Genomic DNA, 288,358 nt, shown 5'->3' on the forward strand with positions numbered 1-288,358 from the left:
CAGTGTGTGCAAGCTGTAAGAGATACGGTGAGCCCCTCATGCGACATTGAAAACACATAATGTAACAGACTAACAAAAAGTGGTGCGTAATTGTAAAGAAGAAGAGAAATGACACATGGCTTTCAAAATTTGTTCTTACTAAATATATGTTAGGTGTGGTTTGTATGGGAATGTTTTCAACCCTTCAACGGTGTGAAGAGGAAGTATAATGTATTTTTCCAGGCACACAGTGTCATTTTATACTAAAATCAAGTAACTATGTTACCTTCAGTTGTTGTGAAAATGCTGTATGTTTGATTCAAAAGTAATGGGACAAAAAGCATGACTATAGTAATACAATTTGACACCAACTCAAATAGTTGCTGGTCTATCAGAAATTTGTAACTGGAAATAAATAGCCAGTACCATAAAAGAAATGTTAGTATCAGGAAAAAAAAGAGAAAGTTAATGAACATAATCACTGAAAAGGCATTTTACTGTATAATGACATCTATTATGTGGGGAATCCTGACCTAGCAAAAGCCCTCTAAGTGACTTTAATTGAGACTGTCACATACAGTATACTAGTCACAACAACTTTACAATTAACTTCCCAGCTTTTCACCAGTCTGTACAAGTTTTATTTTGGCACCAATGTGGAGGTTAGGGATCCTGTTTGTCAGGCTGAGAGCGTCCATTGTGATTCCTCATGCATTGAGCTATGCAGGACTTTTTGGGGGCAATTAAAAGGGTCAGGGCTAATAGCTCCCATTTGAAGCAGAACAAAGGGCGGTAGACAAAAATAGAAAGTTCACGCTGACATCGAAGCAGAAAATGAGGTCTCTCCGCTTGGTTTTGTGCAGATAAAAATACAGGGATAGAAGATGACAGCTAGAGCGTTTCTGAAACCAATAGAAGTTGTATAATATTGGACTTTTAAGCGTACAGATGTGACCCACTTATCAGAGGATGCAGTATGACTTAGTTCATGGGTCCCAGGCCCGGTGTTTCCCACTGTGGCTGTGGATTTGTCCCAATGGGGATATTGCCTAGTAATCGAGAGCAATAGAATCTACAGACCCCTTTTCAGAGGAAGAATTATTGTACATTAATTGATACAGTGTAAACTTACGGAGGTTAACTAAGTTTCTGCAGCCATCATGGAAGCAAAGGAAGTGCCTAAATGCTTAACAGACTACTGGACCTAAGGTTTATGGGTTTTTTTGCTAAAGGGCAACATTTAAATGCTGGGCGAAGTTAAAGATTACTCATTCCTTTAAAGAACTGCAAAACGTTTGTGACTGCCTGCACCAGGGTATAGTACAGCAACTGTGATTAACTTCTGTCTGTTCCCCACCACTTCTGCAACAAAACACAGGTCACCATCACTTACAAGACGGATGAACCACTGCGAGGCCTGCATCTGCAAAACAGTTGTCTTCTTTCAAAATATGTTATTTTTTTTGCCTGCGTGTGAAAAATGTGCATCGCTTTATGTGAAGACAAAAATATACATGACTGTAGTGGTGTGCATAAAAGTGTCCCATATTTCATTTTATGTTTTACTTCTGTAAAACATAAAATGGTGGTTTACAAATGTTCGAATGGATTAAAGTAATAAATCAAACATGAATGGAATCATACATTATATTTAATCAGTAACTACAGGTTTTTTTTGTTATTTTTTAATGTTTTTTCTCATTGTATTTCATAGCAAAAATGATGATAGTTATGCAGACTAGCAACAAAGTATATGTGGAAATTCCTGAAATGTTAATATGAGTCTAACAGGAACTATAGTAAATTGGATGAATGGAGGGAGGATTCTAGGCACAAAAAGAGTGGCGCCACTTTCAGCCCAATCCGGCTGGGTGCTGGAAGTTCCACTATAGCTTCACACTCCCCCTCCACTTGGGCCTAATTACAGCTTAGGAGTGCCTCGGGGGGCCAAGCCTCCAGAAATGGGGACCATGGCACTTCTGCAGCCAGGCCGCTCCAAAAAATGATTAACCAACCTTGGAATAGGATAAAAGGTTGCCTCAGGCCTCTAATAATCACAAAATTGTTAAAGTTCTGTATGGCTGCCAGTCAGAGTAGAATCAAAGAGAAAAGATTATCGTATTAATCACAATGCAGACTTATGCTTCCTTCCAAGTCATCTAAAATGAGAGTGTCCCAAAAAGGCCTTCAGACTGGAACAATTATATGAAAGACAGTCATGGGACTATGTAGGGAGGTAGAGAAATAACAGCAATGGACCAGACTTTGTCATGTGATCTGGCTGTTGGCCTTCAGTTCTTTTCTTATTCCAACACACATCCACACACTGTATATCTGCACACCCTCACCAAGCAGACACACTTGACCTCCACAGCCATCTCTGGTTCCAAGAATGGGGAAAAGTTTCAATTGTATTAAAAGCTATGCACAAACACACGCACACACACGCACACAAGTTTGTGTTTTTACCCATATGAGGATTTTTCACAGAATTTTCATAAACTGCGTTTATGCAGATATTTTCCCTAACCCTAACCGTTACTAGACTATCCTAACCCAATAACAGCTCTTCTTCTAACGTGGCTCAGGCTTTGAGCTACATAAAGTGCAGTCGGGCCCTCACAGCGTAGCACTTGTTAGGAAAATAGTCCTTGCAATTTATCAAATACAATGCCACACACACCAATACAACTGGTTTTAAAACACAGATATTTCTTGGATCTTTGACATTTTTTGTGTTTAAGTTCTTCTGTAGCTGATCCTGGTGTCCATTGTTGCCATAACATAAACAGTAAAGTTGGTTTGAGGTTAAATTGTTATTTTGAAATCTGGAGTGTGCGCCCTACCATGCTCGCCTAAATATTTAGAAGTTAAGAAATGCGTTTGCCATCATTGTTGTGTTACAGTAAAACTGTGAAGATTTTCTTGTGCAGTACCTTAAAAATAAGAACCTTTTTTTATAGGCCTGAGGCTTTTAGTAACTTATTTTGTCCTGTTTTCAGTAGCTTTTTCATACTGATTTAGTCTACTTCATGACACATAATCATAATTTGTTTACAATTCCTACAACAAGTTTTCAACCCCTTGGATATTTTATCTTTTTTTTTTTTTGCTTCAAATCAGTATCTTGTAGATGGACCTTTGGCTCCCAAGGAAGAAATTTGTCAATCAGCTTGTGAGGATACCCTGACTGAGGCAGATTTATCCGTATTTCTTCCATTTCTTGATGGTGGACTTATCTGAACTTCGGTTCAGTACTTAGAGATTTTTTTTTTCCTATCCATCCCCTGACCTATTCATTTCAATTTCACTTTCTCTGATTTGCTTGGCGTGTACTTTTGTCTTCATGCTGCCATCGTGGCCAGGATAATTGAACCTTCCAGACACTGCTGTCTTTACTTTACAATCACTTGAGACACACTCACTGCACTCATGTGCTCTTCATTCCATTCACTCTGTGGCTACCAGTACCAACTGACTGGGCCTCTGTTAAATTAGGTCAGTCATAACGGGGTGAATATGTATGCAATAACTTATTTTATGATACATATTTTTATTCAGCTATCAGTATTGCTGAACTCAGTTTTCAGTTGAGAATTAAAGTGTTTATGCTTTATCTTTTTTTTGTATAAAAAGCCTAATTTTGTAGATCATGGTTTGTGAAAGCAGTGAAAAGGGTAAAGCATCTAAAGGGATTAGTACTTTTCATAGGCACTGTAGATTTCTTTGTATGCCATGTAAAATTTGCTGTATTGTTTTTTACTGGAAAATAAAACCATAAATGTGGTCAACACTTATTTTCCCTGCACTATTATGTACCTAGTTTATATTTAGCAGAGCACCTCAGCGCAATAATTGACAGCAAGCAAGACAGTCTGGCTACTGGAGCGAATTCAGCAAATTCGCAGAGCTCCAGGCATGTATATCTGATTTACCCAGATCATCTTAAAGAAGTGGAAAATTACAGTGGTTTAAGATTCGACAAGCTGTTGTGGTTGGCCGGTGCAGCTTTCGACAGCAGGTTATGTTAAACACATGTACAGTAATATCCTGTGTTTGCAAAAGCACATTCTTCACACTCCCTTTTTATTGAGTGGCTGCTCTGCAGGATGACATTCCTCCACTACATTACTCTTGCTCTCCTTTGCTATGCTGAATATGCACAGGTGGCTGAGAGAGCTCCTTCAGAAGAGCTAAGAATGTAGGAAAGGGAGAAAAATCAGCACTCTTTTTTTTTCTTTTCTTTTGCAAATGAAAAAAAAAATGTTTGGCATTCCACAAGCACTGCTCTGCTGTAGACCTGTCTGTTAACAGATGGCAGTATGCCAGAACTTGTTGGCTACTTATTTGACTTTCCAGAAATTCTAAAGTCAAATGTTAATGGTGCACCTCAACTTAGTTTTGCTTTACTATTGAAGTTTTTTGGGACATCTGTTAAATGTCTGTAATCATTTACTAGAGCCCCTAAAGAATGCCATGGATGCATCCCGGAATTTTCTCACTTACATGTGCAGTACACACTCTTATTTTAAGATGTGCTATTTAGCACAGACAAATAAATGAGCAGAGCTAAGCTAACTATGTCACATATCTTAACAGGTTCAGAGATTAATGTGTGAATAGCAAATACATGAGGTGTATATTTTTTTTAACATTACAAAGAAACACGATACAAAAGAATGGAATGCTCTACCTTGAATCACGTCTGATTTCCTCTGTGGTGTTGGATTAAAGTATGTTTTCTCTTCTCTGGTCAAGAACTGAAATATCTATCATAGCTGTGAAACTCAGCTATGCAAACTATGCCAAGCAAAAAGGTTATATTTCAACAGTGTAAAAAATGCAATCCATTCTTTTAAAGGGCAACATTTTAAATAGTTTTTATTGATTAGGTTTAATTATTTGTTTTGGTTTGTACTCTCTCTTAGTCATATCGGTGTAATTCGTCCAGAATCTGTTTTAGCACTGTCTTGATAAAAAAAAAGATTAAATACATTGACAGAAAAATGAAGCCAACCTACAGCAGGACATGTTGAGCCAAATCCTGAAAACATTTGAAAACTCATACATGTGTTGCATCGGTTACTGCAATAGTGACTTCTCAAGTCTGCCTAAAAAAAAAAAAAAAAATCTGTCAGACAATTGCAGGTGATTCAAAATGCTGCTGCTCATATTCTGAAAAACTAGGACGATAGATCAACCCGGATCTAAAATCCCTACACTGGCTCCCTGTAGCTTGGGGAACGAGAAGGGGAAGTTGATAAGAAAGAGTGAGGAGAGAGAAAGCAAATGGACAAATGACAGCAATCAAATCAAACAGCTGTGAGCAGGTCAGTCACCCAAATTTACTGGAAAATCTGCAGTGACACTTGAAGAGAGCTGTGCGCAACGGACAATTTATGATGTGTTCAGCATCATAAAAGAATGGAGTGGATTCAGCATTCAGAAGACTGAATGTTGAATCAAAATTTGGTTCAACAAACTGTCTAAATGTGTTATTGCTAATTATTTTTTGTCAAGTTTAAAATGTTACATAACTCCACCTAGGAAATGGCAAATTTGCGCCCCTACAGTCAAAGATGGTAAAGGCATGGACCCGGCGTGGATATTTCTGAGGTGTGCTGTATATTATATTTAGCATTTGTTGTACTTTATTACAAAAAAAAAAAACAAAACAAAAAAAAAATATCAGTAACAGTAATATTGATTGGCGATTTATGACGAGGCATTCTATTTAATAAGAGAGAGAGAGATGAACACAACTGCTTATACGCCGTGGCAGCGGAATATTAGAAAGACAAGTTGTAGATGCAAATCTTTATTTCTCTGTCTAAAACCTCCGCAAACAGCTCTCACACTGTCCACAATAAGCGACGTCGAAGTTATTCAGCAGTGCGCCACAAGCCTTTCGGGGGTGTGACTACAGTCATTGGGGTCTATATATTGAGATGCTTTGTCCGCCAGCTAGATGTGAATGAGGGAAGCTGACCAGTGGAAACTCGCCGCAGCGGGACTGTGTGCCACCTCTCTGCAACTCACTTTCTCCCGCTTTCTGTCGCATCAGCCATGGATTCCTATTTTCTAGCACTTCGCATGATTTTTCTTGTGGCATCGCTCACCCGCAGGTCAGGTGCGAGCGGGCCGGTCATTAGGTGTGAGCCGTGCGACGTCAGAGCGCGCCTTTTGTGCAAGCCTTTACCCAAGGAATGCGCCGAGAGAGTCCGCGAACCTGGCTGCGGCTGCTGCATGACTTGCGCCCTTAGCTTCGGCCAGCCGTGCGGAGTGTACACCGGGAGATGCAGCTCCGGACTGACCTGCCAGCATCAGCCAGGTGAAACGAAACCTCTGCAGGCTCTGCTTGAGGGTCGAGGTGTTTGCGTAAACGCGACGAACAGACGGCCGCCGGTCAGACCCACATCCACATATCCGGTCAATGAAGTGCCAGGTGATAATTCTGCTTCAGTACTTTAAATCTGCATTGATTTGCCCATGCACTCTGAGAAGGGAAACGTCATACTTTTGACAACTTTTGAGTAGAGCTGGGAGTGAGATAAGATGGGGGGGGGGGTTCTGGTGAGGGTCAGAATTAAAAATTATTAAAAAAAAATATATGCCAGAGAAGTCACAGAATAAGCCACGCTTCTTATTGAAGGATGGATAAAATTTTTCTTACAAAATCTTTATGGTCAGATTAACAATATGTTTATAAACTCAATTATTATGAGTAGTTAGTTTGGTTGTTTGAATTAGTTAAAGTTGTTTGGCTTTGCATAATAGACTAAATATGCCTGGGTTATTACTAACTTCTATTTTACTGACACATTATCTAGAAGAGAGACAAACACCACACAAAACAATGTAGCTGGTTAGTGTTTATTTTCCAAGAGGAGTTCCTCAAGGTTCTTTTCTAGGAACAAGTCTTGTTTGTTTTTTGTTATTTTTTGTTATTTGTTCTTCCTTTAAGTCAGATAATTTAACAGCTATGTTTTTGTCACCTTTGTGTTGGCAACATTAAGCCATGATGCTTATTTAAACCATCTGAGTTGCCCAATTTGACTTCCTTAAATAACTCAAGAATTAAGCAGCAATTTTCTACAGCTAAACTAAGAAAAGAAATGAAACATTAACTGTTGCACTGGACAGTGCCAACTGTGCCATTAAACATTAACTGTATTAATGATTATTCTAACAGAAGCCAGATGTCAGTAATTTAGGTGGCATCTTGGATGCCACTTTGTTGCAAAAACTATTTAAAGTGCATTTAAAAAAAAAAAAACAACAACTTTGTTTTCCATCAACTGTGTCTTCAGGTACATCTGAAAACGGATAGTGTTTGTATCAAGTGAACTTTAAAACTTTGCCTTTACACAAACCTTTTTTTAATTGTTCACTTCTCTAACTAGGGATAATTTTACCATTTACCATTTTTCTTGGACAGTGTGCCTATATTCCCGACTTGATTCAACCATTGACTTCCTCTCGCATTTAGAATTGGTCTAATAAGAGCTTTATAACGGCCATTGATATTTGTTTTGTTTTTTATGTATCGGACATCACTGAGTATCACAGCTTTAATTTTATGTGAAGCACCTTATAAGATTACCTGTGAAAAACAGTCATATTAACAAACTTTTAATCAATTTACTTACCTGCATGTATTAAACTGTTTTCTATTTTATGCCCAAATCTTGAAGAATGACTTTGCTCCTTAGGTGAGGTAGAATCAAATGTTTGTAAATAATACAGTCTGATCAGTATAAAACAAGTGCCAAAAAAGTAGAGGCTGTATAATCTGAGATTGTTAAGAACAATCATTATATATAACAGAATGGAGAGTGTTTTGTGTTTTAAGTGTAACTTTAAGTGGGTCTTATTCGGGCAGAGTGAAAAAATGAAGAAAAAAAAAAGCTCTTTAAAGGAAACTAAGAGTTGGCAGCTCTGTAATGTTTATTGTATGAAGTGGTTTGCACAGGTTTCTGTTTTCTGTAGCATAAACCTTAAACAAGGTTTGATTTGACATTAAATAACAATAAATTAAAATAAATCACAATTATGATAAAATTGTAGCAATATCTGCATTTGTGCTAAGCGGGGAAATATGGCTCTTCACCTCCAGTTTTACTTGTCCAATTTATCAAATTCCCTATAATATTTTTTCCTTTTTTTTGGACATGAATTATCTAAACTAGTGCATAAAAAAAACGGTTAACCCTATATTATGAATCTCTTTGTGGTATGTCTTGCAAATAACCACACTGTTCTAAAACAATGGCAGACAACACAGAGGCCAAAGATAAGGAGGAGAAACCATCCAGTCCAGATCTTGAAACTTCATGTGACCCTGCACCTCCCAGGCCTTCGCTTCACCCCATCCTGTCCTCCGCAAAGTCAAATGCCATCCGATGGGACCAACAGAAAGCAACCCAGATCTTTAAGATGGAGGATCTCTCAGGACCAGTCATCACAGACCAACTAAACATCTCTCTAGAAACCAAACAGGAGCCTGAGTATGTGAGTACCGCAAACATTTTTCTGACTTCTGAACACAGTGGAGGAATGTTTTTCTCCTCTCCTCTGTGTTTTGGTGTTTTCTCTCCCCGCTGCGGGTGATGAAATGTTTTGGATAGCAGTGCCGACGGTTGGCAGGGATCTGGTACAGCGGAGTGACATGGCAACAAGCATGTACCACGGCCCTGCGGCTGACCTGGGTCAGGCGGTTGTTTGGCCACAAGGCGTCCGCGTGCCGGGCGCTACGAGAGCCAGCAAATGATGGATTGGCTGATGTGAGGGCCTGTTGGGAAGCCCTGCTACTATTTTGATCTTGCTTTGGCCAGAGAAGTGAGCACACTCTTGTAATGGGCTTTGACTGCCTTCTCTGATTAGTGACTGAAGTACTTGGACTTGAGAACAAGCCTTTTGGCTCGATCTTTGAAATGTTTGAATTCAATTTATACCCTGTCCTTTGTGTTACATACAAGAGTTCTAAGCAGCTTTGCAAACTGTTAAGCTTCTTCACGTCAGATGAATTGAATTATTATCCGTTGCCTCTTTCATTGTGCCGCCACCTTTGTGGTATTATAGATGAACCCAGCATATGGCAAAGTGACTCAGGTTTAGTTTATTCACAAAGCCGTTCATGGCAAAATTGCACAAAATAAATAGCACAAATTGCATGGATATTCTGTAACCTGGGACTGCTTTATTTTTTGAGTGCAACAAAGTAAACTTTTTTTCTCCATTTTTTTAGGGTCCCTGCCGAAGAGAAATAGAGCGCATGCTCAGCACCCTGAAAATTATGGACATCCTCAACCCCAGAGGCTTCCGCATCCCAAACTGTGACAAGAAGGGCTTTTATAAGAAAAAGCAGGTACAGATAGGCAGAATTTGCATTGTTATTCAGTGAGCATATTTCATTGCTCACTAATCTGCTTGCTTAACATCTGTCCAGCTTTAAAAGACTATTCGGTGAAAATTTGCATTTGTTTTTTTTGGGGGGGGGGTTTCTACAAGCTGAGTTAATAGAGATTAAATGCTCCACTCTAGTGACTCAAAGTTTAGGTTTGCTGCCTCCCAATTACAGCCTCCATTCTGTCCTCTTGTTTTACATCAGTAGTTATTAGAGCTTCGTCACTGCACCGCACCAGTGAGGCAGACCATAGCCACTGGCTCTGGAAACATGAACCACAGGGGCCAAAACCCCAGCAGAGCTGATGGCTGGGACGACGGCTGTCTTACCTCCCCTCCCAGGGAGACAGACGTCAAGGTGGCCACTGGCACCCCATGAGCTCGCCCCATAATTGCTGGACTTTTGAGAGGCAGACACAGAAATAGAAGTGCAGCCGTCCCCACCTCACATGGTTCACCCACGATCAGGCTGTAATAAATGAGCAGTACTGACGCATTCACATGGAGACTTTTGGGGCTCCAGTGCCGCTGCATCAACAAAACAGATTATCTCTTTGCACATCAACCCCATCAATCCCATTTTCCTCCACCAAACCTGCAGTCATCTCATATGCAAGTCTACTAATGCGTCACACTTTACAACTGGAAGACCATTCAGTTTGAGTAGTTTAGCTCAGACACTTGCCATTTTTTTTAATAAACTGAGATCTTGTTACTCCTTGCAATTGGCTGGTATAAGACTCTGAAGACATGGTAATCTTAAGTAAAAATACAACAAATTCATTGTATTTTTAAAGAATCTAATCTATAGAAAGATTTAATTCCATGTTTTAAAAGAACTATTATTTATGCTGATGCTGAAGTGATATGAGATGTTTATAATTAGTAGAAGTGATCAGGATATTTGTTTTGATTTCGATCTGAATTACTTGACAGTAGACACAGGCTGATACCTAATCCGAGTCCAATGTCACCAAAATACGCTGTAGTCGCTCCTGTTCTTCCTGACACCAGCAGTACAATTATATGTTTCTTCAACATGGGTCAACTTGGCTGAGAAAACCACTTTAATGTCCTATAACATTCACAGCTTTCTCAGTTATTTGTGAAGAAATATCTCACTTAAAGGGGACCTCTTATGCAAGATTCACTTTTTGAACAATCTTATACTTCCATTTGGGTTTCTACTGCTTCTTGAAAGAGTACTGGAGAATCCCCTCATCATTTTCTGGCAATAAGTAAATGTTTTTTTTTTGGTGCCTGGAAAATGAGCCATTTCAAAAACCTCCTGATTACTTAAAATAGATGGGCATGTCATTGTTACCTAGTAACCCCAGCTGAGCCCACCTCTTCACCTAGCAACCCAAGTGGAGCACGTTTGATCAACTAGTTTTACTGCTGAACATGTTGCACAATGGCTGCTGGAAAAGACAAGTATTTAGTTGTTGACTTATCATTCAAAAACCGCTCCAGAGTCCTTGATGGTTGTGCAGGAGGCTCCATTTCTTCTGCTTCTGGGTCTGACTCACAGCCAGCAGCAGTCTTCAATCATCTTGCTTTTTAGTCCTGAAAAGTTACCTTTAGCTCTAGGCTAACATTGACCTTTTATTAACGTTATTGAAATTAACATTATGGTTTTGACATTTGACATGTTGATATTTTGGCTGTGGTTCCAGTTAAATATACCCTGCTTCAGAAACTTAATGCTTTCTTATTAAAGTAATGGCCAGTGTCTAAGCTGTTTGCGTTCATTCGCAGTGCATCGGTCCATGCACTGCAAATGACACGGAAAGACGTGGAACCACTGCAGTCCGTCTCTCACTGTGAAAGTCATGCAAAAGGTGGAAAAAAAGCTTAGATTTAATATAAAACCATGTGCATGAACTTTAATGCAGTTTTCAAGACATGTGCAAGAAAACTGGTTGTTTGTTGACTATAATTATTGGGGAAAAAATAGCTGACCGTGGACAACAACGGGTTGGCAGAGGTGTGGGGCTGTGCCACGTTCTGTTATAAAAAAATCCAAGCAAAACTCTAGTCACTTTTCCTGGCATCTCATTAAAATTTATTTAAACAATAGGAATGTTATGATGGAAAAAAACTAAAAAATTGAAGCGTGTTTAAAAACCTGGTTGATAAGGATAACCTCCCAATGTCTAATTGGGACATTGGGAAAACTGTAGATGATTTTTTATAAATCTGCCAAAAACATTTTATCCTAGAAACAAATTTTTCATCTGTACATTATACAAGTTTTGACTCTTTTTATATTATGAAGCTTCACTTGCATTTGGTGTTGCTTAATCATTTAGCAATAATAGCAAATGCGTTTCAGAAATTCATTATACGAGTTCATTTCTTTTCAGAAATATTGAGCTAAAAGAGGATAGTTTCCCTTCTGATCAACCTTAACAGTCTTAGGAGCTGTGGCACAGTTGCTTTAGCCCTTGAAATGAATGGCTGCATGTTTTACTGGAGTGGAGGTTGACCTTTAGTAAAATTGGCAGTAAAATAACAGCCCTTGGGTAGCTCCACAGACTCTGTAAGTCATTTGTAGTACCCATAATTTGGAGCTGCGGGGTATAATCAGCAACAGATGATTCGTTCTGGCCACCAGCATCTGAAAATAGATTTTGGTTCACAGTTGTTCACAAACGGGACTAAGTAAATATTTTACCATGGTTTTATTTACCTTAAAGGTCTCCATACGTGTCTGTAACAGGAGATAGACCGTAAAAAAGCAGCTGAAAAAACCACAGCATGCTGGATAACCAAGGTTGCATGGACTCAGCACAGTTTCAGCATTTATGCTGTTTTTCTTTATTGAGAAGAGTGCCTTTGAGCAATCCACATTCTTTATTGCATTTAGTTTTTTCAAGGCATCCTGCAACTTTTTTTTTGTCTCCCTTCAACTTATCTCTGTATACTTTCAGTGCCGTCCATCCAAAGGCAGAAAGAGAGGCTTCTGTTGGAGTGTGGACAAATATGGGCAGCCTCTGCCAGGTCTTGATGGGAAGGAGCGAGAAGTCCAGCGCTACAACTCCGAGAGCCAATAGGAGGGAAGCAGGCTGAGGAGGGAGGGAGTTTTTGAGTGAACAAAAAGAACTGTAAACAAATAGAGGCACTAAGGATATTGGAGGACAGGTCAGGAGATGGCTTGGCTGATATATGGAGGGTTGCTGTTTCTATCTGTTGCCTGTGGGACCCTTTTTCACCGAGACAGAACAAAGGGAGCGGTGAAAGTGTATCAGGAGGAAAGTCCTGGAATTTATGCTACAAACAGACGATAAGCTCTTTTATTTTTTACTCCCACCTGGACAGCTCCTGGAAAAATTACACGCTTCAGAATTCATTTTGAATGCCTTAAACTGATTCGGAATCACACACACACGCACACGCGCACACACACACACACACACACACACACACACACACACACACACACACACACACACACACACACACACACACACACACACACACACGCACACACATGCACGCATGCACACAGACAAACATGTCACGAATGGCGATTGGGTTAGCGCTTCATTTTACGCACAATTATATGGCATCGCATATGTGTACATACATTTTGTTGTATAATCATTATTTGTGTGCTTGTTATTTGTAACAGACATTTTGTATCTGGACTAGATGACCATGAAATGTATATATGTATGAATTTGTTGTTCAGTCTAATCATGCAGTGCCTTACTATGAATGCCTGTTATAAGTTCCATTGTTTCTAATGGAGGATGATGGAACAGTGCAGCTCAGACACTACAATGCATTTAAAGACGTTTTATGCTGGATCTTAAGCCACAGAAAAATACTTTTTTTTTTTTATCTCAACTGTGGCTCTTATTTTTATGATTGATGAGCTGAATAAGCTGACTAGTTGGGATGAAGACCTCTGCCGTTATCTTTGATTTTTCATAAAGCCAGAGATTTTGTTCTGTGCTCTCTTAGCTGAAGTATGTTTGCATGTACAGTCCAGCAATTGAAGTCTATTTTTACTTAATAAAGGCAGCAAAAACTAGGTCAAGTTCTTGTTTTGTTTTATCATAAAATGAAACATTCAAAACTATTTAAACTTGATGAAATGTTTTATTATATACATTTAGAAGTATTATGTACAATGCTTCAGCATAGCAGTACTTCATCAATAACACTCAAATCAGTGTACTGCATGTTTTTTTTGTTTGTTTTTTTTTACATCAAACTCATATACAGAAATGAATAAATACAACAACAGATGCAACCATTAATCATAGCCAAAGTACCTGCAGATGCAAAGAGAGGTAGACAAAATGTGCAGTGCATGCAAAAACGTACAGGGTCTTGGATAGTCCTCCATATTTGGGCTCAGCCAGCATGTGCCACTTTAAGAATCCCCTTTGAATAAGTGAGCGTTCATTCAGAAAATGGTCAACAGCTTAAATGATTGGCCTATTATGTTTTTGAAAGTTATAATTAATCAAACTTACTTTGGCGGAGTTGCAGACCTATTGTTTTGAGTAATGGAGTTATTCAGTTGGCCAAAAACTTGCAAACATGCTTTTAAAAATACACTGATAACTGCAAGACACATCAAAGAATAAATAATGTTATACATAATGTTCATAAAATAGATGGTGTTTTCACCAGACATGATTTCACTTTTTTTTTTTGTTCATTAGGCTAGTTTTACATATTTACTTAAAAGGTGAAGTTATTCAACACGGTTTCATATGTTTATGTCAGTAAATCAATATCTTAGAGAGCAACTTCTTGCTGGCACGGGGCATCGGCGAGAAGGTCGCTGGATCCTGGCAGCTTCTTCCCATTCCAAGAAGAAACACACCAGCAGCGAACAGGTGGTCCAACCAGAGATGACTCGCACTGAAACAGAAACCAAGCACCGGTCTCATTTGCCCAGTAAGCTAAAATAAATACCTTTTGGGTGCTGGCAACAAAACCTGAAAACACAAACTCACCTGCTTGGGTTTGTAGTAGCCGTGCTTGTCACAATTTGGGAGATAAAAGGTTGTGAACTTATCTCCTAATTGCTGCTGAGAGCTGGCAATCATATCCAGTGCTGCGTGCAGTTCAACATGACAGGGACCCTTAAAGAAAAAACAGAAACCATTAAGACCCCGTATCATTTTTAAAATTATTTCTAGACTTAAGTCCTCCCTTGGATTAATCGCTTCTCCTTCGGTGAGACTGATGCGTTGTCTCACCTGCTGTACCAGTTTGTTGCGGATGGCGTTAACTCTGGCTTTCAAGCTCTCATGCATCTCAGCAGTGTCTTGGTGGTCAGAGGGGAGGTCAAGTCCTAACAGGTATGGCGCAGAGCCATGTTCTTGGACTTCATCACCTGCTTCTAAAGAGATTTTTGGAAAATGCATTCCTTCAGAAATTGTTTTTCTTTTAAAGATATGAAAAAAAAAAACTACATTTCTTAGCAAACATTACAAAGAAAACCCTGGAGCTTACCTTGTCCCTCGTCATCGGCGCACACTCCCTGTCCTCTGGTCAGGGCATGGAGTGGTCTGGCCTCACCCGGCCTAGGAGTGCAGCGGAGCCCCTCACCGCAGTGGGCTGTGTGAACACCACAGGAAGCACCTTTCTCCAGAGCGCATGCCATGCAGCAACCACAGCCAGGCTCCCTCAGCACTTGCTTGCAGTCAGCAGAGACTGCAGGACAGTCGCTCAGCTTCTGCTGCGTGCAAGGAGCGCAGCGGATGGGCTCGGGACCCACCACTGGGGATGAACGCCCCAAAGCCATGACGGCCAGAGCCACTGCCGCAACAAATGTCAGCTTCTCAGAAAATTCAAGCATTGCTTTCAGTTGTGGTTCTTAAAAGTACACCAAACAGCTCTAGGTTTTCCTCTTATGAGATTTCTGCGAAGCACTCGTATTTGTATGGAAATGTGGCCTTTTGGGAGGTTAATCATTGACCACATATATGAAACTTTTTTTGACACAGATAGCACAAACGGTGGGTGACCCTGCGTGACGTGCACAGATCCATGCTTACAAGGTCTGCAGTAAATATTGACACTGGAACATGAAGAGATTTTACTTAAAAACAACTCTGCTCAAGCTTTACTTTTACAGCTGATGTCCTGAAAGTATTTTTTGATTACTACTGCTTAGATAAATCAGTAAATATTAAATAACCTCAATGTCCAAACTTTAAAGGGTTAGTCAAAGATTATAATCTGTTTGTGGGACAACATGGTTATGTCTGCTATCTTTTGAAGTAATGCTGACCGATTGTCCAGTGACTATGTTTTGGCAATGAAAAACTATTTTTCCCTTTGGGCTTGCTGGTGAAGGTTCATCGCATCACGCAAGCAGATAACTAGGATCACTCCTCTCAGAGGTTGCATAAGTGTGACGATATGGATTTGTCTGCCAGAATCACAACATGTTTGTCGACAGAAAAACGACCATAATTGGATGTTTTTTCATAGACTCATTTACCAAAAAAATCAATCTGTGACAATTGACAGATTGGTCAGCCTACGGTCATCTTTTGCCATGTACCAAATCGGATCCCACACAACTTTTTGTGCAAGTCGTTTTTGAAAACTACCCTCCAATTTGAAACGTTTTATCATTTTGTAGCCGTCCATTATTCTCAGTTACTTTTCTCCATTACTACACCAGTTCTCTAGCCATCATTCCATGTTTTGTACCAAATGGTGGTAACCTTTAAGTCATATGTGTTGGCAAACAGCTCTGAGGTTTTAACAGAAGAGATGCATTTATAATGATGAAATTACAAGTATAAGTATTCCAATGATTCATCAGACGACTTCTCAGAGCAATTAGATTTCACTCAGTGGAAATGTATTAAATATGGATTTGGACTTATGAAAATGTATTCCAATATGGACTATGTTTTTCATACGTAATCAGACGGTACTCCGTGTTTGCTGGCCATTACGTGTTTGTCCCAAAAAGAATAAAGAAGGCACAGTAAATGAAGCAATTAAATCAGTATCCGATACTCGCATTTTAATAATTGGCTACACAAAGAGAAACAATTTGTGCTTAGCAAACTAAGACACTAGCAATGTGCCTGATGGTGCCAAACAAAAATCAAACTGAAGAGCTTACATGCCACAAACTAAATTTACAGTCCAGCAGAGGGAAACTTAGCTGGAAATTGTACTCTCCATTAAACAGTCATATTTCTCACAAGTCAATACATTTTATTCAACCACCAGTTGATGAGTTGTTGCCTCTTCAATGTCGACCATCAGGTTCACAAGCCACTGAGGAAAAGGCTCCTGCTTTAAATAAAATAAGATAGGAATGTCACACAAAAAAAATTCTTATAGCAGCATAAAAATCTGGAGGAGAAATTAATTCTAATACCGGCACCTCCTTGTATCTTAAACTCTCTCTCTTCTTTCTCTTCTTTGGCTGATGTGATTTTCTACATTTTTGCCACATAGTTTTGAAGACCTTTAAAGAAGACATTCGAAAGATAAGCAAATTTTTCTAATCAAAGATGTCAAAGCTCATACATATAAAGAGCTTGGTTAATCTCGCCTTCAATCTCAGCCTCCTACTACTCAATCTCCTCTCGTAACCAAACACTGGCAGAGGTACAGCTTCTTCGCACAGATCAGTAGAATGACTGCTTGTATCCGACACTGAAGAGGCTTCAGTTTCTTTCGTCTGCTCGTTGAATTGAGTCTGAATCGAACTCTCGCATTTCCGAGAACCAGGACGCCTCCCTGGTCTCCGAACCATCAGTGGAACATCATCTTCTTCCCTTTCATTTTCTGCCAGTGCCTCCTCCTCTGTCTCTACACCCACTTGAAATGGTAACTCATCTTCTTTTTCCACCTCCTTTTCTTCCTCTCCTTTTCTGCCCACGGTTTCATCTTCCTGCTCTGACTCCTCTTGAATTGGCTCCAGAATTTGCACCCTCTCTATTTTCTGCATTATGTTATGCTAAAAACACAGAACAACGAGTGACCAGCTCTCTGAATGCTGCTTCGTTTTCTTTTCTACACAAGAAGGTAAAACTTACATTTTGCTTTGCGGTGTCCCTGCAGCTGGTTGATCTACATGAGGAAGGAAAGTTTCTTTTTGTTAGCCAATTATTGCAATCAGGTGTGGGCAGTTAACGGGATGCAATATCTCTCCAGCAAACAACAATCCAACAGAAGCAGTTGCTGAAATATTCTGATTAACCCATCTGGCACCAGTAACCATGCAATATTCAAAGTCACCATTTTTCCACATTTTGGTGATCGGTTTGAGCTTCAGAAAGTTATCTTCACCGTGTTAGCATTCCTAAATGCATTGAGTAGCTGCCATGTGATGCATGTAAAGAAAATTAAAAGCTTGACTACTTCAGCCTTAAGAGCAGAGGTGCCCAAACTCTGTCCTCGAGGGCCGGCATCCTGCATGTCTTAGTTCTCTTCCTGGTGGTAGTTGCAACCTCCTCAGCATGTCAATGTTCTTCTTAGGCCTTCTAACAACCCATCATTGGATCCAGGTGCGTTAAACCAGGGAGAGAACTGAAACATGCCGGCTCTCGAGGACCGACTTTGGTTGTCACCACTGCTTTAGAGGGCTAATTGAACTTTTCTGCTGTAGCATTCTGCACAGCTGTTAAAAGCAGTCAGTCAGTATTTTACTTGCAGTAGACATCACTTGTGAGTTTAGGGAAAGAACTTACCTGATGGGCAGACTAATAGTTATTCAGATGTAGACCACAATTAAAGCAGGTTACTGCCTTCTAAAAACTGCATGATTCCTCCAGCTTTCACAGCAGTACATTTAAAAAACTCACAAGTTTTAGTTTTATGCAAATAAAATTAGTTTTCATTGTTTGCTTTTGATACAATGTCACACACTCTGCTTGACATACCTTGAATCGCATTGCCTCACTCTTGTCTTTTTGTCTTAGTTTCAGCAGCGGTTTCCACTGTGGTTCTATTCCCAGAAGCTTCTATTTTGCAGCAGAATCATTTTTGAGTCTTCTAGCTGAGCAATGGAGCTCTACAGCTCTTCCAGAGTAACCATGGGTATTTGCATCTCTGGCTGAAGCTCATCATGTCACAAAAAGCATGTGTAGGTACATTTTTAGTTGAGGCATACACTTTCCATTTACCGTGCTTCATGAGATATGGAAATCTTGGGAAACTATTACATAACCTAAGCTGCCCTAAACTGCTTCAGCCTTACCTACAACTTATGCAAAGGTTAAATTTCACTGCTTAGTAATTTGGTGACTTTCAAGGCTGCTAGAGATTTTATTTAGAGACATCAGATTAAAACTGACTAACTTCATCTGCATACAATCTTCATAGAGCCTTGCAACTGTAAAGAAGGTATAGCAAATTGATATTTAACCCTTTAACCCCAGTGTTATCACATTTCTCAGAAGGAGCGCAGAAAATATCAAAGGTGAAGAACGGGGGCGGTTGTCCCGTCAGATCATCAGTTTCTGAAACCACACAAAAAAAGACTATACAAAAGTGCACACAGGGTCAGTGTGACCCAAACATAGAGTAAAAAAAACCTAGATGGGTCTGGATGACCCCATCTCTTAAGACCGCAAAAGGGTTAAAAATTATTGATTCAACCCAATACCAGTTGTATTTATATTAATAATTAGTGTCAGTCAGTATGGTGTCAAAAACCTAACCCAGCCCTGTTGTGTTCTATCCTTCCAGGTCTGCATCTGTCTGTAATTTATCGAAAGATGGTAATTAAATTATATTTTTTATTTCACGTCTTAAAATTTAATCACAATGCACTCAAAAAAAACAACAAAAAAATGCTGTGACTTATTTATCCTATATTTAGCATGTCAAAATCATTAGTATATGTTGGTCTTCATTCTGTTTTCTCCAAATTATTCATAATTTGCTTTAACTGTTGTCATTTTTAGTGCTTCATGCCAAGACCTCTGTAGAGCGGTCTGCAGGTCATTGACAACTGACCAGAATTAGCTAAATTCCTCTGCAAACCAATAACAACTCCCATGCTGTACTATCTGTCAAATATTGCACAAGATACGTGTTTGTTGACTTAACTGTTACACCGAGTGAACTCTACACAAACTCTGCATCAGTGCTGGGAAAACAGTTTTGTGGCTGCTGCCCAGAGTTTAAGACGTGATGATATTCATCTGGCTCCCGGCTCGCCAAGGTGCTCCCACAAAACATTTATTGTCTCGTGCATTCAGCTGTGCAAGCCAAAAAGTGTTATTTTAAAACCAATTACGTGAAGAGAATAGAATGTGTAGCATAAAAATCTTTTGAGTGTGACTAACAAGGAAAGATCCACACACAAAGCTGTTGTTCACCGCACGGTGCTTGGTTGTTTCTGGAAGGAAACTCTGTTAGTTAACACTAAAAATTGCTCCTTAAAAAAAAAAAAAATGTAAAAAAAGGTCCTCCTTTACACTGCTGGCCACAGCATTTCCATTTTATGCAGTCAGACAGAAGTTATTTATTTCTTAAAACTCACAAAGCGCTCTCATATTTTATGCACCAATATTGTCTTTATTACAAAATATTCAATAACTTTACACTGTACAAGATACAACATAGTTTACAGGTTTTGGCTATTTACAAAAAAAAAAAAGATTATGATCTGCATATCAAAGTGAATAAATCTAAAAAGGCAAGTTGCAATCACTGTAAGCTTATTGAGTAAGGCAAAAAACTTGAAACGTGATGTAGTCACACTTTTCCATATCAAGTGAAGATGTCTATGCACTTAAAGATACAGGCTATAAAGATATCTGACATGCCTCATATTTATGAAACTGCATCTGAGAGATATGTGCTTAATGCTATTCTTAAACTCTAGCTTCATTATACTGAAAAGCAGTTGTACAGTAATGTATAAGCCTGAAGAAAAAACATTAGCAGCTATAGACACGGCACCGAAGTTTCTGCAGCCTCAAGAAAATAAGGTAATGTACACAGACTAAGGATTTAAAACACTTAAAGGTCATGCATTTATAGAAGTGGTGTGCTTATTACCATGTAAGTGCTCCCTTCTGTATGGATGAATGCCATCCATTAGTCTACAGTGCCTTGTTAAAGTAGCTGTACCCCTTGGATTTTCACATTTTCCTCATATAACAATCACAAACATCAATGTCCATTTTTTTTTAGGATTTTCTAATCTAGACCATCACAAAGTAGGGCATTACTGATAAAAGCATCAGAGGTTTGTTTGTGAGTATTAGTGAGCAGGCAGAAACCAACAAACACAGTAGAAAAACCAGCAATAAAGTTGTGGAAAAGTTTAAAGAAGGGCTAGATTTTAGAACAGATAATCCAAACTTTGAACATCTGCCGATGCACTTCTCAGTCCATCTGGCAAAAACTGGAAAGAGTACAATATAACAAGCCAAGCTTCTGTCGTCTATCTGAATTGAAAGATGTGCAAGAAGATTTTTCAGAAGAAACAAAAAAGCCCATGGTGAGTCTTGATGGGCTGTAGAGATCCACAGCTTAGGTGGGAGATACTGCTGACGGAACAGCTTTTAACGGTAAACTCCACAGATGTGTCCTTCGTAGAAGAGTAGGAACGTAAAACTAGTATTGTTTCTTTGATTGATGCTATAAACTGAAATGATTTTTTCACTCCACTTCAGAGCTGCGCTCTACTTTGAGTTGGTCTTTCACGTAAAATCTTATTAAAATCCATTAAAGTATGTGGCCGTAATGTGACAAAATGCGGAAATGTTCAAGTGGTATGAATAAATTTTCAAGGCACTGTATGTTCATGTGTGCTTGTTGGTGTTCTGTGTAGTGTCACTTTTTTTTTTTTTTAGTGAACCTTCTCATTTTGGCATGAACTAGTTTCTGTGGCAGCAGGCATTCAACATTCAACTAACCTTTTTCACTTCTAGTTCTTTTAGTGCATACTGACCGTGAAAACAGCCCCCATCAGTGTATGCTGCTTTCATACACACAACATTTACTTTAGACTCTGTGAATCCAGGTGATATCAAGACGAGACACTTTTTTTTTAAATTGGTTAATAAGGTTTGAAAGTAACAAGTGCAAGATCCCATTTCTGTGAAATTTCTATAACTTAAAATCATTACTTTGGTTTTTCCTCTCGAGCAGAGTATCATCACTTATGGCTCTTGACATTTAAAAAAAAAATCATGCACTAAGATAAACTGCCATATTTCATAAAAAGCCAGCTTCATCCGGTGAAAGGTGAATACAAAAAAGGATTTTGTGCTGTTTTGTTACAATTTCAAACTGAACACACATGCATACACATACTTACAATTATAAACATGCATGCCTTCATACACCAAAGTATAAATAAACTGTTTTGTCTGTAAATAATGCAATATATCCTTGGCATAATCAGAAAGACAGTGCAAAAGCAAATGCATGATCAGTCTTTTTCTGGGCATCAATGTACATATTCCTTGTACGTGGGAATATGTACTTCATATAAAACAAGGTTGCACACATTACCTGGATATACCTGCACAGGATCCCGAGAACACCACAAATCTAATCATCTGGTATAGCGATGTTCATAGAACGTTGAGTGGTTGGGTGCATCTTTCTTCCCCTCCACATCTCAACTCTGACTAGAGGCAATCAGTTAAGAAAATCTCTGAAAGCAAGTTTGATTGTCAGTTTTATAATACTTCAGCACGTTATCCTGGCCGAAAACATCTTGGGTAATGTCAGGATTTCCTAGGATGTATGAGAAATCCGTGGACAGCCCTGACTTCTCAAGGTTCTCCTGCTGCATTCGAACCCATCCCGTTGTTCCTCCTACACTGCTACATCTGCAATGGCTGCCACAGCCTCGATTTGAATCTGTGTCACCTCGACATCGTCTTCGTCTTCCACTTCACCTAGCACACAGGGCGACGGGAGGCATGTTGCTTGGCTGTTGCTGATGTTGGCTGTGCTCGTCTGAAAGTTGCCACCCATGCTGGCTTGAGCAGCCAGGCTGGCAGCGGAGGAGACGCTGCCCAGATGGGTCGGCACGCTCGTCTTGCCACAGGAATGAATACGGCGTGCCAGGCTGGTGGAACGCATCACCGATGAAGTGGTCGCCATGCCGATGCCCTGCACTTTACCTTCCAGAAAGTATGTCAGCATCTCACCTTTACCTTTTACGCTGACTTTACCACGGCAGACTAAATCGTAGTTGCTATTCAGCATACGATATACCTCCTCGGTCACCTGGAAAACAAAAACATTGAGCTTTACCGTTTCTTTTTTTTTAATACACACTTGTTGGAAATTAATGTTCAACTTAAGCTTGATTTTGGTTCAGGTCTATTAAACTATTCAAACAAAGCTACAGAAAATGAACTAAACAAAAGTCTGGGAGTTAGCTACACTTTAATTTAGAAATTTATGATTTAGAGATAAGTCATATGTGCATTTGATATAGAACTTATGGTTGATATCTGGTCAATTAGTGTTTTATCTACCTGAATTTTTCCTGGTACACCTGTGCTGTCCATTCGACTGGCCACGTTCACTGTATTACCCCAGATGTCGTACTGTGGTCGCCGTGCTCCGATCACCCCAGCAACTACTGGACCAACATTGATTCCTGTCCAAATTAACAACAGAATTTACACCAAATTACCTTAGTATTCCTACTCACATTCAGAGTCTTTTTGCGGGTCCACTTACCCACTCTGAGGACAAATTCATTGTACGATTGGTAGTTGATTTCATCCAACACGTCAAACATTTCTATGGCGTAGTCTGCGATTGTGCTCAAATGGTCATAAACTGATTTTTTGGCCTGTAGAACAGAGAAATAGTAAGGCTCTGTGTACAAGTTGTTTAAATGGCCTGTTCTGGAAGTGTAGTCAGTTAATTTTAGCCCAAACTTGATTAGTTGTGAGTCTTTCACAATTTTTCGACCAATTTCCTGCAATATAACCTCCTTCCAAAACAGGTAAGGGAACTAATACTTCCAATACAGACATTTTCTTTTAAAAACATTCAGGAAAAAAAAAATCCCAAAGAAAGATAGATGAACAGTCACCTTGGTGCCAATGGTGGGGACAAGCCCAACAGCTGCCATGTACGTACTGCCAATAGTTTTGATTTTCTCGATGTCTTTGTAGCACTCCTTGTCCATTAGCTGCAAAATGCACATTTAGGCAATAAATATCAGTATAAAAACCACATTCAAGCAACAAAAGGTCAAGTAAATCATAAGACGAGAAACATACCTCATCAAAGTCAGCAATGATTTCATTTAGCAGCCTCAGGCACTCCACTCCCATGTTGTTGCCATCCAGTTCAATGTAGAAATCATTAAAGTTTGGAATTGAGGCGAACAGGACACCAACTTGGGCGTAGGACTGATAGTACAGATCCTAATAAAAAAACACAGAACCCCATAAAAGAAAAAAAAAAGATGTCCCTTTGCGCCTTTTATTATTTGTCTTGTTTCCTCTATTTTCATCTACCTGTTGGTCAGTCTGCCTGCATGCCTGTTTATTAGCATGGCTCACCATGTTTCTGGGGTTTGACATTAAGAAGTGTTGAGCCACATGGGCAGGCAGTAGATTGAAGAGAATCCTCCTGTTGTCCAGCTTTACTTTCTCCATCCCATCTCGTTCCTCCTCCGCCTGGCAGCGCGCAAAAAAAAAGAAACAAGCAGAGAATGCCTGAGTCTTTTTTCACATTTCTACCACATGGGGTCAGTAAAAAGCCTTCTCAGAAAAAAAACAATTCAAAATTACATAGCAGCTATTTAAAAGGTCAAAAGCAGTTTAAGTTTTAGATTTAATAGTTAGAACTTTAATGACACAGTGTGCAAATATGAGAGTAAATGACTCCAAGTGAAACAGGGCCAACGAAATGTTCTTACTCTTGTTTTTGCCAAAAAAAAAGACCAACTGGTTGCTGCCAGTAGCATTGAACCCCCTCATTTTACCTAATATAATAAATCTGAAATGACAGAAATATGGCACTTGTGCTTAAACTTTGATTAAAATTCACAAATGTATGCCCCAAAACATTCCACAGTCCATTACACTTTGCACATAAGTACACTCTTCCAAACCTGTACAGCCCAAAGGAAGTCCAAGCGCAGCTTGAGGTCAAGTTGTCTGGAGTGGAGGGCCAGGGCACTGACAAAGAGCAACAGAGACAGGATGGGCTCATAACCCCGGATGTGGAAAGACCCCCCACTGTGGAAGAGACCAACACAGAAGTTAGCAATAGACCAGACCACAAAGAAAACAACACAGGAGGGTTGACCGGACCCACCACAGCGCTAAGAGAGAGATCACAAGTCAAGATTAATTTGATTTACTTATAAAATTTCTCAAAATGAATTGTCATGCAGTTAATGCATTTGGTTGTAATTGCACATCAACAATATAAAGTGCATGAAAAGAAAACTCATTCTAAACTTGCAACAGAATTTTCCAAAGCAAATTTCTGATCTAAGCTCCAATAACACTGTCCAAGCCCCTCCACTCTGAACTAATGTGGTTCCATCATCCAACCCACATTGTCCTTTCAGGCTTCTGATTTGGAACTAATAAGCATGTGTGCTGCTTCAAAGGCTGGAAAATGAAAGAGTGTGTGGGCTGAAGACAAGCAACAACTCCTCTACACACATACATCACAGCACACATACTGTAAATGCTCCTGCAACTCGTGTTTATCTGTGCACTTCCTGAATTGCGCAAACAAAGAATAACACTTAGCATTTATAGCAATGTGATGATGGAATGACCCACACAACTCAAAGAACAGAATTTCCCCATTAAGCTGCACATGCATTGTTGTAAGGATGTCCACAAATCTTTTTTTTTCTCTCAAATTCATGTCAAGACTCCAGCGCTTTGCTGCAAATCAAGAAGTATTTTTTTAAAGAGTGAAATGAATATTTCACTCTTTAAAAAAAATGATATACATTTTGTTAATAAGACTGCAAAGCTGTAGGCTATGAATTTAAATCTTACTGTCAGTTCTTAGGCATAATGTCACAGAGATATTTAAACATTAAATTTCAGTCTTTTACCATTTATCAAAAGTTACTGTTCAGTAGCTTAAACTTTAACTCGGTATGCAAGAAGAGTCGTACACCCCTTGAAATTACTTTTAGGACTGTTAAGGTGTAACATTTACCATAATAGAAAGGTCAACATGCCTTTTGGGGAAAAAAGTGCTTTTTAGTTTTCCTATTTGATGTTTCTTTTTTCTTAAAAAAAGAAAACAGAAAAAGTTAATCCATGTGTTCATATTGTCCATCCATTCATTACATAGTGCTATATAAAGTGATTTCTTGGAAAGCTTGTTCTGATTTTGCATTTAAAACCATTATTAAATGTGTCCCAAGGTATGCTTTAAATTAAGCCAGTCCGAAACTCATCTCACTTCCTTATCATTGATGCAATATATATATATATATATATATATATATATATATATATATATATATATATATATATATATAGTATATATAAGTGTATGTTTAATGTATGACATGCTTCGAACCTTACCCCGCAGTCTTGCGAAAGCCACTGAGCTCCAGCACAGTGATGTACAGCACTCCCAAAAGGAGCATCAACACCATCTTTGGCAACCAGGATACTCGCAGGAAAAGCGCTAATGTGAGGGTGCCCACTACACAGGAAAGAAAAGCATAGCGGGCCCCATCACAGGGCAGCTCGGCCATGGTCCGGTTGGCTCCCCTGTCCACATCAATGATGATAATGGAACTGTTTGTATTGGCACTTCCCCACATCCAGGGCATACAACCCACCTATGAATAGAGACAAAGAATGCATAAATATACTCAGTATGAGAGTTATACTTGAGAACATTATTCTAAACTGCATTTGCTATCAATACTGTCTGCACTTTGCATAAGAAATATCAAATGAAAAGCAACATAAATCTAAGAATGCAAGCAGTTTCACTTTTAAAAACAGGTAAATGTAGCTTGTCCATGTCTAGCTGACGTAAGCAAGGCATTTCTTGAAAGAAACACTAAAGAGCAGCTTATATTTCTCTAAAACATATAAAAGAAAAAAAAAACCTGAAACAACCTGAGCTTTAATGTCACATTTTGAATATTCATTTAGGGACTTACAACACAAGCCTGAGCCACAGCGTAGATTAAAAGCACTATAAGAAGACAGAGAGCAGTTCGAATCTGAATGGTCAGGCACCCTGGAAAACACTGAATGTAAGAGAAAGAAAAGACAGATATTAAATCATCACCAGAGACCAGCATGCCTATATTTTATACGCTGCTATTAATGTTCATCAAGAAAAAAAAGAAAAACTAAGCTGATAGGGCATATTATATAATAGAACAGTTAGAAAATATTAAAAAAGAACTTAAACTAATAATTAACAGGACAATTACAGCTGCAAGTGTTTAGTGCATGTCTGTATTTGCTTTGCACACCTAGATACAGTTTAGAAAAGCACACTTCCTTTTAATCCATTTCATAATTATGCTGTATTTGAGTTGGTTTAAGACACATAATCTTAGTAATATACACTGAGATTTAAAGATTGTAAACTTGCAAAAAAAGTATTAAAAATCAACAGGTATAATAAAACAAAACACATATGCAAAGCACAATAAATACATAAATAATATTTAAAATGACAGTTTTGTAAATTCCTGATAACAGAAGACAATCAGTATATTAGAAAGAAGTGTGCAAAAAAATGTAAATAAGCTACATAAAAGCTAAAACAGGATCTGTGCTTACCTGTACTCTTGTGATATGCAGGTACATAATACAAGCTACAAGGAAACAGATGCAGAAGACGAGAAGCACAAGTACAACTGTGCCCCTGAATTCAATGAAAAACAAACAAACAAAAACACAGATGAGTAAAATAAGTTAATGATGTTTAGAGAATTAAAAAAAAGAAATTCATGAGAAGAACAAATATTATCTGATGAACATACTGCGGTATGATGAGAAGATAAACAATTCCAAACAAGGCCGCTAGGATCAGAGAGAGAACCACTGCGCTGGTGAAGTACTCATCAGGAACCTGGTGGTACTAATGTAACAGAGTGGACAGGATTAAATGACTGAAGTTAGAAAAAAAAATGTTTCTAATATAGGAATAAATGATTTACAACGTATTTTTGAATTTATGTTTTTGTTTAATTAAATTAATGCATTTAATTTCAGGTAGAAGCTTTTTAGGACACAACTTGTTAGGGTATAAATACATAATTATTTCCCCATGAAATAGTTTAATCTTCATTTATATATATATATATATATATATATATATATATATATATATATATATATATATATATATATATATATATATATATATATATATATATATATATTTTTTTTTTTTTTTTTTTTTCATGTTTTCTCTTAGAAATATGAGAATAACTAAAATTTAAGTAACCTGAAAAAAACATATTTTCAGAACTTTCAGATTCCCTGGAAAACTAAAGTCAGCTTTTGATAATAACAAAATTATATATCTTTATTGGAAACAAGATATCAAGACACAAACAGAGGCTCTAGGGCTCTATTAATTCTCAATCTAGGTAGTATGTCGTATGCCTCACCCTCTGCTCCCGCTCAGAGCACTTATACATGAGTGTGAGGAAGTTGAGGTCTGCTGTGTCGGACTCCGTTTGGCGGGCCTCAATCAGCCGGCCAATGTAGCGGTTGACCCTGGTTCTCGGACTGCTCTGGATCAAGTTAGCCTGGTTAGCATTGGAGCGGTTCCTCAGCTTTTGTGGAGCTGTTCGCATGGCCCTCCGCTGGAATGAAGCCAAAACAAACACACAAAAAAAATCATTTAACAAATACACTGCTGCACTGTTTATTCTACCCAGTGCTTCGTTTTTATCATATTAAAAACAGAGATAAATAAGAATCAAGAGTAAATAAGAGCAGCTGATTGTACTTTAAAATGAGAACATTGATACTTAAGTTTATCATAAAAAGCAGCAATATAAGAGTATTAGCAGTCAGAGGATTTTAGAGAACATTTTGCATTGAACCAAAGTCAAAGACTAATGTGTCTGTTGTGCTGCAGAAGGTTTGTCAGGATCTAAAAATGCATGCTTTCCAATCAGAATATACTGATTGGGGTGTTTAAATGACACATTTTTATTCCGATCGGTCGTTTATTTCAATTACTTCTGTCCATTTAAAAGTACCTTGATTGTGGTAACGTACATTTTATCCACACCTGCCCTGTGGCAGACTGACAGGAGTGAGGCTGCTGTGTCCTGTTTATGTGTAAAAATGCCAGACCAGATCTAGCAATGAGGTGTAAGAATGAGGTGGACAGCAAGTTAAATGGCTAATTCTTTTCAAATGCATCACATTTAAACTTTCCTGCTATGCGTTGTACAATCATTGCATTTCTTTTTAGCAATTTTCAGACTACAACTGACAGAAATGAAGTACTTATGACATAAAATAATTGATAAGTTTCATTAAACATACACTCATATATCTCAATTTTATTGAAATAATTATTGATGTAGAACAATGAAATAAAAAAAAATGTTATTGTGAAAAATTCAACAATAAGTCAACCCAAAGCAGTTTTCTCACCTTATCGCCATCCTCGCAGTTCATGACATTGGAGAACGGAATCTCAGCCTTGAACATCTTCCTGCAGTGCATGAGTTGCACCAGTAAGTAGCAAACGGTTTTGAACTTCATCTTTTTGGCAGGCTTTATATCTGAAAGAATCAACCCTGGGAATATCTGTCACCAGAATGAGAACAAGGATTAAGTCACAAAACCCTGCAGTAAAATCTTGACTATGTGCAAGTCTTTGACTAGAACTCATACACAACACACAGAGCATACAGACACACATGCAATCTTTATCACAGAGCTTAGAAGTGGCTAAACTGAGTCAGTCTAATCCCATAGGACCTCTTTTTAATTTCAGGACAATTGACATCAAACCTGTTTTAGAAAATCTGAAAAACATTAAGTGTACATTAAAGGGTTTGAGAAAGCGCTACCGGGATTTGCAACATAATCTATATGCTTTGTTTGAGATCCGTCCCTGCAGTAAGCGGCGGCCTATCGAACACCACAGTTTGAGCATATCTTTGCCAGAGCCATTGCTTTTATGAAGCTAAGCCATTAGCTGCATTAATCAGATCAGTAAAGTCTCTTATATTGCAAAGAGAAGAAAAAAATACTGGGATATGAAGCCGTGAGCCTGCATGCAAGCCTTATCTTTCAAAAACAAAATTGGCTGACAGAAATAATGAAGAAAGTAGAATGACACACTGAAGCCGAAAAAAGGGGAGAGTTGAACAGAGAATTGAAATTCCCTGCTTGTGGCACATCTGCTGGAGTTATGTGTATTTCTCTTTAAGTTTGTCCAAGTGTGCAAATTTGAGATGATAGATGCCACTGGCCGTGTTTCTTTTCTTTATAATCTAGCAAACAGCTTTACATGAATCGAAACTAACACATGTACTGAGAAAACCCTAGTTCAAGTTGAAGTGCACTAGTTTGTAGATCTTGGCACAGCAACAATGACAGCTGAAGTTCCACTGTGCCCTGACATAGTGCGCATGCTTTTCTAAGCTATTTTGGAGGTTCTAAATGTTTATCACTAAAAACATGGCCTCAATAATAGGTCATAGTAAAACGAAACATGCAGCGTACAATATTAATCGGTCATTCCAAATAGAAAATACCTTCCGTCGGTGAGATGGCACAATAAAGAAAGTTTCTATTTCATGCTTCTGGAGAAAGGCGTTCCTTTCATGGCCATTTCCAGGCTCTACCTCGTAGTCTCCATTTAGGCACTCAAGTGTTGATCTGGTGATGTGAACTTTCCTGCAATGCAAACAAGGTTTAACATAATTAACATAAATGAGGCAACTCTGAAAAAAAATTACACTCAAAAGCAGAGAGAAATTCTTAAAATCTATCCATCTATCAAGTCATTATCTTGTGCTTAATCTGGGGTCGGGTTGTGGGAGCAGCAGCCTGCGCTGAGAGACCAAGATTTCCCTGTTCTCATCCACCAACACTGTCCCTTCCCTTCAGTATGTCCTGTTTCTTCCTCTGGGTCTCCCTCCAGAGGGATGTGCCCAGAGGAGACATCTGAGAGGTAGCCCAAGTGTTAAAATTACTCAATTTCTTGTTGAAATAAGAGTTAAATTAACACCAATTCTGATAAGGACAAAATAGACTCGGCATAGTGTTTGTTTAATTCTGCAGAATAGGAGAGGAAAATAGGGGATAACCCCTATTTATATTCACTAGATACTGTTTTCTGCACCAAAGTAAAACAAATAAATAAATCTATGCCACTAACTTAGCAATTCTAATTCTGACTAAACCTTTAAAGGCTTCTACATATAAACACTTGTCAGTATTTTTATCTAAAAGTGTACTAACCCTGGGAGTCCTCCAGCTTCCATCACATTGGCCAGCGTCACATCATTTGACCAGACATCATACTGCCATTTCCTGAGCCCCAGTACTCCACACAGCACTCGACCAGTGTGCAGACCGACACGCATGTTAAGGTTGACTTCTGTAGCCTCTGCAACTGACCTGCGGGACCATGCATAAAATGATTTGGGTGAAAATGTCATAGAAAAGTACATATGGTACTGTAAATATAAAGCATATATAAGAACTATATATATATATATATATATATATATATATATATATATATATATATATATATATATATATATATATATATATATATATATATAGTAAAAGTACAAGACAATAAAGTTTTAATGATGGATTGCACTGTTTCACAACTGCTCTTTTTTTTTTTTTTTGAAAATGGAAGAGCCGGACCCTTCTCCACAATTTAAAACCTGAACAAACATATCATAAGTAATTATTTGAAATCACAGCACTTCTGTCGTCATCTTTTATCCATATGAGGCAGCGTGAAAATGGGTCTACTCATCATATCTGATGTCTCTTATGATGAAAAATAAAAAGTGATGATTCCTTTGACAAGTAGGCTACGTGAAAAAGATAATTTTATTTTTCTCCCAAAATATATTGTAAGTTCTTGCGCAAAGATGCATCCACTGACCCACAAGACAGTTTTCTAGCTCATTATTGCGAGATGTGTCTATTAATATTTGAGCTATGTCTACAACAACTGCTGTTTTAATTAATAGCGCCTCCATCTTGTGCAAGAAATTTTATGAGCACATGCTTCAATCAAACCACCTTGTAAAAGCAATGTAGAAAATCTTGACTTACTATAAGTAAGCACAACCTAATAGTGATCAATCTTCTCTAAAAATATACTACCACCACTCAAAGAGGATAAAGAAAATACTTGTCATTATCTGGTCTCAGAAACCAAATGAAAATCTCAAACATAACACACCTTGGGCAATTTTCTGCGTTACTGTTGGAGGACAAAATATGTCTAAATATTTCTGGCAGATTGTAAATACAGCAGATTTAACTCTGCCTCAATGTTTTTCCATCATTTGGGTCCTAATCTATCTCCCAAACTAGACAAAAGTAACGTTGCCTATGCCCTTTCCCTAAAAAAAATCAAATTAAACAGTAAAACATGTCTCATATTGTTCTTCCCACTCATAGTGTGTAAACAGATTAAATCAGAGACTAAGGGAAACTCACGTTATAGTGTCGATCATGTCCAAACCCATTTCAACACAGCAGTGAGCATGGTCAGTCTTAGGTTGAGTCAGCCCTGACACGCAGTAGTAACAGTCCCCCAGTATCTTAATCCTGCGACAGTGGTTCTCCTATTAATCAAAAAGAGAGATTGAACAAGTTGACAAGTTGTTATCCGATATCAAAAAAGGAAAAAGGAAAAAGGATGTCTGTATGTGGTTCAGAGACATATTAGTTTCAGGCATTTCTTTTTTCGTTCTCCTTTCTTTTCTTTTTTTTAGTTCACCAAGAAATGTTCAATAATTCCCTTAAAGCATGGCTATTAAACTCTATTACATGTTTGGCATTGCTACAAACAACACAAATGTTAAATGTTACAGCTCTTCTGTCATGTTAAATTTTATTTTTTCAAGTTGTTGAAAAGTTGACAACATCATTCTCAGGTCAACATCCTCTTACCTTACAGTACCTCGGAAAGGTACAGCTTGACAGTTACTGTGCCACACAAACCAACCCAAAAAAATGAATGCATTTTCTAACAGACCAATAAAAAAATAATGCATAGCTGTGAAGTAGAGGGTAAATGAAACACGGTTTTTGACATTTATTTTGAAAAACCAAATTACTCCAAACTAAATTCCACTGCAAACATGTTCTTTCAGAAGTCACTGTATTATTACGTAGAATTCTCTTGTCATTCTCAATATGGATACAAATCCTCAGTGAAGGTTAACAAAGGCATGGTAGAGAACAGTAATGAACAAACAGAATCATGAAGACCATGATTCTGTTTGTTCAAACAGATCAAGAATAAAATTGTGTTACAGTTTAAAGCAGAATCAGCTTGAATAAAGTTTGACACAAAGTTTGTCCAGCCCGATGATTTAAACCAATGTACTCTGCTTTGTTTTGTATAAAAGGATACGCTCTTAAGAGAACTTCCCCCATCACTTAAAAATGGTTTAACTGCACAGTTCACAGCTTACATATACATTGTTGTTTAGCGGCTTCTCTTGGGCTGACATGTATATTTCCTAATCTATTACCTAATAAACACTTTTTTAGACGTTTAAATTGCACTGCCACTAACAGCTCCCACGATATGATGGATCTGTCTCACTTTAGGGAATAAGGTGAGTCACTCACTCTTTGGAACAATAAGCAGCAGCGTGGAAAGATGGCTTACAAATATAGCCTTTCATTAGAGGATATTAACAACAGACATTCATTTTACCAGGGAGACCAGGTTACCGTGGGCGCCTCCTCATAACCCTTCATTGTTTCCATTAAGGTAATGGGATTGCTGCCCATGCATGTGTAGAGCACAAAGACTCATAATTATGCACACTGGTGGGTACGAGACAGGATGGACACTCTATTTTTAACACAGAAACCATGTGAGTTTCAGTAGAGCTGGAGAGTTAGAGGTTGTTCCACGTCTCGGAAGACTTACCTGCTGTGAAAAGGAGGAAGCATTTATTCTTAGACATTAACCTACAAAACCTGAATGTACATCACGGAAAACTCTCCGGCTGCCCACGCTGCAAGACAAATAATCAATGCTAAATTCAAATGAAGTTCTTGCAAAGAATGATAATTCCAAATTAGCTGAAGACATACAGAGGCTGATCTTCCAAGATCTCTCACCTCTGGTGAACTTTTTTTTCTTTTTTTTTTTTTGCCACAATCTGCATGTGAAACGATTGTGATTGGTCAGAACTTTGTGGGTGTGTCTGTATATGTGGAAAAGCGGGTAATATCTGGTTGCGCAGAGAGAGGCAATGGAGTGAAGCTATCCAGAGGTAGCAGCTGATCTCTGGTGTAAACAACAGGAGCTTGGCCAATGTGTCCAAACAAAATGGCATAAAAAAGAAAAATAACATAGCAGTCCAAAAGAAATTCTGCTCCATTGTGAACAAAAGAGTAGGGAGCACAGAACAACATAACAAATGTAGAAATAGACTAAAAACACAAGGAAAAACTGAGGAATTAGCTGAGAGCTACTGAAACAGGCTGCCAAGCTTGTGTGGCTTTGGTGTGGAGAAGCTGAAAGCTTAAATTCAATTTCCATCTCAACTTTTGTTAAGATGTTTGTATCACAACAGTTTGTGACCACACAAATCTACAGAGCGTACAATTTCTTTTGTTGTATTAGTTTTCTTATCTTGTTTTTAATTTGTATATATGTTTTTAACGTGTCCTTTACCTCTTTTTAAATAATGAGTTCTTTGTTTGAAAGTGTTTTATATATGGTTATGATTATTAAAATCAAGATTATTATCATTATTGCTCCCTTTATATACAGTGCTTTATTTTAAATTAGCCTCTGACATATGGTTGCCTCTCTATTCTTATTGAACCAACTGGAAGAATCTAGCTACTAAACAACTAGATGATTCTAATTAACATGTTTTTTTTCTTTATAAATATTTCTTTCTTTAACAACATATTTCAAGTATGCTTGTTTTTTTTTGTTTTTTTGTTGTTGCTGTTATTAGAGAGCAGGCTTTCTCCCCTTGGGGTAACTTGGGGTTGGGGTTGTGCAGAAACAGATGGTGTGTTGGTGAGGCATGGCGATGCTACAGGAAGCAGGGAAAGCCCTTCTACTTAAAGAGTCTCCTACACTGTACTTTTCCTTTTGCTAATCTGCTGTGTGAGGCTTTAGAAGCTGATTCAGACTCAAGCAGGATTACCACCGTCATGTGACTGCAGCACTGTGAGCAGTCTGGGTGGTCATAGCCATAAGCAGATAGAGAGAGAGAAAAAAAAAAAGCTTTAGAGTGTAACCCCTATTCACAGTTTCATTTGAAAAGGAAAATCTAAAAAGCCATTTTGTTAGAATTATCTTTAATAAATTGGTTGCTACCATTATAATATTTGGGGAAGCAGTGTGGAGAACATTTGACATTTGAGGCAGTTATCATTAATTTGGACATTATATGTTGGTGTATATCTCTTAAAGGCTGTTTCAGACCAGCAAGTCCCTGTCTTTATTTTGCAACCTTGGCAACTTTCAACAATATGGATAATTGTTTATAGCTAGTTTTCACCTTTATCTTTAATGATGGTTAAACAAGGTTAAAGTTTTGGCTGTTTTGTTTTTCTCTGTCTTCAACAAAATTTTCATCTTGCCTCATAGTTAAGAAGGTGGGTGAAGTCTGGCTACCAGAGCAGATATTCTGACTAATATTTGGATATCAGTCCAATTTTATTCTACAATCCAACTAGATTATAGAATAACAGTCTAGAGTATCAGGCTGTTATACCTGTGCACACATTCACACACTGATGGTAGTAAGCTACATTGTAGCCACCAGAGAGGCTGACATACAATCGGCACCGCCAGAGCCTCTGACCACCAGCAGGTGAGGCAGGAGAAGTGTCTTGTCCAAGCACACAACAACTGAGGCAGTTCAAACCGGCAAATGTATGTATGTATGTATGTATCCACTGGTAATACACATTGCTGTTACTGCCATGGCAACACTGCGACTAACTGTTTTTTGTTTTTTTTTTCTATTGTAGATAACAGAAATTTGGTAGCGTTGCACATTTTTGTTTTCGTAGTGATACTGTGAATCAGCGATAAATGCTTAAGGTTATCTTCCAAGGTTATCGAATCTCATACTGGCCCATGTCTTGTGCACGCTTAAAAATAGAAAGGGACAAACAAGGCAAATACCAAGGCATTAATGCAGGGAGGAGGAACATTCAATAAATGATAATGAAGAAAAATATGAGCCAGCTGAGGGTAGCAGTTCATTTCCTCTAAGTTCCCAAAGGGGAGAGTGGAACACATTGTGCTTTGCTTTTGATACAGCAGCACAGATGACTGCTGTGCTGATAGTGCTGAAGGTAAGGGCTTCCTCTGCAACAACTTGGAAGAAATGCTTGCTATCGGTCTGCAAATTTATGCAGTGTTTAATAACAGCAAGAGACACTACCAAATAAGTAATTACATTTTGTTTTTTTTGTTGTTTTTTTGCTTTCACGCAATTTGGCAACTTTAACTGGCTTGTTCTTTCTTGTGTTTCATGTTAACATTATTTGATCATTTATAAAAAGTTTTTTTTTTTTTGCAATAATGAAAGTTAGGGTTGTAGGATATTAGTAAAAGGGTTTTTAACAGAAGACAGAGACATTTTCTTATAACATTCCTCCATCTCCAGTAAAAAGTGTTCTTCACTGGTTTTCACCATCTATTTTATAGCAAATGAAAAATCTATCAACACTTCCTTGTCTCACTCCACTGTAGCGGGTTGGAGCGAGTGGGTGAGATATGTGAAGGAAACCTTGATATATTAACAGATATGGCAAATAACAAATGCTTGGTGTGCCAAAACTGCTTCATTTCTAAGGATGGCACTGGCTTTTTGGACAGCTGATATGATTCATAAAAAAAAAAAAAAAGAAGAAGAAAAAACACTGTTTTCTTGGACTGACATATAGAAAATGGCAATATATTTTTGAGAAGTTGGTAATATATTCATTGACACTAAGATGCTGAACATTTTTGTATGAATTTGCCAACAATAATTCAGTTTGGAAGAAAAAGTTGTTTTGCAAATGAATTGGGATGCTGTACAAAAGTATAATTCACAACAACAGATTGAGATTGCAAATCATTTGAGCAATAGAAAAAGATTAAAGGATGAGGGAAGGGAATATTTTTTGCTTTCTTTATATTTATTTTATGCACAAATAAAATCAGAACTATACATACACAGCGTAAAGAGACTGTCTTTGTTCTCACTGTCTGAAGTTCAATCAGACCAAATGTTTTCTATTTCAGGTCAGTGTGGGTTTCCAAAATAACCCAAATGTCAGGATAACAAGAGAGAAGGGATCGTTCAGATAATTTCTATGTCCTTCTTTAAGATCATTGGTTTGTGCTCACCAAGATTTCTTTGTCTTAAAGACCTTAAGAAGTTGAAAACCAGGAACAGCTTGGCATCATCAACAGCAGCCCGGAGAAAAATGGCATCTGATAAGGATGTAAGTGAACAAAGGAATATTTATGAACTTCTGAAGATATGGACGACGAAGAAGAGAGTAAGCTGAGCCACTGAAGGAAGAAACTAAAACCAGTAAACTGAAACATACAATACACAGAAATAGACTGAAGCATATAATGCTAAATGACCAAAATTACAGGTTGTGTCACGGGTTGAATTACAAGAGGCTGATGGAAACCATAGCTGCTGTAAAGTTCAGGTGGGAGAATCTCTTGAAAGGAGAACTATTGCTCTACAAATCTAGCTTGTCTGGAGGAGTAGCAAGAGTTGTAGTTTTCAGTTTTCCACAAGCCACATAAAAGTATGTATGCACAAAATATGTGTCCCTTTTCTCCCACTTCACAACTAATGGCTGCTTTGTGTTGTTTCATCACATAAAATACAAATGATACATTGGACTTTATGGTTGAAAACATCCAAGGAGTATGAATACAGTTAGCTTTGTCTATATGTCAGAGGAAATATTTAATTGAACAGTTTCTTTCTTCGTAAAATACACAACCTTTCGACAAATAGAGACTTGTATTGTATGATGAGAGCTTCAAAACAAAAGTCCAAGCTCGGACTCCACATATTCCATGCATCAAATGAGATTCTGGCACAGGTTGCTTAGTATTTAGGAAGGTTGAGAAAAAACCTTGATCAAAATTGTTAAATGATCCTTTTGTCACCTGAGAATGATTTGGTTGTTTTGATTGTATTTTCCCATCGATAGAAAAAAAATCTGAATTTTGACCAACATTCGGTGGCTCTAATCCTCATTCATATTTTTCACATTAAAACAAATTTGAATACAAAAATATATTAATCTTATTCATTTATCTGTAGTTTTGAATCTATTAAATGGAAAATGTCTCCGACACAATACTCCTTCTTTTGGCAGAAATGAGCAATAAGATTAACTCTCAGTGGTGTCAAGCATTTCCCTTTAATTGCAAGCACATTACACAAATTAATTTGTGAAAACAATTAAATGGTATGCTACCTGAGAATGTTATATTTAGCGTGTCTGTGGAAAAGCTGGCTCCGGTCATATTGGGCTAAATTTGCTTTGTGTGACGAACGATGTTAGCTCAGGGTGCCTCACGCTACATTTACTGAAAAACAAACTCATTGTCAGGGTGCTTTTTCTTAGAGGCATTTATCCTACTTACTCTGCTGTCAAGGATCCAAGCTGGCTTATTTGTTTTGGGTTTTGCTTCAGACTACAGTTTTAAGTACGCAGACGTCTGTGGGGAAACAGCAGGATTGGTGAATGATTCTTGCATCTGCTCATGAGACAAACAAGGCAAGTTTATTTGGCTGTGCATAAGTCCAGGTTTTGCTTTCTGGAAGGCAGCTGTCACCATGTGGACAGTGAAAACTTCCTGTCCTTAAATTAAGAGCAATGAAACTACGGCTAAAACCAGATATTGAGATACACAAGTTGTTTCCTCCCCATCACTTAGACTAAACTTTACCTTTTTAACGTTTATTTGAAATACCAAAGGGTTACAGAAAATATTTATTCTGTTTTCAGGTCAGAATGTGAGAAAAAGGGTTATGTGTCTATTCATGCAAAGTGTGTATATATAAAGTTTTGCCTGTGTATTTGTTCCACTATCTTAGCAGACTTACGATGTTTTCATATAAATATACTTGCCTCTATGTTGTTTTTAACTAATGAAATCATTACCAAAGCACTTTTTCTTGTCCTGATAGTTTTACGTCAAATAATTCATCCAAATGATTATACATACTTCACCAACGTTTTGTTAAAGTAGGAGAGAAAGCTTTTTCTTCAAAGTTTTTTATATTTGAAGTAAAACCAGATTTTACTTCAGGTCCTGCTGAAGCATCTAAAGTGCAGCATGCTTATTGGGAAATATTCTGTGAGCTTTCACAGCCATATATGAGGAAACTAAAACAAATCTCTCACTTGCGAAGAAAGTGAGAGACAGTAGATAAATCCATCATTGAGCCATTCTAAAAATGGAAACATGAAAAGCAAAGAGAGTGCAGAGAACCACAGGGCTTAAAAGACACAGTTGAAGGAAGTAGGCTGCTGCATGTCAATCAAAAAGCTGAGAAACAAGGAGCGGAGGAGTCTGAAAGCTGTGATGCAGGGAGGTGTTGCAAGAGGAGAGAAAAGAGGGACAAGAATAAAAAGCTTTGTGAAACTCCGCCAGGGAAATAGCAATGGTATACTGTGTGCACGAACACACCAAGGCTCGTCTAGTACAGAGCTATTAATGTTACATAGCGCACCGGACAGACTGTTTGAAACACAACCAGCTTGAAGTGTTTATAGAGAGAGGCGGGGGTAGGGGCGGGGGTTCCCATAAAAAACAACTGGTGTGAAAAATTACATTTATGTCTTTAAAATACATTTAAAAAAATCACATCCACATATGATTAAAAGAGTGGATTTCTACATAAATGATCACATAGCTAAACCCAAATGTGAATGAGTGAAGCACATTCTATGAAATATTAAGTTCTGTTGTGCATATGCACTGCGTTTCTCTTGTGTGATGCTCCTCCATATAATGTTCCTTTTAATAATCAGAATATCATTGAACAGTATATGCATTAATTCAACTGACAGTGTGGAACATGTATGTTACATGGGTTCACTGCACACAGAGAGATGTAGTTCAAGCATTGTTATTATTAATTTTCATGATCATGGCCTACAGCTAATAAAAAGTCAAAACTCAGTTTCATATGGATATTATATAAGACCATTTTTAAAAAGCTATTTAATAGAAAAATGTCAGCCTGTTGCAAACTACGTGCATGTCGGGTTTCACTTTCTGACTTCAAGTCCTAAATAAATAATAAGTCCTAAAATAAATTTACTTTTTCAAAATGATTGTAATTTGCCTGAAAAGGGTACGTTGGGATGAAAAGCATATATATTACAGTATGTTTTACAGTTAGATAGTTAGTTAATTTTGCAAGCTTGTGAAAGAGTGAACAAGCTTGAGTATCTTCTACGTTGATCAGAAAATAAAGCCATGTCTGAAAAGTCAAACATTCTGCACGAATCAGTTCTGACAAAGCAACTTCACTGCACACATAGCTAAACCCTATGCTAAACCCGAAGTATGAGATTAAGTGACAATATGGTATATTTAAGTAACAATATGGTATATTTCAACATATCCCAAAAACTAAGAGAAGTTTAGATGTGGTAATTCTTGTTAAAACTGCTGGAGTTAGGTTTTGTAGCATTCAAGTAAAAGATAACCTCACACTGTACTTTCAGACCACTTGCTCCAAAGGTAGGCTGCTACATGTTGCAATTTTGAGGTCAGATTGAGTCCCGTAGAATGCATTGTAGATGCTTAATATGCATTTTTAAGCATAGTGCTTAAAATGTGTTTCAAACACAGTATTACACTGTATTAGTGTAATTAGTTATCAATCCAAGTATTTCCTCTTATGTCTTCATACTCCTAGGCTGTGTAGTGATTTCAGTAAAAACAACAACATATACCTAATTGACTTCAAAAAATGCAAGAGGACGCAAAGTCAAGTGTGAGGAGATCTAAGTAACAACAGGTTTTGCTGAGCAGCAACAAGAGCACAAAACAGCATGAGAGCTCTGGTGCCAACATTTGCACTGCCACACTTAGTCGAGCTTTTCTTTGTAGAAATGTGGTAACCAGACATAAAAGAGCAAGATGCATACCAGTGAACAGAGTCTGCACTGTATCTGTACCAATGAGCATCTTCTCATTTAAACTGTGTCACTACCAAACACAGAACATGCCTTTGAGAGGGCCTGTTAAGGAAACTAAATAGCATTGTACAAGAGATTTCATGAGAAAAGTTGTGGGTGAGCTTAAAGCATTAAGTTTTAAAACAGCTGTGCAAACACAGAGCAATGGTCAATCCATCAGCCAAAAATATGGTGCAACACGACTAATCTAAACCAAAATAAGGCAAGCATGTATGAAGACCATGGTGACGTTCAGGGAGCTGTAGAGATACAAAGCTCAGGTGGGAGAATCTGTTTATAAACTATTTGTTATGCACTCCATAAATTTGTCAAGCAGCAAAATCCAAACCCACAATGGAAAGGAAGTTATAAGAGGCATCTCAGCACCACAAGCCATGTCGGGAACTCAATAATAGAGGAAGAAGATTATTTGGTTAGATTAGACTTTTTGGCCAACATGTAATATGCTATGTCAGGCAGACAACTAAAACTGAACATCTAATGTAAACATGGAGGTGACTGTGATGCTGTGGGGGCTACCTTTCATTAACTGTGACAGGGGAAACTAGTCAGAGTGGATGGGAATATGGGTGACATGGCAATCCTAGAAGAATAACTGTTAGAGGCTGCGAAACACTTGAGATCGCGGCAGAGATTTAGATCAAAGCATATTTACTTGTTAGAAAGGGGCAGTAAAATCCCACTTTGAAACTCACAAGTACTTTGGCACCGAAAAGCTTCTTAAAACAAGTGAGAAACATGGAAATGGCACACTTGGATTGAAAGAGAAATTTACGCATGGTGCATTCAGTCCTAATTAGTTAAGAGCTGGCAGAGACAACATCAGAGCCTGAAGAGGTGTCAGTAATGAACCTGTACACTCTGGTGGCAGGAAAACGTGTCTAAATGCAAGCTAATGAAGCTTTGTGTGTCACTTTTCTAACATGGGGTGTGAGTTTGGAAGGAAATAGAAATATAATTATTTGTTAAGGCAACAATGTTTGTATTTTCTCCCTGTGCCAAGAAGGTAAAAAAAAAAAAAGATGGAGGATTTGTGTTAAGTCTTTCTGAATCACAAAAAAATATTTATCACGCTTTGATGTGGAGTTTGTGTCAACTTTGGGAAAAAAAAAAAGCAAGAAATTTACTGACCATCATTGTTTACAGGGGGAATGATGCTGAGGTTGGACTCAGGGCAAGAATTCAGATAATGCCTAGCTTAGATTCATTCATGTTAAAAAATGTAGAGAGAGAGAGAGGAGAAGAGCAGACTTGGTCTGCTACATCACCAGCACTACAGGAGAACACTGTGTTCCTGGCCCGCTTCCCATGCAGCTTGACAAGTCCAAAGAGTGGACAGGTGGTGTGGGGATGGTGCTGGAATCGTACCATGAGATGATGCCCAGTGGCCATGTGGCATCGCCCGCTCTTCGTATGGGACGAAAGAGAGTTTGCGTGCCCAAAGTGACCACGGCTATGAGTCACTGGCATTGCCACTTCCTGCCAAAGTGGATAAGAATGACTGTGGCTTTGGGTCAGGGCAAGTTTAATAGCTGGGGACAAGCCTTTCAGGACACTATAATGCTATAAGCTAGCTGCCAAGTCCTGGATACAGCCGTCTATTCAACTGTGCAACTAGTAGTATCAAAACAGCTTGGAAATCTAAAGATGCAACTGCCTTGTTTTAGTTTTTTTTTTTTTAAATAAAAGCGTAAAAAATTGCCTCTAAAGCTAAAGAAAACTGCAGCAGGAAGAAACCAAAATAGAGGTAAACCAATTTGTTTTTAAGGACCCAAAAGAAACAGCAAATAGCTACAACCCTGAGACAACTTATTCACAATTTATTACAAAAATAATGACATCAACAACTGACAACAAAACTCCTGTCTTTTTTAAGCTAGTCCTAAATTTGAACCTATAAACAAGCAAGTCAAAAATAGAAGCTCCAGACAGGGCCAAAGAAAACCCTTCAGTAAAAGCAACACAAAAAAAAGAGAAAAGAGGTTTGCTGCAATCCTGCAGATTAATGGATTTGACAAGGCCATGTGAACTGCAGGTTATGGAATCACATGGATGCTGTCTCAGCCCAATCCACATCTCAAAAATAAAAAAATAAAAATCTAATTATGAAAACCTCTGTGCTATTCTACTAAATGGGCTACAGTGGAAAACAAATTAAGAGCAGTACAAGTTTTTTTTTTGTTTAAAAAAAATTATCAGATGAGTTGTCAACACTGACCCATAACCCACAAAGTGAAATATTAACAGATTGGATTGCTAAAATATTTTCCTCGTCCATAATAAGAGCAACTAGAGATGAGTATAACTCATCTCCCCTGCTATCCGCTCTAGTCAGTTCATTCACACAAGAGAGGAGGCAAGCTTTAGCCATGGGTAAATCTGGCTGAGATTAAAGAGGTCTGTCAACTCTTCCTCAAATGAAGCACTGGATAATCATATTAGGCATCATATGGGCTTCCAATATTCACTGTGACATCATGCTAAGCTACAGGAGTGTGCCAATAGCCTGTGGCTAAAGAGAGCCACAAGCTCACATACATGCACGCACACGCACACACACATACAGTCATTGCTGTGTCAGAGTTTGGACAAAGCACTCTTTGCGCAGTGAGTGTTGCTTTGAATGCCAACAGTGACTATAATTGAGGGAATATGGCTTCAAGGAAGGGAGGCAGACTCACCGTGGCAAGCTCATCAAACTTTCCAAACAGCTCATTTAGCAGCTTAACCAGTTCCTGAGCTGTGCACTGAGAGGCCAGGCTGGTGAAGCCAACTATATCTGCAAAAAGAATGCTGCAACAGAGAAAGAGAGGGACAAACAAAGTCAGTATTGGTTATCTATAATAGGATCATACAGTATTAAAGAAATCAATCACTGTTCTTGACAGGAATAACAAAATTTTGAATTTTGCACATGGATCAGAGGGGGGGGAAAAAGACCCCAACATCCACATGGATAACCTTCAAAGAAATGGAAAAGAATGAAAAGAAAGGAGACAGACAGAATCAGTTTCATTCTCCAACTGACAGGCAGCGCATGCAGTCAAGCAGAGCAAATTTAAAAAAGCAGCAGGAGCATCTCATGGGGATCCGAGACATGGCCTGTTAGGAGCCGCAGCATAGTCATTCTAAGGCATCGTGCAACAGTAAAGGGGCTGTCGCTGTTTTCAAGGGAACTTTATTTTCAATCTTAGCAGGCTGCATGTAAGACTGAAGCTGACTTAGGATAAGGCTACGAATCAAAGTCCACAATCAAATGACAAATGTAGCACAAAGTAATCTTTGGTTCCACTAACAGCTTTTGGAAATAATTCAAAAATTTGTGCAAATTGAATTTTTTGGGGGGTTAATGTTATATAATTTGAGCTTTAATGCCCAATGTAAAAGCATTGTAGTCATGGTGACCTGACCTACAACACGCAGGATGTTCTCTCTGCAGCATGCCTCCATAATAGAAGTTCCAATATTTGTTCATTATTTATTGCCACATTCTGACAAGCTCTTACAGAGGACAAATCAACCATTCTGCTGCACAGGTTTCTCCTGCTGGCAGAAAATAGATCCTTCTGGATCATCTGCAAACAGCCCACTGGACAGCACACCAAAGAAAAAGTTAGGTGGGGAACAAACAGGTTTTTTGTTTCATAACTTTTATTTAACCATAATTAGCACACTGCGTGTTTTAGAGCTAAACATCTTCCTTCTGCCGTTGCACGGTTTCAACCAAGAAATAATGTTCTAAAACTATGCTGATGGGATAGTGATGACATGTTTTGCTTTTGAAACTCAAAACCTGGACCTAATCAGAAAAGATAAACAGGAAATAGAAAAATTGTCCAATTGCTGTACTACAATCAAACATTTCTCCTTTTTTTACATTTAGCATTGGTGAGAGCATGACCAACGTTTGATATTATATTTGTTTTATTAACTACATACAAACATTTTGGTTTCATGAAAGCATTTTTAAATCTAAATTTTTCAGGGTTATAAGTAATTTTGGGCCTTTGACTGAATTATTATTGATCAATCCCAGTATTTTTCCTCAAGCAATTTGCAACAGGCTTTTGCTATTCATAAAATTATAATTCTTAGTTTTCTTAAAAGTACGCTTAAATGTTCCATCTTCTTCTACTGAACCGAGTATTATCCATTATCTCCTTTTTAAGCTGAATGTATCATTACAGCCTTTTTTAAAGTTCATTCAAATCCATTTAATTAATAATGGTACAGCATGTCAGAAAACAAATCCACCTCCCTTCAGATGTGAAATGATGCTCTGAAACTGTCTGCTATATTGTGCTGGAGGACACGTTTTTCATTTTATCCTCTTAAATTACACGTTTCGTTGAAATAAATGTCAGAGCAACACATAAAGAAGTAAAACCCAAGCTGCTCTCGAAATCAAATCATCTTTACGTCTGGACAAAATCACATGCTGATAATTCGGGAACAGTTGAGACATCCAATTTGTTCCTTGGCCCAAAAACTGTGCTGTCCTCATTTATTCCTCGTGTTTTGTAACAAGGCAGAGGAGAAAGTTTCTAAAGGATTGGGCCTGAGTACTGTGTGCTAGTTGGTGGTGTGAAGGGGATTAGTCATAAAACTGTCCCAAACAACTTACACGTCTGCAGCTCTTGCACTGATTGCCGACTGTTACCTTCATGTGGGCTTGAGATTTCACAGCATGACAGAGTGCTGGATCTCTGAGAGAGAGCTGCTAAATGTCACTTTGTTGTCTCACAGATGTCACCATAATGAGGGGCAGTGGATTCAGTGTGTGTTAAATAGTTTATCCAACAACCATCTGTGGCTGTTAAAAATGTAGCGTATTAAGTACTATGTTTCTGTAAACACTTTGGGCCAACGTCATTGAAATTCTACAATGAGGTTACGGTGTTGATGTTGTAGGGTTGTGTTGTTTAACGCAACTGCAATATTGCATGGACATCGGGGGGCAGTTCCCCTGGATTGGCAGGCCGGGGTGGTGGTCCCCGTATTCATAAAAGGGACCGCAGTGTGTGTTCTAACCAGGCTTTTACATCTCCCTGGTAAGGTCTATTCAGGGATACTAGAGAGGAGGGTCTATCAGACAGTCAAACATTGGATTCAGGAAGAGCAGTGCGGTTTTTGTCCTGGTCGTGAAACACTGGACCAGCTCTATACCCCAGCAGGGTCCTGGAGGTTTCGTGGGAATTCGTCCAACTGGTCTAAATGTGATTTATGGACCTGGAAAAGGCATTCAACTGTGTTCCAAGCAAAAAATCACCGGGGTTACTCCAGCAGTGTGGGATACCAGGCCGTTTGATATGGGCTGTTAGGTCTCTGTATGAACGGCGTCAAAGTTTGGCCTGAATTGCCGGCAGAAAGTCGAGCTTGTTTCTGGTGAATGTTGGACTCCACCAACGTTGATCTTTGTCACCAATTCTGCTCATGAAGTTTATGGACAGAATTTCTATTCACGGCCATTGTGTTGTGGGGATCCATTTTAGTGGGTTTAGGATTGTGTCTCTGGTTTTTGTGGATGATGTGGTCTTATTGGCTTCATTTGGTCGTGATCTACAGCTTTCACTGAAGCGGTTTGCAGCCTAGTGTGAAGCAGCCAGGATGACGATCGGTGTCTCCAAATCCGAGGCCATTGTCTTCAGCCAGAAAAGAGTTTGGTGCCTTCTCCGGGTACATGCATCCTGCTCCAAGTATCTCAGGATCTTATTCATGAATGAGGGCAAAATGGAGCAGGAGATCGACAGACGGGTTTGTGCAGCATGTGCAGTGAAGTGGGCGCTGTATTTATCTGATGTGGTAAAGAGAGAGTCGAGTCAAGAAGCTTAGCTCCCAATTTACCAGTGCTATGTCCCTACACTCACCTATAGTCATGAGTTTTGAGTCATGACCGATAGAATGAGATCACAGATCCAAGTGGCCAGAATTAGTTTTCTCGATAGTGTGTCTGACCTCTCTCCCTTAGAAATAGGGTGAGAAGCTCAGTTACTGTATCTGGGGTTACGCAAAGTAGAGCTGCTACTCCGACACGTTGATAGGAGCCAGTCGACATGGCTCGGGCATCTAGTTAGGATGACTCATGGACAGATACCCAGTGAGGTGTTCCAGGCACATCCCACCAAGAGGAGACCCAGAGGACATGCTGGAGGGACTATGTTTCTCAGATGATCTGGGAACACCTTGGGATTCCCCCAGAGGAGCTGGACTAAGTGGCTGGGCCTCCCTACTTACCCCCACGACCCAACCCCTGGAAAGCAGAAGAATAATTTTCTGTTAGGGACACTTGTGATTCCATCACTAGCAGCAAGTTGTCCATGTCTTGCAGCAGCAAAGAAATCTGACAGAATGCAGTTTTTTCTCCAGTATTTTTCTTACTTTTCCATCAAGAAAAATGACAACTGATGCAAGTAAGTTATGTTGTTCTCGATTCTTTATTTTTTAGCTGGGTTAATTGTTAATGCAATCTTGGTGTAATTTTTATTAGGCACCCACTCAGCTTTACCACTGTTCGATATTTTTTTCCATTTATAGATAATGGCTCTCGCTGTGGCTTAGCAAAGTCCCAGTGGCTTAGAAATGATTTTGCAATCCTTTCCAAATTGATAAAAGTCATTGACTTTGTTTCTCAGCTCATTTCTTCCTTCTTTTTGATCATTGGTCTCGCTTTGCCAACTTTGTATTTTCAGTCCAAGTAGGTTGAACTTAAGTGATTTATGGATTCCACAGGTCTGAAAATAACCAAGGCTGGTTACGAGTAGTGGAACAAAAAACTGGATGGTTAATTACAGTTAATAGTAATTTAACAAAGAGAGTAATTATATTTTCACCTCAATTCAAGTTTCCTCATTTAAAAATGTTTTTTTCCATTTTTTTAGATTATCTTTGTCTGATAATTTTTTTTTTTTGATAATCTGAAACATTTAAGAATGACACAATCAACAAAGAAATCTGCAAGAGGGAAAATTTTTTCATGACTAATGAAAACAGTTTAGAAATATTTTTTGTTGTTTCTTGGTGAGATTTATGTGAAGTAGTCAAAGTAACAATAGATCCATGCTGCAAGGGAACAAAAGCCAAGGGCCAGTGATTATGGTAGGTATGCAACAATAGACACCAGCCAGGAATCAAAACAGGTGTGTTGCTTGTAAAACACTTTTAAATAAAAGAAGAAAGGTATAAAGTACAAGCAAAGAATTTGAGGCAATTCAAAGAAAGTGTCTTCTCACAGAAAGAAACAATCCATCTGATGAGATCCTTCTTAGATTCGCAATTCTGAACGAACTCCAGGCAACTTTTAAATTAGTAGGAAGCTATTTGAGATGCAGTCAATTATCAAATAAAGCAATACATGATGTGTGGTTTGCTTTGAGTTATTTAGTCATTGACTCAGAAAGAGATGGAATAATCCAACTTCCTACGCATCTCCTGTTGAGTTTTTGTCTCTCTCTCCAAACAGTGGCTAAAACATGGAATAAAGTCAGGATTATCACAAAATCTTCTTGCAGTGTGTTTTTATTTTATTTTAGAAGCTCTATATTAAGTATGTGCATTAAGTGTATACAGAACTAAAGTACATCCATCCATCCATTTTCTTACAACTTTGTCCCTACTGGGGTCAGGAGAGGTGCTGGTGCTGAAGCTGGAGTACCTGCCAGAGAACCCATGCATACACAGGGAGAACATGCAGAAAGGCCCCAGGACCTTCAAACATACCAAAGCTCATTTCTAGTCTGGGTTAACACTAACCTTTTATTAGTGGTAAAAATAAAATGCAATGGAAAAAGTCCTCAAAAACAGATTTCTCTGTTCCACATGTGCAGCAGTAATCCATTTTAATGTTGCTTAATCGAGAAGGTATTTAATTTATAAATATGACATGATTGGTGACAAATAGGACATACTGCCGTTACCAAAAGCTGCCCTGAAGTGATAGAACTTATATGTTTCAACCAGAAAACAGTTCTTCTGTAAATTTGTCACATTGTTCATTAAAACAAACGTCTTGCACAGATTATGCACTTTTTGAATGTTTTTTTATTTTTAATGCACCAAACAATTTCCTGCTCATTCAGAATAAGACTGAGTTTTCAGTCTTATCAGACCCTCAGAGTGAGAAATTTAAATTAAAACTCCAAAGGATTTTCTTCCCAAAAGAGTTTTACCTTTTTCCAAGTCAGATGGTTGAAAGAAAAGTCATGCTATTTTATGTTAAGTATAATTTTCTACTGCTGATAAGCCAGAAGGTTAGAAGGTAAAAAAAATTTACAGCCTTTAAAATATGTGAATAATAATTTGTTTTTCATTGCATAATATTTTGTAACACAACAGTGGCATAAAACGACTAAACTATTAGTGGATAGCTGATTAATTAGCTGCAACTAAGGTGTCAGTGTTAGTTATAAAATGAGTGCATACATTTTAGTCAAATTTTGCCAAAGAATCATTAATCAGTTCACAGATAATATGAAATAAGAAAATGTGCAAAAATGCCTATCATCATCTATCACGCTTTGTGAAGAGATTCTGACAGTTTTGAGCGACATACACACAAAAAAAAATTAAGACTAAAGAGACCACGCTAAAACTTTGGTTAAACTCAATTGGTTGTTGACACTTTATGAAAAATAACAATTTGACCATGACCAAGCAACTGTATTAAAAAAATACACCTGTCAGAAATAGGTCTATTGAGACCAAACTCAAGTATTTGATCTGAAAATTTTAATTGTCTGTTTAGCTCAGAGTCTAGTGTATCTTGACAACTTTTGCAAGGCAGTTGGAGAAAGTCAGTGAGTGTAAATGTGGGAGCTGACAGACTCCTACCAAAGAACACTGAATACTGGAGTTGAGCTTTGAGAAAATACCACTGTAAAAGTGGGGCTCACATTTTTCCTTCAAACCAATTTTCTTCGTTTTCAGTTAAACTATACAGGACAAATGTCACATCATTTGTAGAAAAAGTTGGCCTTTTTTTAATATCACAGTGTCATGATATTTTAAGAGAGGTGCAAAAAAACGAGAGACACTGTATATGTGACTTGCATGTTTTGGTACTGTAGCATTGGAGCACCGGTTGGAATTCTAAAGAAACTACAGACAAGGTGATGCCTCTTCCCAGGAGGTTCATAGTTATTCCTGTAAGACAGTGCAAGAGCTCATTCAGTACAGCTTCCAGCATAGAAACTGCAACGTGTTTACTTAGCTGCTCCTCTTGCAATCTAAGTTTCTTTGCTATAGAAAACGAAAGGCACATAATAAGAGCAAGAATCAGATTACATGAATGAACAGTAGGGATGCTGAAAATTGGATATGGAGCTAAAATAGATCAATATTTAACTGTCAAACGTTCATCTATGTGTGCGTTATTATGATTTGAATGATTTACAGTTACATGATGCCGAACTGGACCTTTAATCTTGCGGTGATTAGAATGTTACACCTGATATCGTCGGACAAACTGTGCCGCCACCACGGCCACACAGACACACACACACATTGACACACACCCACATTCATTCATCATTTCCTCTCCAGTGGCACTTATTTGAAGAGTTATTTGCCCAATTATGCAAATATCTTCTTTCCCGCTCCAGGAGGCATCGCTGTAGCTGCTCTGGCAGATGTGTTGTCAATTTAATCGCACAGTCAAAGATGCGAGCATGGAGCTCGGCTTCGGGGTTAGTGCTGGATGGGCCCTTCTGGAGATACAGTGTGGGCAGAGGATGTGCTGACGGCGAGTCAATAAAAGTACAATATGTTTGCAACAAAATTTGACTATATAACATGCTCTCTTTTTTTTTTTTTTTGAGTGGGCTTGTATGATTAATGAACTGCCAGTCAGTGACTCTGGTAGTTTATTTTTAATTGTTTTGATTTCATTTCAAAGCAAACCCACTCAGTGCAGTAAACTGTTTTTCGTAAATTTATTTTCAAGAACTATTTTATACAAGACAATGAAGTGGATGTAATGCTATGTTATTGTTTTTATGTGTGTGTGTGTGTGTGTGTGCGTGCGTGCGTGCGTGCGTGCGTGCGTATGTGCGTATGTGCGTGCGTGCGTGCGTGCGTGCGTGCGTGCGTGTGTGTGTGTGTGTGTGTGTGTTTTATGCATCTGAGACACTCAAACCTGGATGTGAATGTGGTAACGTATTAATCTGTATTAAGGTCATATTTGGGTGTATTACTTTTATAAAGTGGGGGGAAAAAAATTAATCGTTGTTTTGATGTTGAAAGTTACAGTAAGACAAAAAGTGATGAAAACCTTTTAATTTAGATGACGAGTAAAGCAAACTGAACATATCTCTTTACTTAAAAGAGCAAAGAACAAGAACAGGCTAGAGCTGGTTTGTTTTGTCATTGTATTAGAGTAAATTCATTTGTTAGAAGTGATAGACAAAAAGCATATTTGGCTACACTATTTTGGATGGCAACTACTATTTGTTTTTCTCAAAGATGTGTCGTATTTTACTTTTTAAAATAGAAATGGGAAGACATTTCACCACTTATGTTCATATACAGCAAGCTCTCAAACATTCCTGCCACAAAATGAAGAAACACAGAATCCAGTTAGAACTAAAAGACCACCCCAAGTTGAGTCGTGCCCTTTGTATGTCACCCCTAAAATCTGGCTTCAATGGAGTTCAAGGCAAAAGCAATCAGCGGTTCCCCAACAAGGTCTTTCTGTATTTAACCAGCGTGAGCACCCACAAGCACACGTACACATACCAAGAGAGTTATGCAACAAGAATCTAGTCTCCATTGCATTTAATCCCCTGTAGCAACTTAATCCCAGGGCTAAGCAAATTCTCCTCCTCAAGCCTCCCTGCTGCTGCTCTGAGAGCACAGAAGAAAGGAAGGAGGAAGAGCTGAAGATAAGACAAGACAAAACAATGAAATGCTGGAGCTGAAAGGGCAGATTTGACAATGAAGTCAGAGAAGCAGAGAGAAAAAGTGGAAGGAGGATAGAGAAAGTGTATCTTCCTGCAAGAAATTGACTTTTAGCTCTTCATCTGACAAAGGGTTAGAGGTCCGACACAACTGACAGAACAGCAGAACCTCATAGGAAAACTAAAGCAGAGGGTTGTAACAAAGTCCTGTGCTGAATACACATTATGAGATTATTTTATTTTATTTGGTCTGGGAAATTAATTTAGAGGCAAAAGATTGGACAAATAAATCACGTGGAGCTGATCATTTGCAACTTTGAAAACACTAAACAAACAAAAAAAAAACTGTTGAATCACTCCAAGATAATATTGCGTATTAGTTAGAACCAATTATCGTGCAGTGTTAATGTTTCTAGAGAATAACATCATGGTTTTGTGATGCATTAAAGTGTTGCTTCCGTCCAGGCAGCCGCAGAAAAATAGCAACAATAATAATTGCAATGGACTCCAGCCTGTCAACATGACTGATCAGATTATTTTGCAGATGGTGCTGTAATTTTAGAGGCTTTTGAAAGTGGGAGTCTTGCTAAAGAAACTTTTAAAGAAGATGTATTGTTTCAAAAATCACCATTAAGAGTGTGTGTGTGTGTGTGTACTAAAAAAGAAGAATTTACATTTTAAATAGAAATGCCAACAATTTTCACACCGTACCAGGTTATAGCCTAAAAAGAATTTCCATCCAGAATGCCCTGACACATCGTGATAAGAAAATGATTAAAAACAGTTAAGAATTAAGAAAGAATGATCAGTAAAATAAACAAAGTAGACACAATTCAGCAACATCGTTGCATTCTGCATGTAATTTTTCTACTCAACTCTAAACCCACAACACCACACTTTATTTTTTAAAACATTCTTTTCAATGATGGTGGCTCTGAGATAATATCTAACAAACTTGTGAAAGGATCTAAAATGAATAAATCTTCTCATATGTTCCACTGTTTTGTTGCTTTTACATAGAAAGCTTGATTCAGAGGATGAGTTTTAACAATGCCAGTTTATACATAGTTAATGACACTCTAAGACATATAATAAGATGAAATAATAGCATGCAAGAATATTCCTGTTAGCGTCCAAAGCTAGGCAGCTCATAATATGTTGAAAATATTTAAAAAATATATTGATTGGTTAATATATATATATATATATATATAGAGAGAGAGAGAGAGAGAGTCACCGTCTTGACTGATCAAGACGATGTGATCCTCTCTAACACTTTAGTTAGCTTGGCTGTGGCAGCTAGTGGTGAAATAGTTGGTGCACAGCTGTGCTGTTCAACAGCGATGCTGCGTGATCAGGTCCTACCTGACATTGTCATGCCGCTGGATGTAGATTTTGTGAAAGATCCTTTCAGGGGGCTTCAGGAAATCCTCTTTCATCTCCATAGCTACGTTCCTGGGCAACAGACTCATTAGCAGGCGCTCCTGAGTGCATGCGTGTGTTAAAAAAAAAAAAGGGAGCGGGGTGGGAGGGGTAGGGGGGCAGTGAGAATATGAAGCACTTTTCATTTATATAGTGCAATGCAGAAACATTATTACTATGAATAAATGTGTTCCCAGGAATAAGAACAGATCTAGATAGAAATCACAGAAATACATGATGTACATCTTGATTTGAGCCCAGGTTTGACTCAGAGCACAGATGCACTTACCTGTTTCTCGTTCTCGTCCTCCATTCGGAGCCGTTCTTCAATGCAGTTGCGAGCCTGAAGGAAGGCTTTTCTCTGGGCCCGCTCAGTCAGGATGCGAACAAACAGCCCTGACAGGTTGACACTAGTGAACAGCACCGTGTTTGCAACCAGCTGTGAATAAGGAAAAAAAAAAAAAAATATATATATATATATATATATATATATATATATATATATATATATATATATATATATATATATATATATATATATATATATATATATATACATATTTTTTTTTAATAAATAATTGCTGAAATTGAGTAGGGCAAGATGAAAACATTTAAATAAACATCCGCTTTCTCTGTTTGTGCTAACATAGATGGCATTAAATGTTGTAACTTTAAAACCCTGAAACACTGAGTGCCAGTCGAACGTGCAGCCAACGCACGCACGTAAGCAAGACTGGCACAAACAACTAATAGTTTTTTTTTTTTGCTGTTTACTTTTTCTTTTGAAACAAGTAACACTGTTTTTTTATTTTCAACTTTAAATATACAGAAGAAGACCCCATGCTACCAAAAGGTCAAAAATAGATGTAGACTATTTCTTCATTTTATGTATTTGTGGAATTAAATCACTGGTGACCCCATGCTCTGGTCATCCATCACCACAGAGGCTGCAGCTCTGTGACTCCTTTTAACCTTGCACAGGACACAACTTCTTTTTACCCGGATAGGGCTAACTGATGCTGATTTTATGAACAAAATACACACCTCCAAAGTGTCCACAGCACACTTTCACTGTTGACAGTAATTAAGTGCCCAGGGAAATAAATAAAAATAATTTATGCATGTATTATTTTTTCTTCCCTGTTGTGTTCTTCCTATTTGTTGTGTTAATATGGCTACAAGTGACATTCTTGCAGCAGTTAGCTACTGACTTCTCCTTTCAACATAATAAATGAAAAAGCAATAAACTGCGATATACTAGGTTGACTTCATCTGAATTGTGTCATTTGTTGTGTTTTTCAGAGGTAAAACATATCAGCAAGAAGATAGTGATCATTGACAACATAAAAAAACATTAACAAATCTCAAGTAGCAAAAGTTAGAATAATCTATTTGTTCCTACAAATATTTTGTATTAAATTCATACTTTTGTTTTTAACAAGCTGCTTGATATTAAGGTTACGAAAACTGTTGCATTTTCTAATTGTAATAAAATCAAGAACAAAAACAGTGTTCCTGTTTAAAATATAAAACAACATATTAGTATGCATATGTGTTTACGTTGATCTAAGTATGACATCGAGACCTAAAGTTGAACGAAAGGAAACTAGTTCAATTCCAGACAAATTTCAGTAATAAGACACAAACTGAGATGCAAACTGAACTCTGCTGATGGAAAAAAGCATAGGCTGAATAACTGAGACCTATGGTTGGTCCAAACCTGGGTCATGCTACACAGCTCATCTCTAAGCTTAACGGATTAGCTATCTGTGGTTGCTTTGCTTTCACTGTCCTTCACTGCGCTACACAGGTATCTCTTAGGTACCGTACAGAAAAAAAAACAATTTCCTCTTCAAGTATGCCCTCATGGCGGATGATGTGAAGAGCTGATTGAATCTCAGTTCTTAGCTGCTGCAAGAACAGTACAATACTTATATCATAAGTGACATGAAGGATTAAATGTTCCAATATGCCTGAAAGGTTGTAACTGGTGTGATGGATTTTCCTTCAAGGCACCAAATGACAGTCAGACATGTGAACGTAAACAGAAGTACCAAGATGCACAGGGAATGACTGAGATGACTTTGTCCTATTTTCTACAACTAATGCATGTGGTCCAAGTGGTTCGTGTCTGTGGCTCTCTAAGTTGGCCTACTTCTGGTTTTGGAGGGGTGTCACTTGGTTCTAAATTAAAATCCAAGTCCCTTTGGAACAGAAACCTATATCTAGGGAAACTGTCAGTGGTTTACATGCTGGTTTAGTTGTGACATAAAGCACACCTGTCAGCTTTTGTTTCCTTTCACTTATTCATTTGGGTAAATGGGGAAGGGGGGGGGGGGTGAAAAGTCCATCAGTAGATAAAGCATGTATCACAAAAACAATAAAAGTCAATGTATCATACTTATCCAGAGCAAGAACCCATAGATATGAGCTCTAATATTTTTAAATTCCTCATATTCCTGAGCAGAACTTATTTTATTCATGGGCAGATGCCACTGCAACCACCAAGCCCCAGTCTCCTCTGTTTTCTAGCCTGGACTTAAAACTTGGAAAAGTGTTTGACAATCTCAAAACTCTCTCAAATGTTATATTAGAAAACATTTTAATTTTTAATGAAATAAAGGTATAGACTCACAAATTGCCACTTCTTATTTCAACCTATCACATATCACATTTTTGGTCAAGTGTTTGGGTTGAAATTGTTTATTTTTTTATTTTTTGGACTACGAAAACAAAAGCTTGGGTTTTGTTTTTGTGACAAAATGAAAAATGTTCTTATCAAAATAGCCTCTTAGACTGGTATAATTCATTTGTGTTTTTTAAGCTAAATCTACTTCCATCAGAGTTCACCCTCTATATTCTGAGTTCGAGTTATTTCCTTCATGTTCACAGCACTTATTCCCTTTGACGAAACATAATTGATTCAGACGGTTATTTGGTCCAACTCTGCCGAACTCAGATATGGGATGAGGTTATACCTTGAAGGTACAACATGGGTCAGGGCCTACAGCATTACTTTCATTTATAACAGGATATGTTGAAGTGTCAAGAACAACGTAAGAACAAGAACAACTACATAAATTCAACAGGAAGTTAATGGGTTGCCCTCATTGTTTACTTTGGGGAATGCTTTTGAAGCACTTTCGACATACACTGATGCAGATAAAATATTTTTCATCTCTTGACATGAAAGGACTATGACAGTGATTTATTCTGCAAGATAAGGCGTATAACTTCTCAAAACTTTATGCATATACTGTCAGATATCTAAACCATGTCACTATGACAAGTTAAACTAAGATAAAACCAGGAATCTAAGCCTGAGAGGAATAGTATTTCAACTCCATGGGCAACCATGTTCTTTAAAGAAAAGATAATATTATTATTATTGGTTATTATGATTAACCAATAACTATTTACGCATGTACGCATATTGTTTCTTAGTTAATTGTGTGTGTGTGGGGGGGGTATCACAATGTGTATGTCTATTTGATAATCAGTTGTTCTGACAATAAGTTATGTGTTGAGTTGAACTGATTACGGGTAATGTTTTATTTGTGGCCTGTTTTGGTCTGATTTAAACAAAGCCTATCAGGCCTCCCGACGGGGAGCTGTCCTCGGTGCTGAACTGACATCCAAAACTGTGCCTGCGCCCGGGATTGGGTATAACTAACTACTAACTACTACTGTGGATACTGCTGTTGGTATGAAGTACACTAACAGCATGCTTCATACAATCATAACAATTAAAAAAAAATAAGTACACACACACACATTTAAAAAAAAATGAGTGAACGTATACTCACCGTTCTCCACAGTTTCTGAGTTTTCACCGTGACAGAAGTGGCGGTCACAATCAGATGGGAGATGGAGACCATTACTCCAAACACAACAGCCAGGAGCGTCCGCACAGGCAGGAGCGCGTAGGCGACGAAGGTGACCAGGATGAGCTGCCACACGCCCTGCTCCGGGGACGTCGGGGGCTCCAGTCCCATGGCGCCCAGGGAGAAGGGGCAGCAGAGGAAGGAAAACGTGAAGCTGAAGAGAAGTGTCAGGTTAACGATCTGCTGGAGCTGAGTCACTTGCAGGTACTTGACGTTAGTTACGATGAAGAGGGAGAGGAAGATGACACAGTGGACCGGATGGGACCCCTTGGAGATGGTGAGGCTCGGACCGGACAGCAGCTCCACCAAAGCCAGCGTCGCGGACGTGAAGATGAGGACAGCCAGTGCTTTGAGCGTGGATGTCTGCTCCAGTTTCAGGTTGTAGTTTTGGAAGAGAGACTCCAGCTCCTTGCAGTCGAACTCATCCTCGCAAGCGATGGTGGTCAGGGGGACACCCGGTGGACAGTGACTTCTCTTCCGCCTGGTTTTGACTTTCTGAAACGGTATTTCCTCCATGTTAGTGCCATTCATAAACTGAATACCTGCACAAGGCTCAGTTCGAACCGCAGATCCCACGCCGAGCCGCCAACGGTGGAAAAAAAAGGGGGGAAAAAATTAAAAAGAACGCACTTAGCAAGCTTTAAGGAAAGCAGAGCGTCCCAGATCGCGGGGACTGGACAGACGCGGTGTGTGTACTATCCACAGGTTGGACTGTGTTGCCCAAAAGGTTCACCAAGAAAGGAAATCTTCATTCCCCTTATACAGTCTCTTAAGTCGACCTGCAAAATGGATGTTTCAGCTTTCGTTTGAGCGCCACATGAGGAACAACGCACACGACGTCTAGTTCTGGATGGTTACAGCTTCTTTTTTTTTTTTTTTTTTTGCGGGGCTCTGATAGGATCACGCCTGCGCATTATGAGCTGAATACAAGACACGTCTGAGCTACTCAGCGCACAGAGTCAAGACCGATTGACTGGAGGCAGACAGTCAAACAAAATGAGCAGCGCATCATCACCGTCGTCTTTCATAACGAAAGTGTCCTTTTTTTTCCCTCCATTCCACCTGCCCATCACGTGTTTCCAGCTAAACAAACCTTGACAATCTAATCTTTGCTAAATCTCTGAGTGCTCGTCCTACCTTGTGCATCAGCATACAAGAAAGTGCTCAATGTATTTGCTTGGTACTGGCATTACATAAGAAATTGCATCCCATTCACAGCAGGACCCTCCACACATGCAACGTTTTTTTTTTTTTTTTGGCATTCCGAGGGAGGTGTCTCATTCATTACCAGCAGAAGATTAGTCATCCGTCACTGGCTGCCATCGCCACGACCCGTCAGTGCCACAGAGAGGGTGGAAGAAAGTGACAGATGGACGGCCAGTGCCAAAGTCCAGCACTCGACCATGCTACCGCGACACCCGCACGCCTTCTGCCCCTCTCCTCGCCCTCCACCCGACAGCTCTGCCTGTCTGTGTGTCTCTTTGGCTCAGCTGTTTGTGTCCCAGCTTTCACTGATCCAGCACAGAAATGGAGTGAGTTTATAGAGTGTGGCAGATAAACAAAGAGAGCGAGGGGGGGGGGGGGGGGGGGGGGTACAAGGAGGTTTAGTTTAGGGCTGCTTGCCAAATCGAGAAACAAAAAGGGGAAGCGTTTTTGTTTAAAAAAAAAAAAAGTGGTATACAGACAGAAATCAAAGCAAGGAGTTTGTGACATCTTTGCGACTATATTTAGTGTAATTTATTGTTTTGACAGTGGTCAAATTGAATCATTATTATTATTGTTTTTGGTGTTATGTTGTTGTGAGGTTGTTAGGCTTGGGGAATTTATGCTTCTTCCATGATTCTTTTGAGAGAGAGAGAGACGAGAGAGAGAGAGAGAGAGAGAGAGAGAGAGAGAGAGAGAGATAAAGTAAGACATTTTTAGGTATGGTTATTTTTTTTAATCAAGTTTAGTGTTTTTTACCCCATTATTCACATTCATAAGTCAAAGTTTCCTAATAAACATAAAATTATTTGTTCAATCGTCAAACAGACAGACAGACAGACAACATGAATTGTTGCCATCAGTGGAGAAGTTTGAACCTTATGTACATTAAAAGTGTAATAGTATAAAGATAAACAACAACATAGGCTGGTTCAAATAAACAAAAATGGGAAAATGGAATATTTCATCAAAGAGCAGTAATCATGAGAACAAACAGACCATCGGTTTGCTTTCTGTCACATCAAACAAGTTAGATTTAAATCTTCTGTTGTAACCTTTTCTCCTGTCTGCCTCCCCTGTCTGTCTTCTCAGCATTTCCTCCTCTGAGAGTGAGAGAGACACTGAGATGTGGGACACAGGATGTAGGACACCTTGCCTTCACACTGATATTCTGTCTTATCTACAAAGATGTCCCCTCCACTGGACTTAATAAGCCGACACATAAACATGACAATCATGCTATTGTATGTCGCCTGTCAGCAGGAGCTTCTCACCAAGGTGATATGCAAATGAAATAACACACTCTCATAATTTGTAGTCTGTCAACCAGGCTGTAATTAATCTGCTACTGATTTTCCGTCACTGCCTATATCCATAATTCAACATTTTGAGACTTGCATCTCCAAAATGAATCCCAATGACAAAGCTGCTGTATGTTAATTCTCTTTTATATCACCTTCAATACCATTCCAACCAATGTTCTGGAAGAAACTGTTTTTATGTCACTATTTTGCGCTTATTTTGTTGTTTGAGTGCCGCGCTGCTGGGGAGCCCCTTGGTCAGATTTTGGCTAAGCAGGAAGAGAGCATCGTTCAGTGTGTACCTGTTATTCTTTAAGCTTTTGGTGACTTCAGGTGTAAGTGGACGGTCACACTCTGTCAGGCCTCATCTTCTGAGAACAAAGAGAGGTCTTATGGGAGTTCACAGCACAAAGCTGCCCTCCAAGGGCAACAGACAAAAGGGATAGAGAGGAAGTCAGCTTCCTGCTGCACGCTTTGCTTCTAAAGCATTGTTCTCCTTTTTTCCGCCTTCATTTCTAATTGTGTTTGACTTTTTCAATACAAAGAAAAGAAAAGAAACGAAAGCAAAAGATAGAAACTGTCTACACATCCAACATGAAGTGGAAATATAAGCATGTGTCTCAGATCTTTTTCCATCAAAATATGTCTAAATATTAGCCTCAGCTCTTGAAATCTTCCTTTTCTTTGACATGAGATGTATATTTTTATGGAGATCATTTACAGTGCCTTACAAAGCTGTTTGTACCCTAACTGCTCATGTTGCAACCACAAAAGATATTGTGATTTAATGGGAGGTTATGTGATATTTAAATATAAAGTATTACAGTGAAAACGGAAGAATAAATGGTTTTCAATATGGTTTTTTTTTACAAGTTAAAACAGAAATGTTTTAACTGAAAAGTTTACAAGTTATCAGAAATATATTAGTAAAAGTTTTTCACAAACCATGTACAGGCCACAGCAAATATACTCTACTCATTTGAGGTCAGGATTTAATCTTATGGCTAATATGCTTCATTTTCTTCCAATTTGGACGCCAAATAAAGGAAACTAGAGCTACAAAAAAATAGATAAATAAAACTATGCAAAATGAAGATGCAGAAGACTTGAACGAAGCCAGTAGAAACATGCCACAAAAGACTTACAGTAACAGTGAGAAAGTTATTCTACAAAGTGTTGGCTCTGGGGCACTGATTGTAAAAAAAAAAAAAAAAAAAAAGACGTTTTAAAAATTATGCATCCTTTTTCTTCCACTTTTTATCTAAGGGTCAAAATCTAAGGGGGATAAATACGTTAAGAACCAAATGTATTTTCAGTTTAAAAAGGGATTGCTGAAAGACACGCCACAAATTACCCCATGAATATAAATCTCTCTTATCACGGAAAATCTGGAAATCTGTTTCCAGATTTTCAGCATCTGGAAACAGTTCACACATAAATTACTTCTCCAGAGGGACAAAAAAAAAAAAAGGACGAAAAAAAATGTGGAGTACATATCAACGAGAATATTTAGACGTGTTACCCCCCATTTAAACAAAGGGTTTACACTTGCTGTCATCAGAAGATTGTTTGTAATGATAGCTGAGAAACCAGCAATCCCCAGCAGTGCACAGACACAGGACGTCTGCACACTGGCTGTTTCATCTGCTGGCTCAACAGCAGCAAATGAAACAGCCAAGACATACCCAGGAGGGACTAGCAACACAAGCTGTAAATTAGCTAATGTCAGCTATAATTACAATGTGCTAAGCCAAATAAAGTAAAGTTTGTTTTCCCTTCGGTGTCACTTCAGAGTGTTGACTGCAGAGAAACAGCAGTGACGAAGAAATGCCAACATAGCATTTGCATGTATGTTTTTATACATTTGCATTGCGCCCTAATGGTAAATCAATTTCTCTTTTATTATTTATGTAGGAAGTACAACGTAAATGAACAGTCTGAGTAGTTTTCACTGAAATCTGAAAGTAATGGCCCAACAATTGGCCTTGAGCAGAAATCTGTCGAAGACGAAATCCACTCATGATTACCTAATCAAAACTTGACTCTGTTGTGAAAGTATGGAACAATATTAAGCACATCAAAGCATTTATCTCCTCTGCAGAACATGGTAGTAGTCACAACAGATTAATAAGTTTATTACCCGTGAAGCAGCATACGATGTAACCCGTTGATAGGCTTCTTTGTGTAACATTATGGTGGCTATCCAAATAAAGTAAAGCAATCGAACACAATTCAGTTGAAAAAACAAATGCATCCACCAAGATGAATTCCCTAATCTTATGTTAACTAGTAATAATATAATTACATGAAGTGACAGGCAAATTGTCACTGATTTTCTTTAAATCTCGGCTAGTATCCAACTATTTCCTGTGAGAATGATACAATGCGTTTTAAGTTTCGATTCTGATTCTGGCAGAAAACAAAGCTTGGAGAAATATCTACAGTTAAAATCTTTCTTTGTAACACTTGAAATTAAATTTGAACCAGATGTCAGCAGTAGCCCAAGTAATCCACACATACAGAGGAATTAAAGAAAAAAATAATCCACACATGGGAGAGGTTTCATAAGAGTAAAAAATATATATATTGAATTGACAGAGGGAATAAGCATTGCATATACTTAGAGATTTATTGAATATTAAGTGTGAAAGCCTTTTACGGTATATACAGTATCAATTAGATAATTTACTTTTTATATTTCTTTTTTTGTTTTTTTACAAAAAAAGTTAACAAAATGTGGCATTTTTCAATAAACAAAATTACCCCAAAAAAGTGAAAACCGATTTCTACAAAATAAAGACAATAATCACACACACACACACACACACACACACACACATACATATATATATATATATATATATATATATATATATATATATATATATATATATATATATATATATATATATATATATATATATATATATATATATATATATATATATATATATACATATATATATAGGAGGCAGGGTGCTGCAGGGTGTTGATAGAATTCCTCAGAAGTGCAGGCTGACAAGCCACAGCTTGTAGTCAGCAAGCTGTCAAGTGAGAAAGCGTCAACATACCTAGATGATTATACACCAAGGCTGTTAATGAAGAGGTAGTATCCCTGATCACATGCATTTCTGCAAACAAAGAGTTTTTTTTTATTTCAGAGTTTTTGATATAACTTGAGTGCATATGTAAGCATGTAGCTTAATATAGCAGAAGACAACATTAGACGCCTAAACAAAAAGAAGTAGGAAACGTGTTTATGATTGCAAGAACCTGCACTTGTTGCACACGTTTCTGTTTGTAAGCTTTGAGTAGATCAATAGCCATCAGGCACATGAGATTCAAGTACAACACCCACTTTTCAGAAATCCTCTTAAAGCTTTAGATAATTCAGATAATCTGTGTGTGTACGTGTGTTTGCGCATGTGTCTTTGTGTCCAGTTTAAGTGTCCTCCATCGTACGTGAGGTTGTCTTTCGAAGCATCACGTGCGACACTGAAGCCAAGCACCTACAGTTTGCTGCACGCAATGCATGGCAAGGAAATGCAGAGAGAGACAGAGCAACAGACTGAGACAATGGCCGATGCAGAATATGTCAAAGTAACTGTGTGTGAGAATCGGTTTTATTTCGTGATGCTCTTTAATTACGTGAGGTGTCATTATAGTTAGAATAAAAATGACAATATTATCGTCATTAAAGTTTTCTCACAGCAGTTCATTTGTTTGTTTAGTTTTTAGTTATTCTTGTGTTCTGTTCTTTGGGCAATTACATTTATGACTAGATTATATCAAGTCTTTTCACCTATGGTTTGTAGTTTTAGTAGTTCAAGCTTCTTTTGTGTTATTATTCATCCCTCTTCTGTCAGTTCCACAGCTGTTAATCATCTGACTATCACTCCTGCATTGTATGTCTATTTCCACTCACCCTTTTATGTAAAAATTTTAACTCTCTGGTTTAAATTTTTTTTTATTGGTTCATCTGTTCTCCACTGCTCGACTCTGCTGTAAATTTGTGGTGGTTTGTTTTTGAAGGTATTTAGTTTAGCTGTGTTCAGCTCCTGCCATTTTGGAATTTGTGGACCTTCAAGTGTTGCTTTGGTTAGCTACTGCTTTGGTTAGCCATTCCGTTAGCTATTATAAAGCTGTTAGAAGACTGAAAGTGATCCTAAAGAATTTTAAGTGTGGCAATATTAAAATACCTCATAATCAACATGATTGTTGCAATGAATAATTACAAAATTACTTTTTTTTTGTTTCAATGTTTATGGAAAAGAACACCATAACACGATCCAGCTAAGGCAGAACTTCTCTGCTGTAGGTCATTATAGCAATGTCCTTTTCTGATGAGGACTGAACACATACACAAAAGTTCACAATGGCATTTTCAGAAAGCTCACCACACACACCCAACCATTCAGTCTTCAGCAAAAAAAAAAAAAACTTATCTAAAAATATACATACATATATATTTAAGCCAGAGCAGAGCTATTTAAAAGGAATACTAGCGATATGAAAGCACAGCCTGTCACATGAAAGACATCCTGCATTGCTAACATGGCAGAGTGAACTGTGTCTTTCTAAACAGATGTGGACATGTGCTGTGCGACTGGATGGCTTCAGTATGGAACTGTGTAAAATCTATGAAAGTTCAGCCAGCCTTCCCTGCTTTTCTCTGACATTTCTGCCAGTCTGCACATAAAATGAAAAGTGTTACTCACATGCAGGATGAATACACACTGGTTCTGGCATATTTTTCTCCTGATGCACATACACTAGTGATGGGTCATGCCCAAAAGCATCGACTCTAAGAGTTAATGTTTTGTGGTGAATTAGTAAGAGCTAACTCCTATGAAAGGGATAGCTGGGCTCCGCATAAATGTACATACTTTCATATACTGCTTACAGGACACAATGTTTTGTTTAGTGGCATGAGGGCAGAATAACGCCTCTCCAGATCAGAATCAACCAATCAGAGCCAGGAGGAAGGTTTTAGCACCATCAATCACGCTCATGTAAGTGCTGTTCAAGATTGCTGATTTACTGTAGCGGCCATCAGTTGCCATCCTAACTAGCCTGCGCATTCACAAGAGGCTCTGCTGTGAGGAGTTGCAGTGGCAAGGGGAAGGGTGAGAGCAGCACATACACAAGCTTGATTGACAGTCCTAATACCTTGTTCTGATTGGTTGTTTCTTACCAGTTTTGCATGTCTGCGATTTATTTAACATAAGTTAAAAACTAATATTGCAGAGATGCATGTCAATAAAATGTATTTAAATAAAAATAAATATTTGTTAAGCTGCTACCAATGACAAATCTATTGCCCTAAACAATTTAGGTCTCAAAAACTGTTTTCCACTTCATATCCACAAAGAAGAAGACAAAGTAGGTGGAGGTTGAGTTCAAACCTGCTCCAAAAATGACAGCTGAGATTTCCACTAAGTGCCTCTCTGTGTTCTTTTCTTCCAGCGACAAATAGAAGTTGGCCTTACTTCTGCCTCCAGGAAGGCACCAGTAATAGAAAAGCAGATGTGGAAGGTCCAATCAAGATAATGATGATGGGATGCATTAACAGAGATACTTTATTGAAGACAAAAGCATATGATTTTATATGCCATGTTTAAAAAAAGAAAAAAAAAAAAAAAAGGAGCCACAAATAACGCTTCTTACCAAAGTGGCCCGAGACCAGGTTGTGTGGCGCCGCTCTGCTTTGTGAACTAAAAAATTTATCATGAGAGCTAAAACTATAGTGGCCATGAAACGAACCTACGAGAAGAGGCTCCCCTGAGATCATACTTATACTCACACACCATTCTCTCTTTTGGCCACAGGCAGAAATGGCTCTCGTCAACGAGTCTCTTTATGACTGTCTATTGAAAGTAACCTTCCATGGTCAAATTAAGTTATTTCTAACCATGTATCACAATTACTTTTACTAAAAAAAAACTGTTAAATTTAGTCATGCAGGAGGATTTTAGACGTCTGCCATGAGCAGACCAGAGCTTCCTAACCTCAAAGGCAGACAACATGAGGTATGGAGAGATTTTAAACAACAAAGAGGACATACTTGTTAACTAAAGACAATAAACCAATCTTAAAATACTAAAAATAAGCAACAAATTATACAGCTGCAATAGTTTTACTGAAAACTGAGTGCTCTTCCCAAACCACTTTATGACAGTTCTTAAGTTCTAAAATGAGTGCTAAACACTTCATTGTGCAGTAGAGTACTGGTGAAATGTTTGGTTGTTATATTTAAGCCACTCGGGTCAAACATCAACATCCGAGTGCGTCTTGTGTGGCAGCCATATTAAAATAAAGGTCAAGAGGAGACTTGCCTCAAATGCAGCTATTTTATGGGATGTAGGCTGGCAAGAGTAGGAGTTTGATTTGTTGACAATGTTTAGAGATTCAAAGTGAATAAAAGGGGTTTGAAAAGACTTTTTAAAAAAGTGTGTATGTGTATCTGTAAAATGCTTTCTTAATATGTCATTACAGGTAAATACAATTACTGATGTTTAAGCGAAAGTGAATCGTTTTATCCTTTTCATGGAAGGATGACGGGATAGGTCAATCAACTTGAGAAGGCGGGGTCTAAACCCCGCCTCTCACCTGTTGACCACTGGATTTAGGCACCAGTACCGCTGGCGACCCCACTAGGGATAAGCGTGTGAAATAAGATTGATTGACTGACTGACTGACGGACGGATGGATAATGTCCAAACATCATTTTGTGACCTCAGAGACAAGCAGACTTGGATTAGGCCACATCAAAAATAAGTCTACCCCTGAACGACAAAATACCTGAAGACGGGTATTGGAGTGGCCTTACCTAAATGGAAACTTTAATTTGATTTAGATGTTGTGGTACAACCTTAAACAGACGGTTTATCAAAAAAAAAAAAAAAACTTGGCCAAAATTTCTCCACATCAAGGTAAAATACATATTGCCAGTTACCACAATTCTTAATAGGCTTAGTGGGAGAATTACTGCTGCAGTAATTGCCCCCTGGGCAGGTTATTAATGTCAACTTTCAATTTTGTGTAGGGGCAGGTTGACATTAATAACTTTAAAAAATGGTTTGATGAAGTGAAATGGAAATCTTTAAATTGTCACAAAAAAAAAAGCAAGAACAGAAGAAATCTGTGGGGCAACAAATACCTTTTCAAAGCACAGCAGACCTGTGCTTTGACCTAGCCTGCTAGGTTATTGGACCCAGCAGGCTAGGTCAAAGCACAGGTCCTAGCAGGCTAGGTTATTGCTGAAATAACCTCTTCCACTGTTCTTTTATGGGTCATGAGCAAATAAATTTGAGAACTCCTGTTATAAACAGAGAAGTTCTAACACAAATGTTTCCATATTACAACCTATTTCAACTGTGAAAGGTACGGAATGCAAATATGTTATGTTGACTATTCTTTCAACAGCTTTATGATAGAACAGTCAGGAATAACAACTGAACAAAACTGCTAAATTGTTTCCATCTCCCCTCCCCAGAATAAAATAGAACAACTTAAAGAAAGCTAAACGCTGGCCTCTAGTGTTCACATTAAGCACATGGGAGGTTGTATTCTTTTACTGTGAATCAGGAGAAAAATGAACGGCACAAAAATCAGTATGCATCACTGAAGAATTTTAATAATTATGCTTTGTGTAAATGCGTCGGCAGTATTAATACTTTTAAAAAGTAGCTGTGCGTATAGTCCATAGACAATGAAAATGTAAAAAAAAAAAAAATCTTGTTATTGCTTGTTGTTCTAACCATATATGATTGAGAAAACAAGACAGAACAAACTAAAAATGCATCTTATGTCTCCTGAATACATCATACATGCAACCAGATGACTTCAGACATAATATCAAACACCGTCAAACACAATGAGGAGTAGGTTATTCTTTATCATTTTTAGTAAACTAAACACTTGACTAAATCTCTGTAACATTGCTTGATTTGGACTTGAGGTTTAAAAGCAAGCATTTGGTCAAAGTTGAATCAACAGCTTGAAAAGGCACAAGAGGATGTCTGCACACCTGTTCATAGGACAGCGAAGGAACAGAGGAATCCCATCCATTGGCACAAGAAGGAATATTAGTTCTTTCTACAGCATAATTGTTTCTACTAACAGAAGAATCTCCTCTAAACATTTTATCTGAAGACGGAAGATAATTTCCTACGGAAGTAAGTAAATGCGGAGTGCATTCCCTTTCATAATGAAGTTGCATTTTCCCACCTTTATTCCAAGAAGAGAATATTTGTTAAAAAAAAAAAAGTTCTCCAATCCGAATCCAGTTTGTAAGCAAGATTTTCAAGTATTAAGAAATTCATAATATAAAAAAAAAAAAAAAAAAAAAAAAAGAAACTCAGTTTTTTTGGGGGCAGTTTGCTATTTGATAAACTGTGATGAAATACAGCAGCTCTGGATTGTATTAGGATGTAGAAGAAACCACCAACTTTCATCCAATAAGAACAGCCTAACGATTTTTACAATTCCTCTGACTCATGTGGTGCCAGAGCCGGAGGCAGCGTGGTTCCACATGGACCCTGGAAATGGTACCTGTGTCCCATCAAACAGAGAGTAAAACACAACACAAATGTTAGAACGCTGAGGAGTAGTGGTGTTAAATCTGCTAATGATTCTTTTGGTTTATTTTGAAGCTAAGATTATAAATGCAGACTATCACATATGTTTTTAAAATAGAAGTTTAGTGTTGTTACTGACTTACATGAAGTATTCAGTTTTTGGTGTTGTATTCATATTAAATTCTGCAACCGGAACACCTCTGGCTGCAACCCGGGGACCAAACATGGCTGCTGGGTAAACAATGGATGACGTCCCCACCTGCAAGTAAACAACAGGGAGCAATAACCCAAGAGTCAATGCCGCAATTCAGGTCAAGTCCTTAACACACTCTGGAAAAATACGGCATTACATGAAACTGTCACACAGGTGAAATGTGTGTCAATGTGCCTACATGAAAGACAACTCACCACCAGACAGAGGTCACAGAGTTCCATTTCCTTTTCCACATTAGTCAGAATGTGAGAGTCCAAAGTCTCCCCAAAGAAGACGACATTGGGCCTCAGAAGACCGCGGCAGTCTCTCTCCTCACATCTTTATGGAACAGCAGCAAGAAGTATAGGTTAATTCAGCTCCTACTTACAGTAAAAACAAAACAAAACAACAACAAAAAACTAAAAACAGCAAAAAAAAAAAGAGGGTTCAGTCAGCTGAGAAACATGTTTCAAAGGCAAAGTCAAAAATAAAAAGGGGGCAATCGCCTAAAATGTCACTGAGAAATGAATACAGAACTCTTTGGTCGTATTTAGGCAAAATTTGACCTCGAAGAACATCACTGCCCTCTAGTGGACGAGTTCAATTCCCTGCGTTGCCTCTGAATTTAAAGGGCATGTGGAGCTGCATCATGTCTCCTGAAGCCAAACCTTATGTGTCAGGCATATATAACGCCTACTTAGCATTATACATATACAGCCATTTATTTCTGAAGGTTTGATTCACAGAAGAGTTGAAATGAGAATAAGATAAGTGGGGCAGCTTGATAAGATGTGTCATTAAACAAATGCTTCTATGCAAATGTGTTAGCAGACAGCTCCTTTCATAGTTTCTCTCATTCTTCTTCTGCATCTTCTATTGACAAATTGTCCCGACTGAGTGATGCTCCAATAATGCTGTCTGCCTGGAGGGCACAAATGAAGTAAAGCAAAGCTAAAAATTGAAATCAGAACAGAGGGCTGTTCAGGAACGAGGTTTGTTTACCAGCAGCAAGCTGCCACATTCTTTTTACTCTGCGTTTGTGCATAGATGTACCACGTACATGCATTTGATCCCCCGTTTACTCTAATCAGAAGAGCATAAAGTGACATTCAGCTAAAAAAATGAACTGAATGTTTTAGTTAGGTTGTTTCTTGGTTCTTTTAGGGTGAGACATAACTGGTTTTCATTTAGTTTTTTTATGTTATTAAAATCTAGGAAGCATATAAAATAAATAGAATATAAAACATGGACTTTTTGTACCACATTAAAGAGCAAATGAGTGAAATCCATGAGTCTGAAAACCATTGCTGAAGTGTTTTAAATATAAAACTTAACACATTTTTAATAGTTGTTTTTTACCATGTATGAATATCTAACCAGCTTAAAGTCAAGGAGATTAAAGGTTGTTCCGTCAAAATATTTCAGGTCATAGACATTAGGAACACTCCCCTGAAATCAGTAAAAAGGGGAGCTAAAACGCTTAGGAAATATATGTGTCAGTGTTAATATGGTGTGTAGATAATCTTACCTTGGCAGTTTATCCACAGGAATCTGTGCATCAGAAACATTTGCGCCAGGTGCTCTGAAAACAAACAAAATGTGTAAAAACAGAAGGGATCAAACCACAAATTCTGAATGTTTATTAGTGTGTGTATATTCATCAAGGGTTGCCTACCCTTTGCTCTTTAAAGCAGCACATATGGGGCTTTGCTTGTTCACGGTCACTTGTCCACAACTCATACAGCGTGTCTCCAGCAGACTGCCTGCAGTTACACACACACACACACACACACACACACACACACACGCGCGCGCGCGCAAACATACACACAGTACACAAAATGCAATGAACACAGAAATAATTTCATATTTTTAATTGTTGTGGTGCTGCTTGGGATCCTGAGAAAAAAAAACACATTACAAACATTCAATCCTGAGTCTTAAGAATGTTTCTCTTTGCGTCATATTGTCAAAAAACTCCATCATCGTAGTCGTTGAATGCAGGTGTTGTAACTGTTTTCATGACACAGGTATCTAAACAAGCGCATAGAGATGCAGACTCTTTCTACAAACATTTTAAAGAATGGGAACTAGTCAATTCCAGCAGTAAATAAAGAGGGATTCAATGCAGCAGATGCTGAGGTTCAAAGTGTCACCAACATTGTGCGTGGTCATTAGCTCCAGACCTGCAAGCTTCCCATAATCTTACAGAGAACTTCCTAAGAAATGAGTATCCCTGACTGAGCAGCTGCAGTGAAGCTTTACATCAAATAGTTCAATGTAAAGTGTTGAATGTAGTGGAGTAAAGAACACAGTCACTGAACTCTGGAGCAATGGAGACAAGTCCCTGGCAGTGTTGACCATGATCATGAGTCTCTTGTCTGACAAACTAATGTGCAGGTCTGTCTTTGGCATTTACCAGGAGAACAGCACTTGCCCGACTGCATTGTGTCACGCGTCAAGTTTGGTGCAAAGAGGATTATGGTGTGGGGCGGTTTTTCAGGAGCTGAACTCATCCCTTTAGTTCCAGTCAAATGGAACTGTTAATGCTTCACCATATAAAGAAATTTTTTGGGTAATTTCATGTACCCGACTGTGGAAATTTGAGTTTGGGAATGGGCCCCTTATTTTTCAACAAGATTCTACACTAGAACACAAAGCAAGAGCCAGAAAGACAAGGACGAGGAGATTTGGTGTGAAAGAACGAGGCTGATCTGCAGAGAGTCCTAATCTTAACATGACAGAAAATCTTTTAGGATGACATTACATCACGGTCTGGCCACACAAATGCGATTCAGGAAAAACAGTCAAAAATTACAACAACTCCTCAGCTTCACAGAAAGCAAATCCAGAAGAGTTTAAACCGTTATAATTGCAAAGGTTGGTCTGACATTACAGTATGTGGAATAAACATGGGATGTCTCTTAAACTCATCTGTAAGCAAAGGCAGACAAGCAAGTACTTTTAGAAATAGTGTGTTATAATTTCTATTCCTCTCAATTGTGAAAAGTTCACAACAAAATCCAAAACTCAAATTCAACCATGACTCCTTTTTTGCACTCTTTATGACATGAGGACATATTGACCAAATGGCTGACAAAATGTGTTATTGCAGTGAGTCTGTCCACTTCATTTGCTCATCAAGTGTCTAAGACCCTTAATACTTGTCACTTCATTAGCTACGAGGAAGCTTCATGATACTTCTCCTCAATTAAATTGATTTTATTTTATGTTTCAAGTGAATGTTTCTGTTGGAAGCAGATCCTTTCAAATCACATTTTGATATGGTCAATTAAAACGTGCAGAAAAAGAAAATCTAGACAATTGCTCGTCATGTTCTTACAGATTTCATCACTACAGAATTCCCCACTAACACTCACCGTGAATCTTGAGCACATGTTTTGACCCAGCCTGTCGGTGCAAATCATCTTGGCACTGGGTGATGACCACCACCGAGCGCCCCTGCTTCTTCAGACGAGCTTCGCACTCGGCTATGGCCAAATGGACGGCGCTGGGCTTCTTGTCCAGCACAAGCTCTCTCCTGTAGTGATAAAACTCCCAGACCCGAGACGGGTTGCGAGAGAAGGCCTCTGGAGAAGCAAGGTCCTGGGGGAGGGAAGGGGGTGGGTAGATCCACGTGGACAAGTTTAAAGAATGGAGCTCAGAGGGAAGAATGTTGTAATCCGACATAGCTTCTTTGTTTAAATGTACCTGGGAATGCCACTTCCTCCACTTCTCATGTTCTCCCCTGAAAGTCGGTACGCCACTCTCTGCACTCACACCTGCTCCGGTGATGATTGCTATGTTCTTGGCTTTAGCGAAGGCCTTTCGGAATTCAGACATGTCTGAGAGCCGAATGAGAAAGAGGTACATTTTTTGCAATGTTTTTAAAAAAATTTGCAAAAAAGGAAAAGCTGGAAACTTACAAAACTGTTAAAACTACATGTTTGTAATCTAACAGTCATGTTGTTTTTAGATTTTTCTCACCCCCATAATGATAGGTTTTAAATTACCCTATACCAAAAAGATTGTTCATTTACACAAAATTCACCCAAAATCTCAATTTAGTGAATAGAGTAATACTTGTTTATTTGTCTTTAAGATACAGTACATCCCAGTTACATTGAATATTGTTACGCCTAAACAATTTCCTACTAGATGCTGCCTGGTTGAAAGAGTGGGTCTGTGAGGTTCTAAAAAGCTCTCGTTTTACCTGAACTGGGTCTTCCTGGTTCAATCACTGGTCCTGTTGTCACATGTGTGGAGCACATGCGAAGACCAAGTGAAAAGACAGCTCGGCTTTTGAGAAGCATCGTCACTAAAAGATCAGAAGAAACAAAAAATGCCAGTTTTTTTTTTTATAGCATGTTATTTTACTTTCCACACACAGTTTCAGACTTCTTTAAGGTTTGTAATATTTCCTAAGAGATTTAAATATTTAAATATCATCCCTTATGCTAAAACAAAGACAATATTTTTTTGCTACTGAATGTAGTTTTTATGTGAATATTTTTGAGTTAAGAATATTATCCAATAAGTTGTGATTTACAAACGTTGCAGATGCAATCTAGAAAAATAATAATAAAAAGACACCAACCCAAAAACTTTACCAAAACACATTTCAGAAAGTAAGACCCAAATGACCCATATTTTTACTATTTTGCCTGATATAGGGTGTACATATCACTGCAATATTGTTGGCAATTTTGACTGCAATAAAACCTACATTTATTGCATTGCTCTCGGCCAAAGCTGTAGACTTGGACACTGAAAACCTATAAAGCTGGACAAATATATTGTTAGCAAGCAGAACACATGACACATTAGAATATTTTATATCCATTCCCAGGTAAATGTATTCTATCAAAGCCCGTCTCCACTGCATTCCTTGACAAATTACCAAAGACAGCTTGCAGCATTGCTTTTGGGCAATGAAACAAATGGATGATTTTGCTCTTGATGCTTTTTGTAGCTTCTCGGGTCAACATATCCTCTAAATGACTAGCAGATATGGTGCAAAAAAGCTGTGTAGTTCGAGATGTATTTTTATTGCAGCAAGAAGCCGCAACAGTACCGACAGAGTCTGGGGATCTTTACACTGATAAGGCAAGTAATGTACACACAGAGGAAAGCTTAAGAATATGTCTGTTTAACGTAATACCTAACAATTGGGAAACGGGAGAAAATAAATAGTTGAACTGACACACTTATCAACACAAATAAAGTCAAACAAATGGAAAAGGGTTGAACTGAATGCCAGCTCTTCCATTCAATACAAATATTATACACCCTTTAATCTCTGTCGGTATTCTGACATTACGCAGCGCTCTTTTCTAATGTTACCTACATTTTTAACTTGAAAACTCGCAAACAAAATATTCCAAGCATAGTTTTTAAGTAGCAGCCTAATGCCGTAATATTTCAGCAGGATTCTTTACAAAATGCAGACGTATTGTGTTGCCCAACAGTCGTGATGTACGTGACTGCTTCCTAAAGATGTCGTTAGAGCAAAGAAAACCACGTAACCTTAACTTGCATCGAGCAAAAGCAACGTGAACGAAAGCAGTTTTTTAAAGGAACTTACACGTGGAGCTAAATTGCACCGACTTCGACAGGAGTTTCTTTCCGTCTGACGAGAAAGACACGCTGGGCTTGTTTACCTATCTGTCCTCAATTACCAGGAGGGGCCGCAAAGGAACAAGAGTGTCGTAAAGCCAAGATTATGTATAATTCCAGTGCGCCCTCTAGTGGTTGATATCCTTAACTCGATCAGGAAGATAAAATTACTCACTTTCCAAAACGATTTTGCCTCTATTGACATTAATAATAATAATAATAATAATAATAATAATAATAATAATAATAATAATAATAATAATAATAATAATAATAATAATAATAATAATAATAATAATGCTATGGATAAAAACACATATTCTAAACTGTTACATTTTTCAACTGTGGACTTTATATTCTTTAATTTTCTACTTGAAAATACAAACTGTCTGAATAAATAAATAAAAAATAGAAACACAAATAAAGGCAGTTGTTTCGCTATTTTTAAATTTAGTTTGTTTATAATTTTATTATTTTTTAATCTTAAAAGCTAAACTAAATTACACTTCATTGAATAGAACTAATATATTTTATTTGAATTCTTATTATTTATTGTGACCGAGTCACTGTATTTTAATGTTTTTTGTAATTATTATTTTTAAAGTAGCTGATTCTCATTCACAATATTAGTTTATTTACTACTTTCGTGTTAAAAAAAGACTTTTCTTTTTTTTACTTTTTTATCATTTCACACCAACGCCTGACTCCCCCCCCCCACCCTCCTCTCTCCCTCTCTCTCTTGCCTTGTTCTCCCGCGTGCATGTGTACTGCCTCCTCCTCTTCATCGATCGCTGCCTCCCAGCGCGCGAGTGGCCGTGCGGCTCTGCTTCTGTCCCAGTCGGCCAGCAGTCATCTCTGGACACTGGCTCAAATTGATGGCGACCACACCGGCCAGCAATTCAGACCGAAGACCGCTCAGGAGGCTCCGCTCCACGAGCGACATCCCATATCTGGTTGAAGCCAGAAGATCTTTCAATCTGCGGACAGGTAGGAGCACATGCCCGCCTTGCGCTCTGATCCTCAGTGCTATACTCACGCCAGATGTCGCGGTGTCCACTGGGGTAGTTGTTGTGGTTCAATACGCCCCTGCTTTAAACGTGGAAAACGACCGCATCTTATTTTCCCCTCGTGGACCGGTGTTACAGTGGTGCGGGGAGGTTTATTCCTCCAGAAATTATCAATGGGCAGCGACGCTTGTTGGTAATCAGAGGGATAGTGTGACTGAAATGTTATGCAACTTTATGGACCGACACTAAGGGCAATTTGCTTCTTTAGTGCAAAATAAATAACAAGTGAACATTTCTTTCTAATCGCTTGAACAACGTTTTTTGTGTGTGTGTGTGTGTGTGTGTGTGTGTGTGTGTGTGTGTGTGTGTGTGTGTGTGTGTGTGTGTGTGTGTGTGTGTGTGTGTGGATTTTGCCATTACCATCACAGTTGTTGAACGCAATTACATAATACGAAGAAGCGCTCCCCAGCGTGGCCTGCAGTGGCTCAGGCTTGTGATGCATAAATCCAGAATGGACAAACGAGTTCTTTTATATGTTTTTATTTCCAGTTATTGGTCATAACTGTCAACATTACCCACATTTCAATTTCAGTTTTCAACCTGTAACAAAAATACGACAATAGCTCTCTGTGTCCATCATCCATGTGTGTTGCATACTCTGTTACCATGGTGACTTGGCATTTTATGCTGACTGAGTCAACAGGATTCAGATCTTTTGCACTACAGTGAAATTGGGACACATGCTGCATCCAGCAGTCTGTTTTAGATCTCATGAAAGTCCTTCCTGTGATTTACTCAACCAAAATGTAGATTTTTTTTTCTGACACATTTAAAATTAGTTTTTCTATGCTTACTTACTGTATCTAATAGCTAAGAATGACATTATAAATATGATGCTTCTTCTTTATCAACGTGCATCATAACCTGTACCAGGTCAGCACGTGCAATAGTTGCTGTATATGCAGCAACAGTACTATGCAAAATATTCAGAACTTTTTCCACATTTGGCACATTAGAGTTACAAACTATGTTCCTTGCTCTATCCTGGAATTGTATGTGTCCGGTGAACACAGATCACTGTCACTGAGACATCTGAAATTTAGAAAATATTGTGGTGCCCGTATGGATTCAATGCTATAAAAGCTAAAAGTATGGGTATTTGGAGTTTTGTCTGTTCAATTCAATTAAATTCAGTTTATTTACATGGAACATTTCTCAACAAATGTCATTTTAAGGCACTTTATAAAGAAGTAATTTCAATTACTTCATACATACATTGCAATAGATCCTTATCATCAAACAGTGCACTAAGCTCAGTTTACTATTCAAATTAGTTCAAACAGTTTTCTTTCTAAGGAAATCCAGCAGTCTTTGAAGCATTCTCTGCACCTGGAATTTAACAACAGCAGACAATTGCATCATGTCATTGACTTTGCAGCAATTTCTCATATTGAGCAAGCATGGAGTGACAGTGGGGAGAAAAACCTTCCTTTAACAGGAAGAAATGTTCAGTTCTGCAACAGCTATCTTATTAAAACATAAGATTTTTATTTGTCATTTTGTTCTTAGAACATAACAAAATTGCAGTGTTACCCTCAGTGATAAATAAGTAAAATTATAAAACATATAAACATCTGTTGCTAAAGTCTCAATCAGTCCTTGCTTAGTGCAGCAAATGGGGGTGAGTGTGTCTGCAGTGGGGGCGGGGGGAGTGGATGAAAGCTGGACAGGGGACAGGTGGATTTTACAGCTCTTGGGAAGAAGCTTTTTCTTGGAGAAAGAATGCTTGGTTACAGTCTTTCTACACCTTTACCATTTCCCAGATATTGCTGTTTCAGCTATATAAACTTGATCAAAAAATAAAGTTTTAAGCCTTGGCTTCAAAGTAGACAGGCTGTCTGCCTCATATACTAAAACTGGGAGCTGCTACAAAATAAAGCTGTATTTCTCTCAACCTACTGGCTGCAATGTTGAGACCTTGAGATGCCATGAGACCTAAATCCTGAACATCATGGCATGGAGTGATCCTAGTTTTCCATGTCTGGCATATAACCATTCATTTATCTTTTAAACTGGTTATATTGATCCTGTGTCCAGACAGAGGGATAATCAGTAGCCCAGCATCATGACCTGTTTGTTCTGAAGATCCTGCAGCTTCCACTTCTCTTCCTAACATGACGCCTCCTCACCCTGACTCTCATACTGACAGGAGGAACCACAGAGCTCTGTTAGGTTAAAGCTCATCTTCTGAAGTTGGGATATTTTTCCTCCAACAGGTTCCAGAGGAATCACCTCAAACCAGATGTTGGACTGGATTTTATTTCAATGTCATTTGTGAATGTTAGAGCCTCATTGTCAACAGTGGAGCTATAAAAGTTGAAAAAGGTTATTATTTTGGAGAAAATCTCATCAACACCAATATTTCCACTAAATAAGAAGCAAAAAACTAAATTGTTTGATAAAGGACAAGCCTCTCAGACTCTGAGCTCGACCGCACCAAACTATTTTTTATATTAGACAATTAATTTAATTTCACATAATTATCGCGGAAGAAGCCATTTGTTTGTTAAATACTTAATTAAAAATAGTGTAAGGAAGGTTAAACTTTATTAGACTTTGAGTTTGGTTGTGCATTTTAGTTCTCCGAGCCTAAGGCCCTGTTTACACGACAACGATTTCGGTAACGTAACGAATTGTTACCAATTGTACCAATTACAATTGGTATTTGTACAATTATATTATATATATATATTATATATAATATATTATATTATTATTTATATATTTATATAAATAAATATATATATATATATTTATATATATAATTATATTATATTATATATATATTGTATTATATATATATATATATATATATATAATATATATTTATATTATTTATATTTATAATTATATTATATATAAGTATATTGTACAATTGTAATTGTACCAATTACAATTGTACCAATACCAATTGTTATGTTAAATTGTTATCACGATGATAACGTAACGAATTGTTACGTTAGCACTAACGTAACAATTCGTTAGTGCTAACATAACGGTTGTATAGTAATATATCCATCAATGCTGCTGCCTCGCGCTCTGTCCTTCTCTCGCACTTCCCGCTACTCATTAGTAGGTGTCAGGTTAAGTTGTGTTGCATTCAAGTTATCGGAAAAAAGAGATTCGTGCGCTTAATGTCCGATTTCCCATAACTATTTGGGGTGGCAACAGGGGTGGCAAGGCTCTCATTTGGGGTGGCAACTGCCACCCCATGCCACCCCAGTAGATCCGCCCCTGCATACATGTGCTCTGATCCAAGCCATTCATTCCATTGTGCTCTTCCGTAAAAGGGAATGTTTCTGGGGAGCATAGCTCACAATTATGTTGTCAAAAGTTTCTCTCACCTGAACTGCGGTCCTCTAAAGGGTTCTCCAGCTTTATCAAGGGCCTTTTGGCAGCTTTTCAGACATTTTAGGTGGACATATTGGAATATTTTCTTTGCAGTTATGCAGACCTCTTTCCGTTTGTCAGACAGTAGATCAAATAGTCCTTTATGAAAATTTCCAAGCTTAAAATATTTTTGCTATAACCTAATGCTGCTTTGAAACTCTCCACAGCTTTTTCTCTCTGACCTGTCTGATGTGTTGCTGTCTGGTGTATGTGCAACTTTATGTCGCTGCATTTCATAAAATCCCAGTAAAATACACAAAAGTTTGTGGTTGTGCTGCGGCAAAATGTGAAAAAGGGCTTCTGAATACAAAGCAGAGCATGATTCTTTAGTCAGGACAACATTCCCAAAAGTTGAAATAGTAATTAAGTTCAAATAAAAATGCAGGTTCCAAGGTAGAAAATATTAGAACATCAATTGAAATGCTGCATAATGGAACCGAATAATCCACTAATGATTTTGTGTCAGGTTTATTCTCTTGTCCTACTGGGAGGACAATAAGCCGAATTTATATGATCGTAAATAAGAACGAAAACCTATGGCTCCCATGCAGCTCTTTCATTTGCCAACAATTTGTCAGCTGCTTTAAAAAGCTCCTGCGACTGCTTCATGAGCAGAAAAGATTTGTGCATTCTTGATCAATGAATGAAAGGACGCTTCGAGGCTCGGCGTGCTGGTGCCAGGGAGTGTTTTGCCTGAGGAGAAATGCTGCTGTCGATTACAACAGACTGTCATTTGTCTCTGTGCTCCTGTTTTTGTTCCAGTTTTCTCTGTGCTCCACAACTAGCTAATGCGAAAGCGTGAGGATGGTACGGGGGCGATTTGTACAACAGCTCGGTTGACTCACTTCCACCTGAAGAAGTGGAGCAGGATTTAGCTTGCTTATTGCCAAGGAAACCAAAAGTCAAGTGGTTGTGTGGCGAGGTGCTTAACAATAATAAATAACCTAGGCTGCTGGGGATGCAAAACAAGAACCAAGCAATTAGTTCTCAGAGCAGGGCAACTGTTTTGATTCCTGTTGATGTTTTTTCTTAATGATGCTCATAAAAAAGTATGTTTGCCTTTGTAAAGAGTGTAAGAGACAAACCCCATCTCTTACGGTCCAGTTAAATATTTTGTTATTAAATCAATGGTTTTTATTCATAACAGCATCTTCATAAAGAGGACACCATGTATTTAATACCACACCAGTCGATTTATGACGTGCTTTGAGTAATTTTCTACTGCTTACATGATTTATAGTCAGCCCTTATGTTAATCAGTCAACCCTGTAGGAGCCCGCTCCTTGTGACAACACTATCTTCCAAGGCCGTAGCACAAATGACAGATATCCTGCGGCTTCCTAATGAAATAAAAGAGCATGGATTTATTGGAGTAGCCTGCTTAGAGTCACCACTAAACTAATTTGTTCAACAGTTAACCAGCTCTGCCACACAGACATAAAGACATAATCCACCCTAATGGAATCATTCAGTGCACAGCTTTCAACGATTGTGTGATCTGCCGTAAAACACGAAAGGCCGGAGGTGAGGAATGGATGGATGACCTAGTTAACGTTGTTTGATTTCAATCATCGTTAAGCATCGCAAAGCTTTATGTCGTTAGAGATCTCGCACACACAAACAAACAAGAGCATAGCAGCTGAGAGGCTATATTCTTTGTGGAGTTTGCCAAGAATAGTATTATTTTATTTTTGGGGGGGAAGGGGAGGGGTTGCTGAAATTAAGAGAGATTGGCAATTGAAATAAAGTCAATATGCACTTTGCTGAGCACAAAATAAATGTGCTTAGATGTAAATTTCCTGTTAGTGTGCTGCATTTGGGATGCATGCTGATGCAGCATTTATTTTGACTTGGTGAGGTTGTCTGAGTGTTCTTATTTGTCTATTTGTCAAAAGCTCATCTCAGCAGCAATGAGATTTCTGTCTGTAGACTCATGTTTTACACAATAAATTCAGCAAATGGCTCTGACAAAAGGACTAGACATTTATAGGTTTTGAAACATTTATGTTCAGGTTTTATATATAATTGAATCAGAGGTTTACATACGCTATATGAAACCCTAAAAAGCTTACGGAACTGCAAACTGGGGGGATTACGAACCATCACGAACCGATGAAATTTAACTTGTGTTACTATAAATCCTGTTTTTTTCTTAACGTCTGACAGTTGATTGGATCTTTTTCTGTGTTAGGGTTAGATAGGTTATCTATCTATCTATCTATCTATCTATCTATCTATCTATCTATCTATCTATCTATCTATCTATCTATCTATCTATCTATCTATCTATCTGTCTGTCTGTCTGTCTGTCTGTCTGTCTGTCTGTCTGTCTGTCTGTCTGTCTGTCTGTCTGTCTGTCTATCTATCTATCTATCTATCTATCTATCTATCTATCTATCTATCTATCTATCTATCTATCTATCTATCTATCTATCTATCTATCTATCTATCTATCTATCTATCTATCTATCTATCTATCTATCTATCTATCTATCTATCTATCTATCTATCTATCTATCTATCTATCTATGTTTTTGATTAGTCAGACAAAGTCAAAAGTGTACATGTATTTCCCTAGACTTTGATCATATAAGTTGTTGGATATCATTCCACAAGCTTTTCACAATCATTTGCTGGAATTCTGATCTATTCCTCCGGATCAAACTGATGATACAGAGTTGGTTTTGTCTGCCAACTTGCTCACACACAGTTATTTTTAGTTCTGCCCACAAATTGTCTGTCAGTCTGAAACCAGGGCTTGTGTCATTATGGTCAAACACTTCAAATTTAATTTAAACAGACCACAGAAAATGTTATCAAAAATGGAGTGCTGTGTTCCTGGATGTATTTCTGGCTGCATTTCTAAACTGCAATAGTGTTTATTTTTTTATATTGCTTTTTGAGCAATTGCTTCTTCCTCATTGAGTCGCCTTTGGGGTCAAGCTGGTAAAAGACTTATTTCACTGTGGATAAGAAAACCCAATTAGCAGCTTCAGCCAGCGTCTCCACAAGGTCTTTTGCTTTTGTTTGTGTGTTGATGCACACATTTTTACACAAAAAACACATGTTAACCTCTGGAACACATAACCCATCTTCTTCCTAAACAATAAGACCCTGGCGGTCTGATCCTCGGCTGCAGAAGCTGGCTCTTGGGACGTGGAACGTCACCTCTCTGGTGGGGAAGGAGCCGGAGCTAGTGTGCGAGGCTGAGAGGTTCCGGCTAGAAATAGTCGGCCTCACCTCGACGCATGGTTCTGGTTCTGGAACCAGTCTCCTTGAGAGGGGCTGGACGTACTTCCACTCTGGAGTTGCCCACGGTGAGAGGCGCCGGGCTGGAGTGGGCATACTTGTTGCCCCCCATTTGGGCGCCTGTACGTTGGGGTTCACCCCGGTGAACGAGAGGGTAGCCTCCCTCCGCCTACGGGTGGGGGACGGGTTCTGACTGTTGTTTGTGCTTACGGGCCGAACGGCAGTTCAGATTACCCACCCTTCTTGGAGTCCTTAGAGGGGGTACTGGAGAGTGCCCCTCCTGGGGACTCCCTTGTTCTACTGGGAGACTTCAACGCTCACGTGGGCAATGACAGTGAGACCTGGAGAGGCGTGGTTGGGAGGAACGGCCCCCCCGATCTGAACCCAAGCGGTGTTCTGTTGTTGGACTTCTGTGCTCGTCACGGATTGTCCATCACGAACACCATGTTCAGGCATAAGGGCGTCCATATGTGCACTTGGCACCAGGACGCCCTAGGCCGCAGTTCGATGATTGACTTTGTCATCGTCTCATCGGATTTGCGGCCGTATGTCTTGGACACTCGGGTGAAGAGAGGTGCGGAGCTGTCCACTGACCACTACCTGGTGACGAGTTGGCTCCGGTGGTGGGGGAGGAAGCCGGTCAGACCTGGCAGGCCCAAACGTATAGTGAGGGTCTGCTGGGAACGTCTGGCGGAGTCCCCTGTGAGACGGAGCTTCAACTCTCATCTCCGGCAGAACTTCGAACACGTTCCGGGAGAGGTGGGGGACATTGAGTCTGAGTGGACCATGTTCCGTACCTCCATTGCCGAGGCGGCCTATCGGAGCTGCGGCCGCAAGGTTGTTGGTGCCTGTCGCGGCGGCAACCCTCGAACCCGTTGGTGGACACCTTCGGTGAGGGATGCTGTCAAGCTGAAGAAGGAGTCCTACCGGGCCTTTTTGGCCTGTGGGACTCCAGAAGCAGCTGATGGGTACCGGCGGGCGAAACGGCATGCGGCTCGGGTTGTCGCTGAGGCAAAAACTCGGGCGTGGGAGGAGTTTGGAGAGGCCATGGAGACAGACTTCCGTACGGCTTCGAGGCGATTCTGGTCCACCATCCGGCGTCTCAGGAGGGGGAAGCGGTGCAGCACCAACACTGTTTATAGTGGGGATGGTGCGCTGCTGACCTCAACTCGGGACGTTGTGGGCCGGTGGGCGGAATACTTCGAAGACCTCCTCAATCCCACCAACATGCCTTCTGTTGAGGAAGCTGAGCATGGGGACTCTGGGCTGGGCTCTCCAATCTCTGGGGACGAGGTCGCCGAGGTGGTCAAAAAGCTCCTCGGTGGCAGGGCCCCGGGGGTGGATGAGATCCGCCCGGAGTTCCTTAAGGCTCTGGATGTTGCGGGGTTGTGTTGGCTAACGCGACTCTGCAATATCGCATGGACATCGGGGGCAGTTCCCCTGGACTGGCAGACTGGGGTGGTGGTCCCCCTGTTTAAAAAGGGGGACCGGAGGGTGTGCTCCAATTACAGGGGGATCACACTCTTAAGCCTCCCTGGTAAGGTCTATTCAGGGGTCCTGGAGAGGAGGGTCCGTCGGATAGTCGAACCTCGGATTCAGGAAGAGCAGTGTGGTTTTCGTCCTGGTCGTGGAACACTGGACCAGCTCTACACCCTCAGCGGGGTCCTGGAGGGTGCATGGGAGTTCGCCCAACCAGTCTACATGTGTTTTGTGGACTTGGAGAAGGCGTTCGACCGTGTCCCTCGGGGGCCCTGTGGGGGGTACTCCGGGAGTATGGGGTACCGGGCCCTTTGATACGGGCTGTCAGGTCCCTGTATGACCGGTGTCAGAGTCTGGTCCGCATTGCCGGCAGTAAGTCGGGCTCGTTTCCGGTGAGAGTTGGACTCCGCCAAGGCTGCCCTTTGTCACCGATTCTGTTCATTACTTTTATGGACAGAATTTCTAGGCGCAGCCGAGGTGTTGAGGGGATCCGTTTTGGTGGCCTTAGGATCGCATCTCTGCTTTTTGCGGATGATGTGGTCCTGTTGGCTTCATCGGAACGTGATCTGCAGCTCTCACTGGAGCGGTTCGCAGCCGAGTGTGAAGCGGCCGGGATGAGGCTCAGTGCCTCCAAATCCGAGGCCATGGTCTTGAGCCGGAAAAGGGTAGAGTGCCTTCTCCGGGTCAGGGGGGTCGTCCTGCCTCAAGTGGAGGAGTTTAAGTATCTGGGGATCTTGTTCACGAATGAGGGAAGAAGGGAGCGGGAGATCGACAGGCGGATTGGGGCAGCGTCTACTGTGAAGCGGGCGCTGTACCGGTCCGTCGTGGTGAAGAGAGAGCTGAGCCAAAAAGCGAAGCTCTCGATTTACCGGTCGATCTACGTTCCCACCCTCATCTATGGTCATGAGCTTTGGGTCATGACCGAAAGAACGAGATCACGGGTACAAGCGGCCGAAATGGGTTTCCTCCGCAGGGTGGCTGGGCTCTCCCTTAGAGATAGGGTGAGAAGCTCGGTCATCCGGGAGGGACTCAGAGTAGAGCCGCTGCTCCTCCACATCGAGAGGAGCCAGTTGAGGTGGCTCGGGCATCTGGTAAGGATGCCTCCTGGACGCCTCCCTGGTGAGGTGTTCCGGGCACGTCCCACCGGGAGGAGGCCTCGGGGAAGACCCAGGACACGCTGGAGGGATTACGTCTCTCGGCTGGCCTGGGAACGCCTTGGGATTCCCCCGGAGGAGCTGGAAGAAGTGGCTGGAGAGAGGGAAGTCTGGGCCTCCCTTCTGAAGCTGCTGCCCCCGCGACCCGACCCCGGATAAGCGGAAGAAAATGGATGGATGGATGGATGGATGGATATTTTCATGCTATTAACTTTAAAATAATTGTCTGAACAGATGAACTTTGCACCCTTTCGGATAGAGATCCATGGTTCTCTCCCTTATATCTTGGCTGATTTATGTTGGTTTCCAATTATTGTCGCACAAGGAAGCAGTATGTTTGAGGCGCTGACTTAATATTGATTTACAGGTGTGCGGTCAATTCATTCAGATGTTGTGAGATAAACAATTAGAAACTTACAAAGTTCTGACATCATCATCTGGGCTCTTCCAAATTGTTTAAATATGAGTATAAAATTCTGAAACTGGAAAAAAAGTAATGGAAAATCATTTAAGAATACTAAATACAATTAATTGTTGTCATTTTTACGGTAAAGATTTAGCCTAATTTATTCCCAGACAGTAAAAAAAGGCCTTGTGTCTTTTTCATTCATACATACAAACCGGTGGTTTAAAACTGTATCACACAGCATTTGAAAACAGTGAATAACTAAGTCAAATGAAACAAAATAAAATGATCTTTTTGAGGATTAAATTTCAGTCACCTCATTTTGAATTGTTTGGGCAAGAGCTCTATCTTATTTAGTGTGCATATAAAATGAGTAAACAAAGAAAAAAAAAACAGTTTAATGAATGACTCCCTGTAGGACAGTCTGCTACATAATACAACATAATTTGCACTTGCTGGACTATGACATTTTACAACAAGCGAAAATGTTACTAAACATGATGGCTCACACATTTAGCAAAATAACATTTAGAAAACACAATAACAGATGCAAAACACTTTCCTAGAAAACTGAACAACATTGCGATGGCATTAAACAGTAATGTAGATGGGGGTGGGGGGGAAACAACAATATTTTACAAATTACCTTTGAAAATGAATCACAAAGCAAAACGTATCATATAGTGTCCATGAAAACGAGACTTGGCTCCTGTTCATAACTTTCTATTCTCATCTGAATTATTAAAGGGACCATATTTAGTGTCTGTTTGTTTGTGTACCAGCTGTTCTAAACATCTGGAACATGAGGGGGGTATGTGCCAGAAGCTGGAGTTCCCTCATTTGTAATATGCTAATGCTGAGCTGCATACAATGAGGCAAAGTCCCAACCCAGACTTGGCTGTTTTGGGGATGTTGTAGAGATGAAACAGCATGTCGTATTACAGGAATGTGTATTTACATGCGTGTGGGCTACATGGATACCTTGTATTCCGATTTCTGATCGGAGCAAATTGTTGATATGAAACAAATGCAAAGAAAGATATAAACCTGGAATGTGTCACGTGTGTGCTTATTGTAATGCAGCCACAACAAGCAGGGGAAAAGCAAAAAAAAGCTAAACTCCTCTTATTCACCACCCACCTCTCCCTCCTTCACTACTTCTGTTGCAGTTCCATCATAGAGTGAGCTTGGCTGCCTAAAAGAAAACAATCAATACACACCAGATGCATGTTAGGTCATTGTTTCATAGCACTCTGTGCTACCCAGCACTACAATGCCGCCTACAAAATCAGCTGATGCACAAACTAGTCTTGTGTTTTGTATATATATCCGGTCAGTCAGATCAAATATCTGGTATAGGAATACAAATTACAGTTACAAATGTCTAGGGTACAAACAGACTCTAGTCATCAATTCAAGCTGTCGAATGTTTGTTTTTTTTTTCTTTTTTTCTTCCTCAAACGGAAAGGGAATTTCTGATTACGCTGCTGAGCTCGAGCCAGTTGAATTTGTAATGTTTTTAGCTGTTTGTGGCGACGCTGGATGCTATTTGCAAATCTGGTGAACAAAGTGGCAATGATTAGAAGCAAGTCATGTGTATGCCAGTTGTCGGTTTCTGTTTCAAATCGCTCTGCCTTGTCAAAAAGCACCTGACCAGCACTAAAGAAGACGATCATGGGACGGACAGAAGCACAGAAGCCAAGCACCCGGCATCCGTACTTGGCAGCAAATAGACCTTCTTGTACTGAAGCATCCTGAGTTTGAATAAAACATGAGTGGGAAAAATCAGAGTAAAAAATAGCAGCGCTACATCAAGGACCCTTGCTGCTCACAATTTCAATCAACCGTCAGTGCCACCTGGCCACAACATCTACCAACCCCTGGTTGGTTTAAGCCGAGAGGCTGTTTAGTGCATGTTGAGGGAAGATGTTTGGCCGTGATGTGCTTTCTACGTGGAGGAAGATATGTAAATGGTTGCTTCTGAATGCCTCTGAAAGCAGCATGATGGCGTACTTATGGCTCATATTTAAAGAAGCTATGAATGCATGCTGAGCAGAAAAAAGAAAAGAAGGCTGAACTGCTGCAGAGAGAGCATCGTATTTTACTCTTAAACGCTGCTTTCAAATGTTTTAACTAGACAACATGCATTTTATTCATTCTTGTGAGGACAAAAAAACATTTAAGTGTTGAATGACTGGGAATGATAGATATTTTCAGGGAGGGCAAAATTTTATATATTTTTTGGACAAGAATTTTATGCATCAGGCAGATGATGAATGTTTAAACACTAGGCATTAGTTGCAGGTGTCACCTGTGCAGTCCTCATGGCGCAGAAGCTCTTTAGGACCGTTCTGCTGACTAAGTGCCTTCTCAGAGTCAGACTCCCCTCAATGCAGCTGCAAACCTGAGACGAGTTCAATCCAAGCTGCACTGCAGCATTCAGCACTCCCTCCAAACTGTACCATAAATCCCAGGATTCATTTTGGAACTAAAGCATTTGGACATAAAGCACTTGACAGTACTCAATGCATAGGATGGTATTCAAAAGAAATATTAAAACTTTTGTTGTACATCTTTTTTTTCTTGTTGTTAAAACAAATTCAAACCAGTTTTGATGCGTGCTCATACAGTAGTAGAAAGGTTACATACTTATACTTATAATTGGTATGAATGCAGTATTAAGTTTGCTTTTAATGATTAATAGATTTTTTTGGGGGGGGGGGGGAGGAAGACATACTGTTTAAAAATCCAATCAATTTTAAAACTAAAATTTGGGTGAGCTACTTTTGATTTAATGTAGATTTTGTGAAATCTAAAGGGTTGTGCCATGTATACTGACTCAGATATTTACATTCAACCGTGCTAATGTTTATTATTAAAAAACATACCCTAGAAAGTCACATTGTGACTAATGCTTTTGTATCAATCTGTGGCTATACACAGTATTCTTTTCCGAGCCTCCGTAGTTTTATTACAGGAGGTTAAATGAACTGTGGACACAGCAAAAAGTAGCTCATACTTTAGAAATTGTAATTGACAAACCAACCGAAGCCTCATGTCATGTGGTGATAGGCATAATAGTTAAAGCAGGTAAACCAAACAACATCAGTGAAACATGTATGTATGGAAGATCAAGAATGGCGAGAGTTAGCAGGCTAGATACTTGAAAACTCGTAATTTAGACAATGTCTGAAAATGAATCAAATTCAGATACTCAAATATGACCTCTAACATGCTGTTCATACTTGTAAAGCCTTCAGCGAGGCTGAATAAAAAACACATCTGCAAAGAAGTGTGGGCCAAAATTTCTTAGCAATTATGTTTAAGACTCGTCTCTACAAACTCTTAATGCCAGATGTTGTTGCTAAGGGCAGTGCAACATGTTATAAGGTTTAGGGGCAATTACCTTTTCAAACAGGGCCTGATTGGTTTGGATAGTTTTTCCCCATAATGCATGAAATCATTTGAAAACTTCCTTTTGTGTTTACTAAGGTTATCTATCCAAATATGCTTGTTGGCCTGAAACAAGAGAGTATAACCACTCCACCCCAAAAAAGAAAGGAATCTTTAAGGAACAAACACTTTTTAAAACAGAAGTTAAAAATCTTACACAATATTTAATTACTCGAAGTAGTGCAAGAACTACTGTTTGTCTCATTTAATAGAATAGCAAACAAATACATATATTTCGGTTATTTCCTTCAGAAACGAGGCTTTAAAACAGGGGTGGGCAACTCCAGGTCTCGAGGGCCGGTCTCCTGCAACTTTTAGATGTGTCTCTACTTCAGCACACCTGAGTCAAATAATGAGGTCATTAGCAGGACTCTGGAGAACCTGACTGCACTTAGGAGGTGATTCAGCTGTTGGATTCAAATGTGTTGGACCAGGGAGACATCTAAGAGTTGCAGGACACCGGCCCTCGAGGACCAGGTTTGCCCACCCCTGGTCTAAGATATTTATGATTTTCGGACTTGGAGATCACGTTGGAAGCATCTTCTTAATGGATATGGGAGGAAAGTATTGCAGTGTAAATTATGTTGTAATGACTGAAATTACGAAGCTATATTGTAGGAGCTACGGGCCATTTCTAAATAGAAGGAAGAAATAGATTATGTAATGTCACCTGTGCCTGAAACAAAGAGCGATATTAACTTCAGCAGAACAAAATGAGGTCAAGGGAAACCTGGACTTCTCTGAGACTTTGTTCCTCCCAACGGTGTGTCGCTTATTGAGCAGAATAAACTCAAATTTCTGTCAAAGAAACAGAAGCATCTGTGCAGATGGAGACCCTCTCAGAGGAACGGTGAAGTTCTGCCTGTCAGTATAACTATGTGGCCGAGCTTGCAGGAGGTTGCTTTCATTTTTTTTGCAATTTCTTGGCTTTTGATTTTCACTTGCCTGCTGTCAAGTGGTATGATTGCATCGAGCTTTGGTTGCCTGGACGCAGCCTGCTCCAGACGGCTGTGGCTGCAGAGAAATGGGAAGGCCAGCACTGTTCACTTTCGACTTTGCTGCACCTTTCATTATACGACACCAGCACAGACTGTGCTGTCCTAACAGAGATGTTAATTTCCTCCTTTCCAAGAAGAGCTGTTGCCTGTGATTCTTAATCACCTCGCTCGAAACTCTGTCTTAATTACACCGATTTAACCAAACGGGCTTTGAATATAAAATAACAAATGCTCTGCTGTAGGTATGATTATGTTGGACACCAAAGATATGGGAGAAAGACTTTAATAGCCTGAGACTTTAGTCTAAAGATTTTTTTTAATTTTTTTATTTCCCTAATAGTTTTTGATATGGAATTGTTTCATAAAATTGCGGTACAAGCAAACTTGGTAGATTGGTTGCTTGTTTGAATTACAGTAATGGTAACCTATAAAATTGAAAATAACTTGGAAGATGGATGATGTACAATATAGTCAAACTTGTGAGTCTAGATTGTGAAGTTCATGCAAGCCTTGGTGCAACACTGCTCTCTAGTGGAGGTTTTTTAAAGCACTTCCAAAAGACAAAATGTATACAGACGGTTGATCAGCTTTTTAATAATCAGATCAAAATAACTTATTTTTTTATACAACTAAAATATGTAAATGAAATTAAAAAAAATAACAAGAAATTATTCTTAATTTTAACATTTTTGTTGCAATTTTCCTCAAATTCATCATTATCCATTGACAGTATATTGACATTGTCTATAGAAAATGATTAAAAAATGATCTCACCTTGATAATTTAATAATATCATTTCACCAAAGATTTTTAATGATTGATCATTAAATTTTTTTTTTTTTTTCCTTTTCTTTTTTTTTTTTTTGTGGGAACATTGATCCCGATGAAGTTATAGTAACAGTCGGTGCTTTATCTTTTAGCGTTTTGTGTCAAGCAGTTTTCATTAGTAGATAACATGCAGTATCATATTTATAATGGTATTAAAGCTCTTGCAGATTGTTTTACTTTTATGGTGTTTTACTAGTAGTTCATTTCTTATAATTCATAAAACCTACGTAGATATGTAAAACATTTTTTGTAAGGATCAACATTTTATATATATATATTCATTCATAACATTGCTTTCTTCTTTTCTTCAGAACAACATACAACTCGCATGAGTTAGAATATTATAGTCACATGAGAGGTTCTAAGTTAATCCTTCTTTCACATGTTGAGATTTATTCACTCTGCCATCTGTAGAGTGTTAAAGAGTTGCAGTTTCACTTTCTGCTTGTTGCAGAACTTCACTCAACAGGACCCTCACTGCCTTTTTTTTTTAACAATCTGGACATTGCACACATTTATTACAAAGGTATTTTTTCCATCTGTATCTGGTTTTTAAAACGCTTAAACCTTGGTCACATTCTTGGCATACAGTGCCTTACAAAAGTAAACATACCTCATATACCTCTTTCTCATTTTGAAACATTGGAGCATAAAACCTTGGTGGTGTTTTTGTTGTGAGATGGAAGGAAAAACTAACTTTCTAACAAGCCAAGGAGATCTTCACTACTTGATCTATATATACTGCTCAAAAAAATAAAGGGAACACTTGAACAACACAATATAACTCCCAAGTAAATCAAACTTCTGTGAAATCAAACTGTCCACTTAGGAAGCAACACTGATTGACCCGACGAGGGTCCCCGTTGTCAATCAGTGTTGCTTCCTAAGTGGACAGTTTGATTTCACAGAAGTTTGATTTACTTGGAGTTATATTGTGTTGTTTAAGTGTTCCCTTTATTTTTTTGAGCAGTGTATATATGTATTTTGTTTTAGTGGGAATAAATTACAAACGGGTGCGCTTTGTTTCCTAATTGGTGTAACCTCAGTATATAGTTGGAAACACTTAATTTTATTTAGAGGTATCAGACCACAGGGGGTTGAGTCCAAGTACAAACCACACATTTTAGATTTTGTTTTAGGAAGTTTTATGGACCATGTATAATTTTCCTTCCATACCCACAACTGTGCATTTTGCTACTGCATAAAACCTCAATACAAGAGGCTGAAGCTTTTGGTTTAAGGCATATTGAATTGCTTCTGGAAGGTAGCGTACTGTGTTCTTTTAACAAGATGTATGACCTGAAACAAATGTTTTTTGTGTTGAATGAAGCTCCCCTGAGAATATATTCTTTGCCTGCAGATGTTGGTTTGAAACTTGGCATTTACCTTTCTGGTGAAGCATGTACTTTTGAAAGTATCAAAGTCTTCCCTGGAATAGCATCACATTTGAGGACGGTTCTTAGTTTGGTTTCTCTTCTGTGTTTTTCAAGACATCAGAGTTAGTAAAATATGTTCCCTGGAAGAGGAGCACGCAGTGCCGTTCTTTCTAAACCACACAAAAGATTTTAGTCGCTGCAAAGCTGGTTTCAGCTTTTCAACACTTTTTTTGAGGCATCAGTCAAACTTGTAGTACCCGCTTGGGCCTTGTTGTGTCTGTTGTTTAGCATTGACTGTACAATTTCTTGAGTAGGTAAGAAAAAGCCTTTCCACAAACAAAAATCTGATTGTTTCAGGGAAAACTGGATGTTGTTTTTGAGAGTAAAACCCAATTTAACTTTTTTTTTTTTTTTTTTGCTTATTCTAGCGCAAATCTTTTCTATAGGATGCAATTTAATGTTACTTATTTTTATCATCATAACCAAACTTTTCTGTAGTCATATCTAACCTTTTTGCAGACATTTCCCCCTCTCTCCAAGACATTTGAAGAAAGTTTACCTTGTGATATTAATTTGAGTTTATATAATCCACAAATAATGTTGCTGAGATTGTTAAAAACATATATTGTTTATGAACCTAAAGCTGATCTTTGATACCTGCCAAAATATTGATTGTAAAAGTTTCTTTTTGTTTGTTTGTTTGCTTACAACTCAGTAACATTTGAAATTATTCAGAATTAATTCATTAGTTTTATCATTCAAAGTTGGCCTAATGAAAACTGAGTTTGTTCCTTATTTTGAACACATTCATTTTAGTCATTTATTTATTTGACAGAAATGTTCATTTTAATGTTTAATTACTTGTTTTCTGATTTTTCTATGCAATTTTAAAATAGAACAGATTTTCAATTTCATTTTCTCAGATTTTTCTTTTTTGTTTTCTTTTCGGTTTTTCTATTTGTCTAAAGAAGAACTAATGTGGGTACAAAAACAACATTCAGGGCTCAGCTGAGTGATTAACATATACAGGGATTTGTTAAATCCACTCTGATTTAGGGCAAATTGTGTACTGAACATAGGATGTGAGTGTCATACCAACAATTTGATCCTGCAAGACAGACTAAAAGTTTTTCAGCAGCTTCTGTATTTTTTAATGTTTTGTAAAGCACGGAATGTCTGTCCCCAAATTAGGATTTCTAACATTTTAAAACTTCCAAATTGGCATCAACAGTATCTGCTACAACCTTATCAACTATAGCCACTAGAGGGCGACATCGTAACAGTCAGATCCTGAGCAGCGCTGCAATGAGGAGGCCTGTGCATCATTTCACATTTTCTGTGCTTTTAACCGTTTGCAGCAGAATAACTGTAGCACATAATATTAATGAGATATTCATTATTTAATCAACTTTATTATTATGATTTTTTTTTTGTTTATTATTCCTCCCAATCAAAAGTCTTTCACTGAACTATAAACAATTTCAATGGACTTGTACTCAAAAATGAAAAGCTGCTTGCATTTATATGAAGAATGAGAAATTCATATTCATATTTAGATGGGCTAAAAGAGAAAGACTAAAGCTCTAAATGATAACAGTACTGAAAAATTAACATCTGTCTGTTTATTCCATTGGGGAGTAATAGTCAAACAGCTAAGCAGAGTCCCTAACAGTTAGCAACAGTGTTTTTTGTTTTTTTCTTTTTGTGTCAGTGGTTGAACTGAATAATATTCACGGTGACTAATGATGTCAAGAGAGAACGATGTTGTGCAGATAAAAAAGCAGATACATTTTATCTCCCAGTTATTTGTCATTTCTGCTCAACTTGTTCTGTTTAGCTTCTCGTCTGAATAGAAACGTCCAGATTTTTACAAGCATTTCCATCTGCTTCACATAATATAAATCTACTGTCTGACAAACTGAAGCTGACATCGCAGAAGGTGGAGACAAAACCATCGTCAAAAGGCTGTGAAAATTGTCCTATTCAAAAGATAAATCTATGTTCAATATCTTTTTTTATTTTATGTCATTTAGACTTTGTCATAGAATTGTGTTATATTCTTGCATTGAGTTAGATAGAGAATAACGCAGAGAGCAAATGACAGATGGGAAGAGACGGATAACATGGCGAATGGGTACAGCAGATTTGTAGTGACAGGCTGCTCTGTCGGAAGTTGTAAGATTGTTTCACCCAAAACCTGCACCACAGCCATGGAAACCAGTTAAATCTAGAATCTGTCCTTCAAGTAAAATACACTGTAAAACAACACTGAAAATCCTTATGTAGGTCAAATGGGATTAGCTGCAACTTCTTGGAGCCTCCCTGGAAGACTAAAAGTACAACACTTTTAGTCTCAGAGTACAACTCTGGCAGCAGTGTTTTATTTTTAAACTGTTATGAAAGTCCTTCAAAGTGTTGGACAGGAAATTGGCCTACATTCTGTTGCAAACGCCTAATTTACTGTGGTTCACTAAAAAAATGGACATTTCAAGTTGTTAGGTGAATGTTTCCTTTAAACATTTGGGGAAAGCCGTGCTCCTAAAAATCATACAAGTTTGAAAGAACCAGGCAACGAGAAGTAACACAATCTTTAAAAAGCAGTGGTATATTATAAGAGATTATCCCTCCTGTATCTTTTGATCTTTGAACCTCTGGCTGTCTGGTAGCAAACAGGTTAAATGGAGGTGGGATATACTGTAGATTTTCCTTAGGTTAGAGTCTATAATCTGCACCTTCTCGCTCTCTCTTCCTTCTCTCTCTGTATATATTTACAGTAAAGCAGACATATCCTTCTGGACGTCAGATGAGAGGCTGATTAAATCTGACCGATGTGCTGGAGCAGTGGTTAGGGCTGGCTGACACAATGCTGACATAAGGGCAGTGCTGCATACTATCATTATGGTCTACAGCTAACAGATGGCCCCATTTTATCTGGTTTTCTAAGATTTATTTGATGAAGAGAGAAATCCTAAACAACATCTACACTATGCAAAGATCACACGTAATGCTTGAAAAGAAGTAAAAGCCAGTAACTCCTTGCAGAAGGACTGTGCACATAATTTTGTGTCAGAAGAAATGGGGTCAATTTCGATTTAAATAAGAAATGTAAATGAGCATAATAAGATGTAGAAACAAGACAAAATATATACAGTAAATACATCAGATAACTATGTTCTTGAAACAGGTGTTTGCAGTTTAATGGAGCAGTTGGTATCACTGGTATCTTGGAAGAGGTACCTGGGTTTGAATCGTAGTCTTGTACCGTGTTTTCCTCCATCTCTTTTATCTGCTTACACACACGCTGCTACAGCTAACACAACCATGTTTATGTGCAACTGTCGCCAGTCATACATAGACGGATTGAAACTGATAGGAAATCCGTAACCTGTAGGAAGGGTACGGATTGCGTAGAAGAATAAGCTAAACTCGTGCTACAATCTTTGCCTCACTTGCTGTTACCCCTAAGGTGTGCCAAGTGACGCCCAGCGCTGGACTTTGAATGCCACTCTGTATCTGTTCCATTTGTATGGCTTGAAACATTTGACAATTTTTTTTTTTGGCAAATCTCTTAACCAAATCTCATCATTTCACAAGGTAATAACACTGAGGGGTTCTGTTTGGGTCCCGAAACTGGTGAACAGACCTGGGTGGTGTACAGAGATAAAAATGATTGAACTACAACAGTCTGTATGAAGCCTTGGAGTTTGCATGTACTCCCTATAAATGTGTCGGTTCTTTCTGGCTATTCCGGCTTTCTGCCAGAGTCCAAAAACAAAGCTTTATGTTAATTGAATACTCTAAATTGCCCTCCCCCTAACTGATTAGTGTGTTGCACTAGTCCGGTTGTTTGTCCTGTGTGTCCCTATGTTGTGATAGACTGGAAACCTGTCCAGAGTGTACCCTGCTTCTTCGCCGAGTGATCACTGGCAACAGCAACCAACCTCCTTGCGACACTGCGAGAACAAGCAGATAAAGACAAGGAATAGATGGAAAAACAATTTTGTCATTCTAGTCAAAAGAATACTCTTTAAATCATTTTTGCAACCTTCTCAAATAGTTTACAAATGAGCTCTGGCTCAGAAGAACCTCCTATTTCATACATTTCTGAGTTTAAAGGTGTAACAAGACACAGCATAGCAGCTTTTTTGTCATAAAGTAGGCAACTGATGGCAAGGCAATGCAAGCACTGCATTGCAATGTGAGGGGAGTAGATGTGTGTGCCTCCACCTCATTTCAGAGAGAGCTTTGATGCCACTGGAATAAGCTGGGGCTCATTGTGGGAACATCAAAGACACTCCCTCCCTCCTCCCCCATAACAATCCCATCTCACCCCTCAGTCCATTATCAGTCACTGCTCTACAGGAAATGTGCTGGGATGTGCCCTGGGGGTCCCCCGTCTTTTGCATTATTAATGGGTCATTAATGGACCGTTAATATTTGCAATGATCACAAGAATTTACACAAAAAGCTTTTGGAATCAAATTACTGGGCATTTGAAATTCTTGAAGAATGATATTATTCAAAGTCTTTTTAGCGAGGGGTATATTATTTTAAGATCAGTAATTTCCCATTCAAAATGTTATTTCGATTGTTTCTTATGAGCAGCTAATTATTTCATTTATACATTTTGCCTTTACACTGGCTCTGCATAGAAGTTCAGATCATGGAACATCATGCAGCAGATGTAAAACAAGCGCGGGTGTGTAAATAAAGGCAGTTAAAAAAATAACCATCTCATCACATTAATTCTTAAATTACTTGATGGTTCTTATTGAGTCATGCTCTCTCAGGATTTATTGAATCTGGTGATGAGATTCTCTGTTCGTTTTACATATTTCTATATAAACAATACGCTGCGATTAAGTAATTATACACCAAAATATAGAATGGCAGTCAGTGTTGCTCTTCTGATTTTAGCTGTTTGTTTATTGCTAAGAGGAAACGCAACCATTGCTGGTAATTGTACCTCTTTACTAGTTCATTTCTTTGTCATTTTGGTTGCCACAGGTGGATTTTCATAGTTTGCTGCAAGGAAATTTGGTATTGTGACTCAAATAATAAAAAAAAATGTATACAGCATCTGCAATATTGGAACTTTGCTTGAATGCGATAATTGATAGTATAAGGAATTTCAGGTGGAATACATTCAAACTCTGCTTTTCAATAATGTGTTTTGAAATACCTGAAGGGTCCTTTACTGCTGATCAGAATCTTTTTGACCAAGATCAGAAAGCTCAGGGACAGTGGTAGAGATGATGTGACATTGTCAATAAAAGAAAGAGAACGAGATGTGGGTTCATCATGAGCGATATCACCACATCAAACAATGCAATTTCCACATTCTGATGTTTTAATACTGTACTGTGCATCCATACCACTCAGAAATGCAAAACTGTACAAAATGGTTGAATACCTAGTACACACGGATTTTGTATGAGAGTAAAATGGAAGGAGGTTGAGGCAAAACCTGTGGTTACACAATGAGGTGGATGAGAAAGGGTTAAATGACCTTTGAACTGTTACAATGCTTTGTATTGTGACGGAAAATGCAACAGGAAATAAAAAAAACATGACAAATAACAGGCAATTTAGCAGAAAAGGAAGGTTTTACTATGCATACAAAGCATTCCTTTTAAAAAATTGTTTAAATTATCGCATTTGTTTATTTCTATATTTAAAAAATATATATATATTTTTTTTGTCTGTCCTTATTTATGCAAATCAGTGAGTGTCTTAATTAGGTTTGTTCATCTGGGCTCCTGAATGTGGCGGTCGCTGTAATTTGTTGTGCTGACGTTTTTGTTAACTGAGAATAATCCCAGTGCTGATTTAACATAACAGAAAACGATCACAATATGTAGGCTAGTGCAGCTTGGCGACCTGTGCAGCAGATGGAGAACGACCAACTTTTGCTCGGTTCACGCAGGGTTTTTAAAGGAGCGCACTGCGCAGCCAATCAGCTGCAGCCAGTGCTCGGATCCGTTAATCGTGGATTAGCCACAACCTACTGCAGTCCACAGCACAAGGAGGGAGAGATAGTCACTGCCATTCACTACTCGGACTCTCTTATTATTAGCTCCCTTGGATCTGCCAGCAGCTGCGACTTTGCGCAACGGAATCTACCACAGAGCACAACACGGATCTCAAGTAAAAAATAATAAAAAAAAAAAAGGTGTGGAATAACGGAAGAGCGATCGACTCGGGATCCACGGAGTAGGTCAGGTTGGACTCGAAAGATGGCCCTTTTAAATTGAATCCCCCGCATCGTAGTAACATCGCTCCGATTTTTTTTTGATTTTTTTATTTTTTTCCCTCGTCCGTATGTTTAAGACGGCCAATTACCCGGCGGTGGATCCCGCGTTTACCATCATGCACGGCGCCTGGCTTCCCACCGGGTACCGAGAAAACACGCCCGTGGCGGTGGAGAAACCTAAGAAAAAGGCGTTCAGCCTGGTCAAAATAATGTCTCTGAGTAACAAGAAGGACCGCGGCCAGAATCCGCACCAGCAGCAGAACCACCACCACCACCACCACAATAACAACATGCCTTTCACCATCCACTGTCAGATCGGGAAGGAAATCAAGCACATTTGCAGCAACTGCAGCCGTGGAAATAGCACGCAGGACGGTGAGTAGGCTTGTGGGGCTTCGCCCTTAGCACGCCGTGCGGCGTGGCTGCACCTCAAGGCTCTATAGGGGCGTTTGATGGGCAGATGGGTCTCCCTCAGACGGTTGATTGTTTTAGTAAGAGTGGCTCTATTTCTAATGATGTCATTAAAGTGAATAGAATCTGCCCGAGTAGAGGGCAACTTCACGACTGCTTTCCTTTCCAACAACAATAAAGACATTCAGATGAAGTAATTTGGAATAATTCAATAGTTTCCCCTGCCCTGTTTTACTCCATAGAGGCCATGCAGCTTTTACAGCCTGTTTGCTTCAAGCATTTCCTAATTCAAAGTCATTACATCATCACTCAGCCATCTTGGTAGGCAAACAAGTGTTTTTAATTAAAAGTAGACACGTTGTAGGACTACAACAGGGGAAGAGTGTCGCGTGGGTCATGATGAAGACAAAGTGGGAGGAAATGCTGGGGTCAGTGATCGCCTGTCTTGAAGGAACATCGGCACTGTAACCACGTAACTAAGAGATAAACTAATAAACTGTTCTCGGTCTCCTTTCATTTTGCAGACTGAGTCTCTGTCTCATCTGCCAGGATCTTGAACAGATTGTAGAACGCTGCACCATCACAGTGACTGCTCGACGTGTGCTCACGCGTTTCCTGCTTGAAAATGCTCCAGTTTGTTTATTTGAAGACCTCTCTTGGGTGGAGAATATATTTAATCTTAATCGCTTTGAACACATTTCAAACCTACTCTTGCACCCAAAGTGTCATACATATTACAGTGATGAAGCCTTTGAAGGTGTTTGATGTACCAAGCCATCACTTGGACTTTGGTAAAGTTTCTAAAAAGAAAAAAGAAAAAAAAAAGGCACATCATCACGTGGGTATTTAAAGTCACTGTGCTTCAAGTTGTTTTCCGTCTCTAGTCTCTAATGAAGAAAATTTAAAAAATCAGCACCCATTGTGAAGTTATTTATAGAGCAGCAAACAAGCGAGATTGCACTCAAGTAGCAATCTGTTGGAAATATGTGTGCACTGCATTACTGTCAGATTATTTATCCAGCCGTCCCTTTTCCTCAGCGAATTGTCTGCCTTATGTCCATGTCTTTGATGGCAAATAATATGAGTGAAACATTCTTTTATGTCAGGATGTCATTGATGAAATCTGATCCTGCTAGAGGTCATTTTTCTTATACATAGGATTGATTCTTAACCTTTTTATTGCTCCAGCTTTTTAGGACATTGATATTCTGTTACGAATAAATCTAAAAATCATACATCAAAATAAATCCAGTTAGTTAATTGACCTTCTCAGCAACACAATAATTACTTTCCAGTAATGAATGAATGGCAGTGTATGACTTTAAGGTATGCAATACTGTACCTTATGGTATCTAAAAGATCAGTTCAAAATGTCCATTTCTAAGTGCTTTCCTATTTTTGAAATTTTCAGTTGAGTTGTTGAGCTATTTTGAAAAGTTAATGTTGGGTTCTACAACGATATACATCATTGTGAAGGAATTAAAATCTTTTTGAATGTCATTTGCTTTTCATATATTACTTTTATAAATTGGCACACTTGAAACATCGTCCCACTAATGATCAATACAAATATTTCAGCACTTTTAGCTTGCACACAAAAAAAGATATTAATCTGCACTGTCGACTGAGTTTGAACTGATTTAAAGTACCATACAAGAGAAAATGCCCAATTACAATCACATTTACTTTTTAAATTTAGTGAAATAAATATTATAAGGTCATTTTGAATTCAAACAGATGTTTTTGGAAAAATGGTGCGCACCAAGTAGATTTTTCTTTTCTTTTTTTAAGAAATCCAAAACAAGTTCCGTTTAAAGTTTGCTCCAGTCTTTATTGTGTGCATGTCAAAAGTGGAATAACACATTCTTCAGATTAGATAAAAATGAAGCTTTGTTGCATGCTGGCAGTCTTTTGCTGCAGGGTTGCTTTTCTTCAGGTGGGATAGTGATACAGGTCAGAGGTGGCCTTGTTAACTGCTGGGTAATCCTTTTAGAGGCTTCACAAGACTTGAGACCAGGGTGAAAACGGCAGGACAGTAAGCCTAAATATGTAGATGTAAAGATATTTTTCTAAGAACAACCCCAGTCAATGTCCAGATTGAAATACAATTGAAAATATGTGGCAATAGTTGCAAATTAAGTGGCAACTATTGCAAAATTGCTGTGAGCTCCATCTCACAGCAATTTAATAGAGTTTGATCTCATGAGCAAACATTTCAGTCTTTAGCTGCTCCAGAAGACTTGCAGCTCGATCTATAAGAAACAAATGCCCAACAGAGTTTTGAGGCATTAGTTTGTAATAAAAAAATTTAAAACCGTGGATCATAATGTGATAAAATTTGAAAAAAGATTTTGCATGGTGCTGTGTTATCACGTACCCCTCACATTTTTTTCAGCATTTTGGGTCTGGCCAAATGTTTTGTCTCATTAATGTGGTGGTTTGTTGCTCTTTGCATGTTGCATCACATATCTGTGTAGCAGTTTGCGTTGGGACAAAATGCTGTACATTCTTTGCTTTTGATGTCAGACGGTACTTTAAAGCCAGAAGGCTGGGCTTCGTGAATATTTCATGAGGAGCTGAAAAATTCCCTCCATAATGAGCTGCTTGTCAGTCTGTTTAGTGTGGGTTTTTTTCTTTTTTTTTGGAGTGACACATCAATTGCTCGGAATGGGGCGCAGCCTCAAACTGTTTGTACTCGGAGCGCGTTCTGCATAATGATATCTGACGTGCAGGTTTGTTTATGCTCTTGGTTCAGTCTCATTAAGTTACTACAGATTTCAGGAAGCCACTCGGCACACGTTTCCCACCGCCAGGTCCTTTTAAAAAGTGAAAGAGTCTGCTTCTTCCAATTTCTGGTTCAGTGTGCACGATGGTTTACCAGAAGATAAGCTTGTTTGTTTGTTTGTTTGTTTTTTTATTTATTTATTTGTTTAATCATTTATTTACAGCTGAGGAAGTAGAGCGGCTGTCTGCCATGCGCTCCGAGTCCCTGGTTTCTGGCACACACACTCCACCCATCCGTCACCGGAGCAAGTTTGCGACTCTTGGCAGACTCCTCAAGCCCTGGAAGTGGAGAAAGAAGAAGAGTGAAAAGTTCAAGCAGACATCTGCAGGTAAAATATTGGTATTCTTCTTCATTTCATCTGATGTGTGTTTTTTTTTTTTTATTACACAGAGACGATAAAAACGCAAAAAACAAAACATGGATATAACGGCATCGTTTTATTTCATTTAAAGGTGCTCTTTAAAATGTCCTTGGATATTTACAACGCTGTGATGTCCAGGCGGCGCGATTGAAGGACACAGTGGCCTCATTTGTGACTGTGTTTATTTTCATGGCCAGACGCATCCCGAAAGCTTCTGTCGGCGTGCTTGAACCGAGGGAGACCGTTTGTCAGGCTGCACTTCCCAGACTGGACGCAAAATTCTCCCCTTTTCAGATTCTGAGCAATTACTCTGATTCCAGGCTGAACAGGAACAAGCTGTTCAGATTCTGGATGTGAAATGTAGGGTTCCCCAGAGTGAGTTTGCAGAATGATTCAGCCTCAATCTAATTTGATCCTGTTCTCTGTGATGACAGCTTTAGTTTTGATTTCATCGCTTTCCAGCAAACATGAGCCGGATTTTAACTTTTTGATTCACTCTATTTATTTTTTTTCAGTAAAGATTTGGCTCTAGTTTATCCTAACCCTTAGATGCCCAAATCCTTCGGCCAACTTCTCTTTCTCTGAATTGTCGGGCATTCAGCTCTGTACAAAAAAAGCTGATCAAAAACATTCTGCCGCTTTAGATGCTTGACTGTTTTGAGGTTTTGCTGTATTACACCAGAGAGCCTGCTTGATGGAACAATGATGGGGATGCTGTAAATCCTCATTGGTGCATTTATGCTTGCCCCTTGATAACGGCATCTCCCTTTTGTGGTGAGGGACAATAATCAAGAACCAAGAAACAAAAGATGCTTTTTATTCATGGTGTTAATACGCTGTGGAGCTGAGAGAAATGGCTCTTTTCATGCTTTTGTCATCCACTTGTTTTGTTTGCATAATGCTGCCGTTGCCAAATAATTTTGGTGCCTCCATTGTTCACACTGAATCCTCTTTCAAAGCCGGTGGTAACCTGCCACGTCTAACTGCACTGCCTCAAAGTAAAGTTTTCCATGATGTTTTCAGTGATAAGTGGTCTCCCAAGTAGCTCCCAAAGCTCAGGCAGCTGCTGTAGTCTGTCCGTGTTTCTACAGAGACAATTCCTTGTCACATCCGTTTTAGGCTGACGCATCAAACTAAACTCTTATAACCCCAAATAAAAGGAATGTGACTTTTTTTTGCCTCTTGCAAAGCTGACTCTTGCATCTATAGCAAAAAAAAAAAAGAAGCTAGAAACGGCATGAAACTTGCAACAGATTTCCCCAGAACTTACCCATATGCATTCCTGGAACTTTCTGGGTACTGTCCTGAGACTTTCACAGAAATTACATTCTCTGAGCACAGTGGCTGCTTTCTCAGAACGAACTAGTTTTGAACGTTCAGCAATGTAGGTCACCTTAAAGGTCAGCTTTATGCATAAAATAAAATGACCTGTATGTTTCATGGAGGATTGAGCAACGCTGAAGCAGCTGCCTGAGCTTAGGGAACTACTTGCTTACGTAGTGCTTTATCACTGAAAACATCACGGACACTTTACTTTGAGGCAGTGCCGTTAGACGTGGCAGGTTATCACTGGCTTTGAAAGAGGATTCAGTGTGAACAATGGAGTCACCAAAATTATTTGGCAACGACAGCTGACGCCAAACAAAACAAGTGGATGACACTCCATTATAAGAGAGGGGCAGGAGAAAAAGAAAATGGGGGGAGAGGGGAGACAAAAGATGAACATAGAAAAATATGAGGGACCAAAACAGAACTGATAAAAAAAAAAGTCAAAATATTGGCAACTGTAGCAGTGGTGACCTTGTTTCTCATTGAACATCGAAATATGTCTACCTTTCCGCAAGAATGCTGCCCAGAGATTCACAGTATTATGACCTTGAGTAAAAGAAAAAGAATAACCCAAAACATGTAATTTCAATAGTATAATATTGATTAATATTCTTTATAGTACCCAATGGCATTTTCTAATTGTTTTCTAAGGAAAACTGTTCCTCAATGGAAAAAGGTAGTTGTGTTGTGATCCAGGAGTTGAGCGTTCCCTTCCTGCTTCCTCCGATCACATGGCGACGTTACCCTGGGCGAGGCGTTACTCTAACGCTCCGATCATCCAATCACTTGCTCTGGCACCTTTTTAAATATACTTTTTGCTTTGCTAATGGAATGACTAAAGATTGTAGACCTTCTGAAGCCTTAACCTAAATTACCTGTCAGTAATGTGTGGGAAATATTATGTTTTGTCCTGTGCTGTTCCAGAACTTTCACTAGACTTTCCATTTTGTTTTCCTCGTCTTGGACCTACTTAAGACCTTAGTTCTCTTACTTTGTACTGATGGTAACTTTTTGATCTGTTTGCTTTTTACATTAACAATGTGTAATTCTTCATGTTTCGGATGTCAGTGTTTTTTGTCTTCACGTTTGCCCTCAAAACTTAACTGTTTATAACGATTCCTGCTTCAGCAGGGAGCAAACCGGCCGCCGCCTATGCAGATGTTGTTATGGATAATTGGATGCTGATCTCCATAGAGGATTATAGATGTGGCATGATATTAAGTAGATGAATTCCAGCACAGAGTGATTGTAGTCTTCACCTCAGGAAAGGTGGAGGATGGGCGGACTGTTGCACGCATTATCATTTCGACTCGTAGCGCTTTGCACAGTTTCCACAGTAAGCTCGTATCAGTAATAGATCTAAGGACTCATCAGAACAGGCGTCTGGTTTCTCTGATGTTATCTTTGTGTCGTATTTTTAATCTCATTAGCAGATGAACGGCATCTCTCCGACGGCCACGTTTCACTGGATTAAGTAGCAAATTTCAATATAAAGTACACATTTTGCATGTACAAGCTGACTGTGCATTATACATATCCAAAAGCTTGGCAGGACTTCTGTAGGTGCAGAGATCTTGTTTTGACAAAACTTCTCAAGATTAGTGCTTTTGGCTCCCTGTTGATGAAATTCTCCATAAAAGTTTTAATGCCGTTTTTGTAACGCTCACTTTGAGCTACTGAGCCTCAGGGTTGGTAGAATATGTTCTGACTATCTGGGTCACTTCACAGTTGAATATCCTTGCCTTTTTTTTTTCTTCTAAAAATCCAAGTGCAGCACTGAAATCAATAGAGGAGGAGGTTGGATATTGTGGCTGCATTTATTATGCTGTAAGCAGAGTGTCCTCAGTAAGTGTCCATTTCCTTCTCCTTAGAACAGATTAAATAGACTAGGCTTCTTTTGACCTCGACACGGTATCCATCTAACATCGAAATTATTTACAGCTTAAATGCAGGTTACTTTTTTGGGGGTTGAGTGGGATGGAAACTCACCGTTCAGATGACTGAATGGGTTATGTTCAACTGTTTATATATGCTATAGAATGCCCAAAATAATTACCCAAGTCATTTGTCTTTAAAAGATGAATTTACCAAATACTAAGAAAAATATAGGAAAACGATCTGGATTTGAAGGACAATGAGTGGAGGGGAGAACAACAAAAAAAGTATTTCTCATATTAATGCCATTCAGAAAATCCAAAATATTTTTTTGAAATTCTAACTAGTCTAAAGCAAGTTTATCAATAAAGAAAAAAGAAAAAAAAGGTTTCTTATGAGATATTTCAAATGTAATTTCAAGTGTGTTCACTGATGCATATAGCGTGACGATAATATTATTCATTTATGGTTTTATCCAAAGCCACTACGTCAATCAGAAAAGGAGGAAGATAATCTTTTAGGGAGTTTCCTCCCCCCCCCCAAAAAATAATAAAAAATCTGTAATCAAGAAAAAGCAAAAAACCAGTCTTGCTCAAGAAAAGACCGATTGGTATGGCTGTGAAATTTGAGTAGAATGCTCTCTACTAGACCATCCTGATATTGAAATGAAAATCTACCTTTTACCATCTAATAATGAATGCATATTGCGTGAACCGTTTTAAGGGGATAAGGAAAATGATTTTGTCTTCGAGCTCAGGTGGTGTTAGACATGTCCGCTTCAATTTGACCATTGTGTCTTTTTATTTCCTGATTGTACGTGGTTGGTCCGTCAGATCTGAGGACCTGATATTCTCACTCAAGCTTTTGAGTTAATGGTATTGCGTAAGTGTGCACATCCCTTGCCCATCACAATTATGTCATAAAACCTTGGATAATTGTTTTTCACTTAGGATGGGGGTGGAGGGGGAGAAGAATAATCCTTGAATGGATGATTAAACTGCCTTTTTAAAAGTGACCGTTTACCCCGTGTTTCTCCCCGTTTGGTTACTTACTGACAATGTTTTTGTAGGTTTCATAATTAGATGGCAATCATGCGGATCAGGAAAGTCAAATTCTAATTTCATTTTGTGCAATTTCAATGCCAGATTGCATTTTCCTTCCCTTTAAGTTCAATGTAAGATTGGATATCAGAAAAATCTGTCGTACACTGGAGTGACTTTGGAAAAATACTAATAAATAAAATAATAAATTGTGAATAAATTATTGATTTAAATGAATGTCATCATTACTGTCACTTACTTGTTTTCTTTTTTTGCTTCTTAATGCATTTATAAGTACTTCACCACACCGTGCCTAGTAATTGCAAAGCATTTAAGTAATTGTAATAATTTCCTGCCTGTTGCCATCACGGTCAGTGTACTTTTCGGTATTTGTTGATTTGTATTGAAGTGCAGCTTGAAAGCATGGATGTGATACGATTCCTTTCTCCATGCAGTCCCTGCAGGGCTTGAGGAAAGCAGTCTGGTGAAGTTACTGCTTGCACAATCAGTCTAAAAATTGTGCCGTGTTGATTCTGGGTCAACTCTTTGATAGCTCTGTTTACTATCCCCTTGATATGCATGACCTAATGTTAAATTTGCTCCCTGATGTGGGGCATAATCAATTTTTAATGTGGATGCTTGCAGGAAAAGCTCAAAATAGCGTCTGCAAAAGGCACAATATATTTGCATTTCAAAGACTTCATTTAACCACGTTACCGGGTTCTAGAAGTGGTGGGGTTTTTTTTATTTTGTGCATCATACCGGGGGGGTATTCTGATCATTCTCCTTTTTTTTAAAATGGGGAAAGATTAGACGGTTATGTAATAACTAATTTCATGATTGGCTCCGCTCTCAGACTGGCTTACGTTTGAAAGCTTTTACATACACAGTGATGTTTGGCATGTTTTAGCTACGTCTAAAATCTAGCACATGTTTACTAGTAACATGCCAGACTATGGATCATTTGAGCCTCATTGTTATCCAAATTATTGTCTTGCAACCTTGTCTGTCAGATTTTTGAATTTCTTCTGGAGCTTTTGCCCTCAAGTCTGCTGTGCAGCGACGGAACGAAGAGACGGTCAGGGTGCCGTTATCGTCACAAATCAGCTCAGTAGTGCAACTTGCCGCTGAACACAATGCCATTGCCAAAAAATATCAGGCAGTTAGGACTCTTGAATCAAAAGCACAGATGGCGGAAGCTGTGATACTTCTCATAAGCAGAAGCCAAAGTACAGAAGCCTGGTGGGAGTCCTCTATGGATGGTGTTTGTTGCACATCCTCATTTCTCATTCTTACCTGGTTTCTATGCAGGGATAGATTTGGATATAATCACCTTCGGTAGCTGAGAGGACAAGTGCTGCATTTTCTAAAACCTAAAGATGGAAGCAAGGCAGAGATCAGAATTTTGTGGCTCATTTCCAGTTTTTGTGCTTTGCCCTACCAGTACCAATTTTCTCAGTTTTACATCTATAATTTGGGAAGAAAGGAGAACAGTGATAACTGTTATCTTTTAGTTAGCCCTCCGGCCAAGTGTGGTCATTATCCATTTATATTATCAGAATTAATGTCACCATGCACGTGAGAAACGAGTCACTGTGAAACGGTGTTCTGCTAATATGTTTTAAAATAAAGAAAACACCATTGTGGAGATTATATTTCAAGCTGTTTTTAGCATCTAATATTTATTAGCATTAGCTTACATTTCTGAAATGTTTCTCTGTGCACGGGGTACCATTAATGTAATGAAACCAGTAAATTAACCAGCAGCTCTAATATGTGAAAAAAAATCGAATATACGAGCACAATTGACAGTGATGAGATCTTCCTCCTGGCTGGCTCTGATTGGTTGTTTATTTATGTATATATAATATTTTGTCCCACAAATTGTCTTTGTGGGACAAAATAGTGACAGTTTTAACAAATGACATAAAAAACATTTTGATTAAGATTACCTGCTGCAGTTTTAAGCTTTTCTGGGAAGTTTGAAAGTCAAAATGTCTTATTTTGTATCAAAGGAGACTAAGGAAACAATATTTTCTTAAATAAATAAATAGTGTTAGCATTTGACTAAATACATAATAATTAGTAAGTTTTTGTAGCAGTGTTGGCGACAGACCAGCTTCACTGACTTGAATTGCTCTGCTGATGATGTGATAAACCTTTTATTTCACCGATCTCTGCTGGACAGGTCAAATCTATTTTTCTGCCTGCTAAGCTCCTTAAAAGCACAGTAAAGCATACTGTGTTACCATGACGACCACTAACAATGAGCTGCAGCTCTAGCATCTTTCTGCACACATCCAATACAGTGATGTTTGACATTTTGAAAGCACTCATGTTTTGCTCGACAACGGGATGCAAAATATCTTGTTTCTGTGCATGTCATGGTACTGCAAGTAAATCTATTTGTGAATAGATTTCTTTAAGTCAACAACTGAACACAGTCAACCAGGCCTTCTATAAAAAATTTTTTTAGAAATCACTTTTTTAGAGGGCAAAATCAAATTGAAATGTGCGCAAGTGAACCTGCGTATGATTGATGTGGACCTCCTTATCTTATAAAGTGCTTTCTAAAAGGCGCTAACGCCAAACCGAATTCATGTGCAAAAGATAGCGATGCGTTTATGGATGGTGGGGATTCACAAACATTTAACAAACTTCTCCTTTTACACTCCCAGCTTTGGAGAGGAAGATGTCCCTGCGACAGAGCAGAGATGAACTCATCAAGAGAGGAGTTCTGAAGGAGATCTTTGAAAAAGGTGAGTTGAATGCTGAACCACACTTTTATTTACCGTGTCATAAGTCCTCGCTCTCTCATCTTCCTTTTTAAACATTTGACACGGAGCGTCCAGCGATATAATCTTTCATTATAGAAATTTTGTTGGATTTCAGTAGCCTCTATTAAAAACGTTCTGTATCTGAGTCGAACAAAGTCTGTGCCTTAGGGCTTTAAAGTGGGGGGGAAAAAAAGAAAGCTGGCAAGGCTGTAAATGTCCGCTTGCTCTTGCCAAAATGTGGGGAGAGAAGATAAGAACGTTTTTTTTTTTTTTTTCTTCATGCGTAATAAGAGTAAGAAATTAATTCAAATTTCATGCTGCAGACAGCGGAGAGTCGTCTCGGTGAGACTAAAGAGAGTACAACCAGATTCTTTCTCGAGAACATATCTGAAAATGCCTATTAAAGATTATTGCAAACATTTAGAAACAAACCGCTTTGAAATCTGCAGTTGGAGACTAAAGAATAATAATGCAATTTGAATTTATCCATTTGTTTGCCACAGTTTCATGATCTGTTGCGTACATGATTAAAATGTTTCAGGGATTCGTTAAGCTCTAGCAAGTTGCATAAAGAGAACACAGAATTTAGTTTTTGAATAGTGTGTCCATATACTATGCATAATCGCAATACTAGGTCAGGACTGCATAAATTACTGCTTCGGTGCAGCCTGATGCAGAGGGAATCAACCTGTCACTTTCCTGAGGTTTCTAGGAAGCCCAGGTCGCCTTAAAGGGGAGGAATTATGTACTTTCTAGGCACACAGTGCAGTTTTATAGCACAGTCAAATAACTGTTAACCACTGCAGTAATGCATGCTTTTCGATGATGACGAATGCTCTGTTTTGTCGTTTTTCCCTCTCCTCCTTTAGCTACTGTTGAATTCCGATCCTCTATGGATGGCAGCATTTGCCCTCAGGAACCCTCCATGAAGACATCTATGGTCCTGCCCACCAAGAAATCTGTATCTTTTCCAAATGACCATCAGGAGACCCCAGCCAAGCCCCCACTTTACCACAAGCAGCCTCCTGCCCTGCCTCCAAAGCCTTTCTCTAGGATCCCAAACCATAGCACAGGTCAGTCGTATGTTTCCTTGGGATTTGCTGCCTTAACTATAAGCTTGCCTCGTCATCTGAGCCTGCCAAACAGCTCATGACCAGTGACTGCTCGTTCCCAATGGTGTACCTGCGCCACACATGCTCATAGGATTATAGTTTCTCATTAAAGCCCCCTGCAGTTGACTCAGCTGGGCTCTCACTGTCATTGCCAATCTGTTGGTGCAGGAAGAGGCATTATTCTGGCTTAATTCCCACTCCCTCTGCATTGACGTTGGTAGCCATGTGTGATTGTTTACAACCTTTGTTTATCCCTCTTTGTTGGCAGTTTTTAAGAGATTTGACGCAGCCACGTCCTAAATTTTATGTACTCCTTTTTCTCCCTGTTGTTTTTGTTTCCGCTCAAGATTCTTGCCAGCCAATGAAGTTGCCCTGCATGCCCGGGGCAAAGCACTCCCCACCCTTGCCTCCTAAGAAAGTGATGATCTGCGTGCCTCCAGGCGGGCTGGACTCCTCGCCGTCACCTTCCCTAAACCCCCTCAGCACGCTCCCGCCAAAGTGTGCGCCTCCCCAGGGTTTGCCGTCTCACCACGGCACGCTTCTGCCCTCCCAGCTCGCCGGGCTGCCCGGGCTCCACCAGAGCCACGGCCACCCGCTCCAGCTCCAATACGGCGGCCTGCACGCCCCCAGCCGCATCATAGAGGAGCTCAATAAAACCCTGGCACTATCCATGCAGCGGTTTGAAAGGTCAGCTTCTGTCTTGTTAAATCTGTCCGGGGGGATTGATGTTGGTCTAACTTCCTGTATAACCTGATTCACAGTGCCTTGGTTGGATTTGACTGAACTTTGCTGAACATGTGTGCTAACTGGAACAATTTAAAACAAATTGCCAATAAGTCTGTAGTCCTCTAACTAGCATTACTCCACTGTATAAAATACCCCACAACATTTATTAACTACAGAACCCCCCCCCCCCCAAAAAAAAAAAACCTCAATTTTCCGGTTTTGAATTTTTCTGTCCATTTGTTTGGCACTGAGTTCAGTGTTAACTTATTTTCAAAAGTATGTTCTGTTTTCATTGAGGTCGTATCCTGGCAGCTCTGTTGTACAGGTCTAAATCAGCACACTGCCTCTCAGGGCAACCTGCCCTGTTATTTTTTTTTTTTTCAGTGAAATGTGTGTATGTGTGGGCACAAACGCATGGAGTAGGCGTCCCTCCAGCAGTTTGGCCTGACATAACATGACCAGCTGCTCTTGACGAGAGCCGAGCTTCTTCATGTTTGGAGAAGAGTGACACGGTAGTAGATTGGACATTATGTAACCTCTTGCATTAGGATCTCTTTTTTTTTTTTTTTTTTTTCACCAGAGCTGTTTGGGCAGGGATAAGGAAGTAATGCTCCTGACAGAGCTCACAATTAGTCTGAAAGCTTGGAGTGGTTGCATAACAGTGGCTCATCATAAGAAGCTTCAACCAGACCGTTTATTAATCATTCTATCAAATATGCAACTGGTTAACCTGTGATGCCTCAGGAAACGGAAGTTTATTCTTCAGGATTTCTTTTGAATTACTTGGATAAGTTTTTGATTAGGTTGTTTGGCTCGTGAACCTCAGGGTTCTTTGAGTCTGGAAAAGTATGGGAGTTAAGCAAAGTGTTTTCCAGACCTGAATTGGTATAGAAAAATAATCGGAGCATAGAACAAGATGGTATTTCCAAACTTTGCCTCCTGTATTAATGTTGAATTTTCCCATCTGCCCATTTCTTTGTCCATTTGTCTTTTCATGCATAGGTCTGTTTGTCCGTCTCACATTATCCTTCTGTCTTCCTGTTTCTGTTCTTCTGTCTGTCCATTTCTCTATTTGCCTGTTTGAGCCTGGCCATCTTTCCATCCGTTTGTCCTTCTCTCCGGCCATCCATCCATTTATTTGTCCTTTCACCTCTCATGATGTTTGTTCCTCTGTCCATTTGTTTGTCCTTCCATTGATCCATTATCCATTGCTCTGTTCATTTGTCTGTCCGACTGTGATGATCCATCGTTTTGTTTGTTTGTCCTTCTGTTTGTTACTCGTAGTCTGTCAATTTGTCTGCTGAGCCATTTTGCCTTTCTTTCATCGGTCAGTTTGGTTTTATTTTCATTCGTCGATTTACCTGCATTTATTTGACTTCCCAATGTCCATACATCTTTCAGTTTTATTGGCCTTTCTGGTCACTACAGAAAATGTCTGCTGTATATTCATGGTCGTGCAGCGATAGAATGAAAGCTTAACAAGCAGCATGTTGTATTTCAAAGTGTTTTTATATTTCCTTTTGCTGAGGCTTTCTTACCAACACATAGGTTTAATAAATCGAATAAATAAAACGGGTTTACCAAATAAATTCCATCTTTTGTTCATTTAACATGTCACTCTATATCAAAACTGCTTTTCTTTAATAAGACCAGATGGTTAAACTCCAATAAAAATAACATTCATAACATAATGTCCTTTTTCATCCATAGCTCTGCTTTACTGGGCAGTGTTCAGTGTGCTCCCTTGGACAGGAGAGAAGTGCCATCAGTGATAATCGAGTACGAGGACGACAAGGAGAACATGCCGAACGAGTCTGATTATGAAGACCTGCCCAGTATGTACAAGGATGAAGAGGATGATGTGGATGACGATGAGGAAGATGACGAAGACGACGACTCCATATTCACAAGTGAGCGAGGCTGGAGCTTATATTGATTGAGGTTTTAAGGCCCTTGTAATGGATCAATGGTGTTAAGATGTCATAATCAGGATAATTATATATGTTTTGAAATTAAAATTTGTGGCACCCTCCCTTCTAATGTAAGAGCAACTTTGGGGGGGGTCTTTCAGGAGGAAGACATTTCCTACTGGAGGTGCTGTGTATACTGTAAACTTTCACGTTTGGGCCCAAAATGAAAGAACTTTAAATCATTAATATGGCCTTTTTTATTTTGAAAGGTACTCTGGCTAAGAAAGTGCTACGAAAAGATTCTCTGGCCATCAAGCTGAGCAATCGTCCATCAAAAAGAGAGCTGGAGGAGAAAAACATCCTGCCTATGCAGACGGATGAGGAGAGGCTGGAATCAAGGCAGCAAATAGGCACCAAACTCACAAGGTGAATTGTACTTTAACCTAAATACAATTACTTTACACCTACTATAACTTTTTATATGAACTCAAGTGACTGGCAATGGCTCGTTTCAACTAAAGCAAGCATTTTGGGTCAGATTGTGCCGACAGAACTGCAGCGGGATCCAAAGCGGATCGGTCTCCATTTTTTTTTTTTTTTCAAACTCTATTTTTATCCTTTTGTTTTTTTTCATCTTGTCTTCTAAACATTTGATAAGGAGACATGCTTTATCTCGTTAAGAAGTCTCTGAAAATGGAGCTGACCTAATTTCAGTGATGCATCCTCCCTCCCTCCCTTTTTGTCTCCTTCTCTTGTCTTCTCTCCAGCGTGTGCTCACAATCTCTCTCCTCTTTCTTCCTCCTGCCTGACTTCCTCCCTCGCTCACTGAATCACCACGGTGGTGCATGTGCCAAACTAGCTCCACTCCAGCTTTTCACAATAGTGCTATGAAAATCTTTTTTTTTTTTTCTTTTTTCTTCATACCAGCAATTTTACAATCTCACATGATGCTGGAGCTGATTCTTTAAACCACACAAATGAGTATTTATTTGTTGAGCTCATCCGGTGGTGTGAAAATGTGTTTGTCCTCTTTCTGATTTCCTATTTTTTTTGCATGTTTAATTTAAATATTAGTCAAAGACAACATAAGTAAACACAAAGTGCAGTTTTTAAATTATGGTGTTTATTATTAAAGAAGAAACAACTTCTAAGGTCTTCTGTGAAAAAAAAAAATACAATTAAAAATTGCTCCGTGCCCCCTGTTAAAACATAGCTTAAATGTGGTTTATCACACTTTTATCACCCAGGCAAGATTACTGCCTCACCTGTTCTCAACCAATACATCACTTAAATAGGACCCGCCTGACAAAGTGAAGTACACCAGATGATCGTCAAAAGCCAGGCATTGTGCCAAGATCCAAAGAAATTCACTAACAAATGGCCTCTATTGCCTTGTATAGCGTTTCACAGTACCTGCAATCAGTCACCCGTTCACGCACACATTCACACCCTGATGGTGGTGTGCTACCACACTGTTCCACTGGGGCTGCCATGCACCGGCACCTCTGGGCCCTCTGACCACCATCAGCAGGAAAGGCGTGTGAAGTGTCTTGCCCGAGAACTCGACAATGGAGACAGACAGAACGGGGATTCAAACTCCTTAATATGGCCCAAATTCTCTGAGGAATATTTGTAATACCTTGCTGAATCTATGCCTCAAATAAGGCAGTTCTTAAGGGAAAATCGGGTGCAAAGACAGGCTGTACCCTAAAGGAGGTTGTCTAGAGTTTGTTTCTCTGAAAGTTATGTAAGGACATGATTATCCTTGTATTGTTTTTTACATGACTTTGTCTCCTCAAATGTTTGAATTTCTGATAGCCTTTCTGCTAGCTTTAAAAAAGGCGTTGTATACATCATCTGATTTGCCAAAGCAAGCGTACGACTCTTGATGATTTTACTTACTGCATTGCATTGATGGATTATTATAGATTCAGTTCGAAACCGGTTCAGTCAGTTTAAGCATGGCCCCTGTCAAGCTGCTGTTGGGTTTCGCATTTATTCTTTTAATGGTGTCAAATGAGCCACTGCTGTGTTGAAAGCGTTTGAAAAGTAAAAAAAAAAACTTACAAATAACTTCAGAACCTTATTTTTTTTATTTTATTCAGTTTGGGACCAAGTCGAGGTGTTTCATTCTAAATCTCATTGTCAGTTGTAGAAGAGCTTGCTCTGTGAATGTCAACTACTTAACTTTCCAGGGACTTGCTGTCAAAAAACTAGAGAATAAATACAGGGAAGAGAAAAGAGGGAGCCAAGTTTTCCTGAGCTGCACTTCCTATACTCGTACTAAGTAGGCCACTTCTTGGCCTTAATTGTATCTAAAATGTGCTGGATTTTGACTTGAGGTTGCATGATAATTTTTATTTAAATTTCAACAGGGTTGTTAAAGTCTGATTGTTTTTGTTGCTTTTTTTTGTGGACGCGTCTTTGCACCCCATTACAATATTGTTTAACTGAAGCTGGATCTGATGACTGCTGAGGTATGCGTTTGTTCGTGAAACCAGGCAGAAATCATGTTTTACCTCTGAAATAGGATGTTGTTGAGTTAAATTTACCTTTTGAATAGTCATCTAAATCAGCTGAAAAAATGGAAAACAACAATAATGTACCCATTAGTCACCTACACCATGCTTCACTGTTACTAATGGGTACGTGGTTTGTTTAAGCAACAACTGTTACCCATTAGAAAATGCCAAAAGAGAATGCAGACATATGATCAACATGGTGACCAGCAAAAACAATTTTTGGATCGCTCAAAGCATGCAATCAACGATTGGTTGGTAGGCAGCCGCCAAGAAACTGCCCCCCAGGCCCCCTGCACCTTTTCACCAGTAGCAGCAGCTTCCATGGGTCAATGGATTTGTGCTGTCAACACCAAATTCTAACTACATTGTCTGCAACCTCAGCAAAAATAAAACTTTATCATATGCAGACTAAAGTGAATATTTTTAGACTTCAGCTGTTTTTTTTGTTTTTTTTTGGTGAGCTTGTACAGCTTCGGCTGAATGATCTCAGCTGACTGCAATGGAACTGGACGTGCTCTTCCACTGTTGTAGCTCATCTACTCAAGTGCTAGACATGTGCATTTCGAGAACATGAACTGCTCAATTGTCAAGATCTGTTATCTGAGGATTAGCAGACATTGTGTGCGCGGGAAGCACAACCCTGGCTGTTCTGCTCTGCCACTGTTTATGGGAGGCTTTTTTTTTTTCCTCTGCTGAACTTAGTTTTGCAATGTGTTGCTTTTGCCTTACACTGAGAGATTATGAAAATCAAGATGTTTGCAGTTTTGAACCAGTCTGACATTAGGTTTTAAATTTGCTGCTTGTTTGAGACCCAAAGAGAACAAAGGTCTTGAACTTCACCTTCACATATTGTCAGAATCCAACCACAAAATTGTATGCATTTTTAACTCACTTTCTTATATGTGATAGGCCAACATAAAGTAGAAAATAATTGTGAAGTAAAAGAAACTAATGCATGCAGTTATTTATGTTATATAGTAGATGAATTGAAGTCAGATGGGATGGAGAGCATCTGTAAACAAAGGTTTGAAAGTCTAGTCACAGATTCTCACTTGGAGTTTGGTATAGTCTTTGACTAGGCCATTCTAGCAAATGGATACAATTTGATCTGACTTCATGTTTGGGTTATTATAGTGTTAGAAGGTTAAAATGAAACTTTTGTTTCAGGATTTCATTTGATCTCATTTTTAATCCTGAGCCACTTTTTAAACAAATCCATAACTTTATCCTTGTCTACTGTGTTCTTTGATCTCCATGTTAATAAGCATCTGTAACAAACATTTGAGGTCTTCAAAGAACATCTGTAGTTATGCTGATATTAAAATACTTGCATCCATTACCTTAGTGACGCCTTGAGACAACTGGTTCCACTGGATTTTATTTGCAAATATTAGAAGAAAGGGAGCTAAATACAAATGCCTCAGTCTTCAGATTAATATTTGTAACATATTTTGAAAACTGATTTTATTCTGCTTCAAAAATATGTGGTGATTTTTTTTTGTAGGAATATTAAAACATCCTTATGAAGCTTGTGGTTGCAAAGTTCAAGGAGTAAAAAATTATGTTTTGCAGGACACTTGAATATCAGTTTTGAAGCCACTGGGTTGCTTTTACCAGTGTTTTCTATAAATCCAAATTTACCTGCATATTTTCAAAATGTAATCATTACATGACCAAAGTGGATGAAAACTTTTGCTATTTTGCGTACCGTTTTTTTTGTTGTTGTTTTTTGCCTTAGCTTTTCCAATGGGTAATGTCCTGACAGTGTATGTGTTTCTTGTCAGGCGCTTGAGCCAGAGACCAACAGCAGAGGAACTAGAACAAAGAAACATCCTCAAACGTAAGTGTTAGAATTTTCCCCAAACTGTAAGAAGTGTTGTAGTTTCAGAAAAAAAAAATGGTGTCAACATTTACTTTGGAAACCCATTTTTCATACAGTTCAGCAGTTTGACATGGTCATACGATTGACGTACATTTGCTGCTTTGTTCCTTATTGGTCAGTCGTTTTCTCGTGAAGCAGGCATGCAGCAGGACTCCCTGAGAAACTCGTGTCTGCAGAGACTTGTGTCTTAGTTCAGGCGTACACCGTATCAGAGAGAAGCAGCTCTGTTGCCTGGGACTTTGCCGCTCTCACATCAAAGACAAGCTTACCAGCAGTTCCTGCTTTCCCAGAGGCTCCTGTATGATAGGCAGTGCACAGAAGGAAAGCACAAATGAGTGATAAATCCATCGCTTCTGCACACACACACCACACCAAGGTTAAACAAACGGCTTTTTTTCCCCCTCTGTTTTAGTAAGGAGCCATCGAGAATACAGAAGCAGCGACAGCAGTGCATACATGTTGAGCACCAGTACATGTTTGACTGGTGGAGCTTTTGCAAACAGGGTTCCAGGAGGATTCTTGTTGAGCGTATCTGTTTCTGTAACTGCCTCCTGTGTTTGGTTTTTGTGCGTGTGATATGGTGGAAAATCTACAGTTCCAACGCAGAAAGTGGACCGCTCGCTAAATTAAAACCACGGGCCCCGTAAAAAAAAAAAACACAAAGAGGACTTGAAGGGAACAAAACAATAATTGTCTTTCCCAAACCCAAGTCAAACAGCAATACGGTCAATAACTGAACTGTTGAAAGCATTAAGAAGTGTTTTCCAGTCAAGTGTCATTCTAATGAGTCACTTTGTGTAAATAGTGTTTTTATCCCTTCAACAGTTTTATTAAAATCCCACAAAGGGCCTGCTTTTTGTATCTGCCTGCTGTAAAGTAAACCCGCCACTCTTAATCTCTGCAGCTCGCAATGAGCAGGAGGAGATGGAGGAAAAGAGGGAAATAAAGCGAAGGCTGACACGAAAGGTGAGTCCAAAATAGCTCAGAAGGTGCAAACTCACACTTGCTGTTCAAACCACTGAAGGGAGCAAAAGAAAGGTCAGGGTAAATAAACACTAGAACAGTGAAAAAATCTCGTCTTTTACAGGGCTGGCATTGTGTTGTTTTTTTTCTTTTTTTTAGCTTTTTCACAGGAGAGACTCGTGTCCTTGCTGCCCTTGCTCCTTCAGCATGTTGTCTTCCAAATATTTTGACCCCATAGGGAGGTGTTGTTCCCCTCAATGTTGTTTATACAGTAACACTTTCTGCTCAGCAGCAGACACACTGCACTGGAGTAGAATCTCTAATGTTGTTGAGCTGATATGCGTGGATTAAATAAAACCAAGTTAAAGGAATATTAATCAATTAACTTTTTTTTTTTTTTATCTAAATGTTTGAGTTTCCAAACACTAAACTGAAGTGGTTTCGATCAAATAATTATGCATATCTGTTAGAATGGACCAGTCGGAGTTCAGGTACTAAATACTATTGAGAATTTGTCACGGTCATAAAAGTACACAGGTTCTTTAGTTGGAGAAACGGCTAAACTTTGGGCTCAAATTTCCCTTTGAGTTAGAGTTCTTCTTGTTACCTTAGTCAGCATGTAGTTCTAATATTCTAAATTAATTCTAAATAATTATTTAAAAAAATAATTAATTAATTAATGCCTTATTCTGAAGGGGATTCCACCAGAAACCTGATTTCTAAAAACACAGGTTCCTGTTCTGCATTAAAACTTCTGGGAATCTTAGAGCTGAATTCTTAGGATGATCATTTTGAAAGTTTAAGTTGACTTGGATAAACCTTTTGATATCAGTGAAGTGTGTTATTATTTGCAGACTTTTGAACAGCAAGATATATTTTTCCATTGGTCTGAGTACACTAACAGACCACAAACGGTCATTATTTCTCGGGTAACAGATGTTGATTACCGTGCTGAAGAATACTGTAAATGTTGCAATGTTTATAATGTAATTTTTACAAATTTATTGGTTTATAAATGAAGCATCATCTGCTTTCGCTGAAGTATCCCAGTCTTTTATTAACCTAATTCTATTTCTTAAATACCTGATTGTTTAAGATGATTAGAGATTTTTTTTAAAGATGATGCACATGATCTAAAATTTGAAGCTCTTGTCCAGATGTCATGACTTGTAGAACTCTGTGATCCAGAACTGTTTGCCAATATGTTTACATGGAAAGCACCTAATTAGCAAGTCTTCCTTTTGTGTGCTTGATTATATAAAAAGTCTTGAGGTCCGTCTTATCCAGCAGCTTCAAATAAATTTACGTTTTTCTGTTTCATAATTTTTTTTTTTCCCTTCTGTTCCAGTTGAGCCAGAGGCCCACTGTAGAGGAGCTGAGACAAGCCAAAATTCTTATCAGATTCAGTGACTATGTAGAGGTCTCGGACGCCCAGGACTATGACCGGCGAGCCGACAAACCCTGGACCCGACTCACGGCGGCTGATAAGGCTAGTATTACTTTGACTATTTTAATTAAACTGATGTAATCTTTAATTTTTTTTTTTTTTACCTAAATGTTATCGTCTGTTCAAATTGACGTTGCACTTCCTCATGGCTGCTTCACATGACGTAACCCCTGACACAGGCGAACCATGACTCAGCTAGATTTAGTGTTTCTTCTGTCTTGTAGTGTCATGTTCCACTTCAGCTGTTTTGTTTCTGAATGCGAGTAAACATCCTGAAGCAGCGCGGCTGCTGACTGTCCACCGATCTACGCCGCTGACTTTTAATGAGAGCCAGACTTGTGCTGAGTGCGTCTTCTACCATCTTTCAGTTTGCTGACTCGTGACTCAGAGCACCCCAGGTCACACCTGAGGAACTCTCGAACATCATAGGGAATCAGCATTTTTATTATGCAACTAAGTCCCTTACATAAGAGAATAATTGGATAAACCACGCCTCGGGACCCCTAACCGTGATGCCGTTCTGCTGACGTTTTCCTCTCCTTTTTCTTCCATTGGGTAGAGAGTTTTTGTTCTGCTGTCCTCAGTACTTGCTCCCTGAGGCTGAAGATGTCCCCCTGAGTCATGTTAAATAGTAAAGCAATAACATCACCTTGCTGGATTGCCGTCACACGTAACATTTTAAATTGGATTTAAAATCCCCCTGGCAAACCGATTTATGTCCTGAACTTTTCCGCTTCTGAAGACGTATCTCATAAAGGCAGTAATTCAGCGGACATGGACTTCTGACGCAGTAATACGGTGCTCGGTATGTGAGCCGAGTTCGAAACTTCTCAGAGGATGGATCATTAGCAGAGGGTGAGGGCCGATGTGACTTGCCTAATTAACAAGCATACTGAAACCACTCCTGAACTACTACTACTGCTGCTGCTGCTGAAACCTAGCTTTGATGTTTGTTTTTATACCATTGTCTAAGAAGCACAATTCCTTAGCATAAATTTGAGGTTTAGAAGCTGAACTCGGAGTCATTAAAATAAGACCAAAAAGTAAACTGTATTTTATAAACCTGCACACACAGGCATTTACAGTTTGGGTGACTTGAATTATAAATTGACTGAGTTTACAGATATGATTCCATCTCCACATGCAAAACCCCTGGGAAAGAAAAAAGAAAAAAGTAAATATATATGTAATAGTGTAGGACCATCATTTTCCAACTAAAATTGTACAAAAAAAATACATTTGACGTTAATTGATTATAGAAAGCCGTATGTATTGGCACCAATAACAATTCTTATTAAATAAATTTAATTGACAAAGTATAAGTTGATCAAAGTGTTAAGAAACTTGTAATTAGTAATCTATGACTTACTGTTTACCAAACCTATACTTGTATAATACTGAGACCCATTTCTCTTAGCCACTGTTAAAAATAGGAAAGGAGAGAGAACATGACATGCCAATGAATCGTGTGTGTGAATGAATGGCCGTGTCTATTGTAAAGGGTCTACATTTCTTGGTGTTTTTTTTTGGCATGTTGAATTTCCTAAATTTATTCAGAGGCATAATTGGACCAGAAGAGGACTGCTTATCATATTAGGGCTCATGGTTGTCTGGAGAGGGAAAAAATATGTGGGTCTTATGGTGTAGAAAGAGAACTCAGTGGAATTGTTCATGGCTTTGAGTGAAGTATAAATAATGCATGAAGTACACAAAAAAGTGTTGGAGTACATGGCTTAGAGACTGCAGGGGGGGGGGTTCTGAAAAGCTGTTGCTACTTTTCTGAATCTTATTTCACGTCTACAGGCAGCAATCAGGAAAGAACTCAACGATTTTAAGAGCAACGAGATGGAAGTCCATGAGTCAAGTCGTCATTTAACCAGGTAATTAGAGGAATTCATTTTGAATCCGACTTTCCTTTCATTATTGTACCCCTATTGCTACGGTATCTTGCAGAGGTATTTGTTACCCTTGGACCTTTTCACACTTTGTTACATTTAAGCCATAAACTTCATATTTTAATGTGTGGGACCAACACAAAGTAGTGCTTGATTGTGAAGTGCAAGGAAAAGTTTATACAACAATCAACAGTTCGTCACAAATAAAAAGCATAAAATTGTGGTGTGCGTTTGTTTTCAGCCCTTTGTGCTTGTTCTTAAAAACCCTAAACAAGATCTTGTGCAACCAGTTTCTTTCTGCAGTCATCCAGTTGGTACATTACTTGTGTGTAATGTAATCTCAGTTATAGTATTTTGTGAAAGTGTGTAAGAGGTTGTAAGGCTGTTTGATGCTGGATTTGGTTACAAAACCATCTAATAAGCTTTGGATGTCTCACACAGCCATGTTTGTTCCATTGTCTGAAAATGGAAAGATTGGATCACTACTGCAAACCCACCAAGTTATAGCTGTCCACCAAAACCTGCTGCCCAGTCAAGGAGAGCATTAATCAGAGAAATACATAAGGGTTACTCTGGAGGGCCCTTACAGATCTATAGCTCAGATGAGAGAATCTGTTTGAAATTCACAAATCTGACCTTTTTGGAAGAGTGGTAAGAAGGAAGCAGATTACCACAATCCACGTAGAGGATACAGCAAATGTGGAAAATGTTGTGCTCGTCAGTCGAGACCAATCAGGTCTGAGCCTGTCTACAGGGACGCTTTATTTATTTGTTTTTTTTAGTAGTATTTCAGCAGGGACAGAAAAGCCAAATAAAAATGACTAGGAGATGGCTGAAGATAAATGCAGGGCAATCTTGGAAGAAAACATATATGCCGGTGGTCTTTTGCTGCCTCTAACAGAAGACTAGAGCGACAATGGAATGGATTAGATCAAAGGATAAAGTGTTACAAAGGGGCCCAGTTAAAGTCCAGTCCTAAATCCGATAAGCTGTGTCAAGACTTCCTGATGCTCTCCGTCCACTTTATATTCACTTTTTCTACTTTGTGTTGATGTTTGTAGTTTTTGGGTAATGAATTTGAGCATAGTTTTAATAAAATAGCTAAAACATTTTTTTGTTTTTGTTTTTTTACAGGTTTCACAGACCATAGTAGACCACAACTGTCTCGAGCAATCCAGTCTGCTCCTCTGGAGAACCTTAAGTGCTGGACAGTGAAACGGTGCCCGTCTCTTCAATAAGGCCATGTATTCTGAAATGCCTTTTCAGGATTTACACATCTGAGTCAGCGCTGCACACCAAGATGCTGACAGCCACTGTTCAGTCCCTTATAGTAGCACAAAACAACTTTAGGTAATGCACATTGCCCCTGTAAGGGGCTCATTCAACTGTCTCTTAAACCTCTCCGCTGAGCTCTCCGGCTGGCGCTCAGTGGTGTGGAGACTGGACAGCCGAAGAGTCCTCGTTTGCGGTTGATTGACACATGCGGCAAACCTACTTGGGTTCAACAACACCAGTGGACTTGTCTCAGTGGACATGTTTTTAATCCCCTCCTCTCCATTAGGCTGTCACTATGAACTCTATTTAGCTCTTGTGGACAATCCTGAGTGAGGATGAAGAGTTAATTGTTCCAAGCTGATTAAGTGAGAAGAGACTCCATCTTTACTGTTCCTGCTGGGATTTTAGAAAGAAACATAAAAGGAGGAAAAGCCTCCAGCATTAGAATCATGTGCAATTTTTTTTTTTTCCTTCTGCTTTTCCAAGACTACAGCGCCCTCTGGAGTTGTGAGTCCAATATAGTCCTGATCCTGCTCCTCCATATGTGCAATTCTAACTGTAACCAGCAATGCTGACATCTAATTGCTAACTGTGAATTTGAGAGTCTGGACAATTGCCAGACTCTCTCCAGATGTATATTTTGTTGATACTCAAGAAGGAAGGTTAAATTTAAGGAATAAAAAAAAAATCATGTTTAGATGACTTTTATTAATGTCTTATGCATTTTACAGTTAAATTTGCAGCTCACAGAAATTTTCTGATTTTAGTGTAAAACTCTTTTCTTTTTTTTCTTTTTTTTAAGTTGGTCAATTTTCATGTTTTTAATAGAAGCACTTCAACCATAAACACCTTATTTAAATGTCTGTATGCATTCCAGCGCTTTGAAGAGAGTATTAAGTGATTGCTTGCCACATTTCTCTTTTTTTCATTATTTTTACGTGTATTTGCTTATATATGTTTATTCTTGGCTCGAAATGTGCACTGTATTATACACTTTAATTTTATACTTACGATATGTCCCTGAAGCTTTTAACAAAGCAATACCCTTTGTAGAGAGGAGGTTCAGATGAATTCTCCCCCCACCATTTGTATGTTTTTGTTTTTTTTTTCTGTGCAGATACGCTTCTGTCTTCAGGGTCTAACAGTTTGTTTTATATGGATGTTTGCTTCAGAGTTTTTGCGGAGCAATTTTTCCTTAAAGGATAATGTAAAATCTGCCTGGATAGCTTTACCAACACGTTCGGACAAGGTGCAATGAAAGTGTCATGGCTTGTGATGCACAGTGTATTTAACGGGCTCTGACTTTACCCTGTTCTGAGTGACCATTTTGAAGACCTTTTACTGCTTACGTACTTTGTACTGTTAAGAGTTCAGCTTAATTTATTTTATTTTTATTTTTTTCAGATTTGTAAGTTTTTTTTTAGTTTTTTTTTTTTTAACTGATCCCTATGCCAGTATTTCAAGACTTATTCTTTTTGCTTATTTTTTTAAATTATTTTTTCTGCTGTATTACTTTAAAAGTTGCAAAAGAAATTTTCATCAGCAGCAGAGATTAGAAGCTGCTCCTATTGTGATTCATCTCTGTAAAGGAACATGGGTTAGGTGAACTGATGGTATCTGGGGATGAAAAACATTACATTTCTTTGTTCTGCATGTGTTTTATATGCCAGAAAAGGGGTGTTGTTCCAGTCATCACTCTTATCCATACCATAAGTATTGGAAAACAATCCTGATTTGATTATGCCATGTCTTCTTACACACACATGCAGTGTTTTATGTTGAATTCACTTTCTGCAGAACTGCAGTTGGTCCCCTTTAAAAAAACAAATAAAAAAAATATTTGCAGGTTCAGAAAATGGAGCATTATAGAAATGAACACGCAGTATTTTGAAATTGTTAAAACACAACCAGAGCCAGTGGATCAAGCATGAGGTTTGGCATTTTGCTGGAATAAAGGAACATGATATCAGCAATAATCTGTTTCCTTTAACAAGTTGGCGGTGTGACTCAAAGTAGTCTTTGTTTCTTTTGTTTTTGTTTTAATTCCTGAAATGCAGATAACCATGTAAGGAACACATCATGCCAATAAAATTCTATTTCTGAATGCATTTAAATAGTTTGACTTGTCATTTTAACATTTAAAAGCCTTAACTTTTAGGCATTTGAATGTTTTTTTTCTTTCCTTTTAGGACTGAGTACTTTTGAATTATGCAATACAGTCTATGCATACTAATGCTAATTTCCAAAAAGCAACTTGCATACTAATTACATATTCCATTAATGCCAATATTGATGAGTGACATAAACCTAATGACCTAGATTTTACATTTGCATCAGTAAAGCAGTAAAAATGCTTGAACCAGTGAATTACTGATTCTAATTGAAAAATTAAGTGAGGAATTTTTCAAATCAGAAGGGTGTCTTTATTATGGCATGTCAGATTTTTTTGAGTAAAATGGGCTTTGTCTAAAATAACATTTAAAAAGATAATGTGGGATATTAATAAACATTGATAAATGGTACCAACTAAGGAGGGTATTAACACATTTTCATTAGACATTGCTTGCATTTCAAAGAATTGTTCACTGATTTAAACCTGAGGCATTCCAGAGATGTGCTAGGGGACAATTACAACACATCAGGTGTCAATGATTTAAAACAAGGCTTTAATATCTTTTTGTTATAGCCCTTAATCATTAGTTCAATGTTATAAATGGGAGGTTAAACTATTTGCTATAAATAATGCCTTTCAAAATTATTTTTACCACTTCTTCCACATTTTGCTTGTTGCAGCCACTGAGTTAAAACTTCAATATACAGCATTTAGGTTGTATGTGGAAAATAGTGCATAGTTAAGTGGAGGAAATAGTGCAAATGTTTAGTTTATGTTTTTACAATTAATGTGAAAATTGTGACGTGCATTTGCATTTAGCCTAAATCCAGGGCAACCGCTCCCATGGTGAACTGATGGTGGCAGTGTCATGCTGTAGGGAATGTGCTTATCTGCAGGGACATGGAATCTGATCAGGGCTGCAGGGTCAAAATGAGTTAATTAAAGTACATAGGAAAGGAAGTAGTTCTTTCAGAGGGCATTTTGAATGAAAAATATAAATGTTTGCTTCTCTATCAAAGTTATGTATAACTTTGTGTTGAAAATGTGTCATAAATTGCCACTTTTATTTTTTAATTCAGGGGATGTGTGAATACTGTTTCAAGATACTGCAATAACTAGATGGCCAAATTACTGGTCTCTCACACTCTGCAAAATAGTTGAGCATTATGTGAACTATAAATCTTTAGCCCTAGCAAATTACAACAGGTCAAAATTATGTGTTCCAAATGGAAGATTTTCCAGCTTGAAATTTTTAAATCATACAATATATTCATTAGTTAAATAGTACAGTGAGACAATAAAGGGCACACATGTAATAATTTCTGGATATTTTTAACTACTCTGAAATTAACTAAGGTACTTTTTAATCTTATATGGTGGCACAGAAAACAGGCTTAAAAGTGGTGTTTTTTCTCATGTTTCTTCAGCTAAGCAAGTTGCACCAATACAAACAACACTAAGAAAAACTATTTTTGAAATTGTGCTTCAGACTTTATCAGCTTTTTTCTTGTTGAATTTAGAGAAAAAAATACAATATCCTCTCCACTAGATGGCAACAAATACAACAAGATGAGAGCGTATCTGAGCAGTGGCCTTGTGAAATGGCGTCCTGATGAGATGGTGCCGAAGTAGTTTCACTCGCCACCACTAGTCGCAAATAAGATATACAGCCAAGTTTATTTTATCCATGGATTCGAATGTCAATTATGTGCAATACAATGAAATAAACAGGCTGTTTTTGTTGAATTATTAGAAAATATGGGTGCGTTTTTTGAATAGCTTAGATAGCAGTTCGCTGTCGGCAAATTATGCTTTCATTTTCACTGCAAACAGAGTTCACGCAACAAGTAAAGAAAACTATAGCATACAACTGCCTCAGGCTAATGCCAAACATTTATAGGAGCTATGTTTACGCCTCTCCTCAGTTCACCGCCCTGCTCAACTGAAACGGAACAAAGGAATTCTGGGAAACGTATTTCTTGCATCTTTGTCCTAAGTAGATCTCTTGTTGTGGCGAACACGTTTCCCAGAATTCCCTGCGTTGTTGTTAGCGACCCCATCTTGTGCCCTCCTCATGAATATATATCAGCCAGTATTTGCGTAGGAGGTCTGCCGACGTTCATTTCATATTCTAGCACTGTATTTTGGGACGCACGGTACAGTCACGTCTCCGCCCCGATCTGCCCCCTTAGCGCCCTGCCTCTTCCCAGCGAATTTAATCGGGTAAAATGTTTTTTTGGAACCGCGGAGAGCACTTCGACGGGGAAAAGACGGCGAGAAGTGAATGACAACTAAGGACATAACTCGGCAACGCCGCCTATTTGGCGGACATTTATCACGCTGGGAACATTTTAAGGCTTTTAAATGTAGGGGGTTTCAGGAATAACCCACTGCGCACCGCTATTTATTGAGAGTGGGGGGTACTTTTCTCTGACAGAGATGGAAAGTGTGCAGGCTGTCGTCGAGGATGCGCCGTCAGATGGAGGCGCGACCAAGTTAATGAAGAAGCCCGGCGGGCCGTCTGTCGCCCGGGGGACTCCAGCGGATGATGGCGGTAGACGGTCGGCACCCTCCCGCGCTGAGACTAAGAACGGGAATAGCCTATCTCATTCCGCCTCCATGCCGGCGACTAGTGCGTCAAACCGGGCCGTGGCGTCTAATGGCCGGGGCTCGTCCAGTAACTCCAGCTCCCTCCTGTTGAGACGGCGGCGCTTGAAGAGAAACCTCTCCGCCGCAGCTGCAGCAACAACTACCGCCGCCAGCTCAGCTGTCACTGCGAAGATGAGCTCGGCCCTGTCCTCGGCGTCCCTTCACACCCGGAGCCTGGACAGGAAGACCCTGCTGAAGCACCGCCTGAACCTGCAGCTGCAGCCAGCGGATCGCGAGTGGGTGAGAGCGGATTTGCACCGGGGCTGCATTCACGTACACGACAGGCTGACGTCCTCATATCCCAGGCCAGTCCTTTGCACTATGGACAGCACAGCCGGCGAGGTGGCGCTCCGTTTGAGTAAACTCTGCATCAAGTCGAGCTCTGTGATGCGCATATTTTGTAAAGATACCTCCAAGACTGACCAAAATGGCAACTGCAATGTGAAGTGTGAATTTAATGACGATTCCTTTCATGCGAAAGACGGGTCACTAAGAAAGTGCAACCAGCAGACTTCCTTAGGATCTGCAGAAGTGAGTGGGCATCCCGGTGACAGATTGAGGCTGCTGCTTATGGAGAATGCAGATGACAGGCAAAAGCAACAGGAAGTTGATGGGAAACTTTTCACCCCCGAATCAGAGTCACAGGATAACATAACCTGCTCGCTGTCAGACCTGAACTCCAATATGGATATCCATAATGATGACGATTCGGAGCATAGGAATGGCGTGGACAGCTACGGATTAAACTCTGGCTCAGATGTGGAGAGCAGTGCGTTTGATGACCTGAGCTCAGGGGCCCGGCTCAGTGAGCACAGAGACTCCCTGAGTGATGACATGATCCTGGGAACAGAAGCATCCATCCTGAGCCCCTCATTTGACAGTGCCACAGAGGGCCACGACATGTATGGAAGTTCCTCAGACGAGCTGGAGCTCGACTGTCCAGTGTCAGGCTCAGGCATTGACCACAGCAATGGCATCTCAGCTGTCACTGCGAGCTACACGCAGTGCAGCATGGGGCATTTAAATGACATGACGAAAAACGTGGGCCCTGATAGCAGACTGAACTCACACAGTTTGGGCAGCCTGCCACCCAGCAGTAGTGGCGGCTCATTGTCAAGATTCTGCTCCACAGATATTACACCTGGCATTCAAGACTGTGGTCAAGATGCTGTGAAACAGGAGCCGACAACACTCCAAAATGGAGATTGTAGTGATACCAGCCCCACACTGTATGTTCAGCTGCATGGTGAGGCTGTGAGGAGGCTTAGTCCAGATGAGAGGCCTCTGCAGATCCAGAATGAATTTCTGTTTAAGCTTGGATTTAAGGACCCTTGGAGAGTTCAAGAGGAAGGACTCAACACAGAAATTGGCTCCCTGTTACGTTTTTATGCAGGTAAAGTTTTACATATTGTGTTTCTGCTCACACTAAAACCTGTTGAGGATGCATTCTTATTATGACGATTAATTCTGCAGTGTTTATAACTGGTTGTTAACCTGTATCTAGGCCTAATTCAGGTACACATCATTCTGTTGATTTCTCAGGGGGACTTAAGTTGCTCTACAAACAGTGCTTCTCTGGCAAGATACATGCTAAGTTACTTTAGATTAGAGATGCACTCATCAAGTTTTTGGCAGCTGATGCTGATTTCCATTCTTGTTTGTTGTTCTTGTAGAAATGTGACTTTCTGATTCAGATTATTACAGCTACAGTTTCCTTCTTGGAGGCAGGAGTTTTGAATCAAACAGGAAACGACGGAATTACAAGATTCACAGTTTATTCATCAAAGCTTATGTACCTAACCTTTATCTGATTTGTATTAAAACTGGAAAGTGCATCAAAGTTCACACGTTTGGCTTTTGGTGGGAGATGGATGCACAAAATAAAAAAAATAAAACATCACATTGTTCAGTAACTGACTTGATGATCAGAGGAATGGGAGAAATTGTCCATTTCCAATACCGGGATGACTAATTGCTGCATCTCTACTTTGGATGGATGTTATTTAATATTTCCTACTCTGACTTTGTTTGCTCATTGGTCACAATGTTATAAGTGGGATTGTGATGCAGAGGTTGTTGGCGCTTGTCTATATCTACCTTGCCTCTGGAACTTCCTCTGATCAATCAACGTATTTATTTTTAATTTCTTCCGGCTTTAACTGTCTTTGTTGGCCTGAAGCAGCCCACTTTGCTCCCATGGACATGCATGACACTGCCACAAAGGCATTCAGCACAACTTATGGTGTGCAGACATAAGGGGCCCTTTCCGGCTTTTGGCCCATTATCATCCAAATGAAAAGCCTGAATGCCTTTGTGGTTGGATGGAGAATAGCGGTGGGAGCGGTATGGCCTGGGAGGACCATAAACCCCCTCTGTGGACTCTGTGAGTTTAAGTCATTGAGATGCTGCGCAATGCCTGTCCCATTGGCATCCAGCACAACTACTGTCACACTTACTGCCTGCCAAGCTGAGTTAACGTGCTGCTCCGCCGAAGCTCAGGAAGCCCCCTTTTTCTTCACCAGTATTTCTACGGTTGTTGGAAGGGAAGCCGGGGGTGGCTGAAATGTGCGTCTGGTAAAGATGTTTGATGAGCAATTGTTGGCACTAAAGTTTGACATATCGAGAGCTCCCGTAAGCTAAAAACGGCCTCATGATTTTGAGTTCGCAATCACACACAATCTACAACCTGTGGTGATTCTTAAACTTCCTTGCTGGTGTGCAGAATTGATTTTGTTAGGATGACATTACATGATTGGCTATATAAAAATTCATGGAAGTTAATTGGGATGTGCATTAAAAAAATGTCTCAAATGAAGCACACAAGAGCCTGTGTAGGGAGTTCAAACGATGCAATGGGCCAAAGATGCATTGATGCTCTTCTTAAGTTAATGCCTCTACATCCCATGTGAGACAGCTCCACAGCAGTCACTTGAGATAGCCTCCAGCTCTCCTACCTTCGAGAGCACCACTCAAAACCCGGGCTGCTCATTCTGCAAGTGACCTAACTCCCAAGCACATATGTGAAAGGACAATGACTAGGACTCTCAGGCACACAAGCTTGTCCTGCATTTGAGAAAGAAGGACTGATGCCCTTGTGACATGTCTGTTGGCTCCTTGACCATTTCTTTATGCAGCTGAAGCATGTGAGGAATGTACGCTGGCTTCTCTAGAATGTTAGGCACGTCTGCTGAGCAGGAAGTGGAGGAAGGGGATTTTGGAGGCGGGGATGCATGAGGGTGATAGTGTGCAGACACATGTAGAGCTTGTTTTGAATGGTTGTTCTAAACAGATAGGGAAGATACGACTGACCTCGGCTGACAGCAAGGCCGGTCCCCTGTCACTCCAGAGGCCTTTTTTTTTCTCTCTCTCTCTCTGCATGGCTGTTCACGCTGAGCGACCTTTGATACAAGAAGTCCAACATACAAACCATGCATAATTAGCTAGTTGCTGAACAACAGTGTAATACAAACTTTATTGGTAAACAAATACATTTAATAGAAAGGCAGGATGCTTTGTTTTATTGTGCTAATATGAGTGACACATGAGGTACTCCGCATGATTAAACTTGCAGTACTAAGATATAAAGAGCCTGTTAAATGGAACAGTTGCCATGGTGCATTATGCCAGGTTGTCTGGACAATGCAAAGATCGGTTTGACTTGGAAGAGGTCAGGGCATGCTTCGAGTGAACCGATTCTGCAGAGGCCAGATGAGAAAACACACTTTGCCCCTCATACACACACACTCATGCACACACATGTATAGAAGGACGACTAGATCAAAGGGCCGCTGTCCTCTTTGGCAGGCCGATGAGGGATCCTTTCAGAACTGCCCACAGAGGAGTCTCTTGTAATGCCTGGTCAGCTTTATTAGAGAAGAAAGAAGTAAGAAAAAAAAATCTGTCATAAGAAAAATTGGTTAAAAAAAAAGAAGGAAACTAAAAGTTAATTAGTTCATGCAAATTATGTTCCAGACAAGTCCACAATTTGACAACTATATAAAGTCTGGCTTTTCTGGAGATTTGATGTCTGTTCTCTTATTTTTATTTTTTTACAGTTACGGTTTAATTGCCCATATGTGTAAAATCATGCAGTAGATAATGATTTCATCAAGTATTGAGAGTATCTCCTGCTGTGATTGGTGTTTTCACCCACCATGAATGAGATTTTTAAATACAAAATGTTTCTTAGCTATTTTGAAAACAGTGCTTTTCCTAAAAAGAGTAATTAAAACCTCGTAGATTTCTTGACCTAGAAACATATAAGGTATTACTTTTTGTGTATCAAAGCTGGTGGCAATTTCACAATGTGTCACTGTTTACCAAGCTTGGCATGAAAAATGATTCTTGCAGAACAAAGCGGTAACGTGCAGCGGGAATGCTCATGATGATTCTTCCTTCATGAGAAATAGGTGCACTAGGACCTATATATAGCACTCAACCATAATAGTAAAAATAACACCCGTTATAACTGTAAAGCTTGGTTTCTCAAAATAACATTTATAGTGCATTACTTTTTTATTACATCAAAAATTCATTGCCAATGTTCTTGCCTTGAAATAAATAATATTTTAGCGCTTGTTGGCTCACTGTTATTGAACTTCTTACTCAGCAAATCCCGACAATATCTCGAGTTTATTACTTTGAGCTCAAGCCAGACTCCACAGCAGACATTTCCAGGAGGATCTGGGTTAACTCCAAATGCATTTTATTTTAATTTACAAGTTTAATGTTTTTATGAATCTGAACAGTAAATGACTGTCAAGTCAAGAAGCAAGGAGAAGCCTCACATTTACAATAAACCTCATTTACTCCCTTATGACTTTCCTTATCACTAAACCTGTTTAGAGTTTACGTTTCGATGCCAGATCGCTAGAAGATTTAATAAGTGTGCAACTTCAAGATGATGCTTAGTTTAAAAACACAAATTTTGTTTCCTTTGTTCAGATTAAAATACTAATTCAAAAGAGAAATTTTGTAAAATGCAAAAACATTTTCTCAGTGTAGCTGAGAGAGATAGATGGCATATGGCCTCATAAATAAAAGAAAACAACAACAGCATGTTGTCGTTTTCAAAGACTTCGTCATGAAACTTACTTGTGCAGATCGTTCTGAAATCTCAGCTGTGAACTCCATATTTGCCTTGTTGCCTCTGGGAATGTCTGAGGATGCAGCAGCCAGTGGCATGATGACTTAAAACGTCTCTGCAGGGTTTAAAGGCTTAATGAAGCTCCCAGCTTTCTCCAGCAGGCTCTGTGGCAGCTATTAAGTGAAGAACCAGTCTCTCTGTCTTGTCTGTGCCACGTCGCTCCTTTTGTACAGTCAGCGCGCCAGATTGCTCCCACACTCGCACTTTTTGCACTTCTATGAAAATAATTTTCAAATTCCCAACAACAAGCTGTAGAGTCTTCTTTTTGTTGTTGTTGTTGTTGTCGTTTCCATTTGTTCTTTATTCATTGTGTTAATATCCCCTCATTTTGTTAAGTTTGTTTGCATTTTGGTATGTTGAAATAATCTATTATGAAATCTGATGTTCGGGTGTCATTTTCTCTTGGATTTATTAGATTTGAATAATCATTTATCCACCCTGTATGTGAAGGAATCTGCAAATATCATTTGCAGAATTAAGGCTCCCCAATTCATACCTTTAATTATGCTTGCTAAAAGTATTTTTAAATGTACTTTTGCAGGTATTATGTAATTGTGGCATAAGATTTCACACGTTTCAGAGCTCAAGTTTATTTCTCATGTCATTTAACCACTCTGAAGAATTTTCTCTCAGAAAAAGCAAGCAAGTTAAGCAAAATGTTTTTCTTATATTTTACCCCCTGTTTGATGTTCAGGTCTGTGTTTTCACTTTTTATTGTAGCAAAGAAAATTGAAGTAATTCACTTTTCAAACTGAGACTCATTGACCTTGGGACATTTTTCAGTGAATAACATAAATCAGAAAAAAAACAATTGATGACCACCCATTATACACCTTCCCTACACATTTACATTACTTTCAGGGTGTTCGGGTCCACCAGACCCAGAGCTGATAAAAGTGTGTCTCTTCATGCTGTGCTTCTTTCTAGGTCTGTTGTTTGTGTGTGGGCTTGTGTGTGTGTGTGTGTGTGTCTTTTAGTGTGTGTGTGTGTGTGTGGGAGGAAGAAGTGGACGGTGGGATTCCTCTGGGTTTTTTGTATGTGCTTGTGTATAGTACTTATAGAGGATCATTTTCACCAACACAGGGAGGTCATTCGTGGAAACTGGGGACATTTTCCTTATCTTTATTTTGTTCAATTGCTCTGCGCTCTAGTTAGGTTTGAGGTACAGTGAGAAAAAAAGTTTTGGTAAAGGTTAGGATTAGGAATATACTTGCAATGGTTAGAACCCTTAGGAAAATGTCTGGCATTCAATAGCTTGTTATAAAGCCTTATAGATAAATTTCCAGATAAAAATAAATGTGAATTCATGTTTAATTTATTTTTTAAAATGTATGTTTTTGTCATAAAACAAACATGAACAAGTAGTACATTTTTTGTAAGTTAAAAAGCAAAAAAGATCAACCATATTTGCTGTTTCTTTTGATGGAATTAAAGTGAAATGAACATGTTTTTGTAAGTTAATGTAAAAAGCCATTTTTGTGTTGAATTTGAACTGTAAAGTGCAGACAACACTGACCGTGTAACCAAAATATAAACACCTTACAAGGATTAAGACTTCTTTTTTTTATGTGGAAGTTGGTCAAATCAAGCTGAATCTTCACCTGGATCTGTGCATCAGCTGAGTCAGATTTTGAGAGGATAGCATTTTCAGCTCCTGGGTGTTACAGCTAACAGAACTGTTTTTGTTTAATATAGATTGCCTTCATGGCCGACATTCCATCCCCTCTCTACTTTCAGAGCAAATCTTCCTCCCTCTCTCAATTTCTCTCATGATCGATCCACCTCCCCCTCCTCTCGCTATCTTTTCTTGCATCTCCTCCTCCCTCACACCATCTGACAGATTCCATTTATCTTCCCATATCTCTGTTTTCCTTTATATTATTGCCTTCCATTCCAAGATCTGCTGGTCGCCCTCATAAATGTCTTTAAAAGCATTCATGAAGGTACATGACAAAACACAGCTACTGGACCAGGAGGTTGTAAATTGACTCTTGGGTGTGGGATGGTACAACCCTGGTCTGCTTACACAAAAATGTACAACAAAAAATTATATATAATTAAATAAGAAAAGCAACCATTTATTTTACTGTTAGCATAATATGCAATTGTTCCGCGAGTTTATAATTCCTGTAAGTTCTTCATTTTGATTTAGATAAATAGACTGAAGTATAAAAATTCTACAAACAAGCTAAATGTAGCAGTATACAAAAGTATAACAAGTTTATAGTTGCTGATTTATTTTTCAAGATAGTTAGCCTGCCTGCACCCTGTTTCTTTACAGTCACTTTTAGTTTTTTGATTTTAAGTATTTCATTAATTACATCATATGATATGATGTACATTAATTACAACAAAAATGTTACATTGACTAAATGAGTAACCATTAAAAAGGGGCATCCAATGCAGTAATGCACAAATCACAACATTAAGTTTTCTGCATTGTTCATGCACTTTGCAGAGTAGTTTTACCAGTTAATGCAATACCAGCAGAATATTGTGTTTATGTGGTCCAAACCTGCATGGAAATTAATCACATGAGAAACTTCAATAAGGGATATAACGAGATTCTTGGCAATTTAAGTTTTCAAGATGATCATTGTTCACGGTTTGCTTCATCCTCAGCTTGCACATTACTTAAATTGGGGTATGAGGCTTGTCAGAATAAGATTCTTGCTCGTATATAAAGCTGAAGTGCTTGCAGGTTGATTGCTCCTTCTGTATAAGTTGTTTTCCTCTATAAAAAAAAAAAGTCCTTTAGACCAGATGAGATTGCTTCAGAATCCACATTGGAATCTCTCCATTGTTGCAACTCCAACGTAGTGTTTACTAAGACGACCAATCACCTTAAAACTTTTGTATCGGTGTAGAGTAAGGAATTTTTTTTTTTGTGCAATAAGATGTTTTTAGTCTATTTCTGTTTTTTTTTTCTAGCCAGCTTTTTAAAGACCATGAGTTTTTGTGAAAAAGTTACAAGTTCCTCATTTTATTGTGCTGTGTTTTATGGTATATATTTACTTACAAAAAATGCCTCTATGGCTATTTACAATAACAAGAGTGATGGGTGATGGTGTTTTAGTTAGGATTATCTATTTTTTGCAACACTTTTCCAAACAAGCAAATTTGTCTTTCTTGCAAGCAAGGGATAAGTGCAACTTCCCTTCAGCCAGCTGACCAGCGGTGTGCATCAACAGGTGGGAAGAAGTAGCCCTACGTTGCTAAATTCTCCACAAATTCACACATCATTAAATTGACTTTAAACTATAACGGATGGAAAATCACAGCTGTCTTGAAATCCTAACTTCTTTTTATTTTGGCATACCTTGAAAACGGTAATTGGCCACCACCTAGTCCCCATATTTCCTTCTTCCCATTTAAGGAGACATACATTAACAGAACGCATAGCTGTATTTGGGGCAGGGAAGTTGGCAGAAACAGAAGGGGAAATGATTTAACTAAAGTTCTCCTCACTTTGCTCTTAGCAACCGAATCTAGGCTAAACAATGTCAGGCTAAGCAGGCACCTCTTAGACATAGAACTAGGAAAATTAGCTGTAAGGGGAAGCGGCTTCTTTGGCCTTTTGAGAGAATCCTGACCTCTCAGCTGTCTTCCAAGCTGCCCTTGCCAACTGCTCCCCAAAATCCTCACATGGTTGAACTTGTTGTTGCCCATTAGCAAAGGCATTGAAAGGGATCCCTCCATGGGGAAGACCGACTGTTCTCGACCTGAGCACCAGTCGCAGCTTGGACTGCATGCATGAGGGAAGATTAGAGGCATGCCAGCAGGGGCTCACTATCCGCGGCTTTGATCAGCAACAGCACAGCCTAATACCAGACAACATCTGCACCTCTCTGCATTAAAGAGGCCCAAAAATTCCGATTAGGGAACATGAGGCCCGCATGCCTGCTAGTGAACAGGACAGAAGTGTGTCAGTTCCTGGATGGGAGGTTTTTAAATACCACCACTCCACTATTGCTTATGCTGATTTGTTTTACAAAGCCAGGGTCTCTAGAGAGGGGTTTTTGTGCTGTTGCTTCTTAGCATCTCATTTGATCTAATGTTCCCTGAGCCAACACAAAAAAATAAAAAGACAACAACCGTATTTGCAGGGTTTCATCTGCTAAATTAAATATTTAGTCATCAGAGCCAAAAAGAAAAAAAAACCAAAAAGACATGTCAGGAACAAAAGACAAGTTAGTTTGGTTGAGCAAACAATGATTGTTACTGAAGTGTGAGGAGACTGATGCCAACTTTATGTTTGTATCATCAGGATACAGCAAGATAAACTGTTTGGGTGGAGCTTGGGCTATGTTCCTAATAAAAGAGGACATAGTTAGTATGACCTGACCTAGTTTAAAGTTCATCTGTACTTCTCAGAAAATGCTGAAGTACAAGTCTAATGCTTCCTCAATGGCAAGTGAGTCTAAGATAAAAGGTTTAAAAGGATCTGCCGTGATACAGCCACATGCAAATTTACATATTTTACAGCTGCAGAGAACTTCAGCTCACTTTGCATTTTACAGATAAATCCACGTCATTCTATTTTCCTCACCTTAAATGTGCAACGTTAGTTTTTTGATTAACTCTCAATAGAGAATTTCTTAATATCCACTAAAATGTGGAGGAAGGCAGAGGTGATAACAGGAAACTCTGCATTCAAAAATAGCTTTTTATAAAACATGTTCTGCAAGACCATGAAGCAGCTGCTTAAAGCTATGAGTGATACGCTTGTGGTTGTTATCATGAACCCAGACTCAGTCAAAACTTACTGGTTATTATTTGACATTAGAATTGTAATAAAATATTATTGTTATTATTTGGTCACGTTTGAGAGTCAAAAAGTGGCCTTTGACTCTTCTGTAATACTTCCATAACTTATAACTTGCATAAATTACATAAATTACATGCTTGGATTCATCAGGTAACAGAACATGTTATAACATTTATATTTTGCATCAGCTTGTTATTAGAAAAAAACAGTCAGCCTTTTGAAGGTTTAAGTTTGTCATTAAAGTATCCCTTTTTTAAAACTTTGTAAGTCAGTCTGTAAATTTAAAGACTTTTAAAACACTAAATTTATGAAAACAAGGTAAGAGGCTGTTATACTGTATTAAATGGCACCAGTGTTACCTCAGTGCGTCTGAATTCTGAAGAAGTACGTTTCCGCCAAAATATACTGAGAAGAAAACACTCCTGCTGTTTCTCAATCATTAACGTGGGAATTGTCCCCTGTGGGAGCAGTTTGATAATTACCCAAGTTCTGGAAAAAAACTGACAGGCACCTGTTGTACCAGGAAGTATCCTGTCACTTTCCTTTCGTCACGTGCTTTTCCTTGCACAAGCTTGTCTTGCATGGAACAGCTTCCAACTGCAGCTTCTGTTTTTGTTTTGTTTTTTTGTTAAATTTTTCTTTTCTTGCATTGCTTACTGCTTGTCCATCTGGTTGAAAGCGTTCGCTCTTTAGTTTTCTCACTGTCACTCCCTTTTACTCTTACATCCCCCTCTAAACTCCCACTCCCCGCACCCCCTCCCTCCACTTCTCCCTCAGTGCCACTTTGTTCACATGGCCCCTGCATGTGACACAAAGCTGTGCCAGAACACCCCGGATGCCCGTCTCAGCCCTCCGCTGTTCCAGGCCTTGTTAAATTTTAAACAAAACAAAAAGGAAGGGAAGAAGGGAAAAAGAAAAGGAGAAAAGTGAGCACGTGGGGCCGGGGGAATGTGCAGCAACATCACAAACTCATTCATTCACTCGCTCTGTCCCCCATGCATCATCAGGCAAGCACGGCACTTTGATTCTTGTGCTCTCCTGCTCTCCCTCTCCCTCCTTGCTCTGTGAATGTCCTGCTGCTGCTTCTGGTTGCTTCTGAATGTGGCCTTAACCTCAGATCTGGGGTCTGGTTACCTCCAGGCTTGTCCTCTGGTGGTATTTAAGAGCTGCCATTGCCTGTGCAACAGCAGCTCTGTCTCATGAATATCCACATGCTCACATTCAAATCTAAAATTTCACACATATATGAAAGAAGTTTGCTGTATTTTTTTTTTAAATATTGGGTATTCTCATACTCTCATTACCGGTAACTTTTTCACCGTCAGAGAAATAACTTTGTATGACTGCGTTCTGCATGCTCAAATGACTTCTGCATCAGACATTTGGCACATCAGAGGATAACGGAAAACACACAGACTACAATGGAAAAGGAGTGTGTGCAGCCTTACCAGCCTCTAGAACCACTTTGAAGTTGTTGTTTTTTTGTATAACTTTATCAGTCAATATCATTATGAAGGAATTTTGGCCCACTTTTCTCTTCAGCACTGCTGTTTTGTAAGGTTTGTGGGAATTTGTTTCTGCACAACTCTCTTAACATCCTGCCACAGCATTTCACTCAAGTTGGCATCTTGACTTTGTCTGGGCACCTAGATTTCTTTCATTGTACACTTGACATGTTACAGTTGGTATGGGGTGTTTGCGCTGATTTGCTGTGTACAGACTTCTCAACTTTGGTCTCATATCTTTCCAAAATCCATTGTACAGTATGTTTTAGCTTTTTCAAATGCATGTGTGCAAGCCTGATAGTCCTGCTATCATCATAATTTGTAAGAGAAGAAGGTTTATCGTGGTAGTCGTTCTAAAAAACCCTTTTTTTCTTAGTGTGCAGTAATGAACTTTAACATCTGACATTCTAACTGAGGTCTCTGAAGTCTGGAATAAAACTTTTTGGTTTTTTTGGAAATTCTCATTGCCTTACGCAGCCAGATGTATTTGGGTTAATAAGCTGAGAAGTTCTGTCTTAGGAAGACCGGCTAACTTATAAGTAATGTTTCTCACTGTAACATTGTTACTTTCTAAAATTAGCTTTTTAATCATTCCCAGATTGTTTTTCAAACATGACTTCTCTAAAGCTCCTTGCTGATGTCTTTCCATCTTGGCATCATATTGATGATAATGTGTGCTGTTGATCAGATAATCAGGTGTTGGCAAGAAACACCGACTGCAACTTGCCCCTCTTTAAACATGAATTGATGTACTCAGTTTTTAGTTCTTAATTCTGAACAACAATATATACAAACCTTACCAAATAATGTACTTATTGTATCTGATGTTTAGGCTAAATAATCAAGGGATATAATTTCTTTCATTGTGATCACACATACATGTTGCAATGGAACCTTCCTGGTATTATGCATTGTGCTGAGATGCGTTATTTCAGCAACAGTTTTTCTTAATGGGAAAATACATACATATATATATTCTATAGTTATGGTATAATTATGGATCTGTATAAATTTAGCTATGATAACAACAGTAATGGTAAATACAATTAAATTCTTTATTGCTTTTATGACCTACAGTTAACCATGCCAATCTTACAAAGAGGACTTCAGCTTGTGGAGTTGAAATGGCACAAATGTTTCATGCTCATATCCTAGTATGTGAGCAAAACATGTTCAGACAGGAGCCTGAAGCAAGCTGCAACATTCTGTTTATCCCACCAGTCAAACACACACACACACACACACACACGCACACACACACACACACACACACACACACACACACACACACACACACACACACACTTCCTTCTGATTTTACAGTACAGTGGTTTTGTTCTCATGCCAGCCCTATTCTAGTTCTGCATCTATAAAAATGTTGCTGCTGCGTACTTAAATGGGTCCCCCCTGCTAAGGAAACTGTCTGCTCTGTGATTTGTTGCACATGCTCAGTGCACACTGAAGACATAAAATCACATTTGTTCGTCATGATTATCACTATGCCGCACACAATTATTTTATGATTTACTATAATAATGATGCCCTATTAAATTGGGATAAAAAAATAAATAAATTACAGCAGTAAAAATAAAACTTGTTAAAGTTTGTTTTCCATATTTGAACAGATATTAAAATTAAACAGGAAAGTCTTTTTCATTTTGATGACTAATCTCACATTGTTTCCACTTTTGATCTGCTTGTGAACCCATTGTTTCTGTGTATTTATTAAAGCCTTAGATTTTGAGTTAATGTTGCATCAGCTTCACTGACAGAGATATGCATGCCTAGGCCCATTCTTGATCGCAAAAAGAGTAAGGAGACGGGGCTTTTGTGGGAGAGCAGCAGTTGAATAAGCGTGGGTGTAACTTCTGACATTGTTTATGTCTCAGGTTGTCAGATCTGATGCACCCATAATTAGGAGTTTTGCAAAGGATGTCAATAATTTCAGCCTGAATTTCTTTTAGTTTAAAGTTTTACAGATTAGGATATTGGGATAGGAACTGGAATGTCTAACTGTCCAAAAATGATCAAGTGTATCAGGAAAAACAAGAATAAAAAAATTTAATTGTCATGTCTGTGTGATACAACTTTGACAATTAGATTATGTGCATCAGTTCATCTCATTTTTGACCTTTTTAAGTGATCTTCTAACTCACATATCCATCGGCCTTTAGGCAACTCGTTCATTGGGTTATTTAGTTAACAATATTCAGCAGAGCCTAATGGAGGTTCCTGGTGTATTATAGAGGATAATTATGATCATAATTTTTACTTCCCAGATAGCTTAATTTTTCTCCGTAACAAAATCTATTTTTATTATCAATTTTGTACAAGAAGATAGACACTCTGACCATCTTATTTTGACGACAGGGGCAATGATAAAAGCATATGATAAAAAGGACAAAAAGAAGGCTTTATAATGCTTCTTTTTTTATTTGCATCAGCAACAAACATTTTTATCAGGAGGACAAAGCCTGCCATAAGTGTGAATAAATACAGAAATAAGTAAATAACTCAATTACTATGCCAGTAAATTAAACTTTAATCATGTAATGTCACACGAATTGAAATAAAAGTTTTAATTTATATTGTAATTTTGTCTCCAATTTGCCCTTTTTTGGAATCATTCATCAACGTGTTGTTTTAACCCGCTTATTCATGCAGAGTCATGGGATGCTGCTGCTCAACAGCAGCGGCCTTTGGGCAGCAGAACCGGTACAACGAGGCCAGGTTGCAGATTATCACGGCTGGGTGACATTGTTTAAAAATAAATATCTCCCAACTTTTTCATACCAGATCTGTTTTATGATTTTAATCTTTTTTTCCCCCTCTCTTAAGAAGACATTCCAAATGACACAAAGTATTTTCTAAAACCTACTTTTATTTCAATTATCCATTCTGGAAGTTAATACAAGCTATAAAACATTCTTGTAACAACAGGTAATATGCTAATGTGAATTATAGAAACTCAATTACCACAAACTGGTAAAAAAAAAAACTAGATGGGCCCCATATGGGATAAAGGAGGACAAACAATATGGGTCCCATAAGGTTTTGTCCATGGTGGCCCTACATGAAGAGCCTAATGGAGGTCCAGATAGGTTTTCTATCTGGACACACCCATGTAAGTCACAGTGAGGATACAGCCCACCCTTCTTGGTGGGCTCATAATTCAACCAACTCAAAACTTAGAGTAATGGGTTGACGTGTTTATGGACCAAAATCAGGGCAAGTTGTTAGACTGAGTGTTTGGATCTCATTCAACACTCATGTATTTGGTATTTGAGAGCATTTACATAAAATTAAATGTAGTGCCACTTCCACACCATTTATCAACTATTTATTTTGATAACTTTTAACCCGCTCATCCCATCCCTCCAGCACCTTCCACATGTAAGAATCTGTCACAAAGTGAAGCACTTTGTCAGGTTCAAATATGGTAAGGAAACATGACATAATGCATTTAAAAAAAAAAGTATACTAAGACTATTAAAGCTAAGTCAATGTAAATGGTAGATAATGGCATATTTCACAAAAGTTTTTTTTTCTTTCTAATGCTACAGTGTAAAAAAAAATGGGATCCCAGAATGATAAACATGTTGGGATCCCTGCAAGCTAACACCATAAAAGTTGTCCAGAAATATTTAGGCTGTTGGCCTCAAAAAGCAGTAATCTTCTGCACTACATCAAAGCTGCACTGGCTCACCAATTAGCGATCACATCTCACCTCTTTAGCCTCGGTATCAGGGGGAGGTGTTGTCAGCCTGTTTCTTATCGCTGCTCTCCCATCACCCCTGCTCTCATGTTACATCCACCCCGATGTGCTTCCCGGGGGAGTTGAATGCTTGGTGGGTAAGCCTAAACCTCTGAGAATATTATATAGTCCTTAAGATGACAATACCCCATTCCCATCTCATTTTATGTGTCTTTTAGCCCTGCTGTATAGCATACGATGCTGTGCTTTATTAAAGCTGTATAGAGAAGGAGACTGCAGACAGGCTGCTGCTGAATACAGGCTATTAGCAACTTCTGAGTGACAGAATGCGGAGGCTGAAGTGACACAGTGATACTGGTGATGAGCAACCAGTGTCCTGAGTGAAAAGATAATATCTGAGGCTGGGGAAGCTTTTATATTAATACAAGAAGTGTTGAAAATATCTACAGTTTTATCTTTTTTTGTGATCAACAGCTAACCATTTCCCAAAATATGGTCTTTAAAATTATGAAACGTTAATGTTGGTAAATTCCATCCTCAATTTAACTATAGATGTAGCGAGAAATTATTGGTGATCGGAATACGACAATTTTCAGCTTGATCAGCCCTGACTGGTGACCGGGCCATCAGCAACTTAAGGATTTGATATTTTACCCATCAGTGAGAACATCATAAATGACTGCTGCCCACTCATAGTAACAACAATACTCTTCTGTTGTTACTTTGTGAAGGAGGCTCAAAGGAAGCACAGAGATGTCAGAAGCTATTTAAAAGAGAATATTGTCTAAATGTCAAGACATGTCTGCATAACATTCAGGCTGCAAGAGAGCTTGATAGCAGTAGATAACAGGAAGACTTAATAGAGTTGAGCAAGGTGGATATACTGTAAACTTTTTGCGCTTTATCATGAAGCATGCTCCTTGGAAATATTAGTTAAGGATCTTCATTCCCTATGGAGATGGTTTTCAAGTTTGAAGTGGTACTCCACAGGGTTCTGTCAATCAACAAGCCTGGGGTCTTGAGATCCTCTTCAAAAACAAACCTAAATAACAAAAGGATCATTTTCAATCATATTTGCACTCTAAATGTCAGAAGACATAACAACAAAATTACTTCCAACTATATGTGCAAGTATATTTCGTTGTCGTTCTGCATTACCTTAGTAAAAACGCTTGCATACTCAAACAATATTGTCAAAATTCTCATCCACTGTTATTTTTGCTAATCAGAAGCCTAATTTTGTGCTGCTCCTGAGGCTGCATACAGAGACTGCCATATGCAAATATTGGGATAGTGAAGTTTAAAATCTAATCTCTATAATCACATTGTCCAATATTCTGTTTAACAGCAATTGTTTCTGCTCTTTATCCAAATAATAACATAATTTATTACCGTACTCACTGCTCAGAGCACGAAGGCTAGAAAAAAGTATTTGATCTTGTTCTTATATCTTCTTTTACTATGGGTTTAAAAGTGAAATCAGAATCGAACAAAATGGGGACCAGCAGGTCAGAGCTTTACAAAATTGTCTGATCAGTGCATTTTTAAATGTAATTTTTATAGAATTATTTTATTATTTTGTTCTAATTAGCAACCTAAGAACAGAGGTTTTCATTTATGTTTTCATCCATGCATGCATCTATCCTAAAAAAGACAAATTGCTTTGTATATTTGAAATACTAGAACTTGGAACTCTTTGTTTTCTCTAGAAGCATACTGCGATGAATTTGTATAATAAGCTTTGTTTGAGGAAAACAGAACTCGACTTGTAATGTGGTCGAAGAAGGTGTTTAGTGTCTTTTGGTCAAGATCAACTTCCATAGTGTGGGACAAAAATAACTATAATGAAACTACTTCATTATAGTTCTTTTTATAGACAAAAAGAGCTATAATGAAACAGACTTATTAATGTATTTATCTGTGTACATTATGTGCCCATCTGAGACTTAATCCCTACAAATTTGATAAGACGAATAATCTCTAAAGTTATTTTATAAGTCATTAAATACCTGTAGTGGAACTTTTTTGTACATAGTTTAAGCATTGTCTCTGAAAGCAAAAACTTCCTTTGATTACTTGATTTGGATTCATTCGCTGATTACACTGGAATCGTGCGAAACAATGGAAAGGTGTGCAGGATGCTCTTTGCAATTTGTGTTTTCCATCTGCTCTCCCAGCAGTCTGACCCCATATGGTATCCTGCAGTGATACAACTTCCTCAACATAAAGTGTGAACAGTGCAGATGTGTGCCACAGATCCGAGTTTGTTTAGAATCTCCCCACAGGCTGAGGCTCTCTCAGCACTGACACATTGTGTTTGCTGTCTTTTGGATTCACTTCTGATTCGTCTGCATTGCACGCCACGTCCTGCCTTTGCTGTCTCGTCATTGCCAATGCCCGCCTGTTTGTAAGCCTGATAATGTGTCCTTAAGTGTTAGTGAGAGGGCTGTTAAAATAAAGGCGAGCGCTGCATCATTCATGAGTGTGTGCCACCCTGTGCCTGGACTGCAGTGACCCGTAGCTGTCAGCGGAGTATCCTTGAGCATGATGGCACAGACTGTGCCGAGGACAACTGCAGAGCGTGCTGGAGTGTGGAGGCCGTGGGAGGGGCTGGGTGGGCCCATCGGGGGCAAAAAGAAAACCAGAGAATATAAAGAAGATAATGCATTGCATGACATAAATGTTCTGTTTTCAAGAAAATAATTTTGTTGCTTCTTTCCCTCTCTTTTTTGTTTTCCTGAGAAGATGTGATAATTTTCTTTTTTTTCTAAATCTAATCTCTGAAGCTGTTGCATGTGTATATATACATTTCAGTAGAGCTTGTAGAGATTGCGCAGTAAAAGTATTAAAAGAACTAATCTATTTTTACTTTATAGGATTTGGGCTCAAAAGGGAGCTTAAAATAAAGCATGAAGTACACAAACAGATACTATAGTGTCATGTTTTAAATACAAACAAATAGTTATGGAAAAAGATATGGACAACAAATCAGAAATCTACTGCTACTGAAACCTTTTACTTCCCCTTGCAATATCGAAACATGAGCACATATAGGCGGTAAATCTTTAGCTGTGTCTTGTCTGTTTTGAAGAAAGATAGAAAGAGAGAAAGGAAGTAAAACAGATTCATTAGATAACTAGAACTGTGGGTCTCCCGCCAGTTTAGTAGCGGACAACAGTAACTCGGTTCACACATGTGCGGGCTTAGTTCAACTTGTGTGTGAATGTGCAATTTCCTATTTTCTCATGTTCATGACCTGCTAATATCTTTTATTTTTCTCCATACAGTAGCTTCTATCTTTTGAGCTGCTGAACGAGCTTATTGTGCGTTTTAGCATAGAAAGGATGACACGATTTAGTGGAAAATCATCCTGGTCTTCATTCTGTGGCAGGATGTGCAGACACTAAATGCAAGTGACAGTGTCTTCAATGGTTTTTCTGAGCTGATTAAAAATCAAAGAAAAAAATAGATGACTGTTAAATTAGCTCCACCGGGTCCTTGCCTTTTCTATTGACAATACACCAGGTTATTTACTTTGGTTTTCGGCATGTCAGATTACAAAATCAGGTTTGCCATGATGAGATGCTTATCTGTCACAGAAGGTGCCTGACAAAACATCTGGTGCACACCCCAGAAGAAGCATTACAGATCATCCCGACTGGTTTGATTTCAGTTCATTAAAGTAGGTGAGATTATTTGGTAATGGTAGGTGTTGTTTTTTTTCAGATGTCAACTTTCTTTACACTTTAATCAGTAGAGGTTACTGTAATATTTTCTAAGCTTTTTGTCACAGTAATCAGCTTGTATTTTGTGTAAACACATGGGTCATATACAGGTTAAAATAAGATTAATGTTTAAATAATTACTAGGCTTGGGTATGAGATTCTCACAGAATGATAACCTTCAGTAAAATGACCATTGATCTACATTACTGTGTTTACTTGAAAATTTAAAGCTGGATTTTGTGGTTAAGCTGCTCATAGTGAAAGCAGGACAGCGACAATTAACTTTAATGCTGCTAAAATATTATAAGATTGATTATTGCAGTAATGCTCCCTATAAAGTTAAAGGGACAGTATTATGTATTTTCCAGTAACATAATGCCACTTTATAGCACAATCAAGTAACTATGTTAGCTTCAGTTGTTATGAAAATGCTGTATATATTTAAAACATTTTTTGCTTTGTAATTTATTGCCTTGAAATCGAAAACTCCTGCTCTTTCTGAAACTCCGCCTTAAGGAATTCTTCTCAACAGCGCTCTTCTACTAACCCTTTAGCAAAATTTTAACCAGCATTGCACCGAGAAGTAGCTCGTACAATGAGCTCAACATACAGCTACACCTGGTGTTTGCTAATTGCTACTGGCTAGTCTGAAAGAGCTGATGGGGTGAGTTGCGGGGTCCTCTGTGAGGTGGAAGCTCGGCAGCTTGGAAACTGCAGCTATGAGGAGGAGCTACGCCTTGAAGGCGGTGCTTGGTCCACCCAGGCATTTTGCACAGCTGAATGGTTGCCATAGAATACTAAAAGATTTCTCAAACATGCATGAAGGAATCAAGGCAACACTCCAGACATACATTACTATACATTATTATGAGAATAAATTGCTTTCTTATAAACTAACCTACAGTACTCAGAGTACGTATTCTGTCAGTACAACGTGTTGCTATGGAAATGTCTCTCTTTCTTTGCTGCTATCTTGTTTTTAATTTTTTTATTTTATTTTACCACATTTCTGCAAACATACTTGCTTATTCGCTCAGGACCCCTCTGCAGTTTATCAACCCCTGCAATCATAATTAGATTCACGCCTATGCATTCAATTAATTTGTAGCAAAGTCTCATACAAACAGATTGTATGAAGCATTTGCATTCACTCTTTTTTTTTCCCTCTCTCTCTCTCTCTGTCTCACACACACAAACGGCTATAAAACGATCCCTGGAGCTCCAGTGTGTCTGTGTGAGCTTTGAGGTAGCTGATCAGTGGGCCTGTGTTTTCCAGTGCAGAGTTTCATAACAACACACTCGTTACATAACGGAGGCAGGAATGGAGATGTGGAGCGAAGGCAGGAGAGAGGGGAACACACATCCATGTACGTCAGCGGACAGGCAATCTTAAGGGAAATCTATCCGTTTTCACACACCTTTACCAGGGCCCATGATTTCCTTCTAAAGCATTAATACTTCTGGCCTGTGTAGGAGGTTTCAGTTTGATTTTTGTATTTTTTTTGTTTCATCAACCTGGTGATGAATCATGTTCATATATTGTAGCAGTTTTTGTGCTGCTGCAAAAGAATCCAGTCATTTGTTTTTTGTTTTTTTTATCTTTAACAAAATAATTCATAGCTGAAAAATGTGATTCACTAGCCCGTTGTGGAAGTTTATAGTTCCTCATTCATACTGACATAAGATCTGGCTGCATACTGTACATCGTTTGCATTTGCTTCTGCTGACAAGCAACAGATTTGCATCAGGTTGACATGAGGAGGTATTAAAAGTTAGATATTTTACTCTATTGTAAATACATGTCCGTTCTTTAGTATCTTCCTGCCCTTGCTCTCATCCGTATTTAGGTTTACTAGATTTCATATTTGAAGTTTGAAAGCTGTAGAAATATTAGCAATGAATTCATTCTGAACTTTCTTTTTGCTTTAAAAAGGTGCTAAACATCACTTAGGATACTGCAAATTTGAATGTGAGACGGGGTAAAATTTCAATGTAAAGGATCTGTAGGAACCCTGGCTTTATGGCACCGGAGACAACATCCTTCCTCCTGTTCTAAGTTCTCCCCACACTGCCTCCTCTGTTTGCAAGTGGTACTGTGATGACCTGAAAAACAAAGCTGCACAATGCCTTTTAAAAGCAGAGAGCTGTGTAGTTTCTTCTCCCCTGGGCCAGAGGGTAATAATGGTGCGATGGGGAAGATGCTGCAGACTGTGACCTCATTTGGATCCAGGATTTGTGTCACTGGACAGAGGATTTCTTTTGTACAGTATCTACGCGCACGTGTCCACCCTGTGTGATGGCATCCTTCGCAGTTACAGGATTGAAAGAGATGAGCAAATTTAATCATTCATCAAACTATTAACTGCCTGCCTCCTCCTCCTCTGGTGGAAACGATTGATGTCTCTTGGACTCATGGTCACACGCAAACACATAAATTTGCTCAGTCTCTTGTTTCATTGGCCACAATCATTAATGTTTGAGGAAGTGGTGGGGGGTATCACCCTGGCAGAGCTCGTAAAGCTGAAGGATACTCTGTTTCACAACAGACATCTGTATAAAGAGCACCGAGTGTCGCTCAGCTTTTCCTTGAGGGGTTCAAAGGACTCTTCAGTGCTCTCTTGATAAATAAGTACTCTCACACAGACTCTTTATCAATTGTTTTCTAATTACTTATTGTTAAAAAGGTATTTAGCAGAGATAATGTAAGCACGATACAACACAAGTAAGCGTATGTGCATGTTCATCAAACAAGCAGTTTAAAGCTGTTTAATTTACATCTTTAGTTGTGATCTGATTCAGTCTTCCAAGATAAATTGTCCACCTTGTGGAATTGTATTATCTGTGTATGATGCAATTTTGTGTAAACACTCTTAAGGTGCAATACTGTGGTTTGGAAAAGAAACGTCACCAATCGGTTTTAGAACTTCCTCTGCTTGTGGTCTATAAATGAACCAACAGTTTGTACTTTGATTCAGTTTTGAATGTGTTTGTGCAGGGTTGTCGGCAAAATAAAAAGCTGCAACTGCCTTTTTTTTTTTTTTTTTACTTTGATGGGATATAGGGCTTTGGAAAACAAAGGAAATCAATAATCAAAATCTGAATTGGCAATAAAATTGGAAATTGATATCTTCCACAGAAAACATAAACATGTCCAGAAGGTTATTCATTTTGCATAAAAAGTCAACAAAATATATATTTTTAAAATGAAAAAAATGTATAGGAAACCTTTGCATTTATACTCAAGTAATCAAGTAATAGCAGTTTTATTACTCTTATCAGCCTAAACTGCTAGAACCTAAAATGTCAAGAGGACGATCAGCATTTTGCTGCTTTGTGACGCATGACCTGACAGCTAGAAAATCTATTTTAGCAGATACTGAAAATAAATGGTTGGGCTTATAAATTGCCATAATGTGCGCTTGTAATGTGGTTCACCATCTCAGCATGATAACATTTTCCATTTATCACGCAACACAATCTAAAGCTAATGCTGAGCTACGACATCGCTATGGTACTGGACTGAAAGTGGTTTAGAAACTCACTGTCAGTCTCAAATGAAGTAAGCAAGTCGCCATCTTTTCCTCAACCTTTTTGTGGGGGACGAAATGAAGCTACCTAAACACACCTCAGCGTGTCCTTGAGTAGTGTTTTGACTGCTGGACATTTTTGTTTAATTCTCCCTCCCTGGCAGTCAAAATATTACAACTTCAGCCTGGCATTTTCCAATCGTTGAGGCAACCCTGCAGCCGAGCATATTTATGCCGAGCACAACTCGATTCAGGAAAACGGATAACTCGAGATGAGGCTGTGCAAATGTGGCGTCACACTGCGATAATGTAGGAACATTTCACTAATTTCCCATGCAAATGTTCCCCATCTTCTTATCACTCTTAGGCAAAGTACAGCTTGATACATTTCACACATCAGCACATCGCCAGTCCCCGAGGGAGAGTCGGCCCCCTCTTGCCGTATTGACCTGTTTGTGTGAGAACATCTGTGAATTTCTAAAGAGGGTTGTAGGATTAAGCACCTACTAATTGGGATCTCTAATTTCAGAAAGTTAGATTTTTTTAAACAGGGTTTCTTAAAAAGTTTTTTTTTTTTTGTTTCAGTGCTTCACATGTTCAGTTGAAGGCATGCGTCTTCCTAAAATGTGCACAAAGAGGTAAAATGTAATGCGAGAGGGAAAACTGTGGAGCACTTTAGCTGAGTGCAGTGAGTGACCTGTCACCCATGATGGCCTTTGCCACCTTCTTGCGAGGCTCGTCAGCCCCTGCCAGGCAGCTGGCCTTGCACGGTCTGTCACTTTGAATCTGTGTAATCACCTCAAATCAAGCATAGTACAAGAGGAGCGGTGGAGAAGTAAATAAAGGAACGGCATAGTCCAGGAAGCACGTTCTTTTCTTGCATAAAAACCCCACGTTTTTAAGCAAATGCATTTTGATGTTGCATGAGCACGCCTGGTCGTCCTTTGAACCAGAAAAATGAGGCAGTTGTATCCCAGAGCTAACCGTCCCCCTTCCTAAGTTTAACACTTATCTTGTTATTCTTTCTTCCTTTAATCCATTTATTACCCTCCAACAGCACCACACCTAGAGTCTGATAAGATTGTTTTTTATACTTTGCCTTCCATCAAACGGTTGCTGCAGATTAGAAGTGAGGCTTTCTATCCTGCACGTCACTGTTGCATATATGTCGGTTGATGCTCTGTTGTGACTTATGTGGGTCATAGATGCCCTACGGTATGGCGTGCCCAGTCCTGAAACGGAGGTGTGCTAATGTCAGGTTGCATTTAGCAGGGCACAGTGATTAATCCGGGGTATATTCTTCTCATTGCATATAGACTCTAGAGTAGTGAAGTGTTGAACTGCTAGATGAAAGATAAATGAAGCAGTCTTGGGTGTCATTTTGGATGTCTCATGTGGGAAAATGAGACATCACTAGTTCCGACTGTTGTTTATTATTAATTGATTATATGATACATATTATTCTAAAAGATTTTGTTTTTCATATTATATTTTAAAATACAGATTAGAGGTCGCTGCACATGTGGATGCTTGTGTTTTTACCTGCAAAGCCATGTGCCACTAGGCTATTGTGAATTAATCAATATTTGGAAATTTGATATAGAAAATCTTACCATGTTTTAATAGCTTAATCTTTGGACTTTGACTGGGCCATTCTAAATGAATGAATGAATGACCTAAATACCAGGTGTCAAACTCCAGTCCTGTAGCTTATAGATGCATCTCTGGTTCAACACACTTGAATTAAACAAAAAAAAAAAAGGCACCAGTTTTGAAGTAATGCTAGTGTTTGCATGCCATGTGGGATATAATTTAGTAATCCGATTACAACCATGTCACTATTGGTTAACTTTCCAGTCAAATGTCGAAGTGAGGTTTTAACATTTTCTTTCAGATGTTTGATCTTCTATGACTTGTGTTATTTAGAAACAATATATTTTGTTGTAGCACATGCACTCTAAACATCAAGTTATTCAGTTCATGTGAGCCGTTTTTAATTATTGATCATGTAAAATAAATCTAGAATTACCATAGCAACAGTAACATTTTCTTTTTTTTTTTTTTTTTTTTTTTTTTACAATTGTGAGCTGAGAACTTACTGTTTATAATTAATAAGATGTTTATGCTGCACAACATATTCAAAGGAGGAAGTTTGGTCTGTATGTGTGTGTGGTTTGTATTTAAGCAGCAGGGGTGAACACACGTTATTGGATCCCGGTGTGGAAGGGAAACCGTCACTTCCTCTGCCTGGGGGAAAGGAAGGAAACTATCTTTAGTTTCTTACACACGAACACACACTGTACTCCTGCTCCTTCATAGTGTAAGTCTGGGAATAGATTGACTTCTGCGCACGAGCACACCCACCTTGCAGGCCCCGACTATTTTTACTTTCACTCCTTATCCATTCCCCATAGATTATGGGATGACTGACCTTAATGACTAACATCATCGGCTCTCAAAAAATTTCCAGCATAGGTGCGTCTGTAGTTCATGTATTTTGGACATGGCAAATGCCCGTTATAATTTCCTGCCCCGTGTCGCAGGGTCATCCTGCTGTTCTCCTGCCCTCCCCTGTGCACAGGATGCTCACTTGGGATTCCCACCTATGCCGCTGTTTCCTCCAGGGTGCGTTCCCACGGTCCGACTGTTAAAAGTGTATCCTCTAACATCCCACACGTCCAAGTCAGATAGTTGTAAGCTGCAAATGTAGCCGTGTCTGAATGTGTGGTCACATGCAGAGGTATTTGAAGAGGCGTAGGGGGTGTGTGTCTGTCTTTTGTGCATACGCATGTGTGGGAGTGAGCATGCTCCAACAAAAGCCTAAAAATAGTAGGAATATGCCCATGTGACATACGGCAGCTAAAAGCTTGTGAATAATTTGCTTAACGCAACACATTCTCTCTTCCTTAGATCAGCCATGCAAATATTCTCCTGCTGGTAACCTCTGCCAGCCAGAAAGTTGGAAGGGGGGATGACCTGTTCCATTAACCCTGTTTTGTCTCATAGACTTTTGTGACATTTTATATACAACTTGTTATACATTGAAGGGATTAAAAGCTTTCAAAAAATCGTTTTCATGCGAAGAAGGCTTCTTCTAAATGTTATATGTTGCGTTTTTTTGAACAATTGCAGTTTTTTTGCCCCTTCATTTCTTTTATACTTTTTGCAGCCGTCTTCCACTGAACATTTTATACTAGTTGCGTATCAATTCTTACCCACCTGGGGGATAATTTAGAGTAAAATTCTATCGTTTGATTGTTGTGGGCTGGAAAGAAGTAGCCTTATTTGATTCCAACAAATGACATAAAGATGCTGGAGGTCAATTTAAGGTTTTCTTACCTAATAGCTGGTCATGATCTATTATATTTCATAAATGTCAACTGGCCCAAAATTGGGTCACAACCACAGTTATTGGAAATAGGATGGTTTAAAAGATCTTTGTAAATGAATACATAATTTCCTCAAAAAATGTTCATAATTTCTCAAACACTGATGAAAAACACTCAAGAAAAAAAAGTAACACAATGGTATGGGTGCCATTTAAGAAAGTAAAAATTAGGGAATACAGATTGGATAAGAGGAGAATGAACCCTATAAATACCAGTAATCATTCTGTTGATTAAAAAAAAGTTCAGTATTATTTATCAATCATCTTTTTTCTAAGACAAAACTGGGATTTAGTCTAAGGGCATTTTTTCTAGTAATAAAAGTAAATATTTTTTGTCTGTGTAGTGTAAAACAGTGTTTTAAATTGGTGAACATTGTTTAGCTTTGAATAAAAAAAAAATTTCCCTGATGTAAGAATCCTTAAATATTAGTATAATATATTATTCAACAACATTTGCATATAATACACTACTACTAAAGTTAAATTAAAAATTACTGTTAAAAATTAACAGTGGGAAAACGGTTACTATAGACAACTCCCTCAAACCTTTTTTTCATTTTTCACAACTTTAGTTTGCTGATTTAATCAAAACATTTTCTAGTAGAACTTAAATTGGAACTTTGCTTTACTTATATTATTCAGCTGTTTTTTTCTTCCTTATTTTCACAATTATGGTCTTAAATTTGAAAAAAGGACGCTTAAGAAAAATCATCAGCCAACACCTCTGCCTTTGTGTACACATTATGATAGCAACACAAACATCCAGTCGTTTTACAGCTTTTACCTGGAGTGGGTGGTGATAATAAAGTTTCCTCAAAGAGCGATAAAAACCTGCAGTTTTGTTCTCTGCTTTCACACCCCACTTGGTTTAGAAGTGCAAGTAAATGAATTTGGAGAGCAACAGTAGAAATCAAGGGAATTAGGACTCAAGCAAATCTTGTTTTTACTGAAGATATTGAAGGGAAATAGCCAATAATGGGGCACTGTTTTTTTTTTTTTTTTTTTTTTGTGCCACATTAGAATTAAAGATCTTGTTTACATCATTACGTCTCATACATATTCATTAGCAATTAACTTCAATTTATTATTGCTGGCTTTCAGTTGCTGGAAAAGTGTTCAGTCTTGATGCCAAGACATGGGACGTTACCCCGTAGAGGTGTGTTTTATGATGTTTTTATTGTTGATAATATTGCTACGTCAACTAATTTGTTGCTACGTTGTCCACTAATGGAAGATTGCAGGGTTATGTGATGTAAACATTTGCAAAAATATGACATTTTGTATGTTGTTAATTCATAATCTGCAGCTTGTCCATGAGATACTTAATATTTTTCATTGATTCTTTTTTTGTATCTCGAGTTATTCTATATGCTCTCAAAATGTTCTAGCAAACCAAAAAAATTGCTGACACTTGCAATTAAGTATGTATGCTTAGCTTTTATATCACATGCTCAGCATTTTGTCGAGTATCGTCTTCAAAATTAGTGATTCTGCTGTGAACAAAAGATTAATATCTACAACAAAAAATAGATCAGTTCTTTCTTGCTGTCTGTTATTGATGTGAATGTTCTGGAAAAAAAGTCATGTCATCCAAAAGGTTCAGGTTTGATCAGCTTGTGTTGGCCTACCACCGTATAGAAATACCTTACTGCACTACAGTAGCCCTCAGTTGGCATGTGAAAGACCTGAATTATTTACAGCAACAAGACTATGTGCAAGTTCACACTTGCTCACCCTAGTGACTCTGTATTTAGTGTCAATGGAAACGTGTGCCAGCGATGAGCTAGTCTACTGTAAAAAGGACTAAAATTATTTTCTATGAACCTCTTTGGACACCATCTTGGAGGTAAACATCATCAACATTGAGATAGTTGACTGAATACAAAAAAAAAACAATGTGGTTAGAGATCCAGCAAGCACAAAACACAGTCTATAGATGGAATGGAGAAATTGAAAGCCAGGCAAGGGAGGCAGATCTAGGAGGGAAAAACTGATGCAGGGGAGGAGGGAGGACAGTGCGTGCCAGCCTGGGGAAGTTTATGTGGAGGTGGAGGTAGACAGAAAGCAGTTGGGTGTTTAGACAGGGTGATAACACAGCCTCAGCTGACAGAACGCCTGATAAGCAGTCTGAAAGTCAGGTTTGGCAGGGTTGCGGTGGCAAGACTGAACCGGGTAAAAAAATAAAATAAAAAGACAGACAAATGGATAAAACTGAGGGACCTCAGAATTTCTAAAAGCCTAATTAAGGAGACACACAGCTGTTATCTGCATCAATAATAATGTAAGATGTGCCTCACTGAATGTAAATCAGCACTGTTATATTCTGTATGCAAAAGTAGGCCATCCAACCCTAACATTTATGTTGAATGTGATGGATCGTTTGCTGTTCCACTGGTTTGCTCTGTTGTGTGGTAATAAAGCTTGTTGTCACCTTTGGCTCTGCATAGATGATATTTAAGATACACTAAAGATAGGCAATACTTTTTCAAAATGTTGCTGAAGTCAGTTTTGTTACAGTTTGGTTACGTATTAGCCCTAGTCAGAAAACATCTGAGAGTAACAGGTTAGCCTTCTACTATTGACAGCTAATGCTCAAATGACAGTTAGCAGATGTCCGGACTCACACATATGATTCCATGCACTGGTTGTTTGTATAAATAAAAGTCACATATACAGTCATTTTCACTACTTTTACAATTTTAACTACTTAAAAAAAAAACATTATGAATTGAAAACTGCAAGTTTTCTTCTGAGAACTTAGCCAAAAGCTGAAAAAGATAAGTGATATTTGGAATGCTAAACTTGGACATTAGAGCATAGCATCATATTAACCCAAGAATGGTGATACCAAAGTCTCCAGCTTAAGTTCATAAAGTGAGGACTTATCATGGTAAGGTGGAGAAAACCAGGATACATTTTGTTTGAGAGGATTAACCAGCTCCTCTTATAGGAGTATATATTTGGTAAAAAAAGTCTCTCTTGGTTTTTTTCATATCAAGAATACGGTCCGTCATATATTCAATAGCATAAATAGGTCGGGGACTGTGGATCCAGATTACTTACTATCCATATTTGTAAAAAAAATAAATGTATGTAAAAATACTTATTTGATTTGGAAAAACAACAGAAAAGCCAATAATGATTTTAATGATGTCTTATACTGTCAATAATCATAGGTTTTTCTTTTAAATGCACTACCATGCCTATTTACCTATGTACTTGCCAATGTATTTTGTATTAAAGCATTTTTTATTTATTTTTTTTTCAGGGAAGCCCCAAAGTATTGAGAGTTCTGAGCGGGTCCAGCTCTCAGGGACCTACAACGTCCGGAAAGGGAAGCTCCAGCTGCCGGTCAACCGCTGGACGAGACGGCAGGTTATTCTATGCGGCACCTGCCTCATCGTCTCCTCTGTGAAGGAGAGCCAGATCGGGAAGATGCACATCCTGCCGCTCATCGGCGGGAAGGTATGTAAAGCAAACACACGACACACATTTTCCTGCTTATCCATTTTGTTTCAGTGTTTTATGGTTTATGCTTCGAATCGTAAAACGATGATGTACCACCAGTGAAATGACCTGACGATCAGTGTGTGACCTTAAGTAACTGTTTGTTCTTTGGTTTAGCTGATATTTATATTGTTCGTGTTTTTATTAAATTAAGATCAGAGAGCCACTGGTTCTGTCTGAATGTTTTCAGCTTTATTAGACTGTATCGTTCCTTTCTAATCTGAAGCCGTGGCACACTTTAATCTTGTGTGCAATAGCGCTCAATAAATTCACCTTTGTCCATTTATAGCCTTGTATGCCTACTTGCCAAATAAGATCCAAGGGTTTTCAGGAAAATAATTATCTACTTTTATGCCTGACACAAAGAACACTCCATACCACCGCCACACCCTGTTTCTAAACATCTCACACACAACACAAGACCGCATTTGTTTACATTCGGAGTGTGTGTGCTGGTGTTCCATTCAAGCTCCATACTCAATCAGCTATTCATTCACAAAGGCTGTCCTATGATCCAGTGTGACTGCGTTTTCAAAAAAAAGGATGTTTCACCTACTTTTGTTGTTGCCTCTGTCACGCACAGGTGTTTGTCAGACGATTGCGTGCTTTGCATATTTTCATAACTGTCCTGCTAGCTGAGTTAATCTGCCCTGCAGGTGCTCAGTATTTTACTACTTCAACGGAAGTCATTTCAAATTAGTCATCCCTGTCTAAGTTTTGTTCCTTGTTTCCTCTCATCTATTTTACAAATCACTCATATTTGTGTGTGTGTGGTCAAAGTGGTTCAAAGCCTGTTGTCACTCTTTTATTTACCTTGACTACAGGTGGAGGAGGTGAAGAAGCACAATCACTGTTTGGCCTTCAGCTCGGCAGGGCCTCAAAGTCAAACCTACTATGTCAGCTTTGACAGCTTCACAGAGCACCTGCGCTGGCACAGACACGCTGCCAAGGTACGGAGTGTGTGAGGGAGTTGGAAGGGGAAAAAAAACGAACAAAAGCATATGTTTCTTCTGCACTACAAAAGTGTCAGGTTCGTTTTGTATTTGTTCAGCTGACATGCACCGTAATCCCACTGTGGAACAGCCAAGTGGGCATAAAATTGCAGACAAGGTTGTAAACAAATATTTTTAAACCCATCCACTGAGATTTTTGTGTTTTTGCTGATTAAATGGAGACCCTCAACTGAGAAAATATAAAGTACACAGCCTTTCAAAAAAAAAAAAAAAAAGTTACCACCTGGATTTATCAAAGTGAACAAAGTGAAAAACTCCCATTAGATTACTGCATGGATGATTATGCTTCAGTTGGCATCAAGTTATTTAACCGCAACTGATGTAGTGAGTAACTTTTTCTCTCAACAATGCCGGAAGACACATGTTGGAATGAAAAAGATGCTTGTTTGTATGTGAATGTGAGGGATCAAACTATTACCATGCATCATGCAAAGAAAATGTCTAAGGAGATTGCTGAAATTACGAAAATTCCATTTAGAACTTTCTAATTTAAATTCTTCAGTGGACAAAAAGTTTTCTTTTTGATTGGAAATGACAGTCTTCTCCCACTAGATATTGAAGCACATTTCTTAATTATTTTAACAAAAATAGAATGTTGAAAATAATTTTTACTTTTCAAAATATTCAATGACAATTTCAGCAACTGGGTTGAGACATAATATTATTATCTGAGAAGGTCAAATAGCGAAAGTAACCAAATATTCATGCATATATTAATGAGTCTTTTTCTTTCATTTTAATTAGAAAAATGTAGATCGCTTAATCAGAATTAAATTCATTTAACAGTTCAAAAACATCTTATAGCTGACTACTGGCACTCTCCTATCTGTGATGGATAAAGCCATTGTCTCTAAGTGCCCTCACACACACTGTCTCTCTCTCTCTCTCTCTCTCTCTCTCCCGTCTCTCATTTGAACTCAAGTAGGACATAGCCAGAAAACCTCTTTTCTAAATATTAACAGGGACGTGCATGTCACCGGCACCCAAAGGGACACTCAGAATAGACGCTTGGATAAAGATGGCACGTGCTTCAGCGATGACTACAGAGCTGCAGGCTAACTCCACTCTTAAAGGCTCAAGTTCACAAATTGTAGAATTTCCTCCTTAAAATGAGAAAGACATTTATTCTGGCCTTTTAAATGTGGTGCTTTGGTGTCTCTGTTAATTAAGGAAACAAAACTGCTACTTTACTCTTCAACATTTAGGTAGATCAAACAATTTTAAAGTTCTCAATGTTAGGTCAAAACCTTTTTTTTCTGATGTTTGACCCCTGTGATGGTGATATACACTACAGTTGTCATGTGATGGAGATAATACTGTTCAACTGCGTTTTTATTTATCCCACTCATTTTTTACACTTTTCTTCTCCCTACTTCCTATTAGATGGTGTCCCAGAGAATCAACTCGGTTGATTTGTCCTGCTGCAGTCTGGAGCTTCTTCCCCCCAACCTCTTTTATAGCCACGACCTCACCCACCTCAACCTAAAACACAACTTCCTGCCTGCAGACCATCGCCTTCAGCAACTGCAAAGGTATGATACTGTAACTTACCTACAGGAAAAACATCTAAGACTACACATCACGGGGGTGATTTCTGGAAATGTATTCTTTTGCAAGTATCATTTATGTATTTATGCCACTTGAACTTTTCCACATTTTGTGGAAAAATTGCTATTCTGTTAAGGCCTTAGAGGTTAGAGAACATTAGTGAGCGGACAGCACCATAATTACAAAAAAAAAAAAAAAAACACAGCAGACGGATCAGCAATAAATTTGTGGAGAGGTTTAAACTAGGGTAAGATTATAAAATGATACTCACTCCTAAGAATGTTCACTACATCTCCTGAAATTGGAAAGTGTGTGGCACACCTGCAGATGTATGTGATAGGGTAAGGTGTCCGCCTGAAGTAACAGGCTGACCAAGGAGAGCATAAATCAGAGAAGCAGCCAAGAGGCCCACAGAAGTGCCAGAGCTGCTGCAGAGAGCCACAGCAAGATTTCTCTCTGGATGTAAAAAGGTCATTGAGACATGCCTCCAAACATTTGCAGCTGTAATTGCAGTGAAAAGGTGATTCTACAAAGGATTGACGCAACATTTTTTTTTTTTTTGTTAAACAAAGTTTGAAAACCGTGTTTTACTGTCTTTCCATTTTACAATTATGCACTTCATCCATCATCACGGAAAATACACTTTGTGTTTGCAACATGACAAAGTACAACAAAAAAAAAAACTGATGGGAAAGTTTTGATAGGTCAAATTGGTTTTTGAATTGAATGTTGTGGCTCAGATGATGAACTTTGTGGCAAGGTGAGGTTTAGGAAAGCGAAGCATAAACCGTGTGCTAAAGGAAACGTGTGATATGAAAAGATGAGAGACGAGACACTCACGGCGAGGCTTCAATGAAAACAGCAGGACGTGGCTGTCTGATTTGGAGAGATTTGGGTTTTAGCGGCGTACTTGCAAGTCATCAACCTGACCAGACTAGGACAAGAGCCATTGGCACAAGAGGACCAATGAAGCCAGCCAGGGTTGTTGGAGTGTAGGCCAAAAGAGCCCAGAAGGATAGAAGCGACTGCAGGGAAGCTTTTAATGTGCCTTGCCTGTGTTACTCTTTCTCTCTGTGGGCACCATCTGCTGCATGCTTATCATGGTCCCAGATTAAAGACCACAGGCAAGACACTGGATGCTACATGTGTGGCCATGTGTGTGTGTGTGTAGCCATATATAATATATAATATACTGCTTCACTTTTATGCTTGTCACTGTAACTCCGTGCTGCATGTGTGTGTGCAAAGCGGAGAGTGTGTTAGTAGAGAAGTCGCTTGCCTGTAAATTTGGCTGCAGGCTGTAGATTTGGGGTCAGTGCATGCAAAGTCATGATACAGTATGACATTTTTATGTTTTTTTTCTTGTTGTGTTTTTAAAATTTTATTTTATTTTTAGTTGCCCTAGAGAACTCTGTGTTTGCGTGGCAGTGTGTGTTTAATCCGACATGCTGTTGTGCTTTTCTGACAAATGGGGTCAAATTGTTACGAGTCCCTGTCATGGTAATATTAGTTTGACTCATCTTTATTTCCCTTTTAATCTCCAGGGTAATAATGACTGATGTTGAAAGGAGGATGACATGGGAGGGAAAACCGGTTTTTAACTCAGAATACGGGATGCACAGCTCCCCTGCTGGTCAAGGGAGATAGCATCTATTTTGCTTTGCCAAAACTAAGTAGGCTCATCCGCATTTGACCCAGCATGACAGAAAATGAGGTCAGTAATGAGAAAGAGATGAATAGTTTAGCTGAAAATAGAGGGATTTTGACAGAAACATGCAGCAGAGTTACTTGAGTTCCCACATTTCCCTTGAGAGGTCTGTATCAAGCAGGCAAGGTTGAGAAGTGTACTACATTGTGTACTGCGTCTGCATTTTGATGTGGACTGTTATTATCATTTATATATGACTCAAAAATCCAATCTTTTTTTTTGTTTTGTTAATGCACCAAAGTAGATGCCACTAGAACAGAAAGAGTCAAAATTAGCCAATTTCAGGTGTTTAAAAAACAAAGACAGAGGAAACAGAGATTTTAAAAAGCTATTCAAATAAAAACTATTTTTTTATATGTTCGTGGTTCATTCAGGCTCCAAGAGAGCAAAACCTTGTGCAGATAACTGGAAGGCTAAAAGGAGTACAGCAACATTGCTCTGTTTATCCTTTAGAATTTTTATCCTCTCGCTGTCATTATGTTAACATAAAAGATTTAGAAATCTGTGAAAGATCTTCATCCTGGGGGTAATTGTTAACAGCAGGCTATAGTTGTAGTAATACCATCTACGCGATTCACTAATAGTAAGGTGCTAAACCTCCAAAACAGTTCTTAATCATTACACTTTGTTTAAGACAAAGTTAAAACCTTTTTTTTTTTTTTGTACGATGATTCCTCTTTTACAAAGTGGTGTGATATCTTTTCTCCTGCTAATACAAATAGTTGAGGCAGAAATTCTAGACAAATATTTTAAACGCTCTTATGTTATCGCTATTGGACAGTATCTGTAATGGGATTTTAAATCTTGGCAGAAATCAACAATTTGAATTTTATGCTTTTATACTCTACCTCTAAACCTTTGTAACAAAAAAAAAATTAAATTGATTCTTGGTTCACCTAACAAAAATATTCATTCTCTCTTCACCTTATATTTTCTCTTCATCAGAGGATTTCTGGCTTTTCAACTGCTAAATGCTCCACAGTCTTCACCAGCTAGATGCCCGCTTTGTCTTTTGGCCATTTTAGAGCTTGGCACACCATACCAGGGGTTTATCAGAGATTTGCCCAAAACACAGCAGCTGCTCAAAAAGCTATAAATGGACTTCTTGGCTGGACCTTTGAAACAATGAACTAACTGACAGTTTTTTGATGGCATTTATAAGCATTTTTTTACTTCAAGCCAGCTTATTAATGTAATAGTACTCTAGTACTCTCTCCCTTCTGGTCTAATTTGGCCTCCAATATGACACATCTGGATATTACTTACCAAAATACTTCCAGATTCCATTCTTTTTCAATTTTGGCAGGACATGTTGATTTGTTTTATTAAAATTATTTTAAAAAAGCACTTCAAGTAATTAAGTGAGATTTTTGTGATAGATCTAAGAAGCATCAGGTTCCTTTTGGTACTTTCCCAAGTGGACTGTCATGAACATTTTAGTCAAGCATTACCTCTACTTGTAGGGGCAATTAGCCATCAGTCACATCTGAAACATCTGCAAATGTCTGAATGTTTTCTGAGTGTGAAACTCTCCTGTGTGTGCAAGTCATTTAGGGAGGGAGAGTCCAATGATTGGTTGTTCCCTGTTGGGAATTTGTGCACAAAAAAGGAGACAACCATTACGACCCAGAAGCAAATACTAAATCAACACATTACCTTCTCATTTTCATATCTCTTAACTTTTTGAAACATGTATTTGATTATGACACATGTTGGGGCAAAACGAGCAAATTGATATTATCATTATAGAACAGCACAAATAAAGGACATGTTATTGAATGACAGTTCTACTGCTTTCTTCACAGGAGAGTTAAATGTATTTACAAAGACATAGATCTTACATCTGAGCTCATATTTGGATGAAGTTTTTGCTTTGCGATCAGTTGTTGGATTCTTGGTCGGCTTTTCTCTTTTAAAGATTATTCGTCCAAATCCATAATCCAGTGATGTTGTTGTAGCATTATCTATTCTGGAAGTAGGATATTCAGAGCTAAATTGCAAACTTAATTGCTTTGCATGTTTTTGTAACAGAAATATGCCAAAGGGTTTTATCAAAAATCTTGTGATAGTCAGAAGATTTTTTTTTTCTCTTTAATTTTTGGTTAGTATTAAATGTGGACTACAGAGGGCAAAATGAGATATAATTAACTTTTTGCCTATTCTAAGACAAAATAAATTTTGAAAATTTGAAGTGTTTTGACGCTTCATCAGGGGAGAATTTGCCGTTTTAGGTCATTATGGTGAGATGAGCATTTCCTCTGGCTGCTTTAATGTAATAGAAATGCACCAGTTGGGTTTTTTGGCTGATTTCCAATCTCTGTTAATGTAAAGCTCCGACCTGCTGACCTGCTGATTCAAGTTTTTCTTTAAGAAGTATCCGTCTACAGACCTTTACAAACTCAGCAGGAACAGAGTAATTTGTTCTCTCTCCCAGGACTGAGGAACAAAATTACATTTGGAGTCTGAGTTTGGGAGTTCTTGCAGCTTGTTTTTAACACTTCAACCATACAGAACTTTATTCCTGTGTGGTGTCTGGAAATTATAATGTACAAATGCTGCAGAATAAAGGTCCTTTGAGGACTTTGTAAGATTTGTGCACATACATTTTTTAGCAACATGAAATACATGACCAGAACTTTGCTCTTGTTCTTGCTAACACGAAAGAACAAATTGCTCTGTTCTTGTAGAGCAGAGGTTCCCAAACTGTGGGGCGCGCCCCCTAGGGGGGGCGCCGTGCCATTGCAGGGGTGGGGGGTGGGGGGTCTGGATGAAAAAAAAAACATGAACGCTGTATGTGCTGGGTTTTTACTTTAGAATGGCCAACTCTCTGTTATTCCTCTGTCAATTTGATACAGTAAGGGCTTCTGTACTTCCCATATCTGTGTCCTCTGCCACTTTTATCAGCAGTTAAATCCGTTGTTAACATGTGGTAACCTGTTTTTCCGAGCCGCCTTTAAACGCAACATGAGCGCTACGACCATAGACATGTGTTTACACCTGTGCGTCAGCGACCGAGACCTGTTGCTGTTGTGCAGAGCTACGCAGGTATGTGTTAGAATCATGGTAGCAAACCAGCAAAACGCAAAAAACTTTTCATAGTTTTTTACCCCAAACTAACAGACTGTTGAGTAAAGCTGTTGGATGCAGGTAAAGTTAGCTAAAAGATGACTAGCTAGCTAATATCAATACATCACCTTAAGCTTGTTAACAAGTAGCTTGTAGGCTACTGGTGTTGTCCATGTTCAGCTACGATTCATTTTGCCCCCCAAAAAGTTGATCCCCCCCCACCCCCCCAACCCTCCTCGTTCATGTGGAGTCGGGGCTGAATATAACAGCGAGTCTCTAAGAATCCCCCCCCCTTCGCTCACACACATCGTTCAACCAGACAGCTATTTGTAAGCCATAGGGGGGGCCCAGAAATAGTTTGGAAACCACTGGGGGGCCCCAGGAAAAAAGGTTTGGGAACTACTGTTGTAGAGTATATGTGTACGATTACTGAGAGCACAAGAGCAAGTGTTTTATTGTTACAGACACAGAAAAAAAAAGAAATAAAATTAAGCATATATGCTAACCAGTACTTTAAAACTGCAGCTAAAACAAACCAAAATGATGCTATCACGCGAGTTGCTCACATAATCAGTTCTTCGTTAGCACTGCAATGAAGGTGGATAAGTATGAACATTCAAGATATATTTTTTTCTTGCTCAGCCGAGATGAATTATTTAAATCTGGAGCAGAGGCGACATTATGCTGTGTCTCAGAGAGCAGTCTCTGTAACACAGTTTTGCTATTTTTTCAGTAATAAGACAATGTGACTACCAAGATCAGGTTTTAAACTATCTGGTTAGTATCTTATGTTAATGATTAGTAAGAGTAACGTCGGTAACTGTTGCTGATCAAGCTGAAAATTGTCTGATTAATGGTCACCTGATTTAAAAAAAGAATAGATCTGGTCTCACATGTCGGAATGACCTAACATGATATAATGGAGGAGACGCGGAGAGACTGAGGCGAAGGCATGAGTCTTTTACTCGGCCATTTGCAGAGACTGATTTAGTGATCAAGAGGCGTTTTCTAACACAACCTCCACCAGTTTCAAGCAGGAGCCTCCCTCAGCTGGAATTACTTGGCCACCCTAATCAATAGCTCTGACATCCTTATCATTGTCATGATATATTGTGTGAATGTGTGTTTAGCTTGAGTTTGGGGAAAAAACACGATCAAATGCTGGTTGCAGCAGCTGCTGTGGGGAAAAAAAAGTTGTGTGATAAATAAAGAAAAACTCATTCTACAAAGTTCACTTTAGTTTTGGTCTCCTTTCTACCTAAGGGCTTGGGTCCTATAAGGGTTATTAATATGTCATGAGGGGACACACTGAATGCCACTGGCCTCTGATGTTTAAATAAATAACACACACTCATGCTTCATTTGTTTACTCAACAAATCAACGTGAATCTTTAAAACTACTCTGTCTTTGGGGGTGTTGAAATTCATTGGGGGGTTTTTTGTTGTTTTTTTTAATTTATCTAAATATATGCAAGCTAGACTTTGCTTCAGTCCCCATGAATATATTTATGAATGCGCTATATTTTTGTTGCAATATTAATCCTCACAGCGTATAAGCAAGCTTTTCAATTTACCCTCTCCATCTCCGTTCTCTTCTTCTCCAGGTTCTCTCGTCTCCGCAGCCTCAACCTCTCCAACAACCACCTCGGTCAGTTCCCGTTGGCCATTTGTGACATCCCCACCCTGACAGAGGTCAACCTCAGCTGTAACTACATGGACTCTGTCCCCAGCTCTGTGGGGGCCATGAGCAAGTAAGCAAAAGAAGCAATTTACACAGAAGCGATGGAAAGAAAACTTTTTATATATATATATATATATAACCAGTGTCAAAAAGCAAAAGTAATATATATTAAAGATGTAAATCTTTGGCGATGTCAGGGGCTTAATATACTTCCCAATATTTGATTTTTAAAATATTTTATATTTTGTTTCCTTTTGGTGTTTACCTTCCTCTATCTGCTATTAGTTTCTGTAGATACACTTTTTGCAATAGTGCACCACATTTTTGTTTGTCTCTGTGTCAAATGTTTGCATAGCCAGATGTGTGGATTTAAAAGGGTGAATGGTAACCTTACTCATGCATTTATTTAATTATTTTTGTATTGTGTTGTTTGTAATGATCTCAGCTTAACAATGGCCTGATCAGTGGGTAATAAGCTTGCTTTGTCTGTCAACCTTAATGAAAAATCTTTTTTAATCAGCTATGAGTTGGATTTGGACACATTTGCTGACAGGTTTTATTAATCTCCTTAAGCTGCTAAATGTTATAGATGGTTTTCAAAATTTCTCCCAAATAAAATGAAGAGGAATATAGTGTGCATTTGTTTTTCATCTTAAGTCCAATAGAACTTCTGAATATTCTCAGAAATCATCCTATTTCTCGTACTTTTATTTAAGACACCATCCTAACCATGAAAGTTGGTGTGGTGATGCTATTTGTTGAGGACACTAACTACAGGACATTCCAGGAAGAAAATCCATCAGAGGCAGCATAAAACCTGAAACTGAGTGAAGGTCCGCCTGCAAGCAGGACAACTGCCCTAAACAGATCAGGAGCTGAAATAGTTAAGAACACGATGCTTCCTTACATTAGACTTGCCCAGAATCAGTGGCAACATTTGAAAATTGACACTTCATTCAGTCTAACTGGGAATATACTGTTTTTACCAGGTTTGGTAAAGGTTTATCTCCAAATATGCAAAGCTTGTAGAGCCACATCCTAAAAGATTTGCAACTGCGCTTTGACTAAGGAAGGCTTAAAACAAATACATGTCGTACTCGGTGCATTTCTAGTTGAAAACCGTGCATTGTTTCTCTTTAAGCTCTCAATTTTAGTCAACTCGGTGTTGTTCTTGGTCTGTCACATAAAACCCCATTAATCTAAGCTAAAGTTTGTGGTCGTAAAAACACAAAATGTGAGCAAGTTCTGGGATTACATTTCAGAACACTCCTTCATATTCAGACCTCAGTTGAAGCCAAACATGCTGGTATGCAGGGTATGAACTTTTGAAGATGAGAAGGTAATCTGCAGGACGGATCTGGTATGCCTGTAAATTCCTAAAGTGACCAGCAGGGTAGCTATTCTGCTGCTGCCATCTACTGGACATTAAGTAAACTGATGTGAAAGGCATACCATGTTACATGTTGCTCTGATGTTGCTTGATAAAATCCTGAGACGACGTTAGATGTGTCCTTGTCAAAATCCCTGATCGTTCCTCTTTCAGTTTGCAGACATTCCTGTTGGACGGAAACAGTTTGAGTGAGCTGCCGTGTGAGCTGGGGTCCCTGCAGAGGCTGAGCTACTTAGGCCTTTCCTTCAACCAGTTCAGCCACGTGCCCCAGGTGCTCGAGCGCTTGGCCTCCATGGAGAAGCTTTGCATGGCTGGAAACAACCAGGAAACGCTCACCCTGCAGAATTTCAGACTGCTTCATGTCAAACACATCGATCTAAGGTAAACCAGCGCAGGCGGCTCACTCTGTAGCTTTTACGTTTAGAAGGGATTTTCTGAATGAACTCGGTGAACTCATATCCCAGAACAATGCATGACTTTGATTTTCCAGTCATTCCTGTCTCCACTGTTATACACATTGACATGCTTTAATCCCACTAATTATGGAAACAAAAACATCAGGCGGATTCCGTCACAGAGCTGGACGGCTAAAGAGCACGAAACGAAGAAATCATTTGCCTACCCATTAAGTCCCGTCTTGTCGTCTCGGGAAACACAGAGCTGGAGTGACTTGCACTATTTCACAGTTAATGCTTCACTAAAAGTTTGTTGAAGAAATTTTGAAATCAGCTGCAGTCATTACTCTTCTTCGGCTTTTTGTAAATCACACTCCTACTGAGCAGAGGGCAACAACATCTCCTTCTACTTGTGCAACAGAAATCCACAACTAATATGCAAACGCAATTCACAGTCTGGCCCAGCTGAAGATGAACCCCTTTCCTTCTCTGTTAGGCTGAATAAGATCTCCGTCATGGTGCCAGACGAGCCGGACCTGCTTAGGCACGTGACCCAGCTGGACCTGCGGGATAACCGGCTGACGGAGCTGGACGCCTCCATCTTCCCCAGGCTAGAGGTCCTCCACTGCGAGAGGAACCACATAACGTGTCTGAAGGTCAAAGGTTCCCTGCTCAAAGGCATCTACGCCTCAAACAACGGTGAGCGTGGCTCTGAATTAGTAGGTAGAGCTTTTCCTTTTCAACCACGTCCTCACTTGTTTCTCGGCTTTACCCGAATCCCTTCTCTGTAGGTGTTTTACACCGTAGATGTGTCATCTCAGATGTGCCTCTCGCGTTCATCTGTTCTCATTCTTTCGATTTTTCTCATCAATAAAACTCTCTAATTGTCCCTCTCCATCATTCCCCTTCGCTCATTGTCGCCCTGCAGCTCCCTCTCCCCAGCCCTCTCCTCCATTTTAGATCTTCCTGCTTTTTTATTAGGCCGTCCTTGCTGTAGGTTAATGTGTTTGGATTTCTCCCCACAGAATTACGACAGCTGGATGTAAGTCCTGTGCCCTCCAATCTCACTTACATGGATATCTCGAGGTGAGTAAAAAAAAGTATTTGTGTTTTGTAAAAAAAAAAGGAACTGTAATAAAATAGTAAAATAACTGATGAATTCTGAATCTATTGGATTACCGTACATCCACTATATATTCATAATTGCCTGACCCATCCAAAAACAAGTAAGAAAAAATCAAGCTAATCATAAGTAACAATTAGATCTCTTATGTACCATTTGCTTATGCATGAAAACACTCAGCCTTATGGCTTATGGCTGCCCAGACTCCAGTAGACAGCTGAAGGTGTTCTGTGGTATCTGGCACCGAAATGTTAGCAGCAGATCCTTTAAGTCCTTTGACGTGGGGCCTACATGGATCTTACTTGATTGAATTGAGATCCCATTTTGCTTCGTGGCATTATCCAGCTGAAAAAGCCCACAGCCATCAGAGAATAGCATTTCCACCACCTTGCTCTCTGAAACAGCATCGACTTCTTTAGCATTTTGAGCTACGCTAGCTTGGCTAGCCATTACACTCTGGATGTTGTCTAGCTTCCTGAACTCTTTATGTTTGGCCTATTTTTCCCCCTGCTTTCAACACATTAACTTTAAGGACACACTTCGTTTTGTACTTGTAAATTATTGCCACGATGAAGAGATGAGAGATGATGAGTGGTCATGCTTTTAAGATCATATAACTGCACGAGAATTAAGATTATTGAAGAAGAATCTAAATGGACATTGTAAAAAAAAAAAAAACTGCTAGCCCTAACCCAGTAGTGAATTGTTTTACTCTTTTACAATGATGGAAACTTTTATTTCAGTGTTTTGGCATTGACATTTGACAAAGCTCAACATTGAGACTATGTTTGATTTATAATGTATTTTAAAATTTGACAAAACCAAGTGGCCTTCAGAGAGTCACATAATGAAGAAGAAGCATCTGAATGTAAGGCAGAAGCACTGCCAGGACTCCATTTACCTAAATCTAAAGTGCTACATAATGCAGAAAAAGGACATTTTTTCACTCTAACTTATATTCCATTTAAGTAACACAGTTTGAAAACGGCACATCATTCATCATCATCATCACCCCTTGTTCTCCACCAGGAACCACATGGAGTCCTTGCCAGACTGGCTGTGTGAAGCAAAGAAACTGGAAGTCCTGGACGTGAGCCACAACCTCATCACCGAGCTCCCGGCGAGGTGAGTCTCCCTCTCGCCGCAAACATGCCTGTAAATGTGGAGTAAGGCTGCGTTATTCTCTCTGCCCTTTGTCAAGTGATGTATCTATCCCCCATAGAGCCTCATAAATCACACTGATAGCCGCTAACCTCTAGATGCTTTTTGAACCGGCTGCTTCTCTTTATGTAGCATTTTTAGAAGGTTAGTTCAGATGCACCTTTTACTCTTTGCCATGCTTTGCATCAACCTTGCTCTCTTGGTTTCTCTCCTGTCCCCCCCCCCGCCCCCTCCCCTTTCTCTCTCTCTCTCTCTCTCTTTCTCTTTCTCTCTCTACCGCTGGTCTCCGTTTTGTCTGGACATTTATTTTTTTACCCAATAAGTGTCAGGATGATGAATTTCAGTTACAGGAGCCACCAGAGGCGCTGCTACTCTCAAATTTTCTTCCTTCCTCATCCGCACATCCAGCTTTGTCCTTCACTTTCCCTTTTTACTCTCTCTTCAATAACTGCTGTCTACCTCAATTTATCTATATCTGCTTGTCTGCCCGCCCTACAGAATCCCAGCTATCAATCCATCTCAATCATCTATGTGTCTGTTGAAATTGCTTCTCCATCACATGTCAGTGCTGACCCAGCTCTCTGGATATTTCTCATGCTGCAGGTTGTTCTGCAGTAACAGTCTAAGGAAGCTGAGTGCAGGACATAACCAGCTGCAGAAGCTGCCTGAAAGAGTGGAGCGCCCTCTGCTGGAGGTTTTGGATGTTCAGCATAATCAACTGGTGGAGCTTCCCTGCAACCTGTTCCTCAAATCCAACAGGTAGCTTTAAGAATTGGCTGAAAGTGACTGGTTTTCTTTTTTTTGTTTTGTTTTGTTTTTACAATTATGCGTCCTTAAGTCAAAGAGGAGCTTGAGGGAACGGAAACGTCAGGTGTACAAGGATCAAAGACAAAACTAACTGAAGAAAACATTACAAAGAGAGATTAAATCTAAAAATAGCCGGAGAGGAAAATGAGTATTTTAACAAAGGTACTCATTGGTGTGTTTTTTTTTTATTTTTTATAATGTTTAGGGTTTTCCACTGAAAGTTTATACAAATGCAAACTTGTTAAAAGCCAACTGAAGAAAAAAAAAAAAAAAACATTTTTTATGTTTGTTTTGGTTACTAGAGGAACAAGAATCGGCTGATCGGCTGACATGGGAAAACGCTTGGTTATCAGCGAGCGTACTGATAATCAATCTAGATTACATCAATGAGACTGCATCATATTTTAACAACCTGACCAAAAACTATAGTCAATGAATAATCTGGTTATTCTAGTCTCCCTCAGCCCTTTGAGTTTTCATTATCTCAAAATATTCCTGAACCCCATGTGTTTCCCAGTTCAGATATTCATCTTTGGGGTTTTTTTGTCCCTTAAATGCCATGAAAATAACTGAGCACTTCTCATGTGTTTTGGGTTTAGTTTACGATGCGTAAATGCATCAGCCAACAAGCTGGAACACCTGCCACCCTCCAGTCTGTCAGAGGAAAGCCACAGCATCCTGCAGGAGCTCTACCTGACCAATAACTGGCTGACGGACAAGTGTGTGCCGATGCTCACAGGTCATACACACCTGCGGGTTTTGCACATGGCATACAACCACCTCCAAACCTTCCCAGCCAGGTAAAGAGTTCCTTCACAGTAATTTCCCCCTCCTGGAATAATTTAAATATTTATTTTGTCCTTTTAATACTTTTTTTTTATTTTGAAGGAACGTCATCATCAGTCAGTAAAAATGAACTATTTCAGTTTTTCAAGAAATTTATGGAAGAAATCTGAACATGTATTATAAAGATGATTATAAATGTTCTGTGGGTTTTTTTTTTATTCATAAATTAAAAATTTATAATTCCTAAATAAGTTTAGGATACATTTTTGCTTTACCTGCATCTGCATCACCATCTAACAGTGTTTGCTAACAGTGTTTGCATGTGGTCCTGAAAAGTATAAAATTCAATTTTAGCATTTTCCAAGACTGGAAACGTACAGGGAGGATAATTTAGACAAAACTATGTACGTACTTCTGATGAGATATGACATTTGACTGAATGTTTGTGTTTGTAGCACAGTCGGCACACACATGCAAGAAAAAGATCACATTACGACAGCTGACCTCATCTGTTCTTTAAATTAGCTCATGCTTCAGCTCATCTGTTTCCTTCTTTACCCTCCAGTAAAATGGCCAAGTTGGAGGAACTGGAGGAGGTGGACCTGAGTGGAAACATGCTGAAGACTGTTCCCACCACCATCATGAACTGTAGACGGATGCACACGCTTATTGCCCACTCCAACTCCATCGAGGTCTTCCCTGAGGTCATGCAGCTGATGGAGATGAAGGTAAGGCTTCAGCAGCAGCTCGACTTTTTGAAGTCTCTGTGGTTTTGGCAGCTCAGAGCCTCCATCTGCACCATTCTGTTGTTGTTTTTTTCAGTGTGTGGACCTGAGCTGTAATGAGCTGAGTGAGATCACTCTCCCAGAGAATCTGCCTCCAAAACTTCAGGAGCTGGACCTCACTGGCAACCCCCGCCTCAACCTGGACCATAAAACCCTCGAGCAGCTTAAGTACGCCAACTTCATCTGAGCACATCTTTTTTTTTATTTTCCACCAGAAGCTCTTTCTCAATTTACTTCTGTTTTTCCTCGCAATATATTATTTAGTTTTCCTTTATGTTCATTATTTCTCTGCTGTTTGTTTATAATAACATATGTATTTATGTGCCTGGAGATAAGGGACTGATTTTGATCTGCTTCGTGTTTTTTGTCTTCCAGTAACATTCGCTGTTTCCGTATTGATCCACCACCAACCTTTTCATCGAATGAGGCATCTGGGGGCCCCGCTGTGTGGAGTCATGGTTACACAGAGGCCTCAGGCGTAAAGAACAAGTGAGCTAAATTCAGTCAAGAGTGAAAAGAACAACCTCCATCGTGTTTGTGCTGCAAAGCCTCGCTAATATAACCCTTCTGAGAATTTGTGTTCTGAAAGATAACTTTAATGAAAGAAATATGGAAGCAGTGCTCTTCTAAAACACGAGCACTTGCCGCAGAATCTCTTTGTTGGGAAAAAGTAGAACTACAAAGCAATGTACAAATCAAATATATTCCTTTGATTACAGAAAGGGTTACAGTAGCCTGGAAAGATCTGGAATTTGGTTTCAGTGTTTTCCATGTTTGCAGAATTATAGAAAAGCTTTATTCCCCACCAGAACTGTCTGAACGTTCTCCATGCTTTTCTCCTTCCTCATATACTTTCTTGTGTTCTTCCTTTTGTTTTAGCTCCCATCCCTCTGTCCTTTCTTTCCTTATTCTGTCCTCCTTGTCATCATTTCCTTTTTTGCCATTCTTCTTTCTCCTTTTTTTCTCACGACTTCTTTCTCTCTGCTCCTTTCTTCTTTTTTTGCTTCTTTGTTCTTTTCTTTCTTCCGATGTTTGCTTTCTTGCTTCTTTCCTGCTTCTATTATTTCAGTTTCTTGTATTTTTGAGTTTTCATATATAAAGTCTGCCCACTCTAGAATATCTGCCGTAAATTCAAAGGGAAGTTTGGCATTTTATATTTTTTGAATTAACATAATGGACCGAGAACTTGGAAGATTTAAAACACATCTTCGCATGAAAAATGTTTGGGAACCCCAGCAGATATTTAGATATTCATCCAAACTGATCATAACAAGCATTACATATTTTTTTCTGTCAAGCTCTTCTTGTTTCCTCACAGAGTGATTGTCTGTTCCTTTTCAGACTCTGCGTTGCCGCCCTTTCAGTAAACAGTTTCTGTGGGAGTCGGGAAGCTCTGTACGGCGTGTTTGACGGAGACAGGAATGTGGAAGTGCCCTACCTGCTGCAGTGCACCATGAACGACGTCCTGGCCGAGGAAATACACAAGACAAAAAGCGAAGAGGATTACATGACCAACACCTTCCTCGTCATGCAAAGGTACGTGATCAGCAGTAATACTCTACGTTCTCTAAACGACTGGACGTTATTTTGCAAGCAAGTGATTGTTTTTGGTGGAGGAAGAGAATTTTGGTGGTGCTTGGGAATTTTTTGCTGTTACAAGAGAGTGGTAATAGATATAAAAAATGTGGGTTAAATGTTGTTTTTGTGTGCTGTCAGTGATAACACTGCACAACTTAAAAGTTGTGTTTTCTTGAAGCAGTCTGTTTGACAATCAGTACTTTGTTTTGTTTTGGTTTTTATTTGTTTTTTTCAGAGGGCTTTGACTACAGTGATGTTGGGTCTATTTCCAAAAAGAGTTTAGCAGATTTTTAAATACTTTTTATCATCAGCTTAATTATCGCAATAAATGCCAGAAAGTCTTAGCCACAGATCACCCGTCCTTACCATCAAGTCGTCAGAGATTATGGACGGAAAATGAATCTGTTGACCAAGCCTGTCCCATGCCCAGGGTTTTAATTTCTGGGTTTTGAATGGCATCATAATTATGTTTGTACCCACGGACTCCCTCCTGAATACTTGCAACTTAAAATCTGTTCAATAAACCGTCGTCCTCTCTCTCTTGTTTTTTCATCCTTTTTCCTCTTGAAGGAAATTGGGAACAGCCGGACAGAAACTCGGCGGCTCTGCAGCTCTGTGTCACATCCGCCACGACCCCACCGACCCCAGTGGCTGCTTCGTCCTCACAGCAGCTAATGTAGGAAAGTGCCAGGCCATCCTGTGCCGGGACGGGAAGCCCATGTCCTTGTCGCTTCTTCACAACGTGGGCCTTGAGGAGGAATACCGTAGGATCAGGCAGCACAGAGCCATCGTGACTGAGGTAGAGGTTCCACTAAAAAAAAAAAAAAAAAAAAAAAATGAAACAAATCTAGTTTCAAATGTTCTCTGTATTGATTTCCATCCTCCTGTCTTCCAGGACAACAAGGTGAACGGGGTGACTGACTCCACGAGGATTATGGGCTACTCCTTCCTTTACCCCTCAGTCATTCCTTGCCCCTACGTGCAGACGGTGACTCTCACCCCTCAGGATGAGTTCTTCATCCTGGGCAGCCGCGGGCTGTGGGACGCCGTGTCTCCTACGGAAGCAGTGGAGGCGGTTCGGAATGTCCCGGACGGTCTCGCTGCGGCTAAGAAGCTCTGCACCCTGGCTCAAGGCTACGGCTGTACCGACAGCCTGAGTGCAGTCGTGGTGCAGCTCAGCGTAAGTGAAGACTGCTGCTCCTGCTGCTGCTCTGACCCGCCCCAACCTCCCCCCAGCCCCGGCCTGGGCGCCTACCCGACGTCGTCTTCTGCCATTAAGGATCGACCCTCGGACGGCTCCCTGCCCGTTCCGCCGTCTTCATGCAGCGAAATCAGCAGCGAGATCAGCACCAGCGAGATGAGCAGTGAGGTGGGCTCCACGGCCTCGTCCGACGAGCCCCCGCAGAGCTCCTTTGTGCTGCTGCAGGATCAGCCTCACCACCCTCAGCTTCACTTGCACCATCAAGCCCAGCTGCTGTCTCTACAGCAGCAGCAGTCCCACACCACCTCCCAGTCCTGCCAGTATCTACTCCCAGGTTCAGAGCTGGCTTCCGCTCGGAACTGCTGTGCGCTCCACCCAGCCTGCCTTGCCGGCTCCTTTCAGAGGCAGCTGTCCAGCGCCACCTTCTCCAGCGCCTTGTCCGACAACGGGCTGGACAGCGAGGACGAGGAGCCCATCGCCGGCGTCTTCTCCAACGGGAGCCGAGTGGAAGTGGAGGCAGACGTTCACTGCCTGAAAGCGGAGCTGTCGCAGTTATCGTCGCCCCAAAGCCTCGTACCCGCATCGTCCGGCCAGGAACGCACCTTGCTCAACCTTCCTCCACCGCCTCCACCCCCGTGCACCCCCGAGCCCCTGGAGGACGGGGTCGACCTGAACCTGGCAGAGGCCGAGAACGGCTTGGAGAGAGACGAGTCGTGGCAAGGCGTGGGAGCAGGAGCTGGGGACGGTGGGAAGTTTCCGGGGAAGAGGAGGGTTAACGGTTCGGTGGCGCGTCAAGAGAAGAGTCACAACCTCATCGAGGTGGCAGCCGACGCCCCGTCCAAGAAATCAGGGGGTTACTTCACAGCTCCGGCTCAGCCCGACCCGGACGACCAGTTCATCATCCCCCCTGAGCTGGAGGAAGAGGTGAAGGAGATCATGAAGCAGCATCAGCAGAAACAGCAGAAGCCAGCCGGGACGGATCAGCCGTCTGATTACTACGACACCCCTCTCTAGACGGACACAGATTCATCTCCTCTACAGCACGCCGTGATTCTTCCGCTCATGCCCACGGACGGGTGGGGTTTTGCCTGGAGGCTGTAGAATGCACATGTGAAAGTGTTTCACAACAGGCTTCTCTGCCATGTGCCACCTCTTTGGAGGAACATGTAAGGAAGCATTCTCAGAGTGAAACAAGCAAATGAGCCCTTTAATGATCCTCAACCTCCTCAAATCGCCTGAGAGGACACAAATTCCAGAGTCCGTGCCCTTCTCGCAGACCCGACGTTTTTTTTGTTTGTTTTTTTTTTGTTTGTTTTTGTTTTTGCAGTACATAATCAACACTAGTCTATTTGCAAATAGCATTAGCTTGTCACCGTACTTAATATGGATAACGAGTCCATGGTTTATTTTGTTTTGTAAGAACTTAAATCAGTGTGATCGCAGTGAAGTTGCTAAAAGGAACCTTTTGAAATACAGACTCATCTTTTTATTATCAATCGACTTTTGGTGAATCATACGCCATTAATACCACACCTAACTGTTTTAGATAGGGCACTTAAAATACTGTATTTCTTCAGTAAATCACAGCTCTTGGCCTGTAAAATGACATAGAGATTTTTTTGTAGAAAATTTCCAATACTAACTCCTAGGAGTTGCATACTCTTTATGGTGACTCAGTCACTTTTTTACTAATCTTCTCTGAGAGAAATGGTGATTCTTTTTCAATGATTGTAAATAAGAAAAATGTTGTATACTGATGCTTTTAAAAAGGAACTGTATGTCGGTGAAGGCTTTTAGCTGTGGGGAGGATTTATTGTTTGCTGTTATGGAGGCGTGCCCCCTTTATCTTACGGTGTAAACCCACAAACACAACATCGACATCACAACAGACACACACACACAAGTGTAAATGTGCAGTTGCAGGAAGGAAACTAACATTCCGTACAATATTTATACACTAAGTTGCAATGGTTTGCTCCACTTTGTTGAACTGTGATGTCCTGTAGTCATCACTGTATCTACTGAACACTAATAGGTATTTGCATGCACACGCAAATAATCACACGCACACACACACACGCACACCTGTACACATGTACACATGAGACATTCACATACATGGATACTCACAGGTAATTAGTCCCACCTCCCTCCTACAGTAACTGTTATCACCGGCATGACTGTGTCTAGTTCAGTAACACCAACAAGTATAGCCACACGGAAAAGAGACACTACAAAATGTTCCTGTCTTTGGTATAATAAATTTTAAATTTGTGAATATAAGCGTTGTTGTCTGAGACTTTATTTTTATTATTTTTTTTTTTTACATGTTAACAGTTTTATGCAAAGATCACAACCTTAATAAAAGCCTCATTTAGAATATCTCCATTTACGCATTAAAACTTCCTCCATCGTGCCCATGACTTTACATCAAATGACCAATAGGTGGCAATCTAAGGCAACGTTGGATTTAATCCTGCTCTCCGTCAACAGCTGTAATGTTTTCATTGAAAAACAAAGTCCAGGTTATTGTTAGGGTCCATCATTGGCATGCACATTTTGCATGTACATGTTGCTGTCGTTGTTCATAGCCTTTTTCTTGTACTTCTTCTTCATACAGAGGACGCTGACTACTGTGATCACTAACATTGCTCCCAGCACAGACAGGGAGGAGGCCAGTGCTAGAGTGGTTTTATCCTGCGTGGAGCCTTTGTGCTGACAGACAATCCCGTAGTACCACCAGTCGCTGCCCACCACACACCTGCAGAGCAGATGAAAGGGGATAGAAATAAGAAAATCTGACCGTTGTGTTTTCAGTATCCCTATGTAGTTTCAAGGTTTCTAAGGGATCTTAAAGAGTCATGAATTGTTTTTAAATGTAAGAATATGAATTTTTACATCCTAAAATGTCTTCAGGGCATTCTGATAATATACTGATATAAGCTCATAAATTAATTTATCACATGCTGATGTTTCTTTTAAACAATTACTAATTTAAAATAATAATAACAATAATAACAATGTCATTCATTAATTCTGTTCCTGGCTAAAATAAACTCAACATGTTGCCTTGTGCTGTGACAAAATTCATTTAGCAGTATAACTTATTCATTCCAGCTTGTAAACCATAAAGTATTCTCTTGAAACTTTTTTTTTTGCTTGTTTTTGTAACCCTTTTAGGAAATTGAGACCGTTTTAAACAAATTATTTCTCATAATCCTTGTAGGTCTTAAATTCATATGAGTGTTTTCAGAAGGCATTGATAAGTCTTATACCTGTCAATAACAAAAGCAGAGTTTCTGAAGGAAAATAGCTAATCTTTGGTATAATTTGGGTATTTCGTTGTATCATTAAAAAAAAAAAAAACAGCTTAGCACTGACTGGTTATTTTTTACAGTCAAAACCTGCTCACCTGCAAGAAGGCTTCCCTTGATCCTCAACGCAGATTCCACCATTCTGACACAGCACATTTTGGCAAATATCTGAAGCATTAGTGGTAGTGGATGTGGATGTGGTAGGTCTTAAGGTTGTGGGAGGCACAGGCTGGGATTGTGTCAGATGGGCCACATCTATAAACAAAGATAAGATAAATGAGCGATTATATCCTTACATTGCTTTTAAATGTGCAAGAGAATGTATTTTTAGCGCAGTTACAACCCTGATGGTAACAAATAGGTTCGCAGATCAATCTTATTGTTTTATGACAGCACGCTTTGGATTGATTATATTGGTTTGATCTCTATAGGTCTATATAATCAGAAGGGGTCCCTCACAGCTTATGACACAGAGAAAAATTATGATAGACATGGACAAAATGGGGAATAGTGATGATGGGACAGGTTCAGAAAAGTAAGCCATTCCCCATCCATTGCCAAAGAGAGCTCTTTGTTGTCAGCTCCAGGAATCTGTGTTGTTCCGACATAGATTTATTGTACGCATCAGAATGTTGTGGTGTTGGGAGCTGGAGCATTTTCAGAGGAGCTGACGTTGAGTTTATGTAGTAATTTGTTGTCTTTACCTTCCATTGTGAGTAGAAAGATGGCATCTCCTCCCTTGATAAAGTCTCTGCTCTTAGCTCTGAGGTGTGTGAGATACGCTGGAGTACCAAAACCCGGCCCTCGGAAATACTTGGACCCATCGGTATCCGTCACCTCAGTGCCAACCTTCCGTGGATCATCCCAGAAGAAAAGTTCCGAATCTGAAACAATGTTGAAAGGTTGCGTGAAGTTTAAACTATAAAGAGCAGCTTAGTGTATGTCACACGATTTTTTTCTGTGAAAGCCTCACCTGTTGCCTTCATGGTCGGGTCAGTGGTGATGCTGCGCTGATTGGACATGCGCTTTTGAATGTGAGGGTGCTGATCCATCAGCATCATGGTCATCTGCTTCCATGGGCAGGGCCATGTTTGTCCGGTGTCCCCCTCCCGCGCCACGAGGTGAGCGTAGGCAGACAACTGCCCAGAATAGCCTCCTGTACCGCCGGGGTAAAGCTGCATCTGGAAGGTGTAACCCTCCTTGGACGTGAAGGGGGGGCTAAAGATGGAGGTGTCGAGTGGGGTCGTATCCATGACATGGCTGAAGTTTTTCACCCGCCATATAAACTCGGGGCAGGTGGTCTCGGAAAGGTTAATGTCATCCAGTGATAGTCCTCCTGCTGCCGGCCCCGAGGCCCCCTTTGTCCCTTCAAAGACAACTCTGAACTTTTTTTTCACATCTAGACTCACATGGTGCAGCTGCCACAAATCCTGAGGAGATCCTATGTGAAAATGGGGGAAGAGGATTGAAATTAGAAATCACTCGACGGCTTCATTTCTCCAGAAGAGCTCTGTGAGCAGCATGGCTTTGACATGGTCACCAGTTAGTGTTGCTATAAAGCGCAGCGTTCCACTGGGATTAGCTTCATCGTACTCCCTGACGTGGATCTTCAGGGTGTCGCTGGGACCAGCACTGTTGTAGTAGAAAAACTGCAAACACTGGTACCCTCTTTTTGGATAAACAAGCCTGCTCTCCAGCACGGCTGTGTCTCCGGTGTTGGCCGCACCAGTGCTAAAGTGCATAAAGTATCCTGATCCTAAACAGAACAAGGGCATAAAATATTAACGTCAGTCATAAATTGTATTTGCACTGTGGATGTGACAGTAGCAGGATCACTTTAGCATTCCTGGTAAAGCTCTGTAAAAACATTTTAATTTAGTACTGTGAAAAGGACAATAGAAGAAACACCATGTACTTATTTTAACTATTTTTTCAAAATCTGGAAAGATAATTAAAATATTTTTGTAGGAGATGAATGTGAATTTCAACAAAAAAAACAACATATAAATATATATATGGTCTGGTTTAAACTTTTAAAAACATTTACAAGTACAGATAGATGTGAAGGAAAAGGATGAAAAAACTAAATTAAAAAGGAATTTTTGAAAATCATGTGTTGACATTCTCTATTACTTTTGTTCAATTAAATAATGAAAAATAAAAGATTATGAAAGATGCTTTTGAAATCGAATTTAAATTAAACTCATTCCTTAAATGCTACGTTTATTTCAACAATGTCTGATATCTCTCTAAGATCTATCTCACCTGTGCATTTGCCCATATTGGAATAGTCCGTGTCGGGCCCTCCAGCAGCACTAACGACCCTCACCCAGTCGGCCTGGTCCCCATGTCCCTGGATCATCCCACAGATATTCTCACGCTCAAAATCACACGAGTCCAAGAAGGTGGAGCCTTGAGCTAGAAAAAAAAAATGTGGTAAGCAGCATGTGTAAGAACAGTAATAAACTCAGTGTAGCGTCATTCTGTTTGTTCACATGTTTCAACGAGGCCCAACGGGAAAAAAAGTGACCTTATCTCAGCTGAATGTTTCTACGGAAGCGCATTGCTATCAAGCAGGAAAAAAAAATTCGAGCGCTATCACGTTATAACGTGATACGTATCTTGTTAAAACGTGATACATATCACGTTATAACGTGATACTATCTTGTTAAAACGTGATACATATCTTGTTAAAACGTGATAGTTATCTTGTTAAAACGTGATATGTATCTTGTTAAAACGTGATAAGTATCTTGTTAAAACGTGATATGTATCTTGTTAAAACGTGTTACGTATCTTGTTAAAACGTGATATGTATCTTGTTAAAACGTGTTACGTATCTTGTTAAAACGTGATATGTATCTTGTTAAAACGTGATATGTATCTTGTTAAAACGTGATATGTATCTTGTTAAAACGTGATATGTATCTTGTTAAAACGTGATATGTATCTTGTTAAAACGTGATATGTATCTTGTTAAAACGTGATATTTATCTTGTTAAAACGTGATACGTATCTTGTTAAAACGTGATAGTTATCTTGTTAAAACGTGATACGTATCTTGTTAAAACGTGATAATTCTATGTCCAGGAAGTGGCGGTATTATGCTAGGCTTGTACAGTGGCTGACATTAATTGGTCAGGTTTCCCTTCATGTTTGGTCTACACGGATATGGATGCTGTGGTTAAAACCATTAATAGCTACTCTGAGCAGGATCCTACACAGAACGGGGCTGCACAGAAGGAAACGTCTGTTTGGTTCTCTAGCTGTGACGGCGTTCCTGACTGTCTGGATCGAAGCTGAAGTTGGCTTCCGTTTGTAGCTTCTGATTCGGGAAATGGCTAAAGAGCAATTAGAACGGAGGCTCAGATGTATTTGCTGAACATTTTCTGTAAAACATTTTTATTGAACAGTACAATAGGTGCATAACGGCAACGGCTGTTCGTAACCAAGCAACCAAAATAAACAGAAGGCTAGATAGTGGCAAAAGACAAAAAATTAGATCCTGTTAAGCATACTTCAAAATAAAAGACTTCCTCTCTCTTCCCTTTTGTCAAAAATAAATCATAAATAAAGCTTTGAATTTAAGTATTTTTCACATCACCTTTTTGTAATTATGTACAATCAAGTTACATTCAGTAAATAATAATAAGCATTTAAATTATACTTAACATATGACTGTAATTAAGTAACTCCGTCCATTTTCTTTACACCCTTGTATGTTAGTGGGCTCGGGAGGGGTGTTGGTGCCTATCTCCAGCTGACATTCTGGGCGAGAGACGAGGTACACCCTGGACAGGTTGCCAGTCTGTCGCAGGGCAACAAAGAGATACACACACACACACACACACACACACACACCTAGGGACAATTTGGAGAGGCCATTTAACCTGACAGTCATGTTTTTGGACTGTGGGAGGAAACCGGAGTACCCAGAAAAAACCCACGCATGCACAGGGAGAACATGCAAACTCCATACAGAAAGACCCGTGCCAGGAATTGAACCCAGAACCTTCTTGCTGCAAGGCATCAGCTCTACCAACTACACCACTGTGCAGCCCTGTAAATAAGTAACTAATCATGGAATTAGATTTAACATGCAAGTGTTAAGAAATCACCTGATATGCTTTAAAAACAAACATACATCGACACTTCAAATCTGGAGTAGATTATTCTACGCCAATGGCAGAATATTTCAAACCTAGTTTGTGATTTGTGAAACCTTTATCTGAATTGTGAAACTTCAAACATGAGAGATTTAAAAACCTTTTTGTATCTGGAATGCATTATAAATGAACTATCACATTTACAATATTTGCTATTATTTTAGCTTTCTGTTTTCTTTCATTTTTTGTCCTAGAGCACCTGCCTTTCTGTTTGGCTGTTGTGGCTTACAGGGATGCATTTTAACTTGAGAGGAAGTCTTTTATTTTGAAGAATGCTTAACAGGATCTAGTTTTGTCTTTTGCCACTATCTAGCCTTCTGTTGATTTCGGTTGCTTGGTTACGAACAGCCGTTGCCGTTGTTCAGCAAGTGTACTGTTAAAAAAGATAAATCTGAACAGAAAATGTTCAGCAAATACATCTGAGCCTCCGTTCTAATTGCTCTTTAGCCATTTCCCGAATCAGAAGCTACAATCGAAAGCCAACTCCAGCTTCGATCCAGACAGTCAGGAACGCCGTCACAGCTAGAGAACCGAATTGACGTTTCCTTCTGTGCAGCCCCGTTCTATTTAGAATCCTGCTAAGAGTAGCATGCTATTAATGGTTTTAACCACAGTGCAAAGCAGCATCCGTATCCGTGTAGACCAAACATGAAGGGAAACCTGACCAATTCATGTTAGCCACTGTAAAAGCCTAGCATAATATCGCCACTTCCTGGACATAAAAGTATCACGTTTATACAAGATACGTATCACGTTTTAACAAGATAACTATCACGTTTTAACAAGATACGTATCACGTTTTAACAAGATACATATCACGTTTTAACAAGATAATTATCACGTTTTAACAAGATACATATCACGTTTTAACAAGATATGTATCACGTTTTAACAAGATATGTATCACGTTTTAACAAGATAACTATCACGTTTTAACAAGATACATATCACGTTTTAACAAGATACATATCACGTTTTAACAAGATAATTATCACGTTTTAACAAGATGTATCACGTTATAACGTGATAGCACTCGAATTTTTTTTTTTCCTGCGTGATAGCAATGCGCTTCCGTACGTTTCCATTACTTTTGTTTTTGCTAAGAGACAATGGCCCCGTATGGTGTTGACTCTTACTGCACTTGTAGAGGCGGTTCAACTTCAGCAGGTCACTGTCGCTGAACTCCATCCGCTGTCCGATGACATCGCTGAAAGCAGGGATCTTGGTGACGATGGTGGGCTCAGAACCGTTCTGGAAAGCGCCTTTGCTGTAGTGCATCATGGAGTTGTAGTCGTAGGGCACGCCCAAAGAGCTGGAAACGGTGTCATCATATGTGTTGAAGTTGTGTTCTCTGCCTATAGAAAAAGAGAAAAAAAAAAGAAAAGAAAAAACGGTCTTTTTCAACACACTTTTACAAAATTCTTAAAAAGTTTGTTTATTCATAGGTGTTTAAAGATGTTATAGAAACTGCTAACCTGTCTATGGAAAATATACTTACAGTTTAAAGGAAATGATGAGCATAGGTCAATTTGTTATGAATATACTTATCATGTATGCAATAAAACAATCGGTGCACTAAAAGAAGTAATAAAACTCAGAAGCAGCAATAAAATTCTCTTAATTTATAAATTATGCACAAGTGAACATTATTTACTAGTTACTTGACTTGTGAACGTAATCTGTTGCTCTGGAACTTATTTATGCAAAGCACAGAAAGGACATTACCGACTACTTTTTATGTATTTCATATAAAATAACGATGAAACACAGAAGTTTTTGAAACAATGTGTGAAACATCCTAAGAGGTAAGACTACTTTTGCAAGGCACTGCATATGCAATCGTAGTCAAGATTTCACAAAAAGAATCATTTTTGTCATAAAGAGAAAACTAGTTAATACCTTCCAAGATGCGGTCCCACACGATCTGCACATAGTCATCGCGGTCTGACCTGGACTGCTCATGCCAGAAGCCCAGAGCATGAAGGAACTCATGTTCTATCGTAGCGATGCGGTCGCAGTTCGTTCCTATTGACAACCTCTGCTTCCCGACCTTGCGATTACCAACAGAGGAGAAGCAGCTTTGGGAAGAAAGAGAAAAGCTTTTATGAACATCAAATTAAACCAGCAGAGCCTTATCTCAACGACTCCTTCTCATGTGCTGAATTAGTAATGCTTTAATCCCCAAGAAGGTACAGCTTGTCTTACCATCTAAAAGGGTAAAAAAACAAAAGTAAAATAGAAAATAGGTTCTTCTTGTCTTACCCGTTTCCTTTAAAGATGGAAATGTAGTTTTCTTCCCCGCTCCATGGTTTGAAGTCAATGCAGGTCTTGAGGCGGTACTGTTCAAAGGCCTTTAGAATTACGCCTTTTGCATTGATCTCTTCAGAGGAGACAACACAAGCAAATCAGGTCTATTAAAGTTTAAATGTTCTTCATCAACAAAGGTTCATCATATGTTAACCTGTATATCTGTCGCTGCTGTTACGCCTGAGTCCATCAGATCTCTGACGGTAGATGTTGGTCTGATGCGGACATCACTCACTGTCTGCACTTTCACCTGAGGACCTTTTCATCACTATTTCTTCCTTGTACTACTTTTGATAGAGGAGCAGCAGGTTTGAAAATGCCCTGACTCAGGCTTCCAGCTTTTGCTCTTTGGCCTTTATCAAACTCACATACTTGCGGTTGCCCACATCTGCTGCTCACTTTCTACCCAAACCATCCCATCCACTGATATGATCAAAATTTAATAAGTGTTATGTTCTTCACCTGCCATGTTTTACATATTGAATAAACCATGAAAAAGTGATATTTAGATGCTCACAGAAGTACTGTCTTTATCTGTGTTTCTGTATCTGCATCTGACTATTTTTGTTTTGTTATTTAATTTCAATTTTTTTCTCGAAACCACACAGATCCCAGTGCAGTATTATGAACAAACAACTTTAAGATTGTCACCACTCTTATGACACGTCATAATGATTGTTGATTAACTGACAGTAATCTTGGATCTCTATCAGCTTTAAAGCTCCAACAATAAGAAGATGGCACAACAAGTTCACAGTGTTTCATCAGTAGGGCGCCAACGTGTTTTATGCACAACAATTTATTCTAAAACACTTTAAGGAAAATTTTCTAATAAAATGTTAACAAATAAAATAAAGTTGCAAATATGTAGCACAGGTAAAAGCTGTGCACTGTTGCCAAGTCATGCTGAAATTAAATGCAAATATTGAGTAAATCTGTTTGCATTAATTTATTTTCAGGCTATATTTTACCAAATGTCTCAACAGACACTCTTACCTAAGTCATCTTCCATGTAGTAGGGAACAGTTGTTGGCCACTTGTACTCATCCCCAATGATAGAATTCCGTGTTTGTGTCTGCAGCGGCAAGAATAAGCCAATCCCAGTAGAGAGATAAATGTGATTTTACAAATGTCACATGTGCTGATGAAAACTAAACAAAATATTAAAATTTACCTCATCAAGTACAATGTCTCCCTCTACCAGATTCAGCCCTGCCTCTGTGAGGACATACAGCACAGATATTATCGGTTTAAAGGGTAACCAAGCGCAAACCAGGAAGAAACGAGGGATAAAGTGGCCCAAACTGTTGTCTCGACACACCTTCATTGATGTCAAAAATGTCGAGGTCTTGTCCACCGTCTACATTAAAGTCTGCGGAAAACAGAAATAAATAAACGCGTTGAAGACATTTGTGTTTAGCATTATGGAAGAGCGAAGTCCACAGATTTCTAAAGAAAATGCTTACCTGATATCTTTGCAGTCGACTATATGATGGATAGTAAAACGGTAGAAAGTGTTGAATAACAAAGTAATTTAAAAAAATACATATATATATATTTCACATTTTAAAACCCATACCATTAAATCAAATCAATATCTTACCAAACAAAGGGTGGTAACACAGAGAAGGCAAAAACTGTTAAGTACAAGAACACCGATTGGTTCTCCTCCTGCCATGTTGTACTGTCTTCATTGAGAAGTAAATAAATGGCAGTGACTGTGCAAAGTTAATGCTAAGGAGGCAGAGATTACAAAGGTGTATGTTGATGATAAAGCCCACATTTCACAAGTCAATAACTGACAGAGCCATAAACGGTAAAGTTACACAACAACTTCGCTCCCCTCTGCTTTTATGCCAACAAATCTTTACACCTTGGCAAAGTGCCTTAGAACAGCCAACAGAGTATATCTCAGGGATGCAAAAAAATTATTCACACACTTGAATTTTTACATCTTGTTTAGCAGTAACCAAATACTTTAGTGCATTTGATTTGGATTTTAGCTAATTAAGCAAAGTAAAGTAATATATACTTGTGAAGTGAAAGAAACAGGACACATGGTGTTAAAAAAAAAAGTATTGGTAGTCGTGTCTCTCTCAATATTTGCTTCTACCAGGTTTTATGATTGCAGGATGCTTAATGTCACTGTCTCACATACAGGTCACATGTATTAAACAGGGTTGGCATAAATGTTATTTTCATAATTAGGAAATTGTAAAGTTTCTGCAAAGAATAAATCATTTTGATTCTTTTTCTTTGCAAGTGGTCATGCTGTCTTTAAGTACTGATGAACATTTCCACACCAATGTTGCACCTTGGATTCAGAAAACACAAGTGTTTCTTGATGACAATGGTTTTTCTTCTGTAGCGCATGACTGACAGACAAATAGCTGTAAAAACAAACAGTGCAGATAAACTTTAGGCTGTTTGGTGAACATTTTTAAAAATGTTTTTTTTATTAAAGATCAAGTTTTCTTTTTTTTTTTCTTTTTTTTTGTTACCAGGTAAGCAAAATCTTTTGCAGAAACTGACTTTTTAAACCATATACTGTCTGTTTTATTGTGCTTCTTTTCATCACTGTGGTTACCTGCTCATTGTCTGTCAAACCAAATGTAGCTGATTGTTAAAAAAATACTTTGCTGTCTGTGGCCCCAGCACTGGAATGTCTCCACAGACACCAAGGTCAGACTAACAAAAAGAGACACATATCAATAACAAGGTGAACTGTTTGAAGAGGTTTGTGTAAGTACGGTGATGTTTATGTACAAACAGCCCGTGATTTGACTCATTTTAATTTTTAATCTGGCATTGTTGTAGCATTTGCTGTATGTAGTTGAAATTATCAATCATATTGTAACATTTGCTTTTATGTGTAGGTGGCACATGTACATCAAAAATCAGAAAATCTTTCAAAAGTTCATTTTCATCAGTAATTTACCTGTATATTTATTAAAAACCCATAATTTAGTCACTCGGACAATTTTAATATTTTGTGGCACCAATTAGCAAACAGTAAGGAGTAAAAAGTCACCGCAAAAGACACCGACTGTTTATAGAGTACTTTATTCAATCATATTTTTTTGGAAAATTGAGTGGAAGGAAACCTATGACTAATATGTTTCTTGGAGACTGATTTCATTTTCCAGAAATACTTGGCACCTGTCCTTTCAGGCAGAGGTACAAATCCTTTTTTTCAACCACAGTATCATTGTACTTGATCAGGGGGGAGAACACTTTCCAGCTGATCTGGAAGACGGACACCTCACCAGATTTAGACGTTGCCTCTTGAGGAATAACCTTGAATCATTTGACCCAAAATTGTTAAAAATAATATGTATCCTATTCATGATTTTTTTTATACAATCAAATTAATAAATACACAAAATAACACATATGCTGAAATAGTTGTTTCTTTCTGTAAAATGCCTCCATTTTTCCCCCCTGTGATTATGGTGGAAATAGGACAAGCAAAGGGAACACAATTACACAGCCATGTCACAGAGCAGATTTTGTATAGTTTGGCTTAAGTGATTACCTATTGATATTTCCTCAGCCCTGCTTTATATTCCTTAAAAAATGGGTTTATATGATAGATGAAGCCAGTGAAGCTGAACTGATGCATCTAGGTCGCTGGCAATATTTTCCTTGGAGCTTACTTTAAGCTACAGGATTTATGTATATTTTTAACCAGACATTCCTGCAATGTTAACCCTCATAAATCAGACTTTTTGCCCACTTTTGAGGTCTGATGAATTCTTTTGCAGAAGTCTTTGATGGTAACTTAAAATGAGTTAAGAATAAGCTTGAATTCCAAACATAATGCACTTGATGTTTTTAAAAGCCATACAATGTTTATGACCCTTGAAGCCCTTACAGAAAACTTCAAATACCGTCTGTCTTGCATCATTTGCATTTTGTTGCATTCGAACACAGTGAGATATGAACTGATTCATCAATAAGTACTGCTCAGATATTAGTGATTTAAAGTGTTGAACCTTAGGTATATTTTTCTCATCTAAACAAAAGAAGCAGATTTTTTTTAATGGTATAAGAGAAAATGTTGTGAATATGCACACAACAGTGAATATCCAGTTCCAATATGAACTGAATATTCACAGTTCCAATATGAATAGGTTGGAATATATCATGCTTCTTTGGTTAAAGATGCTGAACAGTGTCGAAGATGCTTTATTTCTGTTTCCAGAATCCTGTGTGTAAGTCAAGTACAGAGCAGTGAATAAGTATTCTTCCTCCTAACAGATAACCTTTATTACAGATGTGATAAACCATCCAAACAGTTTCACTCATGTTTCACTCATGAGAAGCTCTTCCATGGATGGACGTCCTTTTGCTTTTCTTCAATCATCAACACTGAGGCCTTGAGGTGGCTAATGAAACTAAACCCAACAAACTTGTCAATCACAATTTCTTCATGGATTCACAAAGGAGACACTTACTTTTTTTCTGTAATTTATTTCTCAAAATAAATGAAATGATCATTTGAAAACCGCATTTTCTATTACCAAAGATTACACTTTTTTTGTTTTAAACTGGTTAAATGATCTAAAAAGTAACATAAATCAAGGAAAGTATAAAAATTTAAATAATAATAGAATAAAAGCTATAGAAATCTCGAAGGGAGCTACTGTAGCTCTCGATTCTTGAATCAGAAACTCAGTGTGGGTCGTGAAACATTTTACTCAAATCCTAAAAAGTGTTGGAGCCAAAATGCAGAGAAACTCTTAGAATTTTGCTTTAAAAGAAATTCTTAATATTAAGAAATACACATATTCATACAGTTAATATTCTATTTAATTGTGGTGAGAAAAATATTTTTTTAATAACTCTGGATGTAAAACTGTGCTGTCATTTTTCAAGGTTTGTCTGCCTCTTCCACCCCTCATTACCCGTGTCCAGTGGGCCAGTCTGTCAAAGCCGCCCCACCAGCAGCTGGGCATAGCAGGAAATGCCACTGATGAAACTTCCTTGCGTTGCCTCATTGATCGTAGCAGATTTTTAATCTTCTGCAAATTCCCAAGCTGAACATCCATCCTGAACGATTGGAGTTTAAGCCTTTGTTAATTAATGATGAGGAATCATTACTATTCAGAAATGGAAGTTTTGAAATTCAAATGGAAGTTCCTCTAGTCAAAAAGGTTATGAAAGAATTTATTTCATCTAAGCTTTCTAAAAATCTTGTGATAACTATTTTAGTCTTTATCTGAAATTTTATGTTTAATTTTTGTGCCTCATAATATCTGGAAATGCTTTATCACATTTATTTTCTTCCAATTCATTATAGAGTCCAAAGTATTTGGGGTAAAAAAAAAAAGAAGAAACAACCAAACAAACAACAATAATTACAAAGTAGCAATTGGTAGGGGAGAAATAACATGTCAAACATGGAGTGAAAACCCACAACACGGGGGGTGGGGGGGGGGTCTAAATCAAATTACATAGTTCAAAACCTGGATAAAACAAAAGGCAGAGTTCAGCTACAGTAAGGAAAACAACAGCAGAGAAAGAAAATATTACAACACAAAGATTGGCAACAGGGATTAATTTGATTTGATTAAAGTAAAGATGAGAATCTAAAGCATGTTATTGCAGCTTGACTTTAGTCACCTGTGATTTAAAATCCCTTTCTTCTCTGACTTCCAAGCATGAATTGCAATGTGAATTGTGAATTCTGTGTAAAATGAAAGGTGTTTCACAACAAGAACTGGAAGTTAGTCCACTTATCTGTAGTCATGACTACATAAGGTGCCTGTGGCTTTTTTCCCACCAGGTGAAATCCTCCTGAGCGCTCATTCTGTAATCCCACCGGACCACTTTGATGTCCACGCTGTGTTTTATCTTATCGTCTGCCTTCATTTCTCACCTCCTTCTGCGGACATGACAATTAAATTCGTTGACAGCACCATTACAACTGGAATAGCGCTTTCATCTCAAATTTGTCCTCAATCAACTCCAGGCTAACCTGCCTGTTGGTTATGTGAGTATGAGGGTGAATTCATGAATATTGGGAAGAAAGCGAAGGGGGCGAGGGACACACGAGAGGCAATATTTTCACAGAGGGATATTCTTTTTGAAGATAATTCCTACCTGGTTTCAAAGTGTGACAGAGTGGATTGTTTCTCGTTCTGCTCGTTCTGGAACACACAAAATTCATTTTGAAGCTGCCACCACATGTTCCTTTTGACCCAGTTTGATTGATGCCAGAAATGTTTGTGTGGCTTCTAATTAAAAAGAGCCACATCGCTACTGTCTTGATACGTGAAATGCACAATTGCTACATTTTATTTCATTTTTTTAGTTATTACTATTGTCATTATGTTACAAAAATCAGAGGACACAAGGCTTGGAGAATTTTAATGTAACTAAAGATGGGATTGCTAGAGTAAAAAGTACATTATCACAATGAGAATGTACATTTATCCTTGTCCTCCAGGGCTTCAAATGAAATAAATCAATGACTGGTAGTAAAGGCTCTAGTTTAAGTCTTGTAAAAAGGTTCTTCAAAAAGAATCTTCCTTGATACGTGGTACTTCACAGGATTATGTTTTTTCATTTTTATCACGTCACGACATAATGACATTCTTAATAAGTATGTAAATACTTTGTTGTGGTTGTTTGTTTTGTTTTACAAAAGTTACTTATTGCAGCTTTAACCACTAAGATCTGTGTAACAATTTGTAAAAATTTGTGATTAGGTGATTAGATTTTAGATAATAAGATATATGTTGCATACTGAAAAGTTCCTAATTCAGAGACACCGTCCATTAATAAGCTCTGATAAATCAATGCAAACTTTGATACTAAACTGAAGTCTAAGTCACTTAACCCATTATTAATGAACACAGTGATGAACATACTGCCATTGGAAAACCTGACACAAAGTTCAAATAGACAGGAACTTTGCTATATCACTAAATCACAGAATCCCACGATCATAAAAGTAAAAATATATGTTGCATGTCTTTTTTTTTTCTCAAGGTGGTCAAATCTAGACGCTATCGCTGCATCGGTGAGAAGTGAAAGTTGGTCTGGAGAGTATTATAAAAATGTCATATTTTCCAATAAATAAATAAATTTCATATTTTTCCAATAAATAAATAAATTTAGAAAAGTGCTCAATCTCCTGCTGCCATAGTTGCAGTGATCAACACCTGGCTAAATCACGATGACTTTTCACACACTCGCATCCTACCGACGCGTGGATGCGCTCATCTGTTTACTTGCCACTTTTTTTTATCAAAATTAATTTCGTTGGAGGTGCTGTGACGCTTAATGGAGCGAGGCACAATCAGCTTCTCTACCCCCCACCAGTGGACACGAACCTGCCCACGTGGACGTCGAGCGGTTATTGACGTCATTAATTGCTGAGAGCAGGTCGCTGTTTTGGGGGCATCTGGATCTTCTGCTCTGTAGTGAAGCCTCTCGACACAGACGCATAGTAAAACCCAGACTGACAGGCGCTGCTGCTGCTGCTGCCGCCGTTTTGTTTGCAGTGGACTCACTTTATTTGGCGTTAGCAGTGTCGGAGGTGTGAGGGAAAATCAAAGTTTGATGAACGCATCGTGTTCTGTTGGAAAGTAATTACTTAAGGTACGTTTTATTTATACTTTGGTATTACTTAACTGACGAGAAAAAGGGATGAGTGAAAACGTTTGAAACTTAGTCCAATGTGGCGCCTAGATCCGTCTGTTTGTCCATAGGTGGCAGTCTATGAACGTGAAAAAATAGACATACATTTTTTTTTTTATAATGTGAGGAATTCCAGCGCGTTTTTTGAGGAAAACTGAGAACGTAAATATGCGGAGGCCTACTTTTAAGTACTCTCATCAGAGTAATTCAGTGTGTGTAATTGTTCTATCTGGGTAAACATTATTGGAAGTAGACTATAACCCCATTAAGTTTTGTGACTTTGCACATGGAACATTTCTCTGCTGATTTCAGTTTATCAGTGCTTCACAGATGACCGTGTTAATTGTTCCCAGGATACACTTGGGACTTTTTTCTTTGGGCAACGTAGAAATCAATCTGTTAAGTATGGTGTTTATTTTTATTTTTTATTTACATTTTTAATATCTCGTTGAACAATTTAATTAAGCTTAATGAGATGTCAGTAATTGTAATAAATATATGTTTTTTGTTGTTGTTTATTTTTAGCCATCCACATCTGGGGATCATATTCTCAATCTACATCAAAAGTTGACTGCTGCATGGTTATTCTATGTGAATTCAGTTTTTGGTCAATTGTAATGATTGTTAAATAGTATCCCATTCATTCGGCTTCAGTTAATGTATATTTGGCAAGGGAGTCAAATAAAAGTGGCTACTATATCATCCGGGGCAGAGGAGCGGTCAAGTGGCAGCAGATTGTTAACTTCTTGAAGCACAGGTGGTAGGGTTAATGTTTTTAACGTTTCTGTACATGATGAGGCAGGGTGTCTTGGTGGTTGACATGTTCACAAAATAAGGAATTGTTCAGCTGAAATTATTTATTAACAGAGATTCTAAAAAAAAATTTATAAAAATGCTAAAACAGACTGGAACTGTAATGTCTGGACTTAACAAAAATAAAACAATGTATTTTAGATGGGACTCTTGGCTGAAGACATGGCGTTCCACTCCAGCATACCTGTGCCTCTGGATATAACTGTGGCTGTGGTCTACTCAATTTTCGGTGAGTTAAGTCTGCAGAACTTCAAAGGTAATTTTTTTTTCTGTTTTTAAATTACTCTTGAACAGACCAACAGCTGAGTTAATAATTTTGTAAATGAGTTTTTCTGTGAGTTCTGCTCAAGCGGGGATGAATCACAGCATGAGAAAAATACAGCCCAACGTGAAGCCATGCCAGCTCCCTTCTGCTGTTAGGCGTTATGGATTCCACTCGTTTTACATTACATCGCCACTTATCTTCTTATTTAATTATTGCTCCCGTTTATAGTCACTACGGGTTCAAAACGGCAGGTGTTCATGTAATATTATCTGACACAACACCATGAAAGGCCCCTGATAACCAGTTCTCTGGTCCCAAAGTTGACTTTCATCCTATATTTTGATCTTGGTTGTATTTCCAAGAAGAGCCTACAATTCCATGTTTCTGCAGATGCAGTTTGCATATGAATGCACTGTACTCTATTTAGTGTCAGCTGTCACCTGCATGACACTTGTACAGTAATGCTCTTAAATGTCCTCTTCTAACATGTACCAGGTTGTGATGCATCATGTAATAATTTAATTCTTAAACAATCCTATTCTACTTAATGCACCTGTTTTACCTAAGGTTTAAATCCAACTAATTAATCCAGTCAATTTTAAAATATTTTGTTTTCCCAAGGTGGTTAAATACACTTATGGCAAAATTAATTAGTCAGCTATAAATGGCGTAATGCTATTGGAGCACAGGCAGTGCAGTCTGAAGTTACTTTGTTTCATGCCCAGGTGTCTTCAGCTTTTCAACTTAATTGGTGCTAATGTTAAAGTTATTTATTTCAACACTCCTGGTCAGAATCAGAATCACTTTGTAAATCCAGATCTTTTTTTTTTTTTTAAATACAGGAACTAATGTAGCTCGTGTCTTGGATGCTTGTGGTTAGGTGATTTATGATTTTAAATATAGGACATTACAACCAACTATGCTTCAAAACCTAAAATGTATTCTTCAGTCTTCCTGCCGTTCCACTGAGGTAGGCTAGCTGTTTCCCAGAAAACATGAAATTGTGGTTTTGTTGTTTTGCAGGAGTCTGCTCACTATTTGGAAATAGCACACTGCTATATATCTCCTACAAGAAGAAGCACCTGCTGAAGCCTGCAGAGTACTTCATCGTCAATCTGGCTGTTAGTGACCTGGGTCTCACGTTGTCCCTTTATCCCATGGCCATAACCTCAAGCTTCTACCACAGGTAATGAACTTAGCGTGTGCTGCAGCATTGCAATTAATGACAAAAACAAACAAAGACAAAAAATATTTTTCGTCATGATGGCAAAATGAAATACTTTCAGTTTTTTCAAGAGGCACTCTTTAGCATTTCATGGTTGTTTAATGCACGATTGATGAACCCTGTGATTGCCAGTGGGCTTACATTGCAAATATAGTTCAACTTACTCTTTTTCTTTGTCTTTCCTCACCTTCTCCCTCATTGATCATTTCTGCCGTTCTGCTTTCTCACACCCCCTGCCCTCCCACGCAGGTGGCTGTATGGGAAAACTTTGTGCTCCTTGTACGCATTCTGTGGCATACTGTTTGGCCTCTGCAGTCTGACCACTCTGACCCTGCTAAGCACGGTGTGCTTTGTGAAAGTGTGCTGTCCGCTTTACGGTAAGCTTTTCAAGAAAGTTATGTTTGCAATCTAATGTCATTAGCCACCATCAGGTCACCTATAAGAGTAGAGGCTAGTAGTTGATTTATTGATGGAAATAGCAGAATGAGCCTTCAGTGAAGCACACATTGGCCTTCCTTTGTGACTGTCAAGTGAAGGGGCTCAAAGATGACCTCTGATGCAGATCTCCAAGGCTTGCCACTCTCATTCTCTGAGCTCGATGCTCCATCGAGCTTCCTCTGGATATTGCAGTTCACTTACGATGTACAGTAAAGTTGCTCCTTATAGTTGGATCACAACTGGTAGCTACGAAGGTGTCCCGAACCTTCAATCGTAAGCCAACTTCAGCGGCCGCTTCGTCTAAACTATAAAAACTCCAGACGGTGAAGCTCTGAGTCCATGAGAGCCACCAGCTGAAACACGTTCTATCTTAGCGGCCACACGAAAAATAAAGTCAGGAGTAATAACACTATTTTCTAATGAAGTTAATGAGCTTCAGCTTATTGATAACCCGTTAGTAGGTTGCCATCGTTCTTGAAGCAAAGTACGGTGTGACGCTAACTGACCAATTGGGGAAGTTGTAGCCTGATGACGTCATTTGCATTTTTTGTTTCCCCCTTTTTCCGAGTTTTGCGGGGAAAATAGAATGTGATAAATAAGAAAATAAGAAAATACTAAATGAATAAGGAAAATGAGAAAATTAAAAAATTTTCAAACAAATGTTAAATGGAAAATAGATAAAAGAAAAATGGGTAAATAAAGGGTTATAAGAGAAATTGATTAATGAAACTGGGAAATAGAAATCGGGTTAATGGAAAAAGAAAATTGAAAAATGGTTCAATTAAAAAATAGATTAATGAAAAATGGGTAAATATATAAAGGGATAAATGAAAAATGGACAAATGAAAAATAGATAAATGAAAAATAGATAAAAGGAAAAAGGGGAATAGAGAAATTGATAATCTGAAAAATAAATAAATGAAAAATTGGGTTAATGAAAAAGGGAAACTGAAAAGTGGTTAAATGAAAAATAGATTAATGAAAAATGGGTAAATGGATAAATAAAAAATAGATAAATGAAAATTGATAATATGAAAAATAAATGAAAAATTGGGTTAATGAAAAGTAAAATTATTTATTTAACTAATTTTTTATTTATTTTTCTACTTTTCTTCATTTATTGATTTATTTTACTCATTTTTTAAATTTATTTCACCCATTCATTTATTTATTTAATTTTGGCTGAAATGGCTCTCCATAGAAGCAGTCGATATAACTTGTGATCCTGGTTGATGTTCTGTGGTGGTTCTTTAATCTGGCCTGAAGAAAGTGTCATCCATTTAATCTCATAGAAAGGTCTGCACATACCTGAAGTTTTGTGAATAAGCTTTAACGTTTGTCTTTTTTTTTCTTTTTGTCTCACATTAATGTTTCATATCATCAAAATGCTTTCTCATAAATAAGAAGTTGCTTCCTGAAATTAAAAAGAAAATTACATCTGTTTGCATTTCTGTTAAATTTTTAACCAAATTTGGTATTTTGTTGTTTACCAGATTAGTCCAACGCAGTTTGAGAGCATTCCACAGAGAGGCTTAACCTTTAAAGATGTTAAAAGTTTTGCTGGCACAAGAATTTTGGTTTCTATTTAGCATATGTAGATTAAATTACATTATCCCAACATGTTGCTGTATTTATGTAAACATAAATACAGCAACATGTTGTACAAAAAGCACACAAGGTTTTTCCTGTAATTGAATTTCAAAACAATTACATTCACATGCAGTCATTTGCATTTTGTTTGCTGGTTCACATTTGCCTGTGTTTAAAACAACAGAGTGTTGATGTGAATGTAGAGCAACATTTGCACCAGGAGGAGCATTCATTACAGCATACCTATTAGATCGTTACATCTTTTCAAGTTTTATAACTACATTAATGCTGTGTTCTTTCCACCCAACATTAATATTTCAGGGACTGAATACAAATCGCTATATTGCTCAGATATGTACAGTATTTGTAAAGCAAAATGAAAAGGCACATGATTTTGCTGCTATTTTCACAAGTTCACATTACTGAGACAGATTTGTGGTCAGTCTCACAAAATCTCATTAAATAAAGTTCCAGGTTGAATAACGGCAACAGTAGAAAATTTTAAAGTTAGGGATACCTCTGTAAAGCCGGTCCAAAACCCACTAAAATTTATTCATGGTATTTTTGAGTATTTGAAGGAGTACATTGTTCTGTGTGAAGTTTGACTATGAGTCACCGGTAAGGATCTGCACATGACAAACTTGAAAGAGTTGGACCAATTTCACAACCTCTGCATATATGTGCAGTGAAGCACATCTTTCTTTGAGAGGGAAACATCCCCCTCAATGTGCTAGTTCCAGAAAATTGCTTAGCAATTTAACATTTTTGACCCATCCCACTGCTGTTCAGTGTTCTTTTTTTTCTTATGTGAATCTTGGTTGATCCGGCTTGAGTCAGACTTCTGGTTTGAATACCACATTCGGAACAAAACAGATAACAGGTACAAGGAGCTAGTGAAAAACCAAAAGTACCTTTCTGCTCTGGGGTAAGACAGTAAGGTCAATATGAGTTTGCCCTAAAATATACTTTCTTTTCTTCTAACTTTCACAGCAATTATTTCAATAATTGACAAATGTGCTTAGTGCAAGGCAGTCAGAAATTCTTCTTCTTTGTTACCTCTTAGGCGGTCAACTCTTCATTTTTGTTTACCATCTCTTGTGAGAAACGTAACACTTTTCAACTAATAATAAATTAGCGAGATTGTGGTGTAAAATAAGCAGTTTGTGTAAAGTTGATTAAATACTTGTCTTAAAATAATTTGCAATAAGCTGGAATCCTTGTCCGTTTCGACAGGAAACAGGTTCAAGCCTTTTCACGGCCAGCTGCTCATAGCCTGTGCTTGGGTCTATGCGTTGCTGTTTGCCTGCTCCCCACTGGTCCACTGGGGAGAGTACGGACCGGAGCCTTACGGAACCGCCTGCTGCATTGACTGGCGCTTGTCCAATAAGCTCGGCACGGCCCGCTTGTACACCGTGGCGCTCTTTGTTTTCTGCTACATCCTTCCGTGCTGCGTAATTGTTGCGTCCTACACGAGCATCTTGGTGACTGTGCAGGCGTCCAGGAAGACCATGGAGCAACACGCATCAAGGCAGACGAGCATGAGCAGCATCCAGACGATTATTATCAAGGTGAGGTGAGAGGCTCAGAAATGATTTAATGATCACATCTTTGTTTACTTGAAGACTGATCTAATACTTTTTGATTGGCTTTCATCCCTGATATGCTGCATTATCATTGAATGCTAAAACAAAGACAACCCCCCCCAAACATTCTTCCTAATAATATTTGACTCAACAGGAAAACAAAAGGAAAAACAATTAACATCTTATTTAGACAAACACATGCATGTTAGTGTATGAAGTTTCATGGAGTTATTGGCACGTGCTGCAGTTTTAAATGGATAATACAAACCCACTTCACCTTCAGCTCTGAAGAAGTAATGCAGAATAACCTCCTTTAATTCTACTATTGAGAGATGTCACTTTTTCACAGAGTTCTAGTTATGTATTCACTTTCTACTGTGCTTGTTTTTTTGTTTTTTTTTCTTCAAGCTAAGCGTCGCTGTCTGCATTGGATTCTTTGCGGCATGGAGTCCATACGCCGTAGTTTCCATGTGGGCCACCTTCGGAGAAATCGAAAGCATTCCCCCTCTTGCATTTGCAATGCCCGCTGTGTTTGCAAAGTCGTCGACTATCTACAACCCGATGATCTACCTAATGCTGAGGCCTAATTTCCGACAAATCATGTGCAGGGACCTGGGAACGCTATTCCAAGCATGTCTGAAGGGATGCCTCGTGTTCAAGGGCCAAGCGAAATGCTGCTCGAAACCAAACGTCATGCTCAGACGTCGCACAGCTCACAGACAGACCAACCAGCCTCCCTTATCCATCTCCTCTACTCAGCCGCCTATAGTGACTCTGAGGGATCTCAGGTGTCAGAGGTGCCTGGACAATTTTGAATGCTTCAGACACTACCCTCAAATGTGTGGGATTGCTAATCCAGCCGCCAACACAGACTCATCAAAAGATCAAGAAACTCCGGTTCTGCAAACATTTAGCCAGATGGATGAGAGTGAGCATCCAAAGAAGTCCCTGATGGCCACCGTAAGGACATCAGACACAAACTACTTCAATATCAGTTTGGAGATGGTTCCCAGGTACACAAAGGAGGCTTGGCCCTGATAATGTTTAGAATGTGTCTGACATGTTTAGAAAATGCGGAAATATCCATCCATTCATCAAAATGAGAGGCTACACATGCAATTTGAACCTGGAATCATCCTACACCAGTGCTAACAACAAGAAGCTAATAACTGCCGTTCCATAAAGCCTGCAAGAATTTTTTAAAATAAGATTCAGGAATTTATACTATACCGTTGTCTTTTTTGGCAACAGCTATGTCCTGCAACATGTTTGTCATTTTCTTTTTATTTCATTTTGCTATGGACAGAAACTGAAAAAGAAAAAAAAAGTTATACTTCATTTTCATACTTCATGTCATTTAATCCATTTCTGAAATCTTACTTCGGACTGTGCTTCGAGACTTACTTAATATAAAGGTTAGGATCCATATTATTTTAGGGCGAATTGGCTTAGGATAAAAAGGAAAAAGTTTGGTCAAGTCTTTCACTAACTAAAAGAGGGTTCTGATGTGATAAAATAGAAATAGGCTTAAAGATTTAAACATTTCTTTCATATTAAAAAAAAAAACAACAGCTCATTGTTGAAAAATGAACTCTGACCTTATCTAAGGCTAGTGATGCCTGCAGTTCTGATTTATTTATTTGTAACCTCCTGAATTATTGCTGTTGAAATAATTTTGGTGGTCTGGTCACTCCTGGGATGGTTTCCCCTGACTTCATGTTGTGTCCATCTGTAAATAATGACTCTCACTGTGGTTTGTTCAAAGCCTTTGAAGTGAGCTTTTAAAATCAATAAATAGAAAACTGGAAACACAAACAGATATACCGACACATATGGACAATATTTATTGTAATATGCTTCCAGCAGAACACGACCGACGAGGACTTTGAATTTGTAGAAGCGTACCACTGATTGTGCAAATATACATAACCTTAACCTTAATCAAGCAAAAGTCCATAAAGCCAATTCAAAGAAGACCTGAATGCATCTCAAAACATGAGGAAAAGTCCATCATCTACAATAGTTCCTAGAAACAGCTCATCAGAATGAAAATATTGTGAAAATTACAGTAATTTTGCGCAATGAGTCATCAAACAGAAAGGTGAGAGGTAATTCATGCTTACTTTTCACTCTCACTGGGTTGACATTCTTGCAGCTCAAAACGAGCCTTAAATTTACAGGAGAAAACATTTAGTTTTTTTCCCCATCACTGCATAAAATTATTGTAGAAATATTGCACAAGATTTTTATGCTTTTGTATGTTTGACATTCGACATACCATTTTCTACTGTGCTTGTTATTTTTGACTCAATCTATCTTGAAGATTCAATTTAAACATGTTGCTCAAACATGATGTTTTTTTTTTTATCATTATTATTCCACCACGTAACAAAATAAAAACACAGCAGAAAACTCCTATTAAGAACATCAGTTTGGCTCAGACCACACATATGTAAAATGAGCTAAAGATAATATTGAAGTAACATAATAATAGTTTGCATATCGTCTTTATCAAAACTGGTCCAGCAGAAATTGAAAAGTGTTTTTTTGAACTAGTTAGTCAAATCAGTCAATGTGAACTTTTTTTTTTTTTTTACTAAATTGCTCATCATAATAACTACTAAAAAGTAGGTAATATTTCAGATTATAAAACCCCACCAAAACACTTAACTGCTACAATATTGTTACACCGTTTCCCATGAAACCAATAGTAAGTTGGCCTCAGCGGCTTAAAGATAGTTCAGAAAATATGACCACTGTTGAACAAAAAGAGCGACAACTACTCAGAAGAATCGCACAAGTCCAGTATTTTCTGAATGACATCCACTTTTATATTTCCTTGAAGAGCTTGACAAAGCCTCCCAATTGTACAGTTCAAAGATCCCTGCTTTCTTTTCCAGGATTCCAACATCTGGTGCACCTTCTCCGGTAAGCCATCACGGTAGTAGTCGTGTTCTATGGTTTCTATTTCCACCTCCGTCAGGGCCAGGCGTCGTGCGCAGCGTTTCCATTTCATCCCAATGTTCTCCCTCAGCACGTCCAGCTGCGACTCTTTTACCACATGGTCCGCTAAATGAAAGAGAAGGCAGTAACGAGTAAATGACAAGTCCTCAAACAGAGAGAAAATGCTTTAAGTACAATCTGTTGCAACAGCTGAGCTGCAGTAAATCCCTGGACCAACACATTGGTGCATTAAAGGAACAGGTGAAGTTCTGTTACAAGCAACCTCTTGTTAACCAATGGTTTGATCAGACGCTTAGTTCACATGGTTTATTTTCTTCTGAAGAAGTTATTTATTTACAGTAGATATTCATATTTACTGCATACCATGAAATACATTGTAAATAAAGATTTACTCCACACGCAGACCCGTTGCCATGGCAAACAACACCACACTATATATATTCTCAAAAAATTAGCATATTGTGATAAAGTTCATTATTTTCCATAATGTAATGATAAAAATTAAACTGTCATATATTTTAGATTCATTGCACACCAACTGAAATATTTCAGGTCTTTTATTGTTTTAATACTGATGATTTTGGCAAACAGCTCATGAAAACCCAAAATCCCTGTCTCAAAAAATTAGCATATCATGAAAAGGTTCTCTGAACGAGCAGTTAACCTCATCATCCGAATCAACAAAATAACTCTAAACACCTGCAAAAGATTCCCGAGGCTTTTAAAAACTCCCAGCCTGGTTCATTACTCAAAACCGCAATCATGGGTAAGACTGCTGACCTGACTGCTGTCCAGAAGGCCATAATTGACACCCTGAAGCAAGAGGGTGAGACACAGAAATTTCTGAACGAATAGGCTGTTCGCAAAGTGTTGTATCAAGGGCCACTTTTGGAGCAGTTTCTGGTCCGCTTGCATCCATATATACTTTCAAACAGCGCCAGAGTTCACTTCAACCAAACCATATTTCGAAAGAAGCTCCGCTTTGGACCAATTTGTATTGTATTTGGCTTTAGCAAAAAAGGAGAAATGCAGCCACTCAGCCTTGAGACATTATCAGACTGGTTCAAATGATTTTTTACTTATCTTTCCTACTCAGAGTAACACTAAATGCAGATTAGTCATCAAACATTCCCTTCTTCTTTAAATTCTGAATTTGATCTTTTCATTATATGCCCCAGATTAGTTCTGCTAAGTGTACAAAGGAAAAAAAAGTATGCTTGATGGCAACATTTTTGAGTCAAACATGTCTTTTTGTTTAATTAAGTAAAAGAAGTTCTGTAATCTTCAATCTTTAAAGTTGTTGTGAAGTTAACCTTCATGTGCATCCTTGAAAAATGTTCAATCTATATTAAAAAAATATTACAGAGCTCTTTGCTTGCTCCTACAGTTACTAGTACCTTGGTAACATTGTTCTCTGAATTAAAAAGTGGAAAAGGCTTGAAAAGGTAGCAGTTTTTTTTTACACTTCCCCAGGAAGTTTAAAGCTTCTTCAAAAAGCTTTCGTGATCTCCAAAACTTCATTTATTGAACATGTTGGCGTTTCTGTTTCATCCGAGTTCCTGCAAAACAAAACTAGATGGCTCTGGGAAACAGAATAATCAACTTCAAACCTCAGGGAAAGGACCAACTAATAAATGTGTTTCACGTAATGGACGTGATGATTTACCATATTTAAAGATGCCTTCTTGGATTGGAGAGGCAGTGTTGCCATCAAACAAACCCTGAGGTAACTCACTACCTCTAATGCTCATTGTGTTGTTGTTTCCTATCTGGATCCCACTGGCATTTTGAATGTAGAGAGATCCTGGAACACACAAGATAAACACACCATAGAAAAGTCGATCAAAAGCATAAATTAGGCGTCAGTGAGGAACCTGCTCATAGGAGACTCTGGGTTTACATGTACCTGCGTCCTGGATAGATCCGCTCTTTGAAGAGGTCAAATTATTGCCAGCATTTCGGTTGGGGTCGAAGGTGTCGGACACCGGGTAGATTGGCAAGGACTGCTGGCGGTCCAGGAAATGTGGCTGCTGCTGGTTAAACTGCGACAGAGAAGGAGTGCTAAAAGACGGGTGCAAAAGCGACGGATTAGACGAGCAGGAGGTTATGGAGTCATAGAGATCGGATGTGGGCCGACGGTAAGCCTCCGTCTGGCTGGTGGGCTGTTCCTGTTCTGGTTTGCTCCAAGAATGGACAGAAGAGTCTTCTTGAGCTGGAAGTCTAAGGCCATTGTCAGAAAAGTTGAAAGGGTTTTGAAAGAAAGGATTCAAGGGATTTCTCTGAAGGCCCTGGGCAGATTCGGGTTGGTTATTACAAGCGTAACTGCCATGCTTGTGGTAGTTTAACTCCCGGTCTAGTTTCTCCTCCAGCTCTGAGGGCGTCCTCAGCATCCTTGCATCCGTCTCAAGAGGATCTTCAGATGGTTGATCATTGATGTTATGTAGGTCCTCAATGCTGGCTTCAACTGGCATTGATAAATCTCTGTGTGAACTTAAAGGAGCGGGACCATCTAAAAAATAAACAAAAAAAACAGGGAGGTTACATCAATAAAGCTGCTCAAACTTTTCAAAGAACAGCTTTAAAAAGTAAACTTTCAACTTTACTCACCTTGATCTGTAGCTGAAAAACTGTCGTGGGTGATTGATAATGATTTAATCTTCTCAACAAGCTCATCTGGACCTTCATATTGTTCCTGTAAAAATATAAATTCCGGAGGTAAAATGATTATTGAATGTAGACATTTTTCTTGGCAAATAAAATTTACACCAGGTGTTGGTAAAAAGTAAACAAAACAAGTAAATCTACATATCAAGTTAAGCATTAAAAAAAGGAATGACAGAGGTACAATGCAATGTACATATGAAGGAAGGAAAATACAAACGGACACAGAAAGATAAACACTGTACTCTTTCAGTATTTAGAAAGTGATCTTTTCAAAAACACCCTAATGACTTAAGGAGCACATGTACACTGCTTCAGAAATACCTGGAATTAGCAGATACAATTTTTCTGCGAAAACAGTAAGTAATGAACACAATGCCCTCTTGGCATGCCACTGAGGAATAAAAAAAGCCTGTTGAAGTTTGTTTGGACAGGCCGACTAACAGAGTGAAGAATACCATAAGGCCAGATAAGACTGAGATTGAACTACACTGCTCAAAAAAATAAAGGGAACACTTTAACATTTAAATGAACACTGAAGTGTTCCCTTTATTTTTTGAGCAGTATATTTGGATGCCGTTACAATAACTCCGTCTGGGGAAGAATTGGCACAAAGTCTGAAGTCTGGAGGTGGGAGCATTATGGTGGGGGCAGTTTTTGAACACATATTTGCAAAATCTTATTGATTAAGTGACTGGGGAAATCTCTTGTGACATTCTGAATAAGAATCTGAAGACAAAATAACGGCTTTTTCACATTCAAAAGTTTTCATGGCAAGAGCTGAAGACCAGAGCGCATGGAGGAGGTCCACAGAACCTTTGAGATTTGGTGACAGGATAATTTCTCCAAAGGAATTTACGCTAAGTATGTAATTATTCCTTGTATCATTCCTCTGTATTTATACCTAACTTACCGTATGAACTAGAGATGTGCCAATCAGGTTTTTTCCTGCCGATACCGATTCCGATCACCCAAGAGGGCCGATCACCGATACCGATCACCGATACCAATCACCGATACCGATCACATAATTATTCAATTTATTTTAATCATAAACACTACCGGTTACATTATGTGGAAAAAGGAACCATGAATTCACCTTAATTAAGACAAAAACTTGTTTTTAATAACTTTTTCCAAGAAGAAAACTAAACAAAACAGGCATTGTGCAAATTGTACTGCTATCCAAAATACTATCTTTAACAGACTGATAACATATGAAGGCTCTGAAGAGGCTAAATAATGCAAAGCGCCAAAAAAAACCTCTCAACATTGCCAAAAAAATTCAAGTATAAAACATTCAAAGGCAAATACAGGTTCCATTACAATAAACAATCCAGAGTTACTGAATGAAAACTTCCTGATAGCATGGCGGCTAGCTGATTACTGCTAGTTCTGAGTGGCTGTTTCTGACTGAGCGGAGTAATTATGCAGAGCAGGGAGGAGATCGATTATTTTTTTAGAGATTATCTGTCTCATGTTAGGACAGCGAAAGTTTTAATACGTATGTAAAATGTATTTTTTTAAGTTAGATGCTGCAGCTTTAAGCAGAGGTTCGGTGTGAGAGTCACTACCAGGTGGAGCAGAAGCGGCGGTCCATCTGAGAAATATTACTACCTGTAGCGCGTAGCAGCAGTTCAACAGCGAGAGCAGAACCAGCGTCTTACATCACGGTTCGAAGACTTAAATAATTTTGCGGGTTATTTGTTTAGCTTTCTGACTGTCATGCTAATCTGGGTGACTGTTTGTAGCTGTGCGCTGCTTTACCTGCTATCTGATCCTCCATATGTAATTTTTACTGCAGTGAGCCTCGATGTAGCCAAACTCCGTCAAGTATGCCATTGTTTTTATACCATATTAGATTCGTTGTGTTGATGCATTTTGACGTGCTTCAGCCCACGTGCTTCAATTTTCCGCCGCAACATGCAAACTTCCCCATTCACTCAGAGCGTCATAGTTCCACATCGCTTAGGATTTGTTGCTGCGCATTTGCGCAGTGTGAAGGAAAGAGGACACCAGCTGCACAGGCAGGCTGCGAAATGAGATGCAGGGGATCGGTTTGTGTGATCGGCAACAAGAGACCATGATCGGCGATCACCAATCATACACTTTTTCACGGAAATCGGACGATTATGATCGGTGGCCGATCGATCGGCACACCTCTAGTATGAACTAATTTGTTTTGATGTCTTTGTAAGTGAAAATTACTTGGACTGTTACCAACATGTGGTGTTGATCAATTTCTTTGACATGGTTACAAATGGTAACCAAAAAAAAAAAATGTACATGTTCAATAGTTATTTTCTACATATGTTGAATCAGAAAACTGTCAAAACTGGTTCAAGTTTTTCATTCTTGCGACTTAAGATCTGTTATTAGGATCATACTCACCTGCAAAAGGCATACATCTTCCTCTACAAGCGGTTCAAGCTTTTCCTTGTAGAAAGGAAGGAAGCTGTCATAGGCCTCTGCCAGAGAGAGATCATAGAAGAGAAAAGGTGAGTTCTTTATATCTGAGCATATTTTTTTTATTTTTTATAGTCTGCTTAAAGAGCTGGACGTCTGTGCACTTGTTAGACGAAAACATTTTGGTGCTTGTATATTCTGTCTGTGCATGTGTGGGTACTCCAGCTTCCTCCCAGTCCAAGAACATGATGTGAACAATTACTAGGAGAGTCTTGTTTTTTAGGATTATTTTTGGTAATCACCAACTACTGCTCTATATTAATGCAAAATGTTAATAGACTTCAAGCAAAAGTAAGATTTTGGCTTTCTTAGAAAAATATCAATATTTTCACGATTATCGGGCGACAATTATTGTACAAAATTGCTATGCAGCTAAATGGAATTTTTTTTTTTCATCTAATTTTTATTTTCATCCATTTAACTGAGAATAACAAATATGTCGAAACTTTCCAATAAACATTTGTGACATTTAAAAATACAGTGATCTCTCGTTTTTCGCGGGGGTTGCATTCCGAAAATAATCCGGGATAAGTGAAATCCGCGAAGTAGTTACCTTTAGTTCTTACAATTATTATACAGCTGGTGTCCTCAGTTGGGTTGTCAGGTGAGGACGGGCGCCATGCCATAGGTTTTTCATGTTTAACGCTTTTACTGGCTGGTCAAACAGAGGCGTACTTGGACGCACGTGACAGAATTGTTCTGCATAAAAATCATTGTCTTTTTTGAAAGATTCCGACTTCATCACCGCTTAAAAAACTGGCAAGCAGGATTGAGAGTTAATTTTGAGTCCATCTTCAACTCAAAAAGGTCCAACCGGCTCATCTTTAATAATACCAGCACCCCACCTCCATCTTGTTGCCGTCTCACTCGACAGATGGCAACGACGTGATTTAAAACAGCTTTAAATCAAACGATCAGAGCACGGAAATGTTCATTTCTTTCACTTCTTCACTCATCAGCAGTTTCTTTATTTTTATTACTTGTGCCCTGCAACCTGAGTCTTTACGTTGCAGAGCACTAGGGTGTCCACAAAAAAAAGCATACCTTTAAACGTTGGTCTTTCTATGGGATCCTGAGCCCAGCATCTCTTCATAAGATCAATTATCTCTGCAGGCGTGTCTTCTGGGATGGGCTCCACCGCAGGTCGGTCACCGCGGCGAACGCACTGGCTAATATGGTCGTCACTCCTTGCATCTGCAGAAACAGACCTTTGGTCACTGTTTGATAAAAGAATGGTGTATAACCTGCCTAAGACATTTTGTTAAACTCAGGTTAATCATCACAGCTCACTTTCATATGGTTCTTTCCCGGTCAGAATGACCCAAACCACAATGGCGAAGCTGTACACATCAGACTTCACAGAAGAAGGTGTATTAATGCTCTCCAGGTGCTCGGGGGCCATGTAGCTTAATGTCCCAGCACCTCTCTCCCCAGATGTCGCCCCCCTGTGGCTTTTCCTGCGAGACTCCTGTCTTGTGAGCTTGTTCCAGGCCTGGCAGGTGGCCAGGCCAAGGTCAGCAATCTAAGCACAGCAGAAAAGGTTGTTTTTTTAATACTTTTTTTTTTTTTTACATGAACTGACAAAATAATTAATGCATAATAAATGCTTTGTGTATCACATACTTTAATGTGAAAATCCTTATCCACCAGAATATTTTCTGGTTTTATGTCCTTGTGAATGACATGCTTCTCTGTCAGATACACCATCCCCTCCAGGATCTCTAAGATGATTCTCCCCTTAATGGAGATTGGCACAGTGACCTAAGAACAACACGACAGCATAGCAATCCTACAGATTAAAATTGATTATCGTTTCGAGACCTGTAAAACACACACATAACACATTTTCCTATGCTGGTCTTAGACTGACCTTCTCCAGCATGACCAGCAGGTTGCCTCTGGGTAGAAGCTCTATAATAAGAGAGCAATCTCTGTCCTCCATAATCACGCCAAGCAACTTGACCACGCGGTTGTGGTTGAGGCTTGCCATGATACTTCCCTCCTCCAGCAGCGACTTTTTGTTTTCTCTGGGAGGTAAAGTGAAAACAGAAGGCCAGATTGTAAATAAAGACACTCCAGAAACATGCATGGTGTCTTGTCACACAGGGACACTGGATAAAAAGCATTGTGTGGAAGAACACTATATTTCTTCATTTTACAGGGAAACACATGGCACAACTGCAACAGCAAACCTATCAAGACATGATTTCTCTCTTAAAATGTCATGCCAGGTAAAGACAGTATCAACCAGAGAAGCAGACAAGAGATATGTTATAGCTCTGAAGGACGTGCGTAAATCAACAGTGCAGGTGGAAATAATCTCTAAAAATGTTCAGTTTTGAGGTGTGCAAAGTTGCTAAAAGTTGTAAAAATAATTGCTGCAATAATTGATTTTTAACCAGTTATTGCTTGGTTAAGCAATAATTAACCAATTATTGCTTAGTGGTCATGGTCATTTACCGCCCATAACCACTGACTCATGGGTGGTAAATTGCTGTCACAAAATTTCATCAATGTACAATGATATTTAAGTGAAACAAAATATGAAAGGTCCAATGACTTTTGCAAGACACTGCAGATAAATAGCTAGTATGAACAAGGTATTTATACACAAGCTATTTATATCTGAGGTCTTTAATGCTGCAGAAATATTTCAGATGGAACATGTTGATAAAAACACCAATTTGATTAATGTAACTTCTAACACATAAAAGCACGTCATTTCCCTTTCTCACCTGCACTTCCTGAATGCATTTGCGGGCAAAGCTGTACATGAAATAATGCAAAGGAAGCTGTATGACAGCGTCTGACTAAAATAACATTTTAGGCTGCCAATGCCAACCTAATAACAGTAAATGGCAATGCATACATGCGATGCCACATTGCTATAATAGACATTCTTAGAAGAGCTTTAAATGTAGGTGTTGCTTCTGGTCTGAAAAAAAAAAGGATGTCAGACATCCGCATTTCAGATGGACCTACATCTCAATCTGAATGAAAAGGAAGTTATAAAAAAAAAAGAAATCTGTGCATGCTTTTTTCACAGAAGAATCATAATTTGTGATACTTAACACGCCTCTATGCATATCTGAGAAGCACACCAACTTCCTATTTTCTTCTCTTTTTTTTTTGCACCTCTAGATTAGAAATACTTTCTTTAAACAGACTGTACTCGTGATACACGTTAGAGGAAGGGGAATACCCAGTCTGGTGGTGGGCACATTGAACACTTACTCGTTGCGAAGTGGACCTGTATACACGGTCTTCAACACCACTTGGCCCAGGGTAGCATGGTAACACAAATAGACCTCTCCAAATCCTCCATAATCCAGAGGTTCCCTTTTGATTAGATCTGTTGATCTCATATGAAGCGAGATCTCAGGCGCGGTAGCCATCACCGCTGCCAATAACAAGACACTGTCGGAGTTACAAAAACTACTGGTCAACAACGTAAAACACAGTGGTTAAAAACTTAACAGACAGTTAATCATGCATAAAAATAAGCAAATGTTATAAACTACACAAATTGCCCGGTGAGTTACTCACCCGTATCACTCAAAACACTGTGACAGTCTCAAGAGGAAAGCTAGAAGCTAAGTTTTATGACTGAACAAACTTTGGCTTTCTTTACTTTACTTTTTTTTTTTTTACCAAAACACGTAATTGACTAAAGTGTTTTATAGCATTAATACTGAAACATAGATATAAAACAAATATTAAAAACTGCCTTAAAATCCAAATAAAGTCGCACAATCTTTGTATTTCCGGTAAAGTGTCGTCAAACATCGAAGTTAGACGCGAAACAAACATCAGACTACAAACAGGCTTTACAGATTGAGGTCAGAAAAATACACCGAGAGGATGACTAGTAGATTTTAGTTTGCGATGCTTTCGTATGACTCAAAAGTGCATTTACAGTATACGCAATCATATACCGACTCCACATTTCTGCTATCTTTTTCTTTAAAAATTAATGCTGAATTCTTCTGAGAAGTAGTTTCATATTAGTGTTGGATTCACTCCCCAGTCGAAGCCATACGTCAATTAGTCCGCCATATTGTAAGTGGCAAGTTCGCCTTGGCAACCACATATTTGCTTAAAAACTGGGGTTTTTACAATCTAACGAACTAAAAACAACCAAATAAATGAATAGAAACTGAACAGCCCATGAAATATACTAATGTAATCTTACTTATCTCTGAAGATTTATAAAGACATAGCAAACAAGTTAATTCAATATTAGTTTACATCGCAAAGAAAACCAGTGACACACTCACTACACTTAAACATAACAGTTTTCTTTAAATTATATTTAATTTTAGACTGAACAATGACTCCTTTGATGGCTGGGTACAGGATGCACTCCAGCTCTCATCCAATAACTCCTTAAGATAGTTGAAACCAGAAGTTTAGATGCGCTGGATTAAAAAAAACAACAACAAAACTAACACATTATTTCTCTTATGTCTGAGGTTAAATCAGACCAAACTTCTCTTATCAGTTAGTTACCAAAATGAATTATGTTTGCTAGTACCACAATAATGAGAAATAATATGTCAGATCTACTTATTATTGCCTCAAATAAGATGAAGTTCTCATTTAACTTCTGTGAGGAATAAATGGTGTATGTGTGTGACTTTGTTGCCACCTAGTGGTGAAATTAATTATTTTAACATTTTACAACTAGAATTTTACAAGACGGTATTCAATTATTTTATTAAGATTCGACATTAATCCAAATATATTAGCATGCAGCTGTATTGTCAAACTATGTTGAAAATCTTAAATGATTATGCTGACTTCAGACTTGTATAAGCAGCAAATACAACAACAGGCCTATTCGACATACGGTAGTTATCACAGCACAAATGGAATTTTACCATTGTTCAAATGAAAATAAATAAATAAATAAAAAATAAATAAAAAAATCAAGTTCATTGATAAAACAAGCGTTTATGTGAAACTAGAGCGGGAAACCACCTGTGTTGTAACCTCTGGGAGTGTGGGCGAAGACTGACATGCAGGCCTACATTTTGGGCTGCCTATCTTCAAACACCCACACTATAAATTCCTCCTTTTTGCACACTAAAGCCACAACAAAGCAGTATCATATTTACCTGTCTTGTGTTGTGTCAGTTTAGTGGCTTATGTGTTTTTCTCTTTCTTTTTTTTTGTTGTTACTCACATGTATTGCTGGTAACCTGTAGGCTATTGAGAAACGTCTCCACCCGTCTGTTATACATAACAAGTACCTGAGCTTTGTTACTGACAAGTACATCAGCAGAAATGGTTAGCTGATTGCAGTAATGGAATCTAAACTATGCTTCTAAATGTTTGTAGAATATTAGATCATCAGATGTTTTGTTTTTCCTATAAACTTGTATTAGATTTTTGCAAACTTTTTGCTGTTCTTTAGAAGTTCATTTTATTTTTTGTTGACCTTGCAATACAAACATTTAATAAGCAGTTCACGTAAGATATCCATCACCTCTTGTCTACTGCATACGCCTTCTGTCATTCAAACATTAGCCTAACCAACTCACTGCATCCGATCACCAGGAAGTAGAAGCAATCTGTGAGGTTAATGTGGGACAGTGGGTAGCAGAACTTCCTGTTGATGTTTTTACAAATGATGATAATAATCAAGAGCAGCATAGTCATGTGCCATCACTCTGTAAAAGTCACACAGTTGTTTCCTATTGTGACTGGGTTTTGATCTCTGTCTGTTTTGCTCAGAGAGAATTAGGTTGCTCTTGTGAGTTAATGGTTGTGATAAAAAAAAAAAGCAAAAGTTTGTTTTTCAGTCTGGTAAAACTGGCACGTTTGATGAAAAAGCATTTGCTTTTTTACAGTTTTATTTATTTATTTTTGTTCTGGTTGCACCTAAAAGTCACAAATCAACAAATACATTTAAACATAAGACATAGGTAACCTGACAAAATACAGGAAGTTGTTTTCAAATTATTTTTATTAGAAAATCTATTGAAACCATCTTCTGTCTATGTAATTGGCCCTTAAACCACAAAGCTGGTTGTGTCAACCCTGGCAGCAACATCTTGATATGATTTTTTTTATTTTTTTGTAGCAAAATCTGTCAGTGAATCTGTTATACCACTGTGGAGGATTGTTTTTGCAGAATTTTTTGTAATTCAACCACCTTTAAGGGTTTTCAAACATGATGATGCCACAGCATCTCAATCACATTAAGTCCCAACTTTGACTAACCTACTCCAGAATATCTGTTATTTTTCTCTCTTTTTACCTTTTAGCAGAAGACTTGCTGCTGTGCTGTGGCTCATTAATCTTCTGTCAAACCAAAGTGAGTTTGTGGTCAAAAACTGATGGCTGGACATTCGCCTTTGGGCTTTTCTTTTCCATTGACAACAACACTGACTGGACACTGATGAAGCAAACTGACTTCAGACCATCTCACCAATACCATGTTTAACTGATTTATTTCTGAACCTCATTTTTAGGGTCATGCCACATGCGAATATATAGGCATTCATAAAATACTACTGTAGCTAAATTGTAAATATTTTGTAACAGTACTGGGGATAAGTTACAGCAGTAAATTTGCATAGATCTTGGTGTGGCACTCAGTAAATGTAAAATTCACAAAACCCGTCTATATGCAGAATATGCTTTATGATGATTTTCATGATCTAATCAAAAATAAAGATCATGAAGTTTTGTATTCAAACATTTCTCAGTTTCACGTCAAAATTGTGTATTTATTAAGAAGCCAGTCATGAGTTCCTACAACATTGTCCCAAAGGCATTGCTATCACTCTTCTCTTGTTGGTGGACATGATAGTTTTTACGAAAACGTCTTTGCAAAGCCGTTTCACCTGTGATACTACAATTCCCAGCATTCCTTGCGTGAAGAAGCTGTTGCAGTTTGCTTAATCGCCTCAGCCTCACTCGCATTCAGGCTGCCGCCTTTACTCTCACTGAAAGTGAGAATTTGGAAGCGATTAAAGGCGGGATACAGATCTTTAGCAAACAAGGGTACACTGTGCGTTATATATTTGTAGTGTTGGAGTTCCGACTCGGAGTTACGGCATGGGGAACGGCATCAATAAGGTACTAGTTTAGCTGGGTAGACTAAGCAAATAAGTTTTTCGTATTTATGTGTGTTATGTGTATGAGAATAAAGTTATCTAACCAGATATGATGTATTTATTCATCACGTTCTCTTTGGTGTTGGAAAATTCTTAGCTGTTTCCTCCCCCTCTTTAAGGTTCTTCCAGATTTGTACTTGGGAAACTTTAAAGGTGTGTTGAAGCTTTTTCCCCTTGGTCCCTTTATTTGCCCACTTTTTTCGATGTTGCTTACTGTGCTCCTGTCTGTTTTCCTCAGATGCAAGGGATAGAGAACAGTTGGCCAGAAACAACATTACACACATCCTGTCTGTTCATGAGTGTGCAGCTCCTATGCTACCGGTGAGATGCTTCCTCTGTTTTCCTGTGATGACACCCAGCTCTCAGCTGGTTCTACTGGATCTTCTTGCAGAGTAGGGAGATAAATGTAGCTAAAGAGAAGTTGACTCCAGTTAGAGAAAGCCAACTGACCAAGCTGTCCAGAAGTGCTCCACCAATCACTGTAGTTCTCTCTGGTGCTTTTCAGAGTATCCTGCACTGTGCCAATCATCAGCAGCCGATGTAGTCATGGTGTTGTGCTTAGCTGTCAGCTTGTGTAGGCGTCAGAGTAGGCAGTTGTTCTTGTTGTAGCCAGTATCCACTGTGCAGTGTTCTTCCATGGAACATCAAAATGAGTCCTAAGCTGCTGTACATTTTGCCATTCTGAATTGCATGCAGTTACAGTTACATTTATTATTCCACACATAAGGATAGCTCTGAAATAAATTAGTCTTTTGCTGTATATAAAAGCCTCATATTCTGTTATTTGAAATAGATTGTTAGGGAAACCAGTAATTTATAAAAAAAAAATGTCTTGATTTTGTGTTAGTTTTGGTTTTGTATTGTTTCGTTTACAAATCGGAAAAAAAAGAAGAATGATGTTATTAAAGAAAAACTAAAATGTCACCCACATTTTGCCTATGTTTTAAATAAATCTAGTTGCAAGAATGACGGTATGATTGTGAAACCATAACTGTGACAATTTGGACGTTATGTTACTCCAAATTCTTAAGGGCAGCCAGCAGGTAACCAGTGTGCTTTGTCCACCAGGAGATGACCTATCTCTGCCTTACAGCAACAGACATGCCCTCACAGGATCTGTAAGTACTATTCACGGAGCTCAGCATGCAACAATGGAAAGGCGAGCCAACCAGAAAGAGGGCGTTCACATAGGGCTGTGATCTGTGGGTGTTTTAAGGTTCATTTTCCATAACATGTAAACTATATAATTTCACAAGTTTAATATTTGACTGTGAACTCAATCTCTCGCATGACAAAAGTAACACAAAAACATTCAGTTGCTGATGAGCAGCTGTTCCTTTGCCATAAATAAAGATTACATGTAAGGGGTTTTACTTATTTAGAATGTTTTTTTTTTCCAATGCAAATGATAATGCTGGTGTTAGAAGTATCAAAATAAACACTTGGAAATTGTCTAACTTCAAGAACAGAAGTGACACAATGAAGATTACTCTTTTGAGGACAATGGTGCCAAGATGATACAAAGAAGCTCATTGGGACAACCATAAAACTATGTCAGTAGGATTTGTAAGCACAGTCAATCTGAAATCTGTCCGTCCATCTGTCCATCCATGGCCAACTGGATTTGTTTAGATTGTTTTGTAGTTAACAAAAGTACACAGTCAATGACAGTTTCTTTAGTTAGCGTTGCCATATTTTGTAGGCAACACTAACCTTTAGAATATAGCGGCTGTTTAGTGTTTCCTTGTGAAACGCCAGTTTTAATGAGCAAAACATGATGGCAATGACAGGATTATTTTTTGCTAGGCTATGTTGAGGTACAAGGCTTCTAAAAGATAATTAAACATTTCCTTGTATACATGCAAAAAAAAAAAACCTTTAGTAATTTGAATTGGCTTTTGAACATGAAAAACTGTGGAGCTTCTTGCCCGAGCTACAAAGGAAGTTTGTTGTTATCTCGTTCCTTTTGCAAGATGTTTAAAATGTGTAAAGTCTGCAAATGTGATCAAATGTGCAAACGAATAATTAGTTGTAATGGTAGCGGGTGTGTATAGTTTTCATTGTACAACTTGTGATGTTCCCATAATATTTATTGCGGTCATGACGTATAATAACAAGTGTTATTTACATATTTTATCGCCCTTCAGAACTCAGCACTTTAAAGAGAGTATAACGTTCATACACGAGTGCCGGCTGAAGGGAGAGGGCTGCCTCGTTCACTGGTGAGTTCAAAATCACTTTTCCATCATGCCTTTCATCATACCTTGGATTCCAGAATATAATTTTTCACAGCTATGTTATTTTCCATGAAGTCACAAACGTAAGTGTGTGTTTAGTTCTTTTACATATCTGATTACTGCTCACAAGTGAAGCCATGTGTAACTTCTGCACTGGCAAGATTAAAAACAAAAAAGGAAGGCCTATTCTTGAACTTCCCAAAACAGAGTACAGTAACAAGTCTTACCACATTGTGTTAGTGTAGTGCGATAGCTCACTTATGTGTTAAAAGGGTACAGCTATATTTGGTTGGACAGAGGGTCTTCTCAGAAATCCATTTGGCTATTTATAAAGGCGTCTCGAGTCAAAAGTTTCTCGACACAAAAATATGACTTCAAAGAAACCTTTTCTGAAAGCTATTAATTTATAGCAAACTTTTAATGTGTTTATTTAGTCAGTACTTAGATCTTACTTCCACTATATTACCCAGTAGTTCCTGAGTTTCATTTTCTATGTCTGTCACTCTATATGATTGGTATCACATTTAATGAAAACCCATTTTTACATCAAGTCACAATGTCTTCTTCAGTTGTGTTTCCAAAAAAAAAAAAGCAAAAACTTTGAATATCTTCAACTCTGCAAAATTTACTTTGTTTCAGTTGCCTTTCAAATGAAAGTTGGCAGAAAGTGAAGCATTTTTTTTGTGTGTTTTCTGGTCTGAGATTACCGTATTTTATGATTATGTTTGTCCAGTGAGTGTGGCATCTGTGTTTGCCAGTGTAATCTAGGAGGGTGTCGAACATATGCAGAAAATAACTGCTGCTAACTGAGACGGCCATATCCATGTCGGCCTATAGGTGTTCATTAGTTACAAACCGAGCATTGAACAGCGCTACTGAGTCCAACCTTTAAAACAACTCTCAAAGACAGCTTTGCCTCTTAATTAAGCCTCTTCTAAAAAGGCACTTTTCATTCATGTTCCAAAAATACGCATGTTTCATCATGACAACTGTGATGAATTCTGATCTGACTCACAGAGAAAAACTGTTACTCAGAAAGCACACATGACAGAGTATTAGTTTCATTTTTGTTTTATATTCAAAATGTGTTTACATTTCAAGGTGTGTTACCACAGTAACCATGCTGCTGCATTCTTCCTGTGTGTTGCAAAGGCATGCCTGCTTTTTATTCTTCACATTTTACTACTGTGACACTACAATTCCCATTGCAGATAATACTCAGGATTACTACCAAAACAAAACTGGCATTTTCCATGAAATATTTCAACCAGTACACTAAACGAAGTGAGACATAACTTCCTGTAGACTTTCATAATAAGAGTCGTAATCAAAAATATGTGCTTTTAAAAGTCCAAAACTGCTTACAGTAGCTCTAATTTTTTTACTTGTAAAGACACGAGAGTTTAGATGTTAGGTACATTATGTCTGTGTTATTCATTAAATGACTTTAAAATATATATATATATTATAAAATAATATGTCATGTCATATAAAGACTTTGTTGCGAATAAGTGAACATACACTTGATTTTTACTTTTTCATATTCAGTACATTTTAGCAAAACCATTATATTGATGATTATAATGCATTTGCTAGCAATAATAAACAGGCAACATTTTCATTTTGTTACCTGTCTAAAATACATCTGACAGATAAAGTTATGAAAAAAGCCATGTTTCATTCGTATGGCACTGTTCAAATCAGATTTCCATGGTACCTCTGGAGGAGCTGCAGAATTGCCATTAGCAGATTCTTCTCAGCTCAGGAGGGGGCGGGGGGGGTGAACTCTGTGAACATGACATGAATGGATATACTTTATTAATTCAAAAGGGAAACTCACATTCAGCACAACCCAACCAAATAGACATGCATGTGTCTGAGGCGGTAGCCCTTCACTCAGAGGGGAGGAGCCACCCTTTAGAACATCCGTTAGTTTTCCACTGCACAGATCGGGCCTTTATGTAAAATCACCATCAACCTAAGCAGACTTCTAGTGCTACACCAGAGTGGCTTAAAACAAAGCACATTCATGCATTAGATTTTTTTTCATTGGTTTTTGTCAAATTCTGAAGAACTTGAAAACGACTTCATCACAAGATAGGAACAGCTATTGAGACATGCGACAAAATGTGGTCATGCATGGCATGTATTCAGGGGAGCTTAATACAAATGCAAGCCACATGTTTTTTTTTTTCTTGTTTAAAAAAAAAAAAGAGTAAAATTATGAATCTTTTTTTCCTCTCCAATTCACATTAATACACTATTTGGCACTTGTCTGTATCAGCACAAACTTCATATATTCTGTTTTCAACCAGTCAAGTTAAAGTCTTACTCTATGGCATCTCTCATTGCTCGCATCTCTTATTTCCTCAACCCCTCTGCCCTAAAAAGGGTCACATCTGCTGACATGCTGATGAAATTATAAGCAGCGCTTTCTTTGCAGAATTATTGTCTTGTTTGCTGTTATAATATTCAGAAATACATGTGTAAAAAAAATGTGTCAATTTGAATGAAACTTAAATACACCACATTTGTATTATTGGCATTTGAACAGTTTTCTGTAGGTTGGTGGTGGAACGGCAACAGAACAGACTGAATTTCAAAAATGTAGTCGTTAGAAGAATTTTGTGAGATAACAATAATACATAATGAACTCAGTGTGTATAATTTTAAAAACACATCTTTTTTTTTCCTAATTCAAACGAATAATTAACAAAATTTAGTTTTTTGTTGTTTTTTTTTGTTTTTGTTTTTTTACCAAAATGCAGGTATATGGAATATTGGTGAAAGGTGAAAGTCATGTAGTTTGGTTTTCCCTCAGTTTGGCAGGAGTGTCTCGCAGCGTCACCCTGGTAATAGCCTACATCATGACATTGACAGGCCTGGGCTGGCAGGACGCGCTCAATGCGGTGAGAGCCGTCCGGCCCTGCGCCAACCCCAATTTGGGTTTCCAGAAGCAGCTGCAGGAGTTTGAGGATACTCGAGCTGAAGAGGTAGGTTGTATGAGAAAGTAATTGCTGTTTTTTTTTTTCTTTTATAACACATAAAAAAGAGAAAAAATATCTGGATCCTTTTAGACTTCGAGATTGTAGCTTCAGATTCAAAAGAAAGTGATGGAAATGTGTGATCAATGCCGTTCATGTGTGAAAGTACATCTTTAACCTCACTCACTTTTGACTCAAAAAGTGCATCTAATTACTGTTAGTTGATGGGTTTATAGATTGAAAAAAAAATAGGAGTTGTTTGTTTTCATACAAGTAATACAGATGGGGGGTCAGATTTTTCAGACCTGCAGATCATACAACTGATCTGATTTAGGGGGAAAAAAAGTGAGTTTCTAATTGAAAGTGATCTGTGCATTTCTGTGCATGTTTTGCAGGTTTTGTTTACCGTACTCCAATCTTTCTTTCTCTCCCTCTTAAGTTCAGGGAATGGTTTCAAATGACATACGAGGGCAACCCCTTCAATGATACTGCGGAGATACTTAAGCTACTGGACAGGCTTCCCTGATGTCAACAAGTTGGGGATGGAAAACCATGTGTCAACTCCGCCTGAAGATATTTGAACTGAGCTGAGATCTTTTGCAGCTCAACCAAACTGACTGTGGCATCCTGAAGAGGTTTGCACCTGGGTGGACGTCTAACACACTCTGAAATGCACTGTTCTCTGAATCTTTCCTACACATTCAATGACTGTCACTGACTTTTTACATGCATTGCATCTGTTTCTAGAATTGAGCTGTTTCTAAGATTTCTTTTGTGTTTTTTTTTTTTTACTTGCAAAGGTTTTTTTTTTCCCAATGTGTCTGTGTGATCTGAAATTGATAAATAAAAGAAGTAAAGGCAACTGCTTGGGTAGAGGTTGTCGGTCGATGGTCTGTAATGTTGGAGGTGATAAGACACTCTACGCCTTTTGCTGCTTGGTTTCCTGGTTCTCTTCCTGTTTGTCTCATGTGCAAGGGAGGTCATGCATGGTGGCATTACAAGCATCAAGATCGCAGCCTTTTATCAGCTTGGACTTAGTTATTTTCATAAGCTGCAGAACAGCAATAAAAGCTACGTTTTACTTTTAAAATGTACCATAAATCTTATATATTTGGTATAATGACATGGTGTGACCACTGGGTGGCAGTATTACTAATGGACAAAGTGGTGTGTGTGCGTTTTTTTTTTTTAATTTTGAAATGTGTGTTTTTTTTTATTTTATTTTATTATCAACCTATTTTGCGGATGTCATCCATGAATACACATTATATTAACGTTAAATGTTTTGTTCGTATTTCCGCTCGCAGTTGAAACTAGTTTGGACTTGAATGGTGTTATAAAATAAACACGGGGGATATTCATGTGACTGTACAGGTATGATTGTTCCATTTCGTCCTGGTCTCCGCTCAGGGTGTCGCTAAAGGGATTCCCCACCTGAGAGCTGCGTGGGTTGAGCTGAGAGTTTTACAGAAAAGAAGTTGCGTTTGCTCCTCATCTCCTCTTGAACCTCCGACAGACTCCTCCCAGTGAGCGAAAAAGCGAAAAAAAAAAAAAAAAAAAGACGTGATAACGTTTATAGGACCCCGAGAGCCGCATTAGAGATTTCCGCTGTGGACCCTACATCTCTAAAGGTAAGCTGCAGCAGACCGACTTCAAATTCTAGCCAGAATGCAAACTTTTACTGCATCAGGTCAACAAAAAAAAGTTTCTGTCAGGAGAACATTTCTACACTCAGGGAAGAAAACGCTACACTTTCATCAAGCATTCTTGTTGTTAAGATTATAGTGTAATATCTAGTCACCACTTAAAATATTTTCTAAGCTCCTGCCTTCATTTATTATGTTTAAACTTTTCATAGCTTGATGAAGTACGTTATTATTCACGCATTTGACATAAATGAGTCAGATTTATTTATTTATTTAGACAAAACCACCAAACGTGATGAGGAAAATCACTCATTTCAGCATCCATGTCTTCATCCTTTAAACTCTGAATGTGCATGCACAGAAGTGAATGTATAGATGGCATGTAACCAAAGTGATGTGATGCAGTCCAAAATAAAAATTAGGTGGCCTAGAAACCAGTTTGTATTTATTACTAAATGAACATCTGGTGCTCTTACAGTAAAGTACTGCATACGATTAACTGTAAAGTTCAATTATAACTCGCCTAAACTAAATCTGCCATCTCAACATCTTGTATCCTATTTGTTCTTCAAAGTCTTTCTGGGAGCATTAGGTGTATTTGTAAATATCTTAATGTTGCCCCATTTTTGCTCTGTATCTCATTTTAATTCATTTTTTGCAGAGATGAACCTGGATGAAGACGGTGGTCTGTCGGGCAGTTGCGGCAACGGCAAGCTGAGGCAGTGGCTCATAGAGCAGATTGACAGCAGGAGATATCCTGGCCTGGTTTGGGAAAATGAGGAAAAAACCATCTTTAGGATTCCATGGAAACATGCAGGAAAACAGGACTACAACAGAGAGGAGGATGCTGCACTCTTTAAGGTCAGGCAGTTTTGTCTTTACCTGCTGCCTCATGCTGCAAAAGCAAATTTAACGCACAAAATTCACAAGTAAAAAATAAAAGCATCAAAAAAGCTTGGTAAATTTTAAGATTTTCCTTAGCACAAGCTAATTTTTGCTTGATTAACATAGTCTCAACTTAGTTTGTCCCGGAGAAAGAGGAAGTTAGAAATAAATCTAATCAGTTCTTGAATTTTGTGATTCTGCTGTTAACAGGCTTGGGCGTTGTTCAAGGGAAAGTTTAAGGAAGGAGTTGACAAACCTGATCCCCCCACATGGAAAACCAGACTACGCTGTGCCCTTAACAAGAGCAACGACTTTGATGAAATAGTGGAAAGAAGCCAACTGGACATCTCAGAGCCGTACAAAGTTTACAGAATCATCCCAGAGGGGACCAAAAAGGGTGAGTGTTAAAAGCTGTTCATGCAACCCTAGCAGTCAACATGTAGATCAATTACATGTGCATTGAAGATGAGAGAAAGTGGTAAGTGTAAGACGATTTGTGGTTAGGTTTTGAAAGCAAATCATAAAATCTGCTACGAGCCTGTGCAGTTGCAAAAACACTCTTAAGTACGCCCGCATTTTACTCGGCAACGAACACTGTTTATACTCTGCTGGTTATTTTTCACATACATTTTGCACCACTGCTGATTCTGGTGAGGCAGGAAGCACAGGAAGCAAACGCATGAACCAAAAAGGCCGTAGTGCTTTTTTTAGAGGCCTACGGTTACTAAGCGCAGAGTGCACTGAACACAACAAGACAACCTCAGCCTTGCATAACTAAGTTTCTACCATCATACAACAGCCATTGTCACACATGAGCAGCTTTGGCTGCATGGACTTTATGTTAGACTAACTTGATGCACTGTGTGGTCCGTTGCACTCTCTGCAAGATATCACCTAAATAAAAAGAGCAAACTGTACATGTGCACAAAACGTCTTTATTCTGCGCAGGACATCTTTATTCTGCACGAAGCATCTTTATTCTGTGGATCAAACAAAGATTGATCCACAGCATCATTATTGCATATTATTGCAAAATATTACTGCAAAATCCATATTAACTCAGTGAGTGCTGTTAATCAGTGAGTTGTGTTAAATGAAATAATCTGAGTGCAATTTTGTTTTAGATTTGAAGGCAAAATAGTTGTCTGTTTCTGACCGTAAATAGGTATGAAGATGAACCGTGTGGAGGAGACACCGTCTCACCCGCTTGGATACGTTCCACCATATGCGTCACTTCACAACCAGGTCAGTAGATTTAGCTACGATTCAAAAACTAAAACCCCACAAAGCGATCAGCTTTGCAAAGAAGGAAACGGTTGTTTTTTTTCTGAGTGACAGCCCCTATTCCCCCTCCACCTCAGGTACCCAGCTTTGTTGTTTCTCCAGAAAGAAGGGACTGGAGAGATTACCACGCACCATCAGAGCAACATTCTCTTCCTAATGCAAACCACCATGGACAACACACAGACCTGCCATATGGTCAGTGCCACTACCAGTCGCCAATCAGCCGAGTCTGGCCCAGTTCGCACACAGAAAATGGTAAGCAAGCATACAATTGAAATGAACTGGATTGTATGTAGCAGGATTTCATTTGAATCTGTTTGCCCTTTTTTTGTCTGAGGTTACTTTTATTGTGAACCTAACAGCACGCAGCTGAAGACGTTGAGATGCATGTCGAGTCAAAGGAGAAAGAAATGTTGATATTGTGCTTGTTTATGTCATCATGTAAAGACAAATTCATATTTGTGTTCATGCAATTTAAGATGTTACATGCCTAATATATAAGATGATTTATCTGTAAATGTATAGGGCTGTTGATATAAAGTAATGAAATCAAAATCTAAAATAAAAAGCACATTCAGTAATTATTACGTTTTTGATGAATTCCTGCATTAGCTTGACCTTTTATTTATTTTTTGACAAAATCATGGGTTAAGCACGTATCTTGACAAAATCCGACATTCTTTAGATATCTATTGGGGATGGAGTGTTTAAAATACATCTGTAAATATTAATTGTACAATCAAAGTTTGACAACCTTTCACATTTTTGTGAATTTTCATTTGATCCGTCAATCAGTGTATTTACCCTCTTTATTTTTCAATTCCAGGTTTCCAGCTCTCATTCCACACATACTTTTCAGAGTCTCAGCCACCAATGTATACAATGGACCACAACAATGCCATATCAGGTGAAACAATATCTACAAATACATGTACACATTGTACAGAAAGACTCACGGATTGTTTTAATGTGTCCGTGCACAATTTTCAATCTAAAAAGACCTGAGTGAATAGAGTGATGCTCTATATTTCAGTGTTGTTGCTGTGGGTTGAGTTTTGAGTTTCCTTTTGGTGCCATTCATTTAAACACTTCTCCCTCCTTCCTTCTCACAGATTTCAGCCTCCACGTGTCCCTTTACTACAGAGAAACACTGGTGAAGGAAGTCACTGTCACCACTCCAGAAGGTTGTCGGATTACCTCCACCTCCCCGTCTTCTCCCTCCTCTTCCTCCTCCTCTTCTCCATGCTCAGAGGACAGATTCCACAGCGGCGCAGAAGTCGTTCTTTTTCCGTCCCCCTACCCCGAGTCTCAGAGGCAAGGAGCCGAGCTGCTTCCCAACATCCTGGAGAAAGGGGTGCTCCTGTGGCTGACAGCCGACGGGCTGTATGCCAAGCGCTTGTGTCAGGGACGGGTGTACTGGGAAGGACCGCTGGCTCCGTATGTGGACAAGCCCAACAAGCTGGAGAAGGAGCAACCGTGCAAACTGTTTGATACCCATCAGTTTCTTGTTGGTAAGCAGAAACATGCAGACGTTTGCAGCATTTGCATCAACTCGTAGATGACACATCTCCGAGGCCCTGCGTCAGATCATTGCAGTTCTTTTTACAGTTTCTCGGCCTTTTCAGATGCTGCTAATCTGCTAGTATTTTGGGCCTGCCACTTCTTCTTTTCTTCTCTTGGACGCTCAGTTTCCTCAAATTATTTCAGTACATGTAGCACTGCTAAGATATGACAATTTCTTGTCTGAAAACTCTTATGGGAGCAATCTCGCCGAAAATATATTATTTCATGCTTGCCCACTTGTGCTGTGTTTGACATTTTCTTGTGATGCGGCTCAAGAATCGACACTTGAATTAGGCAATGTTTGTGGAAACACCAGACTTCCTGAAAGTAGTTTCATTATAGACATGATACCAGCTCATACTTTACGTTTGTTGCGTTGTTTTTGTTCTTAAGCAATTCACAAATCAGTGTTAATGACTTAATAGAAAATGGAATAAAACGAAATATTTTCTTGATGATTAAATATTGGATGTATGCCGATAATACAATTAATTGTAAAAGAAATGCGATAGTAGAAAATCTGCCTCAACTATTGTTCGAGTCCACTCAAGCGCACAGTATGTGTGGTTATTCCAGGTGTTGGTCAGAAGATTCTAACATTTATTTATTCCATAGATCTTAGACTGCTTTTGTACAGCATTCATTTGTACTGTTACTATTTGAAGTTAATCATAAAAAGCATTGGAGAACTACTCCTGCAGCATTGGGAAAAATGCTGTCGGAGTAGTTCTCCCACCTTTTAAATACAGATTCTTTCCCCTGTAAATAGATAAAATAATTTTGCCTTGTAGCAAACGGTTTTGAAGCAGCAATGCTCCACTAGCCATTCAAACACAATAGTTAAGGTCATTGGGAATGAGATGACAACGATGAAAGAGATGCTGCAGGTGCTCGAGTTGGGTAATTCCCTCTCTTAGCGTTGAAGTAGCACAAAGACGTCGCTCATCTTCTCATCAGGGGGCCAAAGTGTGTGGAGTCCCCACCCACATGTGGTCCACACCACACAAGAAACCGTTTTTTTAATGCCATTTCGCTCTGAATTTCCATCAAACTTACTAGTAGTAGTTACCAGAAATATCTTTGTGACTGACGATATGACATACAGTTAAAATGTTTTTTTAAATTTTTTTAATGTTTTTTAAATGTTCAGTGTGACACATCAGTGCTTTGTGGGGTCAAATATCAAAGTTAGCACTCATCTTCTCTTGATCCTCTCTCAGATCTGCAAGATTTTGTCCATAATGGTCGTCACATACCACGACACCAGGTGGTCCTTTGCTTTGGAGACGAATATCCAGACCCACAACGCCCCAGGAAGCTCATCACAGCGCAGGTAAGTGTAAAACAACAACAAAAAAACTTCACCTTGTAAACAAAAGCAGGTTTTAAAAGCAGAGAAGATGCTAAAAGCATTATGTGATGAACAAAGCAGAATCAATGGTATCTTTTAAAATAAACTGATGTGTGGACAGAACATTTTTTTCAAGCCAACTCGGGATCTTTTAACATTCTAATTAATATTTATTTGGCAATTGGCAACTACTTATTTGGTCCCTAGCCGGCAGTAGTCGTACTGATAATGGATTGATTTGTGTGCGGTGATGTGATCTTAATTCATTATTTTAAAGCAGATCGAAAACATATCAGTCAAAAATCACAACTGAGAGTTTCGAGATTGTGTATTGCATCTCAATCTTCAGATAACTTGAGAAAACAAGAAACTAAATGGTTTGCCAGCAAACCATAAAAACAGATACATTTACTTTTCTAGCAGGTACTGATTTTTTTTTTCTTTAGAGTTTATAGTACTGTCCTCACAAAATGCTGAAGTGAGACTCCTTTATTATGCTCTGTTGAAAGTGAGAGTTGTTAAAATCTTCAGATAAATTTCACTCATTTTTGCCCCTTCTTGAAACATGCATCTATATTATGATCTGCACTTGTTAGTGACGCAGCATTTTCATAAATAATAGTTGAAACATCTGACCAATGACTAGAACAGGTCTTTGAATAAAGAAAGTGCAACATCTAATAAGTTGCACTCTAATAAGACTCTCAGCTAAAGCAACTCATATCTGCATTTTAAAGAAAAAAATAAAAATAAATGTAAAACAACGCAAAAAGAAAAAAAAATCTTGATGTCAACATAAATATGCACTTTTATCTCTAATCACTCCTTATATGTGTTGTGTGCTTTGTTTCATTTCAGATAGAGCCAATGTTTGCCAAGAAACTGGTCTACTATTACCAACAGAACACTGGGCACTACCTGAGAGCCTACGATCACATTCAGGAACCAAACACCGCTCCCGCTATTGACTATCCTCCTCAGAGACCCATACAGCATATTCAGGAGTGAAAAGCAAGCCAAAAATGCCAACTCGCCACACAATCTCATAAGCAGGAATGGTATTAATGTGAATGTAAAGCTGTGAATTTGTATTGTGCCTTAATATTGCTACAGCCATGTGTACTGTAAATGATTAATTTAGGCACTGAGGGGTTGAGATGGGAAAGACCCTGTAAGATTTTACATGCTTGTTGTATCGGGGACTGGGTAGTAAGAGTTTTTTTTTTTTTTCTTCTTCTTCAGCAAATATTATTGTGACACTGTGAAGGATGCGGTTTGAGGGTGGGGGAGATGAGCGGAGCGGAGGGCAAACTGAGACAGGAAGTACTAGCACAGGTGCACAGGAAGAATGGCCCCTAAGACAAACATTGATACGTCTGTGAGATAAGCCAGTGTGAATGAATACTTTTTTGCAGCCAACAGTAATTCTTTCTTCTTCTTCTTTTTTTTTTTTTTTTTTTAAACTGGCACTGAGGACAGTTTCTGGTTATCCACTCTTAATGCAGCTCATTTACTTTATAGTCTACAATACTTGACATGCAAAATAAAGAAAGACGACAAAAGACATCCTTACAGAAAAAAGATAACTTACAACAGTGATTGGTTCTAAGGCAGGTTTTTTTTTTGTTTTGTTTTTATGTGTGATTAGCACATCTCTTGTTTATTTTGGCCTTTTTACTGCTCTGTTCCTTGTGAAATATTGTATAGTTTAACTTCTTCAAGCGTAGTAATAAATATTTTCAAAAACAGTTCAATTTGAAGGTCTTTGTTTTTTTTTTTCTTTTACCCTAACCCTGTAGACATGCATCGTGTCAGAAGTTGTAGCTACAGCTTTCTGTGTGGTATTTACCCACACGACAGAAGTGGACAAATGGTGCACAGCAAATTATCAGAGAACAATCTGTGGTTCAAGCTCTGTCTCGGTGGATGTGGGCCACGTTGACTGGAAAATAGCACTCATCCCGTAACTTACAGGGAAACGATACCTGTTCCTCTTGACCTGAAACTAGTGGCCTCACAAGTGGGAAGGAAAACTACCTTGACGGTCGGAGTGCAGATTGTGCACACAAGGAGCAGTGGTTCCCAGGCATGAGGTCCTTCGTTTAGAGCAGTGGTTCACAATTATACTTCAGATCGTTTTCATCAAGCAAATTTATCACCAGATAAAGTGAGGCTGCGTTAACACAAAATACAGTTTTCAAATGATGAAACCTGATTTAAGAAAAAAAAAACTACTCAAGCTAACCTGATCCCATTTATAGGTAGTAGTATAAAAAAGGAAGTTATGGTCCAACCCCAGTACCTGGGTGTGCCACGTTTGGCTGTTGTTGATCTAAAGTGTTTGCCATGATGTTTAACGATTGTTTTATATTACCATGGAAGAATTTAAACCCACATTTATTTGCTGTTTTATTTTTTAATTCAGCCACATTGTCTCTTTACAGGTGGACTGACTAGCGTACTTTGCATCATAGTGCCGCTGCATGACTCCAGCGTGCTTTAATCTAAGGTCGTGAACTCATGGTTGGACAATCAGAGCAGAATTTGTGGTAAATATTGATAACGGGTGTAATGGGACACTTATGTCGAGAAAGTTCTGAATTTGTCTACTGAATGGATAATAATCATCACGGTCATCATAATGATCATATAATATACAATTAGATTTTTTTTTTTTTTATAATCATTTACCTCTGTTATTACCAAGGAAGATCAATTACTATGCCATCCTTCAAGTATGTCAGTATGTTGCAAATTGATATGCAGGCTTAAGCTTGAATTGCTGTCTCTTCTGTGTCCCTCCAGGGTAAAATAAAGCAAAGCTATTTTCTCTCAGTGCTTCTCTTCTTAAAGTAAAACAAAAAGTTTCTTCTATAACTTTCAGCATTTTTCTCTGGCTTGTTTATCTTTCTTGCAGTCTGACTTCTCTGTGGAGAAACTGGAGGCCCGTTAATAATGCAGTGTTACCAGAAGCAAAGTTAAGTCAGAAAAGCCAAGCCAATTAAAATTCATTACTGTAATTGCAGTGGAAAAAATAATATTTATATTCTGATCCATTTGGAATAAATGGATCACAAAATGGATCACCTTGCAGATCTTGAATTTGGGGATCTCTGATGCAGATGCTCACAGTCTAAATATAACACTAAAACTCTGCCAAGCTAGGTCCCTAACTATGCCACAAGCATGGAGTGCACTGATTATTTTAGCAAAATTCCTCTTTCTGCTGATGTCCTTAATGTCAAAAGGCAAGGTAGAGGAGATTTAAACATTGTGATGTTTTTCTTCTGTGGTCCTGAGTTTCGATCTCTGCGTTTACTTCCCTCACACTTAAACCACATCCCTTTCACAAATTTTGACCAAAATCACAGTCTGGAATGCTTTCTTTTTTCATCAACCATAAAACCTTCTTCTTCAAATGTCTTGTCAGTGAGCCAACGGATCGTCTGATGAGTAAAATTCAGTTTTTATATCACAGTCAAGAACTCAAAATGATTCAGCCAGACTAGTCCCTGTTCTCGCTGTCAGCATTGCACATGTGCTGCATAGTGAAGGACCAGATGCTTTTGTGTGGGTGGGTTCACAGTTCTGGTATTACTGTTATCAGGAATTGACATTTATGGAGTTAGGATAAAACATGTGACTCCCCCCACCTACAGCATCGGTGACTCAAAAACAGACACCTATTTCACATCGCATTTATCAACTAACAGTAAAGAGCAAATCAGAGGAAATCCTGAAAATCATGACAATCAAAAAAAAAAAAAAAAATCAAAAAACTTTTATTTAAACAAGTGTTTTAAATAAAAGCTGTCCTTATTCTACTCAAAATGTTTTATCTTCTTGCTGTCAACAATTTGCAGACACCGAGAGCAAGAATGAGAGTGATACTTGGTTAGAAAGATCAAAAAAAGAAGAAAAAAAAAAAACATACATTCAAGCATTTGTCGTGGTGTTTCCCCTTTTGCAGGAAGCCACATCATTCGTAGTTAGTCTTTTAGTTTTTCCGTCTGTAGAAGCTGTTGCTCGTAGTGACATTGTTTTTGTCCTTTGCTTGAAGCTCTGGAACTGAAATCCTAGTCAAGGGATGCTCATATATATTGTTATATAAAGGGTTTATAAAGAAAATAAAACCCCAAATATCATGTTTGCATTCTGAAAAACATATCACGGTGCTGGACTGGTTTCTACAGAATCACTAGGGTGAACTTTAGCGATTTTCATGTTGAGACTATTTGCATTGTGATTTCTTTCATGAAGAGTAGTGAGATTGATTGTACTTGCTTCTTTTTTTTTTATCTTCGATGAAACAATGTTGTGCAGAGATAAATTAAATGTCTTAAAAAATAGCTATGAAACTAACGCAATTTTATCAAGCATCTCAATTGTTCTGCTGCGTTTCACACTGGAGCCATTGTGGTCAAACTGTGGTATAAGTACAACTAACGATACTAAGCTGCCTTCTGTGGTGCTCGTCTGAAAGCTTGACACGTTTTAGTGTCAACTACTTACAAACTACATGCAAGGCATTTTGGCCATTGGAAGCTGAAGTGTAATATAAAGCTAGCAAACAGCTAATGAGATGACTAGTTCATATCATGCCTCAGTCAAAATGTTCTAAAAGGAAAAGTGTATTCCAAAAAAATAAAATTGAGAAACCTTCTGTGACACCCTAAAGTCTGAACATGGATGTGTAAATGCAAGAAGTTATAACATACTAAGTGCAAATACTATCAGAAGTTACAATGGCTGCCCCAAGACATACGTGAGATAAGCGGTTTCAGATATGATTTTGGTGTTATAAGCAACAATAAAGGGCTTATAACAAATAAATTGTATATGTATAATCTATCATATAAAGGTACAATTACTTAATTAGGTGCAGCTCTTAATTTGCTGATAATTAGACCAGCTTTGCCTTCATCCAATGGCTATGTCTCTGCCACAACAGAGTGCTCTCTCCACCTCAGCCAATCATTGTTCAAGAATCTCTTTATAAGACTCCTCCTCCGTGGATTTACCTGGTTACCCGCCTCCTCCCCATCTCTAACTTCATCCTCCCAGGTTTCTTAAAGCTTCTCTCCTGTCCAGTCTCCACTCCAACACCACTGGTCAGGCCTCGGGGGTAAGAAAAACTAATTCTCACCCTGACCAGTTCATTCACAGTACATGGTCCAAGTGCCAAAAAAAACTCTACCTCCAAGTCGAATAAAACTCTCTAATTTCTGTGAGTTTCTCCAACAAATAAATAGTTTATCCCGTTCATGCCAGCACAGCAATCACACACGCAACATACAAGTCATCTATTGTTGTATTCATTAAACACTTTACAAAGTGTATACATAGAGCTGACAGCTTAACTCTGACTTGTTAGAGCAAACTTTGCTCTTCATGTTGTAATTAAAAGCATATATTTGTATCACAGTCAAGCACTCTTAAATCATGTTTCATTTTGGAGAAACAGATTCAACTGAATCGATCATCAGCCTGTCAGCAATCTTTATATTATAGTTGGTCTATGAAAATAAAATTAGTTCACACCAGTTCCCTTTTCTCAGACCTCTTTTTTTCCACAGCCGTACAGAATACAAGTAAGATTTAATGTTAAATAATTAAAACGGAAAACATTATAATAGGCCACTGCAGTAATTACATTTTTAAATTTCTCCATTCCAGTATTATTTTCACTTGCTTGAACTGCTCATATGCAAAAAACAAAACAACAACAAAAAAAACATTTCAAAGGGAATTTCATCAGTGAAAACACAGCAAGGTTTTCATGCAAAAAAAAAAAACATGTTGTGATTTGCTGACATCTGCTGGTTAATGTAGCTTAAGCTGCAATTGAGGAACATAGCTGATGCTCGCAAGCTGAGAAATAAAGTTTCACCCACAAAGAACTGGTAGTGTAAAATAAACCATGCACTATATGACTGTGACTATGAGGTGTTTTTCTACATATTGTCCTTTTTACACCAATATATCTTAGACAATTTGTTACTGACTATCTTATCTGATCAAATATCCTTTAATGTTCTGCTATAATTCAGCAAACTCTCAACTGTTTTGCAGTTGTGATGCTAGCTCAAAAAATGGCATCACTTTCTAGCAACACGTTGAGGTGCAGACAATGTCTAATGTTGTGTAGGGTTACTAAGTTGCTACTCTTTTTGACACTCTTCCTACTGTGAGCTTTGGAGATCTTTACCTCCCTTATTAGTTTCCATTGTGCCCAATGGTTAAAACAAAATTGGCCTCAGTGCTGTTTCATTCTTATACTGCAAGAAGGACAGCATCACTTGAGTGAAAGAAGGAGGATTTATGAATCCATAATGATTTTGGAGGTTGAATCTTTCATTCTCTCATGAATACTTGTTGTCATGGTCCATGGTCGTGGCATTAATCCTGGCAGTAATTAAAAAGCATACAACTCATCAAGCTCCAGCTTTGCAAAAATCAGAAGCTTCATTTTCAGCTACTGACATACACTAACTTAATAAATAACTACCTGTTTCTTGGTAGTTGTTGTTACAGACCAGCAAACAAAGTTAATTTGTGATGAATTAGTCCATCAAGTGCTTTTTAGCGCATCAATGTTTTTTGCCACCTCAGGTGTTTGCTTCAGGGTTTGATCCTCTACCATCCTTACAGGTTGGTAAATGTCATCACAGCCTGTAAAAGAAAAACGTGAACGGAAAGTAGCAAAAGATGATAGTGAAAAAAAATAACGGCTTTAGATATCCATTTAGAATAAGACTAGGAAAACTCAAGAAGATCTCAAGAAGTCATTTATCACTAAGTTAAGCTAAGAGCCAGAAGTTATTGATTAAGAAAAGGTTGTTTTAATTGTAAATGTTCTTGACGAGGAAAACTTTACTGGCTTTGACTAAAGTGGCAAATACACCAGTAAAAATATGATGAGTCCACAAAAGCATCAGTGAACTCCTGTCACAACAATCTAAATCTTAGTTCCTATCAGCACAAAGTACAATGTTAAATTCTGAAAATCAAAGTTATATCTCAGAGAAACGGCAAAAACAGTTATGTCATTTAGGCAAGGAAACATGGGCTATATGGGGCAAACTGATTCAAATCACAGCTGAGAAATTTTCTGTTTGGAGTTTGTCTTTTTTTGTTTATCTATTAATCTATCAGTTTTTCTGTCCGTCTGCCCAAAAATACACACGCCTTTGGAGTAGGACCCTGTGTTGATTTTTATCTATGGAAGAAAATAAAACAGCATCACTAAAAGTTGGCAAAAATTAGGTTAGTAAGTTAATTTTTGACTTAGGCCACGAAAACTCACAAGTCATTTCTCCTCCACCCATTCCTGAAAGTACATATCCTCATAAACCAATTGCATATCTTAGTGAAACAGTCGTAAAAGTTTGAGAGATAGCAAATAAAATAAACATTCGTCATAACAAAATAGGCAACTCCCTGTAAGCTGACCTGGAAGCTGAGTTCCTATAATATCCTTGTCGCTCCCCATGCACTTTATATTTTATTGTGCGATTAAAATGATTATAGCCTCCTGTTGTAGTGCAAATTATTATCTGTACGTGACCTACCGAAATCATGAGAATTGCTCTATTTCCAAAAAATCTATTACGTTTTTATTAGCACAAATAATCCAAGTGAATTGTTTGAGATGTCTTTGTTTATACAAGTGTCTTCAGACAACAATGCTCCTAGCTCAATACGTTACGATGACAGGAAAGCACCAACAGTCATCGGATAGAGTCAGTGTGATCTAAAACACATGACTGTAAACAGATAAAACTTGATAAGCAGAACAATATGGTACATTACCTGGCACTGATACATGGGGCTACATTGTGTGCTTAATTTGGCTGGGAATGTGCTTGACCTTTGAACATAAGGGATATTGGGCAGAAATATTAGTTGACAAAGTAGGAAATTCTTTTTTTTAATTTTTTTAACAATCTACATTTTCTTTTTATTTAAAGAAACAAACAGCAAGTGTCATTTTTTTTAAAGATTCAACAAAGTTGTGTGCATGGACAAAGGTGGAGTGAGGAAAATGGCCAGCAGAGAGCGATATATTGCTAACAATCGGAAAACGTTAAATTAATAACCATAATTCTTGCGTTTCGTCACTCCTTGCTTTGGATGTTGTTGTTGCTGTGAATGAAAGGAAAAAATATAAGTGCCATAAAGTGAAGCTAAATGACTATGTGACAATACATTTGACAACTTCCTAAATTGAAAGTCTTCCATTAACATACCGTCCCACGTTCTTGCTTTATGAATCAAGTAACACAGATTCAGAGAAACAGAAGTGGTCAGAGTGGCAGCTCTGAGGTTTATTCGTAAGTGAGTGGCTCTTGGGCTGTTCTCAGACTCTGTGTGGTCTGGGTGTGTGGTCTGTAGCAGACGGGTATGGAGGACGGTAGAGCCCTAGAGCACATATTTGCGTGTGTGTGTGTGTGCGCATATGTCTGTCTTTTTAAGTATTAATTCGAAAAGGTCCAGTCACTCTGTGACGATGTCTCTTCTAAAAAGATGTACCTTTAGCTACTTAGCTAATCATACACAAACATACAATTCAACCACAACTCAAAGAAAGTTTTGACTGCTCATATTTACGGTACTTGAGAGATTTGTCAGCTACAGGACAGCAATAACAGTAGGTACAATAATAGTGATTTAACCTTTTCAGATTTTGTCACATTGAAGAAAAACATCCTTACAAAGATATACAGTCACCACCATGTTTTTTTTTAATTGGATGATATATTTCAGGGTGATGTGCAGGTGTCAGTTTTGCGCAGTGTTCCAAAATGTAGGCCTTAATCTCCCTTCTTAAAAATGTTTGTGGTGTCAGTTTGACCAAAGGTTTGCTAAGTAAATATTAACAGGGACTATGCCCTGTCTATTTTTCAGATGATGGATTAAGCTCTGCTTTGTGACCTTTGCAGGACAGCTGGAGTCGTATTACACCAAAATACAAAATGTTGAACCCTATTTACAAAATTGTTGACAGATTGGTTACAATAAATAAGTTAAGGTCATAAATGTAATGGGAGCTGGATATAAATTAATACAGCACTTTTAAAATTTTATTTAATTTTCAAAACCATAAATACATTTTCTTCCACTTGAGAATTATGTGCTATCTTCAGTCGGTCTGTAACAAAAAAATCCAAATAAAATACGCAGAAATTTGTGGTTAAAAATTCACCTAAGGGGAACAAGTTCATGGAATAATACTTTTTCTGGGCACTGTAATCTTCAGATGGAGTTAGTTAAATATTAAAAGCAATGGAGACGTGACATGCTTGACTTCATAATCCCTGCATTGCTGGCTACAAATGAAATTCAGTGTCAGTGTCCGTAATTTTTCTAAAGCATGCATACCAGATGCACAGATATATTAAGCCATGGCAGTGCTCCACAGCTCTACGCTCCTCTTCCACTCCCATGGCATTCTCATGGGAAGCCTTTGTAATGCAGTACTGCTGAGAAACACGCCATGAAAATATAAATACAACCTCGCCACATTTCAACCATGTAAATAAACAAGCCCACCCAAATTTTCAATTAGAGCTTGTGTTGTAGGCAGGAAATGGGGTAGACGAGAGGAGACCACACCTTCTTCTCAATCCTCCCAAAAGGAGTCCAGGTCCAGGTCAGAGACAAGACAGACCTCCACACTCTGATTATAGCTGCTTCTTGCACAACGTCCCACTCCGCTCTGGCTCTCTTTTGTAGTCTACCTGGTGAGCTGAACTCAAAAGCCTTTCCCAAACCACAAATATGGGCATCACCTCTGATCAGTCCATTCAAGCTCATGTGCTATTCCTATCGGAGTAAAATTAGGCATTCCCACTGTATTTCACATCGTCCTTGGAACAGCAAGACACCAGTATTACACAGCTGAAGCCCTGAGACCACCCAGGAGATTCAATGCACTTACAGAGGGCAGATTAAGTTCTTGCAAAAGAGACCAAGCCGAGAAAGTGCTTTGACAGTGACGCAAGAGGCATGATACTGTTTATTAATGGCTATTATTGAGCTACTTGCATCAGCCTAACGTCCCTTACGGTCGCTGCTTTGGTTGAGGTCGACCAATAAACATCATGGGGCCTATTAGTTGACATAAACACAGCTTAGTGTAATTACCCTAGAGAGCCAAAGAGCTGTGTCATGAAAGTCACTTTCACTCCAAGATACGCTGAAGGGGAGACCACAATGTTTCTTAATGACTATAATTCAGCCGGAAAAGGCTGAGCTCATTTAGATAACGTTTAAAGAAGCAAGGTAGGGTGATGATTTACCCTGCATGTCTATATATGCAGAGCAGTTAACAACATTCTTGCCCCCACATTAAGCTATCCTCTGATGTCGACAGTGAGATTGATTTAACCCACCAGAAAACACTTACTCTTGGAATAAATGTAAATTTTAGTTATTTATTCATTGTTGATGTTTAATTGGTCTCCTGATGCAGTGTTTCTTCCCACACCGGCTACCAAACAGCAGCACAGGAAACAGGGAGCATAAACACGGGGATAAGCAGATCCTCTCTTGATTTGACTCATGAGCTGCAGAAGATTTGCGTAAACACCAGATAATCATTTTGAACTTTCCTTATAAAGCTTAAGCAATCGCTCAAAAAGATAGCGGTCAAAGTGTCAAGAGGAACAAGCACACAAACTAGCATTTTGTTGTTCTTTATCTGCATATTGACCTTTAAAGCAATTTATATGAACGTGGTCTCACAACATCGACTGCTTGATGATAAGCACTGTCAAAGACTGTCCTGGTCAAGATTCTATTTCCTATTAAGATAAGAAGTATTATTTTTTAAAACATTTGCTTAATACTGATAAAGGGTTTCATAGTTCAGTAGAATCAATATCCTGTGCATGCAGAAAAAAATAATGTTCAATCAGTATTCTGAAGTCAGCATCATATCCTTGTCACATTATTGTGCACCTGCCTAATGTTTCAGTCACACACACACAAAAAAAACGTAGTTGTCTTATTTTAAACAAGAAAAGTACAGATTTCACAGAAAGCTGGTGCCTGTTCATTATCAACAGAATTATAAATAGTGGCAAACATGATGAAAGTTATTGATTTCTTAGGTCACAGTATAATAATAATAATAATAATAATAATAATAATAATAATAATAATAATAATAATAATAATAATAATAATAATAACTACTTGGATAATATTAAGCTTACTGTGCTTACTCTGTAATCCAGTTCAAAACAGACTTAACCATGTCATCAAAAAATAAATAAATAAATAAATAAATAAATAAATAAATAATGGCAACCACTATGGCTGAAAGATATAACATTTTTGAAGTAATTACATATTTTTTAAGTAAATAGGAAAATTATAACATATTTAGGCCAACATGTTCAACTAATCATGGATCCCTGTAAGTACAAACCTGCTCATCTGGATGAAGAAAACAGACAAATTCATGCAAAATCATTATAAACTACCTGACAGGAGTTGGATTTCTCAATGTGCAGAAATGAGAAAGACTCTAATCCTTTCTCAGTTTGATCAATATTATCAAACTAATATTGATCTTCTATTAAAATGAGACTCAAAGTCTTCTCTCCTTCTTTAACATTAAGCCCTAAGAAAGACCCACCAGGGGTTGTATTTTTACAGCAGTGAGGTTGTTTTAGCAACTCAGGTTAGAACAACATGCTGCAGACCTGTACACCTTAGCTAGGACAATGTTATGAACATCAATAGGAAAATCAGAAAGGTGTACTTAGCTAGAGAATATCTTTGTGTTGTATAATAATACTGTTTAGTGATGATCCGATCTGTCACACTGTGAATGTAGTTTCTTTGTGGCAAGATTGTTTTTTTTTTAATGTTGTTAGAGACAGTCTTCTCCAAATTTTGAGCACGGCCACTCAAAGCTCTAAAGCAATCAATATTTGATTCTGTCACAGGTATGTTTACTTTCATATTGTCTAAATAACTAAGAGAAAAAGCATTGCAAAAAGTATGTAAAGTAATTCCATGATTACTTTTGGATTGATTTCAAATTTGTCCCAAAGAGTAGGAATAGTCAAAACACAATATATCATTTTTATAACTGACTTTCTGTTGGAAATATATAGTTAAAGATGTCATTTAAAAGTGATTATAACACATTCACTGTACAGACTCTAACATAAAAAGTAAACTTACAAACACGTTTTCTTTTTCATCCATTAGGGGGGTGTTTTTTATTGTTTCACTCTAGAAAGTCACTGTGATTTTATAAGCAGTAACAAATTGTTCCATAAAAGAGAATTGCTTAAATGTGGAAATTATAAGGTCTCAGGTCTGAGATTGTCTAATTTAGTGGTCCCCAAACTACGGCCAGCGGACCGGATCTGGCTCGCCTCCACATTTGGTCCGGCCCCCTGAACAATACCAGAGAGCATTTAGATTTTTTTTCAAATACCATATTTTCTGGACTATAAGCTGCTACTTTTTTCCTGAGCTTTGAACCATGTGGCTTATATGTGGATTTTTCTTCAACCACCAGGGGGCTCTTTAGCAGCAAGTGAATCATTGGAAGTCAAAATTGGAAATAAAAGAAGAAAGCGCCCATTAAAACGGAATTATGTTTTAATAGAGAATTGAAGTTTGAAAATGTTGTTGATCAGTTAAATAGTATTGAGGAGAAAAAAAAGATTTTTCGTTTTCTTAAATAATACTGGGATCATTATGAGAATTTGAGGTATAGATATTAGGAGCCAGTAGATGGCAGTAGTGCAACAATAATGGATGCAAGCTGCCAAGAAGAAAGCGCCTATTTTCATTTAGCACATGCTAGTAGCAGACACGAAGGATCAGCACTTTTACTGTTACAGTTACCATCCAGAAACTACCGTAATCAGGTCAGTTAAATCTAAACTTGGCAACTTTTTCTTTTTCATTCGTAATAAATGTGATATTCAATTGACCTGCAATCAAATGACTCAAATTTTGGGTGTCCGCCCCCCTCTGCTGCTGCTGCATCATTGTGGAAAACCTGGAGCGGCAGAGATATCTGCGGCTTATATGTGTATGTTTACTGTTTTTTTTAAAAAAACTTTGGGGTTGCGGCTTATAGTCCGGTGCGGCTTATAGTCTGGAAAATACGGTATTTATTTCATAAATAGTGTTATTTCCTAGATTTTTTTGTGAAGAACCCAGACAGGGTTATTTGATTGTGCTTTCTGGAAAACAATATATTTTTACATTTAGGCACTCCTGCAAACGTCACTCTTTTTCTGTTACAAACTGACTCCGGCCCCCCACCAGGGAAGGGAAAAGTTATGTGGCCCTCACAGGAAAAAGTTTGGGGACCACTGGTCTAATTTATAGTCCTCAATAAAGCAGGTAATGAAAATCCATCCATCCGTCCGTCCGTCCGTCCGTCCGTCCGTCCATCCATCCATCCATCCATTCATTTATTTTCTTGCACCGTTATCCCATTGGGGTTGGGAGGGGTGGTGGTGCCAACCTCCAGCTGTGTAATGAAAATCCTGAAAATTGAAATAGGTGAATAGGTAATTGACATAAAGCAGTGACAATAATGATAGTATGTTTACATAGCATAAGTGTTTGCTTATGTGTGTGTGTATGTGTCTGAGCAAAAGAACTAGAGAGAGAGGAAGAGAAAGAGCGACGAGTTATGTCAGACTGGATTCACAGTAACATTTCATCTCATTCATCGTGTGCCCGCCTGGCCTGTTTCGGTACAAAGAAAGCATACCCTGCTGTTTTTAGTTTTTAACTTTCAGATAAACCCTCACACAAGCTCATTGTAGCTGTTTCCCATGAGATCTTCCAACACAGTCGTTCATCTCAAGTTTCTTCCTTTAAATCCCACCCTGCTTGCTCTAAAAAGGTTTGCTGGAAATGGCAGTCCCTCTCACTCTCTCTACCTTTCTATCTCTCTGTCTCTCTCTCTGTGTCTTTCCCTCCTGACATACACAGACAATAGACACAATCGCAGAGATCTTTTTTGTTTTTTGTTTGTTTTATCAGGTGATTTTTATGGACTTATGAATAATTTCTTACCGAGCAGTAAAACCTTATCAGCGTTCCCAATACTTCTCACTACTGATATTACTGCTGGTAAAGTTAAGCAAATTAATGGTCTGATTGTACATCAAGTTCTTGAAACCATTTATTTACTTACTGTAAATAGTGACAAAGACAGAAGCAGACGTAACATCATAAAGCAAGATAAAAGTTGCAGACACCTGTCTATATGTTATGAAGAGTTTGTATGTTTTGGATGGGTTGTACTGAAATATGTAAATTTCCCTCTGGGCAGTATCTGCAGTTTCTTCAGGACACAGATCAGCCCACCTGGAACCAACAACCATGCCACATTCAGAGTTACTTAAATACTTGGTTCCAACTTCCTCCTGCAGTACAAAAACATGACTATTAGATTAATTGGTCTCCCTGTGTGATTATGTGTGTGTGTGTGTGTGTGTGCGTGTGTGTGTGTGTGTGTGTGTGTGTGTGTGTGTGTGTGTGTGTGTGTGTGTGTGTGTGTGTGTGTGTGTGTGTGTGTGTGTGTGTGTGTGTGTGAAATTATTTATCCTTTGTATTCCTTTTTTGCCCTGCGATGATCTGGTGACCTTTCCAGGGCATTCCCTCCTCCTACCCGATAACTTCTGGACCAGTCCCAAATTTCCTGCTAGGACAAGTGGGTTCATATAATGAATGGATGGATGGATGGATGGATGGATGGATGGATGGATGGATGGATGGATGGATGGATGGATGGATGGATGGATGGATGGATGGATGGATGGATGGATGGATGGATTCTCCATAAACTTTTACATACAACTGGAGATCAGAGGGCCAAACAGGTTCCTTAAAGATGGTTGTCATTTAGTACCAAAAATAAGATTTTTCCAAAACCAATCACTATAAGTTTCTCCCTCCATCGTTTTCCTGTCTTTTTTTATCCAATGCTTTATTGCTAAATGCAAAATAAAATACAGAACGTTATTTGTTTGATGTGGAATGCACATATTTCTTTGAGCTGCACTTTGATTGACAAGATCTGAGATAGTATACCTTCCAAACCTGCTTCTTTGTGGACCTGGGTAAACATTCCTGACTGAGGGAGTTTGGGCATGTGAGTCTTGGGCGGAGCCAGACGCCAGGTTTGTTTATGTCCTTAATCCCACATCGCGTGCCAGACAGCAGTCACCCATGTCAACACCGATCTCAAATCACAGAATTCCCTTGCATGGAGACATTAGTCATTACTGTTTACTATTTCCAGTGTTTGTGTCGTTACTTTGTGTCTTGGTCATCAGTCACCTTATTAGATAAGCTGTAAAATCTCCCGGCGGATTATACTGAGGAATTTCAAGGTTGCTCGTATGAATGTGTGTCTCATTGCTTCTCATCAGGGCCTCACCCTAACGGACAGCCCCCGCAGAAGAAACTCCGCTTTTGTTTTTGAACTGTTTCTTTGGTACAATAGAAAGTATGTGTATGTCCAGGTGTTGAACAAGTTTAATTTTCGAAACAGGCAGCCAGAGTTTGCTATGCCTTATTGTGCATGGATAAGATGTTGTTAAATAACTATACTGTTTTATTATAATTTTTTCTTAAAGATAAAACAAATTGCAATGACTCACCAAATATAGCCTGCCACTTCATAAAGGTCCAATAAGTACACTCAGCCTTTTGAAGCAACAATCTTCAACGAAACGACATTTGCTGCTGCTGTTGACTTTATTGTTTTCAGTTCAACAAAGAGTGTTTGCCTGAGATAGTGTTTTACTGTCGTAAAACTAGTTATGTAACAATTTACTCCTATAAATTAGGAACAATTTATAGGAACTGTTAAAGGTTTATGCAAATATGAAACTTAGTCTCATGATGTGTCATTATATGACTCCTGTGTATGGCAGAAAAATCATTTTGACTGACAGTGTCTTGAAAATGTTTTTTGCTGTATACTGTACATACTGTACAGTATACAGTATGTACAGTACTGTACAGTATACAGTACTGTACAGTACTGTATACTGTACAGTACTGTATACTGTACAGTACATAGCAACTTCATTGGAAGTTGCTATGTTCATTGGAACATAGCAACTTCCAATGAAGTTGCTATGTTCTGTAAAACAAATAAAAACAGAAATCATTATTTGAAAAAAACCTTTTCAACCTGTCTTCAATTGAATTTACTACAAAGACAAGATCTGTAATTTTCAAATGGATAAACTTATTGTTTTTATTATTATTTATTTTGCAACTATTTACTCATTTGGAATCTGATTCCACAAAAGTTGGGACAGTGGCATGTTTACCACCATGTTCCATCACCATGTTCCATCACCTTCCCTTTTCACAACACTCAACTTTGCTCAAACTGAACCATCAAAATAATCAAGTTGGACAAATTTCCTTCTTCACTGAGAAATTAGCAAATATCTCAAGGTTTTCCAAGACTTAAGGATTCAAAAGTTTGGGACTACTTCAAATCAAGAAAAAAAAAAAAAAAAGAAAAAACAGAGTGCTTGGATGCTTGGCAGGTCAATATAATATAATCAATAGAAACATAGTGATGCATGAGGATAAGATGCTAACGATGAACCCACGTAGTGGAAAACCATTAAATTTTTTTTAAAGAGGCTCAATGTGTTCTATGATTTAAACTGAAACATTTTGAGTGTTTGAAACATTTAGATCACATGCAAATTTGCACAAAGGTCAAGTTTTCCAGGAATGTAACAAAAGGTTGCAACTAGATTGCAACCTTTTGGGTGAATGTTTAAGTGATTAAACACTGAGTGCATACGTTCATTTTAAGACTCCTATGTGGTTTGTTTGAATGTTATGATGTTTAATTAACAGCTACCAAGGACATACACCTACTAGAAAGGGACTGCTGGGTTTTTTGTTTTTGACTGCCTCTCAAATTAGATGTACCCTGCTGGTACATCTAATTTGATGTTGGTACATCTAGCCAGACATACCAACAGACTGACAGCTAACAACATCCTTTCCGGATGCTTAGGTGCATATCTGAGTTATAAAGCCCAAAAACTATCATGAAAAATTAAGGGGATTACCAACTATTGCCGAGTACAATGTGTGGTTACACAACCAGCTGGGCAGACATTGTTAATCAGGGAGTGTCACTTTTTTTTTTTTTTTTTTTTTGACAAGAACTCGTTCAGTTTTGTTATCAAGAGATGTGATGAGTGCTGCTTTACTAACATGTGCTGTTTGAGCACATGTCAGTAAAGCAGTGTCTGAAGATACGGCTTCATTTTTCCTGCACAACAGAAGCACAAATAAAATAAAAATGTAATTTTTATTTTACTTTGTCCAAGATTAAGTGAGAATTAACTCTGACATAAGCCCTTTTTGAAATATGTCAGAATATACCAAAACAAAGAATGTATAAATTCACCATTGTATAACCATTTAATTCTGTCCCATTTTGGGTATAAAATGATTACACAGTTTACACACGTGTTCCGAGCACTGGCATCGACAGTAAAAATGTTAAACTAAACGTATCACTGCTTTTTGTCATGTGAAAGCTGCTAAAAACAACTTTCATTCTTTTCAGTACTCTTATTGTTTTTGTTCTTTTTATATGACTTCAAACAACACCCTTCACTATGATATTTGAATGCTGTGTTTACCGAAGGAAGCCACAGAAAACTGTTTTTGTAAAGTTGAGTCCATGTGTCATCGTGAGTCACAGAGTGTTTATGCTTTTCTAAAAAGAGCTCATCACCTACAGTCAGGGAGTGTTTGCTGGTTTTTCAACTGTAAGCATTCATTAGTCGATTGTTGTTGTTCTGGACTCACCTTTTCTGCACTGAATGCATAGTTACGGAATAAGTTTAAATGAACTGAGCCAAATAAGTTATAACCGAACAAGATACATGAATATTTCTTTCGCCGGTCTATTTTTTGAAGGGTGGTAAAACGGACACATTCCTTTAGCCTGTGAAATTTGCATTCATTCTAGACGAGTTGAAGATACTCTCACTTAGATCTGAGTTGTGAGGAATTTCAGTCGTTCCTTTTTTTTCTTTTTGCTTTCTCTGTAAATTAATGAGACTGTTAATTGTTTTTGTGTGTGTGTGTGTGAGAGAGATCAACATTTTAGTGCCTCAGAAGACATTTGACCCTTGAAATTCTTGTCAGTAACAAACACCTGTTTTTCTGTTCTTACTACAAATTTTACAAAGTGATTAAACTTAACTAAATCAATTCATATCAAATATAAAACACTTGCTCCGATTTGAAAATAAAAAATAAAAAAAAATCTGGTATTTGGTTTCTCTTTTACACTCACTCAGGCATTATGTTCTTGCCCTTCTCCTAACTATGAATGTTCTTTTACTGTTTTGTGTCCTGCTGGTGCTGACAGTTTGATGCTGAATGGAGATCAGGTTACAAACGCATTGTTTCCATCTCCCTTAGAAATTTCACAAGCTGGGCATGACCAAGTCAACTGATGGGAAAAGGCCGTGCATTGTGTTTATACGTTTCTCTCTTAAGAGTTCCCGGCTCACCAAAAGGATCTCCTAAAAACTGAGTCATAGTCAGATCGGAAGTCAAGAGCCATTTGTAGTAGGGGGAAGTTGTTGTTTAATGGGTGTGATCTGTGTGATACCCAGCAGGCTTAGGGATCTCAGTACCTGTGGGGTAGAGAGCTGAGTTGGGAAGAGTTTAGCCCTTCAGACTATGAAAATGTGAAGAAAGTTAGTGGGGAGAGATTCAGCACCTCGTACAACAACATGCTTCATAATTATCTGCTTCTTTCTGTCAATTTATTCTATTAAAATTCTGATGATACACATTGAGGTTTGTAGCTGTGATGTGAAAAAATGTGGACCTGCTTCAATGCAGGTATGTAACTTTTAATTAAAAAAATATGATTTTATACATTTGTTCAAACTGTCACTTTGGTGTGACATTATTACACGACAGAGATCATTTGTGACAAAATCAAGCTCTTGAGTGTCTTCTCCCAGTTCTCCCAGTACTAACCATTCATAGCCAGGAGGAGGGTCTGAGTGCTGTCAATCAGGCTTGTGTTTCTGCAAGTTACACCCTCCCCTTTTTTTCTGCTGTGCTACAGCTTTTTTCCCTAAAGGAGAGTCTGTCATGAATACTCTGGCTAGTTAGCATAGCCAAAGATGAGGATGGGTAAACAGCTTCTCTGTAACTGTAATACATTGAACAGCGCCCTGATTGGTTGTTTTTGACCGGGAGTGATGCATTTTTTTCAGATAACTATAGTAGCTCATGGAGGAGGTGGTAGACCTTGATTTTTTCAAAGATTTTTCTGTCTCATAACATTCCATTGACATAGTAAGTTGACAAAATAACAGTTTTAGCACGTATTTAAAAAAACATGTTTGCTCTTTTTGTTTGTTTTTATAAATGTTACACACTAGCTTTAAGTGTGTACCTGTGGGTGTACAAATGTATTTCATCATAATAAGCAAGTTGTCCCAATGGAAAGAACTTGGACTATGAAAGTGTTGACTTATCATGATTATCACTGATTTTCTCAGTTGATTCAACTAGAAGATGAAAACAATAATCTGTTTCCAGATAAAGCCTAACATGACATTGTCCAAAAAAAAAAAAAAAGAAAAAAAAGAATATATTTAATGATAGATAAGATGCGGACAATACTCACGGTGGAGTTGAAGTTAAAACAGAGGGTGCTATTTCTCCATTTTGTCAATAGTTTTTCAACTGAAGAATGAAGTGTACCATCTTTAGATTTCCTGGTTTGGGATACTGCAAAGGTTTTACAAACCTTATTTTCTCCCTTTTATTAAATAAAATTTGGTTTGGAATTCTTCCAATCTTTCCTGCAGAGATCATTTCTATTTACCAGAGTTCATTTCTAGTTAGCCGAAAACTAGGGTGCAGATTTGATGATCCCTTCTTCATGTTCAAACCTTACCCTCATGATTCATAAGCCAACTTGGCTTTTTTTCAAGCACTCAAACCCACCCTTCTTCTCACAATCAGGAATGTTTATATAAAGAATTGAATCATTTTTGCCTTATCTGAAGTTACTGATCAGTTAGATGAGAAATGATTCATGACAAGGGGTGGAACCAAATCTGTCACGCACCTTCACCAACTGCCATTGGTTGCAAGGGGATGATTGGGTAAAAAAAAAAAATATTTAGAAGATTTTTAAGGTCTTCCTGCAAGAATGGCCTTGTAGCTTGAGTTCAGTTGATGAAAGAGAAAATATCATAGTCTAGCCCACTGGTTCTTAACATGGGTTTGATCGAACCGAACCCAGGGGTTCGATGAGTCTCTGCCGCGGAGGCATGTAAAGTCGTGATGACGCGCCCCGCTTTGCCATCACTTAATGCAGAGGATCACGCTACATTGCTTAGCCAATCAGTGCTGCGGAGGAGCACTGATTGAAGGAGTTCCACTCTCAGCAGGAATAAGAAGGGTTCTGTGAATGCGCATATGAAACTGGTGGGTTCCGTACCTCAAAAAAGGTTAAGAACCACTCGTCTAGTCATATATCCACTAAAACTACAACACAAATTATAATACCAGAAGTTATGAATTCTGGTACAATGTGTCATGTTAGTCTATGGAAAAAAAATATATAAATATTGGAGATTGCTTTGCAGAAAGGATTTTATTCTCTTTACAGTAGCAATAGCAATAACAATGCATTAAAATAGTTTTGAAGAAAAGTTAGAATTGCTTGACTTAGAGATTATTACGACATCTACCTATTTAAACAAATCCCCATGAAATCTAGAAGTATTACGTTCATGCATTAAGATATTGTTGCATATAGTTCAAGAAATCTAATCCTTCCGATTGGTGTGAAGATGCTACATTAAATGTAGAAATTGTCTTACTTAATTTATCCAAAGGTTTCTTTTTATTTTGTTTTTTTTTTATTTAACTGATCCTATAACTTTATGAAATATAAATCTTCCATAAAGTCCTTAAAACCATGACCCTGGTTTGAATAATCGGTGGTTTTGACGTCAACCCCTTGGCATTCAAACCGATTTTCCAAAGATTATAGGAGCAATAAAGAAAGGTGTGGAAAGGATCTTACGCAGGTAGCAAAAGATTATTTAATGTTGTCTAGTTTAAAGCTCAGATTCCACTACTACACTGGTGCCTTGTACAGCATAGAAGTAATTTTTGGCTTTAGAATGTGATCCAATTTATCTCAAGAATTTTGAGAACACACAGTGCATGTCATTGTCTTAACCGTCTTGTGAGACCCTTCTGTGCTTACTGTACAAGGATGATTTACAGATCCATTTCTACAGAAATTGGAATGCCTGCTTTAATCTGCTCAAAAATTGTTTATTAAAAAAAAATGTAAAGAAAATTGTTTTTGTGTTTTGCTACCTTTACAAAACACAATATCTTGTACTTTCAATTTCTTTATTTGGGAAAAATCAGCGTAGCCAACAGCTCCATGGACTCGAGTGCATCCACTTGACCTGGCAGGGATGCACCTTCTGTAGTGTGCTTAGGGTACAGAGGCTGGGTAACAAGGCTGGAATGTGAGACAAATATTACCATTCAACACCAAGATAGCTGTGTTTTTCCTGTATATGATCATTAGTGAATGATGTGTTCAATTCTTTAATGGTCAACACTTTCTAGGACCTTTAAAGTACACAATGACAGGCTTTTATTTTAGTTTATCTTTTGTAAAACTTTACCACATTTACTTTTGACTATTGGGCAGTGCTGTCCAGGCAAAATATGTGGGTGCATCGCTAAAATGTTTTATACATGCTAAACGCAGCGCAATATGTTGTTATCAGCTTGCACTTCTCACAATTCCTGAAAATGCAAGAAGGCACAACATTTAGAAAATCCTGGTTTTACAACTCGCAAGCTGAGGGTGGTTAGGTTAGATTAGGTTCGGTGTGACATCATTTCCGGTGCTGAGCTCAGCACCTCTCCAATATCACAAGAACATTGGAGGCACTGAACACATCATTTAAAATCCAAATCATAAATGTGGTAAGATAATACTGCCTCTTTAAACTTTGTTCTTGTTTTCAAGTGTCCACTTTGCTAAGTTAATTGGTAGTGAAATGTTAAAACAATAAAACACGCTTCTATTAAAATGGCAGTTTACTTTAGTGCATTTGACTTGCTGGAAGGTGTACTTAAACCCCACTCTCAAGTTTCTTATCCATGATAAGGAAAAGCTTCCCAACAGCATGACGCTGTAATACTGTGCGTTGCAGTAGAGATGCTAAATTCAGGGTGTACCCTTCCTTTAAACCTCTCTAAAAGTTTAGTCCTGACAGTCTGGAGTGTTTTTTTGTTTTTCAAAAAGCAGTTTGTTCATTAATCCTCTCTAACAAACCACTGCTGCCTTTACAAAATGGCTGTACATATATTTGTATTTAGAACAAATTGGACAGAGATGGACTATTAACTGATTGGTTAATTTCTAAAAGCATTTCATTGTACTATTTCAGTAAGTGATGACTCAGCAGATTACATGCAGATGAACACAAATCACAACAATTTTCAGTTTTAATACATAAAAAGATTCGAAAACCATCGATTTTTCTTCCTTCCTTCATATTTTTGCTTTTCGCTTTAGTTTATTACAAAATGTGAGAATGCTAAATGGGCGTTAATGTTCTTACAATGCGCTTCATAAATAGTGAGTAGTGGACAATATATAAGTGAAGAACTGCCAGTCTGCTGAGCTTATACAAATGAGCCCTCAGTCCAACGTTCCTAAAGAAGGTTGTAAATAGCATAATGTCAGAAAGAGGCCAATTTTAATTTGTCAAACTGCAAAGTGGAGTTTCTTTAAAGTTATATGATGCGCACAGGTTTTTTACAACAACTGAAGGTAACATAGTTACTTCATTGGCACTAGGTGCCCGGAAAATACATAGAACCCCTTTAAGCAAAGTTAGCATTGAGTGCTAATTTGATACAGCTATGTGGAGAGCCAAAGTGGGACAGCAGTGTGTGGACTACAGCTGAGGTGCTTAATCTTCATAGCATGGCAGGTAGGAGAAGGCTTTCTCCCTGACTACAGCTTGTGTATTTAAATCGTCAGAAATGATCCATTACTGTTTTCAGCGCGTGTGCAAAAACACTGAGAATCAGTAAACAAACAACACAGCGCTCGCATGCTCTCGTAGTTGGAACACACACTGCTGTAACCATGCTGTAAACAGTCTCTGTTCACAGACATTATGAATAAACTCACAAGCTTTAAGTATTCAACTTAGCTGAGGTCTTGTCAAAAGAAAGGACCCAGAACAGGTCTGGAAGTGAGTTGCTAGGAATTGAATACCATTAAACTTTGCTGTCAGATTATGTTTTACTCTGCAGCGTGTGCTGCCATGACAGCTTGGCTGTCCTCCAGTGGAAGTGCTGGTTTTATCTATTCCCTCCCTTTTTTTGACATAAACATGCTCCACCATCTCAGAAATAGACAAATGTTACTCCATGCACATGCAGTTTCTTTCGTGTACTAGTAAAATGTGTTGTTTTGCTGAATCCGTCAGAACCCGAATCACATTGGGTTACTTTCATCTACCAAAAATCTTATGTAATTGGAAAACATACTCAATGGAAAAAAAAAAAAAAAAACACTAGAGGGAAAACAGCAAGGACTTGCTTTGTGGCAAAGTAAATACTGGTTAATATTTTTTACTTTGCTTTGTGATGTTTTATAGAAACAAAGCAATTAAACTTGGCAGACAACCCTGGCAACAGCAGCAACAAATACAGCCATCAAACACTAAAAATAAAATGGGATCATTAACATTATGATCGCTCTGAAACCATACAGCTCTAAATCACTTTGACAAGATGGCATTTGGCCTTTCAATGACTCCTTTCGGAGTAGGTGTGAATAAGGTGTGTGTTAGAAGATCAGTGTCGGTTTCGTGCAAAGCGAACAATTTACAGGCACTCACCTGAAGGGAGTTCCTCCTCTCAATGGCACGCAGGGCCCTTTGTTGTCTACACGCCAAGCCATTATTTTTCTCATGCCTTCTTTTTTATCTTGTTTGAAAGTTACCCAAACAAGACCTGCAGACTTAGTAACTTTGATATTATCTAAGCATGCTTCACTTGAAGGGAATCCCAGTGCGCAGTTTTTTCTTTTCTTTTTTTTGTTTGCTTCTTTTTTATAAATAGGACTGGAGAGCCCGGAGGCAGCAAAAACAGGTTGAGCACAGTTGGAACAGGTTAAATCCTGTTAACAGCTCTGAGATATTTTTGTTCTGTTTTCAAGCAGTTGCTGTGATTTCACATGAGATGTCTTTTTTTTCAGGCTTCATTAAACAATTAGGCACCAACAAACTTGAACATTTTTGCCATGACATTTGCACATCAAGATCCCGCAGACTTCTAAAAAAAAAGACTGAAATGTTTAGGTACGGGCTGCACAGTGGCGCAGTTGGTAGAGCTGTTGCCTTGCAGCAAGAAGGTTCTGGGTTCGATTCCCGGCCCCGGTCTTTCTGCATGGAGTGCATGCGTGGGTTTTCTCCGGGTACTCCGGTTTCCTCCCACAGTCCAAAAACATGACTGTCAGGTTAATTGGCCTTTCCAAATTGCCCCTCGGTGTGAGTGTGTGTGCATGGTTGTGTGTCTGTGTTGCCCTGCGACAGACTGACGACCTGTCCAGGGTGTACCCCGCCTCTTGCCCGGAACGTTAGCTGGAGTTAGGCACCAGCAACCCTCCCAACCCCACCAAGGGACAAGGGTGTAAGAAAATGGATGTTTAGGTACAGGGCACCAGACCATGACCTCACGCAACTGTTGTCCATTTGAGGTTAAGGTTGGAGATGTCTGGTTTAAGGTCATACAGGTTCAACAAGCAAAAAACACAGTAATTAGATGCTTTGTCTTTTACAGTTCAAATTATTTTTGAAACGATTTTGGTTTTTTGGTAATTCTTATTTATTTATTTTTTGGCATCTTGTCACATCCACGAGTTTCAATATTTTTGTTTGGGATTTTATGTTCTCCATTAATGCAAAGTGGCACATAGTTATAAAGTTGAAGGCAAATTGATACATATTCATAATTTTGGAAACACAGGGCAATTCTGGACAGAGCAGTCCAGGAAGAAAACCTATTTTGAGGCTGACTGAAGACACAGGCAGAGGTTGACTTTCCAGCATGACAATAAAACTGTTATGTAAAAGATTTTTACTGTGTTCAACATCCTATTATGGTGGAAAAGTTTAAGCTGTATGCTCACATGAAGAAGATCTGTGGTTTTTAATCACCAAAGACAACTTGGTTAGTGTATTTGGTAATGCAAAGACTCACTGAAAAAATCTGGTTCTATGACAACCTGTGTTACCAATAAATTATATAGATGCCTGAGTAAATACAACACAATTCAGTTTATTTATATAGTGCCAATTCACAACAACACACATCATGTCAAAACATTCAGAAAACAAAAGTCAATTCAATTGAATCATACAGACAGATTTCTAGAGAAGTACATATTCCAATTAACAGTAGTTATCAAACGTTGCAGTTGAGTTCAGTTATTTATTCAAATTGGTTAAAATGCTTTTGTGTTTCAGTGGAGCAAACTTCTAAAGAATTTTTCGGCACAAAAAACAATTATTTTTCTTTTAATGGTTTTCTGGCCATCAGACCGACCAGTGGTTACAATTACCTGTAACAGGGATCACAGAATGCCACATGTTGTAATTTTCAGGAAACACCCTGAATAGGTTGTAATAATTATCTAATCAGAGCTAATTATATCTTTGTTAATTTTTCCTCTAATGTTTTTCCGTGAGAAGCTGTCTGTAAACTGTCAGATCAGGGAGGGTGATAAAACTGAAGAGCTGCTTCATTGGTATGCTTCATTGGCACTTAAAAAAGCATATGAACACAAAGGAATGGCACCAAAACTCTTATTAGATTTTATTATTTTATAGTTGCAGTTAATCTGCAAAACTTGTCCTAACCTTAACAGTTTCTGTTACAGCGTTGAAACGGCTCTTCCTTTCCTCCCATACTGCCTGCCTTACACAGATTGCAGTGTTTAGTCATCATCCAGTGATGCTGGCAGTGGTTTTGAAGCTCTGTTGCTTGTCAGTAACAGCTTATGGGTGTTTGTCTGCACTAAGAGAGACTCAGCACAGACATCACTACAAACAGAAACCTTCAGATAACAAACAGAGAAAGACTTGGTCTTTTGATTCTTTCTCTGTCATCGCCAAGGCTATTATGATGTGACACCAACCATGTTTTCTGAACGTTCTGTGATATGTTTTTGGCTGAATTACCCTCATTTTGCCTTTTTTAAAAAAATGACCGGTTTGAGTAAGTTTATTTAAGAGAAGTTGAGAATGTAGGCTGATCTACAATATGGCTTGGAAAAAGTTCAGATGTCTGCTTTTTATTAGTCCTTCACACAAGGCATCTCTGCTCACCACAAAGCCATGTATGCCTGACCTAAAATAACTTCTAGTGAGCATTTCAAACATGGTTGGTCATTAAGAATCTGAATTTCGGTGTGCATTTGCATTCAATCATCTATACCCTGATATACCTAAATAAAACCCAGTGAAGCCAATGGCCTTCAGAAGTTACCTTACTAGTAAATAGTGTCCATCTGTGTACCTAGGATTGTTGGTGAAAAACGGGGATAGAAATTTAACAAAATTATATGGTTTCCCTTTTATAGTCAGCCATAAGCCATTTGTGGACGCAGTAAACTTGTGAAAAATGTGCTCTGACATAATAGGTACAACACCAAACTTATTTACCTACATGCAAAAAAATAAATAAAAAATGGGGAAAAAGAAGAAAAAAGAAAGTAAAGGACAACAGCTATACGAACGTATCGCAATGCCTGATGCCTGAGCATATCATTCCCAGTGGTGAATGATATGCGCAGGTAGAAACATCATGCTGTAGGGTTGATTTTTTTTCAGCAGGGGCAGCAAAAAAATCAGTTGATGGAAAATTAGATGGAGCTGAAGACATAGTAATCGTGGAAGAAAACCTGTTAAAAGCAGCACAAGACTTGAAACTTAAATGTAGGGTCATCTTCCAGCAGGATACCCTGAACATACAGCCAAATGTGCAAATAAAATGTTTAGATCAAAGTATTCATGCCTTAAAATGGCTCGGTCAACGTCCAGACCTAAAGTAAAATGAGAATATGTGGCAAGACTTGCAAAAATGATGTTGCAATTTATATCCATCCGAAGACAAATGGCCAAAAATATCAGCTTCTGAAAGTGCAACGCTGATAGAAACATGGCAAAAAGACTTTCTGCTGCAATCACTGCGAAAGAAAGTGAGCCGGGGCATTTAGTCAAATGAATACAATTCACTTTTTAGTTTTATTTCACATTTAGATCACTATTCTTTTGCTTCAAAGTGCCATGTTTTGTGTTGGTCTATGACACAAAATATCAATGAAATGCAATGATAAAAACTTAAAGGAGTATAAATGTTTTTGCAGCGTTGCAGAGTGGAAAAGCTGGTAGCCCTCCTGCCTTGCAGCTTTTCCACTCTGGGTTTGAATCGTGGCCAAGAGTCTTTTGGAATGAAATTTGCATGTTCTCCCTGTGCATGCATGACTTCTCTCTAGGTGTTCTAGCTTCCACCCACAGGTCAAAAACATGACTGCTAGGTCGATATGTCTGTCTAACATTGTCATTATGTGTGAGTGTGTATGTGCAAGGTATGCCCATGGTAATAAGCATACATCTTTATTTTAACTATGCAATGAGTGCTTGTAAGCCAGCAAGATCCACTGCTATAATGACCTTGACGGATCTTTATTGCAGAGCTGTTTGGCACCTGTTCTTTTTTTTTTTACTTTATGTGTTTATAACCCTCTGATTACCATCTTAACAGATTTGGCCTGAGTTTTTTTAATCTGCACCTGAAACTATTATTGTACCATACCATCAAAGACACACAGTCGTAATAACTGACGTATCGAAAGGTGAAGTCTTAAAAAAAGAGAACAACAGCACCCATATTGTTGCATAAATCGAAACATGAATCCAGGTGACCTGCACATACTCGTTGGAATATAAAACTACTTTTAATACATACAAAAAGCCTTTGTGTGCAAAACTGGGGATAATCTCAGACGCTCCTCACAAGATCAGAGCTGCTGAAAGTCAGCGGAAGACGGTTGTGGTCCTACCCGCTGTTTAAAAGTGTAATTAAAATTTGACCTAAATCCTAAGTTTCTCCATAATATTTAAGCTGTTGTGCAACACACCAAAAATACACCTCAAAACGCTTACTAAGTAGCTAATTATAGATTTTTTTTTTCTGTCATGTAATGACAATATGCTGACATGGTTTCAGTCTTTAACTTGTACAAACATGTACATCTAAATAACAGCCATCAGCTTTTAGCAATGTATAGAATATTAACACGCTGAAAGCATGTCAGCATATTATCATGACCTGACAGGAAAGAAAACTATAATTAGTGGTAGAATGCATTTTGAGGTGTATTTTTGGTGAGTTGCACAACTGCATAAATGATACGGGGAAACTCGTTGGATTTAAATTACATTTTAACTGCCCTTCTAAGGAGTGGGTAGGGCCATAACTATCTTCTAGACACTGACTTTCAATTCTTCTAATCAAGGGCAAGACATCTGGCCATCTGAAGTCATTCACAGTTTTGCACGCAAAGGTTTTTTGTTGTCATTGAAATCTTTCAGATAGAGACGCTGACATCATCATCCAGTTAATTTTGGACAAAGTGGTATGTGCTGCAGCTCTTTACGTCACTGAGGAGCTAATCAATGTTGACGACTCCTAATTTGTCGATGGCGTTAGAAAAAAAAGAAAAGGCTAAGTTGACATTCACACTGCAACACCTCTGAACATTTTGTTGTGTCTTGCTCTTTTTGAGCTGTTTTTAGCAACAGTTTAACTCCATACACATGCAGTCGTCTAAGTCTGTTTACTCTTCCTCATACTTTCAAACAAGGGACTGGAAGAAATTCCATTGCAAACACTTAGTCAAGTGGAACTTTCTTGACTCATTTCTGTGTTTCTTTAAACAAATTCCGACAACACAAAACTGCAATGTGGACTGCAAATGCTGGTTGCTATCCGGTCAGTAAAACACATTGCTGGTTTGATTTTATTCTCAAATACATATAAGTTACACTCCATAATAATGTAGAAGGGGAAGAAACTTATGAGCCAGTGTATAGGCTAGAGATTCCAGGTTACAGGCTTTCTTCAAGATCAAGTTAGTGCTGCTCGACAACTGTACGTTTTTCGGTTCCATCCATCCATCCATCCATCCATCCATCCATCCATCCATCCATCCATCCATCCATCCATCCATCCATCCATCCATCCATCCATCCATCCATCCATCCATCCATCCATCCATCCATCCATCCATCCATCCATCCATCCATCCATCCATCCATCCATTTTCTGCCGCTTTCCGGGGTCGGGTCGCGCGGGCAGCAGCTTCAGAAGGGAGGCCCAGACTTCCCTCTCCCCAGCCACTTCTTCCAGCTCCTCCGGGGGAACCCTAAGGCGTTCCCAGGCCAGCCGAGAGACATAGTCCCTCCAGCGTGTCCTGGGTCTTCCCCGAGGCCTCCTCCCAGTGGGACGTGCCCGGAACACCTCACCAGGGAGGCATCCAGGAGGCATCCTGACCAGATTCCCAAGCCACCTCAACTGGCTCCTCTCGATGTGGAGGAGCAGCGGCTCTACTCTGAGTCCCTCCCGGATGACCGAGCTTCTCACCCTATCTCTAAGGGAGAGCCCAGCCACCCTGCGGAGGAAACCCATTTCGGCCGCTTGTATCCGGGATCTCGTTCTTTCGGTTATGACCCAAAGCTTATGACCATAGATGAGGGTGGGAACGTAGATCGACTGGTAAATTGAGAGCTTCGCTTTTTGACTCAGCTCTCTCTTCACCACGACGGACCGGTATAGCGCCCGCTTTACAGCACACGCTGCCCCAATCCGCCTGTCGATCTCCCGCTCCCTTCTTTCCCCATTCGTGAACAAGATCCCCAGATACTTAAACTCCTCCACTTGAGGCAGGACGACCCCCCTGACCTGGAGAAGCCACTCTACCCTTTTCCGGCTTCCAGTTTTTAGGTTCCTGTCCAGGAAATTATATATTTTGCATGCTTTGCGTTTGTGTTCAGAAATTTTAAATAAGAACACCTTGTCCCTTCACAGGACAAGATCATAAGAAAGGAACTCATTCCTTCAGCTACCTGTCAGCTGAAGTCTGTCAGTCTGTTAAGTCTCTGTGCACTTTATCGTGACTTGTCCAAAGTATGTTCATGGGAAGAAATAATGTGCTTTTTGCAGCACACGACGATCTCCCAACAAAAGTTTTGTACAGTAAGTTAGCCATACCTTTGGCATATTCAGGCTTCAACTTGTTTTTAATTTAGTATTTTAGTTTTTGATGAGAAATTATATATGTCTTTCAAAAAATAAGGAAATGTCTTTGCTTGTGACTTGAATCGTTACTTGCAAGGAAAGACTTGAACGTTAGTGACTTAGTCCAACTCCTGCTTATTAATACTCGTACACACAAAAAAGACATCTATTTTGAAATCTGTGCGGGGAGGTTTTATTTACTTTGGCAACTGCCTGGGATTCCCTTGTGCTTTCCAATCAAATGGTCATGTGTACTGTTGCGCTATGTTTTTGCATGCGTGGGAGTGGTATGCGTCAAGCCGTGATTATTCACGTCATTGATTTCCTCATTCCAAAATTTCCAGACAAGTGTCAAACCCAGAATAGCAGACATTTCCAAAGGTCTGATCTGAAATCTCAAAATCAGTTTGTCTGTGGCGTGCACGACGGCGCTTTCATAGATATTTTACAGTCGGTGGTGTTAAAAAGGACCCATAATTGGCATACTTTTGCAGCTCAGACAAAAACTTTTTTCTTGTACTGAGAGGAAGTTTTCACCATACCACTTGGTAATGTGTAAGCTTGAAAACAAAATGAGTTCATGAAAGGGAAAGATGCTATCTGATTGTGTATCTGCATAAATTATTACTATTTTATGTAATAGTTTCATAATTCAAATATTAGAAGACACAAAGTGAAACTAGCAAAGCAATACATTTCAAATTGAACCACACTGTACTGAATGTCTTTATAGGTGCTAAGAATAATTTTTTTGTGCAGACAAAAAATTGGGCAATGGGTGTGAGTAGAAAAGACAAAAGCTTTCTGAAACAAAAGCATAGAATGTACAAAGCTTGGGAAAACGTCTTCTCTTCATAGACAATTTTCACAAATCTGACACTAGTTAATAGCAGACTATGTTTAGAATGTTATATTATTTTAGAAATACATTTCATACTAATACCTTAGCTTGTGTTAGCTTAGCAACGTGGTGTTTAAATATATCCATAGATCGCACTCTGTACACCTTATTTTTCACTGTGCATTCATACTTGAAATTCCAGCTATGACGCTGTAAGCTCTCCTCCAGCAAATCACAATGCAAGAGAGAACTCACAGAGTTGCACCCTGTGCTCTCACAAGCTCCTACTTGCAGTGAAGCAAACAAATACCTACTGTTTGGGCTCCTGTCATTGTGTGGTTAGCTTAAAGGAATCTCCACTTGACATGCCACCATTGAAAATAGTGACCTTACCACAGCTTCAGGTGTCACACTTAACACAAACAGATTACTACATGGACAATCCAAACATCCACACCAGTACAAACATGTGTAAGCAACAGTTTTAAACCATGGTTTGCACACTCCTCTGTGGAAGCAGTTGGTGACTAGGTGTAGCGTGACTATTATGTCAGCTTTTGTCTGCAGGTGTGTCTAAAGGGTATTGTTTTTCAGATAACCTTTTGCCGCTGGAGAACCGAGAAAACAAGCAGTGTTGGTGTTTGTTTTTAAAGAGCGATGGTGACTCTTAAACAAATAGTTATTTTAGCCCGACCAAACTCCCAGGGAAATGTATGACTATGAGGATAATTTGTTGAAATAGTAAGAAGACCTAAATATTAGCTTTAAGGACTTTAAGGCAGAGTTCAGACTTTAATTGGTTTGTTTGGTTTGTACCCTTGATTCAAATTGTCTAAAACTGGCTTTTCATTTAGAGAGAACATAAGTCACTGGAAGCAATTTGTCATCAATCATCCTCTTGGCACTGAGCAACAAGATGAACAGGAATCAGTATTTGTAGCACTGGTTTCTACTCTGGTTGTGAAAGCTACAACCTAGAGCTGACAGATTTGATGTGGTAGATCATGAGTGCATTGAACTGTCTAAATATTGATGGCACAAGGAGTTGTCATACTAGTTGTCATTAGTATGACAACTTACTAGTATGTCATGCTAGTACGTTTAAAACCCACTGTGGACTGTAGGAATTTTTGCAGTGCTTCGTAAAAATATTCACACCCCTTGAATCGTTTCACATTTTCTCCTGCTACATCCACAAAGTTAAATGTATTTTATTAGCATATAGTGTGAAAGTAACATGTTTAAAAAATAGAGAGAAAATGAAACATGGTTTATTTTTTCTATAAATAAAAATCAGAAATTTGACAGTTCTAACTCCTCAGTAAATTACAGTGCAACCAATTGCCTTCAAGACGGGTTGGGTTAAAACAATTTCTCAAACTGACGGTATCTCACAAAGCTCAAATTTATCATGTGAACCTGGAAACCCATGACTCTGACTTTAGTTGGTTTTTCCAACTAAAGTCAGAGTCATGACAATGAGAGCATATGCATTTAAAAGCACATCAAAACTTTGAAGAAGCTCCTTAGATCAACTGTTCCTTTGGGAAGAGTTATGGAGATATCTTACAAATGAATTATAAGTGGTCTGAAAGGTGCTTCTTTAAGGCATCCACTCCCAGATGCTCAGTGCAAAGCATGCTACACCTTTCAGACTTCTATCTGAATAGGAAAACCACGCATACTTTCCCTTCTAATTCATAGTTATATGCTTCCTTGTATTGGTCCGTCATATTAAATCATTCAAAAGTGCACAAAACTTGTGGGGGGAAAAAAATGCAAACTTTGAAGATATATATATAAATACTTTTACATGCATATTTCATGTAACTCGGTGTTTATGCTGCCTCTTGAAATGAACACTAAGCACCTATCTTACAGTAGAGAGTTACGCCCCCTGGTTGTTACAGGTGAGATAGTTCTAGAGTGTTTGAACACTTTCAACAGGTACGGTGCAGTGCGTGTTGAGAGAAGTTGTCTCCTTATGTTTGTTTTATACTACGTGATCACTCAGTATTCATTTGTGTTATTCTGTTCACTGTTACGCCAGTACTCTATTTGTAATACCTATTCAGATGAATAGGTAAACAGATGATAAACATGCATGTTTTTTTTTATACTTTTTTTTTGTACATGAAGCTCCGCCTTTTTTGGGTTGGTCTTTAGGTGAGGATGATATAAACAATAGTCCGTAGAGTAAAGGTGAGATCGGCTGTAGCGCTCCGGCAGGTATGACTGGAAAGACACTGGCCCTGAGAGACTCTCCAAGGCACCGCGCGTCTTGACGCACAAACCACTTTTACGCAAACAGCTTTCCTGCGTTTTACCCTGGATCTCGCAACTCAGCACCTCCATCAGCATGAAGTTAGAAGTGTTGTGTGGAAACCATGATATGAAGCAGCTTGAGATCCCCGTGGATGGAGAGGGGAAAGAGAAGTCCGCTCTTTCTGCAGAGGAGGAACTGGGGTCCGATGGAGACTGCGTGGCTCACAGCCCTCCACTGATCACTCCAGGTGGCAGCAGCAAATCGAAACCGTACACACGGAGACCCAAGCCCCCTCTTTCCTACATCGCTCTGATCGCCATGGCTATCCGAGATTCACCCACCGGACGTCTGACTTTGGCGGAGATAAACGACTACTTGATGAAAAAGTTCCCCTTCTTCAGGGGCAGCTACACCGGCTGGAGGAACTCTGTGCGACACAATCTGTCTCTGAATGACTGCTTTCTGAAAGTGCTCAGGGACCCGTCCAGGCCCTGGGGAAAAGACAATTACTGGATGCTCAACCCTAACAGCGAGTACACGTTCGCTGATGGGGTGTTCAGGCGCAGGAGGAAGCGCATCAGTAAGCAGTTCAACCGAGTGCAGGACGTGTCGGAGAGCGCAGAGGAACCTCAGGGTACCGACAAGCCTGACCCAAGCAGCAAGACTGAGCCCCGTCCCAAGTTTACAAGCCCATTTGCTATTGAGAGCATCCTCAGTAAGCCTTTCAAAAGAGACTCGACCAAGCAGCCATTTTACCCTGCATTTATCTGGCCGTACTCTGAACTTATGCTGCATCACTCAAGCGCATCTGCTTTCCCCCTGGGCTGGGCTGCTCGTTGAACCTGGTGCTGGAATGCTTTTCTTTATGAACAGAACAAAAGACAGACTCATTTTGTTATTATTTTCTTTTACTTTTTCTCTTGTTTGAGAATTGAAAGTCATCATTGAGTGATACTTTAATTTATTACCTTGTTGATGCTGGCATGTTTTTTTTTCTTTTTACCTTTACAGGCCACCTTTTCTTTATTTATTACTTTGTTGACAACACTTAATAGTAAATGTTACTGTGTACAGTACACTAATATCTTTGTTATTTGGTAGACAAAAAGTATCAAAATGCACTTTGTTTTCTTTGTCTAAACGTCTATCATAAAATATTTAAAACCAGCAAAAAAAAAAAAAAAAAAGATAAAACAACGGTACAACGGTGTTGTTGTGTGTTATTGAAACCAATAAAAAGCTCCTCAGATACCAAAGCAATAATGTTTATTTATTTATTTGTTTGCTTGTTTAAATAAATCTTGGACATTTTGATGGAGTTCATTTTGATTGTTGTACTATTATTAAAACCTTATTATTCCATCCATCCATCCATCCATCCATCCATCCATCCATCCATCCATCCATCCATCCATCCATCCATCCATCCATCCATCCATCCATCCATCCATCCATCCATCCATCCATCCATCCATCCATCCATCCATCCATCCATCCATTCATCCAGGTCCTTAAAATCAAAGCCTCAAGGTCCTGTGTCCTGTACCTTTTAGATGCCTCTGCTTCAACACACTTGAGTCAAATAATGATGATGTAATTCGGCTCTTTGATTCATGTGTGATGGATCAGTGCAAAGTTGCTGGACATCGGATCTTGAGGCCTAGATTTTGAGACCGTTGGTCCATGCCTTTGTCCTTGCTGGGTCACAGAGGCCTGCCTGGTATGTATGTCCAGCAGTGGGTGAGACGAGGTACACAATGGACAGGTTTTCATTCCATCCATTCCACAATGCACATATCTAAGATACATTTTATAGAAACCATTTGACCAGTCAGCCAAGCTTTTGCACTGTGGGAGGAAGCCAGGGCATAGACTGAACCCACAGCGTTCATATCCAGGATCATCTTTCTCTTTCTGCAAGGCAACAGTGGTGCCAAACAATTGTAGCAATTGGGGCGATAGGACTGTAACTTTGCTGCCAAAGACCAGCAAAGTTGCAGTCTTCCACTTAACCAATGCTTAACCTTTTTTTTTTTTTTTTACATTAATTTGGGGAGTGGAAAAAGGGTTAGATATTTCCAGGTGTAGGGTTCTTTATTTGTCATTTATCTATGACTATTTTATGTTTTTGTTTGCTTTTGCAATTTGCTGGACAATCTAGTGAAACGCTTGAAATTCTGTTTTTGGTCATATCTTTTGAGTGTCACATGACACATGAACATCAGTGGACCCCTTTAGTCCACCTTTAGTCCAGCATCTAAGAAAGCCCTTTAAAGCCCACCACGCCCCCACTCCCTGCATTTTTTTTAGCGATTTTTCATTTAAAAACAATTCTTGCTTAAGAATTAATTTATCAAAGGATCGAGTCCAAACTCAAGAGGAAACGCAGCACTTGGAATCTGTGTGTGTGGTATTCCTATATCTGAATGCTTTGACTAAATAAAAAATAAAAGAAGTAAAATGCGGTCTTTTTTTCTGTCAGAATCCTGTCCTGTAGATAACACAGTAAGAAGGACTCTAATGCTAAACAACTTCTGCACAAACAGTCAAAAAGTGAATCGTGGGTGGGGATTAGTCTTGCTCTAATGTGCTGTGTCCGACTCCTTGTCTGGATCTTGGCCAGTGGGGCAGGGAGTATTTCCTGATTTCTTGGATTTGGGGGGGTAAAACGCAGGATGCGTAATGGGGCTAAGGACACAGAGGAGAAAACGGATACGTAGTCGAGTTCTGTTTGGCCGGGTAACAAATGCACAAGTGAAGTGGAAGATCTTTATTCCTCCTGTCTATAAAGGATCATTGCCAACATGGCCAGTGATGACGGCAGAGGACCGCTTATTGCCACGGCTGTAAACCTCGCAAAGCATTTTAAAGGAACGTCTTGAAATGCTGCGTCAGGAAAGCGGAGTAAACTACGTTACACGGGGAAGCGGGAGTGCTTGCATTCAAACAGAAGCGCGAACATGACTGCTGAGATGCCTCAGCAGCAACAGCAGCAGCAGCTGGATCCCTGTGATTCTGCGCGCTCCTGCGCCGCGCTGCTCAGCCCGCAGCCAGACCTGGAGAGCGCTCAGGGCGCACTTGGAGGAAAAAAATCCACCACGAGCTTGAGGCGCCCCGAAAAGCCGCCCTACTCTTATATCGCACTCATAGTCATGGCAATCCAAAACTCACCGAGCAAAAGAGTAACTCTGAGCGAAATTTATCAGTTCCTGCAGGCCACGTTCCCCTTTTTTAGAGGATCGTACCAGGGATGGAAGAACTCCATTAGACACAACCTGTCTCTAAACGAATGCTTTATAAAACTGCCCAAAGGTCTGGGTAGACCTGGGAAGGGTCACTACTGGACCATAGACGCAGGAAGCGAGTTCATGTTCGAGGAGGGATCCTTTCGCCGCAGACCGCGAGGATTCCGGAGGAAATGCCAAGCTATGAAACCAGTGCACAGGATGATGAATGACATCGGGTTTGGCGCGTCCGTGCTGGCGCAGAACTTTGATTTCCAATCTCCTCAAGTCTCAATATCATACCATAGTAACTACAACCTAGATTTAGTGGGTAGTGCAGTTCAAGGGGGATTTAAAGGACTTGGAGTAGGCCAACGCATCCCGCACATTTCATCCACCTCCCTGACATCCTACGTGACGGCATGTGAGACAGCATCTCACACCAATTATTACCCAGACAGCAGCAGCAGCAGTCCCTTACACTCCTCACCAACGACAAGAGCCACTCTGGACCGTACATGTGCGTATGAAAATGCCGCCTCGCATTGGAACGCACCTGGGGTGTCCTCGCACAGAAAACAGCAAGTTCTGCCATCAAGCTGCAGCAGTCCCTCTGCAACGTCACTTTATTCTTTGCCTCAAATCCATTTTCATCATAACACACGAGAATCATCTCAGGTGGCAGGTAGAAAACCCACTTAAAGAAAACTGTGATATGATGTTGATGTCTACGATGCAGTTTATTCACTTATTTGGTGTTGGCTTGTCTTAAACGAGTTTAGAATTTTTATCCAGTATATTTTTAATTTTGAATTTAAAAATGTGGATGGATATACTTGATATTTTCCAGTAGTGTGTTTTAAATATTTGCTTCTAATTTTACTGTAAGTCTTCCAAAAAAAGAGACGATGATTGAGCCTAAACGTTAGGACGTCATTCTGTAGGTGGATTTTAGACGCTTCTTCATCTGTGATACATTTAAATGTTGATAATTTCATTCCATTTAAAATGGCACCTGCCATGAGTTTTTTTTAATGAATAACAGATGAGTGAAGGAAGAGAGACCTGGCTACATTTCAGGGCCTCAAAACTGTGTGGTGCAATTTGAGAAGATTTTTAATTGTGTATTATTTTTGACCTTTTGTACGTCCTTCATATGCTGCACCGACTATGTATTAAATAATAAATAATACACACAACAATAAAAAACACATGCAAGACACAAGTATTACTTCTTTGCAAAGTAATATTACACAAGTGATGTTACGTTATATCACTGTGTGTACACTCCAACAAAATGAGGCAGAATTATTATCTTTTAACTTATCTTAAGCCTAATTTACATACTATTATATTTAATATTGAATTTGAATTAACACTGTCAAACATTTTACTCATTTTACTATTTTAGGCATGTTTTAGTAAAAATAGAAAAGTTTTAATTCTACAAACTACTTTAAACATTTCCTCTAAGATATGAAAAGCATAGTCACTTCTGTAATTCATTTGCAGTAAGAGAGAAAATATTACAATTAACAAGAAAAAAAAAAACGTTTATGTAGCAGCAAAAAACAAAACATGCCAGATCTGTTGGCATTTTTTTTAAAGCTGCCCTTTAAAAAATGCTGCGTGGCTTGCCAAAAGCTCCAACACACATGTTGATCCTGACTTTGGTTCTGTTTGTTTCCAGTGGGATTCCCTCAATATTCCAGCCCCTCAGTTATTCAAGCGCCGGAAACGAAGGAATTCGCTTTGAGCCTAAATGGAATCTCTTCCTTCCATCCGAGTACCGAATGATCCGATCATCACCACCACAACCACAGCGACTGCCAGGACGTGAAGCCATGTGTGCCTCGATGACCACACATTTCTACATAGCGCTTTCTTTTCCTTCCGTCCAATGTCTTGCTTTCAATCTTAGACTCTTTCTTCATTTTCTACACCTGAACAAAGTACAAAATACAAAATTGAATTGATCTTTTGAACTCTATTTGAAATTCCAAGTTTCTTATGATTATTCAGTTGAGATGTCGTTTTATCAACTCAGCGCTCCACCAAACTGCAAAGTTCAAATCCTTTTATCCCATTGACATGTTCTGCACTGCCATCTTGAGGTGTCTAAATGTAAAGACAGGGTTTGATGGCATTTAGCAACAGCCAAGTTGTAATACAATTTCTGCTAAAAGAGGCGTTAACGATGCGTGCATGCTTCGACAAGAAATCCTGGTTTCGTTGAACTGGTATTGCGCAGGTGCAGACGTGTGAGTGCAACTATAGTTAAAAGTCAAAGGCAGAAGCTGTTCTCGAATCATTGTTAAAACATTCTGAAAACAATGTTATTTGCTTTCTAAGGATTGTGCATGGGTTTGTGTCACTTTCAGCAACCTGTCTCTTTACTGTGCATAGTACTGGAAGTTAAGCTTCATGTGAGTTAAAAACCACAAATGTGGCTTTTCTATTTTTGTCAAATAATTAATAATTTTGGAAGTTGGATTTCTCTTTTTTTGTGAATACTTGTTGGCCCAATCCTTGCATGTAAATAAAAAAAACGTACAACTCATTGCTCATCAAACACCGGTTTTAAAAAGTTAGAGGCTGACATCTAACTTTCATGATAATTGAAAATAAAGGTAATGTATGATGATTTTGTCCATCAGGAGCATTACATTGAATTCCCCTTTTAGTCTTCTCAGGTCTTTGCTTCAGTCTTTTGTCCTTACAGTGTTTTCAGGCTGTCAACATATAATTTGAAATGGTACTCCAAATAGCCTGTAATGAAGAAAAAAAGATAAGAGAAAGTAGAAAACACGCATATTGAGCGTGTTGTTCTGTACTGAATTGGTAAATTGCTCCCAGGTGAGTCCCGAATTTCTCCAATATAGGTAAATGTGTGAAGCATTCGATCAGCCAATAATCAGCCAGTTTCTGAAATAGGTCAATGGTTAATGGCTCATTAGCCATCAACTGCCAGTCATGTGTAGTGTACATGGGCGGAGCACAACACAGTGTTACAATTCTGTCAATGGAATGACAAAGGTTTTGACATGATCAACAGCCAGAGAGAAGAAGAGGAGGAAGAGGAACGAGGCTGTGGCAGAGAAGTTAGGAGGCAAAACACTGGAAGAAGCTGAGGACATATGCTCCAGCGTCACCAGGCAATGGATTGCGATCCACAACAAGATGATGATGGCGTTTCTCTGACGCTACCCCTCATTAATTAAACCCACTGAGTTATTTTCTTCAGCATGGAGATGGAGAACATAGGGTGATTATATTGTGTTCCTCTTGCTCTGCCTGTACAGTTTTCCTTAAAAAGATTGTCTTATTTTCCAATTTCTACTTTTGTTGTGCCCTACAGTGCTGTGTTTTCTAACTTTCTTACTCCCGGGTTTTATTTTGTTTCTCATTTACTGTATTTTGCGTATTATTTATAGTGTTTCATTTACAAGTCACAGTTTAAAAAAAATAATGCAGCCAATAAATTTACATTTCTGATTCTGGATCCAACTCTTTGCAAGATGGACAATTTAGCAGTGTAAAGGACAAGGCCATTGAAGCATTATTTCATGTGACCTTGTCCTTTACAGTGCTGACATTATGAACTCTTTCCGCTATGATTGCGGTTCAATCAGCCTCCTATCAAAAATACTCCCGGGGTTTTGTAGGCAACACTGGCAGTGGAGTATCTTTAGATCTAGGCCATGAAAATTCCAACTTTACATAATCATGGTAATACTTCATTATTTTTATTTTTCTTGGCCCATTATTTTTATTTTTCTTGACAGAATTGATTAAAAGTTAATCAATTCTGTCACTCACGCATGCCATGCATGAATCCAGAATCGGAAATGCTTGAATGCAAATTTTATTGATTGCAAAACATTTTTTCTCAGCTGTAACTATTAACTGATTCTAAAAAAATGGAGTTTGAAGTGAGAACGGCTTTAAAGCAATAAAAAAAATATATCCATGAAGCAATAACTCTTCATACTGATAGTGCTGACATGTCCATTGACATATGTTTACATTGAGGGGTCAACTAAGTATTTTGTGGAAGAGCCTGGCTTTTTTCAGAAAATACACGGCATGTGGCTATTTGTACGAAATGTTTTGAGAGATGCACTTACAGCTTTGCAAAATGCATGATGATTCGAGAAGCGGCTGAGAAAAACTGTACTGTATTTCATCTGAGTGAAGGGATGTAGTACTGAAGTGTATCAAGAGATGGCAGCACCCCACCAGAAACTTCCTGCAACTCTCTGTTCCGTCTCTGTCGAGAAATTATGCCCAAGTAAGTGATTAATAAAACGGTTTTTAAAAATTAATATCAGGATGAGTAACACTTGACACGTGCTTTTTTAAATTTCTTTGTTAATTTTTGTGTGTTTTTATCTGCTTTTTCTTTCTTTTCATTTTTTAATTTTATTGTATGGCCTTTAAACGAACAAACCATGGTTACTAACAAATATAAAGTTGAAATCCAATACTGGTCTAAAAATGATATTATTTTCACACTGTACAATTTTCCCTTCCTGGCCACCAGAGGGAACCGAGCTCCTAATTTTGATGGTAAGACTTAAACAACGTGGTCTTTCTTCTTGCTCGCTTTTAAAGTTACAGGAGAGTAATTTGTACGAAAGTAAAGTGACTGCATTTTTACGTTACATTAATTTGTTCCATTTGTTAGTCACATTTCCATCACATTGGTCATCATAATCATAATTTAAGGTTACACAGTCAGGACTTTTGTTATATGTTTTGGCGTATGTCTAGACCTGTGCAATAATCTCAGTACATCAAAATATGTTGTATTTTCATTACATATAAACATGCTTCTATTTTTTTTATTGCTATTTCAGACAAATATCTGCGGTTAAATGTAATAAAAATATAAGGTCAAAAATAGTTCTAGTGAGCTAAATTTGTTCCAATATGACATTACACCAAAACATGCAGTACCACACTGAAGGCGTTAAAATTTACATTTGTTCAAAGAAAAATTCATGCTCATTGCGTCGTCTTTTTTTGTGAAATAATTTGACACTTTGTTATGCCTGTCACGGTGCCCCAGTTGCGAATAGTTTAAATTATCATGAGTTTTTGGGGGGGACTGGGTGGGCAGAGCGCCGCATTAAGTAAAAGGCCCGTCGTGAACTGTGTAAACAGCCCAGGGCGGTGGAAAAAGTTCATGCCCGGGTCCATGTAAGGAGAAACCAGCGGAACGCTGCAGGCCACCGCACGGACATTTAATTAAGAAGACCTGAGGAGGATTTCAGTGAAAATGGGGCTATTACTGTTGTCTCATGGTGTTCGGTGCTGATTTTAATGCGCTGCTGCTCCCGACAGTCAGAGGAGCAGTGACGGTCGACCTAAAGCAGAGGCCTTAGGTGTCAGCTTTTTGAACCTTTTGTGTTTTAGTCAATTTAAAAAATATACACATATTTTTTTATTTTTTCTATCTTAGGCTCTAAAACTATACCCTTCACGTTAATGCATATAATAATATATAATATGGATTTTTTTTTTCTGTTGTTAGAATAAATAAAACAATGTTTAATTAAAAGATAAAAATAATTAAACAAATAAATGCTTCAGAGTGTTTGTCTGGCTTCCAACACAATGAAACAAAACAGTTTTATTTAAAATGTTTCCTAGCGTGTTGTGCTGGTCTCCTTTAGTTCCTTGCGTTTCTCACATCTGCAGGGTGTGAGTTTCAACACAAATTGTCTCTAATTCTGTTCTGAATAAGATTGCATCTCACCTCTCAACAAAAAAGGACATTTATTTCCTCCTTTGATCTCACACTGAGTCACAGTTGGTGCTCTTTTGTTAACACCTTAAAGACGTTTCCATGGGTATAAGACGCACCATTTGTTTTGCTAAATAACTTAATTAAACAGTCAACAATAATTTAACAACACATATATAAAAAAAATAATAATATTTTAAAATGGGTATGCTATCTTTTTACTATTGTGAAAAACGTTTAAAATGGAGGGGGGAAAAACTAGAATTTTTTTTTTCCAAACAGAAATGAAATAACCTATCCCTGAAATATCAAAGTCTCGCACTGTGTTTCTCCCTTTCACCTTAAAGGCAATAGCTTTGACTGATAGAGGATGCACCGCGCAGGAACATGCGATCATGTTGTGTCTCTGTGTGCATGTTAGTTGCTCTGTCACGTCTGAAGCTTTTTGGCAGGAGCGCGCTGGGAGTTACCGACACCTCCTGAAAACTTTTTCCCTGAGAGCTGTGAGTGTGGCCAACCAAGTGCACGGGCTGGCCTCCCATTGGACAACCAGTACACTCTGGAAAAGGGGGCGCGGCTTCCCGGCCAGAAAAAAAGGAGGAAAGAATTTAACTGCGCAAAAAGTCCTGTGTGGTGACGGATGTCTCAAAGTTCAGAACTTTTTCCGAATAGTTCCAAGGATGGGGACCTCTTGAAGACGTTTCTTTTTATTATTATTAATATTGTTATTATTGTTATTTTTTTTCTAAGTTAAGCAGCAAGGCGCTGTGATTTGAACCATCATCGGAGGGAGAAGTGGAGCTCACCCTTTGCAGATTCTGGATCAAAGTGAAGACATGCAGGCTCGCTACTCGGTCTCCAGCCCCAATTCTCTGGGCGTCGTTCCGTACATCAGCAGCGACCCCAGCTACTACAGGGCCGCTGCCGGTGGGGGCTACACGGGGATGGCAGCGCCTATGAACATGTACTCTCATGCGGCTCATGACCAATACCCCGCCAGCATGGCCCGGGCTTACGGACCGTACACTCCCCAGCCTCAGCCCAAGGACATGGTGAAGCCCCCCTACAGCTACATCGCGCTCATCACCATGGCGATCCAAAACTCGCCCGACAAGAAAGTGACCCTGAATGGGATTTACCAGTTCATCATGGAGAGGTTTCCATTCTACCGAGACAATAAGCAGGGCTGGCAGAACAGCATTAGACATAATCTGTCTCTGAATGAGTGCTTCGTCAAGGTGCCCCGCGATGACAAAAAGCCCGGCAAAGGCAGCTACTGGACCTTGGACCCGGACTCCTACAACATGTTCGAGAATGGGAGCTTCCTGAGGAGGAGGCGGCGGTTCAAGAAGAAGGACGCGCTGAAGGAGAAAGAGGAGCGGCTGCAGAAGGACCTGCCGCCGAGACAGCAGGGCCGGGATCAGGAGCAGCCAGTGCAAGGCTCCCAACCCGTACGGATCCAGGATATTAAGACTGAGAACGGCTCCGTCACGCCGCCGCAGGCCGATTCGCCCTCTTTGAACGCAGTGCCCAAAATCGAGAGTCCAGACAGCAGCAGCAGCATGTCCAGCGGGAGCCCGCACAGCATCCCTTCCAGCAGGTCCATCGCTATGGACAGCTCCGAGCACCACCAGCAACAGCAGCAGCAGCACCACAGTCAGGCCTCTACGCAGGGCTTCAGTGTGGACAACATCATGACCTCCCTCCGGGGATCTCCACAAGGGGTCACCGAGCTCCCCTCCAGCCTGACCGCTTCCACTAGGACAGCAGGTATAACGCCATCTTTGTCCCTAAACTATTCTCCAAATCAGACATCTGTCTACAGCTCGCCTTGTAACCAGAACTCCATCTCTACTACCTCCAACGCTACCTATCATTGTAACATGAGCCTTTACGCTGGGGACAGGTCGGGCCACTTGGCACCGAGCACCGTGGACGAAACGTTGCCAGATTACTCAGTCACAACCACCTCGTCCTCCCTGACCCACGCTAACCTGAACTCAGGGCAGGAGGGCCCTCATACCCACCAAGGGAGGCTAGCGTCATGGTACCTGAACCAGGCCGGAGACCTGGGCCATCTGGGTGCAACGTACCCGGCGCAGCAGCAGAACTTCCACTCAGTCCGTGAGATGTTCGAATCCCAGAGGATTGGCTTGAATAACTCACCGGTGAATGGGAATAACAGCTGTCAGATGTCATTCCCACCGAGTCAGTCCATCTATCGCACTTCGGGAGCTTTTGTATACGACTGCAGCAAATTCTGACCAAAAACCAAAGAAGAATGAAAAGAAAGAAGGAAAGCTCAGTATTTTCTTAACCACACGGTGTTTGAACTCTGTCATTAAAACCCCTTTTTACCTCTGTTTCCTGCCCCATGACAGTATGGACAAATGTGAGACATAAAAAGACAGAAAAGACTTGATCTTGGTTTTTTCTAAAGAACAGTGTTACATCAAATAGCACGTAAGTTTCTAATTTTTTGCTTTTGTTTTTTTTCTTTTTCTTTTCTGGCTTTATGTGATATGTTAGAGATGTGTCACTTGTCCTGGACGTGTATAGTTGCATATATAGTAATTTATTTCTAAAACTGTTGCCAAATATTATGGACCAAACACTCCAAAAGTGTTTCTAAATTGAATTGCCTTAACTGTCCAAAAGTATGTTCCACTATAAAAGTAAAGAAGACGAAAAGGAACGTGTATATCACCGTGATATTTTAATTAAATGTTGAAAAGTATTCTGAAGGATTTGTTTGTTTGTTAAATAAATTGTCATTTTATGTGAGTTAGAGTTGCGCCTCATTTCTTACAAGCAAGAATTTAGGATGGTAACTTACATGCAGTCTCGTCCACGTTTACATTTTTGTGGTTTTAATTTTTTAATTAACAAGTTTATCAAAGTAATAAAAAAAAATCAAAATATTTGCTGTAGCCTAAAATATAGCCCCACGCCCTTCCCCCCATCCCCCCTTCTTTTTTTTTTTATTTTTTTTACAGACTTTCATAATTTAAAAAGCATCTCGCTGTGAGTGTTTCTAAAGAATTAGCACCATAAATAGTGCGTTTTCGGTCCTTTTAGTTGATATAACTGAATTTAAATAGTTTCAGTGTATGTCAACAGCTTGTGTAACAGAATCAATGAAATCAACCTGAACAAGCAGCTATGGAGCATGGAGGTTAGCCGTAGACGCATCACAGCTTTGTTTTGGACTGCGTCGTGTGTTAGTGGCTCACACCGCTGCTGATTTAATATCATACCAAACATGCCAAAGATATTCCCGTTGTCACTTCAGATTGGACGTTTCGATTCTCACGAGCCTGACAGGTTGTTGACTCAAAGGAAGAGAAAATGTGACCTGCACGTTTTTATTAACTATGAGTCTCTCTCTGTGTGTGTGTATTGGAAAATCTCAACTGTAGTTTTTCCACTGGTTGTGTGTTGCATCAGTAGAGCTATTATAAAAGGTTTGTCTAATATCTTTTATCAAGTAGATCTAAAATGTGTTTTATATGTGTATCAATAATCCACATTTCTGATTTTTTTTTAGATGTCGAAACATTGATTAGACTACATGCTATGTTGTTTTTTGAGTGCTAAAAATATTTGTGAATTATATTTAAAAGACATGTTGGCAAGTATACTTGAAAAGGCCTGCCGAAATTGTTTGCGTAAAACGCAGGAGCGCAGTTATATTAACTAACAAATTGAATAAACAGACAATTTAATAATAATAATAATAATAATAATAATAATAATAATAATAATAATAATAATAACAAACACTACATTATCATTGTGATACCATTGGATAGTATAAGGATTGTAAAAAGATCATGGTAATTTTAAGGATAAAAAACATTTTAGAAGTTTAATTTAAATATATATATATTTTTTACTTTCTAAAATATAAACACTTCAATAATTAGCACATTTTAATCCCTAAATTTACAATCCGTTAATGGAATTATTTACGCACTAGCTGTTTAAGGTAGCTTCGTCTCGAATATTTTTTAAAAAACGATTCAAGACACACCTGTCAATCTGTAGCCTTACATGCTACAAAAAATAAAAAATAAAATAAAATAGAAAATAAAATAAAAATAAAAAATGCAGATCATCAAGCCAAAATTAGAATTCGAAGTGCTCCGACTCAATATAGAGCACGGTTCATATGTCTGATTGCAACCGCGTGTAACACACTATCTACGCAATCACTTATGTGGATTTTAATCTGTCTCTGATCTAATTATTGATGCTATCGCCAAAATCCTTTAATGTGCGCAGCCTCTCCAACTGCAGCTCAATCAGACTCCTAGATTCCCTTTCGAGTATATAGGCCCAATAAACAAACGTCGTGTTAGTCGAAAGATTGATGGCGCTCTCAGAGAACGGACCAGGTCAGGAAGGAATAAAATTCAATCAGAGAGCTGGAATCGTTTTTCATGAGACGGAAAAGGCAGAGAGGGAGACGGAGGTCAATGAGGAGGATGTCGGCCGCCAGAGCGCCATCATCAACAATACAACAGGACGACGCTCAAACAAAGAAGGAGCATGACAGGGAGCCTATACGTTATGATTTTATTCATTTTTTTCCTTAATTACAATTGGATGATTTTTGTTTTTATTATCAAGAACGCCTATAGACTGAATGTAAAAAAAAAAATCCCAGAGCTTTTGGCACCGGGCCTGTAGTTTCTCCCAGTGGGTCTCCTGCTGCTCAGTCTGATTCTCTGAGCCACAGCAAAAAAATAAAGCACAAATTTAATTTCACTTTCATTTCCCTTTTTCAGAGGTGGTGGTAGGAATTAATTTGCCCTCAGCCTGTTGTTTGTGCCCCACCTAAAGCAGATAGGGTAAAGATAAAAATCCTTTCTCACACACACAAAACACAACAATCAGATGGGGCTCGTGGGGAATACACGTCATTAAACGAGGGCTCGCGTCTTTCTGGGGCACCCAAACACGCAGAAAACCTGAAGGCCACAGTGCGAGTCTGTCTCCAGACTTTATACTCTGCGTCTTCCTGAAGCGTTCCGCCACATTCCTGAAAATGCACAACTTCCCTCAGTGCTTCGGGTCAAATGGCAGAGACAAAAGCCGCAGTGTCGGACCTGCCTTTCGTATTAATACAGAATCGGGATTGTATGGTTGATTAAAAAAAAAAAAAAATGGTGCATATTAATTCTTGGAGTTTTGAATTTTATTTTTAAAGACACATACCGTCGACACCCCATCACCCTGAACCATGATTTTTTACAGTGCCAAGGAAATCAACAAAGTTATATTGGTTTGTTTATATTCGGATTGACGCGGCCAATGCCGCTTGTTAAAGGTCACTTAAAGTTCCTGAAATGCACAGAAGAGACGAAAACATGATTATTTCATGGATGATCTAAAGACTAGTCTGACGTTTACTAAGTGACCTATACACCTAAGCTAAACCGACTGCCTCCGTGATCACATATTTTGTCCTGTTTATCCCAAAAATAATCACGAACAAAGACAATATAATTGATCTGGTTGGGTTAGGTTTTGAGTTTTTTTTCTTCATATCTCTATACTCAAACTACGACGTTTGAAGATAAATATTTGTATATTTTAAGTCGTTTTTTTATCGCTTTCTATCATGATGTTGGCTATATACCAGCGCAGACAGTTTTTTTAATTGCAGTTATAGGAGAAGGCAGTTGAGTAATGGTGGCGTTATTTGCCAACCTGGGACTCAATCACCCCCCCGCCCCCCCCCACGACTTTATCATTTCTCGCAGTTCAATTAACTCGAAAATTAAATCGGTGTCAGCATTACTTTTACTATCACAAAAACTCCACTAAAAATACTGCTTACTAACTTCGTTTCACGAAGTTCTCCGCGGGGAGACTATGGGAATATAAATGGACTTAAGGCCAGTCGGGGAGTCCCTGCAGACTTTGTATGCACCTGTATGGCTGAGTGACCGCAGCTCAGGATGGAAAAAGCCTTGCTTCAGCTCTCGGTTGCTCCAAGCACCCATCTGTTTCTAATTAGGAGCTCACAGACGCAAATTCTGTCTGCTCTGCTGTACAGCCAGCCGAGGGAAAGGCTGGAGGTCCAACACTTGTCTCTCAGAGGGAAATATAACCACCGCATGCAGCCTCCTATGTTGCAAGTTTTATTTAATTAGTTTTTTTAAAAGGCAAAAGATAAATTATCTTTCTTTAAAAGTGAATAAACCGATCGTTGTTTTTTTTTTTTTTTTTTTTGGTGTAGAAGAAATGTTGGGGCCTAAATAAGGGCTTTAGTCAGTTATGCGGAGATTGTATTCATATTAAATAAAACTAACTCCTTATGGTGGGATAATGGAGTAGTGTGGAGTCAGACCAGGAGGAAACTGCCGACCTGCGAATAACCCGGCAGACTGAGAAAGGAACAGAGTTGCCTTCAAGACCGCCACACAAAACCTGCTTTTCTGCAGCTCGGCCCCGCGGTTCCAAACTATGGGAATTTCACGCCAGGAGCGAGCAAATGAATGTTTCAATTATAGTACAGCAGGAAATACGGTAACACATTTTCAACCGTATAGTTTAATTTTAAATATGAAGCGTATGCAGTGGATTCAAAGTAGCATATATAATGGGCTGTTTATTTTCACAACAGTCACATAAATAAATATGAAGAATTCTCATAATTTAACGCAATAGTTTGGTCACGTGTCTTAAAATGACTCCCACAGGTTTAGACTGTACAATTACGCATAGTGCTAGATGAGGTTGCATTGTGTGGCCAGTTATGTCTAGAAAATGAAAAACGTGCAGAGGATTTAAGAAATGTTTCGTACTGGAAGCCATGAGTTGGTCAAAATGTTTCAGCTCTAATTGTACGATGATTTACAAGAACACATTATATGATACTTTAGAAAACCTCATGGTAGTTAATTTGATCATTTCCGCAGGAAAGCAAGTTGTTCAAAAAATGTATTGTCATTGGTAACTTGAATCATATTTTCGTGTGCAGTCCGGAGCACATTGATAGCAAAGTCAAACTCCAAGATTTATTTTTTGCATTCAAAATATCCTAAGTTATTCACATATAGATAAATAAAGGGCAAAATTTATTTCTGAACATATTTATATTCCTTTAATGCCCAAGTACGTCTCTATAGCATCGTTTCTGTTTAGAGGACAGTATACGTTTTATAATAAATTAAATCAATTCAATAAAACATAGCAAGCAATTAAAAATAGGCATTTTTTGTGGTTTTGAAAATGTAAAAGAAAAATATACGACAGCTTCAGTATTTTACATGTATCTACTACGAGCAATTAGGTTATGACATGAAGTCCAAGGGAGGAGCAAATTCACTTTCAGAGAGGGGCAAAAAGAACAGACTTGAACTCTGTATCACTTCAAAGCAGTTCGGCTCCTGCTATCTGAGCCACAGTAGCAGTTGTCTGTGTCTTTTCAGGGTCCCATCTCATTTTATAGTGCAAGGCGACCACTGAGCCGTGTAAACGTCAGCAGCAGACCACTTTTACTACTAAACTTTAAGGCCGCGATAGAACCTTCCTTGTGTGGGATTCGTCCACTGCACTGAAAAAAAACAACAAAAAAAAAATGTTAAAATTTAATCAATAATACTGGTTAAACAATTTGGGTGGATTTTATTTTTTGATAGATTATGATCAATATTTTGGATGATAAATTATGTAAGTTTAATAACTTAACACTTAAAGCCACATGTTTAATTTTAACCAATTTTTACTTACTGGATGGTACATTTCCATCATTATGAGAACTTTGCTTAACGAACTCACTTCTACGTTAAAGTAAACAAAAAAGTAGTATAGAATCCTATTTTATACTGAATCCTATTCCAAAAATGTGAAATCTAAGCAACAACTGTATCAGGGTTAGGACGTATGGCTTGCTAGCTGTTTTTAATTTAAGAATGAAAACTGCTACTAAGCCAGATACAAACTTTTGAATTAATGTTGAAACATTTTTCTTCACAATCATAGCTAAGCTGTGCAATTCTTAGTTATGAATTGCATAGTCTCATTGCATAGTCTCATAGTAAGCTGAACCTCACTAGGAGACTAGCAAAGTTGAGCTTGCTACTGTAGCATTGGTGCTGCTGCAAAATTAGCAAAACCTGTTTTATACCTTAATTCTTGCTGCCACTCTCACCAAAAAAAAAACAAAAAAACAAAAGCAAACAAAACCTTGAATAAAATTCATTCACAATACAACTTTTGCAATTTTAGCCATACTGTTCTCTGTTGGACATTCAGCACAATATGAGAACAGCTGACCAAAGGTCATCTTGGGTTACTGTATTATCATATTGTTTAAGTAGGATTTATTTACACATTAGAGATTTAACAATTAATGCACTAATATTAATAACATTTTTATGATTGAATTTTCTAATAATACAATCCACAATTAGTTTTTAAAGTGTGATCCATAAACTTCGCTTGTTCTTCTTGTTCTAAATTAATATATAAGTAATGGTTTGTAAGATTTGTTCAAGAAATATCGACAGTACATTTTCCCTCAAACATGGTCAAAAGAATAATATGAAAAAATATTGAATAAAATATATACCTTTGAAAAACCAGTAATATAACACCAAACTGCTTTTTCCTTAGGATTTTCTAAGTGTAGTACTACAGGTACAGTCTGTATAAATAACAAACATGTTTTAAACATCTATCTCTGGTTCATTCAGTATTTGTCAGCAAAACTGGCCAAAATAATTTAAAGTAAGTTAAATAATGAAAGACAAAAAAAGGAGAAGAATCAGGGACAGGGGATTGATCTATTAACAATAATCCCTCGAGTGTCTCACAAACCACAAACAGAGGCAATAATGCATTTCCCTCCCCCCCCCCAAAAAAAAATGGAGAGGAGGAGGAAACCGGTTGGAAAACAAGCTTGAAATTTAATTTAAATAAATAAGGCATGTGTGCACACATACTTGTGTGTATAAACCAGCGAAACACAGTCCCAAAAGCATGAACTGTGTTACCTGAAACACACAAATAAGGTTTTCAAGGCTATTACTCTTGCTGGATTTTTCTGCAGTAGCTTCAAAGCTGGAAATAAAGACAATAGCAAAAGCAGCAGTCTGTTCTCTGGTATTAAGTGATTTATTCATGAAAAACAGATACTTGGGCAGATCAGTCCAGAGATTAATATATCAGATAACACTTTAACTGTTGATTTTCTACTGCGGTCACCAGGTCATAAAGTTATCAGATTCAGAGCTACTAGACCTAATCACACAATCAGTAATAACATATTCAGTGGGAAAACAGTTTTTTCCTCCATCTTGGCCTCGGTGTGTCCTGTTTTTATAGTACTGCTGACAGAGTGGATATGAGCTGTTCCGTCAAATAAGGTTCAAAGGAATATCTCATTTTGTTACATGATCTATACCTGGCCCATATCTCCTCGGATAAAGTATTTCTGGATTTTCATCCGATGTAATTTACTCCGTAAGTTTCTAAAAACTAATTACACAACCATGCTAACTAACCATGCTTGTGTAAATGCATTTTCTTTTTTTTTTCCATTTATCATTCACATTCAATACAACTTGAATACTCGCAGCACCACTGAAACAAAAAGCGTCCCGTTCACCTCCTCCAACAAATTTCAGCAAGTCATATTACGAGGTGAATTATTTTGCAGGAAGAAAATTTTGAGTTGAAACGTAGGTGAGCAAAAACATTTATTTTTCTTCAAAAAAAAATACCAAACACTTCAAATGTTTCACATTTTCACTGTTTTTGAAACCGTAACGGGCATCACCAGGAACAGTAAACTAGTGCTTCTTCCACAGATTAAAGGGATAAAAAAATTCCAAATAAAAGAAATTAAACAATACATTGTTAAGTTACAAGTTTGTTTGTTTGGAATGAATATATGAGGGAAACTCCAATAATTATGAACAATTGAAATTATTGTGAAGTCGGTTTGGTTTAAAAGAAAATGTATTAATAACCCTGAGAACATCTGAAAAACATATGGAAGATACATCCCCAAACTTACAAGTTTGCCAAAATGATTGTTTCTTGAATTATTAATGTAAAAATAATGTACAAACATTATGTTGTGCTGGAACAACAACAACACAACAAAAAAAAAAGACTTGAGGCCCATTATTTCAATCATATGTACATTGGCAAAGAAGATAAAGTAAAAAAAAAAAAAAAAAACATTTTACCATTATCATTAAAAAGTAACATTGTACATCACCCTGATAACATGAGCTCAACTGTGATGGTATTATTCTGTGGGAGTGCTTATCTTGAACAGGTACAGGAAACCTGGTCAGAGTTGATTTTAGGATGAGTGGAAATAAATGCAGACAAAACCTGTTTTAAATCAAATTTTAAAAGAAAATGTTAAATTGTTCTGTGCTTATCTTTACATGCCACAACATGGCTTCATGCCTTGCAAAGTCCTTATTTCAAACCTGGCAGCATCAATCTGACCATATTTCTCGAGATCTAAAACAGTGTTGGTAAAACAGGGCTGAGAAATTAATGTCTATATAACGTTCCATATATGGAGAGCGCTGCAGAGGTCAACACAGAGGAGTTGTCTGAACTTTTATCTGCAGACAAACTCCACACTGATTTCTGAGAGTATAGAAACTCTTCATCTTGGTTACTCTTTTCAGCAGCCAGTTGTTGTTTTTTTTCTTCAGCCAGCGAAATCATTTTCTTTAAGTCAACTCTTCCATGCAGAGGAATGAAAGATCATAAACAGCACAAAAATGGAAAATCATACTTGTGGAAACCACAAAAGCGGTTGTTGTCAAAAAAATCCGCTAAGTCTCAAAGAGCTACATATATCAGCAGTGGTTCTTTGTGAGCTTCTGAGGAGGTGTCCAGGTATGAGGCTGTTTCCGTGATTCGTGAAACAGCCAGATGGCATTTGTGTGTGATGGCAAGCAGCAGCGATTTACTGCAGTGGTTCCTTTCACAGATCAGCACTCATATCTCTGTTCCATCTCCAGGCTCTCTGCTCATATAAACATCCCCAGTCCATGGGCCTCTGATGTTTCTGCCTTTGTGTTTACAGTGAGAAGTCAAGCAAATATGTGAACTTTGGGACAAAGAGAACAGGGATGAACAATAGAAGGAGAAGCTTTCTGCTTGAATGAGTTCCAGAGAAACATTATACTTTTTATGATGCAGCATTTATAATTTTACTGAAAGAAAAACAAAGTTGTTTTTTTTGTTTTTTTTTACCAAACAAAAATTGCTGACCGAACTTTACTTCTGAAAATCTATGGTTCTTTTATTAAATATTACCTTTCCAGCAAAAATTTTCAAATATTCATTGAAGTAGAAGCTTTGTAAACACAAATTCACCATCGGGTCTGTACACTAGCAACAGTTACACTGAACATGTTCAGTTACACTGATTCAGCATAGCCATCGGCCGAGCCGCTCTTCAGCACTCAGTGGCTGCAGCGACCCAAATGAGCAATTTAGGAATAAAAAAATAGGGCACACCGTAACCTACACACTGTTCTGTCAGAAGGCTACATTTTCTTTGCAGCGGAGCAAATGAGTTGTAACATTTACTTCTGAAGACGGTGGTTTGTCTGAAAATAATCTGGTTAAAAAAAAGAAAAAAAAAAGAAATCATGCACGTTTCCAATCAAACCCAAATCCCATGCAGTGTGCTGTGACTTCAAACATCAAAGCGTGCTTAGAGCAATTCTCTACCCCTTTGCTCCTTCTAAACTGCCTTTTTTTTTTTTTTTTAGATTTCGAAAGAAGAAAAGTCCCCTTTACATCAAAGCAGTAGACAGAGAAAGTCATTTAGCCTTATCTTAATTGAGCTGCAATTTTAATAATGATCTTACACATTGGGACCGAGGAGGAGCTGCTGAAGGAGAAGCCAGTTTACTCGTGCTCCACTGCTCCACTCTGGCTGTCTAATCTCAGTTCCAGACATGTCATTGGCTGGTGATTTATGATGACCTAATGTTTTGTTTACTTCATGTTCATATCAGGCGAGCGGATTGCATGGGGCATGCAGTATATGGAAACATGAAAGCGCTCGGGCAGCTTTGCAGGACTGCAATCCCCAGCAGTTCGCAGAAATAAACAGTTCTGTGCTGCAGCCACCTGGCAAAGCACATCCTTTAAACTGAGGGCCAGGGCTTCCAGCCGCTCAGAAGTTTATAAAAATCCCAGGCTGTGTGCTTTAATTGGTTGGCATGATGCTGTTGGGAGGTTTCCCTCTTAAATTAACCTCTAAGAAACACACTGAGCTGCTCCGTTCATGCGTTTTGTGAACAATTGACTTGCCTCTGCCATATGTGAGAACAAATGTATGGCGTCTGACAAATGCTTGACAGTGAGGTCAAGACTCCAGTAAGCCAGTTCACTTGAATTGAGCTTCTGTTTGTGGTGTTCTGGCATTTAGCAAAAGAAGTTGAAAGGGATTCAAGCAGCACACGCTTCATTGAGGAAGTGTTGTTCTTGCCAGAGAGAATGCACACAATGGAAACTTTGTGAAAGTGACTCATGCGATATGATAATTTGAGCAGGTCATCATAATTCATTTATTTACATGATGTATGCTGCCAGTACAGCATTTCCTTATGTCCACGTAGCTCTGTTTCTTCCACAAGCCTCATCTTGAATATCTGATCTGGAAAGGCAACTATGGTTCCTTTTCGTTGAAAGGAAAAAAATAAACAAAAAAACCAGCAAAATATAAAATACATTAAAAAATAAAATAAACATGTGTGTGTTGGGAGTATTGCATTCTAATTTAGCATAAGATCAGAGAGAAAAACCATATCTGTATCTCAGGGGTGTGAACAGGTTTCACCTTTCTAATGCGGGCTGTTGAACAACTAATGGCTTCTTGTGTTTTTCTTTCAGCACTGATATCGGTGATATGACACTGTAAATTCAAAGGTGAACTTATTTGTATAGCACATTTATAAACAACTGAGGTTAACTAAAGGGTTTCACAAGCAAATGAGACAATGCATTACTCTGTATTGCAAATAAAACATAAAATGCATACATAAAAATATCAGAAAATGAAATCCCAAAATACAGCATAAGTGTTTGGGTCAAAAAATTAAAGTTAAAAAAAGTGGGGTGGGGGGAATCTGTGCAGAAACGGGCAGGCAAAACAAAAGTACCCTTACTGGTGTGTCGACCAGAAGAGTCATTAAATTTGATGAGACAAGATCATATAAATCTTCCAGCTTTAGTTATTAGAAAAATCTTAAAACCATGTGAGGTGGTCATTCTTTTTAGTGACAGTTAAAACATATACTGCTGATATTTGTACTCAGTAAAGGATGTAGAATAATTATTTTGACAAATTTTAAAGAACATCGCAGTAGTCTAGACTGGACAATACGGAAGTTTTTAAAATGTTCTCTAGTATTTTTGAAGGAAGATATGGCTTCACCTTGGTTTATGGATACAGAACAATTTTGCAGCAGTATTTGTTTGCTTTTCCAATTTAAAAATTCTGAAAGATATCGGAAGAAATGAATGCTAACCTGATTTTGATTTTACAGTTTCACCATGCTTCCAGTAAATCTACTTTGCTGGGTTAAGAGTACTGCTAAGAAAATGGTAATGTTATCTAAAACTGGAACCAAAAAGCAAAATGGATGAACACAAATCAGTGGACAATAGAGAAGAGGAAGGCAAAGAATACACATGTTTAGTTTTATAAGTAACAATCAGAAAGACGTGGTGTGTTAGGCTTTCTTTACTTTGATTTCCCTGAATCCACTGTAGATGAAGTCTACTTTTAATGAAATTTAATTTAAGAATGAATACAGCACACCACCCCCATGGTGAAACATGGCATCGCTATGTGGGCTTTTGCATGCTTTTATTCAACAGGGGAAAGGAAACTGATCTGAGTTAATTGAAAGATGGATGTAACCAAATACAAGGCAACCTTTGAAGGAAATCTATTTAGTGTCTATAAAATATTTAAGACTGGAGCAGAGTTTCACCTTCCAGCCGGACAATGACCCTAAATATACAACCCTGCTTTACTTTTATGATATTACCTTCATTATAAAGGTCATTGTCTTCACTGAAATCCAACAGAGAATCTGAGGTAAGACTTAAAAAGTGATGCTATCATGGATGGTATCCTTCAAATGTGACTTACCTTGAGGTATTTAGTGTATTTTCAAATTCTAGATGTGCAAAGCTAATTTTGTGTTGGCTTATGACACAAAATACTAATAAAACACCATGACATTTGTACCTGTGAATAACAACATGTAAAGTCTTTTGACGACACTGTAGATGGTAAAGATGAAATGAAAATGGCACAGTCCTAAAACAGTAGCAAAACCGTACACAGGAAGTTAGTTCCACTTAATAATTTTGTGGAAATTGAATAAACATAATCTTAAATAAAAAAAATAATTGGATATTAAATCTTTGACATCAAACCCAGTGTCATGAATATAATGTGAACTATATGGTTTTATCAAAATTTTAAAGACAAGAGTGTCTTTATAAACCTTCCCAGTTTGTCTTTTTGTATGAATTTCAGTTGTTTATAATATGGTGAGCAGGCCATGCCTACAACTGAGAGGGATGGAGATGTCATTTATGTAAATATTTTCCTTTTTCCAGGCTGACCATCTAGAATTCAATTTCAAAACCCCATCAGATAGGAATTTCCTCCTTCTGCACCAGCGACCAGAGCTGACGGCTGCAACATTCTTATCTAATCAGCAGCAACAATCTGACGTTGAATCGTGCCCAAACAGGGAGTAAAAGAACTTTCATAAAAGTGGTCCTGCAGCTTTACACTCCTCCACAAAGTTGTGCACATTAATAACGAAACTAATTTGCAACTTGTAGGATATTTAAACCTGGTTAAATATTAACTCTTTTTCCAGAAAAGGACTAAAATGAAAATGATAATATTAATAAAAACATGTCTTGTATCCTAAAGTTTCAATCCATTTTTTCTGTCTTTTTGGCATGGTGGAGAACGCTGTAGGAGCAGAGAAGCGAGCTATGAGCTCTGTCAAAGTCTGCACAGGAAGTTCAGGCGAATCAGTGTTGCTGTCCATTAACGACAGCCCTGCTGCCGTCACAGTCTAGAACAATGGCCACAGACTCCCTCTGGTACTGGGAAAAACTGACTCAGTGCGTAATCTCGCTGGCAGGAAAAGAGAAGATAAAGTTAACAGGAAAATAAAAGAAAGTAATCAGGGAAATTGACTTTGCGGAGGCACATGTGGTCATACCATGTCCAGATATTTCAATTTAAGCAGAACCATCCCAACGTTTATAGGGCTTAAAGGAGAATTGGAATTGCAGGCCTATTTACCACCAGTCACCAGTCGCTACTCAAATGTTTTGATGAATTGTGCAAGCTTGATCATTTACGGTTTAAAAAATTCACAGTATGGCATGATACTGTCACTTTTACATTTTCCTTTTCTGACCTATTTCGTCTGGCAGTTGTATCTTGATTTTTTTAATACAAACTTGGAAGAATCACGAATTACAGTTACAAAGGACGTGAAGTCTGGGAAGATACAGTAATGATTATTGAACTAAAACAGTAGTGATGATTTGCCACTCTTATGTTAAATATATGTGACAAATTGCAGAGTTTTAGATTAAGATTTGTCAGATGATCTGAAAGATTTAATTGTGGCAAAACAGTAAGAGTAAAAAAAAATGTTATGGAAAAATACCATTTATGGCAACGTAAACATCCAAATACATGCATTTTCCTTTGCTTAGAAATAACACAACTCCCAGTTCCTTTAAATCTTAAATAAAGTAACTTGAAATAATCTGAAATTGCTTTAAATGTACTATTTCTAAAAACAGGTTCTATTTTAACAAAACTATTAAATGATTATAAATACAAATATTAAGTTTTCAGAATTACTGGTAAAAATGTAGGATTGCTGGGTAGCCTTCTGTTGATTTGGGAACTCCTATAAGTATTTTGCTTGCACCTCAGGCCAACTCTGAATAAACCATCAGTCTATGTGTGTAATAAAAGAGATAAAGTCTCATGTTTGAATAAATTGAAAAGTATATTACGTCCATATGACCCTGTGTTCCCTTTCACAGCTTAAATAACTTTGTATTCTCTATGCGCAGAATGGAGTAATAAGTGTTTACATTTAAACCTGCTGAAATCCATTTTTACTAAATTTATGTCACTCTCTCCTCAAGTGCAACCAGTCAAATGAAAACATTGCTGTCATTGGTTCCTTTGTACAGCAGGAAACCTAACCCCCAGTCACCCAAATGCAAAGCAAAGGCAAGATACCCAATGAAAACAAACAAAGCTCCGAGACTTGTTAATGTAATGCTATGACATAAATTATTCTGGAGGAAGCATTCCTGGCTGCCAACATAAATACATTCCAGTCTCACACTGGGAATTAAAAGCAATCAATAAAGTTGTATCTAGTGTAAATAATGCACCCTGGTGCAGATGTAATGACGAAAGATCCAATTGCTTCTGTACAGAAATGTGCTACGGACTTCCAGTGCTCCAAGAGTGAGTGGTGCATGGGGGGGAGGGGGGTCATGTGGCTTGGAAAAGACCAGAATCCCCCAAGATACTTTTTATAGCGGTGGAAAATATGGAAACATAAAGCCCTTCGTGCCACACTGACACACACAGATATTAGCCATGTGTCCTGGACAGGACATTGTGAGTTCACTCTTCGGCCCTCTCTCACTCACCGAAGGGGAAGAAAGTCCTTGACTATGACATCAGCTCAGCAAAAGGGACACCATTTATCACTGACCACTGCAGATGGAGACATTCATAACATCCTGACAGGAAGATCTTGTGGAAAATAATCACTTTGTCTCTGATAACAACTGTGCTACTTCTTCTGGCCATGATTCAGAAACCATTCTGAATTCAGTCCTTATCTGAGGCTCGCACTTAGTTATGGAGTGCTAAATGGGCAATTGAATTTGAATTTCTCTTTAGTTTTTAATCAGATTGATATCGAATGGAAAAACTCCAAAGATATTGAAGCATACTTCCATAGGTATAACTAACTGTTGACTAAACAAAATTATTTGGATTATTTGGATCAGTTATTTAGCTTTTTCCTACCCAAGCAAGGTCAAAAAAGTCTCCAGCCACTATCTGTAAAATGACCAGCTCTCACTTAATGTCCCTTTTGTACTAAGGTGAGAGGTGAGCTTTTGTCATGTGTCAGAAGAGCATGGACTGCAGTCAGGCCTGTCTGTGGGTCTTTCCTATTTTGACACCCTGAAGCACCTGCCCTCACTCAAGCATTGCGGGGAGTATAGAAAGAACAATAGAGAAAGGGCCTCTTTCGAGCCACTCCTTACCGGCCGATCCAACTCTGACTGCCTGTCACTCAAACCCATTATAGGTCAGTGTAGCTTACTACCCGCAAACCCTCCCAGGAGGACACTTCCTAATGGACCCTGCCAGTTTGACATTTACTTTTCCCCTCACCACCATCTCTCCTTTTACTATCGTGGGTCATAATGGGGGGATATCCCAGAAGGAAATGCCTGAGGTCTAAAGGAGGTGCCTGTGCTTTGTATCTTCCCCTCACTGAGTTTGGCATTGTCCTGGGTGTTATCACTCTTATGTAATGGAGTGCTGGGTGCTGATAACAGGATGTCAGAAGAAATCCCACTGACTCTCCCTCCTTCATAACCAGACAATTAACCTAAATGAGTTTTTTTGGTGGCAAAGTTTATGACTGATCATCTCACACAGTGAATTTTTGACAAGTGGTAAAAAAGCACACTGAATTATTTTAATTTCATATAATTGTTTGTACAGGCAAACTAACTGAAGACACGGTGTCTCTATCTTTTTTTTTTGTTACTGATGCTAATCTTAAAAAGGCTCTTTCTGTTTTATTTAAGGCAAGCATCAAGTAACAAATGTTTGATTTTCAACAACAAACCTGAAATTTAGTCAGACAAAACACCATAAAATGATTGTTTGTTGTATTTCTGTTTCTAAATTAGGATGGGAGTTAATAGAAATAACCTTTTGCTCAATTATTTACTTGAATATGTAATTAGAAATAAAGTGAAATTTAGATGGACTTGTTCACATTTAACAACACTGATTATGACAATAGCCTTACTAAAATGATTATAAATGTTTGTATTTGCTTTTACTTGCCTTTCCAAATTTTTCACATTGCAATTTATTAGAATTTTATTGATAGACAAAGTCTAAGTTCTACTTTACTTGCTGCAATTACAGCTGCAAGTCTTAGTATTTTTTATTTTATTTTATTTTTTGCCTCAAATAGTTTTACAAGTTTAGAGAAAATAGCTCAACCTCAGGATTAACTCAAGGATAAAGTCCGTTGATTTTTATTTTCAAGTCTGGGAAAATATTCTGAGTTGGACTAACGCCTGGATTTTACCTGCACTGTTGTAAGACTGGAAGATGCTTTGACCAAAACACTTGAGCTGCAGCTTTGGTTGCATGAGTAGGGTCTAATGTCCTGTTGAAAGGTAAAACTCTGCCTAAGTCTCAGTCTCTCACCTGAGACTTATTCATCCATTTTAGATAAAGGTCAAATTTGTATCGAGTACAACTAATAGTTGTCCTGTCAACATATTTTGTGTGTGTGTGTGTATGCTTCGCTGCAAGTTTGTGTTTCCACCCAATTTAACCATTGCATTCCAATAGCTTCAACTGCATGCCTTTACTCAAGTAAAACGTGAGGGAAAAGTGAAGGAGAATTGAAAGTAAGCGGAGAGGTTGCCGTGGAGATATTTATGCAGCACCTCATTTATCTCTTGTGCTGTGAAGACAGACAAATCTCTTTTTATGCCAATTCCATCATCAGGTCCAGGAGATAGAAGGCCTGCTGTCACAGCGACGCTGACTTGCCCCTATCACGCAAGTATAGGGAGTTACGTCTGACTGCCTGCCCAACTTATCCATCAAAACCAGATATGAAAAGCCTTTATTGTATCATTCTTTTGGTTGAAATGGGGTGTTACCCTGTGGGCAACTGATGACATATATAAAACACATTCAGCAAATACTTTCTATGTACATTCCACCTTAGATTGACCTGTGGTAAAAATCCAGTGTGCAACAAAGGTGTGACATTATCCAATGAAGAAAAATTGGGGAAAAACTCAAAGGAGACTGAATGTTAGTTAATTATCCAGAGTTGAAAACTAAACTGACTTCAGAACAGTTTTGTTACAATGAATATGTAGTATGCACATTTGCACAATACTGAGTTTTTATGAGTGTGATTACATCATAAGATTCTTGGGAGAAAATAAATATTTTTTTTGGGTGGGTCGCACAAATAGGTTTAGCAAATCCAAAACATTTTATAAAGAGTCTGTAATCAGTGTAGAGTATTTCTATTCAGATTTGAATGTTATTACTATATAAAATCCCTATACCTTTTGCTCAAATAACTTTTAACTAAAGGATGAAATCAATTTATGTTTTATTCAATTTTAGCTTCTACAACATATGTTGCCTTTGTATTTCAACTGTTTGAGCTTTTTCTAAGAATAATTTTTATATTTACAACAGTTACTAATAATGTTAATCAATTAGAAATATTTGCTGTGTTTATAAAATAACACTCAGTTACTCAGATATTTTTTTATTTGCCCTTAGCTTGCTTGAGAAGTTAAAATCACCTCAGCTGCAGCGGGTTCATCTGAAACGTCTGAGCTGAATTGTTAATGTAAATGAAGGAGATGAGAGCAGGTCGCCTGCCTCAACTATGGCGGCTGTCAGCCTTGGCTCGTGGTTCCTTTCTTTGGGTCAGGGGTCATCCAGCTGTGACTCCCCCTCTGCTCCCTCCTCCTGGAATAGCAGATGTGGTTGGACCACCGTGGCGAGAGCCTGACCACATCTGGCTCTGATTACAGCCAGACAATCCAGCTTTATCAGCTCCATCCACTTTGCTGAGCTCTGCTATGCTCATTCTCACAGAGGTGATGTGTGACACATTCTCAACTCGCCAATACCAGCTTTACGGGGTGATTTATAGGAATTTAAATCACCAAAATAAAGTTACATGCTGCTGAAGTTACTCACGACAATAAGGTAACAGCTAACAAGTCTTCCATCTCTTTTATTTGGTAAATCTTTATATTATCTTGACCCTCATTTACCCCAAACCACTTTTAAAGGAAAAGTGATAAATCCCTGGATTTCAAACAAAACAATTGACTAATGACTTAATGATATACCACTCTCTCTGAGGACCCCTGGTGTAGTGCCATCATTTAGTAACCAAGAGTTTTCCTGCAGTTGAACATGTCTGGTTAATGGACAAATCATTACCTTTATAAATACCACCTTTATTTGGATGAATGGTCTTATGTTTGGGGTCAGAAATATGTCACACTTGCAGATGAAATCCCAACATCCATAAACAGGGGAGCTTGAGAAAGGATTGTGTTGCATACAGGGATAACTTGCTGTAGTTTATTTTCCCAGACTGCCCTTCCCATTATCCCCACCCATTTGCCAGTGAAATCTCCGTAGCTGTTAGTTGCTGTGGTTAGATTGGGATATCTCAAATCACTTCAAACAAACAGCTGATATTGGAGAAGAGATTCTGAAAAAAATGGAAGCACAGACTTGAATGTGAGGCTCCAATGAACGTTTCCTGACTATATTGATCAATTGTAAAGTGAACACTGAAACAGCACTCTTCAGCGTCTAATAAATTGAGAGTGCTTCACAATCCTGCACCCAACCAAGCCAATTTTAATGGTGGTTCTGGAAACACATCATGCAGGATAAAATGTATTCAGTGCCTTATGTGACCTTCTGTCCTTCTGTCCTTCTCCAAGACTAATGCAAGAAATCATCAGAGTGATTATCGCAAAGTTGTAAACCTTTTGCAACTCATCTATCCTTGTAGCCATCATCACCCACTTTAACCCCACTCAACCCTAACAGCAGGCCAGAGATGAGGCGCTCTTTGCAGGCGAACACATGTCAGAGGTTCCTATGCGGTCCAGACGCAGGGACAGAGATATGCGCTCTAAAACTGTCACCACCTTCTTCACGTGCCAGCACCGGGGGTTATCTTCCCTACAGAAGCCCCTTATGTCACCAAAATTTATATGTGGACTGATTACGGAGTTCTTCAGATTGAGACTTCCAAAAACATATTTGCACACTGAGCTTAAGCTTTTAGCACAGAGAAGGAAATTGTTGCATATCCAACAAAACATCTTCAGTTTGTTCAAGTTA

The 288,358-nt window shown here is 38.7% G+C and overlaps 14 protein-coding genes across 20 annotated transcripts; 9 read left to right on the forward strand and 5 right to left on the reverse strand.

Moving 5' to 3' along the window:
- The first annotated feature begins 5,538 nt into the window (after positions 1–5,538).
- Positions 5,539–13,423, forward strand: LOC103479557 (insulin-like growth factor-binding protein 3). Of its 2 annotated transcripts, none has more exons than XM_017309811.2 (4): positions 5,539–6,310; positions 8,255–8,490; positions 9,227–9,346; positions 12,318–13,423. In XM_017309811.2, the coding sequence occupies exons 1-4, from the start codon at positions 6,046–6,048 to the stop codon at positions 12,438–12,440; spliced, it is 744 nt and encodes a 247-aa protein (XP_017165300.1). In that variant the 5' UTR covers positions 5,539–6,045; the 3' UTR covers positions 12,441–13,423. The 2 variants fall into 2 exon arrangements, with proteins under 2 accessions (XP_017165300.1, XP_008432277.1); XM_008434055.3 differs by having other exon boundaries at positions 5,553–6,424.
- A 48-nt stretch (positions 13,424–13,471) lies between these two features.
- LOC103479556 (insulin-like growth factor-binding protein 1) lies at positions 13,472–15,488 on the reverse strand. Its single transcript, XM_008434054.2, has 4 exons — positions 14,863–15,488; positions 14,607–14,749; positions 14,361–14,489; positions 13,472–14,265 (listed from the first exon to the last, which is right to left on the reverse strand). Exons 1-4 carry the CDS (start codon positions 15,206–15,208, stop codon positions 14,140–14,142), a joined length of 744 nt encoding a protein of 247 aa, XP_008432276.2. The 5' UTR covers positions 15,209–15,488; the 3' UTR covers positions 13,472–14,139.
- Positions 15,489–19,885: 4,397 nt separating this feature from the next.
- On the reverse strand, positions 19,886–58,442 carry LOC103479636 (adenylate cyclase type 1-like). Of its 2 annotated transcripts, none has more exons than XM_081598747.1 (20): positions 56,860–58,442; positions 53,343–53,492; positions 52,997–53,115; positions 43,424–43,535; positions 32,004–32,131; positions 30,774–30,932; positions 30,065–30,206; positions 28,953–29,108; positions 27,950–28,147; positions 27,317–27,414; positions 27,114–27,198; positions 26,480–26,569; positions 25,887–26,149; positions 24,437–24,563; positions 23,883–23,999; positions 23,598–23,744; positions 23,408–23,506; positions 23,047–23,161; positions 22,839–22,963; positions 19,886–22,584 (listed from the first exon to the last, which is right to left on the reverse strand). In XM_081598747.1, exons 1-20 carry the CDS (start codon positions 57,466–57,468, stop codon positions 22,168–22,170), a joined length of 3,456 nt encoding a protein of 1,151 aa, XP_081454873.1. In that variant the 5' UTR covers positions 57,469–58,442; the 3' UTR covers positions 19,886–22,167. The 2 variants fall into 2 exon arrangements, with proteins under 2 accessions (XP_081454873.1, XP_081454872.1); XM_081598746.1 differs by having other exon boundaries at positions 23,838–23,999.
- An 8,609-nt stretch (positions 58,443–67,051) lies between these two features.
- Positions 67,052–73,923, reverse strand: LOC103479554 (NAD-dependent protein deacylase sirtuin-5, mitochondrial-like). 2 transcript variants are annotated; one of them, XM_008434051.3, is made up of 10 exons: positions 73,798–73,923; positions 72,940–72,996; positions 72,427–72,531; positions 71,925–72,058; positions 71,594–71,819; positions 69,889–69,976; positions 69,742–69,795; positions 68,429–68,552; positions 68,164–68,279; positions 67,052–67,994 (listed from the first exon to the last, which is right to left on the reverse strand). In XM_008434051.3, the coding sequence occupies exons 3-10, from the start codon at positions 72,524–72,526 to the stop codon at positions 67,922–67,924; spliced, it is 915 nt and encodes a 304-aa protein (XP_008432273.1). In that variant the 5' UTR covers positions 72,527–72,531; positions 72,940–72,996; positions 73,798–73,923; the 3' UTR covers positions 67,052–67,921. The 2 variants fall into 2 exon arrangements, with proteins under 2 accessions (XP_008432273.1, XP_008432272.1); XM_008434050.3 differs by lacking the exon at positions 72,940–72,996 and having other exon boundaries at positions 73,798–73,921.
- A 667-nt stretch (positions 73,924–74,590) lies between these two features.
- LOC103479553 (phosphatase and actin regulator 1-like) lies at positions 74,591–123,900 on the forward strand. Of its 2 annotated transcripts, none has more exons than XM_081598715.1 (12): positions 74,591–74,816; positions 100,842–101,006; positions 107,962–108,042; positions 108,930–109,133; positions 109,520–109,859; positions 111,609–111,808; positions 112,078–112,234; positions 116,115–116,170; positions 117,117–117,178; positions 118,524–118,668; positions 120,430–120,502; positions 121,652–123,900. In XM_081598715.1, the coding sequence occupies exons 1-12, from the start codon at positions 74,705–74,707 to the stop codon at positions 121,665–121,667; spliced, it is 1,611 nt and encodes a 536-aa protein (XP_081454841.1). In that variant the 5' UTR covers positions 74,591–74,704; the 3' UTR covers positions 121,668–123,900. The 2 variants fall into 2 exon arrangements, with proteins under 2 accessions (XP_081454841.1, XP_081454840.1); XM_081598714.1 differs by lacking the exon at positions 74,591–74,816 and adding an exon at positions 97,202–97,857.
- Positions 123,901–125,505: 1,605 nt separating this feature from the next.
- On the forward strand, positions 125,506–176,360 carry phlpp1 (PH domain and leucine rich repeat protein phosphatase 1). Its single transcript, XM_008434046.3, has 17 exons — positions 125,506–127,947; positions 155,597–155,793; positions 156,660–156,785; positions 158,232–158,380; positions 164,775–164,921; positions 166,395–166,622; positions 167,133–167,335; positions 167,662–167,722; positions 168,789–168,884; positions 169,524–169,679; positions 170,327–170,527; positions 171,079–171,241; positions 171,336–171,466; positions 171,674–171,787; positions 172,640–172,834; positions 173,447–173,675; positions 173,772–176,360. The coding sequence occupies exons 1-17, from the start codon at positions 126,345–126,347 to the stop codon at positions 175,089–175,091; spliced, it is 5,319 nt and encodes a 1,772-aa protein (XP_008432268.1). The 5' UTR covers positions 125,506–126,344; the 3' UTR covers positions 175,092–176,360.
- A 98-nt stretch (positions 176,361–176,458) lies between these two features.
- Positions 176,459–185,773, reverse strand: mep1bb (meprin A subunit beta b). Its single transcript, XM_008434045.3, has 14 exons — positions 185,468–185,773; positions 185,331–185,349; positions 185,186–185,236; positions 185,039–185,082; positions 184,861–184,939; positions 183,820–183,937; positions 183,457–183,635; positions 182,694–182,912; positions 179,657–179,809; positions 178,932–179,147; positions 178,365–178,832; positions 178,096–178,275; positions 177,490–177,646; positions 176,459–176,838 (listed from the first exon to the last, which is right to left on the reverse strand). The coding sequence occupies exons 1-14, from the start codon at positions 185,540–185,542 to the stop codon at positions 176,610–176,612; spliced, it is 2,187 nt and encodes a 728-aa protein (XP_008432267.2). The 5' UTR covers positions 185,543–185,773; the 3' UTR covers positions 176,459–176,609.
- Positions 185,774–190,869: 5,096 nt separating this feature from the next.
- opn7a (opsin 7, group member a) lies at positions 190,870–198,915 on the forward strand. The gene is made up of 6 exons (XM_008434044.3): positions 190,870–191,472; positions 192,466–192,553; positions 193,613–193,775; positions 194,064–194,191; positions 197,076–197,410; positions 197,834–198,915. Exons 2-6 carry the CDS (start codon positions 192,466–192,468, stop codon positions 198,461–198,463), a joined length of 1,344 nt encoding a protein of 447 aa, XP_008432266.2. The 5' UTR covers positions 190,870–191,472; the 3' UTR covers positions 198,464–198,915.
- Positions 198,916–199,246: 331 nt separating this feature from the next.
- On the reverse strand, positions 199,247–209,524 carry ripk1l (receptor (TNFRSF)-interacting serine-threonine kinase 1, like). 2 transcript variants are annotated; one of them, XM_081598713.1, is made up of 11 exons: positions 209,063–209,524; positions 208,751–208,916; positions 207,387–207,543; positions 207,140–207,277; positions 206,807–207,038; positions 206,561–206,710; positions 205,442–205,518; positions 202,997–203,081; positions 202,296–202,898; positions 202,056–202,193; positions 199,247–200,494 (listed from the first exon to the last, which is right to left on the reverse strand). In XM_081598713.1, exons 2-11 carry the CDS (start codon positions 208,909–208,911, stop codon positions 200,205–200,207), a joined length of 2,031 nt encoding a protein of 676 aa, XP_081454839.1. In that variant the 5' UTR covers positions 208,912–208,916; positions 209,063–209,524; the 3' UTR covers positions 199,247–200,204. The 2 variants fall into 2 exon arrangements, with proteins under 2 accessions (XP_081454839.1, XP_081454838.1); XM_081598712.1 differs by having other exon boundaries at positions 208,751–208,933.
- A 2,494-nt stretch (positions 209,525–212,018) lies between these two features.
- Positions 212,019–218,723, forward strand: dusp22b (dual specificity phosphatase 22b). Its single transcript, XM_008434043.3, has 7 exons — positions 212,019–212,602; positions 212,760–212,793; positions 212,879–212,961; positions 213,709–213,758; positions 214,788–214,862; positions 217,699–217,870; positions 218,301–218,723. Exons 1-7 carry the CDS (start codon positions 212,582–212,584, stop codon positions 218,385–218,387), a joined length of 522 nt encoding a protein of 173 aa, XP_008432265.2. The 5' UTR covers positions 212,019–212,581; the 3' UTR covers positions 218,388–218,723.
- A 355-nt stretch (positions 218,724–219,078) lies between these two features.
- Positions 219,079–226,339, forward strand: irf4a (interferon regulatory factor 4a). 2 transcript variants are annotated; one of them, XM_008434196.3, is made up of 9 exons: positions 219,079–219,492; positions 220,169–220,368; positions 220,603–220,789; positions 221,558–221,637; positions 221,754–221,931; positions 222,503–222,583; positions 222,789–223,187; positions 224,460–224,572; positions 225,449–226,339. In XM_008434196.3, the coding sequence occupies exons 2-9, from the start codon at positions 220,171–220,173 to the stop codon at positions 225,596–225,598; spliced, it is 1,386 nt and encodes a 461-aa protein (XP_008432418.1). In that variant the 5' UTR covers positions 219,079–219,492; positions 220,169–220,170; the 3' UTR covers positions 225,599–226,339. The 2 variants fall into 2 exon arrangements, with proteins under 2 accessions (XP_008432418.1, XP_081454494.1); XM_081598368.1 differs by lacking the exon at positions 219,079–219,492 and having other exon boundaries at positions 219,672–220,368.
- Positions 226,340–258,043: 31,704 nt separating this feature from the next.
- Positions 258,044–259,456, forward strand: foxq1a (forkhead box Q1a). The gene has a single exon (XM_008434197.2). It carries the CDS (start codon positions 258,232–258,234, stop codon positions 258,976–258,978), a length of 747 nt encoding a protein of 248 aa, XP_008432419.1. The 5' UTR covers positions 258,044–258,231; the 3' UTR covers positions 258,979–259,456.
- Positions 259,457–259,537: 81 nt separating this feature from the next.
- Positions 259,538–266,839, forward strand: foxf2a (forkhead box F2a). Its single transcript, XM_017309963.2, has 2 exons — positions 259,538–262,047; positions 263,053–266,839. Exons 1-2 carry the CDS (start codon positions 261,099–261,101, stop codon positions 263,157–263,159), a joined length of 1,056 nt encoding a protein of 351 aa, XP_017165452.2. The 5' UTR covers positions 259,538–261,098; the 3' UTR covers positions 263,160–266,839.
- Positions 266,840–267,497: 658 nt separating this feature from the next.
- Positions 267,498–269,895, forward strand: foxc1a (forkhead box C1a). The gene has a single exon (XM_008434198.3). It carries the CDS (start codon positions 267,948–267,950, stop codon positions 269,373–269,375), a length of 1,428 nt encoding a protein of 475 aa, XP_008432420.1. The 5' UTR covers positions 267,498–267,947; the 3' UTR covers positions 269,376–269,895.
- Positions 269,896–288,358: the final 18,463 nt, after the last annotated feature.

Source organism: Poecilia reticulata, chromosome 17 (assembly GCF_904066995.2).
Source record: "Poecilia reticulata chromosome 17, P_reticulata-male-v2, whole genome shotgun sequence".
In the NCBI taxonomy this organism is placed as follows: Eukaryota; Metazoa; Chordata; class Actinopteri; order Cyprinodontiformes; family Poeciliidae; genus Poecilia; species Poecilia reticulata.

Excerpts from the sequence above, each read along its gene's own strand:
- LOC103479554 (XM_008434051.3), bottom strand. The coding sequence starts at position 72,526 with ATGCTTCTCAAAAGCCGAGCTGTCTTTTCACTTGGTCTTCGCATGTGC. Across the intron at positions 72,059-72,426 it reads ACCAGGAAGACCCAGTTCAG|ACATGTCTGAATTCCGAAAG; the intron begins GTAAAACGAGAG and ends TTCGGCTCTCAG. Across the intron at positions 68,280-68,428 it reads TCTGTGACCTCTGTCTGGTG|GTGGGGACGTCATCCATTGT; the intron begins GTGAGTTGTCTT and ends GTTTACTTGCAG.
- dusp22b (XM_008434043.3), top strand. The coding sequence starts at position 212,582 with ATGGGGAACGGCATCAATAAG. Across the intron at positions 212,962-213,708 it reads GTGCAGCTCCTATGCTACCG|GAGATGACCTATCTCTGCCT; the intron begins GTGAGATGCTTC and ends TTTGTCCACCAG. Across the intron at positions 217,871-218,300 it reads AGGATACTCGAGCTGAAGAG|TTCAGGGAATGGTTTCAAAT; the intron begins GTAGGTTGTATG and ends CTCCCTCTTAAG.
- LOC103479556 (XM_008434054.2), bottom strand. The coding sequence starts at position 15,208 with ATGCTTGAATTTTCTGAGAAGCTGACATTTGTTGCGGCAGTGGCTCTG. Across the intron at positions 14,750-14,862 it reads CGCCGATGACGAGGGACAAG|AAGCAGGTGATGAAGTCCAA; the intron begins GTAAGCTCCAGG and ends AAATCTCTTTAG. Across the intron at positions 14,266-14,360 it reads GCTACTACAAACCCAAGCAG|TGCGAGTCATCTCTGGTTGG; the intron begins GTGAGTTTGTGT and ends TTTCTGTTTCAG.
- LOC103479557 (XM_008434055.3), top strand. The coding sequence starts at position 6,046 with ATGGATTCCTATTTTCTAGCACTTCGCATGATTTTTCTTGTGGCATCG. Across the intron at positions 8,491-9,226 it reads CCAAACAGGAGCCTGAGTAT|GGTCCCTGCCGAAGAGAAAT; the intron begins GTGAGTACCGCA and ends CCATTTTTTTAG. Across the intron at positions 9,347-12,317 it reads GCTTTTATAAGAAAAAGCAG|TGCCGTCCATCCAAAGGCAG; the intron begins GTACAGATAGGC and ends GTATACTTTCAG.
- phlpp1 (XM_008434046.3), top strand. The coding sequence starts at position 126,345 with ATGGAAAGTGTGCAGGCTGTCGTCGAGGATGCGCCGTCAGATGGAGGC. Across the intron at positions 127,948-155,596 it reads CCTGTTACGTTTTTATGCAG|GGAAGCCCCAAAGTATTGAG; the intron begins GTAAAGTTTTAC and ends TTTTTTTTTCAG. Across the intron at positions 167,336-167,661 it reads CATCTACGCCTCAAACAACG|AATTACGACAGCTGGATGTA; the intron begins GTGAGCGTGGCT and ends TTCTCCCCACAG.
- foxf2a (XM_017309963.2), top strand. The coding sequence starts at position 261,099 with ATGACTGCTGAGATGCCTCAGCAGCAACAGCAGCAGCAGCTGGATCCC. Across the intron at positions 262,048-263,052 it reads AGAATCATCTCAGGTGGCAG|TGGGATTCCCTCAATATTCC; the intron begins GTAGAAAACCCA and ends GTTTGTTTCCAG.
- foxc1a (XM_008434198.3), top strand. The coding sequence starts at position 267,948 with ATGCAGGCTCGCTACTCGGTCTCCAGCCCCAATTCTCTGGGCGTCGTT.
- LOC103479553 (XM_081598714.1), top strand. The coding sequence starts at position 97,551 with ATGTTTAAGACGGCCAATTACCCGGCGGTGGATCCCGCGTTTACCATC. Across the intron at positions 97,858-100,841 it reads TGGAAATAGCACGCAGGACG|CTGAGGAAGTAGAGCGGCTG; the intron begins GTGAGTAGGCTT and ends ATTTATTTACAG. Across the intron at positions 101,007-107,961 it reads GTTCAAGCAGACATCTGCAG|CTTTGGAGAGGAAGATGTCC; the intron begins GTAAAATATTGG and ends TTACACTCCCAG.
- opn7a (XM_008434044.3), top strand. The coding sequence starts at position 192,466 with ATGGGACTCTTGGCTGAAGACATGGCGTTCCACTCCAGCATACCTGTG. Across the intron at positions 192,554-193,612 it reads TGTGGTCTACTCAATTTTCG|GAGTCTGCTCACTATTTGGA; the intron begins GTGAGTTAAGTC and ends GTTGTTTTGCAG. Across the intron at positions 193,776-194,063 it reads ACCTCAAGCTTCTACCACAG|GTGGCTGTATGGGAAAACTT; the intron begins GTAATGAACTTA and ends CCTCCCACGCAG.
- foxq1a (XM_008434197.2), top strand. The coding sequence starts at position 258,232 with ATGAAGTTAGAAGTGTTGTGTGGAAACCATGATATGAAGCAGCTTGAG.
- irf4a (XM_081598368.1), top strand. The coding sequence starts at position 220,120 with ATGTTGCCCCATTTTTGCTCTGTATCTCATTTTAATTCATTTTTTGCA. Across the intron at positions 223,188-224,459 it reads TACCCATCAGTTTCTTGTTG|ATCTGCAAGATTTTGTCCAT; the intron begins GTAAGCAGAAAC and ends ATCCTCTCTCAG. Across the intron at positions 224,573-225,448 it reads GGAAGCTCATCACAGCGCAG|ATAGAGCCAATGTTTGCCAA; the intron begins GTAAGTGTAAAA and ends GTTTCATTTCAG.
- mep1bb (XM_008434045.3), bottom strand. The coding sequence starts at position 185,542 with ATGGCAGGAGGAGAACCAATCGGTGTTCTTGTACTTAACAGTTTTTGC. Across the intron at positions 183,636-183,819 it reads TCCATCTTTAAAGGAAACGG|CTGCTTCTCCTCTGTTGGTA; the intron begins GTAAGACAAGAA and ends TTCTTCCCAAAG. Across the intron at positions 182,913-183,456 it reads GTGGGACCGCATCTTGGAAG|GCAGAGAACACAACTTCAAC; the intron begins GTATTAACTAGT and ends CTTTTTCTATAG.
- LOC103479636 (XM_081598746.1), bottom strand. The coding sequence starts at position 57,468 with ATGAATGGCACTAACATGGAGGAAATACCGTTTCAGAAAGTCAAAACC. Across the intron at positions 27,199-27,316 it reads TATCTTCTCATCATACCGCA|GGGCACAGTTGTACTTGTGC; the intron begins GTATGTTCATCA and ends CATTGAATTCAG. Across the intron at positions 23,507-23,597 it reads TCATTGCTGACTTTGATGAG|CTAATGGACAAGGAGTGCTA; the intron begins GTATGTTTCTCG and ends TGCATTTTGCAG.
- ripk1l (XM_081598713.1), bottom strand. The coding sequence starts at position 208,911 with ATGGCTACCGCGCCTGAGATCTCGCTTCATATGAGATCAACAGATCTA. Across the intron at positions 207,544-208,750 it reads ACAGGTCCACTTCGCAACGA|AGAAAACAAAAAGTCGCTGC; the intron begins GTAAGTGTTCAA and ends TTTACCTCCCAG. Across the intron at positions 200,495-202,055 it reads AGAAGGCATCTTTAAATATG|CGGACCATGTGGTAAAAGAG; the intron begins GTAAATCATCAC and ends TCTTTCATTTAG.